At 38.4% G+C, this 288,358-nt stretch overlaps 1 protein-coding gene across 1 annotated transcript; it reads right to left on the bottom strand.

The window, feature by feature from the left end:
- Positions 1-59,515: 59,515 nt before the first annotated feature.
- Positions 59,516-244,780, bottom strand: RIT2 (Ras like without CAAX 2). Its single transcript, XM_069001835.1, has 5 exons — positions 244,678-244,780; positions 188,502-188,558; positions 166,148-166,221; positions 148,412-148,603; positions 59,516-59,743 (listed from the first exon to the last, which is right to left on the bottom strand). The coding sequence occupies exons 1-5, from the start codon at positions 244,778-244,780 to the stop codon at positions 59,516-59,518; spliced, it is 654 nt and encodes a 217-aa protein (XP_068857936.1).
- Between the last annotated feature and the right edge of the window lie 43,578 nt (positions 244,781-288,358).

Genomic DNA, 288,358 nt, shown 5'->3' with positions numbered 1-288,358 from the left:
GAAAAAAGCCCGAAAGCTGGCTGGAAAGCAAGCAGTGTGCTTCCTCTGCTCTCTACCGCAGAAAGCAGAATGCAGAGGAGTCTGTATATCTGTGTCTTTGAAAACAAACTGTAAACTGCTTTGAAGAGTTTGCTCGATTTTTTTCTCTTCCACCTCTCAGGCTCAGTTTACAGCCATAGAAAGGCACAAAATTAGTTTCTGGGCATAGGGCAGTGATATGGAGTACACATCTGTAGCGGTTTGGTCCAAAATACTCATTACTGTTTACCTTCTGTGAGATAAGAATTAGGAGAAATGCAAAGCAGGCACCAAACTTGAAAGAATGTAAAGAAGTTTGTTAACAGACCTAAAAGAGGAAAAAAAAATCATGCCATGCCTTCAGAACACTTCTCCTCCCCCCCCCCCCCCCCTTTCTCCCTTCTCCCACTGACAATGTAGAAAGACAGCCCTTGAGATGTTCAGTCTGTTTGTCACTTCCAGAATAACCTTGTTCAGTCCGTTTAGGAAGAGGAGTCTCTCTTGCCCATGCTCTGAACACATTATCACAACGAGACAGCCGCCCGGGTTGGTTCTCTGCTCGCATGTGAGTCCCTTTCCATAACTTTCAGCTTTTCCCACAACTGCTTTCGAGGGTCCACTCTTGAATTACTGGGGTATAAATTTAAGGTTGAGCCATTCAGAAACAAAAGTTCTCTTCAGCCATCTCTGGGAGCATTTCATCTCTAAGAACAGAGGCCCTCCTCCTTCCCTGGGAGCAAAGGGTCCTCCTTGTCTTCATCTCTAGGACTCTCTCTGGAAGCATCTCTAGGAACTGAGGTCTTCTCCTTTTCCATTTGGAGCAAAAGTCCTCATCACTTCCATCTCTCCCTGTCCAAAATTCTCATGAAATTACAGCTGCTTCAGAATCTGCCTATCTCACCACAGGTGCTTTTGCTTATAAGTACAAGTTGAACGCTCTACCCCCCATATCTTCATGAAATTACAACGGGATACTCTGATATATCATAGCTTCACAACAGAATTTCAGCTTTAAGCATCTCCTCTTCCCTCAGGTTTTCAGCTCTTCACAGCAATAAAAGGGTTAATCTCACCTCAGCCTTGCAGCTGGAATGAAGCTTATCGCTGTTGGTCACCTGATCTTTTGTTGGACAGCGGTGCAGCTTCAGCTGAATCTTGGCCGCACTGGAGAAGGGGGTCTGAGCTGCTCTGGCTGCCCACAGCAGGGCTGGGGCGGGAGGGGGGGGAGGGGGTCCGCAGGTGGAACAGGTCCATCGGCTCCAGGATGGCTGTGACCCGGCCCAGCCTGGCCCAAGCAGGGCCTGGCTGGGCCCACTGGCCCCCGCACGGGGCCTGCAGCCACCTGTCCCAGCGCCGGAAACGAGAGAGAGCTGTGGGGGGGGTTGTCTATTCTTAAGTGTGGATCACAGAGGCGGTCACAACTTTAAGTGGCTTAAAGAATTGTCCATATTCAAACTGGCCAGCTCATAGGTTCTATCAGGTCCCAGAGGAAGCTGTAAGCACCCCTTAGCAAGAACATCACTTCTAGGACTATGCTTGCCAACCCATGACAACTTCGTAAGGTCACCCCAAGACACTTTCCATGAAGAAGTTTCTCCTGATATCTGGCCTGAACCTCCTCTGGTCCAGATTGAGGCGATTTTCTCTTGTTCTGTCCCTTGTTGCCTGGGAGAAGAGCCTGACCTCCACTTGGCTGCACCCTCCTTTCAGGGAGTTGTGCAGAATCAGAAGGTCACCCCTGAGCCTCCTTTTCTCCAGGCTGAGCCCCCCCCAGCTCCCTCAGCTTCTGCTCACAGGATTTACCCTCAGACCCTTCCCCAACTCCATTGGCTATGAAGCCCTGGTCTCTGACAGTACCTCTCCTCCTTTGCCTGAATGCCCCTAAAGTGGTCCTATAGACACATGAGCTCAAGGAGATGTCAATAAATCTCTAACCATCAAGGGACTGTACTGATTTTACAAAATATGTAGCTTATAAGGGCATACTCAGTTACCTTTGAATAAAGTTTTTTTAGAATTACAAATTGTGAGTTTCATATGCTGACATTTGGGGCCCACAGGGCAATTTAATAACTGACAGGGCTCCCTTAGTCAAAAGATACAGCAAAAACTACTGACAGGGACAGCATTAACATTCCCAGTTTCCCCCATCCTCACAGACACAGAGATATATTGATGTGGGCCCTGGAAAAGAAATATATTGCAGCCTATGGAAACAATCAACGACCATATATTTTGCAAGTATTTTATGACATATATTATACAGCATTTGTCACAAGTTCCTTGCACTGTAGCCAGAACACACAGTAAAGGAAAAGGAAAATATATTAACTTTCAAGGAGTTATTTTCCCATAATTGTCTAGTCTCAGACCAAGTCTCAATCAGATAAAACCAACCAAATGCTCCATTGATCAAAGTCTCTCCAAGAGGCAGTGCTATATTCAACATTGATCTCCCATTGATTTAGTGCTATTTAAACAAGGCCAAATTTAAGCTAGCATTTTCAGAGAGATAATCAAGAACAGAACCAAGTTTATTGGGCCTCTTAATAAATTATGTTGAATGGAAGATCTCTTTTAACCAAAGCCAGCTATATTCTTGCTAAAAATAAGCCCAGAAATCACATCAGATTAGACACTGGTAAGATGTTCCAAACATAGTTTAAGTAATTTAGCTCTTATTTAGTGTTGAAAACTTTGGTTATATTTCCAGGAAGATATTTGGTTTTTTCCATCAGAAACGTGAGACAACAAAAACATACGTAGTGCAATATACACAGAAAAATGGTGGAGTTAGACATCTGTTCTCCTTTACCTCCTCCATAAATATGAAGAATCAGATAATAGACACCAATTTGTGTGATGTACTGTAAGTCGGGTGCTATTAGAGTCAAAGTTTACTATCTGCCCTAGTAAATAGTTGCAGTAATCTATAGCCTAATACACTGTAAACCATGGTAATAGATAAGAAGAAAGCCATGATTGACTCTTCCAAGAAGTATCCACTGCTTATTTGAATTTTTTTTGGAAGCAATGTGGAAAGATTTTCCTATTCCATCACAATCTAAGGAGTGATTTACATTTCAACCTGTGCAAATTAAGCAAAATTAATAACTACTAAAAGAAAAAGATGAAGAAGCAATGGTCTGGAGAAATCAGAGCCTCAGAAGTGTTTCCCTTATAACTCATCCTTTATAATACCAATAAATCAAAAAGAAGAGGGAAAGGAATGAAGAAGTTTGTCTTCTTTTCCACCAATTAAATTTGAGGGAAGAACAACATGCTTAGACTCCGTTTCTAAACCAGATATCCACAGAGACCGACACCAACAGCTGGCAAATATTGGAATTGGGACTTCATGGTTCAGTAGTTTTGAGCAGTCTTCTCTTGACACTGCACTGGCACCCCAGGAATTTACCCTATATTTCCAGTACACTGACGGTAAGCAAAGCACTAACAGAGCAGTAAAGCTGCTAGTGCAGCACTCTCCAACTAACTGAATTTTACAGCCAAAGCTTTCCAGTGTAGCCTGAACTGCTTCCATTTATTGGTAGATGGAGATCTATTTTTCTAAGCATTTGTAACAGATACTGCTTTGCACAAATCCCACAACAGTACCAGGTATGTAAAACACTTAATGATGTTTTTGATTGTATCAGATACAAACTAACAATACTAAAAATCTTAGAAATGTCTGAACAAAAAAGCAGTCTTCACATATTCCTGAATTGCACATAACTAAACTCCAACTCTTCTACATTTTATTTACACATTGTTTCAATTATACTTCTTTTTCCCCACCTTCATTTCTTATTTATTCTCTAAATTTATATATTTCCATTTCAGCTCTTCAATGTGCAAAACTTGTAGCATCTGCTTTCCTGAAATCTAGGCAATTTTCATCAATGGTTTTTTTGCTTGTACTTATTTGAAAATGAACATGTTGAGCAGTTCCAGTACATTTCTCAGCTGGGATCCCATTTTTATGAGTCCACATTGATTATCTTTGTATATTTCTGAATACTTGGTGCTGTTTTCTCTTATACCTTTCCTATGTCTGGAATTAGGCTCACAAGCCAGGAATTTCCTCCGTTCTCCATCAGTCTCTTTGGAGTGTGTCTTACAAACATTCAACATGAGCAAAATAGGAAAAGGTTAATAGATATAAACTATGGTGGAACTGATTTGGGGGCTACAGCAAGAAAAGGGCTATATTTTTATTTAATTGAGTGAAAAGAAAGGATACAAAAAGAAGGAGATTGTTTTCTTCTCTTTGGTCTGTAAATCCAAATGACAGAAAACATCATTCTTGGTACAAAGCTCTTTCATGCAACTTCACAGAATTATAAACGCTCAGGGATGCAGAATTTCTCATTCTCATAGTATCTTTCATCCTAACTTTATGCAGGATAGGAAGCAGATTCTGCTGAAGTTTTGTCATATTCACATCCCTTTGCACAATTGTAAAAACAACACTTGTAATTATCCACTTAATTAGGTCTTTTTTTTTTGCCCTCTACAAATGGGGACATGCGGCTGACAAGAAAAGCCAAAATACAATTCAAAATGCCAGTCAAAACACTTCCTGATATGAATAGGGAAAATACCACAATTATTTCTACTTAGTGTTCCAACTCAAGTTTACAAATTAAAAATAAATAATCAGGCAATTCAGCTGAAAATCCAGAGATATGTGAGTGGATCTGGAGGGTTCTTCCTTGCTCATTTTCCAGTGGTGCTGTTGACCACTCACACCTGTTTTTGGATAGTGACCTTAACGTCTTTTGATGCACAGTCCCAGGAAATCACATTTGGACTAGTTCTGCTGAGTATTGCAATAGGACTTCTCAACAGGTGTGACTATGTTTAATTCTCTACAAGATACTTTTATCTTAAGTCGAGCCAGTAAGTGAAGAGAATACTTTAAGTGTGATGATATGATTTATGTTTTGCAGTTTCAAATGTTTTAAACTGATAGCTGTTTGGTTATATTTGGTTTCAATAAAGGTTGCATAAAGGTTGTTGCTGTTAAGCAAAGAGCAAAAGTGATGTCTTTGTGCTACAAAATCACCCCAAACCTGACTGAAGTGCTATGAAGCATGACCAGAGCACCACGATCTGGAAAGACACAGCTCTGAGAAGAGTTGTCACTCCCTCTCCACTGTTCAGTAATCACAAACCATCTGGGGCCATTTACACCATCCATTACAGGATGCAGTACCAGTAACTCAAGATATTTAACCAAAATGACAAATCAAAATGTTTAATCTTCACAAAAGAGGGAGTATGTTGCTACTCAATTTTCCTATGACCATGCACATCATAAAAAATTGAAACTTTCTGAAGTTGAAACCTTCCATCTCCTTTCCCTGTCCAGCTTGGGCTAGCTTTCCCCCTCCATTTTGGAACAGAGGGTTTGAATTTTTTTCTAGCCTTTTATTGGTTGGGGTTTTTTTTTTTTTTTTTTTTTTGTTTGTTTTTTTTTTTGTTTGTTTTGTTTTGTTTTGTTTTGTTTTTTTTTTTTGTTTTTTTTTTTTTTTTTTTTGAAACTTGAAGTCCTCCAACCCATTCCCAGCATGAAATTTTGTATGGCATCAGTGCTCTGGTCTGGTTGACAAGCTGGAGATTGGTGAAAGGTTGAACTTGATAGGATGGTGAATTTCCAACAAAGGGCATTCAAGGAAACTAGTCTTGTCAGAAAGCTTCTTTGCAATTAAGATTGTCTCTGCATTTGACTGCTAATTTTGCTGATGACATTCACCTTGCATTATTGAAATAGGGAGGCCAGCATAAACACTGAGCCGAAAACTGTACATAATCTCCTAAATAACCACAATCTGTATCCCAGTCTTTTTAAGGGAGATCAATGCACTGGTTTGAGGGGATTAAGTCTTTTTTGCGTTGTAGAGTGTGGGCTGCTGTGTTTTGTTCTGGCTACTTCCACAGTGTTGTGCAAACCAATTGTGACAAGGATTCTTGGTGCTCACATTTGCCTGGTTGTTTGCATGTGTTTAACAAATTCTGATTCACTTATGAATTTTTACTGCAGTTTATTAACTTTTTTAAAAGAAAATGTCAGTTTTTTCTTGCCCTCTCTCACTTGTCATAACCCATAGATTTTAGTGAATTTTGGGAAGAGAAAAGAAAATAAAAAATATAAAAATAAGTTAGAATAATTAGATGATTTACAGATAATTGGAAAACTATCCCTATTGTTTTTATCCTATAACCTGGAATATCCTTACCATTACAACTATTTCATATTCAACAAAAATGCAGTCTTAGCAGGCGATAGAATATGCAAAAATGGACATTTCTAAGTATTTTATTTTCGTATGCCGCTAGATCGCTTTTCTCTTTTTTGCTTAAGACTCCAACCATATTTTTTCATATGAATTATGTATATAAAAAAAGAATGAGTAGCTCTTCTGAAAAAAATCTTAAAATAAATTGTTGTTGCTAGTGACCTCCTCTGTTTTCCTATTTCTGATTTTGATGTTGGAGATGAAATGCTGAATTTTCAAATGTTTAGTCTTGTCTTCATCTGCTGTGTGGCTGTAGTGTGTCAGCTTATTCTGAGGAAGGCTTGACACATGCGACCTTGCTTGAAAAACTTGTAAATTTGATAGCCAAAACAAACAGCTGATGTGAAAACACAAAGATAATATGGAAGTTAAGGAGTCACAGATTGGTAGTTTCTCTCTATTTCTATTTTAAGGAGAAAAAAATTAGGCTTACTCTTACAGTTCCTAGACCTTTTCTTAAGGATGGTATTGAGGTAGAAGGGACAGTGAAAGTATTCACAGTCAATGAATAAAGCAAAATAGGTGGCCATCCAGCTAAAATAGCCTGAGACTCCACAGGATAAATTTTAAATTTATTGTCCCAGATGAGGTCATACTGTATTCATAGATTTGATATAGGTGATCCTAGCAGGGTATTTACCTTACCACCCTGAATAATCCACTTTCTTCCCAGTAGTATTATAGATCCTGTATCTTGGAAAAAGCCTCAAAAACTTAAAAAAAAAAAAAAATCTCTCTTGGACTTGACGTAGAATAATTACTTTTAATACCAATGTAAATCATCATAGATTCTTGATTCAATATAGTGACTTCTGATTTACTTTGCCTGATTGATGGGAAAATCAGGCCAATTGCATTTGCACTTTAAAAGGCCAGTGGTTTCATTTTCATAAGTAAAATAGAGGGATTCTTAAGAAGCAGCTGTATTTCTTTATTTGTGGGTGTTTGTGAGGAGACACAAGAAACTATACAAATGTTGAAGTGTAAACCAGTCTGATGGATTGCTGGTGTAGAGTGCCCTTAATGTGAGATGTTCAGCTTGGCATCTCCCCCGCTCATATGTTACCACTAACTTGGTTTTATGCTTCATTATTAATCTGTAAACTGTCTGAAGAACAACAGGAGATGAATGTCCAGGCTGAAATGGGCGGGGGCAGTCATTGATCAAACCACTCGAGACAGCTCCCATCGATTTCTTGGAGATATGCATCCCTACATGTCTGCAATAATATAGGAATGTGCTTTGCAATACAATACAAAAAAAAAAACCAAAAAAAAAAGGAAAAAGAAAATAAAATCCCGTGTGTTTCAATTTTGTTTAGGAGGTAAAAGATTTTATAACATTATAAGTGTGTATTGTGGTTTGTTTCATTGGTCGTGTTGACGTCAGTAAGTTCTGGGGACTGGGCTGCTAAGAGCTTTTAATTGTGGATGAAAAAGCACTGAACAGAATAGTGGCTAGGGGTTCTGTAGGTGGGTAATTTAGAGGATTGTTTTTATGTCTCTGAGAAGCTTCCCAAGGCCCGCCTTTTATTGTAATGGTGCAAGGCTGAGTTAAATTGGGGAAACAGGCTATATAGCTCATCCCTGTCTATGCCTGACAACGTGTTCTCTTCACCAGAGATGAAAAAATCTCAAAATTTTTAGAATTTCTTTGGGAGATTTTCTCTTACCTTTAAAAAAAAACCCAAAAAAATGCAGCAACACAACAACAGCAACCACAAAAAACCCCAAAGAAACAAGAAAAACAGACAAATAAACAAACAAAACTCAAAAAAATATTTTAAAAATTGAGCCTGTGATATTTAGCTGGAAACCTCTGAGGGGAAATAACTTCTTCCCAGTTGTGCTGCATTCCCTTTTCAGGAATTAGACTGAAGTTTCTAGTAGGATATTGGCTGAAATATGGGAATGTAATGAAAAAAAAAAAAAAATAGAAGGAATTGAAGACTTCTATGCAATGATTTAAAAAGGTGTTGGATTAGGCTTAAAAGGTGTCCAGGTTGGCTTCGGTAAAGAAGGATGTACATGTATATATGCACACACACACATACCTGTAGCCAAAATACAGTGAATTATTGAGAGTTAACACTGGGGATTAACTTTGATGATAAATAGCATTGAATGAGATTAATTAATTTTGTGATACATTTAATTTCTGGCCCTTGACTATATCTAATTGGGATTAGATACAAAGCTGGGACAGGAAAAGTTAAATATTTCTCATCAAATATTTGTGACTTGCCTTGCTATGTGCTGCACCTTCACATTTTGAGGAATAAGGAATGTTAAAAATTGGCAGTGGTGGTAACTGATGCCTTTACAAAGCTCCCCCTGTCCACTCCTGTTCAAACAGAAACATATGATACTTTGTTTTGGAGGAATTCCCATTTATGTTTTTTCATAATTTCTAACATCTGAAAGAAAATTAATTTGGGTAGAAGAATAAGGAGAGTTAAGTAATAATTTCCCAGCATGGAACAAAATGTGCATCTTTTCTATACAATGACTAATTTTCATGAATCACATAAACAATAGTGAGGAATACTGGATGTGTTGGTGTTGTGACGTCACTTCCAAATTCCATTTATTCTTCTTCAGTGGCTCTCTTAATTCAAAATAAAGATTTCAGCTTTGCCTTGCAGCATGGATCTAAAGCACAGTTGAACCAGTTATTAAAACATAGAGTGTTCTGAGCCAAGGAAATAATCAAAATTCCAATTAATGCTGCTGCAGCATTACACTATTGTCATAGTAACAGTGGCATGAAAGTTTACATCAAAAGCCTTGTTAGGAAGTGCCAGTCTAAAAGCAATCAAATCCCTGGGAAAGCATTCAGAAGTTCAAAAAAACTAATGAAAGATGCCTTGAGGATGTAATTTCATCGACAGCTATTCTTAGTTAATAGAGGCAAAACAACCAGGGTCTTCAGTTGCAGGGAGGTTCTGTGGTTAAAACAAATGTATTAGAGCAATTGTGCTGGGATTAACAGAAACAAAGGGGCACTGTGCAGGAACCAAAGCACAGATTTGTGTTTGTAAAAGCTAAATCCACAAAACAGTAGCAGCATTAGGAAGGTTCTGGAAAAGAAACTGTGTGGACTGAAAAAATGGGTAGGGACCTTGGTTCAGAGCACCTAGAAAAGAGGAGTTGCAGGGTCTTTCAGACTGAGCAAGTGCTTTAGATGCTTAGCTGAGTGGTCCTTGGCATGTGCCCTGTGTCCTTAGGCATATGCTGCCTAAAAGACTGTCTAATCTACCAAGGAGGCAGAGAGGGTGGGAAAATACCAGCAGAAAGTGAAATAAACTGGGAGAGCACGTGCTGATATTAGGCAGCATTAGAGATTTTATGTGATTTCCATCACAAAGGTAAGAAATTTGCACCACATACTTTTTCCTATTGTGTGTTTTATGTGGGGTTTTAATGGGGGCAGTGTGTTGTTGTTGATTACACTTTGAAAGAAGCTGAAATCCCACAAGAAAAGCCATTCTTTAACAGCGTTACAGGAAGAGATAGAGACATTGTCATAAAGATGGATATTCTCATGAGAGTTCTGCTGCTTGCACAAAGGGAAGAAAAAAAACCCACACAAGGATCAGAAAGTCATTCCAATATCTCCTAGGCTCACGAGGCTGCCAGATTCAAACTGAGATAGAGGTCTTGAATTGCAATCTAACAGAAAACTTTGTCCTCATTTTGAATCAAATTTAGACTTGCTGGCCAAATTTTTCAAGCTTCGATAGCTAAAATCAAGTGAACGTGTCACACTGAAATAATCATTGGTTCACGTCCCCAATATGTGCAATGCAGTCCTGTCAAACAAAAAACAGACAAAAAAGAATAACAGATGTGAAATAGCGTCTAAAATCAGAAGAGAGATGAGACGTGTAGTCTTGGGAGGAAAGGGGGGATATAAGAGATTCATGCACATTCAGGTAATGCTCTTTTGATCTGCTCTCACTCCTGTATTTCGTGTTCATCACTAATGCCTGCACAGAGGGGAGGAAGGATGGAAAATCAGGTAATTAGTTACAAATGTACTTTGATCAGTATTGCATTTTTCTTTCTCAAGTTGTTTGCCAAAGTGCTAAGAGAAGGAAGAGAGGGTTTCCTTTATAGCAACTGTTCGGCCAAGTACATTCTCATGAGTGTTTCCATAATCTCTAAATTTAATCCTGTTCTTCTTTAATTATAGATTAAAGGTGATTTGGACTTGATTTTATTTCCGTCTCATCAAAGCTTTCTTCCTAGTAAATCATCTGTATTTTCATGTTCTTAATCTCAAACCACTGGTAACCAGCACACTTTTGGAGATGATGGGCACTAGGAGAGATAAATAAATGGTGAGTAAGTAGAAAAGTTAGAATTAGATTTAGAAATTTCCTGCTTAGTGCTCAGATGTTGATGGCAGCTGTTGGTGGCAGCTGGTGCTATACACTGTCCCCTGTGAAGGGATATAGAGCCTGTCACAAGATAGGATCCCCATTCCTGTCCTCATCATATCCTTTTGCCATTCAGCATCAAAGAGAGGGGAAAGGGAGTGAGGAAATTCTTCTATGACAGAGACAGAGTCTCTGAACATTCTGCTGGAGTGAGCCATTTTCAAGCTAGTATTGACATGGAAATGAGGATATAGAGGGGGGCAGGGCTGTACCCATTCAGTTCTCATCTCGAAGGGGAAGAGGAGAAATACACTCGCAAATCCCAGGAGCGTGTGTAGCTCTGGGTTTGTCCTTCCCTGACACTGTAGGCAGGGAGCTGCTCAGCCTGTGAGATGTAGCACAGGTCATGTCCCTTCACACCCTGGCTGGGGGCAGCCTTTGGAACAGGGGTTGTGTGTTAACTATGACAATTCTCTATAGGAACTTTCACCGGAACTTTAAAAATGTGCCATGCAATAGTCTTAGACAGCAGTCAGCACGGTTCTGGCTTTATGATCCCTCTCCTCTCCATCATAGAGTCCCAGGACACCTGTCTGTAGAGCTCCCCACAGCCACCATAACTAATGAGGTTGTGGAGCACAACAGAACAGCATAGGTCACTCACTTCCAACAGCATGACAAGTGTTGGTTCTGTATAAATTACCTTGTAGACATGTTTTGTAGAATATTTCATTATTTTGTGTGGCAGCTTCGATAGCAGCAGTATGGGACACATCTCCCATTAGTAGTGTACAATATATTTTCTTGTCAGTTAATCTTGAAAGCTGGCTACCGTTCCTCAAAAAGCCTGAATCTTTCATTTCCTTCTAATAAATACTTCACACTAAATGCGTTATTGCTAGAGAGAAGTCAGTAATCAAATGCTTATCATCACATTTTCTTGTGGCCTATGACAAAAGTATTTTCTGTAGTGGATGCTGAAGGAGAGTAGGGGAAGTGCTGGGAGTAAAATAAGGAAAGGGCATCAAAACAAGTGTTAGATTAATAGACCTCTTGAACAGCCTGATCTTCTGTAGACAACACAAAGGCTGGAAGGCTCTGAGAACTGAAAGGAAATAGAGAATATGTTTCAGTGGAAAAAAAAAACCCAAACAACACAAAACCAACCAAACAATAATCAAAACAACTACTCTGAAGAACATAAATAGGTAAATTATTATAATCTCTGAATAGTTTTTATATTTCCTATGGTGTTTACTCTGTTCACTTTACAGCATGCAAAGTGCAAGCATTTAATCCTGGCATACTTATGCAATTTAAAAGACAGTTAGTGGGGTCTTTGCTCTGCCAAAATTGTTGTTATCAATATTTTGGTAGCATAAATGTGTAGGTCAAGGCAATGACCCACTATTTCTTTGGCATCATTATCTTTTGCGGCTCCTTACGAAGAATTAGCTATTTTAGGTGTCTTGTATATATTCCAGTTTTATAGTGCATGCAGAAAAACAGCACAGCAGCAGTTTGCATTCTGTTTATTCCAAACAATTATGATGCAGCTGCCATGTGACTACTGAGAATACAGACTTGTCAAAAACTGAAGTAAATGAAGAAAAATACAAAGCAAAACACAAAGGGCTCCTATGAAAATGACTGTGAGGAGGTGGTGAGTGAAGGCATGAGAAGGGACAGGCTTGGGGTGTTTGTTTGCTTTTTGCCTAAAACGTTTCGAAGAACAAAGATTCATGCATGTTTCTAAAATAATGGGTCTGCAGATCATTTACTCTGCAAAGCAGGATTTCAGCTGATAACTTCTTCCTGACTGAATCCCATTTTTCTGGTTACCCTCCAGGAAGGAGCAGGTTTGTCACCTTGGCTTCAAACTCTCAAAGGTTCCAGAGATCCAACTCTCTCTCAACATAGTGAAATAACAAAAGTAATCAACATAAACTTTTCACAAGCCAAGCCCTGTGCCTTCCAGGTCTCCAGTATGCCCATCCCTCTCAGTGCATATCTCCATCCCTTCCAGTCAGAACATGGCACAAACCCTGGTGGTGCAGGGGGATGATGCTGAGGTGTTTCAATCTCAATACTTCTACAGGCTGAGAAAATCATTTAGCCTTTCTATGCCTCCTTACCCCTGGTGAGGGAGTTAAAATCTGTCATTATTCCCACACTTTTTGTTGCCCATATCATGTATATATAAATTTTTAGGCTGAGCTTCTCATCGGGGATAAAATGGCATATTGTAAATGGGGCCAATTCCAATGTCAGAGGTCCTTGGTGAACTGTAGTGCCATTATTAATGAAGGGCAATGTGAGGAGGGACATTTGGCACATACTAGCCCTCAGAAATTCAGAAGCTGCCTAACTGGGGAGTTTCTAGGTGTTTTTTGAGTCCTTAAACCCACTGATACATTTAAGGAAAATAGAAGTGAAAAAATCAATCTGTTCTGATGTATCTGCCTGTTCATCTGTGTGGGTTTTTTTACATTACCATCCTATCACAATATCTAAACAGTTTTCACACAAAAAAATCAATAACAGTGGTGTTATCTCCCCCTGCCCTTGCTGGCTTTTCTCCTTTTCACTCCTTCTCTCATGCAGGCTTCAAGTTCATCTCCTCCATGCTGTGAACATCAGCACTACCCCTCAGCTGGCTTGGCTGAGGAAGGGAACCCGTTTCACTTGACAACAAGGTGTACAGAGAGTGAGATTTCCCCCTTTTACTGCAGCCACTGTGTGCTCTGCTGAGATGTTGCTGTGTTAAGAGTATAGAAATTTAGTAAAAAACAAACCCCCTTGCTTTCCAGCTGGTCCTCAGAGATTAGAAGGGCTAGGTGTGGCTGGGCTTAATTTCCGATTAAGATTAGATTAGACCCTGTAGATACAAAAATGCTGCTAGCAAGGATTTTCTTGCTATTTTCTAAGTCCATGAGAGACTTTTCTCTCTCACAGAAGAGGTAGCAGAGAATGTAAACAACCAAGCCACCTGCAACCTTGAAAAGTCTTGTTCATGATATAGTAGAAAATATTTTGACAATGGATGTTAAGGATTTTAGCCAATCACCACCAAGGGGTGGCTGATCCTTTGTCCAATTAGACAATGAAGAAAAAAGTCTATAAAAGAGTTTGTAAAATAATTAAAGGAATAAATCTTGCTGCACAATTCCTGCCTGCTGGATCTTCTCTCCTCCTCCTCCCTACGGCTGCAGGACACGGTGATGCACCCTAGGGCCGAGGCCTGTGGTAATAAGACCCAATTCTGTACTTTAAGTCTGGTTATGTTTAATAAATCCTAGTTGCAGCAATAGTGTGGCTTACACTGTTATTCCAGTCACATTCATGGCCACAAATTCCCAATTGACACAGTTTACTAATTTGACACTCTTAAGTCTGGCCAAGTTCAATAGGATTTTTAGATTCTTGTTGGATTGTTGATGACAAATTCACTACACCTGCAAAATATAAGTGTACATGTGTTCCCGGGTATGTTCTGATGCAGTCAGGACACAAATCTTACCAAAATGCCATCCCTGCTTTGGGGAGCAGAGAGGACCAAGCCCTCCAACTAGTCTGTGAGGTGATCTTGTTCTCAGCCTCTGCCATGAAGGATTTAAAATGTCAAATTCATGCTTATGGGAGAAGTGGAGGTGAGGCTGTAGTCAAATATTCTGTTACTGCTGTGATAAAGCAGGGGGGGCACAGCCACTTTATGTGTAAATGGGTTGGATTGGATTGGAAATGACCTTAAAGATCATCTAGTTGAACCCTGCTGGGTTTATCTGCTCTATAGGACTTCAGTCACCTGCTGAACTGAAGCAGTCTGAAGTTTTTGTTGTTTTTCTTTTCAGCTTAGTATCTTTTTTTCCTTTTTTTTTCTGTTCCTTAGTTTGCCAAACTCTTCTGACTTTTGCATTCTCTCTGTGTGCGACGAGGGCGGCTGTGTGAGCTGCTCAGAGAATAATTATCCTTGCTGAGACCCGAGGAGGCAATTCATCATGTCAGACTAACAATGGCTGCAGATAGCACAAGGAAGACTACATAACTAAGCATTGAAAATTAAGCACAGAGTGCACTGAATTTCCCTGGTGAATATACAATTTGGGGTCGTTATCTCACATTTTTGCTGAATATCAGTGGACTTATTTTGAGGCTAACTGATGCATCACTTTGGCTTTATTTTCATCTGCCAGGAAAACAGAGAATTTATGGCTTTTTCAAACAGCCCATCAAGCAATGCCATGAATAGTATCAAACAGTCTTTTTGCTAAATCCTCCTTGCCTTGGGGTTATGTGTAATTATCTCTTCTGATATATTGCATATTGAATAGTATTTATTTTTATTGTACTGTGCAATAGTATGTTCCCGTTCCATTTATTGGCATCTTGCAGATAGATGGCAATTTAATATAAATTTGTTATTTATTCCAGAGGAAGGCTTCTCTGAGTGCTTGGATCTGGGTAAATAAACTTCATTTACAGCTCCTGTAGTGGTGGGCTCTTTCCTCCTTTCAGACCCAGCATGCAGCAGGAACACCCACACCAGGTCTATGCCTACTCCTGTGAATGCCCAGGCCCCAAATTCAGAATCTGCTGAATTCTGTGGCAGGAAGGGATGTATTTTATACACAATAAGAGAGTTTTGTTTAGGGCTGCATGGAAGAGAGGTGCTAATCGGTTCAGTATGTCTGATACCAATGGAAAGAAAGTGAAATAAAAGCTGGCAGAGATCTCCTTTTTAAGGGCATTTAGTATATATGTACATATATAGATATAGATTTCGATATAGATAGATTTAAAGATATATATATATCTATATATATCTATATAATATATACATATCTATCTATCTATCTATCTATCTATCTATCTATCTATCTGTTTGTGAGTACATGTATATTTTTACACTTCTTTTACCAGAGCTTTGATAGCTTTATGGATAAGAAGTTTTGAAGATATTTTCAACCAGATTTTTTTGGAATAAATTCTCCTCTATTAAGAAGGGAGGGTGGGGAATTCACCTTGGGAATATTAAAAAATATATATGTTGTAGCATAAATTTCACTTCCATGTAATATGAAAGGTATTTTGAAATTAAAAAAAAAAAACAAACCAACAAAAAACCCCTCCAGGAATAAAAGTAATTTGTCATTTTCTGGCTATTATTTTGAGATCAGATGCTTAAAATAATGGTCTTAGCTCACAAAACTCTTATTTCAGATATCTTCAAAAGATATTAGTAAAAGTCAGGTCCCTTCAGTCTTCTTTTCAGGTAAAAGAATATTTTTGTTTCTTTTACAGGAGGGAGACAGAAAAAAGTAAAATAAATTTTCCAAAACTTCAGTGTGAAAAAATTTAAGAGCCAGACACCAATCAGAACTATTTTCTCTTTTTACAAATACAGCTGGAAATAAAGCCGATCTCAAAACACGTGCTACAATGGACCAGAGAAGTTCACTAGGGGAAAGCTACAACACAAAGTGAATTTATGGCTGAAAAAGTAATACCTCTGCACTCAGAGGGATCTCCATGTGAATAACTGTGCCAGGGCAGTATCCTCAGAAAAAGGTAATGGCAGGAAACAGGATTTCTGTAGCCAGCCTCTGTGTGCATCAGCACTCACCTGGGTGAATCATTCTTTACGGGCTGGTTTTTTGCACAGATTTCCTGCCCCCGGAAGAGAGAGGAGACATGTCACAGCCCTCTCACACTCCTCCATGGGGGTGAAGTTGAAAGGTGAAGTCTTAGCTCTGTCCCCCCTCCCTGCTGCCCATGCAGGGTGCTGGCCAGACTGTAAATCATGACACCACAGAGAGAAAAGAGAGTGATACCTGGAGAGGGACCTACAGAGCAGAGCCTTGTATTTGCACCTTGTTTTAAGAGTGTTGCTAATGCTGACAATAAGCCCCTCACTCTGGGGTTTCTTGCTGTTATCACAAGCAGAGCTTGTCATGTCCAGCCATCCTTGTGCCAGGGAGCAGGCAGTGTGACAGCCTCCCTTCAGCTTGGTGAAAGTGGGAGCACCAGAACTCTGTAACTTCCCAAAGCTTTGTCCAGAGATTCACACAGTTTAGCAGTTCCTTTTCTTTTCACTTAACTGGGAGTCTTCTGTGTCAGCAGGCCAGAAATCATTTATCTGGAATTTACACGGGTTTTCATCTTTTGCAAGAATTTTCTATTCAATTCCATGGTGAGTTTGAGAGATTGGACTATGAGACTTCATGAAATAAAATCAGACCCAGTCAGACACTAGAATCCTTGTCCTTCAGAAATTTAAAAGTTAATGGAAATTGAAAAGTTAAATTAGGCTTAACACAACAGGTGATGTATTCCTCATGAAATTCAACAACTGCGTCTAGCACAGGACAGTTGTGATAATATTCCTTATTAAGGTGTTGAAAAATGTATGAGGCTGGACTAGTAACAGGATTGACCAAGAATTATGCTCTGTGGAGAGCACCAAGCCTTGTAGGCCTGTGTAAATTGCCGGGCAGCTCCTGATTTCCACACCTCATGAGAGTCACTGATGGGCCAAGAAGATCTTCATAATTTTTACTAAAATAATTTCTGATTGAGTAAGAGATTCACCTTTTTACACAGAAGAGCTAGATTCAGAACTGGAAAACCAGTGGATAGTCTCAGCTGTGGGTTAGGTTTCAGAGTTATGTGTTTTGCAATACCAGGGCCTGCTGTGAAGTAGCAGTGCTTGCTCCATGAAGCAGCAGCTCTGAAACTCATGATCTGGGGTTTTGTTTTCAGGAAAAGAGAGGGGAAGGAAGTTGCAAAATACATACAACTTGATGTTAACCTGGAATGAAATTCTAAGAAAATTACATTTTTGCTTTTTTGAAGTAAAATAAAGTGCATGGCTTCAGTGCTTCAACACAAGTCTCCACTCTGTGACTTCTGTAATTGCCAGTGCAGTGTAAAAACAGTGGCAGGTTTTGTGGTGTTTTTACTTAGCTGTAATGCTGAAAATGCAGCTTCAGTCTTGCTTTGTTGTCTTCACATCCCCAGTTTAGAGAAGTTAAAGGTCTTTTTAAATCTGTTATGGACTGAGTGGAATCTGAGGCCCTGGCACAGTTTGCTCAGAGAAGCTGTGGCTGCCCCATCCCTGGAAGTGTCCAAGGCCAGGTTGCATCGGGCTTGGAACCTGGAATAGTGGAAGGTGTCCCTGCCCATGGCAGGGGGTTGGAACTGGAAGAGCTTTAAGATCCTGTCTAACCTAAACCACTCTGTGAGTTTATGAATCATCGAACCTTCAAAATTCCAAAGGCTGGGTTATGTTTTGTTTCTCCCAACAGCTGATAATCTTGGAAAGTCAGTCTGATCACCAACTAGCTTATTAAAAAAAGACTTGAAGCACTTGTTTGTCAATTTATGCTTCAAAGTCCTGGTTATAGCCTAGTCTTTATCAATATTCCATATTGGAATAAAGGCTGGGCTTTTTTGATGCATGAGATAATTTATTGTAGTTGAGGGTTTCTTAGCTTCAGCGAAAAATCCTCCCTTCCCAGCCCAGGGAATTACAGGAATCCCCCCCACAGTCATTTGCAGGCATAATGAATTTTATGACTTGGTTTATCAAGGATTTGCTGCTAGACTTTCAGAACATTATAGTTTACCAAGATGCTTTGGAGTAGTTAATGATTTTGGGACTATTTCATTACCATTTCCACTTCTATGAAGATTGCTCCAATTTTAGAATAAAGAAAATAAAACTGCCTCAATGAATCAGCTTTTTATCCTGTGTTATCATCGACATCTAGGTTGGATATTGGGTAAGGGTTCTACTCCCAGAGGGTGGTTGAGCACTGGAACAGACTCCCCAGGTGTTACAATCCAGTTTAAACCCAGAAAAGCAAAGCAAGCTAAGTCTCTGTGCATAAACAGGAAAGAACTTAGAAGGTTTAAAATATTCCCAGAAAAGAGATTAAAACCAGATGAGGTTAGATGTTGTTGCCAAAAAATGGATGTATTTTATTTAATAGTAGAGAGGCAAAGAGAAGGGAAGAAAAAAGAGAGAAAGAAATAGAAAAAAGAAGTGTGCGTGGGGGGTGGGGGAACAGGGAGAGGTGACAGGGGTTGGGTGGAAGCACATCACCCATCCGAGGATCCCAGAGATGTCTCCTTGCTCCCCTCCATCTGGTCTGCTCGTGGTGAGGGTCCCCCATTGCTGCTGTGGCCACACCATGCCACGCTGCCACACGCCACACTCCCACACGCCACCACACCACACACCAAAGAGTGCAGAATCCCATGGACTAATACACACTTTGGGTCAGGTGGGAATGCCCACGTGCCTCTCTTGAAGGGGCTGGCTTGACATTGTCCCTTGCAACACTGAGGGTCTGCTGCATCATCTCTGGTGCAGGGTCTGGGGACCCCTTTGAGGGGGCCCCTGTGATGGGCCATGTCACCCCTTCTGCTGTGGATGAGCTTCCCCTCCCTGATGAGGACCCCTCAGCTGGGCTCCTCTGCACAGTGGAGGATGGGCAGTCACTGCATCTCTGGCTTTTCCCAGATACCCAAAGCCTCTCCTCCCTCCACCCCTTGGTTCGAGGGTCTGTTTGAGCCTGGCAGCTGATAGCCCTGGGGCTGTGGTCTCCACCTTGGAGGTGTTAAGCCTGTGCTCAGTGAATGTCCCCAGCCCTGAGTTGTTACTTTATCTCATCTTCATCAGTGAGCGGTGTCAGGCTTCAGGGCCCCATTCAGGGTGTGAAAGTCTTCTCTGCAGCTTTTGTAATACAGTTTTAAAAGTCTTTTTAGAAAATGTTTAAGTCATAAATTATAATATTTCAGTCTCTGACACCAGGGAAGTGGTCACAGCTCCAAACTAAAGTGCTTTAACAACATTCTCAGGCAAACAGTATGATTTTTGGGGCTGTTCTGTGTAGGGCCAGGAGCTGGATTCAATAATCCTTTTGGGTCCATTCCAACTCAGAATATTCTATGAGTCTGTGATTCTGGGGTCTAGGTCATAACTCAACCAGATTTCAGGCTCTAGAAGCTGACTTGAAACATAAAGAACTCAGAGGTTTTGAGCTTTTCACTTCATCCATCACCTGGCAGCCTCATCCAGGGCTGTAACACCGAGTACAATTTTGTTCCATAATCCTGAGTGCAGTTGCATCTTGTTTGAAGTCCTCCAAGCAGGGAACATTGCTCTACATTTCACACTCTGTGCTTGTTCCTGTCCTGTCCCCACCAGTTCTCCTATGTGTCATTGCTGCCTGCTTGTTCTAAATGCTGAAAATTAATGCAGTAAGTGATGTGCACTCAGAACCAATGTATTATATAAATGGACTGACAAAATGTGATTATTCCTGTTTAACAGCTGGGAAAATTGGGATGGAAAAAGTTCAGGAGCTAATAGAAAGCTGCAGAGGTAGTGGCAAAAAAAAGAAATGTCAGAATTACAAATCCAAGCTGTGCAGGCCTTCCTCAAGATTTTAAGAGGCATATTTAATTGATGAGCTGATATAGGATGAAGCAGAGTTTGCCATCAATTACAGAGCAACATTATTGTGTCTAACTTTGCGAGGACCCTGAATGAACCAAAGGTCTGTCAGGCCAAAAGGGTCCCAGTCAATTCTGCTAGCTGTGTAATTCTTAAACAGAGAATTCTTCTAAACTGTATTTATGCTAAATTTCATGGCACCTGATGACCTCAATTAAAACCTTTCAGAGGAAATCAGAAGTGCCACCAAGGTCCTGCAAGATGAATGCCTATGGCTTTCTCCTGCTAACTGCTGATAGGAACGTGATGATTTTAAAAAAGATTTTATAGTGATTCTGCCGCTGTTTTTTTATTGAAGGTGTCAGAATGCCAGTCGTGATAATGTCTCCCTGAATGAGCAGCTTGCTTTCTCTGGTCGCTTTCCTAGAGCACATAATAGACATCATTAGCATCCAGATAAATCTCCCTTTATGGTGCATTTGGGCACAGAGAAGAATAAAGTTGTGTTTTCTTAAAGCTCCCAAGATTATTTCTATTATGATCTTGGACAAAGGCACAAAATTTTGTAACTTTACTGGCTTTTATTAGACAAGCCAGTAATTTCCAAGAAGGAACAAATTTCTTAAGAAGGGATGTGGCTTGATAAAAAGAATAAAACCTGCCTGCCATTGACTTTAAAGTATATATATATATATAGCATAACTTGTAGGATACAGAGAACTGTGCAGGTCAAAATCAAGTGCAAGAAAAAGCATCAAACCCACATATAAATCTCATGTTACTTAATAAATGCATGTGCAAGAGCTAGAAAATAAAACTATTCTTGGCACTTTATGTAACTCAATGTCATCTTCTTGAAAACATAAAGACATTAATCTGTTTTTCTTTTGGTGACTTAGCAATTTTAGCTTAAACCTTTTTTTAATTAATAAATATTTAAGCCTGCCAAGGAGTCTAGAAATTTCTTTAAAAAAAAAAAAACTTGATTAGGTAAAATGATGGTAGAAGTAGTTATTTCATTTGCTTAGAATTAAAGTCAAGACTTACTGAAGACTCCATAAATGTTTTCATTATTTTAATTGCAAAGAATATTTGAATATGTCTTGATTTTGCTTGATAAGCCAAAGCCTAGTAAAAAGTCCACTGTGACAGGAACCTTTTCAGCAGCAATAGAATAAAACACGTGATTCTGGAGAGAATGTATTTTTAATTGCATGTCTGTTATGATACTTAGGGCATGAAAATTATTTGTCTAATTAGGATGAAGTTTTGGCATATTTTTAACTCCACTGACCCACAACATAAATATGTCTCGGTTGAACACAGGGTTTGTTTGAACAATCTTAAATCCCCACAATTACAAGTATGCAGCAACCACAGTCTTAAACTGTTCATTTAATGTTAATCACAGCCACTGTAATGTGGAGCCAACTGGCTCTGAGGGACATGACCTTATCACGGTGGACAGATGGCAAAAAAATTCCAAGCCGTGTTAAACCTTTTTCTTCAACACTTTTTTGTTCTTAACATATTTGTTGCTGACACCATATATCAATGTTAGAGCTTCTGTTCAGGTGAATACAATCAGTTGGCAGTAATGGGTTCAGCTCTGGGAACCTTCCAGCCATTGTTTTTTGAGCTGCTTCTGTAAATTCAGTGTCTGGAAAAAAAACAAGGAGAAAAAGACGAGGGAGGGAGAGAGGCTGTTGGGAACCCTTCAGCTGAGCTTAATTCTCATGCAGAGAGGAGAATAAATTAATGCAGACATCATGTTTCCCTGGCTCGGATGTCATATTTTCTTGTGATTGGAAAGATCAGTGTCAGTGCAGGATGTTTGGAAGAGAGAGGGGGAAAAGCAGGAAACACAGCAGGAAAAAATATACTTGAAAATGTTAAACTGGGCTCTAGCAGTACCTGTTAAATGCCGTCTGCATTTGTAGGAGAGCGACGTTTCCCTGCATCAGTGTGGAGCCTCTGTTGCTCTTCTGATGTCTGTCACCCCAGCGAAGGAGCCGAGTGTGGTTTGAAGGCACAGTAGGAAACATGCCTTAATAACTTCAGTTGCAACTGGATCGTGTGACTTTATGGATGCTCTGCGTAACTGTGCGAGCTACAGATGTATTTAATGTGTGTCAAAATCTCCATCCCATTTCTCTTTTTCCACATTTTCCCTCTGTTCTTGAAGATGGAATATATTGGTGTCTTTGTCATTGTATTTCTGGGATGAAGAATTGTCACTTCCAAGCTCCAATTCAGCAAGTCCAGGAAGGGATTTTCAGGTGCAATAGCACTTTTCTCTTTCATAGGCAGATATCCTCATGATACAGCAAAAGATTTTTTAAAAGGGCTTTGCAATTTCTCTGTGCCAAAAAACAAGGTCAGCTGCAACTACTCTTACTTCCTACTTGGTAAATATCTTGGCTGATATTTATATGGTATAAATTTGGCATATGTTCTGCGTGAGAATTGTGAATACCAGTAGGAAAAAATAAGAGCATCCCACCCAGAGAATCATAACTCAGAGGTCCTAAGAGCAGATTTACTGGGAAGATGGAAGGAGGTGTGAGAATTGCCTGTCTCAGCAGAGAGGAGAACTCATCCCTGAGAAGCAGGAGCCCTGCAAAGTTGTGTGGTTGCAGATGCATCAGACTGCAAGTGCACAGCATGGGTTCTGGTCTGAGAGGCTCACAGTAATTAAGTTGTACGTTCAATTAAACTTAATGCGCCAATAACTTTTTGAAATACAAAGGGCCCATACCTTCAAGAAGAAAAAAAATACTCAGGCTCCCTTTACAGGCCTATAAACCTACAATAAATGCTCATGACTGGAGGCCCAGATCTTTATTTGTGGCCACAAAGCAGCAGTTCCATTAGTTCTAGAACAGTCATGCTGATTTTGTTGGTTGAGGGTTAGATCATGAAAACTCTAGGTAGTGCTCCTGTGCCACTTGGAGAAGGAGGCAGAGGGCAGTTGCTCTTGGTCGTGTTTTAGGAATCAGGGACCTACTTTTAATTTTAGTTCTAAGCATTTTTTAGTTCCTTAAGGCCTGTCAAAATTAGACAAGAAAAAGTTAAATATAGAAAAAGTCAAAATTAATCCAATATGCTCTATATTGAAAGAATACTTGTCCAGCTCTCTCACTAAGGGTTCCTGAAGAATTCATCAGGCTGATTCTGTAAAACAGGTGAGATTTTCTCACTTTAGTCCTCTAAAAATCAAGAGAATTGACAGGATGGCTGACTGCAGAGAAAATCAAAGTACCTGTTTCAAACTAAGAAGTTGATAATTAAGTAGATGCACCTACTGAATACAGTAATTGTAGGGAGAGGCTCACTAAAGAACTTACATCACTTTAAGATATTTATATTTAACAGAGTTGAACCACAGTCAAATTGAGATACAAGGTCTTTTCATCCTTCTGGAAAGTAACTCCATCTCCTCCCTTCCCTGCTCCAAATCCTGGGTTTGTAGAACCATAGAATGGTTTAGGTTGGAAAGAACCTTAAAGATCATCTGGATCCAACCCTGCTGCAGTTTTGTGAGGGGTTGTGAGCTTTGTCAGTGCTTCACAAAGTGACCCAGCAACCGACAATAGCTCTGGTGATGTAGGGGCACCAACAGAGATATTTTCATTATTTGTTGTTTATTCATGCTCTACCCTGTCTGCTTTTTTTCTTCTTTGTGTCTGCTGTGTAAGGTTTAGAAGGGAAATTGTAAGAAACAGGGCCTGTCTTTATACTGTGCTAGCAAAGACTTCCCAGAAAATCTGATCCTGCTTTTGAATAAAGACTCAAGACTTCTGCTGTATTTATTACTGTTCTTGTTGGTTCTCCTCAGACTAATAATCCTTTGGTATGGAGAGTAGGGATCATTCATCATCCCAAATAAAACACAGCAAGTGAATGGAAACAACATTTTTACAGACAGCAGGGCAAACCCAGAGCCTTTGCAGAGAGTTTTCCTTTTAGATGAGAAATCAGTGACCTGGGATGTGGAGGACCACGGCGGGATCAAGGGGAGGAGGGAGCTGCTCCTCATGACAGGCTTTTGGGATGTGGTGTGACAGTGATTACCCAGAAAACAGAGCTGAATGCAAAGTGGCAGGGCAGGCTGGGGAGCTTCTGTGCTGCTGAACCAAAACTGAAGGAAAAGGTGCTGCTGAGTGAACTGGAAAGATGAGATGTGTACTTGGCTGGAATGGATAATATAGCACACTGCATTCCGTTTGGCAGCAGAAACCAAGGGCTTATCAGAAATGACATATTCCCATGTAATGGAAGGCAGGGCAGTAATGGCGTGATAGTGGAACAGGAGATGTAAAACTGTATAAAAACTTCCTTATTGTACCTAAATCAGTAGGAGACATCCCCCTGGCTCTCCAGGAAGAGAGGAGACTGATAGAGTCATCCCAGCTTACAGAGTACAGCACATGGCGAACGGGAATTTCACAGAAAAGGTTCTTTGCTTCCTTTTTAAAGAGCTTTTGACAGCTAAGTGCAAACTGTTCTGTAAAGTGTCAACTGTTGAAATAGTTTTCCTAAAAAAATAAAACCAATAAAAGACTATACAAATTAAAGAATGAGACTTTTACATTGTCTTTTAAACCAAGAAATAATTTCAATACATATATCCTAATTCAGGATTCCATGGGTAAAATTGTTAGTGGATGAAAAAGTTCCTAGCCTCTTTTAGATTGGAACAGTCATCCATAATAATTTAAAGGTCCTGAAAAAAAGCACGGTCAGCCACAACTTCTTTACCTGCAGATCATCCACAGCTTCTACACCTTGTCTTAAACAAATGTTAAGGTTAGAGAGTAATTATTATGCATTTGACTTTGATTTCATAGATGGAAATAGAAAATACAAATGAAAAAATTAATTTTTTTCCTGGCAGAATCTCTTTCTTAACTAGAAGTACAAAGCAACTTTAGATTAGGTGACAAAACCAAGTTTTTGATAACCATTAGTGGGAAAAAGGCAGAATATTCAAGGACCAGGGAGAACTTAGAGTTCCTTCCAGTGCCTAAAGGGGCTCCAAGGGAGCTGGAGAGGGATTTGGGCAAGGGCCTGGAGCGACAGGACAAGAGGGAAGGGCTTCCACTGCCAGTGTTAGAGAGAAAGGGTGATTAGACACAGGAATGGGCTGCCCTGGGAGGTGGTGGAGTCACTGCCAGTGGAGGTGCTCAGGGAAAGCCTGGATGTGGCACTCAGTGCTCTGCTCTGGTTGACAAGGTGGTGATCAGTCACAGGTGGACTGGATGATCTCAGAGGTCTTTTCCAATCTACTTGATTCTGTAATTAGATGGGATATTGGGAAGGAATTCTTCCCTGTGAGGGTGTTGAGGCCCTAGCACAGGGTGCCCAGAGAAGCTGTGGCTGCCCCATGTCTGGCAGTGTTCAAGGCCAGGTTGGACAGGTCTTGGAGCAACCTGGGATAGTGGAAGGTGTCCCTGCCCTTGGAAGGGGCTGGAGCTGGATGATCTTTACAGTACCTTCCAACCCAAACAGCCCAAATCTTTCTATAATCTTATGTATTATCTGCCTAAGCAAATATGCACAATTTACTCACTCAGCCTGCCCACACTGGGAGCTCCTTACTGAATGCGCTGACCTTCTAATACAGAACAGCACTAATTACAAAGTAGTGGTTGTCTGTGATTTCATGACATGATTAATGAGCCTGATTTTCCACTGTATGATTATTGATTGGAACTGGGTCCGGTAATTTCGCATGGATTTACTACTCCAACTGCTCAAACTTTGTATAAGATGCATATGAGATATGGAAAAGTTTTGGCACATTTCAGTCAATGGCTCAAAGTTCAGCTCACATGCAAGAAATTGCAGGGCTGATGTTGAGCACAGAGAGCATTTGCTGCAATAGTGTGGCCTGCAAGAACTGCTGGCTGCTGAACACTTCTGAAAGGTAAGAAACATCCTTCAAATCCCTCAAGCCTGCTATGCAGTTACTGAAGATTTACAGGATATGTTTTCCATCTTTTGCAAAACAAGGTTTTGCAATAAAAATTAAATTGTATTGGACCAGCAGCTGGCTCCATCAGGCATGTGAACTGAATTTAAAAAAAGGGAAAAAGGAAAAATTCCTGCTCCGTAGGCTGAGCCAGACGGTTGGCAACCCAGACTTATGTCAGAGTGGAAATATATATAGCTGATTTGTCCGTGCATTTTTTTGATTTATTAAGTAAAATTGCCAGTGGAATAAAGACAAGTGAGAAATGATGATGCAAAACCACAAATTATATAAATATTCAAAAAAGGAGAATATCGGAGCAGATAGTTGACGGGTACTGGCACCACACACAGCCCAGAGGAAGAGATGCTGTAAATTGTCAAGAAAAATGTGTTAAAAAATGGATATGCAGCTGACTTTTTAAAAAGTGTCATATCAATGCCTTAAAAAGATAAAGAAGCCACGCCAGTGAGATTTCTACAGGAAGAGAGAAGTAGAAAACGAGGTGGCAAAGAGATAATAGATGCTGCAGATGTTGTCAACAGTGAACTGGGTGGAAAGAGACAAGAGGGCATCAGAGAATTGAGAGGATTAAAAAATGTAGGTGCAGAGGAAAGAAACACTAGGAAAGCATTGTGTTCTGTGTGTCATTAGAGGTTTGATCAGCTCTCAGGAAACAACGGCTTCAATGTAGCCCACACCACTGCTTGCATAATGGGTAAAAGAAGTTTAAAAAAAAGAAGTTCAATCAGTAAGGGCTCCATAAAAGGTGCTGCGTTTGAGTAAATGGAAAGAGGAGGTGCCTGAGCTGCTAAAAAGGAGGATGTTTACAGAGAAAATCAGCAGCTGTGTTTTGCTAGTCGACAGAGACTGGTTCAAAGCCTAAGGGAGGTGTTTTGGACTGGACAATGACAGAAACCATCTCATTTCCCAGCAAGAGAAAAACACTGAATAGTAGAAAAGCTGAGTTATGCACACTGTAGAATCTCTGTGAAGGATATGATACAATAAATACCTGTAACAACTGAGTAGAGGAGACCAGAACAAGAAAATGGTGTTGATCACATCATTGCAAAAAACATATCCAGGTAGCACTGCCCTTCCATAATGATCCAGGGCCATTATGACAGGCAGAGGAAAATGGCCTTTTTATTACAGTGAGTATTTCTCACATGAGGAATCCTGAGAAGAAAAAGAATAGTGTGAGTGGTTTCCAACAGCTGGGAAAAGTTTTGGAAAAGGAGAAGAAAAAAGGAACCAAAAAGAAGAAGTTGCCATAGCCAAATGCTCATCTGCTCTCTCCAACTGATTTACAGCAATTTGATCTGGACTCTAGTGAAGAACACAGCGGCATTAATCTACTTCTGACAGGTTCTCCCTTTAAGTGTGGAAGCAAAGGACACATCCTGGTAGGCAAAAGCAGTATTTTTCCCCATCTATAATACAAACCTCTACATCCATCTTGATAAAACTATCCGCTGTGTTTAATATTGCACTAACTCAATCTCCCTACCAAAGATAATTGTGCTTTATTGTAATTGTTTGTAATTACAACAGTAAAAATCTAATACAAAATATATATTTGGAAATAAAATACTTCAGCTAAAAACCGTACTCAGCACAAGGACAAAGTCTTGACTCATTAGGTAATGCATATGGGTGGAAGCCATAGGTACAGTAGTAAAGTCTCATCCTGTGGCCTTTTCCCACTAAAACAAAATCATTCTTTAGCATACCACTTGTTTACATCTACAGTGGGTGTTAACATTTTTTTCGCATATTTTCAACTTGTTAATTTTTCTTTTTTGCATCAATATTTCTACTTCTTCCCATCAGCCGTTCTTCCATCTTCAAGCTAAATTGCATTCTTATGCCATAATTTGTCATTGTAGAAAAGAAGAAACTTGCAAAAAACCACAAATGCTTATTACCAAACAGGTTTAACAATAATTAGAAGTTGATTTGTGAGTAAAGAACCTAATGAAAGTAGTGCTTTATGTCATTCATCTCCTTTGCCACTTTTCTGGCAAAATCCCTGAGCCCTTCCACTGTTTCCAGTGATTCCCAGTTTTCCATTTCTCGCCGTACTCCTAAGATTATTCATAAGCAAGTACCATACATAACTCTGACTAATTTCTCCTCCCAATGCGTACACTCTTCCCCTCTTCTCTGTGTATATTTTTTTTGGTTTATACCTGGGAAAGATTTGCAGGCAGCATGCAAATATGCAGATGTTGATCTGCTATTAACACCAAAATTTAAATAGATGAAGGTTGAGGGATTTCTACTTATTCTCAAGTAGTAGCATTCAATATTTTCTTCACCCACATGCAGAAGAACTCAATGTCTTTCAGAATGCTGTCTTTCCCTCAAATTTCATTGAATCTGACAAGAACATTAAAGGATATTAGAGGAAGTTAAATTTACTGACAGTTGGGCAGGCAGAATGAGATCATAACTGCAGGATACTTTTTCCTTTAGGAAACCAGGCTGAAATGTGTCACTTCAGAAATGCCAGGTCTGGTTCTTCTGGGCAGCTGAAGAATTCTTCCAGAGATAAAGCACAGGGGCCTGATGGTGCAGTGCTGGCAGGAGTGGCTGGTACACAAAATGATTGCATCTCTCTTTGGAGAGGCCTCAAAACCCTGGAAAAATGCACCTGAGGGAGTGCTGTGAAGTTCAACAAAGGGAATTGCAGAGTCCTGAGCCTGGGAATTACTTTTCTCTGAAGTAAAGGACTTCAGGGTTCTGGTGAGCAGCAAGTTGAACAAGAACCATCAATTTTCTCTCTGTGGAGTTGCCATAGAAAACCTGAGGGATAAAATGTCCTCCTCAGTGAGTGTATTAGTTAAAGAAAGCTAGGAGATATGTTTTACGTTCACATATTTTATGATAGTGTATTTCTAAAGAACTCTGATCCTAGAGAGAAAAATAACAAGGAAGTAATTTCAGCTTTCACTAAAAGTTTCCCTTCTATGGTACATTTGTGCTCTCAAATGTTTTTAATAAGCAACTTTGAGGTTGGACTTTTTTCTCATGCTGCCTTGAACACATGGGAAAATGGCAACATAATGAATATTTGCTGAGACACTTCATTAACCTCCTTGAAGCCATCTTAAAACCCCTGCTGATGTAGAAAACTGAGACTTCAGCAGCTGTATGCTGAGCTGACTGCTGCAATTGTCTTGAACGGTCCCAAGCAACCCCTACAAGTGGTGTCTTTTTGCTCAATAGGTGTCATTTAAGATTTTGCTGTGGACTACCCTCTCTTTTTCTGCACTTTAGGCAATGGCAATTATAATAATCATCATAAAATAAGAAACATAATAATAGATCTTCTTCAACTCTGCACTGTATAATTTTAGGTATAATATTTGAAGACAGTCCAGTTTATTTCTAAGAAGGTTACAATTAGAAACTGCAAAAATTGTTATGAATGAGCCCCTCTAATTCCTCTCCATAATCCACTGTCCTTCCCCAGACCTACTTGTCTTTTCACATTTGAGTTACTCGGTTCTTTCATGTTCCTCCAGGCCTGGCAGTGGCATATTTGCTACACAGTTTTCTTTGTGGCACTTTTTTCTCCTCTGTGAGCTTCTAGGGGTTCCTGCAATTGTCAGAGACAGTTTAAGTTTTATCATGGAATCACACAATGGTTTGTGTTGGAAGGGACCTTAAAGAGATCATCTACTTCCAGTCCATCCCACCTACTGGACTGCAAGGTTAAAGCAGTGTCCTCAAGGTCAAAAGTGTTAGAGGAGTTATTGGACTGTAGCATAAGGGGAAAAAGCTCCTGTTTACCCTGATGTGTTTTGCTTGATTAGAGGTTCTTGGGAAACCTCAATATGTGTCATTCCATATTTGGGGGCTAGAAAAGAAGGAGTGCCTTGGTCTTACACAAAGGCCCCAATTCCTGATCTCCATACAAAACACACCAGAGGAAAGGTTGGCAGTGGTGCCTGGTCACTCCACAGAACAGTCAAACTGACAACTACAGTCTGAGAGAATGAAAACCCCAAAATTTACGTTTTGATGTATTCAGATGAGGTCACAGTGAGACTGTAAATACCTGCATGACCTGAAGGTGGAATGGGGAGATCTGGAAATCTTGTAAGACATTGTAAAACTCCTGTGCCTCCAAAGCTAGGAAAGCAGAAGAGCCTGCTGCTTGCATGCAAGGCATTTGTGCACTCTCTGTAGGCAGAAGAACTTTATGTACCCTCTTTCTTTAAAAAGCGTAGGTATACTACCTTCTTTTAAAAAAATATTTTCTCTTCCTTACTATTTGTGAGGCTGAGTGGTCATAAATCCTTGCTGGAAAGGCACAGGAGTAGAGTAGAGAGATGACAAGCGATGACCACAACTTAAGTTTTCTCAGTTTCTCTGTGGAATTCTTCAGTTTGAGGGAGATGCAATGAAAGAATGCAGCACTCCATACTCTGATAAGTATTTAGGATCTTGTTTCCATGAATGAAGGGCTTTGATACAGATCCTTGCTGAGAGTAGTTGTGGCTCCTCTGTCACTTCAGGGGACGAAACCATGAGACTGAACTCCTGAGAAAAAGGCAGGGAGAAAGAAACATTCCCTGAGGGTAAGTGAGTGAAATTACAAGTCCAGGCATCATAAATTTTAGCGCCTGCTGTTTTATGGCAATTGATGATTGGTTTTTTTTGTTTCCATCACAAACCTTATAGGAAAATTCTCCTTGCTATTCCCTTTAGGAGGTAAGTACCACCTATCAGCTTCAAGGAGAGTCAGTCCAGTGAGACCTGGGATGAGAACACAGCTGGCTGATAAAGTAGAGCTGCTGCTCAACAATTTCACCATTCTGGCTTTTGGCTGGCTTCATGCAAATTGGATGCTTCAGTGGGCCACATGGCATGGGGACTCCTATCATTAGTGTCTCATGCATATGCTTAGATGACAAAGGTCTGAAATCTGAAGTTTGTCTTCCCAAATAATATTTTGGATGTTTTGGAGGTGGGGGTTGATTGTTTTGGTTTTTTTTGTTATTGATGATGTTGCTTTGTTGTTTTTATTTGTTGTTCTTGTTTTTGTTTTGTTGGGTTTGTTTGTTTGTTTATGTCTTTTGTTTGCTTTGGGTTTTTGGGTTTTGTGGTTTTTTTTCTGGAAACAATACTTTTTCCTGTTTTGTTTTTTTTTTTTTTTCTAAATTTAGGAAGTACAGGAAAAGGAGGTGAAGGAAACAAGACAACCGATAATATCACACTGGTCTCCATCCAACAGTTTAGTGATCTTCTTCTTTTCAGAACATGGATCCTGCTGATGGGTTTTGACCTTCCTGATGCTGCAGTGCTATGAGTAATGTCTGGAAATTGTGTTGCCACCACATTTTAAATATAAAGGCCATGAAGTTTTTCATCAAGTTCTTAAAAAGAAAAATCCACTGAAATAAAAAACTCAGCCAAAGAAACAAAAGAAAAAGAAATTCCCAAAGAGGCAAAAAAAAGAATGCCAACCCAAAACCCAACCAACTTTGATTATCCAGGTTTTGAATGCCTAAGTTCAAATGTCATCACCAAGTATCAGGTTTTTTTAACATTTGAAGTCCCTGTTGCATTCTGATGCAACAAAAACTTAATGGCTACAGCAAAAATGAAAATGCCACATTAACCAAGATATAGATACAGAAAATTATAACCATCTGTATTATAACCTCCATATTAACAAGGACTGCAGATTTTCAATTAATTGACTCCTGCGTGAATCAGACTTTAAATTTTAAGGAGAAAATACAAAAAAAATAACTAGATCAAATCACCATTAAAATTGTTGGTGATGGGGTCTGAAATACTAAAGCAGTGTGCAAGTGAGCCTAGCAGTAGAAAAGGTCAATCTTTTGCATACATACCTAAGTATAAATAAGAAAGAAAAATGCAGTGCCCTACCAATACAGAGATGGTATAATATGCCTTGCACAGAATGCACAGCACCATATTTGAGAAATAGGAAAAAGTTCAATTTTTCACAATGGACCATAGGTCTGGGAGCTTGGCCTCAGAGATTTAACAAATAAGGGCATAGAAAGAAGCATTGCTACAATATTTAACATCAGATTTGAACCCAGCTGAGCTAGCAGGGTGCCTTCCACTGAGAAGATAATTAATTTCGTCTGGGGAATGTGTTAGACCTTATTTGTTTGGACTTCAGTGAAATCTTTGATACGGTATGCATGGGAAATGCCAGTGATATTTGAGAAGAAAGGGATGAATGTTGTAATTGCACGATGGATAAGATGCTGGCTACCTAGGCACACATTATATTTTTGAAAGCTGATTCCTTACTAGAGAAAATTTATTAATGGTGTTTCTCCAAGACTATTCAAGACAGGCATTGCTGGTGTTTTTTATTAATTTCTTAATTTTATTTTTATAATAAAATTTGGTATAAAATTAAATTGACAATATATGATGAAGTTTAGTGAAACAAAGGTAAATACTGCACAATGTCTTTCTAGTAGCACATAACTGCAAAGACTGGGTGTTATCTCCTTTTAATTTTTTTTCAATAAATTAATTCATTAATAGCAATTAATTCTCTAAGGAAATAATTTTTAAAAAGTCCGAAAGGTATTAATTATAGCCTTTACTGCCTGTGCATCCTGGGTCATAAAAATGTACCTGTGAACAAACCAGGCAGGGGGAGGAAAGTTTTATGCAAAAATGGCAATGATAAATTGAATATAACTAATATTAAATGAACATATTTAGGCTGAAAATTATAATGTTTCTAGCAATAAAGCCAGTGAGATTCAGGAAACAGTTGTTCATTTAGGACAAGAAGAGAAATATATCCCATTTAAGAGGCAATTGGTTTATGAAAGGGATTATCTGAGATGGTTGTTGGAAAACTGTTTTTGAGTCAATCCTTGCTTCTCATTATTTTTAATGTCTCTGTGTCTTACAATTACTAACTTCTAAAATGTGCCTAAAGAGGCTTATTTTAGAGGACTTTTGCTTACTGAATTACACCATGAGAAGTTTTACTGGTAATTAACAGGCTCCAGACACTGCCGGAAATTAATTTCCACAGAGGCATCCTATGGCTGATGGGATCTCTGCTCATTCGCTGTGTCTGGTCAGCCTTTGGCAAGATATCAACTTTTGGTACTTTCAGTGGAGGCACTAAAAAAGGCACGTGCTTTTATTTTCTTTTGAGATTAGAAAGGTTCAGAGACCATAGATGTGTTTCACTTTCAGTCAAGGCAGATTCAGCGCCTCCGAAACATGGTTAAATTATTTAGATTCTTGGCTTAAACAAATGCCAACTTTAGGCTTAATGCTAATATATGCATTATTATCTGCTTATTTCCTTACTGCTTGCTTGCAGCTGTAATTCAAATTAGTATAGTCAAAATTATTTCAATAACTCTAAAAAATTTTGGATGTAATTATTACAGCGTGAATTTCAGAACACAGCTTTATTTACAAAGGACACAGTGTTGATTAAAACAGCTTGAATTATACTAACTACAACACTGAATTCTCTTTGCGAAACCATCTGAGGAGCACAGTAATTTGAGTTCAAGGGACAGGCAGTATTACAAGAAGGCTAATGATAATCGTGTTTAAGGTCATTGGCAACTAAAGTACTTGCTGTACAGGAGCCTTCTGTCAGAGACAATTATAGTGAAGGGCCTTTGAATGGGGTCGAAACACTCCGAGTGTGTTTCTGTGACAGCTTTGTTCTTACAATATTTATTCTAGTTTATCTGCAGCACAGTATTAAATTTAGAGTGTCACGAGCCGAGGGGCTCATGCAAAACTAAATTGACAGTATGCAATGATGTGGTAGTTACACCGCAGCCTTTCTAATAATGACACTGCCTCGTTAGATCAAAAGCATCTCCCAGGACCCAGGAGGCAGCTCCAGCAGTCCTGTTCACATGGATTATGAAAGCACTGTTGACTGCACAAAGCTGTCAGAAATAAAGAAAAATCTGCTAGGATCTTATTCTTTTGTGCCTGGTCATCAGTCCACAATAGATATGTTTGAATGGTGTCCCGTTTTAGCTTGTTGTGTGTCTATTTTATTTCATTTCACTTTTGTTTGTTGGGAAGGAGGAAGTGGGTGTGCTATTTCAGGTTCATGTGTTCTGGTGTACCTAAACATCTCACAGCCTTCAAACTTGTTTAATCTCACCACAAAACTCGATGGTTCTGTGAATATTTCAGAGGGGAAACTGAGCCACACAACATATCAGATTCACGGGGATCCTTTCACAAGTTCTGTACTTTGGAAATTGTTGTTGCATTACCTGCTATCAAATAATGACAATAGTGTTTGATGGAACCAAGTTGTCTGTCAACATACTATTATACTATTTTTTGTCTTTGAAAATAAATATCTTGTTTTGTTATTTCTTATTTGTTAAAATCAAACACAGAGCCAAGAGAGGGTTTTCATGGTAACCTCATTAGAAGTGAGCTTGCCTATTCCATTTTTATGGCAGCCATTTTGCAAACTTCAGTCTTTGCAATTTTCATGAGAAAAATTAACTCACCTGGGTCCCGTCCTCTATGAGGATTAGTTAGAATTGAAAGGAAAGATTAAAAAAACAGTCTATCATTTTGACAACGGCTTTTTAATTAACATCTGGATGTGTGGATTTAAAAGAACCTTAGTACTTTAATGAAAAAATAAGGAAACTCATAATAATGTTGATTCGTCTTCAAACAGGTTTAGGATTAACTTTTAAACAAATAATGAAGTTAGTCAGACATTTGAAAATGCTGCTATCTTAATTTTTCAAAGTCTTTAGTGCAACCAGATGTAGTTTGAATTCTTATGCTTATATCACAATTATGAACCAGACTGTCTTATCAAATAATAATTCCTATTATTTTACCCTTTTAGAGAAGTGAGAAAAATAATGGTAGATTAGACAATATGTTTCCTTGAGCATGTATTTTCTACCAGACTGTACACTGAGAAGATATGGGAAGACAAGAAACAAGAAACTATTTCCATAATGCAATGCAAAATTTTAAATAATTTTTCCACCTTCAGTCTTCAGCCAGTTTACTGAGGCTTTATTTATAACAAAGCAAGCTGGGCTAGCAAAATTATACTTTTCATTGTGGATATTTGAAATTGAAAAATATAATTAATAACAAATATAACTTTTTATCTGAAAACCATAGTAACAGGCACTTTTTTATTTACAGAACCTAATGTGAACATTAAGGAAAAAAAAGTCAACTAGACTTGCTGTTCCCTGGTGAATGAGCATAATTTCCCTGTGTTTAAGCCTGAATACTTTTTGTACTTTTTATGCATTAACACGGTCCCCTTTACATGGTTGAGAACAGATGTCAGGCTTAAAAATAATACACATGGCCAGGGGTTGATTTTTTCATTAAGTGATCTGTTTCCTTCTCCAGCGGGGAAAAAACAAAGTGGGGAAAAGAGGAAAGCAAGGAAAACCCTATCCTTTAGTGCTTAGTCATAAAGGCCAAGCTGGGAGGGTAGAGCCATTTGAGGAGGTCTCACTGCAAGGCTTTGGGCAGCTCTGGGATGCACATACAACGAGTGGCATTTGGTTTCAGCCTTAATGGTGCCATCTCCTCAGCACTGACTGAGAGACATTAAATATTCATGAGTTTCTTAAAGGCTTTTGGGAAGAAAGTGCTAGAAAGGAGCATTAACATGCTGATCTTTTTTTACTAGCCTGTGTCAATGAAGGCATATTAAATAATTAAGTCAATCTAAGCCATTTTTTGCGCAGAAGGAGGTTAAGATTAGCAGCCCTGCGTGCTGGGAGATGCCACCTTTTCCACTGCCAGTGCTTTTAGGCGAAAGAAAACAAAAACAAGAATAAAGGGGACAGGTTGAGTCTCAATTAAAAAAGGCACTAAAGCACCATTTGTTCCATGTTGTAAGCCCCTGTGTTAGATTAGGAGCGCCTTTTTATGGCTCCAGATGGAAATGTGACCTCGTAAAAGCCGCCCCGTAGACAATACGTTCTCAGACCTCCGCCTGTGAAAAGGCTCATGCAAAAATTAATCGTGCATAAATGACTTGGTTTGCCTGTGAAAATACTGATTCTCAAAGGGCTGTCCTCCCAATTCCTGCCTCCTGACACCCTGTTATATTTTCCTTTTCTGTGCTGAGCCTCAGAGAGTTGAGGCAGATGGTTCTCAGAGTCTGAACATGAGAGACACTGAATCTCCAGGAGGGTGCTTCACATGCCTTGGGGCATTTGGACAAGGATAATTTTAACTTAGCCAAAAATGGGCAAAACATGCACATCTAAGTCACGCAAACACATTTCGGGAAGGTCTACTCCTACAGACACACACACACACACACACACAAAAAGGTCAGAACTACAGGCTGTAAACCATCAGGCACCTTTAGGAATTGTATTTTATGGTTTAAAATTTTATGTCATCAATGGAATTGAGCTAAAAATTGCAAAACATTGCCTTGGAATAATTTTTGAACCTTATCTTATGCAGAGATACGGCTTAGTTTCCTTCTCTAAATAGGGTTTAACTGTTTGGACAAACGGACTATTTCACGTAGGAAAGTTAGAAACCTATTTCTGTTGTAATTCATATTTAAAAGTTTATACCACACAGCAGAAGGTTCAAGGCTTTGATCTGTAAAAAGGAGAAAAGAAATGTAAAATATCTCTCTGACATGGCAGGTGATGGTTGGGCTATTAGCTGTTATGGATAGATTTGGGTTTCTAACCCTCATTCCTCATATTTGACAGCTCTTGCAACAGTCCTGAGACAGACTGGAGGAGGGAAGAAATATAGGATGGGAGTTGGTTTCCTCACAACTCTTCCAAATGATTCTCTTGCAGAACAGAAAGCATTTGAAGTCTATTAACACATTTATTTTTCCCTCAAATATATTTTTAATACTTGCTTTATATATATCCAACTCGTTAATTTCCACATACTTAACTGAGAACTCAACAAAAAACTTCACTTGCAGAGACTGATTCTAACTGGATTTAAACCATAGTGGACAGACCATTAAATAATATTATATGACCACTATTCACTGAAATCTTAGCTATAAAAACTGAAAAGAAATCCCTGTTTTAAGGACGATCTAAGACAACCAAAGTTAAGTTTGTGATGTGGCTCTCAAATCAATCTTTTTGTAACCAGGCTGCTGGCTGGAGAGGTTGCTTCTTTGGGTGTTATTTTAATGTTTTCTAAACATGGGATTATTTCTATACCAGCCACAGGAGCACAGGTGCATATTAATAAAGAGTCCCTTTTACACAGCTTATGATTTCTATGCAGCATTGTTACCTTCAGCTTTCTTTTTCATTAATATTTAAGGAGAAAGTCACTTCACTATAATATTCACATTCCAGTGAGATCATTCCTGAAATATTTAAAGTGAATAATGCAAGTTTCCAGAAATAGTGATAAATATAGCCTCAGTCTCCTGACCCCATAATACCTGCAGGTGGGGAAATATACTGGAGGCATTTTAAGATCCACATGCCAGATTGACCCCATTTTTTATATCAAGAAAGAGAGACAAACAAGGACAAAGCCATCAGAAGGTTGTCTGATGTATTCTGGCCACAGTGAAGGTCTTTGCAATCTTTTTCTGGGAGAGCATTTGCAAAGAAAGAAATCCTCACTGTGACATTGGGCTAGAAATATAATATCTCTGTGCTTTAGTTTTGCATCAGAAGTTGGTGGTAATAACTACATCATGTTAGGAAATGTGGATTTAGTATTTTTCATAGAATGAGAAGGAAATAATGAGCTTTTTTTAGAGATCACCTATTCTGGTTGATCTTCAAAGACATTTTGAAATACAGATTTTCTTTATCAGGAAACCTCATTTTCCTGTCTCTTCCCCTAGAGAGAAAGAAAATAAAATAAAAATATATTTTATGTGCCAGAGGTGTTTTTTGGTACTCTTTTAGTTGCTTTTCTCTCATGGGGTTTTACCGTAATGTTTGCTACATACCTTTTACCTGATTGTGGTTAAATCCCAGGCATTAAGTTAAATAATAAAGTTTAAGTGATGAACTTTCATCAATGTAAGAGGGTCTAAACTCATGAAACAGAGCTCAATCCCTCTGGAGCTGAAATGAAAACTGAAAATGGCATCCTGAAATCTCAGCCTCTCAAACTCTCTTGATGGGGAACATTGAGAGACCACATCCCCACGTTCCTTCTGGTCTGTGTGAGAGATATCCAGGAAAACTGACTGGGAGAACTGTACACAGGACATCCAGCTGTGTGGGAAGGTCATACACTGGAGGGAAGAGATGCCTTCCAGAGGGATCTGGACAGGCTGGAGAGGTGGAACAGTGTGAAACCCCTGAAGTTCAACAAAGCAAAATCCCAGGTCCTAAACCTGGGCTGGAACAATCCCAGGCACACCCATAGGTTGGGTGGATTTGGAGCAGAACTTGTGAGTGTTTGTGAGTGAAAAACCCAATATGACTTGGCAATGTGCACTGGCTGCCCAGAAAGCCAAATGGATCCTGGGCTGCATCCTGAGGTGCTTGGCCAGCAGGTTAAGGGAGGGGATTCTCCCCCTCCTCTCTAGGGAAACCCCACTTGCAGCGCTGCCGCCAGCTCTGGGGCTCCCAGCATAAGGACATGGAACTGTTGGAGCAAGTCCATGGGCTATGGGAACTAGTGCACCTCCTGTGTGAAAGACAGGCTGAGAAATTTGGGGCTGTTCATCCTGGAGATGCTCCACGGAAACACCATAGCAGTATTTCAGTACCTGAATGGGGCTTACAGGGAAGGTGGAGAGGTACTCTTCATGAGAAACTGTAGTGACAGGAGAAGCGGGAATGGGTTCAAATTGAATGAGGGGAAATTTAGGTTATAGATACACAAGCAATTCTTGGCTGTGAGGGTGGTGAGGCCCTGGCAAAGGTTGCCCAGAGAAGCTGTGGATGCCCCATCCCTGAAAGTGTTCCAGGCCAGGTTGGACAGGGTTAGGACCAACCTGGAATAGTGGAAGGTGTCCCTGTCCATGGCAGGGGGTTGGAACCTGATGATTTTTAGGCTCCCTTCCCACCCAAACCATCCTATGATTCTATTATAAACAATCTGCTTTAAAACTACCATTATGATTAAAAGAATAAATAATACCTTTTGGGATTTTTTGTTTTCCTGGTGGCTTATTAAAAAGTGTTTGACTGAAACCTGTTAAGTGCTAAAGTGTGTTCAGGGAATCAAGCGGTTAAAGACAAGAAATTCATGTCCTTACTGCTGTTCTGATCTTGGATTTTTCTGGTTGCTGGGCTCTGGTTCAGTTTTAGCAGCTGCAGGTGTGAGACGGTGTGAAGCCTTTAACGAACATGTTTTTTGCTTGTGACTATATGAAGTGTTTTGCACTCAGCAATATCTCATTTGGCTGAATAAATAAAAACTTCTAAACATCCTTTGCAAAGGCAAAGTGCTGTGTATTTTTGTTTGTGTTTTGGACTCAGCACTTACTGAATACATAAATATGCATCAGCATGGCTTGTGGTATATGTGATTAGATGCTACGTGGGGAATTTTATTGTTTATTAGTTACTGCAGCAGCAGCAGTGGAGCACAGAGTACATGAAATTTAGATAATTGTGGGTAGGAAACAAGTAGTATTAGTTACAGATACTGCCTTATCCATAAGGGAATCTGTTTTTTTCTTGTATTGTTTGCAACACAAACTTTAAGAAGAGCATGGCTGGAACTCTGATATTTTCTGCCTCCCCTCCTGTTTCAACATGCAAATATAACCCATTGACACAAAAATATGGGACACTCGTTTCATGTAATATGAAGTTGAAAAACGATCAGATACTTACATAAATCCTTTAAATGACTAAGGAAAGCTTATTTAATGCTCTCAACTGACATCCTCATTACTGCTGTTCAACAACACAAGGCTATTCATGCAATCTGGCTCACATGCCATTGTTTGGAAACCATCAAAACCACAGACAGCCACACGCTGAGATACAATAATTGTCAAGTCTATAATGCATATTTTCTAGAATCGTTTAATGCTGGCGCAGTGTGTGTGCCAAAAAATGCATAATCAAACAGGCAGCACTCTTCATTGTGGCCATCCCATTGGGGTCTGAAAATTGCTCAAATTCGACCCAGTAGCAGAAAATGACAAAGGGGAGACACATTAGGACTTTGGATAGTAGCTACCTAGCAGAAATGGCAACTATACCATCATATCAGAAGGTTTTTAATCCACTGGTGCAAAAGTTCACCGCCGTGTGTGGATGAAATCAACTTCTAGTAAGCAAGGTTGAAGGAAAGTCTTTCAAATTTCAAGTTTAAAGGAACAGATGGAGGTCAGCCAAAAATATCAATTATTGTCACAAGTCCCCCGAGGTGCCTTGGCCTGGATTTTGTGGATCATTTCAATGATTAATACCCACCAGCAGCTCGTACTACTGGATGATACTAGGAGATCTACTTGGTTTTTGCACACAGTTTTACACCTCTTGTTCATTTTTCCAGGACATATTAATAATTAGTCCCAGGACATCTCAGCTCATCCACATCTGGGATAAAGGACAGAATGACATTCATTGCACTTCTCTTCTTTTAGTACTGTCCCCTTTTGTATTATATTATGATAAAACTGAAAAATAAGGCAGTTGTTTATATTGTCTGTGCTAAATTTAAGACAGAATATAAAGGCACACAGAAGCATGCTGCCCTAAACAGAAATTTTGACCAATGGGCTCCAGAAGGTTTTTAGGATCTCTGGAAGATGAGGAGCACAAAGGCAGCAGAGATGGGAAATTTTTAGCAGCATGTCTTTATGATTGTTTTTTTTTCTCTACCTGAAAAAGCTGACTGGACATAATTGGAGATTGTACTATTTGGCTGGATTTTATTTTTCTCTGTGAGGAAAAATTTATTCAATACAGCTGCCAGATACGTAGGAATCTGGGACATATGCCCAACATATGTGGAAAAGAGCTCTACACCTTTACAGTTATCCTGACACATCTGTGAAATGTCAGACTTGCAGAACAAATGACGGGTGAGTCATGGGTGTCTTGGGCTGACTGAGCACAAAGAGAGGAGGCAGGAAGCAAATGTCCTGCAGCTTCAGACCACTGGACTCACTGAGCATCCCAGGAATGAGCACACATTTCTTTCGTTTAAGAGTGGTGCATGTGAATCAAGAGATATTTGAAGACACCCTGTCCAGTCCCCAGAAAGGACATACCTGACCAAGATCCAGACTCAGCATGAATACAGCTTCATCCAGATCTTCCTGGCTTTCATTCAGGCTACTTCTGATGTAAGAAACTTGCACTGAAATTTCCATCAGCATTCAGTTTCCAGAGTTTTGCTGTTTTGAATGCTTTATCTATTACCATAGCACAGTGACGTCAAAGGGTTTTTCCCAGGCTCCCTGTGACAGTGACATCACATCTGCATAGAACTGAAGATGGAGAAGTTATTGTTAATGTAAGCCAGCAACCAATTAACAAAGGATAAATTCCTTTAAATAGATTTTCTTTTTTTTTTTGTTCTGAAAAAAATTAACTAACTTTCCCTGTAAAAAATTTTAAGAAAATTGAAATAATTAGAAGTAAATTTACTTTTTCTGGGTTACTTACCTAGGTGGAAGTATGTCAGAAACTAGAATATCTTGAGCACTCTTTCTCAGTCATTTTAAGGTAAAATTCTTCAGTTTTCTCATTAATTAAAAAACCTGAAGAATCATTCTGGTAACAATATCAAACCTTATTTTCCAGTGCAGCTGAAGTAGTGTTGTGTTAATCTTTGTCTTGAAATTTTATTACTTGCTTTCATCTTCCTCAATATACTTTACCTTAAAAAAAAAAAAAAAAAGTAATTGCAAGTATTTTACAGAGCATTTTCTGTCTTACATAATTAGCCCACAGGCGGAGTAGACAACCACAGCTCTGGTTAAATTCCATCAGAGGCATGTAACTGAAAGCCTGAAAAAGTAGAACTTGAATACACAACTTCAAAACACAGTAAACCAGTTTCTAAACAGCAGACATGATGGAAAGGGATTGTCTTTTTCATGTGGACCAACAGAACCCCAGGAGTAACAGATCTTGTTGCAAAAAGGGGTTGCAAAAATGGGGGTGGGGGGGTTGCACTGAAACAACAAATCCAACACAAACCAATAAAAAAAACGAAAGCACAAAAAAAAAAAAAAAGAGAGAGAGATAGAACACACATGTAATGGTTTGAAGCCTTCCAGATAATTCAGAATATACTGGAACCCAAGTATAATTTGCCACAGAGGAGAGAAATTAAAGTGAAGGGCCTGTGCACCCATGTGTAAACCTAAGGTTAATAACTCATACTCCACAGAGGTGTTCCAGTGAGATGTGATTAATTAATGTTTATAAAATACTATACAATCCTTGAGTTTCCGGACTCTTACTATATATAAATCCATGTGATAATGGAGATTAGTCTTGTGAATTTATTTCTGATGTTCTTTGTGTCTGATGCCATGAAACTTCTGAAATTTTAGGTTCAAATTGAAATGTTAGTGCGTCATCCGATTTTGGCATCTTTGCCTATGATTTCATCACAGTTAGGAGAGCACCAGAAAAACAGATGTGATTCCAAAAAGCTGGAAGCACTCATGTTAACATTACAGTCCCAAAGCAAGACAAATCTTTGTAAAGAGTTGCAATAGAATGTGATCAGTGTGACAGAATATTGAAGTTATTTATATAATACATTATATTCTACATCGTTAAGCCTCAGAGATTCTATCCAGAAGTAGAAGCTGAAGATGTTTGTGAGCTTCATTTGTGGACCTCCAAAGGCAAATATGTGGCAGGGAAAGGTTTTTTCACTTTTTTTTCTTCTTGGTTTTTTTTTTTTTTTTTTAATTTTAAATTTTTGCTTATGAACCATAAGCTCTAAGAGGGCATTTTAATTCACCAGTAACATCCTATTTTTTTTTAACAGCTAATGAAATCTTTAGTATTATCATCTTAGAATAAAAGACTCTGAATAAGCTAGGTGATAAGAACTGTAAGAGGATTTGTCATTTGCTAGATTTTCTAATTAAAACAATTCTTGTGTGGCCCAGCTCCTCACGACTGCACAAGTGTCTATGTCTTTTTTGATTTACCTGCTGCTTTAATAACTTATGAATCAATTTAACAAATTGCAACCATATTTGACAAAAGAGTGGTTACTTTAGATACAGAAATCTTAACTGGCTTCATCAAATTAAGTCGGCAGGGAGAAGAGAGAAAGCCTGCCAGTATTCTAGCTGAGGTTCAGCTACACTGTAAGCTCTGTTTTTCATTGATACCAGACACTGCACACGAGGAGCAGCCCAAAAAGATTATCTGTATGAGATGAAATTTTTAATTCATTCATTCATTTTTGCCTTGGAAGAAATTAAGAGATTAATTGCCAACATCAAACAATGCCAGAAACTAAATCGACAAGACAGCAAGTCTCCTCACTTCTTATCCTTCTTCAGAGACAGACATTTTGTTTTGCTTTGTACGTGAGTGAGGAGAGCTGAAGTCAAGAAGGACCCAGAATAAAGGAATTTGAGGTCAATTCAATACCATATATTGAGTGTGCATGAGAATGTTCTAGGACATGGAGGTCAACAGCTACCAAATACCCATCCCTATGCCAGGAAATTGATCAAACTTTAAAAGCAGGGAGGCTATGTGTTAATTGTTTACAGGGAAAGGTCCTTCAACTGTCCTAATTACCAAATGATGTCTGAGAATTACTTAAGGAAGGTGTTTGGAATAAGGCAAGCTGGTAAACGTTTTGTAAGATCAGTAGCATATAAAAATCCCATTTCAGTGCCCATGAATATTTCCCATCTCATCTTAATTTCTGTTATAGACACAGACACTGCATATTAAAATATTTTTTAACTTAATCTAACATTTACTTATCTTGATGGCATTTTGCTTGCTTATGATGGGCTTTGTTAGCTGTAATGAAAAGGAGTAAAATAGGATGATAAGGGAAAAAAAAAAAAAAGCCCAAAACAGGTGTTAGGAAAACAAAAAAGATTTTACATTCCTGCCGCCACCCCAACAATCCTTCATGGGCAATGAGATTGCACTTCCTTTCCCTCCTTTAAAGCCTGGGTTTGAGGATGGGAAAAAAATAACTATAATGGATTGTGACCAGACATACTCAGAATATAAACTCTATGTGAATGGAACAGAACTGCCCTCCTGAAAATAAAATGTAAATTAGGAACTTTTGCACATTCTCCACAATCGTGGGGATCCAGTTTTGGGAATATGCTAACAGAGTGGTCTTAGCAATGCTGTTGAAATCACTGAGCATCAATAGTTTAAAGCATTCCCAAAGGTGGTGCAAAGTGAGCCAGGATTGTGCAGAACTAATATTTGACTCAGCTTTATTATGTGATGTCTCAGACTCAGATCCCTTGCTGGCATTTAATCAAGGTTATTGAACATTTTGGACTCAACAAAATGAGGCTGAAATTTGGAAGTCCTATGAGATCTGACTCCATATAATTATTTGTATCAGCATTGAAGATAATAAAAAATGTATTAGAGTGTTTTTGGATTATAGAACCATAGTGTGCTTGGCTAAGGTGATGAGAAAGCTGAATTTTCTCGGCGTTTTTCGATTTATTGTTAATTACTATGAAGTTTTGCTCTATAAATTGTACTGACACTCAGAATTTTGGAATGGACGCCAATTTTCTGTAATAATTTATTAAAAAATGTGCAGAAGTGCTGTACTGAGGAAAATAATAAAACTATTTAGAAAAGATTTATTGCACTTCACATGGTGGAGAATCTATGACTTAAGATCATTATTATTTTGCCTTTCTGCTCCCAGATCTGACAATGCATGAGGGCAGATTTAGCAGTGGATATTCAAGAGCTAAGGATTATAAAACACATAGATCACTTGTGAAAGATTGTTTACAGTTACAAAAAGTATGCTCAGACTCATGTTTTTTCCTCCCCAAACTCTCTTTCATGTTCTCACATTTAAGCACTCACCACAACAGAGGTGCACAGACAGAAACTTTTGCACAGCTGAACCCCATCATCCACAATCCCATAATGAAACAGTTCCTTATTTGTCTGGTAGAGCTGGAAGCAGAATTTGAAAGAAATGTTTTATTACCATTACCAACCACCCTCTCAAAAAAAAAAAAAATTATAAACTCATGCAGAATTTAATGAAATAATGATAATAATGTCACTGATAACAATGAATTCCTGATGTTCTTGCTCAGGGTTCACTTGTTTTACTCCAAAAAGGAAAATTGACAAGGAAGACTTGAGGACAGAACTGGTAAGTTTAGAAAAATAGGCTGAACATGCATTAAAGATTTTAGGCTGAAATAGACAAGAAATGGATGGACTTTTATAAGGAGCTCATTGCACATGTTTCTGACCTTGTCAGACACAAAGCTTCCCACATTGCAGCAGGATGTGAAAACATGCCAACATCCTGGTGAATCTTCCTCACTTAATTATTCCCTGTGCCTAATTTCCTTAATATAGTCCTTATTTTCTGTGGCCCAGAAATAAATTCAAGGATTCTTTTAAGCATTTTTTTTTACCCTTTTAAAGCTGTGTCACACCTGTCCAGTGTTGCCTTTTGGCGGCTCTCCTCCCCTTCAAAAAGAGATGATGAATAGAAAATAACCTCAAAATGCACCCAGTCAAAGGAAGCTTTATAAACTGCAATTGCACAAAGCACCTGCCTTGATTCCTTTCATACTGTTCTCAAGAGCAAATCACCTATTTAGTTTGGTGAAAACAGAGTTAAATCACTTATCAAACCCTTGTTATAGGAGCACAAAATATTTAGACAACATCGTCTAGTACCAAGTGCTTGGTTTAGCATGTTGGATGAGCTGCAGGAAGTATACTAATGAAATTACTGTCATTTGGGAAATGGCCCACTCTCTGGAAGCGTGCCTGGATGATTTGATCTGAATCCAACATAACTTGGAATTTTTATCTTTTTTTTAACTGAAACATACAGTAATTCAAACATGTTAACGAACACTATCTTCATAAAAACCTGCTGCTGTAAGATACTCCAGGCTGTTCAAGAATTTTCATTTTTAAGTCTGTAGGAAAATCAACTATTTTTGGCCCTCTTACCTGGAATTATCATAGTAATGAAAGTCCCAGTTTCTCAGTTGAGAGCTGAAATGAAGCCTTTGTGCCCAGCAAGATTTAAGCCTTTGTATTATAGTGTTTTTGTCTCACCATATGTTTAGAATATCACAAAAAACAGAATCACCTTGGCAACATTATTTCTACTGCTCCAGTGAGATAGTGGTTTTATGTAACTGCTAGTACTGGTCAGTCCCTTAATTACAGCAGAGACCTGATAAAAATGAAGCATGTTTTTATAACAGGCAGCAGCATCCTTACAAAACGCTTCTAATCTTCATTTTCAGATCTAACTGTTTATGGTTTTGTCTTTAGTAGGATGCTCAGCCAGGTAATGTGTTTTGAAACTGACAGAAACTGCAGAATGGAACTACTGTGCTCCAAGTCAAGGCACGTGAACTGGAGGGTAGCAAATATTCCACTTCTGCCATGGAATTTAGAAATTTAAATTCACACACCAAAATACTTGCCCAATTGCTTTGTTGTGTATTGCATTTTAATGACTTTCATCGTTGTCTTAGTTTGGTGTATGTCTAGACTTTGAATACAGCTGAGGTCTGAAGCCAACTCAGATGCATGAATTCGAGCCTCTCTTTCTTAGAACCCCTGAATCATGAGTGATCTTCATTTGCTCTCCTTGCCTGCTCTTCTCAGTCTACTCCAAGAAAGAATAGACACTTTTAGGTCATTAAATACAGCAGAAGGCTCAAGCTTAAGACAGGTGTTTAACTCAGAGTTTTAAACAAGCCACTAAATTATGAAATGAGCAGGATCTCATACACTCTTCTTGAACAGTGCTTTCTGCTGACTAGCTCAATTATTTTTCAGGGCTGGCCTTTAAATCCCATTGTTCATCTCCCAGCACTTTATAAGTTTTGATTAAAGTTTAGAAACCCACTTTGGACACCAGATTTAGCAGACTGGGAGTAAAACTGAAGTAACCTCAAGCTGAGGGAAAACAGGTTGGATATTAAGAAGAAATTCTCCCCTGTGGGGGTGGTGAGCCCCTGGCACAGGGTGTCCAGAGAAGCTATGGCTGTTCCATCCTTGGGAGTGTTCTAGGCACCTGCTTCTTTCAGTGGAACACTAAAACAATTCTTGAGTGTTTACTAGATAAAACTTGAACTGGATAAAAGAAAAACATGCAAACCATTCCCTATAATAAAAAACAAACAAACAAACAAACAACAAAAAAACCAACAAACTTTAGTATTTTCAGTCAAGAAGTTACAGATTTCTAATTAATATATTGATTTCATGCATATATAACTTCACATTTGTAATTTTTAGATCTGATCTGCAAAGATTACGTTCTTAAAATCATGTATGTCAGACAGCAGAAATAATGCACTCTAAGACTGTATTAAAACAAAGGAAATTCTCTCTGAACAGGGCGTAGCCACAAAAAGCCTTCAAGAAACCAATTTACTAATCTTAAAATAATTTTAATATCCTCCCTTACTTTTCACAAAGGTTTTCCTAGTTGAAAGGGTCCCAAAGTCATCAAGAATGGATTAAACCTGAAAATTCTAGCTTCATTCTTATTTGCCAAAAAAAATCTTGTTGTTTTATGACTCTCTTGTACATTTAGGTTGTTTACATGTTTTGGGGATTTTGAGGTACTTTGGGGGTAAATAGCAGAGAATATTCTTATTTTATTGGACAGTGACCTTATTAGACTCTTGGCTTAACCTCTGAGAAAAGGACACCTTCCACCAGCAACCTAGTCTTGTGGAAGGTGTCCCTTCCCATAGCAGGGGGTTGGAACTGGATGGTCTTTGATTCCCTCCAACCCAAACAATTCTGTGTTTCTGTGATTCTATAAAAAGTGATAATGACAATGAACTTCCTGATAACCTTATAACTGACTTTGAAAACACCCTAGAAAACAGTTTGGAGAGGATTTCTGAAATACCCCTAAAGCTTGGCTTATACAACCCCTCCCCAAGTAATGCTACATTTTTAACTTCAATGCTCAGATGAGACAATTACAACAAAGGTAAAATAAACATAACTGTAGAAAAGCATGCAGAGTGACCCAGAGCCAGTGTGAAGCAGGACCTAAAGATTCATGCAAGTAAATGAGTAGCTGCTTTAAACACATTTCTCCATTGGAGAAGGCCTTCTTTTTTAAAAAATGAGCTTGCTCAATGCAGTGCTTCTTCTAGACTCTGTAGTACTCATTTTCAAACTGCAAACTCAAAGCCTACTCATATTTCTTCCTGATGGCCCATAGAAGCTGAACTTCTATCACACCTCAGAGCAGCTGCCACAATTCTCTCAAACTTATTTCATATTTACAAGGCAACAAAAGACACATAAACATCTTTGGCATAGTATAGTCACTTGGAAATATGTCAGTAATGATTTTGTGGCTGCACTGGTCCTGCACGCATGTCACACAAGCACTCAAAGTTTATTCAAGGAGCTGCTGTGAGAAATGTGAGATAACTTGCCCCCTTTGCAGTGGGAAAAACAGCAGTTTGGGGTTTTTTAATAGTGATTAATTTAGAGGACAATCTTGTAATTTTGTGTTAGAGAAGAGTATATAGCCCCATGGCACAGAGTGGTCCTGTCTGTGAGGGTGGTGAGGCCCTGGCACAGGTTGCCAGAGAAGCTGAGGCTGCCCCATCCCTGGAAGTGTTCCAGGCCAGGTTGGGTGTGGCTCTGAGCAACCTGGGATAGTGGAAGGTGTCCCTGCCCATGGCAGGGCACTTAGAATGAGGTGATTGTTAAGGTCCCTTCCAACCCAAACCATTCCAGGATTCTGTGGTCTAACTCCTCTCAGAGTTTTGAGGGTAACACCCTCTCAGTTGGGTTTGGCACCCTTTGGACATTGGCATGGGCCAGGAATCATCCCATGCAAGCAGTTCACACTGAAACACCTCCATATGTTGGGGTTGTGTTTGTCTCCTGTGATCTCACAAATACCTACCTGTCCAAGGAGCCTATTGGGTGTTTTTCAGGGCTTCCACCTTCTTCTATGGAAAGACAAATGCTTTGGGTGCCTCAAGAACCAAGAAAAGCCCCCATTTAGCTATTGAAATCAATCTCTAGTGGTCCAAATGCTGGTTTTCTGCAGAGAAATTCGTGAACTCATATGGCATTTACGCCTATTCTACAATTGGATAAAAAGAGGAAAATAATTTGTGTTTCTCCAGGTTTCTCAGGCAGGTCTCATGCAACTTAACCTGCATACAAAAGGTTTAGCCTTTTGCTTGGATGCCAAAGTTTACAGGTTCAAAACCAGGTCCCAGAACAATTTCATGAGAGAAGGTCAATTGAGGATCACTGATTTCATGGATATAACTTCTGACTCAGGTAGTTTCTATTGAACAGTGTTTGAAAGGGTATAGACAACTTACTGACTGTGTTTTAATTCACTTTCTGGGAACTCTGCTTTGGCCTCAGCAGAAAAGGGTCATTTAGTTGGATACAGTATGAAACACTCATTCTGTTGTATTATAAACCTTTAATTAAGGTAGGGCAATGGAAAATGTACCAAAACAAGAATCTACAGAAAGTCTCATCCTTTAAGAGGGAAACAAACCCATGATAAATGATAGTCATATTCCCTAAGTCCCTACACCCAGAAACTGAACCAAAAAATATACCACTAAATATACTATGAATTTGTCGAAGTGAAGTAGACACCTATCCTTTTCAGCTTATAATTTTCTAAAGGTAAATGCAATTTATTTTTGGTTAAATCATACTCAAACTTATTTTAAATCCAGGCATTGTTTTGTAGGCAGCAGCACAGCAGTTCTCTGCAGAAATGTGAAAGCTGGGGAGAGAAATGATCTATTAATCTGGGACAGTTCTTAGTAGGACAGGACATAGTGCTTTATCTTGTCTAAATATAGGTGACCTAAATGTAAAGGCCTTTACCAGTTCCCTTGCAAGCCTCGCCTACCATCTAATGTGTCTCAAGAGCTGGAAGTTAGCCAAATATTGAACCTCTATTTACTTTTTTCTGCTAGTGCTGATTAATGTACATAGCCAAAGTCATCCCAGCAGACTCTGCTCTCTCACTGGCATACTTTTTTTTACAGAGATTAAAAATACCTAAGATAAGTCACATGCAAGTACTCCACCAAGTGCCAATAGCTTGCTCATCTTCACCAGGAATTATTACAACCCAAATTTGATGCACTTGAACACATTATTTTAGGCAAATATGGCCACATTAAAGTTATAAATTTAATTTAAGATACTTTTTTCTGGGTTTCTTTGCAGTGAAAACAAGAGTATTATGGTTTCTCTGTTTAGGAAAATAGTGACTGGAAGATCCCCAATGAGGCACATAGAAAATAGATTATGTGGGAGTTGTCAGTAAAATTATGAGTCTTATGATCCTTCTTTTTTCCTCTGGTAGTATAAAAATGTGAAAAAAAAAACCAAAACCACCCTAATTTTACTTCAGATGCAGGCTGCAAGATAGATGGTCACAGATTAAATTTTGGGGTTGGAATGCAGTGTGTGTTTGTATATGTGTGTGTCTCTGAGAATATTCAGGGTATATAGAGTACATATTTTCCAATGAGAAAGCAGTAACGTAGTGCCTGCCCTTCTCTACAAGATAAAAGGAATACACAGAGTTCCCAAATGGTAAAAATTGGGAAATTTTATTTAACTCTAGCATTCTAACACTTTTTGCAAGAAAAAAAATAAGTGTGTCAGGAAGAGCTTTTGTTCCCTGTTTGATAAGCGCAGTTCAAGGATGGCTGGGAAAGGGCATCTGCCTTCAGACAACTTCCCAGCAGTAATGGTTCTCCTGCTCCTGCTCACATCCATCCCAGGGGAAAGGAGCTGCTGCACCCCAGAGGGTTGTGATGGATGAAATTCCTCCTCCAGGCTCTGGCTGGGTGAGACCCACAGGTGACAGTGGGCCCAACAGCAGCTTTGTAAGGCAGAGTCTAAAGTTCGGCACTCACTCACTGCTGGTCAGCCATCTGGCAACAGACAAATATATGGGGCTGCAGGTTGTCTGTCATGTCTGGAAGGTGCTGGCCAAGGAGGACAGGCTGCTTCATTATCAGGCTGACAATCAGCACAGTCACTTGTATATCAGTGAAATTATTGTCACGGATTTATGTCCAAGGTGTACTGAGGGCTTTTAACAGTGGTCTTCAAACTTGCTCTTAATTTACAAAATCTAACTCATGGTGGGCAATCTTCAAGCTAGTCAGACCTCCTTATGCATTAAAATTGAAGACCTCTTTGTGCCATATTATAGGTTTTTCTCTCCCATGTATTTGAATCACTGGGATTCCCTGCAAGGATTTTTATCACTCAGTGACAAGTGGATTGAAAAATCTCTGTCAGGTGAAAGAACAGAGATGGTATTGAATGTTCCCAAATTTCTCTGCAGTCCCTGAAGGTCTATCCTGGCTCAGAACTTTTATCACAGCAGTATTTTACAGCTTCTATAACTTAAGTCTTTCTGAAGTTTTTTGTTGGCAGGTATAGCATATTCTCTTAGGTTTTGTGGTTTCATCTATTTTTCTTCTCATCTTTCATCCACATCACGGTAATCAACTCCTCACAGGTCAAAAAACTCTTCAAAGTACTCTTTTGAACATCTGCCTCCTTAAAGACATCCCTGCTGTATTCTCTGATAACTTGGATCTCATCCAGTTTTGCTAGATAAAAACTTAGGAGTATTCAGTGAACACCCTATTAACTAAACAGGAGAGCAGAAAGGGTTCCTACATTTTTCACTAACATCTGGTCTTAGCACAGTGGGAGGGAAAAAGCCAGCAGCGAAAGATGTGCATGCACTGGTTGCAAACTGGTAGCAGCTCTCCCAGATGAAACCATATATTTGAAGTATCATTTAAAATCTTCAGCAGGGAGCTATCATGCCCTCTTTTATATTAGTTATGAGGCATACAAATGAGAGTTTTGCTACTATCCTTTCAAAAGTACAAAGTGGAGCATCCTACTTTTTCCCCAGCTGTTTTGTTGAAAAGAGTTGCTTTCAGTTTCTGAAACATACACAGCACAGGCAGATAGCAAGGACCACAGAGAGAGCTGTTCTCTTAAGTGTCTGAAGAAGTTTCAATGAGGGACCAACTTATTCCATAGTCAGCTTCCATCAGATTCTCATTAGAAACCTGATGCATACTGCAGTCTGAAGAAATATAAACTTCCCATTCACTTCACTGAGTTTTGTTATTTTTTCCTCTGGCTCAATTTTCCATTCTGTGCTGTGTTCTTTGTATTTGATTTTTGTTATAATATTCCTAAACCATCTCATATTCACAGCAGTAGTAACTTCACTGATCTCTTGCTTCCATGTTCTAAGCCAACCAAATTGCATCATCTACATGAAGGATGAAGCAAATCATCATCAGTTTCTATTTCTCTTAGTTATCTCTATTCTCTTAGTTTTCTATTTCTCTTATCACTCATCTCATCTTAATATCCTCCACCAAGCTCTTATGGTGGGTGCACTGGAACCAAATCTCTGGATCTCACCTTACATCTTTTTGTCATTTGATCTGCTCCTGGTCCTCTTCTAAGAGACAATAAGAGTCATCCAGAGTGGAGAATGGTGCAAGGCTTTCCAAGTTTGATTGACACATAGGCACAGGTTGCTCACTGAGATGGTAGATGCCACATTCCTGGAAAAATTCAAGGTCAGGTTGGACAGGTCTCTGAGAAAAGTGATCTAGTTGAAGTTGTCCCTTTTAACATCAGGAAGGGGTGAACTAGATGACCTTTAATGGTCCCTTCCAACCCAAATCATTCTATGATTGTACGATTTTCATACATTTACTCATACTCTATTTTCCTCTACTGCTTCTGCCTATCCTTGTCATTACTAATAGCCTGTTTATTCTGTCCTTCTTAAATTTTCTTTCACTTTGGGTTATGGGTTTTGCAAGTTTTCAGTGACAGAAACCACATCTTCCTCTGTGTGATTGAAGTATATTCATTATCATGACTTAATGTGCTATTTTGTTCTGGAGAAGGATGTGAATCAACCATGAGATTTTCCTCTGCCTTCAGAGGAGCTGCCCACTTATGCTGGCTGAATGCTTTATGTGTTCAAGCTTATTCAGTCAATGCCCTACATAAAGAGGCATCTGTGATTAGTCAGCAGTGTTTAGCAGTGGAGGCAAATTCAGTTTGGAGGAACTGGCAGTTTCTTGTTCAGAAAGCTGAATGACTTTGCAAAACTTTATCATGGACAATATTACCCTTTCTCCTCAGTGTGAACATTGATGAGAAATTTATGAAGAAGGCAGAAGACTCTGTCTCTAGTTTGTCAAAAGCATTTGAGGCTGCCTTTGAAATAGCTGGGGCTGATGCAAGAGAACAAATTAAATAAAATCATAGGATTATAGAGTAGTTTGGGTTGGAAAGGACCTTAAAGATCATCTAGTTCCAACCCCTTGTCAGGGCAAGGACACCTTCCACTATCCCAGGTTGCTCCGAGCCCCCTCCAATCATTTCCAGGGATGGGGCAGCCACAGCTTCTCTGGGAACCCTGTCCCAGGGCCTCACCACCCTCACAGTAAAAAAGAGAATTTTTTCCTGTACCTAAATCTATTCTAAAGCTACTCTCTTCAATTTAAATCAATTTCCCCTTGTCTTGTCACTTAAATGCCCTTGTAAAATTAAAAAGAGTGAGTTTATCTGGATAGAACTCAAGATGGATAGGTTACCCTTGGTGTTTTGGGATTGCAGAGAGATTAATGGAAGGAACTGCCTGAGAAACTTTTTTGAACAGGCCAAATGAAGTCACAACCATGATTTACAATACAGTTCTTTAATCTACTAGTTCTATCCTGATTTCCTCTTTCCAGGAACAGTAATTTCAAATTATCTTTTTTGCAGAATGCAGGAAGAGCACAAATATAGAAGAATTTTTCTGCTGAATTTCACTGATGTGAAATAGACTGCCTTTCTCTTCTATTGATTATACCTAATCTATAAGGGTAAAATGATATTGGGCTTTTTTATATAACTAAGTCAATACAATATTTATAAGACTTGCTTTACTTTACTCTCCTAAAATTATTCTTTTACTGGAATTCTGTTCCAAGAGCACCATGAAAAATGATGGCTTTCTAGCTTGATCACACAGTTTTTGAAATAGTTGTAAGTCTAAAAATGCAGTAAAAAAATGATGCATGAAAAAGTGCAAGAATGGGAAAATCTAATTGTCACATTAATTATCTATTGACAGAAGATATACAGTAGGTGATGCGATGGCTTTGGATGTTCTTGTCTTTATTACCTCTTGGGGAAAGAGTTCAGATCATGAAATGGGTTTGGTGCTCTTCAGTGGACATTCGTCCTCATCACAAAACAACCCCATAATTCAGCAGGATGTAACAAAATTGGAGAGCTCAAATTGAGGAGGTTTAGAACATCAGGGAGTGATAAATCAGGCTAGAGGTGCAGGGCAATGCCTCTTGGGGTGACTTTCACAGCATCTGTAAGACAATGCCATCCCCATCACAAATCATTTTGCCAGGCAGACATCCTAACTCCACATGCTTGAAGGGGCAGATCAAGCTAGAAATAGTACTAAAAGGGAGGCTGATCTGGTCTAAGATTCTATTCCATTCAACTGCCATTCAAAGTTATGAGAACAGTGATTTTCATATTGCATTAAAGTCACATTATGTGATTTTGCCATTTCTTTGCTAATTTTCTTGTATTTTTTCAGAATCATAAGCAACGAGCAGTGTGTGATGCACACTTGCATAAATAAGAGTCCCTGAAGGGAATGTCTAAATATGGCTAACTGCTGTAAGTATACTTAATTGAATTATATTAGCATAATTGTCTACGTTAGACATCCCTCTTTTGATTACTAGTACAAATTCAGGCCAACACTAGTGCATATAGTTAGCTATAGCAGCTGGCTATAAACATTTGTGATTTATATGAAATGTATGAACAGTTTTCAGTTTAGTTTTTAAGAGTCATCATCATTGTCTCCATGCCACCTTCTGAAGTGGCTGCAGTAGGTGCCTCTGCTTACTTTTTATACAAGAAGACCCACTTGCAGGTCTCTTGCTTGTCACAAATATCACATCTGGGCCACCAAGAGAAGTGTTCAACTTGGCAGAAGAATTTGACTGAGTTGTGAAGTGTAAATTGTCACTATGAGACACTAAGTTCTGGTAAGCCCATCTTTTGCTTTCTGCATCTTATTTTCCTGTCTGTCATGATACAGAGAGAACTCAAGTATCTAAGTTTACAAATAAGAGACACCCAGAAACTATACCTATAATAGTGTATGTATATTGCTTATGTATTTTTTATATGCATTATGTATGTAGCAGACAAAAGAAAGATAAGTAATTCTTTCCATTCTACTTACGCATTCTTACATCTCGGTCTCAAAACAGACATTTTTTGGGTGTGTAAAGAAACTATTTTCAATCACTTGTAAAGACAACAGATTGCTAACACAGTTATGAACTGCCAGTCTGAGGGGACACAGGATTCTGTACAAAGGTTCTAAGGCTGGTGTGCAAAAGCCATGGAAAAAAGGAAAACAAGTTCTGCAATATTCCACCTGGACTTACAGCCTTCCCCAGATCACTTCCCATCCAGAGGCAACATGTGATCTGCCAAAGCTGTGAAGAAGGGTAATTAACTGCCATATATTATGAATTTGTGAGAGACACAAAGGATACTTTTGCAAATTATTATTATTTTATTTTATTTATTAGCTGGCTTTAATTATATTCCTGTAGGAACCTGAGTTATGGTCCAACTGCAACACAGTCTGACAGTGCAATAAGTTATAGCTGCCACCTTCATGGGACTGTAGGCAACACAGCAGAATAAAGTGATCTGTTTCCTTCTTCAAATCTTCCAGACATGATTAGGTGAGAGACTAGTCAGAGACAGAAAAGTCTTCAGACACAGAGATGCTGTTTTTTAATTCTCTCAGCTAGGTCTGACAGCTAAATACAATCTTCTGTGATGGAATCAAAGTGATTAATTGGGTAAAGGAGCTGTACCCAGCCTCTTGTGCAGTTATGACTTATGTTATCCTCACTGACTCTAACCTCCATCAGGTCTTCTCAATTAACTGAGGTTAAGCATTATAGATTATTGAGGAATTGGGTCATGGTAAATCAGAATGACTTTCCCAATTTAAAAGTAAAGGATGGTGAGGTGTTTCAGAGACAGGGCTCAGTGTCTAGCATTTGCAGAACTATTCTGTGCTATTGATATTGAGTGGAAAAATCTTTCCAGATGGGGTTTATCCACCTGAATTTAGACATCACAATGTTATCTGGGAGACTGGGCTGGTTTTTGTGGAGTGAAATATAGTCACTGGAAAGAGGCAGTCAGTTCAGGGGGGATTCACCATATGCTAACCATCCATGCCATATGGGAAAAATCACCAGCCAGTGAACATCTCTCTCTGTATTAACCAAAGAGGGACTCTGAATGACTGAATGCCATCCTCAAGTTCTACATGATCAAAGTGGAGTGAGACAAATACAGACTCTTCTGCCTGAGACATATTCAAATGCCTGCAATTGCTCACAGAAGATGTAGCAGAAGATCCTCAGAGGGGATGAGACTTCATTCTTCCTGAAGAGACTAACCTGGTACCAAATATCTTTGAAAATGAGTACGTCAGGGCTGGTTGTGAAGAAACACAGAACCTGGAGTTCTCCAGGCCTTGCTACACATGAAAATATTATGATGCAACCTGTGTGTATACCACTAATTTGAACATGCCCCAGGAGACACCCGAGAACATCTATACTGCCAAACTTTTAGATTGATGCTTATTTTGATTTCAGACCACAGAAGACCAGCACTTTTGTGACCTGTTGCTCACCATGGCACAGAACCTGGCACAGTCCAGGAATCACTTCCAAGAGCAGCTTGTGTGTGTGGTAACCCTGCTGTAAAAGCTAAGAGAGTTTAGCAATATGGAAAGATGTTGCTCTGTGCCAGATGACCTTAATGGCAGTGAATGGGCATATTTAATTAATTTAATCAATTTAAGGCTTAATATTAGACTGTATTTGTGCCATCTTCTGCAATCTTTTTTTGTCTTACAAACTGACTTGAACCAAAGTACCCCTAAAAATGCAGAACCAAGTCCATGCTGATCTTATACATCCCTCAGCAGGGGGCGGTGAAATGACATAACCAAGAGTAAATGATTTTCAATTGACTGAAAGCTCAGGCATCTGCCTGAAAAAAACAAAGACCATCCCTCAAGGTTTCTCAGGGTGGTAATTTCTATGCTCTCTTACACAGGGAATGACTGCTTCATTCCCCTCTATGCAGTGTGCAGGATTGGAACAGACACAGATGTTTCCCCTTGTTATTTATTGTCTCATAGCTGCCATCTGTTCAGTGCAGCCTCCCATTGTCCCTCCACCAATACTTAGCTCATAAGCCCTTTGGACAAGTGCATGTTTTCGTCTCTAGGACGCCTGACCTAAAATCTCTGTGGCAATACAGATAAAATAATAATAGTAATTACAATGGTATAAATGCAGACTGTAGCTTTCAGAGGCGGGAAACAGAAAATTCACCTTGAATGTGTACATGTATTTTTATTCCTCTGAAATAATCTTTCTCAAATAGAAATATGGTATCTAACAACATAGAAAACAGCATTACTTTTGATGGGAGATTTTCGACAAGTCAAAAAATATCACCAGATTCCCTTGAAGGGAAGGGAGCGTGGAGAGCAAAACGTCAGATTTTAATGAACTAAAGTTATTCACAATACCATAACCTTTCCAACTTTTACAGCTAGTCTACTCCCACCCAGTTTATGCAAAATATAATTGGTTGAAACCCTGCAAAATAGGCACAGAAAAAAAGTGAAAAAAGGAACATTTACTAACAAAGATACATATTTTTTTTTGTTATATCCGTAATGTCTCCAGGACAGACACAAATGACACTGACTACTAGTATGGCTCCATGGAAATCACAATCTTTATTCTTGACAAAACTTATGCATATTCTATCTGTAAAATTTATAAATAGCAACAACAGTAAAAGAACTCCAAGGGGAAAAAAAAAATTTTAGGAGCATAGACTCTACTTCATGCCAGCTTTAAAAAGGGATATTTAAAACTCTTGTCCAACTGATTAATCAAGTGGTTCAGTTGGATGGTCAAGGATTGTGAGCAATGATGATTGAGCTGATGCAATTCTCTAGTAAGTCAAGGGCTGGATGCTACACCACAGATGCTATTACATGCTGGGACAGAGCTGCACTGCTCCAGGGAGGGCTCTGGGACTCATCGGACAGACAGAGCAGTTGTGAACTCCTCAGTGGGACAAGGGAGTGTGGATGATGCTGAAGCACTGGCACAGGATGTCCAGATTGGTGGTGGATGCCCCATCACTGGAAACATCCAGCCTGAACAGGGTTCTCGGCAGCCTGATCGAGTTGAAGGTGTCCCTGTTCTCTGAAGAGGTTTGGACCAGGTGACCTTTAAAAGTTCCTTTCAAACACAAACTCTTGCATGATTTAATGCACTGCATGTCTGTAGGACATGGTACCTCTGCCAGCCAGACCTGGCAAGTACAGCTCAGAGGAGACAGACCAGTATCCCTGCAGCCTCTGCAGGGCTGGTGCATGACTTGTACTCTGCTTGCAAATCCTGCCTGCTAACTGGACAGGACACAATGGGGATAGGGCACCACAGGGTCAGAATTGTGAGTCCCCAGGGTTCCCTTTGGGCCTGGTTCACAGACACGCTCACACACAGACACGGGTGTGCAGGCCGAGCACACTCTAACCCTAAACCTACATGTGAATGCAAAGCTGAAGGTCAGATCCCAAAGGCCTTAAACAGTCAAAATGTCCATTGAAATCAAAGTCATTCATTCCTGGGATGGAGAAATGACCTGGGCATGCAGAGAGGTGGCAATTATTGTATCCATTGTCCTAGAGCTGGTGGAAGCTAGTTCTGCCTTGGATGCTGGCGTAACTCATAGCATTTGAAGACCAGCCATGGAACACACGTTAAAAAACACAGTATTTTCTCCACTCAGGGTTGCAGAAAAGGTATGAGAGGGTATGCTAAATGACACTATAGAACAGAAGAGCCACAGGGAAACCATGGGGGCCTTCAAGGAGCAACTTCTGCATGAGAGCTGAAGGGAAGCAACTCCAGGACCTGGCCTGGAAGATGCTGTGTCAATGCTGCCTTTTTGAACTATTACAGGTTACTGTGGTGAGCTCCTGATGAGTGGCTCATGGAGAATTGCCATCAGGTTGTACTTTCCTTTTTTTTCTTCAGGGATCCCTTCAGTTTCCGCCACAGACTATCCTTCCTCTTCATTTTCTTTTCTATCATGGACAGTGAGGACTCTTTCCTTCGAATTTCCCTCACTAGTCCATGAAAGACATCATCAATGTAGAAGCGGAGTGCAGCTGAAGTCTCAAAAAAGGAGCAGGAGTATTCTCTGGCTAAGCTCATTCCTTCTTCAGTTGAGACCTACAAAGGAAATAAAATTCCATAAATATTGCCTAATGCACAAAATTTTAACCAACATGAAAACATTACAATATATATAGTCTGACTTCTTTGATCCTGCAAATCACTGACCAGGAAAATAATCTGACAGCATCCAACAGAGAAGATTCAAGAGTGAAAGGATCAGGCTGAATTCATGAGATATTTGAACAGAGCAGACTGGCAATATTCATTTGCTTGGGTATATTATGTCTCTAATTCTGATGCATCAATTTTTACATGTATTTCCTCTCTTTAGCACAGTAATCCTTTGGTTTGACAGTGCTGGTACATTTATTCTATGAGCTGGAATGGATGACTAGAAAGACTTACATAGCATTAAGGCCCTAGAAAATCTTTGTTGAGCATTAACCTAATCCTAGAGGCAACTTGACTCTTTAAGCACACCAGCTTTCATACCTTAATGTTTTTCAGTCACATTAATTTCTGAGCATGCCTTGGAGTGTTTTGGTCTTTGCAGGCCTTTAATCCTATCAGTGAGCTCATACCTGAGCTGTATGAAGATCCAAAATCTATTTGTTTTTCAGCTCATCTTCCCTAAGTGGCTTTGTGTACTTACTGCTCTTGTAGAGCATGTGGGAAATGTGTCTGTATTTTGAGGATCTGTACGAGCCTAGAGGGAAGCGAGACAAGCTCTTTTCACCTGCCTGACTTCTGAAGCAGGGATCGTTTTTCTGAAATTTCCATATTGGCTATCTCTTGGCATTTGACCTGCCAGGCTGCTAAATGGAAGGGTGCTCAGCATGCTGATTAATGTGTGCTTCAAATAGACCTTAAATGCATATCATGAGGGCTGTCACTGCCTGCCACTTAAGGTGTTTTTTACACTTTGGGAGCTCATCCAATAACATGCAGCAAGTCCACAGCAAAACACAGAGCAAACCCTATGAGCTTCTAAATGTTAACCCAGCTTCCCAGCCAATAGACTGTCCTTTCTTCTCAGTATTTGCACATAAATCTGAATAAATGAATTGTATCACTTACACGTATGGTGTATATTCAAATTCTCAGAGGTCAGAAATCTCAGGCTTTGTTTTTATTTGCATTTGAATATCATGATTTATTCAAGTCACTTTCCAAAAGTCCTTTAAAAAGGCAAAACACTGCTTTGAGGCAGCCTTGTGAAAAGGCTACACATTAGGCTATGGAAAGTCTCAATTGCTACTGTCTACCACAAAACTCATCTTGGTACTTTGTTGTTGTTGGTTTTCCTTTTTCTTTCCTGATTTCTAGCTTCACGCACCCAAAGTGCCATTTATATTTATTAGGGAAATAAACCCCTACAATTCAAGATACAAACACACTCTTGCATACCTACCATAAAGAAAATGCCCTTTAGGACTAAATTATGACACCACCTCATTGCATTTATTCCACCTATTGGCAAGGCTGGATACGGTGAGAAACAGGATTTGGGATGAAACAGAAAATCAGTTCATTCCAACCTGGAGATAAATCTGCACCGAGCATGTACCTGCATAACACAGCCCACAGAATTCCTCACCATCACCTTTGCATCGAGTCACAAACACTGTAACATTTGCAAGGATCAGTCCTCTATGCTCCAGGTACAACCTTAATTTAATTAAGAATATTGTGAGGGTAAGCAGGGAGGTTGCCAACCTGAATAATACTTACTGACACAATGAAAGATGGTTACCACTTTCCAACTGCTATAATTGCCAACCTTTTCCAAAAAGAGATGGGTAGCAATATGGTCCTTGTTTTTCTCTGGGCAGCTGTGTAAGCAAAATGCATGATTCCATATGTCTATTGGGCACTATTGAGAAATTGATTGTCTGGATAGAAGACTATTTTGGTTTATTTTGGACTTTATAATGATCTTTTTTTTCCTTGCTATTCTTTCTTTGAGCTGAAGGAGGAATTTTTTAAAATTTTATTTTGTTAGAGATGCTACAGTTCTGAGTAAATGATTGCACAGAGCTGCAGTTTCAATGAAGATTTCATACTTTCATTACCTAAAAGGAAGAAAAAATCCACAAGAACGGAAGCATCCCTATGTTAAAGAATGGTAAGGCTGTAAATATAATGAGGCTGTCAGTACAATAATACTCAAATATAAAAAAAGTATTATTCTCTGTGAATTTCTAGTCTTTACCCCACTTTACTCCTCCTTTGTTACACTTTTTCTTTATTTTTTTTTTTTCTTTTCTAGGACTAAAACTATGTTTTCTCCACCCTGCAAGGAAGAATAACTGCAGGGAAGACATGCTATGCTCTGTAATGAAACAAGACTGCTAAGAGCTGTGAGAAATGAAGAATACTCAGGAGAATTAAATAATGTAAAAAACTTCCTCCCAGTATCTTTGTGGCTGGAGGTTAGCAACTTGGCCAAATTTGGCTGGGTTTCTTAAAACAAAAGTTTGGTTTTGGACCCCAGTTTCCTGCCAAATTACCGAGACAACATTGAAGTTATTAATGGTGATAGTTCATTTCAAAGCATGGTATTTTTCTTAAGTCTTGCCCTCAGGAACTGATTAACTGTCTTGGTGAAATTTTATGAGCTAATTCAGCATGAGGAGGACACCTGGCACAAACAATTTCAGGACAATTAGCTGATGTTTTCCAGCTTCAAGGCTGAAAACATATCATGTTGTAATAATTATCATTACTGCTTCTAGCACCGATGAATATAGATATAGTAATTTAACTAATCTGTTTGCTAGAGAATCTATAAAGAGGTGTCTAGAGGAAAAAAATACAAATTTTTCTTTTGGTTCATCATTAGGTCAAGAGGCTAGACACCTATGGAATGAGAAACAAGGGATAAACCTTGATGAGGTGACTGAGGCCCGCATAATTCCAGGGATTTACCCTGTTCCCATCTTATTGCCAGAAGAGAATTTCTATGTCATAGAAATACATTCCAGATCTGGACAACCCAGGGTCTTGTTGACAAATTGAAGCTTCGATGGGTCTGTATCAGTGGCAGATATGATCTGTCAGTGTGACACGGACAGACAGGTCAGGGAGAGAGGTCATTCTATTGAATATATGTCTGGGAAGCAGAGCTTTATATCTCATTCTTAGAGTAACCCTCCTTGATTGAATCTGGCATTGTTTCCAAGAGTATAATTCTGGTCATATTGATTCCAACTTAGCTCATTTTTGTGCTGGTAAACCTTAAGAAGGGAATGAAGGTGGAAGATGGGTGTAGTGAGCATAATGAAAAATGAAAATTTAAGAGCTGAGAGAACTTCCCTGAGTTTGATTCAAACTTTTAAAAACTGTGGTTGTCTGGGTGGGGTTTTGATCAGGACTTACAGAAGGACTTGAAATTTGCCCTACAAACAATGAGCAAAATCCCCCAAATCCATAAAATGAGAATGAAACCTCACAGACATGATGTGTCACTCCCTGGAAAAGAGACTGTCTTGTAAAATGCATGATTCTGAGTGCCCATTTCTGAGAGCACATGTGAGTTGTGAGGGAAGATATACCTGTGACAACATATAACTGAATCTTTTCTGGTAAAGATATAAGTGTTCCAACAGCATGTGGGCTGTGAACAGCACATGGGACTGTAGGTTGTATTTGGAATTTCCCATCTCTGCATAGCTGAGGGCAGCTAGAACACAGCACAGCTTCATCCTGAGGGGAAGCATTCGCTGGCTACAAACCTCATTATAAAGCATTAGGATTCTGTTTGTGGCTTTTTCAAACTTCCCTGGAAAATTACAAGGGAGATTAAATGCAATGCTGACAGCCCATGAAAGCCATGATGGATGAGCTGCCTTCTTTAAGACAGCCAGTTCCCTACTAAGGTCAGCTCCTGCACAATACCACCTGGGCTGGGTAGTGGTTGGGGAGACCCTTGCAATCACTGGCCCCCAGTGGGCAGAAGATAAAAATACCTGAATACCTGTTTCTGAGGTGAAAAGTGCAGAGAAACTAAACAGATCAATAGTCTGCCTCTGCCCTTGGACTGTCACTAGCTGGAAAATCTCCATCAGGATCAGATTATTTTGTGTTCAGCTTTGTTACCTCCATTGGTCATGGCAGCAACAGAAGGACCCCAAAGTAGATTTCACTGATGACGATCATACTATCAGAGTTAACAGCTTCATCTTGGGTGAGTTAGTGGTGGTCTTCAGACAGGGAAGCAGTGCATTTCTGCTTGTGCATCTCATCCCTGCAACAGCATGGTCTACTTCAGATGGCTTATGCAGTTTTCCCCTCATAACTGGGACCTCCAGATTGCTATGGAGAGACCTGGAGGCTGTGGGTGAAGTGCTGAGTGTTGCAAGGACTCTCCTAAATTTCTCTTACAGACTTCTACCCTGGTAGTCATCATATAACTCAGTTATATAATTCTGGATAATTATATGTCCAAAAGCCTTGTTCTGTGAGTATTTTTTTTCTTTGTTCTGGAGGGACATGGTCTAGATCAGAGACAGAAGGGTACACGTTGCTCAACAGAGTGCTCATCTAAATCCCACTGAGAAAAATAGGAGAAATTTCTGTTGGTTTTGTTCATGATCTGCATTTTTGACAAGCAATAACATATGAGAGTTGTAAGGAAAAGATACTGAATAGGGAGGGAAGCAGCATATTGAGCAGCCTTGTTTGCACCACAGTAAATTAAAAAAGGAATAGGAAAACCATGAATAGGAGTAGGAAAATTTCTGAATAATGTCCTGTAAAGATCCATATCCTTCCCTCCATGTCTGGTAGATTTTTTTTCTGTTTCTCAACAAGTCCTGTTCCAGAAAAGAAGAACCAGCTGCCAAGTTGTTTATTAGCACCTGGATATCAAACAGTTTAGAGACAGGCAGGCAATCAGGAAGAGTCCATGCACATGTTTGGGTCCCTCCCCATCACAGCCCGTTCCATCAGCACATCAGGACAAACATCATAAGCTTTTGGTACAAGCATAAACCCATAACATATTAGAGGAAAGAGCTGTGGAGATCAAAATTATTCACAGTTTTCTCAGTCTCTAATAAGTAACTTTGACAAAAGAAAAAAAAGTAATCTCACTGGTCTAGAAAGAGAATGCCATCCTGGACAACAAAATGGAAAAGAATGGGTGTTGACTGACATGAGCAGTGATTTTTTTTTGATCCCACCACTGACCACCAGTTTTATGCTTAGACACTCCCACAGAGCAACTGTGAGTTTTCTCATTGTTCATATAATCAAGGAATCATTTAAGTTGGAAAAGACCTCTAAGCTTACCAAGTCCACCTGTTAATGCTACACTGCCAAAAGCCACTAAACCATGTTCTGAAGTGCCACATCTACATGTATTTTGAACATTTACAGGAACAGTGACTCCACCAGTGTCCTGGGCAGCCTGTTCCTGTGCCTGACCACCCTTTCAGTGAAGACATTTTTACTGTTATCCAATCCAAACGTTTTCTTGTGCAGCTTGAGGCCTTTTTCTCCCATTCTACTGCTGGTCCCCTGGAACAGGGAGAAGCTCTTCATTTCAATGGATAGGACCGTGCCCAGCAAAGGCTGAGCTGATTTCTTCTATATTGACACCTGCCTTTCTTACAGCCCAAGGCATTTGCTGTATATATTTGAATCCTGTTTTCAGAAACATGCAGCCCAAACCACTAACCCAAGAGCAGACACATTATACCTATGTCAGTTTTGGCAGTTATTAATTTTTTTCCTTGGACAAGTGTTGTATCAAGAGGCATGCTGGCAGAGACGTCCTACAGGCTGGTATAAGGATCTTTCCAAGTGTGAAATGCTGTTTTTCAGGTCAAAGCTCAAACACTTGGCTATTACAGCAGTGGCTTGGGTTGAAAACATGAGCAGAAACATAAAAACCAGGAAAAATAAATCTTTCTGTCTTCTTAAGACAAGCAGCATTGTTGTTATTTGTTCACATAATACATGTCATGGAATATCTTTTAAAAGAAAATAAAAAAGTGTTCCAAGGCCTTTTACCCTTCTTCTCTCTCTTCAGATCTTTACACTTATAAACTGCCTATCATATTCTTGCCACTGAGCAATGACGTTTCTGAAAGAAGCGGAAAAACCAAGATCAATTCAAAATCAATTTATTCTGAAAAAAATGTGGAAGACTAGGGTTTGTGAGGAACCAGCGTGACCTTTTGTGGCCAGACATTCAATATGGCTATGTTTCAGGTCTAAACAAGTGCACAGCAAATGCAAAAGTTAAACAGAAATCCTTGTCATTAAAACCTCCTGTTTCTACCTCCCTCAACATCAAACATTCTGCTTTCTTGCAGAATTTTAACTTAATTTTAAGTGAGTTACTGCTTTAAAGTATAACATTGAAACTTTTTCTTCTGAAAACATAAACATTTTAACCTTCATTTATAGTCCCGTTCTTCAATGTAAACACTGCAGGTATCCATTTGACTTGGCCAGGATTCCACTGGAATTCACAACTAGTTTCCACTGTCACAAGCCAGCATTTTTCATTCAACCTAACAAGTGCACCTTACTTTTTTCCCTCAGTCCCTGGCTAAGCAACCCTCTTTTCAGCAGGCTGAACAGGTAATGGGTAACATGGTGCAAAAATGTGAAAGGAGGTTTTCATGTCAGCGAATTACTCTTAAATCCATTTGGAAGTCTTCAGAAGAAATCAGTTGGACAAACCTCTCTTCAGCTTTATGGCAGGCAATTCTGCAGGCTCAGCTTTGCTGTCTTTCTAGACTACGAGACCACAGGATTAATTATTATCATGAAGCTGTTGCAATTAGTTGTGCACCTCCTTCTCCCTCCCTAGAATGACATGTCTTATAAGAGTTTTCTATGCTTTCCTTTTGGCCTTGTCACTCTGTGATACTTTTTTGCTGGTTTCACACTAAAGCATTTTTGGTGACCAGAATGGAGTCTAACTCGAATGGGCATGGGTGTAGGCAGGATTAGCAGACTGGGCCAAGGAGAAGATAAAGTTTTGCTGTATGAACTTGTGCCCTGAAGAGCCTGGATGTCATGGAAATATAGCACACAGCCTAGCAATGCATATCTCATCCTCAACTGCTCTAAATTCTGGAGAAATTCACATTACAGAGGCTCAGATATTCCTTCCCTTCCCCTCATAACTTGGACTTTGATTTAGGAAGAAAGGAAGGAATGGACAGGAAGAAAAATGCAGTTTTAGCAATACAGAAAATAATAGCATTGTCCAGCACTTCTGTAATGAGCTTTGGGTCTATTTTTAGCAGATGGAGGGTGGAGAGTGTGGGATTGTAAAATTAATTTGGTCATTTTTTTAAAGGAAAGCTGTTACAGCAGGGATTCTCTAACACAATGCACCAAACCAGGAGTCCCGTGGAAAGGAAATATATACGGACAGATTCTTGGTAGATGTTTCAGAGAGATGTTTATTTCTCCAGCCGCATGGCTGAGGATCTGCCAAGGAACTGCTCAATCACGGGACCCGAGGGTCCTTGCCCACGCAGGGGAACACAAAACAACCAATGGGGAACGAGGCTGACCAGGGGCAGGGAAATCCCGTGTCTCCCCCCAGGGCCCCTCTCCCAGGACCACATGGCAGGGGGAGGAGACCCCAACAGAAAGCCATTTAATGGTCTTGACAAAAAATAAATTTTTAGGCAAAACCAGAGAGATTGATCTGTCGCCAGTTATGTAATTCTTACCTGGCTAGTCACTAATGTGTGACCTGGAACACAGCTGAGTCTGTTCCGAGCAAGGGAGAAACATGCTCTTATTTGATCCAAGGGAACTGCAAATTGTTGGGGGTTTTGAAAGAAATCTGATGAATCACCACTGAACACTTGTTCTTATGTAATTCACTATTGACCCCTCTTTGATTAGACTGACACTTTCTGACTGCTATAGCAATTTCTACACTCCTACAAAAAACTCTAAGCTAACACTAGCTATTTTGATAAATACATCTCTCACTCATTTTCATATGCAAAAGAATTCTAGATTCAATTTACACTTGAATAATTTCTGCAAATTTTTAACATCTTTTGTGATGAAGATTACTGATATCTGTCTAGCCTTTCTCTTCTTTTTGGAATTTTATTATTTTCCACCTCTTGAATCTAGAATATTCTTGTGACATAGGAGCTATTCCTCCAGGTTATTTCATTCCTGCTTTCGGTAAATGTTTGCAGTGCAGATAAACATACTCCATGCAGTTGCTTAGCTGCAAACCAGCAAAGCACATTTTGGTCTATTGTTTCCAGTTTGTGACAATGTTATTTCATTATTTCACAGGTATAATGCTAAATAACTGAATCAACATCTCATTTCATGTAAGAATCGCTCTGGTATCAGGGTGCTGTCTGCAGGTTAGACTTTGAAGTTGTTCTTCTCTACTACAGACTGTACTCTTTTGACTTTATCTTGTCAAAAGCATGACTGATGAGTGGGCTAAAGCATCTTTACATCAGGAAATGTTTCTAAAGAGATGGCCTCAGGATGTGACTGAATTGGATACTCAAAGCCACATGATCCTGCATCACTCAGCAATAGCTCTGGGTCTAATTTGAAGAGAATGTGGAAGTGTTAAATCCTTAGCATCAGTCTTCAAGATGAATAAGTTCAGGTCAATTGCTCAAAGCATTTTTCAGAGATCTGACAATTTTCCAAATTGTCCATCATCTTTAAAGGTTCTTTGATTGCAACGCTCAGCTGAAGACATAGATGGCCATAAGAAGGTTGCAAAAAGCAGACATTTTTACATCAATTTCACAAGGACATCTGCTGTTTCTTGTAAGGGAAAAAAGAAATCTAGGAATTGCAGTGTTCTTTCCACAAGAAAGGAAAATCTTTTCAATTTTTTTTTTTTTAAGCAACAACAAATAAATCAATTATCATCTGCTAAGAGCAGATGGTTATTTAAAAAAAAAATACATGTAAAAGGAGCTTCAAATGTACATTTTAGACTTTATTGTAAGCAAATAGAAAATTAGTGGCATTCATTCCTTATTTTAACTCTGATTTCTATTGCTTTGTGAGCATAAGTTGACTATCAGTCCAGTAGAGACAGCCTCCATATCGTTCATCTATCAGTATACTCGTGTAAGGTATTTTCATTTATGTGTTAGGCATTAAATTCCCACTTGAATTCAGTTCTTCATAAGGACACAGTCACTAAGCACACTGGGGACTGAGTAAATAAACTTAATTCCTGGTAGCCTTTGCAAATCTCCCTGATATTACATTATTTTGCCTCTATCAGCAATATTATTTCCTGAAAACACTCAATTGACATGAAAAGATAAGACAATAAAGAAAGAGTCAGCAAGAAGGGAAGATCAAGACTCTGCTTTCAGTGTTCTATTTTCCTCAGTTGTCTGCTGAAGACTGGGAAATACAGCTCAAGAAATTTGAAGGCAACCAGAAAGAGATCTGGAGACCTACATTCAAATCAGAGGCAGAAACAGGTGTATATTTATTTTTGCATGTTTATACATATGGCTGCAAACAAGAACTGTAAAATAAGAAAAAAAACACCCCACAACAAAACAAAAATATTATTGATTCACAGAAGTGGAATAATCTTTTGAGCCAAAGCAGCAAAAGCATGTCTTAATATAAATGTCTCATTTTTAGACAGATGGACATAATGCTGGAATTAAGTTCTGAAAATCCCCTTTTGCCTAAGCTGAATATGAGTTTCCAACACTGGAATAAAAGGGTCAAAACAAATATGCAGTAAAGAGTGTTGCATGTCCTAACAGCACACACTGCTTCACACCACTTCTGAGTGCAGCACACATACATTCTGTACAGTTTTCACATCTAAACATACTCCCAGATCCAGACTGCAGGCAGACAGGGAACACCATCTTAATTTTCTGGCAGTGAAAAGAAAATTGCAAGAAATCTCTCCTTCCTCCTTTCATCTCCATGCAGTTGTGGTCTGCTGGGATTCAGGGATTCTGTCCAGGCTGCTGAAGTGAGTGTTCAACAGAAGGGAGGCAGAGGAAGAATTTATAATAGATTTATAAAGATTTGGACTGCAATAGATCTTTTTTTTTGTTTTTTAGAAATCATTTACTGAAACAAGCACGTGTTGAAATATATGAGATATGAGTGTTTTATGCATAGTCTACAGAACGTTTCACCCTTCCATCTTTTACTTGAGTAGCTTTTTAAAGAAAAGAGTTCATCAATGCAATGAAAAGAGGATTTACTTGAGTTGCCTTTAAAACAAAAAGTTACAGGATGCAATGAGAGGGGGATGATATGTCAGAAAATGGGAGTGGTGAATCACTGTGGTTGTTTTTCCTGGAACATGTAATTAATTTTGAGGGTTTAGTAATTTTGAAGTTTATTAGGAAGGTTTGTCAAACAATCTCATTTCAGGAAATATTGCAGAGTATCTTTATCAAACTAATGGCATTGATCTTCCCCATGTCAATATTAATTCAGGGAAAATTTTACACTTTTGCAGAATATGAATTGATTGAAAAAATTATGGGAGCTTTATGGAGCCTTTCTTTTTCAGCTCCTTTCTAGTGTGCTGAAAGGAGAGCTTCATGGATGAGCAGAGTGGTTTTCTGTGGTCAGAGGAACATTTAAAGCCAGAGACCCATGACACAGGGACGTCAAACTAGGAATGACAGCTGAATAAGGAGTATTGAGTTCCATCATGTGATGTGACCTGCCACATGGATAACAAAAACTTAAGTATGGAGAACTGCATATGAAGGGCATAACAACAAAAAATGAATGTACAGAGGGAGAAAAATTAAAAATCTTAAATGGCCGGTGGGTAGGAAGAGCTGTAAGAACATATTTAGCTAATTAGACATATCAAGATTTCTTATTGCCTGCTAACCTCGCTCAAATTACCACGCTTCTGCTGCAGGTTAGGATCATGGTAACTTGTTCATGTATCTGTGGTTAACTTGTCCTGTTGGCAAGCTCCTTGTTCAGGGGGCACTTTCTTTGGATAACCCTTTTGTGGTTCCTGCCTATGGGCTTTGGTTTGTAACAGGACTGAGCACCCTAAAGTAACCAAAGTAGCAGCTAACAGCTGGCAGAATCTTAACTCTGAGCAATAGAGCACCAACTTTCTTCCTTACATCCCCAAGAAGTGTTGGACCACTTACTAACAGAAACTTAATGGTGGTGCTTGAGGGTCAATGATGAGAGTTTTTTCCTAGAATTTTAGTGGTTTTTTGCTGAAGCCAAAACAAGAATTCCTCTTCTTATTTATTGCCTCAAAGAAAGGATATAATAAACAGAGAAGAGAGAAGCAGAAGAGTAAAGGTGGAAGGATGGTGGAGGGGAGGAAGACAGAGTACATCTTCATTATGCTAGCTTCGGGGTAGAATGAGAAAATAGAGTCTTAACAAACAAAATGGAAGAAATTCCTTGCTAGAAGCATCTGTTTAACCTCTTCTATCCATGATGTATCCTTCCAGTTATGCAGATACTCTTGATGTATAAAAGCTATTATTTTAACACACCCTGTGAGCCCAAATTATTATTGTAACTGATAAACTCATATTCTTACCCAGAGTAATAGAGTTTTCAGCCAACCACTGACTGATAAAGCTGTAGTTTAGTTTACCCAGCAGCATGTGTGTATATGCATCTACACACAAAAACACACATAGACCACAAATGCTGCTGGGATCATGTCAAACCTCTACATTATTTCTGGCAGAAAATGTTGGCCTTTCAGAAAACCTTGGATGTGGATGCTGACAAAACACTGTTCTATAGAGTCCCTTCAGTCCTGGGAGGAATTCAGCACCAGCTCCTCTGCAGATTGGAAGTGGTTTCTGACATTTATTTATTTCCCATGCTGCATGCAGCTGATTCATTCCAAACCTTCAGTCTGGCCAGGCTCTGGAAATGGCAGTGAAAAGGTGAAAATACAGAATGTGTAGATGCTGCAAGCCAGGATACCCTTTCCTCAAGGCTTTTCAGAAATTTTTAAAAGGAAAAAATGGTGGGCTGTAGCCAGCCAAGTGAACCACTGCTTCTGCATCCTCCATAGAGAAAAGAGTGAAAATGACAAAAAAGCTTGAAAATGAAAGTCAGGAAAGAGATAACAAAGAAGATATGATAAATGCATAAATAATACTATGAAAATAATACATTAAGTTGTATGTTCAAATAATACACTAAAACATGAATAGTATTAAGGGTGGGGGGGGAGAAGGATATGGTTTCTCAGGAGTAACTTGATCTGGCTGATTAAATATTATCAGTATTTAATCCCTGATAATCATGATGGCTGTTTCACAAATCTGGAACATGTGCAGGTTGACATCCATGCCTGAATGAGCAACACTATGGCTCAGACTACGGAGTGGAAATCTCAGAATCATCATAGAATGGTCTGTGTTGGAAGGGACTGAAAAGTTCTTATCTTCTTCTAATCCCCTGGGCAGGAAGGGCAAGACACCTTCCACTAGATGAGGTTGCTCCAAGCCTGTCACCCTTCTCTTGATGCAGCCCAGGACATGGTTGGGGCTTTCTGGGCTGCCAGTACACACGGCTGGGTCATGTGGAGCTTCTCATCAATCAACACCTCCAAGTCCTTCCCCCAGGTCTGCTCTCAAACCATTCTCTGTTTGCCTGTATTTTTGTATTCTGATTACCCCTGGCACTTGGCCTTGTTGAACTTCATGAGGTTCACATGGTCCCACCTCTCCAGCCCGTCCCTCTGGATGACATCCCTTCCCTTCAGCATGTGACCTCACCACACAGCTTGGTGTCATCAGCAAACTTGTGACATCCAGGTATGACAATGAAAAAGACAGACAACACCACTTTTTTTTTTTTTTTTTTGTTCCCCAGGAATCTTGCTTACTTTTCTCTAATGACTGTTTTTCTTTAATTTTCTTAAACACATATATAAGACTAGATTTAGGGGAACAAAATTGCTGTGTTAAAAGCAACAGCTGGTGAAAAACACTAAGTGCTTGAAGCCTTAACAGTTACTGTCACTAGCAATTCAGGACATGTTATCACCGCATTATTTTTTTACCTGTAGAAATAAAATGAGTGTTATTAAATGGTTTGGAAAATGACAACTGCCGGTGGTAAAGTTTTGTTTTATGTGGTGAAAGGAATATTAAGAAGACGATAGGTATAATATCTTTGAGAAAAAGATGTGGAAAAGTAAATGTAGGTCCCGTTTTAGAAAGAAGAGGCAGTTGCTATGGTTGACACAAATTTTTCAAGGTGGAATTAAATATTTTCCACTGACAGATGTATGGAAATCAAAGAATCATAGAGTAGTTTCATATAGAAGAGAACTCTGAAGGTTACCTAGTGCAAACTCCTGCTCATAGTGGGTCCACCTGGGACAGCTCACTCGTATAGCAGTCAGCCAAGTATTGAACTTCCTTCTTCTAAGGAAGGAAAACGCGCACCCTTTCTGGGGGCTTTCACTGCTTGAACACTCTAGTTATGAAAAAAAGCCAGAACAAAACCCTCAAAACAACCCTCAAAATTACTGACATTTTCTTGTTCTGCAAAATTTTTTAAATTTTTTTCTCATAATTTCATTTTCCATCACCAATGGTTTTGTCTTCATTCTAAGATGAATGAGATTCCATTCAATCCATCAGGCTGAACAAATCCACAAGCTCAGGTGACTCAGACTTTTCTGTTCCTCTTTCGTGCTCTACCCCAAGATCATGTTGGGGATTTCTGCTGAACTCACTCCAGTGCATGAAGTTATTTCTTGTACTGTAAAGCCCTAAACAGGCACAGTACTTCAGATACCCTTTTTTGGTTACAATAACACTTTGTGAGACTGATTTGAAAGCCTGCTTAGAGTGAAGGGAAACATAATCCACTTCTTTCATGCACAGAGTCACTTATCTGGACATGAAGACATTCACAGGACTCAGGTTCTCAGGCGTGATTCGCCCTTTATAAATCCATATTAAATGTTCCCAGGCACTTTCTTATCCTTCGTGTGCCTGGACGTGGTATTTTGGGAGAGTTTGCTTCATAAACACATTATCCATTTATTCTGAAGGCAACAGATACTTAAAACATTTACCAGAATAATTGATTTAGTTTTAAACTGCTTAACTCAGGTAAACTGCGTGTACACTCACCAGCTGAGACCCTTCACTTCAACCTCACTGAAGCTTCTTCCAAGGCTGCTCAAAGAATTGTACATGAAAATGTAACTGATCAGTCAAGATGGCTATAGCAAGCACTTATATACTCCTGTCCCATGTAAATAAATACAAGTGAAATTTTACACAAATTAAAGATTTTGGGTCATATGATGAGTTTTTGCACCTGGAGGTCTGCTTTGCCTCTGTGTTTTTGTTGTTGTTGTTGTTTTTCTAACTAACTTTCACAGTTTAAAAACTTGATTAGGTACTTCAAACCCCTTTTCTTAATAATCTTTTATCAAAAAGAATGTAAATCCAAAGTAGACCACATATAATCAAGGAGGCCAGGTGTTGATAACATGAGCATGAAGGCCTCACAACCTGAAACATAGAAAAAAAGAGTAGAAGTACTTGACTCTCCTGCCATATGGGCATGAACAAATAAAGCAAAATCATTGAAGTAAATGTAAAAAAAAAATTACTGTTGCGCCTTAGTTCAAACCCTAAAGAAACAGTCTGGTAACAAGCAGTGATCCTTCTCTGAGCAGGTGTTATACCTGTGCATTCCAGACAAAAACCAGTAGGAACAGGGGAACAGTGGAAAAAGGGAACAGCTTCAACCACAGATAGCTTAAAATGGTCCAAGAGAAGATTTGTTTTTTATCCAGAATGACTGCACCTTTCCATCATATAAAGCTCTAGACGCTGAGATCTACCAAAAAGAAAAAAAAAAAAGGTGGTTTGCCCTTGTTTTTTTTAATGTAGATTTGACATTTATGGCAATGGTTATTTTTCTCTGATGTCTCTGGCGAAAGATGAATGATTTTGATCTATATACACTGTTCAATACTGCTTTCATTCTGGAATAGACACTGAACTTTGGATTCCATAATGTGGTGGTGGACATACTGCAGATTGCAGAAAAGCTGCACCTATGGGATGAGTAAATAGCTTAAATGAAAATGACACTACAGTTCATCCACCATAGGATTTAACAGTTTTCAATTTCTTTGGTCTTCTAGGGATTAGGTGGCTGATGTTGACTCACTTCCTTTCCAGTTTACTAATGTTCTCTGCATTTATAAGCCATGCAGTCCTGTGAAATCAATAAGGCTACTCAGAGAAAATACAAATGTTTAACTCTGCCCATCAGTTGTATGAGTTCTCTTGTCTTGATTAATGATCCTTTTAGCTTTCTTAGGTGCAGCTAAAAAAAGAGGAGAGGAGAGGAGAGGAGAGGAGAGGAGAGGAGAGGAGAGGAGAGGAGAGGAGAGGAGAGGAGAGGAGAGGAGAGGAGAGGAGAGGAGAGGAGAGGAGAGGAGAGGAGAGGAGAGGAGAGGAGAGGAGAGGAGAGGAGAGGAGAGGAGAGGAGAGGAGAGGAGAGGAGAGGAGAGGAGAGGAGAGGAGAGGAGAGGAGAGGAGAGGAGAGGAGAGGAGAGGAGAGGAGAGGAGAGGAGAGGAGAGGAGAGGAGAGGAGAGGAGAGGAGAGGAGAGGAGAGGAGAGGAGAGGAGAGGAGAGGAGAGGAGGTCATGAGTTGATCAGTAATCACCTAGTTTCTAGGCAGAATGTGTTCCTTGCCAGAAAACTGCCATTAGATATTTTTCCATCATTGTCCTTTATTTTAAATTGTTCTTCCTCACAATTCTTTATGTTCCTTCACTTCTTATCAGTATACATGTGTACTTTTATCACACCTCTACTTTCATTTACCTAGGCTAAAGAAGTTAAACTGTCTCTAATTTTCTCTGATAGGACCAGCCTGATACAGATGCCCTGCATCTGTTCCTACTTGAACTTGCCATCGTCATCCATAAGCAACTACACTTAATCTTGACTGAGTTTTCACATGTATCTTTTAAAATACCTTCAATGCTTCCATGTCCCTGATAAACAAATCACTCCAAACACCACTTGAAGTGACATTTATTTTACGCACAATTTCATGATGTTTGTAGTTTATAATCACCCTGCAAGTGGCTGATATATCCAAGATTTCTCTCCTGCCTCCAAACTGATGTGTTATAGTAAACAGCCTTGCTATTAGTCCTTAAGGACATGGCCTTGCACTTTTTACAATTGCATTTAATTCCACTTCTATCACTCCTCTGGGTCACACAGCTTTTCCTCTACAATAATCCTGTCTCTTCTAGATAGAAAATGTTCCCACTTTGTGTTATCAGCAAATTGTGTCAGAACATTCTTGCATTTTTATGCCTAGGTCATTAATGAAAAAGTTAAAGATCAGCAAATTGAAGGGTAATCCCTAATATTCTTAGGGCTAGATCCACTTCCAACTACTAGGGTCAGAATCAAATCCTTCCTTTCTAAAATGTTACTTAAATTTAAGAGCGTGTGTGGATTTATATGTGTGCAATCCAGCTGTCATAATTTTTTTGCCAGTAAATCACCCGTTTCTGTTGGCCCATCTCAACTCACCCATCTGTTACGGTTGTGCAGAACATAGTGGAGAAAAGGCTGATTTATGAAATGCTGGATGGCTGTCCCTATTTTTATTAATGTGTGATTATAACTTCCCAGCTACATTGAGTGAAAATAGTCTAATGACATCGCTTTCCATGTGAAAATACCGAGCTGACAGAGACTAAATGCTTGGTGGCAAGGAGCCATAAAGCTGTGCTGCTCCCAGACACCCCACCCTGAGAATAGCCCTCCATTTGGCTCCCAGAACTGTGGGGGGCCCCGGTTCATGACCTGCTCTGGTCGGCAGCACAGCTTTAATTCCAAAAATCCAACGCCTTGAGGCTTCTCTATGAATTAAGTGAACAGGCTTGCCATTTTTTGGAGATGGGGATAGAGCAGATGGGGAGTTGGAGAGGCCAAACTGTTGAAAGTCAGTGATAAGGAGTGGGGGGGGGGAGAAGGAAAAAAAAAAAAAGGAAAGGGGAGGAAAGAAAAAAGCCATGAAAGACAACCCTGTGGTTTGTGTTCTTTGCATTGCCACCTGCCAACCCCAGGCCTTCTGATCTCCTCTCAGTGAACCGTGGAGGCAGCAGTTGGAAAGATCAGATATATGCTCAGGGCAATCTGTCAGAAACAACTCTGTCACATTCCCCAGCACTAAAACCCACGGAAATAAAATCTGTGTGTTTAAAACTGCAACTGCCCCATATATGTGAGAAGCACTCTTTTAACACAGAAAAAATATCCCTGAACACTTCTTCTGCCCTGACATTTTTTTATTTTATTTTTTAGCATCAGTAGAATATTAGCATTTATTTTTTTTTATCTCCCTTAAGCATCTGTACTATGTTTGTTAGCCTCTGGCAACACATTTGTAATGTCATTCTCATGAGACTACACTGAATCCCATTATACAATAAATGACTTAAAAAATGGCAGAACAAACCAACAGAGAAGTCCAACAATTATGATTTAAATTATTTAAATATATTATTTTTCCACATTTTGCCACACTGTCAGCCATATTTGAGCCACTATTTGGCTATACTTTGTTTTTGCTAAGATATAAGACAGATAAATAATGTGTAGGCTTGTTTTCTTAAACTAAGTGCTGGATTATTTTTTTAAAGATATGTTTAAAAATGTGCAGACTGTCCTTGAGACAAAAAATTTGTGAGTAAATTTCTAGCATTTTTTTGTCCTGGAACACTTCCATATACCACATAGAATACGCTTTATAGCACACCTCCTTTCAAGTGCAGAGCACTATGTAGATATCAAATTAAGTTTTATATCAACCTGTTTTATGATATAGCCTTATAATACCTGTGAAATCTAATTATAAGTATCCAAAGCATATTTGGATAATGAGGATTACATTAAGGAAATAAAATAATTTTTGATGTATACAGTGATCCTTAAAAAAAAAAAATTAATAAGCTGTCATAAATTAAACATTCCAGCTTCATTGGTGACCACTGCATTGAACTAGAGTACAATGTCATGCCTGTTTACCTGTAGAGTTAATGGAATCCCCATCTTTATATTTAGCCCTTGGGCTGGATGTCCTTTCTGCCCTACAATGTACTAAGTGGGTTATTGGAGTATTTTCTTCTCGCCCAAACCTTGTTTTTCCTGGGTCACCCACAGGAATAAACCTGGCATTTCATCTGTGTCTCTACAATGAACCCATCTTGTGCTGGCAGAATTTGGCAAAGATGGGTGTTTTTTGCTGGAGGGAATATAGGAATTATAATGAGGTCAGGGCTGAAATGTACAAGGCTCTGTGTCAGGATGTTTTCACAGCAGTTCTACAAACTATGCTTGGGACGGTTCAGTGAGTTTCAGTGCTTCTGTGATGCCTAAATACAGTCATCTCTTCCGAAAGGTAAATTCAAAAGCCATCACCCAAGCAGTGTAGCTTCTTTGGCAGTCCTTGCTACACAGTGTTTTTCCATGGTGCCCAGAGATCCATAAATCTACTGATTGACCACATTGCCTAACATAGCCTCAGTAATATAATTTCTTTCATTTTGTGCTAGAAAGTAGCAGATTGTTAAAACAATTATGAAGTCTAGCCATTCTTCAGAATACTATCATGGCTTCTGAATAATGTCGTTTCCCTCAAATTTATGCAAGGTGAGGGTAGCTCTGCGAGACTGTAATTTTAATTCCTTCTCATTACTGAAGCAAAATTTAACATGCATTTTGAGAGTGTTACATTTCTCTTTGAGGTTTTGGTTTTTTTCCGTGTCTTGGCCAATACTTTCAAAAATTACTATTTTAAGTATCTCAGATTGTTAGACTGGTGAACCTCTGACGGGTCCTAATTTTCAAAGGTCAGGTTCAACTGCCTTTTCTAGACAGAAGATGGTTTCCAAGTATTCCCTGAAAAAAAAAATCTCAAAATCTATTGTGCATGGATTTTTTTCTCTCATTTACTCATCAGTGACTTAGCTTTACTCTCACTACAATTGTGTTATTGACCTGTAATACTTAGAGCAAGGCCAACAAGAGGCGTTTTTGAAAATCAAACCACATATCACACATAAATCATCATCAGAGTCACTTTGAAATCAATGACAGTCATCAGTCACCCAGAGAAAACCTAATCAACCATCCAAAGGTCAAAAAGACTCTTGAATTTATTTGGCCGTGTGGTGTCATGCATATTGTTGAGAAATATAACAAAATTAAGTGATTGGGTAGCAGTATTAAGTATTTTTTAAGAAAAAAAATTAATCTTTACCATACTTTCTTTTTATTTTGTGCATTAAGACAAAGAATGTTTCCACAGGCCTGTTCTCCCCCCCCCAACCCCCCCTTTTCAGCTATTTGGAGGCATGCAGCAACTTGGAAAAAAAGAGAAGTAGAGTATTTTAGAGGTAATGTAGATCATATCTGGCTCTGGTTAGTTCTCCTTACATATAACCATGTCAAACTCCATTTCCCATTGCAAGTAATTGTGGTTATCAGATAAAGCAGTCATCAAAAAGTGCTTTATGAACCATTGTGCTTATAGAAAGCAAGCTGCTGCTTTGTTGCTGAAAAAAATCAAAATTATACATTTTATGTAGCCTGTCAGAGTAAGTTTCTTAACAGTCTGTAGATCTGCTTTCTAAGACTTTCACATATCTCCCTCAAAGTAAAAGCCTCTCTCCCACAAAGAAAAATGTGGTAAATTTTGACCTCTATAACTGTGCATGCAGCAATAACAATAATGATCCCAGTAAGTAGCTCTTTCCACTGAGACACTTTGCTCTTTTGGACTCATTAAGCCTCAGATTGAACCTATTTATTTACTATGGGTGCCTCTATTCAAAGATTAAGAAACAGAGGTGCCAACAAATTTATAATCTGCTTCAGTGTTTTTCTCATTAACAGAGTCTCAAATGCACACCGTATGTAGACATAATAATATATAATATTTTCAGGCTTTAAAGTACAATTAACTAATCAGACCTCCTTCAGAGTAACACAAGGGCTCTACACTTCCATTTCTACAGATTCATCTCAGCACCTTACAACGAAGGAAGATTTGAAGTTTGGGGGGTGGCCCACTGCGGTGGTCAAGAACAGCAGAAAAGGCTGAGCCTCTTCTCAAGTATGAATGGGCTTCAACTGCAGTTTAATTCAGCTTCCAGTCATTCCTGCTGGTTTCAGTGCTGGATGTAGCAAAGATTTTGCCCATGTCTCTGTTTCCCCTGGGGTATCTAAACTCTGAAAGCAAACCACCACCCAACCTTCTGTTTAATAAAGCAAATAGACTGAGCTCTTTTAAGTCTCTCATGGTAATGTGTGTCCTGAAGGCCTCTTCCCTGGGATGATGATGTATATTTTATGAAATGAAAAAAAAAGAAATTTTTTTTTTGACCTGTTCTGGTTCAATACAGGGTGATACAGAAGCTGTTCTAGAAGTAAAAAAAAAAAAAAAAAAAAAAAAAACCAAAAAACAAACAGGGACAGGGTAGAACTGGAAAACTGAAGTGAGGATGACTCAATTCCAAACCAAAGCACAATGTGAAAATGGGTAGGTCTCTAATTGCTGCAGTGTCTGGAGACTCTACCAGCATTAGGCTGCATTTCATACTCCATAATCAGACACAGCCTAAAGATTGGCCAACCTTTCCCTCTGCAGAGGGCAAGAAAAGAAAGATGAGCAAGAACGAGACACAAAGAAAAAATGTCCAGCTTAATTCACAGAAAAGGGTCTATAGGAAGGCAGAGAATATAAAAAACCTGTCCTCCTGACTCCTTGTGGAGTGCCCTACCTGCTTCCATATTGCTTTAAATTAATTTATGACTGTGTTCTATATACACCGATGCCTGAGATCAGGATTTCTTTAGCTCAGTCGCTGTGCTGGCATATGACCCTTTGGGTTTTCCTGTGTCTGATTTTGCTCTCAGAGCTGCTGCCTCTGGCCTTGGCCATTTCCTGCATTTCCCTGGAGCAAGAATGAGGAGAGCACAGAATGAGCAGTGGTGATTGACTGTCCTTTTTCACCAAGCCCAGCATTTTGTCTGCAGTAGTAGCCAGCTGATAACATAAGAAGACACTAAATACGCTGGCTGCATTACAGCACAGTTTGTTAGGTGACCTTTTTTTTCCTTTTTCTATATAATATGCAATGTAGCGGTTGCCACTGATGTGTGTACTGGAGCTTTTCTTCCTTTAGTTTCCTGCCCAAATTCTTCCCTACCACTGGGTTGTGGGAAAACAGCTTTCAGGTAAAAGAGTAATACATTTTTCCCCAGCAAACACACTCAAAGCAATAACTGTTTTGTAGAATACCTGTCAACACACTCTGGGTTCTTGGTGAGTTGGTGCAGGGGACTTCACGAAACTGCATGTACTGGGCAGTTTCCCCATTATCAAAACCTTTCAAATGACAAGAATGGCAAGATTTTATTCCTAAAATACATCCAGTGACTATGTCAGGCAGCCCCTGAGGCAGGGAACAAACTGTGTAAACCATTTATTGTCTGCTGCAGACTGTCTGTCAGGTAGTTTTTTGTTTGAGAAATTATTTACCCCATCTAAAACTATCTCAATAAATAAAATAGACCAGAGACTATTCTCTAACCCTATATTTATATAGCTAAACTTGCCCTGTACCCCAAAGAAAGGTTCTTTTTTCTATAATACCTCACTGAAGTAGCCTGTAGCCTTGCACTCCTTCAAATCTCCCATGGACATCATACTGGGAGATGTTATTGCCATGAAACATCATTGTTTCTGTGTGCCATGGAATGCCTTGGATTGTTGTGGCAGAATGCCTTGGATTGTTGTGGCAGATGTTTGGGTGGATTTACTGTAATTTGCTACTATGTTTGCTGCTCAGGACTGCTCTTGGGGAGTGGGGACAGAGGAGAGCTTCAGATGCAGGGATGGTTTGTGGTGATGTGCAGACTCACTCAACCCAGGCAGAGGTGTCTGAGCAGTTCCTGAGAGTGTCTTCCACTCAGGAGACATTGTACTCGTATGATTGCTTTAATTTATTATTATTACTATCACTGTTGTTATTGTTATTATTGCTCATTTATTTAGTTAAAAGCAGATCCAGTCACTTTTGTGGAATTAACTGTGGACACTACTACAGGCTTTGTTTCTGCCAAGGAAGTTTTTATTCCTGGTATTTTCAATTACGAGGCACATCCTTGTTTTAAGTCTATGGCATTTTTCCTCACTCCTGGTAGACAGAATCAGCTGTTTCCCCAGCTCAATACAGCCTTACAAAGTATTTTTTGCCTTAGCCCTACCTTCACTATGAAAACAGGTGCTGAAGGCTTAGGGATGTGCATTTTACAGCTATACTAGATTTGATAGTTGCTGCACCAGATCCATTTAACATATGATACTGAACAACCAATATCCAATAAAGCTGATAGAATTATTATTTGTTGCACTTTTACTACGGCAAAATGTTTCACAATGGGCAATATACCCTGATTCATATCCTGTCATTTATCAAGAGACATCTTCTTCTTAGACCCTGTTAACCAGAAAATAAACCTTTTTTTCCAGTTTACGAGGAGTGAAACATAATAAATAATAATGGAAGAAATAACTGTCAAGCAATTTACAAATGATATGTTGTGAAAATATGGCACCTTGATGATTTCTCCTAGGAAGACATATGCTGCAGCAATATCGTGATTCAGAAGGTCCTTTGCTTACTGGGGATAAAATTATGTGGATGGACAAATATCAGCTTAACGCTCAAGTTCCATCTCACAAAAACACAATGATTTGGATTGGAAGGGACCACAGTGGGGTGATCTGATCCCACCTCCCTGCTCCAGCAGGGCCATCCCAGAGCACAGGGCACAGGATTGTGTCCAGAGGGCTCTGGAATATCCCCAGTGAGGGAGACTCCACGCCCTCTCTGGACAATCTGTTCAGGGCTCGGTCACTGCCCAGGGCAGGAGTTCTACCTCATGTCCAGGTGGAACTTCCTGGGATCAGTCCCTGCCTGTTCCTCTGGTGCCATTGCTGGGCCCCTGGAGCAGAGCCTGGGCCCTGCTCTGAGCCCTCCTGCAGACAGGGACACACAGGGATGGGGTCCCCTCTCAGCTGGGGCTCCTCTCAAAGCTGAACAGCCCCAGCCCCCTCAGCCTCTCCTCATCAGGGAGATGCTCCAGTCCCTTCATCATCTTTGTAGCCCTCTGGATCCACCTCAGGAGCTCCATGACTCTCTTGTCCTGAGGAGCCCAGACCTAGACACAGCACTCCAGATGTGCCTCACTAAGGCTTATGAGTCCAATGCCTAACATGATGTTAAACTGATACTGTTTAACATACCTGCTTGTGTTAGGTAGCCAAGAAAATTATGCAGAGATAAGAGGTGGCTGTTGGTAACATTTGGCTGGATAAAGTGGGCACCTGTGTAGTCTAAAGATTTTTGAAGACTTCAATAGGCAGAAGCCACACCAGGTGATGCTGTGTGCCATGAAACTGTCTCCTATCTCAGTGTATTTGCACTTACTAAGTCCCTTAGAGTTTGCACAGTGCTTGTGAAGTGCTTTTCCTCTACAGCAGAAAAAAGAGTTGCTTCACACAAGATTACAGGGATTTGAATGTGTCCACTCCTACTTTTGACTTGAAGAATTACAGGAAGCCAAAGTGAGAACCTTATTCTGGATGCCTAATCAAATTATGCAAGATTTTTTATTACCTAAATAATGAAAAAAATATTTCATTTATTCATATTCATATTCAAACAAGTAAAATGATTAAAATAAATGCAACATGAAGAATGTAAATAAAAATGTACATTTAGGCTCTGATTTGCATTATCTGGACAACATTCAGATATTGGTAGTCTTAAACATGCCATTTGACTATAACCCAATACTAAATTGACTCTAAGAACTCTTACAATATCTTTATTACAAGCATGCAATCTTCTGTCATTTTTCAAACGTCCTTACATACACACACACACACTTTCAGGATGAGAGAGGAAGAGGGAGAAAAGGAAGCTGAAAAGCAAGGCAATGAAAAAGTAACTAAACAGAAAGCAATTTGGGTCTTGCTGAAATGTTGGAGGTGGTGATTTAAATCTGTTGATTACTTCCACAGTATCCAAGCAGAGTACAAGAATTAGCTTCTTCTACCTTGTTTAGTGGTAATATTCAAACCATTCTGAAGATAACTTGAGTTCCCTGCAGCACAAGATGATCCTGACAATTTACCCCTACAAAAAAGCTCTATGACCTGAAAGCACAACAACAACATTAGAATCTTATTACAAACTTGGGACCACTTTGGGGTGTAATGTTATTATACTGATTCTTTTCTCTGCAGGATAACGGTGAACTAAAAAATATTATCTATTGTCTTCAAGATTGCAGTGCAGCAGAAAGGAAAAAAAAAACCTCAGCAAAAATGTAGCTACAGTTTTGTAAGAAAGTAAGAGTTCATGAAGGTTTCATTACCTATAATTTAATATATCGAATAAAAAAGACTTAGATGATGAAGAAAAAAACAATTACAATTTCTGGATCCTCACCCTTGTATTTAAGTATTTAAATTTTAATGTGCGCCATTATTTCATTTTCCTGTCTTTCAGAAGATGTCATTTAACATTATTCACTTAAAATTCCATATTTCTGCCTTATGCATGGAAGGTTATTTCTGTGCTTTAGAGCTGACCACGAATTAAGCCACAGAGAACCTCTGAGATGTAGAATATTTAGATTAAATTTCAACTAGGGTCACTAAATTGAGAATACCCTTGATCCAGAATTCATATGGAATGAAAAGATCTGTTTTGATCCCATGAACTTTCAGGACTTAAGTAAATTAATGATGTAATCAATTCTGGCTGCCTGCATAGTGAAGAACAGAACAGTCAGTTCACCTCACACCTGAATAGCTCTTTTAAGGACCCAGGCTGCCATTGTACAGGTGTGGAAGCCACAGTGACTTCATTCTTAATTGCATATAATATTTGAATAATCTAAGAAGTTATCTAATCTAGCCTGAAGTTCATCTCTATTTATATCTTTATGAGTGCTCATGAAAATAGCAACTGTCATAATGTGGTATCATGAAATACCAAATCAAATTTCTACGTCTAGATTGTAAATAAGTGGCTGTGCATTTCTCAGATTATTATACCTGAAAAGGGGCATTCCACTCACATTGCTGGAATATATCTCATTGGATAAATGAGGAGCATGGGAGGTAAGGGAATGGAAGAGAACAGAAGGGAAAGGCAAAAGGGAAAAAGAAAAAATGAAAGAGAAAAAAAGGAAAAAGGAAAAAAAGTGAAAAAAAACCCAGAAAATAGAATTTTTTTAAAAGGATATTTTTGGGGGTTTTATTTTGCCAAATGTTTTTAATGGCCTTATGTCTACTCAGAAATTCATATTGAAAACCAAGCATATGACTTTCTTTGTTTTTACAGTTCCAATCTTCCCTTTTCTTTTATAATTAGCACTTAATATGCCACATCCTACATCCAGCCCTAGGAAAAAGGGAACAGATCTTGTAATATTTGTGAAAAAAGAAACACAAATACACTTCTGGGGCTATTTAAATAATGGAAGAAGTTAAAATAATATGTACAAGAATCTTGACCTGTATCAGAATGTATTAGTCTAGAAGTTTACTGGAAATGTGTTTTGCAGTTTTACTGGAGAGTTCTTTTTCCAAATGAAAAAGATTTTAAATTTATTCTACTGATCTTCTGGGATGAACTTTTATGGTGATGCTGTTCTACATTAATAAAATAGCACAAATACATATTTCTTGCCCCTTTGAAGTTAGATTCCTATTGATCTGCTCATATTTCTGCTTCTGCCACACACATTCATAGTTTTCACATGTATTGGGGATGCCTGAGATGGCCACCTAAAAACAGAGACTAGACAAGAGTAGGGGAATAAAGGTAGGTATTTATTTGAAGGGCCTTCAAGGTACACTCTGGGGAGTTAAAAGGCTGCACCCAAGATGGACCCTGGGTCACGAGTTCTCCACACTTTTATAAGTTTGGTGCATTTGCATATCAGGATCAATTCTCCAGTTACAACCCCAGTTAATGATGTAACTACCCCAAGTTTGCCCTCCTCTTCAGAGGCCTTAGTTTACAGATTTTGGGGCCTGGGACAACCTAGGTGTTCTTGGAGAGCAAACCTAGAGTGGCTTGTTATGTCTAACCAGCGTGAGAGAACAGCAGCTAACAGGCCACAAGAAACGTGAGTTACACACTAGGCAGTACAGGATTTGAAAAATATAAAAGTTAAAACCTAAGGCATCATTGGAACTGTTGCTAACTTTCAAGTTTTTTCTGACACGGTTTTTAAGAAAAAACAAATATAGAAACTAAACTTGATTGAATTTCCAGTTGGTTGTTACAGTAAGGTTTTTTCATGGGTTTTACATAAAGAATTAATATGTTGTTGTTGTTTTTTTTTATCCTATCACCTTTGCAATATCATTCTAAAACAAATTGCAATTACAGAATTACCTGGAGTGATGGAAGAAAAGTTCTCAAAGTTGCTACCTCAAAAAAAAACCACTTAAAAACTAGATTTCTTATACTTTTGGCTGTACCTGAACACATTATTTATTTATCTGAATCTGAAGAATTTATGCTTAAGGGAAGGATGAAATGGACTTGATGATGTTGGAGGTACTTTTCAACCTCAGTGATTCTGTGATTCTATGATGCTTTACTCTGAGGGTAGTCAGACAGTGGAACAAATTTCCCAGAGAATTTGTGCATTCTCTGTCCTTGGAGGTATTCAAAACTGGACACGACCCTGAGCAACCTGATGCAGTTTACTCTGCTTTGAACAGGGATGCTGGTCTTGATGATCTTCAGAGGTCCCTCTAAGCACTAAGTAGTGATATTGTGGCTATGAATAAAATAAAAATTCTTTTAATTGAATTAGTCGCCTGTTCAGAATGGAACACACTTTATAATACCTCTTCATACTGTTTGGAACAATAAATTCCATATACCTGAAGTAGTAAGTCATTGCAAGGATAACTTACTAAAGAAAAAACTTTGTATTTTATGTTTTATTCAAGCTGAAAACAATGTGCTCCAGTTGTATCTGGACACAGAAAAGTCAAATGATTTTTCCACAGTGGCAACAAGATTCAAGCCTCCTGTGCTATGATGATTCCCATGTTCTGCATTTTATTTATATGGAGATGTTTTTGCAAAGTAAATATGCCATGAGTCTGAAGGCATGGGATAAACATGTGCAGAACCAGAGACCAGTATATATTTGATGAAAATAACTTTTCAAATCTCAAGGTAGATTTGGAATCAAAATCCCAGAGGGCTTCCTGCTGAAGTGCTGTACTGGAAATTTACAGTCTGGTATTATTCATAATCTTTGAAGAATGCAAAATTAGGAATGGGCCACTTGCAAAGAGTAAAACTAATCTAGTGTGAACAAAGAGATGGATTTTTGGGTTCACAAGGTAAGAGGAAATCTCCCATTAATCTTGTTAATTTACTGCACTAGCAACTGTTATGCATCTTGGTTCAATTCTACAGGGATTACAGGGATGTATGGCTTTGGCAGATCCAGTTCAATTTGCTTGTCTAAAACAAAACTGTGGCTCAGATACAAACAGTGACTTAAACATGGCAGTCACACAAACGCACAAGTTATAGAAGGTAACCTGTTTTTCAGCAACATATGTGCAATATCCCAGGGAAAATCCGAGGGACCTCAATTCAAACAATAGGATAAGAACATATCAAAAGACAATGTCTCTGAAATGAAAATGGTTTTGTTTCATGGCTTTCTCATGGCTGTGATTACTGAGGGAGAGTTAACAGCAATGTTCACCTGCACAATTTGTCTGAGTTTTGCACCCTGTGCTGGCCAGGGTAAACACAAACCAGTGGTCCCTTCCCTTGAGAATTTACAAAAAGTGATGCTCTGAGGAGTCAAACAGAAAGTGAGATGAAGAAAACGCTGAACTAACTGTACACAAGACACTGACATTTCCAAAGGTCTATTGCATAGGTTTTCCTGTTCTTTTCATTGTCATCACTGATAGAGAAAATACTGAGATTAACATAAGAAGTTTATTCAGTAAGAATACATTTGTTACTGCTTTTCTCTTAGGTAATCTGTTTCCCTCTGTGCATTCTGTGAGTAATGACACTCTTTATCTCAATCAATTCTGAAAGCTTTTTTTCTCTTATGTATGACTTTTGAGTTTGCTCTCTAAAACAGTCTTCACCCTTTATTTTGCATAAATGAAGGATATACATTAGGCCTGTTCTCTGTCAATGACACTTTTCTTGTCATTTGTTTTCCATGAAACAAAACAAAACTGTCAGAATATTACAAGAATGGATTACAGTATAATTTTGTAAAATTACCATTGTTTAATGTTTTTTAAGTATTTATGAAGTACCTGTTACTATATGAGCTAGATATAATAAAAAAAAAAAAAAAACCACAAAAAAACCAAACAAACAAAAAAAGAAACCACCACAACCCCCCCAAAAAGCTATAAACTATTTTTAGAACTCTCTGTAAAGTGTATTCAGTTGTCCAATAAAACAAAAGAGAATATGTTTCTTTCACAAAAAAAAAAAAAAAAAAAAAAAAAAAAGGCCAAACTGTGTTTTGGTCAGTATCCAAATACATAAATATTAAGCTTTTAAAACTATATTTCTTATTATTATTTCCCTCTCTATATATTTTCTGTCATCTAAGAGTTTTAATTTTCTGTTGTCAGTGTTCAGGCTGGCATTTGGTCTGGTGCTTGAGGTTGTACACTCATGAGTGGACATGCATGGTGATAGAAGGTACTGACAGAAGCTACATTGTTCCAAGAGTAAATTTCAAATCCAAATACATGATTTTATTGAAGGAATTAATTTTCTGGCACCAGGCCTCTGCTAAGAAGACCCACTTACTGAACTTAGGTATTTGGGTTTATGCCATTCCAATGATCACCACTTTCATGAAGACACAGACAGAATAACTTCTCATTAAAATCAGTAGTTGTTACTCTCCTTCGCCCTCCTGTGTTCTATCCCTCCTGATATTCTTTTTGTTCCTCTGTGAATGCTCCAAACTTTTATCTCTACAGATACCTCCCAAACCTTGCAGCACTTCTGTCTCTTGTATTGGGCCAGTTTTTCCACCCTGTGAAACCACTGGCTCCTTTTTCTGATGTTTTCCATTTACTATTGACTACAACCAGTCACATTATTCAGTGTAATTTAAGTGTTTGATGCACGTAGCCCATCCTCTATTTCTCTGCTTGCAAACACATCCCGAGCAGAGTCATCATTTGTCTTTGTACACCAGCAATCTGCAGCCATCAATTTGCAAGGCAAGGCTTGTTCCTGAATTGTTTATCTCAGCAATTACACACTTTGAATTCAAGGAGTGTAATTTCTAACCTGCAGGAAAGAAATTGAGTTCCAGAATGGAAAAGTTCTGGGGTCCTTGGGCTAGGAATCTTCATTCCAGGTCTCTCTCTGGGATGAAAAAGTTTTTTGCTGTTACTATTCATATTTCTTCTAAGTAAAAATGGCAGACCTGAATTAATATTTTTTTCCACTGAATCTTTTGACACAAATTATCAGGGATTATTGGTTTAGCAGTTTCAAGAAAATTACTAAAAAATTAATAGTACCTGGTTTTTTGCATTTCTATTGACTAAATATAGGAAAATAAAACTTATGTTTTGAACATTTATTTTTCCTCTTTAGCCTTAAAGGATAGCTATTTAAAATCAACACCTTAAAAGCTTTTAAAGCCTAAAACTGGATTTTGAGTTACTGAACCAGAAAAGCATCCACCTGGAGTTCACCACATTGCTATTGAGTAATTTCCTATGAAGAAAATCTGTCTAGGAAACATTTAGAGATAATAAAGAAATAATTATTTTCAAGTAGTGATATCAATGCTTGTTGGGGTCTCCCCCCCTGCCATGTAGCCCTGGGAAAGGGGCCCTGGGCGGGAGGCACGGGGTTTCCCTGCCCCTGGTCAGCCTCGTTCCCCATGGGTTGTTTTGTGTTCCCCTGCACGGGCAAGGACCCTTGGGTCCCGTGATTGAGCAGTTCCTCGGCACATCCCAGCCATGTGGCTGGAGAAATAAACATCTCTGAAACACCTATCAAGACTCCATCCATATATATTTCTTTTCCACGGGACTCCTGGTTTGATATATGTGTGTTACAGTAATCCCTGCTGTAACAAATTGTGGTGAATTGCCGGCAGACACCGATCCCTAAGGACGGGAAATTCGTGAGTAAAAACCACTCTAGATCTCTCTCTTCTCACCTTGGTTTGGATATTCTCTCTGGAGTATGGAAGAATCGTGGGAAATCTGAGCCGCAGAAAATCCTTGAACAAAACAAGAAAGTATTGGAACCGGGAGATCTAGAACATTTTTTTAACTGGCTTTTCAAAAATTTCTTCTATATTTCTCGAGACTTACTTTTTGGTATTGAACATCCTGGAACTAGTCATGAGTGTTTTTAGCACGAGATCTGGGATGAGATAAGGGATCAAATAAAACACGCATTAGTGACTGAACCCTTGCATGGATCCCTCGTGGTCAGTGACACGAGAAGCCACACAGCACAGCCGACCCCTAGAGCAGAGGATGGACATAGTCCCACGGCCGAGGCCGCACGGCAGCCATCCCAGGAGCGCATGACTGCAGCCGTGCCAGCGGAGGTGCCTGTGCTGGATGCGCCCGGCCCCCTCGGGAGCGCACGCCTTCCAGAGCAGCGCCGCTCGGAGGGCACAGAGCAGCCGCAACGCGGGGGCCCGGCCGAGACGTCGAAGTCGGCGAGGCGGTGGCCACGTGGGACCGGCACCCACGACAAACACGCAAGCACGTGATAGGAGACGTTCTAGCAACGAAAGTCACAGGAACTGTGAAATGGTACAATGTGAGAAACAACTATGGATTTATAACACGAGATGATACAGGGGAAGATTTATTCATCCATAGAACTGCCATTAAAAGGAATAACCCTAAAAATTACCTGCAAAGTGTAGGAGATGGGGAAGTTGTACAATTTGATATAGTGCAAGGAAAGAAGGGTTTACAAGCAGCGAATGTTACTGGGTCTGGAGATATTCCAGTCAAAGGCAGCCATTATGCACAAAATTATAAACAATATCCATCCCAGCAGCTTCCCTACCCACAGCCTACTTTCCCCTTTTACCCTATACCCAATATGAACCCTTTCCTAAGTTTACTCCATCCCCAGTTTATTCCTAATCAGTTTTTCGCCCCATGACTTCCCTATACAATTCTCTTTCCCCACAATTCCTCTCCGATGCCAAGGCGGGGATGAAAAGGGGGAGGGAAGAAATTAAACCCTCTCCTGCCTCAGTTTCCCCACAAAGCATGCTCAGAGAGTCCTATCTCCCTTCTGTCAGCCTTAAGATGTTCCAGAAAATCTGTTTGGACATTTAAAGGCTCAGGAGGGTGGCTTGTATTATTTTAAAACTGTTCTTGTTATGTTTATCCAGTTGTTTTCATTCTCCTTTTATTAAAATGAAACGGGTGAAATGTTGGGGCTCTCCCCCTGCCATGCAGCCCTGGGAGAGGGGCCCTGGGGGGGAGGCACGGGGTTTCCCTGCCCCTGGTCAGCCTCGTTCCCCAGTGGTTGTTTTGTGTTTCCTTGCAGGGGCAAGGACCCTTGGGACCCGTGACTGGGACAGTTCCTCGGCAGAGCCCGGCCATGCGGCTGGAGAAATAAACATCTCTCTGAAACATCTAGCAAGACTCTGTCCATATATATTTCTTTTCCACGGGACTCCTGGTTTGATATATGTGTGTTACAGTATCCCCGCTGTAACAAACGCTCTCTGTTCTTTCTCCTCCGTTTTTAAAGACACACAGTGAGAAGCAAGTATCTTCCAAAACAAAGAAACAAATCAGTAAATAAAATCACCTGGGACAAAAAAAAAAAAAAAAAAAACACACAAACAAACCAAAACACATCACCTTATCCAAATGATTGAAAATTAAAATTGCTTTTAAATCTTAGTCCAGTAAAACAATTCACAGTATAATTTTGTTGCAGAAATCCAGGTCAAGCTTGAGCATCTGAACTCATGAGGTTGCATACATTAATTGCCCTCTAAAACAAAGTCTTCTCACAGCTTCAATGAAGACTTACTGCCATGAAAATTTTTGAGTCACATCACTCACGAACTATTGTTCATGGTGGGATTCTTCTGACCAAATGTTTATTTAATGGGGAAATAAACAGTAGAGGTAGTCTTAGAAGGTTCTGTGTGTAATAAGAGAGGGGAAATCAGCCCTTTTAGGGTGGGTTTGATCCCATCATAAAATAATTGTTTAAATCTGTTAAAGAAGTGAATGTGTAATACTATCCTTTTTTTATTTTTGCCAGTCAAATACTTTAAAAATTCCCCCTTAACCTTTTACATCTGCAAGTTATAAGGGAGATGATTTGCAAGCCTTGGTTATAGAGAAATGTTGATAATTTAGCTCAGTGAAAAAGGGTGATTGCTCATGCCTCTGCAAGCAGATTTAAACCATCACCCTGCTTCTCCCTTCTTCATTGTGCAGTGCCATCCTTTATGGCAAGGCTTTGAACTGCAGTTCAGTACTGGTCAGGTACTCTAATTTTTTAATTTTTTATTTCTTTTTCTTAGAAATACTAAATAACTAAAATTTCCAAAATATTAGAAGCCTCCCTTCTATACACAGGGGAGGTACACTTTGACACGAAACCTGCAGTGAAAACAAATACGTTAATGTACACACGTAAATCAGACCATGCAGAAACAAATTTATTTTCTTTGTTCTACATCATACTGTAGTAAAAATACTGGTAGATAAAAATAACATGTATTTGATGGTCACACACATGTACACAGACCTATATATATTTATTTTTCTCTCAATTATTTTTGTAGAAGGCACTTAGTAGAACAATCAGATGTGTCTTGACAGGGGAAAAAAAGGAGATTTTAGTTTTACAATGCTATTAGCTTCTCTGATGAACTTCTAAAGTAATCTAGGAAAGACATGTTCATTAGAGTCTCATTACTTGGCTGGGTAATTGCTGGTCTTATCAGAAACACAAATCACAAGAAAGGCTTATTAAAACAACCTATTAAAAATTTCAGACAGACAGACTGCTCTGCAGTATCTGTCACTAAGTCAGGTAAGTAGTCCCAAGGAAATTACAAAATCGGAAAGCCTTGTTAAGGTTATTTTGTTGCCTTTCTGCTTGTAAGAATAGAGGTTTTCTTCCTCTATTATTGTATATTTATGAATACCTTAACCCATCTAGTGTGCAGTGAGTCAAAAAGTAGGATATCTATCATTTCCTACAGCAGATAATTTCATACACTAATAGACTTCAGTGCTAGGAACTTTATTTGTGCTGTTTAGTCTTTATTTTTCTTGGTTTCATCCCCTCACTTATTAACTTTTTTTATTCTTATCTATATGGCTGCTTTAAGCTGATCATCCATTGTCACAGCTGGTCACTGCACATCACCTGTCCTCCTGCTGACCCAACCCTCTCTCTGTCCTCATCCTCTTAATAGGTTCATATTAAACATATATATATGTTGTTTTGATGAAGCAAAGCAGATAAATACTGACAAATATTAAGGCACAGTCCTCATGTTCCTTAATATTTTGTTCTATATATTTATATATAATTATTATTTAATAATTAATATAGTGGACATACTTTTGTCTGCCTCTCACCATTATAGTACTAAAAGGTGTCAGTAATCACACAATACCAACAACACTCCTCTCCAGTATTCCCCAGCATCACCCCAACACTTTAGTGGGGGAAGAGGACACCTGGCATGTGTGAAATCTAACTTTTAATTCAAAAAATCCACAACACCTGTCCATAAAATACCAGAGGGACGTTCTCTCTTTTTTCCTTCACAGGTTTAGCGCATGATGGCAACGTTTATAGGCAATGTAATGATTTTGCAGTCAAACTTATAAATATACTGTTGTTGACAGCTTTTAAATGTTTCATCAGTTACATGCTAAGATGATGTGGAAGGAAGCATTTGGTAAATATTTGATGAATGTCATCAAGGGCAGAGTTACATTTCTAAGAGCTTTAAAATTAGTAAAAGAAAGTTGTAGGATTCTTTTTTTGAGCCGCAAATCTTCTACTGTATAAAAGATACTAAAGGGTACCCTCGGAAACGTTACAAATACAGTTGTACACAAATAAATTCATGCTGTTACATCAGGAAGGAAAATGCTGTTATTTTAATCTCACTGGGCACTTTAATGACATTTCAAATTAGTGAGGTAATAAATATTCTTCATAATCTCAGGGTAAGAGCTTTGTATGGCATTAGCTTATCATAAGACTAGGGGCAGAATTTTACTAATAAACTGTTTCTGTCCTGATGAAAAAGTAGCAAAGATAAGAAAAATAAGAATTTTGTTTTTAGTTTAATATGAATTTTTTCCAGACAAGCAAACAATGTATGGCTCTGCCATTTAAATAACAAGCCTTTTTACTTGTTAGCAGCAGTCATTATTTGTAGGTAAAAATGATTTAAAAAATAACTATCACAGATTATAATCCCATCAATAAAAATAAAAATTGAGTGGATGCAGTTAATGCAGAATAAGCTTAAAGATCTCAACATGAGATCAATAAAGTTAATTAAAAGATACAAATTTTACCCTTAAGCTATAGCTCATATTCAGGCATTCCACTATGGTTATGTTTCCTTTTTTCACGGTCTCTGACCATCAACTATGTTTGATTTTAGGAATGCAATATGAAGAATTTTACCACGCACATTCTTACGTAAAAAATTACCACCAATAAAATTCTCATTTCTTATATGTCCACTTTTGTACATAATTATATATTTTCCATGAAGTCTTAATTCTTTCTGCTCATCTATCTGCCCATTCAGCCACATTATTGAGGTCAGTAACATTTTCTTAGCTGAATTACTAAATTTTTTGCTACCTGTGCTTGACGAGGCTGTTGGATAGACACTTCTACCTTTTGGAGAGCCATGTCTACCAATGAGGAGATGTAGCACCATCTCCAACCTGTTCTACTTCAGTCCCAGGCTCTGCTGAGGATCTAAGGTTCTTTGTACTGCCTGTTGTGCCCATAACCAATCTGGAAAGACACTTGAAAAGTAACACAGCACAAGAGACCCGAAATGTTAAAAAGGAAGAACGCTCTGTGACACTCCAAGACATATCCATGGATCTGCCTTCAGTGTCTTGTGAAAAAGGTCATTTGGACTCTCTCTAAATCTGACTGCCAAGAAATAAAAAAATGTTATCTTCAATTTCTTGTTCAGTAGGTAGACATTAAATTTCACTACAAATGGTGCTTTGCAATAATTATTTGACTAACTCGAGCAGCTACAGTATATAGTGCCCATGGTTGAAATTAAAAAGAGACAAATTGAAATGAAAAGCTGAGTCTTAGCCAAAGCTGAAGGAATGCTGCTGATACCATCTGCTAGTACAGCCCACAGGAACCAGGAAACCACAGAATTAGCTTTATGTGAGGAATTACGTTTCGTCTGCTTTTTAGAGAAGATTAACAGGAGCCTGTTGTCCAATTGCAATATCAGTACCCATTTAATATTGCTTCTGATTTTCCTAGGAGTGATTTTTAAGTCTCAGCTGAGAAGTGCAAATGCTTTATCCAAATGACACAACTCTTTCTGCGTTGAAAACCTAGGTGAAACCAGTTGACTTGTAAATTTTCCAGATGTGCTACTATGATCCAGTCCTAGGAAACCAAAAATGATTAGAACTTTGAAAACTGTTAAATGTGAGAATGAAGGAGCTATAGAGATTTTTTTGTTGTTGTTTTTTTTCTTTTGTTCAAGTCCAAATTATTTTTTCAGATATAAGATTCATTGTTACATTAAACATTCAAAGGATGATTAAAATATTTCTGGTAGGCTGTGGTGAAATAAGACAAAAGAAACCCACCAGACTTTTAGTTCTATATGAAAAACATAGAATAATTGATTCCTCTTGATTGAAAAAAACTCTAAGATCATTGAGTTCATCATTGCCAGGTACACTATTAGTGCCTCTTCCTAAGTGTCACATCTATACATCTTTCAAATCTCCTCAGGGACAGTGATTCCACAACTACTCTGGATAGCCTGTTCCAATGACTGTTTTTCAGTGAAGAAATGTTGCCTAAGATCCAGTCTAAACCTCCTTTGACATAACTTTGGACCACCCCCCTCACCCTTCTGCCTCTCCTCCTGTCCCTGTTCCCTGGGAGCAGAGCCCGACCCCCCCGGCTGCCCCCTCCTGTCAGGGACTTGTGCAGAGCCACAAGGTCCCCCCTGAGCCTCCTTTGCTCCAGCCTGAGCCCCTTTCCCAGCTCCCTCAGCCGCTCCTGGGGCTCCAGCCCCTTCCCAGCTCCGTTCCCTGCCCTGGACACGCTCCAGCCCCTCAATGTCTCTCTTGTCCTGAGGGGCCCAGAGCTGTCCCCAGCACTGGAGGTGCCTCAGCAGTGCCGGCACAGGGGACGGGCCCTGCCCTGGGGCTGTGGCCACACCCTGGCTGGGACAGCCCAGGGGCCATTGGCCTCCTGCCCACTGGGCACCCCTGGGCTCATGTCCAGCCCCTGTCCCAGCACCCCCAGAGCCTTTCCCAAAGGACCCTTTCCAGCCCCTCTGCACCAGCCTGGAGCTGCAGGGGTTGGTGAGACCCAAGGGCAGGACCCGGCACTTCCCCTTGCTGCCCCTCACACCACTGGCCTCAGCCCATGGATCCAGCCTGTCCTGATCCCTCTGCAGAGCCTTCCTGCCCTCCAGCAGATCCACACTCCCACCCAACCTGGTGTCATCTGCAAACTTACTGAGGGTGCACTTGATCCCCTCATCCAAATCGTAAACAAAGATATTAAACAGGACCGTTCCCAGTACTGAGCCTTGGGTGAAGCCACAGTAACCAGCCACCAACTGAATTTAACTCCATTCACACCACTCCTTGGCTTTGACCATTCAGGCAATTTTTTATTGCACAAGTCTGAGATTTGGGGGTTCAGATGTGGCAGCCCAGGCCTGCTGCAGAGAGAGGGTAATGGTGTTCTGTCAGAGACTATAAAAATTCCTCCAGTGATTTTGGAGACCAGCAGAACATTAATATGAAATGATGTGATATAAAAAGAATGGGAATAGCTCTAGTCATACCTATGAAACGAGCGGAGGAGGTGACTGGAAGAGATTTTTTTACTAGTTTTATTATGGAAGATGTAAAATGAACTGTGCATGGGCAGAACATTTGCAACTAAATGTCTAATGTTGAACCTGAACCCCAAACTTGTGGATTCTGTCTCTGATGGCCCAGTGATTTGAAATGGGGCCTGAATTATGAGCAAAGTTGGATATTGTCCTTGGCCTTAACTACAGAAAATCTTCTATATAGTTCAACTCCAGAAGTTCACAGGGAGTAAAGGAAGTTTATAACATTCAATGGTGAGATTTGTGTTTTCCTGACTGTGCTAATATCATGTGCTTACCCAAAAAAAGCAACCGACACAAGGTAAAGTGCTAGCTAGGCTTTTTATATCAGTCATTGCCAGATGCTGGCTTCTCAGCTCAATGAGAGTCCCTGCTAGCTCCACAGTCACTTTTGCTAACTGCAGTAGCTGTATGGGTGCACTTTTCTTCCAGTAAAAGGCCCTAGGGCTTATTTCGGTATTCCCTTGGACTGTGTTTTTTGTTTTGCTTTCTCTTCAAAATTAAAACCTTTACTTAAAGGTAACTGTACTTCTTTTTGTGTGTGTAGAATGGGAAGACTTTTAAAAATCATGTTTTGGGGTGTTTCCCTTCAGGGAATGTCCCAAGCCATCATGGACTGTAGGATAAAGAAGCCTTTGTGTTTTTAATCTAGAACTGGATGTGGAAACCCCAGTGGTGTTGATATGGGACAAAGTAACTTTTCATCAAAGAACAGTCATAGTTTGCAGAATCACATTCTGTTTTTCTAATAAATTTGCACATAGAAACCCATCAGGAATTAATCCATTTTCTGCACAAGGTCTGCATTCCCATGGCACTATATTTTAGAGAAAAACAGGACAGGTACTAAATGAGAAAACTTTCACCCCAGGAAATGAGGTCTAGAATAACACATTGTGTCAAGAATAGGATAAATTCAGGACTCCAATAAAGTCAGTTGCCAAATTTTGTAAATTATGAATTAACTAGCACAGCAGAGGTTTTTTTTTGCTTATTCTCAGTGTCAAAAGATCTCTAGAAGTAAGAGCCAAGTTCCTGACTTTCATGCTGTATAAAGCCTACATCTTCAGTAATTACTAACCCTGCAAATCATCACTTACAAAAAAAAGTTGCCAGTGATTTTTTTCTCACTTCTCAGAGTCCAGTCAAGATATTGTTCTTACCTATGAAGGATTTTGACCTAATGTACAACCTGTAAGATTAATATCTTTTGCTCTTTTATGGACAATACACAGTTTTCAGTTTATTTATTAGCAGAGTATGCACCACAATGACTAAGAATATTGCTGAAACAAAGTTACTGTACTTTATTTCTGAAGTACCCAGTTCCTGAATTTCCATTAAACAATGAAACTACTTACAAGGCCAATTACTAACACGATGATATTTTATTTCAGATTATGTTAATCAGAGAAAATTTAACTCCGAGTGTTACCCCCTTGTCTGGCAACCTATTTGAAATAGTAGCTAGAAAATTCTTATTTCTCTTCCTTTTGAACCTATTCTAGGAGCTGCATAAAATTGTATAACAATCAAAGTATTAAACGGGGAGATAATAACTGACATTTCAGATTTGCTAATACATAGCTATAAATCAGATAATTTTGTACCTCAGCAGATTTATTAATCTGAAAAAAAATAATTTTAAGCAGTAGGATTTTAATACTGGTATTCATATTAAATCACTTTCTGAGCCTGACCTCATCCTAACACTGTCCTAAATCTTTTTTCATTTTTTAATAAGTGAGAAAACTGCACAAGAAAAAAAAAAATTCCTGAAGAGCATCACATAACCACAATGCAATGTTGTAATTTTTGTGAATAAGGTACAGCCTTGTTTCACCAGGCTGTCTGTGCTACTTTAAGCCCATTAAATATTTGGAACAGGAACTTCCCATCACACTGTGCAAATGCCAGGTGTGAAAGATGGGTTCAGTTTAAGGCAGTGGGACTCTTTCCACTGATTTCATTGGGGTTAGGATTTCTCTCCATGAATTCAGCTTTTAGTATCTCCTTGTTCTGACTTCACATACAGCTGAGAGCAAGGGTTGATGTATGAGTAGCATTTAGACAGCAGTAGCCTGTGGAAGTATCATTACACATCTAAATCATAACATTTTTCCCGTTTCTTCCTTGCTTTCAGGGGTTGTAATTTGCTGGCCATCTACAACAATATTAAATTGCTTTACCTTCCTACGTACACACTGAGCAACCCAAGTTCTCTACACTGAGCAGTGAAGATACGGGTTAGTCTGAAACTTATTTCCAGCCTATTCCTCATATGAGTCTTTTTGCTCTCTGGGAAAGGAATAAGCAAGCTCTACTTGCTTTATGCTATAGAGACTGAAAAGAGATTTCTATTACTTCTATCAGTCTCCTCCAACAAGCCTAGAAGTCTTTACTGCCTTTACCATCAGTTGCTATGCACAACTTAAAGCTGACAAGTATTTTGTTGGGGGTTTTTTGTTGTTTTTTTCTCCCCTAAAGCTTTTCAGTGTTTCTCACAGGCTCTTTTCACCCTGTTTTTCTTTTCCCTGGGCATGTTTCCCAGGAACAGGAAAGGGATGAGATAATATTTCTAAACAAATTTTGGGCTTAAGGGATCATAACAAATTTGTTAGTTTACATTTTCTTCAGATGTTCTTGCTGAAAGAGCTAGATTGAAATCCCTAGAACTGAAACTATAGGACCTGTAAAATACTATGTCTGGGTTATGAGTTTTGCTGTATTTTCTCTCAGTAGGTTCTTGGCCAAATATTCAGTCCATAGATATTAGTTTGAAATACCTCTTTGCTTCACTTGAATTTCCAAAAATATATACAGAACAAATACAATATCTTCAAAGCCAAATAAAGAATTGGCACAAAATATTCCAGGACCAGTCTCCCTTTCTCCTACTGTAAAACAATTTCCAGAATTTAAAAAGAAATATTTTCTCAACAGTTTGACAACTCTGATATAATTTTAGGGAAAAAAAAACAAAACAAAACAAAACCAAAGCAAAGTATTAAAGCAAATGGGTCTGGCCTTTCATTAGATTTAGAAAGAACTGTGCACAAGTGAAAGAAAAATGTGTGGAAATTTTTTTGTTAATTGTATTTTGTGGATCTGGTAGTAACTCTTGCTTCTATTGCAAGTTAATGCAAAAGCTTTATATGACATGGAAACTGCTTCAAAGGGAATTGCAATTCTCTCCCAAAAGATTTCCTTTTCCTTGATACACTCTTGAAGAAGAAAAATTGTCAGTTTCAGAATACTGGGTTCCTAATTTAGAGGCTGAATCTAAGGTAGGTAAATAGGATCAATAACACCTATCATGAGTCACAAACACATGATAACATCTGTCCCATTTTAATCTTTTTGCATCTGAAATATTTCTTGTCTCAGGGAGTCATGACAGCAGTTAATATATAATCTACATTCATGTCTTCTCTTCAATGCTGTAACAGCCAAAGCCAAACTGAAGAGAAATATTTTATTCAATTTTGGAGTGAGGTGTCTTCTTTTAATGTTATATTTATTGAATACAGTGACTTAAAAGGAGAAGTAGGAGAGGCATAATTTGAAGCCGGTGCTGGAGTTACCTGAGCTGTGTTCAGTACAGAAAAAGATAGAAGAGCAGATGCTACTAGAGTGTGATGTGGTACTTCAAACATTAGGGATGTCTCCGAGGTATTGCACTACAAACTGACCTGATATTCCACATGCCTTGTGCTCAAAACGTGGTTTTTATCGCATTTTTTGGTATCTAGGGCTACAATGACAATCAGGTACTTCAGTGTTCTATGAGGGCATCAGAAGAGCTAAAAAGGAATAAATATCCTTCTCTTTGTCTCCTGTGCACATTCTGTAGATGTTACAGAAATGATCCTTCCATGGTGGATGAGAAGTGTCTCAACAGGGATTAAGCACCTAACATGAACATTAAAAAAAAAAAAAAAAAATCTTTTGGCTTACATATATATTTCTAGGCATTTTTTAACTGGGAGTCTGAATCTTTCTGGATCACAATTTTTCAAAAGGGGTGCTGAAGCATTTAGATCACTTTGACATTCTTACAAATATTAACCACAGCTAAAAAAACCATGGCCACAGTCCAAGTGAAATAATTTACATCTTAGTCATACCTTCTCATTTGGATACAACACTGAATCCAATAGCAATGACAACATCATTGTCAATGTCATATGACAGGTATTTTATAAGCCAGCACACGTTCTCTTCCTGATACATTAAAATTCTCACTTGGTTTTGTCTTCTTCCTATCTGACTAGGACAAAAAATTAAGTTATGTGTTATTGCACTATAAAAGAAAATTCAAAAAAAGGCTGCCCAGACAGGAAATTGCAGTAAGTTCTCAAGAAAATCTACTTTGTATATTGAAGTTCTGCCATATCTTTACTTCTAGCATATTTTCTAAGTAGAAAAGATATATGTTTGATATTTTGTTTGTTTAGGTATGCAGCTGCGTGTTGAACGGCTGCTAACTGATGCCATACTGGATGCAGTACTTCTGAAAAAATAATCCTGACATGTTTGACATAAATTAGTCATATAAAAGGCATCATTGCTAAACTGTCTGAACATAAAACAAAGTTCACTTAATATTGCTGAATGAGCCGATGAGGTGAAAGTCCTCTAGGTGACCTTATTCCATCAGTAAATGCAACTAGGGAGAGACCAGGAAAAATGCAATATACCTTTAATCTCAACAGAATTTAGTGGACCCAAATAGGGTCTTGTGTTTCATTTTGGACAAGGTATAGTGGCTTTAAACTCAGAGGGAATAGGTTTAAATGATAAGAAAGAAATTATCCCCTGTGAGAGTGGTGAGGTCCTGCCACAGGTTGCCCAGAGAAGCTGTAGTTGCTCCATTTCTGGAAGTGTTCAAGGCCAGGTTGGATGGGACTCAGAGCAACCTGGGATAGTGTCCCATGGCAGGGGGGGTGGAATAAGGTGATCTTTAAGGTCCCTTCCAACCCAAACCATTCTATGAATCTATGATTCTTTTTTGAAATTGCTTGTAAATCAATGGCAGTTTTGGCCACATGGGATTTTTCACACTCTTTAGTACTTAACTATGTGAAACTGATAGTTCAGTCTGTATTGATACATTTACTAAACAAAAAACCTATATCTTTGGATGTGGGACCATGATAATCAGATAGAAAGTCCTAAAAGGAACAAAGCTCCATTTCATACCTGCAGTAAGACAGTGTGAAAGGGCGGTTGGATAAGTTCAGGGTCATAAGTGTGAATATTTAAGAATACCTTGCAAATTGAATGATATCACTCAAGTCTGTCCACCTGGAAGTTCAGAACCAAGTCTTGACTCCTTCTCTAACTTCCTTGCGCACTCAGAAGAAGAGGTAGATATGCCAGGGCCATGTGAACCACCTGTCTCTACTTTTGGAATCTCTACTTTTGGAATCTCTACTTTTGGAATGGTTGGGTTGCTCTCTGAAAGTGTTTATTGATTACGGAAAGGATCTTCAAACAAAAAATTTGCTTAGAAACTTATTTTTAACCTTCTTAAGTGTAGTGGAATGAATTCCAACTTGGGTGTTTAATGTTGTTTTCCTGGTAAGACAGCACTGTAAGATAATTTAAGGTACTATAAGATAATGCAGTGAAAATGCATTTTTTCAAAGGCCCAAAGAATGGGACATCTGACTTTTTTCAAAACCACTTAGAGAGCTGAGACACATTTTATTTTGTAGCTCTCCCCTAATCCTAAGAGAAGTTGCTATCTGCTGATCTCAGTCACATTGGGTGATACTCAGCTCCTTTCAAAAATTTCTGCACCCAGGAAATCAGCTGGCATCATATATAAGCAAAATAACTGGAGGGTATTTTCAGTGTATTAAAATCTGTTTTATTTTATAAAAGATATTTTCTTTTCTTAAGTAGCTTTCTTAATGTGTTTATTAATTTGTGTCCCCTTCCTACATTTTTTAGCCTACACTTCTAAAGTTTCTGGTTTTTTTTTTTTTTTTTCTTTTGTTCTTTTGAGGGTTAATCACTTTAATTAGAGCTCATCAACTCCTGAAACTAAATGTAAATACCAGCAACTGACTGTTGGACAGAATGGAAAAGCCTGATTCTACCATGCCACACTGAACAATGTGTTACCTCTGGCCCATGTATTTAACACAAGAAATAATTTTATTTTCAGGAAAATATCCCACAGGCATGTTTAGTTTTCACAGGAGGCTGTTACATAACAGCAGACAAGGCATATTCAGATAGCTAATGAAAAGAGTCATGCACTAATTCTGTTCTTTCTTTGCAATAGCAAGACTAGCATCAGTTCTGGTCCAGGAAACATGTAGCTGTGGGCAAAGTTTCAAGTTAATGCACACTTTAAAAAGGAGTTTGGTTGTTTTTCTCCATCTAGAACTGTGTGAGTGTCTCACTCTGTGGTTACCCTCCCAGGGGATCAGGAAAGTGGCTCCTCATGCATAGCTGTTTCATGGCCAAACTTTCTTAAGACAAGCAACTCAAAAGGCAGAGTTTAATGTTAGGGCTAGGATAACTGACCAACATGAATCTCTAAAGCACTTCAATATTTAGGTTTTTCTGCTTTATTTTGTACATAGTAGCAGAGTAAATGTTTGAAGGGATTTTCACAGTTTTTATAAAAGAGAATATGACACTTTGGCCTTCCTCAAGAAACACATTCTCATATGATTTGTCATGTCCAAAAGGTTCACAAAAGGCATGACATGGCCTTAAAGGACAAATTAGAAAGGACTCAGTTTGACTGACAAGAGGAAAGCAGCTTTTGTCTGCCTGACCCATGTCAAGTATGGACAATGAGCCAATATAAAGGTCAGTGTGAGCAACAGCCACAGGGAATTCCAGCCTTCCAAAGACAAAGCACTATGGTCACAGTTCTGAAGTCTGCACAGCCTGAAATGAATGAAACACTTCATGAAACCTGTTTTATACTTAGCAAAGACTCAAGAGACTAACATGTTTCAACATATTCTCTGCAATTTTTTTTTTTTTTGAGTTTGCATCACTTGTGGCACTTTAGGTCAAAATATCCTCACTGACAAAATTATGTGCTTAAGTCTTTACTATGTGTCAGTCAGATATCTGCTACAATGATCCTAACTCACAGAGATGGATTCAATGCTCCCACAAACATGTCCCAACTACTTAGTTGCTCTTTAAGGCACCAGTAATACTGTTCTGAACCGCCTGGAGAAGGAGACAACTAGAAACCATTTTCTATGGAATATGTGAACATGTTCATAACATAGACTTAGATAAAAGACAATCCAGAGAAGAATTTTTTTTTTCTATGCGATGAAAAAAAATTAGTTTTGGGAAATTCAGGCAGTTTAGTTATCTTTCAGATATCTCTATGCCATGAAATGCAAATATCCTTCATATGTGTGGTCATGAAAACTGACTTATACACAGGAGTCTATAAAAAGCAAAATACTCTCTGATTAGGTATATTGCCTCCAAAATTGTCTGCTGTATGTCGCCCACTTTTGTTGCAATTCTGTGGTTGAATAAACTCTCTTACTGCTCATCACAACATCTGTGGCTGTGTCATCTCAAACACAAACTTGGTGAGGATCAGGTCCCTTGTGTGTTTGGTTGTGTGAAAGTGAAAATTGGAACATATAACCTCTCCCTGGAAGTACTCAAGATTCAATTTCAGACATAGAAGACAAGTGTAACAAATAATATCCCCATCTCTTGACTTTATCTCTAATTATTTGCTTGCAGAGTGCAATAATTCATTGTGGACCCACGCTTCAGTAGTAAATTAATACTCCCACACCCTATGCTGGCTCAGCTCTTGTGACTATAAGACCAGAATTAAAGTTCTGACCCACGTCCTCAAACAATCTCATCCTATTCACACTTCAGAAGCTCCTTCAAGAAGGTGACTTCGTTATGTATTCTTTTATAAGAGCAGATGTAATCAGAGTTACAGTCTGTTGGCTGTCCCAAAGGGAAGAAAATATAAAAACAATCTTTCTGAGTTTGTTGCATTTTTTACACTAATTTTCTTTCTTTTCTTTTTCCACTTTAGACTTTACCTAGAGAAATGTATGTTGTGTTCTTGAAGACCATCATATAAAAACAGAGGAAATAGATATTCCTGAAAGAACTTATAAAGCTGAAGTTTCTTCGCAGCTTGTAAACAACTTAAATATTGCATGGCATGTAAAAAGGCACAAAAAAGGAAATCAATTCCAAAACTGAAAATGAGAAAAACAAAATCCCAATAAACTAAATTAACAAAAATCAAAAAGGGCAAGTTGGTACTGGTGACCTTAGTTGACCTACATTAGAGGGTAATTACTACCCAATCAATAGTCCTTATGCATAACTATGGACATAAATGGTCAATGGGAAGTGATAAAGAATGGTGATCAATAAACATTACAGTCTGGCATGCAGTTGTCCAAGAAGTGGGGGAAAAATTATTACTTTTTTACTTTGGATTGCCAATATACCAATTAGGATTCATCAAAATTTGGGATTGAGCAGCTTCCACAATATACTACATCATCATTCTGTTTTAAATCCTTCCTATAAAACTGACTTAAATGACCTGGTTACAACATGGATGCTTAGTGATCAGCTTCAGCGCAATTTCATTTTATTGGCCTATGAACTGCCAACATTCCTGAAGAATGTCTACAAATATTGTATTGGTGCTTGTGAAAATGGACATGCTCCAGTTAGCTGTTTTGGTATTAGAGTCAAATCAAAATGTTTCTTTGCCAGGAAAATAGAAAAGAAAGAAGTAAGGCCTTGAGCTTGACAGCTTTGTGTGAAATGCTGAAACTCCTGTTGATGGGAGATATACAGTTCCACGTGTCTAAAACAAAACTGCAGTAAAACACCTGATGAAGGCGAGGAAGGAACTTTTTTTATTGAATCCAAGCAATCTTAAATCTGGCCCTTGATGAAGACCCAACAGTACAAAATAAATTAGTATTTCTCCCTGATCACTCATAGTCAATCAGTCATAAGCAGTCATTCACAGTTGCACTTAGTCTTTCAGAAAATATTCCTGATTTTTAATTTTTGCAGTCTAATTTACATTCACTGAGAGACAGCAGTCAGTCAGCTATGTAATATGAAGCATAATTTACCACAGCTTTGCACATACACACTCCTACTCCTACAGCCTAAGAACATTCATGAAAATTATCCCTGGGACATGTTTTCTATAGACAGTACATGAGCTTTTGTACAGGCAGTATTTAGCTATTCCTTGTGATCCTGGCTAGGATCACTCCTAAGTGTGTGGTTCATTAGAATCAAAAATAGAATCCAAAAGTATTCACATAGAAGGATTATGATTTTGGCAATTTAGAGCTGGATTAAGAAGCTTTTGCCCATAAAGATGACAGACTTACTGTTTTAGAAATAAGGCAGTCTGACAAATGGATCTTCCTAAAACCTTCTCATGCACATTGTCTCAAATGGATCTTAGATGATTTCAAAGTAGATACACTGCTTTAAGTCAAGACAATGCACCCCCTTCTCATCCCCCCAAACATTTATTTTGAGAAGAATTTTACCTATTTAAATAGTTACCACAAATAACATTATAAATAAAATTACAATTCCATTGCTAATGCTGTGTTTAGATCCTATCCCTTTGGATGCCCAGAGTGTATTACCCTGATTCTTTAGTGATATTAATTATATATTCCAAGTTCAAGTTGGTGAGTGGTGACTGACTGCTGTGGTTCCAAGAACTTCAGCAGGACTAGTTGCCTGGTATGGAATAAGAGTTACAATGTTCCACTGTCAAACAAAGCAAAATAAATCTATCTTCTTCCTCACACCTTTTTTTCTACATGTTTTTCACTAACCAGCAGGGCTGTTTAAGGTTGGTTAGAACGGATGTATTTGGATTTCAGAATATGACAACAAATTTGATGGTACTTGGATTTCAGAATATGACAATACCTTTCATTGCCATCCCCCCCCTTCCTTTGGCTTTCCCATGATTAATTTGTTATTATGAATAGTCACTTTACATCTGCACATGAAGCTCAGAGTGACAACAGCCTCTGAACCATTCTACCCTGGGGTAGTGCTATGGCCTCCACCGTGACGCACATTGTCTAAATTGCTTGAACATGTTTATGCACAGCTAACGGATTGTATTGTAAGGAATAACATCTTGGCTACACATAAATCTGCCTTTAGACCTCATTCCATGATAAATATGTTAGTAGCTTTTACACATTATTTGTTTGTACCTCAACACAGTGCACAATTGGCAGGCAGTATTGTTGGTGACTGATAGCATCCTTATAGCATTAGATTTGGAGGATTGTGGCCTTTGATTAAAACACATTAAATTTTCTGCCTATGCTATTCCCTGGTTTGGGATTGATTAAAGGAATTATGGTGTGCTTTCTTGGGTATGGATGTATGACTAATTACTGGTGGTTCTCTTTGGAACAACCATATTCACGAAACTGTTTGACCCCAATTTACAAACTTCAGTTCTGTGAATTTTACTCAGTAAAACAACTTAGTCCTTCAAAGCCAACAGGACTGCTCCCATGAGCAGCCTCAGACAGGCTAGCCACTGAGTTTACTCTCTCCAGTAAAAAAATGGCAAAGATTTGTGTGAAGGTAACGTACTCATTTGATGGTAGTTCTTCAAAGGATCTGCAACTCCTTAACAAAATATTCCTTCTTGTTTTCCACACATCCCAAAGGCAATGTCTTTCTAGTGCCTGCAAGGTTTCTCCAGTGCAATAACTCAGCTCTGCTGGTGGAGGGCATGTGTCAATTCTGAAAATAAAGCCCATCTTGATTAAAAGGAACATATTTGCTTGAACCATGGAAATTTTCCTTGGAGCCAGTGAACGGATCATGGCACCTTTTCTTTCTTGGTATAGCTGTGTTCTTCATCCCTCACTCTGAAAGTTCATGCTTCCAGCACTGAAATGCCCTGGTCGTTCCATGGCATTACATTACAGCATGGCCTCAACTGGATCTATTAAATAAATTTTATATGTCCACATATGCATGTATCTGGATATATATATCCACCTGTACTCCACATGTGTGTGTTTTATGTTTTTGTAGCAGCTTGCAAATCCTCAAGGAGGTTCTGCATGTTTTTAATGTAGACTTGCAAAGCCAGGTAAGGATGATCTTACTGTCCTCCAAGCATTGGCAGATTCCTCATCAGTAACAAGAGTTCCAGATGTGGATTTACTGAGGAGTCAAGGCTGTGGTCTCCTCTGTCGGCACTGACTAATCTAGCATGCTTCCATTGCCCTTCTGTGACCCTGCAATTTCAGACTGTCTTCATTTTTACCGGGACAACTTTTCTCCCATTTGTCCACTAACTTAGTTATTAGCAACACATCATGGATATTTATAACATATTAAATTGAGATTTAATATAAAAGCCATTACTATCAATTGTGGCAGTACCATGAGAAGACATTATCTGGTAATCTGGCAATATCTGTAATGTGTGACACAAGGAAATGTGTGTTCCTTGAGCATTTATGAAGTAAACTCAACCCTTCCTCCCTGACTTCCCACGTATCAAATATATGAGCTTAGCTGCAGATGAGTGACAGGGGAAAGCCAAAATATACAGACTATTAAAATGTTCTATCTCCTTTCTTCTGTTGCTCTTCCTAATTACTGTAATTGGATAATGTTCTGGGAAATATCCTGGCAATAGAAGAAAAGAAGAAGGTGATGGCCCTCATGACATATGACATTATCTGAAAACTGTCAAATGACAATGTTTCTCTCAAGGAAAAATACTCCCTTTACTTGTTAACATTTTCAATGCAAGGACCAAATGTTTTGTAGAGAAACCTCACCCTGGAGGTCAGAACTCAGGCAAAGTAAAAGCAAATGCTTTTACAGGCCTAATGTTTTAACTGTGCTAAAGACTTCTGCCATCATGACTTGCAGCATTAGTTTTTACTTTATTTTTTCAAGGTTACTGCTCAGGGATAGCACATTAAGTGCACATTGTCTGATTGCAATGTGCACTTAAACATGATCTAGCTTTGTTCTTTGATTCATTGAAAAGTGTCATCTTTGATTTTGTATGCAAGGAAATAATGCACTGAATTCCTGTGTACCCCCTTGCATCCCAGGAACAGTCAGTCAAACAAGTCACACACCCTATTGAAAGAGTTTAAATGTCCTCTGCACAGTCATAATTCACCAAATATATCAGGCAATAAAATCCTGTGATAACTCACTTTTCATGACAAACCCTGTAATGAGAAGTGAAAATGGGAAAAATTAATCTATCCACTTGACATGGATTGTAACTAGAAAGAGAAAAACTAACCCAGAATTTACTCATTCTTGCAATGACCACATAGCTGCAAACAGATTTTTCTCCTTGGTTGCCTATTCTGTTTTTGATTTTATTTTTTTTTCTTTAATACCTCTCTAGCACCATTACTAGAGAACAGTAACAAAAAATGAATAAAAAGAAACATTTGAAAGTGTCTAGCCAGATAATGTCCATTTCCATTCAGCAGAAAAGCAATCCTGAATTCCATTGAATTTAAATGCATGATTGAACCACTGCCTAACAGTTATTCCCCTTTAAAGAAACCTGACTTCTTATTTTAGAGTTTATAACTCACTAAATCCACATATGCTCAGCTGTCACAAACAGATAACTTCTCCCAATTTTATGTAGATACTGTAGGTACAGAGCACATGATACATTGAATAATGGACTTCAAGGTAATAAGAAAATGAGGGAATTAGTCACACTCATCTTTAAAAAATATTGTGCCATGATCCAAATGCCTGTAGCCAGATCCTAATACCGTGTAGATGATGGAAATAAATATGCTGGAAATCAACAGATATGAATAATGCAAATTCTTCATATATTTGCAAGAAGCCATACAAAGTGCTGTTGAAATAAGGCTGCTTCTGACACTTTTGCTCTACACAGAATTAAAAGACTCTCATGGGGGCTCTCAAATGACTAGAGGGTCTTTTGCACCTTTTTCTCTGTAAATGAGAAGGTCTAAATGCCTGAGACACCTCAGGAGAACAGAGTGAAATAGTACAGAGCATATCACAAAGATATGGGGATGAAGAGGCAGCTCAGCTACATAAAATTATATAACAGCAGAAAGCTTAAAAATTATTGAGACTATGGCATTTCTGGCACATTTCTGGAAAGCTACCTCATGTAGTATCAAAGTGACCTCTGCCCATCCTGTCACATTACATCAGCTTGTCTTTTGTTACTATGCCTATTGACAGCACATTCTGTGACGAAGCATGACATAGTATGGAGGACAATAAGAAATGAAAAGCTAACCTTTTGTGACACATATTGCATTAAAACACCAATAATACATTTTGATGTCCTCAGCAGATCAGAATGAATGCCTCCTATTGTGGCACAGGAACACATGTTTACAGATTTGAGTTAAAATAGGTTTTCAAGGAAATGGCTCAGTATCCTGTTACTTTGAATGAAAGTGAGATCCTCTTACACTGAGGATTATTTTCTCTCACAATATATGCTATTCTGTTCTCTTGTATGGTGTCAGTAGTGAGATCTATTCCCCAGCTTGTCCCTTTTCAGGAGAGAATAGAAGTGATTTGGTATCTACTGTGCTATGTACAGGAAACTTCTGAATGGAAACCACAGGAAAAAGTCTTCCATTCTCTGCAGCGTTGGAGTGCTCAGAGGAGTTGAGCAATCCCCTCTCTGCCTTTCACATCCAGTTAAACAGGTATCTTTATCTGGGGAGGTGTATGGACATAAGCAAAAAAAAAAAAAAAAAAAAATCCACAAACAAAAGGTAGAGGAAGCAATACAAAATAAATGGCAGGAGAAAATTGATGGCAAAGCAGCAATAAAGAGAATTAAAATTCTGAAGACTTATTAGTGACAATGACAGAGAACAACAAAGAAGCATGTGATGGGAGTTGGAAATCATGGGAAAATGGGCTTGGAAGCAGGCAGTTCAAACAAAATTGCTGATGTGAAAAGTAAAGATGGAAAAACAAGGGGAGTCAGAAAGACTGAAATATGCAGAAGAGAAAAAAGGCTCTGGTAGCCTGCAGCCCAGAGATTCATATTTCAACTGCTACTTACACTCCATCACATTTCAGTAACAGCAAGTAATACCCTCTAATACATTCTTTTTAATTTCTCTGTTTCTCAAGTATGAAACAGAACACTAGGACAAAGTATTCAGTCATTAAATACCTCATTTATTATTAAATGTATTTTTTCTAGATTTTCCTGACACAGTCTACAAGAAACTGGGTGTGTTTTCTTCCTTTTTTTTCTCATATGGCTAGCCTTCAGTTCTAACCTAATGCTTACATTATTATTTAATACACCACCAACATTACAATTTTTTTTGTCTCTGAGAATCATGGAGCCTATATATTTTCATAAGTCTTAAGTGGCCCCGAAGTAGACATTTCTGAAAAGCCTGATAATTTGCTAAGACAATGATACAATTTCTATTATCTGATCTCTCTTTGCATTTGTTATTTGCAAAATTAAGTTTATTTAATGTTATTACAGACAGAAATTTATACAAATATGAGTAGTGGGAAGAACAAGATGAATGAAGAAAAGTTTCTCACTTTCAAAAGGCAAACAGAAAACAACAAATTAAACCAGGAAAATTATTATGTTAAAAACATTGCTTTAACCTAAAAAGAGTTTGAATGAACTCCTATGAGAAAAATTCACTGGGGACTGGTACATGCAGAAAAATTCCCTGTTGGGGCCCTCTCCCTGCCATGTAGCCCTGGGAGAGAGGCCCTGGGCGGGAGACACGGGGTTTCCCTGCCCCTGGTCAGCCTCGTTCCCCATTGGTTGTTTTGTGTTCCCTTGCATGGGCAAGAACCCTCGGGTCCCGGGATTGAGCAGTTCCTCGGCACATCCCAGCCACGTGGCTGGAGAAATAAACATCTCTCTGAAACCTCTACCAAGAATCGGTCCATACATATTTCTTTTCCACAGGCCTCATTGACTGATACATCGTGTTACAGTATCTGCACTGTAACAAATGGTAGATAATGCGGGCAGAATGATCCCTGATCCCTAAGGACAGTGACTGATTTGTGAGTAAACTCTGGATTCCTCTTCTTGTTTTTGTTTTGTTGTTCCATCTCTAAATTATGGAGGAACCGTGGGAAGACTCTTGGCTCTCCGAGCCGCATATGGACATTTATCTTAAACTTGAAAAGATTCTTGAACAACCATTTGTAAATTTTAGGTTAATTCAAGCTCAAAAGGAACTGAAACATTTTCTGGCATGTTTGTTTAAGAACTTTCTCTACATTTCTTGGGATTTAATTCTTACCAAGGACTTTTGGAAGACCGTTTGGACACAGTTAATTTCTGAGTCAAGATATATGCCGATGGAAGAATATTTTCGTGAATATTATTTAATTACTGAGACTGTTGAACAATGTCAGCTGTGTCCTTGTGAAGTTAAAACTGCTTCAAGGACCGTGTGACCCAGGCCACGTGGACTGAGCACTCTCCGAGCAGCAGCGAGGCAATTCCCGTGTGCGGGCGGAGTGGCGCGAGCTGCAGTGTCGGCAGCAGAGCGAGGCGTGGTGGGAGCGGCGTGAGCCGGTGGTGCCCGCCCGGCCCTGTGCAGTGCATGGTGGAGCAATCCCTGTGAACGCCCAACTGAGAGGGGCGGCGCACGGCCGGGGGCTGGCAGCGGTGGAGCGGAGCTGCGCCCAGCCGAAACGCGCGCTGGAGCGGGGTGTGGGGGGGTTGTCGCTCGGGGGCCCGGCTGAGACGTGGGCACGGCCCCAGGCAGCGGCAGCGCAGCTGAGAGCAGAGGCAGCGGCGCACAGGGAGCTGAGCGGCGTGGCCCGGCCCGGCCCGGCCTGCATGGCCCCAAATGTGACCCCAGGAAGAGCACACAGGCACGAGCAACCCCGATGGCCCCAGCAGCCCTGACAGCTCCAACACGGGAGCGACCGAAAGCGAAAGAGAAAGCAAAAACTGTTGCTACCTGTTCTGAGCTTCCCCTCCCCAAGACACTTGCATCTGCCATGTTCTCTGAACCCCGTTGTTCCAAGCATGGGAAAAACCAAATGTAACTCAAACTCTTCAGCAGTGTCTGATTGGCCGGTCACCCCGGATCCATCCCCAGTCCTCTGCTTTCCCCTTCTCCGAATAAAAGAAAGGACCAAGGGGGGGCCCACCCTCTTTGGCTTTGCAACCCTTTCTGCAAAAATCTGTGTGTCGCCTGTCTCTGTTTGAAAGCTTCTAATTGCGGGAAATTAGGCAAACCAAAAGCTGTATTTCCCCCTCTTTGCTTCTGCTGGTGGTATTAGATTTGCAAATGCCATTTTGCCACTTTTAGAGCTACTGAAATGCTAGATTGCCTGCGCTACCTCTCTAGGCTGCCCGAGGCTTTCTAATGCGTTGAACTACTAGCCTAGCTGATAAAAAGCTGTAAGTATACCTCCTCGAAAAATGCAGTGAGACAGAAGACAGCAACCATTCAAAAAAAGGAAAAAAATCACTGTAGCTAAGGTTTTAGGAATAGTAAAATGGTATAATGCTAAACAAAATTATGGTTTTATAACAAGATGTGACAACCAAGAAGACATATTCATTCATAGAACTACTGTTAAAAAGAATAACCCTGAAAAATGCATCCCAAGCTTGGGAGATAGAGCAGTGGTGGAGTTCAAAATTGTGCAAGGTAGAAAAGGGTTACAAGCAGCAGAGGTCACTGGGCCTGATGGTGTTTCTGTAAAAGGCAGTATATATGCTAAAAATCATAGTCGTGTTAGACAATATCTCCATTATAAACCCCCCCTACAGTCTCCCTTTCCTAATCCCACCTTTCCCTTTTATCCTATATCCTATTACCCCCAGTGTATTCCCAATCCATTTTTTCCACCCATGGTTTCCCTCACAAAACCATGCCTTTGCCAATTGTTTCCTCAAAAATCCTTTTTCAATGCCGAGTGGGGGATGAAGAGGGGGAGGGAAGAAATTAACTATTGTTGTTTAGAGTTGCAACAGGTACAAACGGAAGAAATCCCCTCCTGCCTCAGTTTCCCCACAAAGCATGCCCGGAGAGTCCTGTTTCGCTTCTGTCAGCCTTAAGATGTTCCAGAGAATCTGTTTGGACATTTAAAGACTCAGGAGAGTGGCTTGTTTTGTTTTGAAACTGTCCTTGTTATCTCATGTTTATCAAGTTGTTTTCAATGTTAAGTTTTAAATCTCGTTTTGTTAAAAATAAACAGGTGAAATGTCAGGCTCCCTTCCCCCCTGCCATGCAGCCCTGGGAGCGAGGCCCTGGGGGGAGACACGGGGTTTCCCTGCCCCTGGTCAGCCTCGTTCCCCATGGGTTGTTTTGTGTTCCCCTGCATGGGCAAGGACCCTCGGGTCCCGTGATTGAGCAGTTCCTCAGCAGAGCCCCGGCCATGTGGCTGGAGAAATAAACATCTCTCTGAAACATCTATCAAGAATCCGTCCATATATATTTCTTTTCCACGGGCCTTGTTGTCTGATATGCATGTTGCAGTTTCCCTGCTGTAACAATTCCCTTCTGACCGCAAGCTGTTTGAGGATTAGATTTGTCCTGAAAGCAAGGTCATTATATGTTTTTCTGATGTCCCTGGGCTCTGCTGGTGGGTCAGAGAGCATGCTCTGCCTTGCAAAGTCACATCATCTGGGCTGTGCCACGAGGAGAAGTGGCTGACAATGTCTGATGTAAAGACTTGGGTCTTGCAGTGCAGAAACACCCACCCTAGATCCTTGGAGTTAACTCCAGAGCTGGAAAGAGTATGGCTCCATCAACACGGTTCTGAGCACAGTGTGGTTAAGCAAGACTAATTAGTGCTTTGAGCAGTGTCTTACAGAAGAGACTAAATTGTTTCTGGGCTACAAATTATCCCCATACTTCTCATCTGCACAACTTCTGTTATTTTATGTGAGGTCTGGGATCTCTACATTATGCCACGGAGAGATACATACAGTATCCTTGCTATGATATTTTTCTTCTTTTTGGTTCTTTCTACTAGTACTTAAAATAAATGAAGAAGGAATTAATTTAAAATTGCATATCTATATATTTTAAAATATATGTACACATAACATTATCTTGTGTATATTCTTCTTCAGGCAAGTTTCCAAGCTGCATTAACTAAAACTGTCATCTTATATATAAAACATTTTTCAGATGTTCTTTCATATTTGCAGCATAAGTCAAACTATTCATCAAACCAAAAATGGATCCCTTTCATTTCAACAGAATTGGCATTCATTTCTTTTTAATGGACTGGCTGAGCAAACCGTGTAATCATTTTTAGGAAATGGATTTTTTGTAAGTTGTTTTCTACTAAGGTTTTGTTTCAGGTGATAGATTTATTCATGTGATATTTTTTCTTTGCTGAAAGATTTTTTTTTTCATTAATTAATTAGCATTTAATTAATACCAAGGCAGATGTTAGATAAAAATTGTTGCTTCTCCAATTATGGAATTAGTTGTGATTTGGAAATATATTCACCTTTATTTTCTGGGCTCTATAATTCTTCATAAAGGAAACAAAGACATGCTGTTAAACCATAATAAATTTGGTCATGTATTTTGCCAAGCTATAACTTGAGTTCTATAATTTTATTTTTTGTTTTGTGAATCTATCTTCTCTACATGAACAAGTGATGGTGGTAAAAAAATAAGTATCAGTCACCGAAAAAAAATACACCATCGAGAAGTAGAGCTCACTTTTGGTGTCACTTTCCCTTAGAGCAAGGCTCTTTTACTTTGCATTTCAAAGCAGGATGATGTGGACTATTACAACTGCTCACTTTGAAGACAAAAAAAAAATAGTTTTGAACAGGAGAAGAAGAGAAAAGAACACATTTATTCTGTGTGAGTTCAACTCCCCTTACCCTCATCATTTCTAGAAGGTATCCTGAGTTCTGAGGTAGATCACCACCACATTTTTCCCTAAAAAGTCAGGCCTTCTTGCAGTTTTGCTTTTTGAATTGAAGAATCATGGTTTTGGTAACGCTGGCTTCAATGGCTTTAATGTAATGGCTTCAAACTGACAGAGGGCAGGGATAGATGGGTTATTATGAGGAAATCCTTCCCTGTGAAGGTGCTGAGGCCCTGGGACAGGTTGCCCAGAGAAGCTGAGGCTGCTCCATCCCTGGGAGAGTCCAAGGCCAGGTTCGACAGGGCTTGGAGCAACCTGGGATAATGGAAGGTGCCTCTGCCCATGGAAATGGATGGAATGAGATGGGGTGTAAAGTCTCTTCCAGCCCAAGTCATTATAGGATTCTCTGTCATTTGTGAATTGGTAGCTCCTTCTTAGAATGCACAAAGTCACTACAATGACTATTATCTTTTCACAAAATACAGAGTTAGAAACATCCAGAAGGAAATAAACCCACATTGAATGAAAAAACTGGAGAACAGCCAATCTCTCAAACTTTTAATAATTAAACCTAGCTGCAAGTGCTTTTTCTGGCCCTAGCCCAAGCCCAGCATTTTTATTACCCTAGGCCCTTTAAGCACATGTAATATGCTAAGCTCTGCATGTTATTTCAATCCTCATTAAGTTGTTTAACATGTGGTGAAATAAAGAATTATTATACATTTGAAGATGTGAGAGAGGGATGGGAAAAAAAAAAAATTCCCGTGTCTGCTGAGCAGGTGTGAAGGTAGAAATGAGACTATAACAACCCTAAATAGTTAATCGAAGATCACATTTTCTGTGATTTTTTTTTTCATTAATACTTTTCTCTACCTCTTTTCTTCAAAATCCCTTTACAATCTCTTCCTTTAAATTCAGCAGAATAGTTCCCTCTGTTTTTCTATTCCTTGTTTCCTCCATATTAAAATAACAAAGCAACACTGTTGCTTGCCTCAAGCTGCAAAAGATGGGACTGACAGGGTAGGGATATAGAGGCCCTGTAGGCACAATGATTTTTGAAAACACAATTTAGTTCTGAGGCTCATGTTTTGCATCATTAGGAACTGGTGCTTGGGTGGCATTATCTAATCAATGTCCTGTCTAAAATGTAATTAGTCTTAGGACTGAAAGAAGCAAATTCAAGTCATCATAAAATTCAATCATCCAAGATATCATTTTTGTAAAACTACTAAATAGATGATTGTTTTTCTTCTGTATGAAGGTTTTAGATAAACCTTGGTAAGAGACTTTAGGTGCTTTCAGGAGCTCATTTTACCCTTTTAAAAAGAGTTGTTTCTCTTGTACATTTTAACACTTAAGTGGCTATGAAAGCTGTCAGGTTGACAAGCCTGGAATCTGATTTTCTTCTTTCCGTAATAATCTCCCATAAGCTGTTGTGCCACCAAAGTCAGTGAAAGTATTCCCAAGGACTCCTGAGAAAAGAATCAGGCCCTTCAATTTTTGTGCCAGTATGCCACTGGAATTTTGTGTCAGTGGAATTTTCTCCTGCTCCTAAAGTCTTTCAGTGCTGCAAGTTAGTGAATCTTTGCTGAATAACTTTGCTGTTTATCCTTCTCTTTCTTTACAAGTCTTTGGTCTTTTAGATTCTTGGGGGACAAATGTACTTGAAAGGGTGAGTTCTATACAGCAAAGGCCTCTCTCTATAAAATATATTACTTATTGTAAAATATATAGTAACCTATTTAAATGCAATACTATATATTGTATTTAAAATATATTACAGAATATATAACCTTGGTTTCCAAATAAATTTCCAAAACAATCTTATTTTGGTAAAATATGTTCATAGTAAATCAAATTTCTCAAAATACTATAAATAGAATTATTTTCACTTTTATGGTACTATCATCCTGTTTCATGTTGGTTAATGAAGCATTGTTGGATTCTTTCTTACGGTATTACAGATTTCCATGATCTTGAAGTGCTTTTTGAAAAGACATTATAGATATCAGCCTAAACCTCAGATGGTGGAAGAAGCATCTCATCACAATAGGCTCCATAGATCATGGCACAACTACCAATTGTTGTAACATACTTGGGCTTGACTCTGAAGCTTTTTACTGCCAGGCACAGGGAGTGATGAAAGTCACTGGAATTCCTTTCATTTACCCTGATGATCTTTCTGTCAAGTTCATGATATTTACAGTGTTTGAAATTGCATAATTCAGTCATAACTAGAGCTGTCCAGAATTTATTACTTTCATTTCCAAACGAATTTCCAAAGCAATGGTTTTTGGTAAATGCTGTTAATTGAAAATCCATTTCCCCCAAATACTATAAATATAATTATTTTCACTTTCTGACGGAAAATTTTGTTTTAATATTGTGAAAGGAGGTGAACTGTTTAAAAAAAAAATAATGCAAATCTCAGTGGATGTAAAAAAGTCAATTTGAAGTAGAAATATTCCAGCCATACCTACCTATTCCAATAGGCAGCAAACTATCAAATAAACATATTGGCAGGACATAGTCCCAGGTGAACTATTCATAGTCAAGGGAACATCAGTTATAGGGTTAGATAGCTTTTAAAGTGATCTCTGAGCTTTTTACTAATTGCCTGGCCTATTTCATATGAACAGACAACAGTGTTTTTCTGGCAGTCTCACTCTCTACAGATGTCCTTTTGTCTCAAAACATCTGCAGTTGCAAAGGAATCCAGTCATGTGCCTTTGTAGGTGCAAAGATAGCAGGAGTGGTTAATGGGATTTTCAATTTGCTTTTCAATTTTTGCTTTTTCGACCTTAGGAATTTAAATAATTGAAAAAAAGTTTTGGGAATTACAAGTCCCATCGAAACCCCAGTATACAATAATCATTTAATTATTTGAGGCTTTCTACTGTTATCGCGGATGCAGTAATTGGAATTTCTTTTGCACCCTGTGCTGATTACATTTCTAAGAGAAGGAAAACCTCTTTATTCCATATTTCTTTTCTGTTCTTTTCCATTATTTTTCTTTTTAAAAAGGAAGAATAGTTGGAATCTGCCTGAACATTTAGAACAGCTAACCATATCATTACCCATAAGGCAAAATGTCCAGGCTATTCATCCAAACAGCAGCTATTCACAAATGTGGCAGGAGAAATGCTGCTATTGCCTTATTTCTGAGGATCAGGGAATTCAGTGTCACAGAGTGGGCTGGTTGTGGGTTTTTTTGCACTGATATGTTCTCCACTTGCCAAAGGTTGTACACATATGGTAAAGAGTGAGATCAGGTGAGACTATATCCTTTGGGCAAAAGGACAGAGGCTGACAGTAAATGTTGGTACTTCTCAGGAGAGTGTGCTTTCACATCCTTCCAAAAATGCTCTGCACCTTACTCATCACTCATCTGCACCTTACTCACCTTACTTCCACAGCACGTCTGGAACAAATAAACAACTACAGGTGAAAAAGGTACTCAAAAAACCACCATTGCATTGAGTTACTCTGTAAAACACTGGATGCATACCACACCACTGAACTGGCATCTCTATCATGCATAGTCATCTTCCATAAATTTGAGAGTCCTGTCATGATCTAAGAAGGAAAAATTGGCTGTAAAATGAGACAGACATAAGAAAGGAGGGATAGACAGACAGACAGATAGATACATAGACAGATAGAAGAGAGCTGGAAAGGTACTTTGTACACAGACCTGGAGTGACAGTACAAGGTGGAAAAGCTTCAGACAGACAAAGCACAGGTTTGGATAAGATATTAGGAAAAAATTCTTGGCTGTGAGGGTGGTAAGGCATGGTAGATGTTGTCCAGAGGAACTGTGACTACCCCATCCCTGGAAGTGTTCCAAGCCAGGCTGGATGGGGCTTGGAGCAACGTGATCTACAGGGAGGTGTCCCTGTCCACGGTAGGAGGGTGGAACAAGATGATCTATAAGGTACTTCCAACTCAAACTGTCTTATTATATGATGAGAGAGACAAAAAGGTGCTATTTTGGTTGCTGTTGCACAGTTATATTAGCAACACTGTTCATGGAATGGCATGGAGAACTCTGCCATATTCAATGAACCCCAGAATATCGCTACCATCCCAAAAACCAAGAAACAGTGGAGTTGCATCCCCAGGCTTCTACCTGATTTATAGTGTCTCAGCACACAGTCAACAGAGCCAGTGTGTTCAGAAAGAATTTATCTATATTTAGAAAAATAATATTCCCAGTGGCCACACGAAGCAGATAATCTTGTTAAGACTAGATAAGTGAACATGAGTGGCTGTTTGGTTTTTTTTTAATTGTTATTTTGCAAGAAATGTTAACTTCACCAGCTGATCGAGGGAGGGGAAAAGCTTCGAAATAAAACCCTATCTATAGGGCTGGCTAATAAAGAGATGAAACTGTACTTGAAATTCAAAAACACTAAGAGTACCCAGCTGAGGGTTGAATATATTCATTTAAAATATCATGAGATGCTATTTATTGCTATTTATTTATGAAAATTAAAAGCCTAATGGAAAAAAAAATTAAATGACTTTGCCAAAATTATAAGATATGGTCTTGATCTCCCAGTGACTCTCTCTGGAGGAAGGCCCCTTTTTGTGAAAGTTATGAAGACAAAACCTGCCTCGAGGTTTATATCATTAATTTTGGTATGGTAGAAATAAGAATAGTGAGATAACATGTCCCAGACACCAGCACAGAACTTTGTCCAAGTAATAATGATGACTCTACATGTATCTCTTTCTGTAAGTTTCTTTTCTTGATTCACAAATTTTATATTTTGAGTTATAATTTGTGAATATTTGTGAATATATATTTCACAATTTTATTTTGATTTTTGATTCAGATTTATCAGACTCTCCTAACACTTAGCAACTCTTGCTAAACACTCATGAGAGTATGCTGAATGTTAATATAGATTATCAATTTCCCACATCTAGATCTTCCCAAAAATGCCTTAAGCAAAGAAATGAATACATTTTCAGCTATAAAAATTCAATAAATTCAATTAGAAACACCTTAAATAACAGCAACAACAAAAATACTAACTATAAAACATTGTAGAATGAAACAGCTACAGAAGTTTGCAAAATTGAGATCTTGAAATAATCAGAATGAAGAAAAAACTATTTTCATTTCTCAAGTGGTTTGAGCAGAAAATTCAGCCGTGCTTGGAGCATGGGTCAGTTTTGGAGGTTAGCTATTATTTTTCTTTCAAAATTCAAGTGTAAAAAACATGAAAAGCAAACAAACAAAAAAACCAACAAACAAACCCCCCCCAAAAAACCCCCAACAACATTAAATGAGTCCAGACACTGTACTGCAGCATTCTCTGTCTGGGGAAAACTGGTGGTAACAAATGATAAATCTAGAAAACCATAGCCTCATCTTTGAATTATTAAGCCCGGAACTAAAACCTTTGAGAATCCCTAACAATCTCCCATACTTCCTTAGGAAAGTATCTCATGATATGTAATAATCTTCCCTATATATTTTAATTAATTTTAACTGTTTAAATAGACTTTTGAGTAATAACTTCTTAATGTTCACCACAGAAGGTAACTAAATCTTTAATGGACTCCTGGTGCAACCAGTTTAATGTTCCAATTTAATTGAGGTTTATGCAAATAAAGGAAAAAAGGAAATCAGAAGAGATTTTCTTCCATAATATCCAAAACTGTTTCTGTATTTTCACAGATTTGCAGAATCACAGATTATCCTGACTTGAAAGCGGCCCATCGGAATCACTCAGTCCAACTTCTGGCCCTTTCCAAGATACCCAAGAACGTATGTTAAAAAAACCCTTTCCCCTCCGCCCCCTCCAATTTATTTCTGCTCAGCTTCATTTACAGTTGCACTTTGGCCACACAGATTTTCTCCCTGCAGTGGCAAGTGGCATCTCTATGTTTCACCTGATGTTGCTCCCTCAGAGCATAAGCTTTCCTTTTTTGCCTTAGCTCCAAAAAAAAAATTCTGCTCAGCCACAATAACCTTCTGTCTTTTCTGCTTGACTTCCAACATTTTGGAATTGCTTGTTCCTGTGCCCTTATGAGGTGGTCACAGCACCTTGAAAATCATTGTCCCTGGGGACCTTACTCAATAGTTCCTTCAAAACTGGAAAAAAAATTGGCAACTTTGTTTTCTAGATCATAGAGTAATGTACTTTACTCTTTAGTAAAGAGTACTTTAATCTTTAGTCAACTCATTTTGAGAATTTCAAAATATTTTGCTTTATTTTAGATACAAACTATTATTCTTCAAGTGTACAGAACCTACTCCATCACAGACTACATGTTTGATATCTGTTTAAAGATATTTACTAAAAACTGCTTTGGGCTTGCTATTCCATCTTCAATTTCATTTTGAATTCTATGACATACAATGTCCAGTTCCTCTGATTCAAGGATATTTTACTTTGGAGATCTAACACTAGGCTTGACTATGGCAACTTCCACTCCATCAGCACCCGCACACATCTTACCATTTCCCATTTTAAACACAAATTCCTTTAAAATATGAGCAAAGTAAAGTTTAACTTTGGGACCATAATTCAGCTTCATGTTGTGTCAGCCAGTCTCTCAGAATGATGGATCCCAGTCCATCCTCTCACTTTTTTTATTCCAATTATCTTACATTATTATTTTTTGTACTGTTTATGCTGATTTTTTTAGATAGAAAAAAATATGGCTGTTGTCAGTTCTTCCTCAATTTGCTTCTTGACAACAGATCCTCATTACTGAATTGTTTTTTAAACAGGAATGTCTCTTCTTCATCCCCAGCCCCAAGTGACCTCTGACACTTCTTTTATGAACCTGAACAAATCCCGAGCTTTCCCCACCTTTAGCCAGCTACTTTTCTGGTTTCACTCTCTGAGTATTGAGATAGTTCTTAGGAACCAAGGTAAATCTGTATGTCCAATGTCAAAGCCTGGCAGAGACACTATAGATGCAGAAGCAAGATGTTTATTTAACTTCTCACTGGTGAAAGCATGCACTTCTTTTCCTATCAGCTAATTAGATTTTCCAACTCACTCCAGCTACAGCTAACCCCCAAGGATTTTTCTGTCCTATTGAGTGTACAATCATCTGTAACAGTTGTGTTTCAAAGGCAGGGGACATTCACTGAGCACAGGCTTAACACCTCCAAGATGAGGACCACAGCCCCAGGGCTATCAGCTGCCAGACTCGCACAGACCCTCGAACCAAGGGGTGGAGGGAGGAGAGGCTTTGGGTATCTGGGAAAAGCCAGAGATGCAGTGACTGCCCATCCTCCACTGTGCAGAGGAGCCCAGCTGAGGGGTCCTCACCAGGGAGGGGAAGCTCATCCACAGCAGAAGGGGTGACATGGCCCATCACAGGGGCCCCCTCAAAGGGGTCCCCAGACCCTGCACCAGAACACCAGAGATGATGCAGCAGACCCTCAGTGTTGCAAGGGACAATGTCAAGCCAGCCCCGGCCAGAGAGGCACGTGGGCGTTCCCACCTGGCCCAAAGTGTGTATTAATCCACGGAGTTCTGCACTCTTTGGCGTGTGGTGTGGCAGTGTGGCGTGGCGTGTGGCAGCGTGGCCACGGTGGTGATGGGGCACCCTCACCATGAGCAGACCAGATGGAGGGGAGCAAGGAGACATCTCTGGGATCCTCGGATGGGTGATGTGCTTCCACCCAACCCCTGTCACCTCTCCCTGTTCCCCCACCCCCCACGCACACTTCCTTTTTCCATTTCTTTGTCTCTTTTCTCTTCCCTTCTCTTTGCTGCTTTTACTGTTAAATAAAATACATCCATTTTTTGGCAACAACATCTAACCTCGTTTGGTTTTAATCTCATTTCTGGGAATATTTTGAACCTTCTAAGTTCTTTCCTGTTTATGCACAGAGACTTAGCTTGCTTTGCTTTTCTGGGTTTAAACCGGATCGGAACACATGGCCCATCTCATGTGCTAAATTTAAAAGATTAAACTACCTGTTAAACAAACTTGTGCAATTTCTGATGGGCCATACACAGTGTTCACTGGGGAAATCAGGGACAGGCTTTTAGAGCCGGAACTTATGTTCCCATTTCATGCTTATAATGCAGTAAACTTTAGCATGAAGCCACCACATGTCATGCTCTGATGTGTAAGAGTTTTTCTTCTAACAGAGATTGCACTGGACCTGCTTTCTAGCCCATGACATCACTTTCTCAGATATTCTCAATCTCTGACATTACATCCAAAGAGTTTAGGACACAGATTTATAATTTCTGAGATATTATAAATCTGAATAACAACTATGGTTGATAATTTTAACTCTTAAATGCAATAAGGATTTTTAAAAGACCCCTAAGTTTCTCTCCAGGTACAACAAACCTTATCCAAAAAGTTCCTGAAACCCAGGAACAACATTTTTGAGGATCTAAGACTGAAATCTCTTGTTATATTCCAAGACCAAGATTATTTCTCCTTAAACTACTTTTTCTAAGATAAAAATTAAACAGAATCTATTTTAAAAATCAAATAAAACCAAACATTGACAAAACAAAGCAATTAACTGATCATATATCTCTCCTCTTTTGCTAAGAATGAGCCACATGAAGCAGATGGTCACCATTTTGCTTATTGTACTACAGGAAACCAGTCAGACAATGCATCAGTGAGAGTCATATTAATATGTACTTGGAAAGGAATTAAATTAAATAACTTAATAAATTAAATAAATTATCATGGAAAACACCCATTTCCTTTTCTTACTGAAGAGCATGTAAATCTTCAGATTCCTAAAATAGTTATTATGAGGCTTATCTCAAGGCTCAGGATATATCCTGGGAATAGATCAAAGCCTGTAACCCTTTTCCCCAGTAAACACCATGAGATTTTGAGGACTTCTTCTGAATTAAGCCAAAAAAAGAGGAACTTGCATACAGATCATCCATATTTTGTACAGTGATCTGATGACTACCAGCAACAAAGGAGGTAAGTGGGAGGTTGATACAACACTGATGTCTTCACAGCTTGTACTATTTTGGAAGTGCTGTAAAACAGTTTTCACTTTGGTTAGATTGTCTCATTTGATACACAATTTTCATTGAATATGATCTTGAAACAATGTATTAGTTTGAGGTGACTCTAAATAATTTATTCACCTTCAGTTTGGGCACTGAATAAAAAATCATCATTGTCTTTTGCACAGCATCACAAACAGTTCAGAGAAGAGCAAACTCTTCTTCAGAATGGAGGTTTTTGCTGGTTAAAACCTCTAAATTAGTAGCCCATGCAAACCACAGACAGTTCAAGGATCACTATAAATATTTACAGAAAAACCTGATGTTGTTTTCTGTTTGACCCACAAGACTTCCTAGTTCTATTATAAAACTTCCCCACTGTAGTTTTGAAATTTTCACTATATTTATGAAATTCTTGTGATTCCCAAATGTTAGACTCAATAGAAGTATGGACTGTTATTACTGCCATTAGTAACGTTCGTGGAACTTTTTTGTAAAAACTATTTCTGTCTCCAGGTGGTGATTGACTCTGCAAGGAAGTTTTGCAGGAAGCAATTAATGAATAGCATTTTCATCACTGTCCTTCTCAAACCATAAGTGCACCTGAAATCAGCCACAAAGGATTTTTACTGGATTGTTTTATTATTTCTGATCCTGTTTAACAGATGGTTTCTGAGACTCATTTAGAGTCTCCCTAATTTTTCTCTGTCTATTACAGATGCTCTTGAGTACACATTTATTGTACTGTGCTCTTACAATTGTTTAATTTAAGCAGACCACACATACCGTACTAAATTACAAACACAAAACCTCAGGAGGAATAATGGAGCAGTTTCTACCTGTAGGGTCTGACAGATGGGCTGCTTTAAATTTCATTTTCACTGGAATTTGCTGTGATTTTATCTTACCTTTTAAGACTAGTTAAGATGGACAAGATTTTCAGTACTTGAAGGGGGCCCGTAAGAAAGCTGGGGAAAAATATATTACCAGCACCTGGTAACAGGGCAAGAGGTAATGTTATAAAGCTGAAGGAAGATTCATTGTTATTATAATAAAATATAAGGAAGAAGTTTTTTACAGTGAGGGTGGTAAAATCCCAGAACAGGCTGTCAGAAGAGGTAGCGGGTGCCCCAACCCACAAAAGATGCAGGGTCAGGTTGGATGCAACTCTGAGCAACTGGATCTGTTTGAAGATGTCCCTGATTACTGTAGAGGGAATGACCTAGATGGCTTTTAGAGGTCCCTTCTAACCCAAAGTATTCTGTGATTCTGTGAGTTTCTATGGCAATAAAACATAATAATCTTCCATCTGAGCTAGTCATCTTGACTCCATTTTCTCTTTATCAGTGAAAGGAAATCAGCATTCCCACATATGGCTCACCCAGAGATGCTCTTTAGAGTGCCACTCATCCTGCTGTAGAGCTCTACATTTTAGATTTCCAAAGAGAGGAGACAGATTTTCCCAACCCTAATGATGTTAAGGGTTGTGTATTTAAGATCTGACCCTGTGAGCGCAGAATAAGGGATATGTCTGTTCAAGCAGACATCAGCTTCATTCTGTATACTGCCAGACACAGGAATTCAGGGAGAATAATGATTCATTTGAAATTTAAATACAGATGTGAACAGAGCAGGGCATGGTGTCATATAAATGTAATTATACAATTCCCACACAAGAGTTTTTTTCTGGATATCTTGCAACTAGGCAAAGTCAACTCTGTTTGAAACCACAGTTTTCTATGGTCTCTAAATTTGCTAGCATTCAAACTAAGAGAGGGGAAATCCTTGCTAATCATAATTTAGTAAATGGTAGAAATTCCATCACTTGATGCATACATAAATAAATACATTACTCTAGCTGACTACAGCCTGACATATTATCACTTTGCTTGAAGATGCATAAAACAGAGGATGGTGAGAGAGAGAAGCCAGACCCAGACCTTTCTTGTTGAAAAAAGTGAAAGTCTTTTTTGCTGTGATAAAACCAAATGGCTCTTTGTTACCAGTTTCCTGGTGTAAGTTCTAAAATATTAATTTCCCTAACTTGAATTGAGTTTTATGTGACAAACTTCTAGTTTTACTGAGATGAAAAGCCCTTCATCTACAATATAGACTGAAAGATTTTCTTTATACTTTCATTTTGTTTTCATTCTTAAACGATTTGAAAATTAGCTCTTCTTCAGGGGAAGATCTATATTCCTCTGAGCCTATGTTAAACAGGATGTACCTACAGGCCTAATGGACTCTCTCTTCTGAGGTAATTGCAAAGCAATGAAACTGTGTAGCCAATGTTATTAGTTATTAATAATCACTTTAAACAGATCACTTTCTAAATTCCATTTCTGCTAAAAAAAAATCCCTCCGAATCTGCATATTATTAAGCCAGAGACACATAGATCTCAATAGCTGTCCTTAAAATATGAATATTGATGCTGTCTGCACTGTGTTAATCAAGACATAATTGTGAAAGAAACTTGGGAAGAGGAAAGTGAAGAGAGTGGAAAAAATCTTTTCTGCAAGTTTTTTCATCATTTTAGTGACACTATCAGTACATGATAGAGAATGAAAATAAAATGACTGCATAAACAGAAGTTACAGCTTCTTCGCAAATATTTTGATACACACCGTTTAATTACTACATAAAAAAATGAAGCTGTCAAAACCAGTAAAAGTGTGCAAAGAATAGGCATAGACCTGCTTAGTATTCAGTACAGTGCCCCAAAGCACTCAGTGTAGATGACTGATTACTACAGTTTAGTGTAACAACTTGGATCTTTCCCATTCTATTGTACTAAGTTTGAAAACAGAGGAGGGAAAGGTGATTTGATATCAGAAGTCTGAGATCCTGTTTTCAGCTTCACTAGCCTTCTTGAAACACAACTAAAAATCCTGCAGGTTACAAGGGTCTCTGCGTAGCTTCCTCAATGACACCACCTTCACACTGAAAATCTCCATGAATTGGGTGCAAACAGGCTCAGATGCTAAAATCTAACACTGATTTTAGACTCTTTAAAGAGATGGAAAACTTAAAAAACTGATGACAACATTGGGGTTGGTATATTCCTCTTCAGAATATAGTTGTATCTGTAACATACCCTTAATATCTTGACACAAAGTTTTCTGTTTTTCACACATGAAACAGCCTCAGCTCTGTGGCCTTGCTTGATGATCCCCGGACTGCAGCTGATGCTGGTTCTCATCAGACGCGATCCTGAACCTATCTTTGGAGCTCTTACTTCTGTCTTCTTGGATGTGCCTCTTCTGCATAGATTCATCTGAGGATCTGGACTTTGCTCACCTCAGTCAGATGCAGCAGGACAACTTTGTCCTGGTCTTCTGGTTTTGGCTGGGGTAGAGTTAGATTTTTTCCTGGGGCTGGTACAGGGCTGTGTTTTGGGTTTGTGCTGAACACAGAGTTGATAACAGAGATGTTTTTGTTATTGCTGGGCAGGGCTTGCACAGAGCCAAGGCCTTTCCTGGTTCTTGAACTGCAAGGCTGGGGAGGGAATGGAGTTTGGGAGTTTAGGAGGAGACACAGCCAGGACAGGTGACCCCAAGTGACCAAAGGGATATTCCAGACCATGTGACATCATGCTCAGTGTATAAAGTGGGGGGAAGAAGGAAGAAGGAAGAAGGAAGAAGGAAGAAGGAAGAAGGAAGAAGGAAGAAGGAAGAAGGAAGAAGGAAGAAGGAAGAAGGAAGAAGGAAGAAGAAGGGGATCATATCTAGTGGTGGCATTTATCTTCCCATGTCACTTCCCAAGTCACTGTCACATGTGATGGGTTCTGGCTCTCTGGAGATGGCTGAACATCTGCCTGCCCATGGAAAGCGCAGAATTATTTCCCCTTTTTGCTTTTTCTTGTGTGTAGGGACTTTGCTGTTCCCGTTAAACTGCCTTTATTTCAACCCATGAGTTTTCCAGCTCTTACACTTCCAATTCTCTCCCTGACCCTGCTGGCTGGGGAGTGAGCAAGGGGCTGTGAGGGGCTGTGGGCTGGATGGGATTAAACCACAGCCTTGTGATAATGTTGAGCGCTTTGCTATTGATTCCTGGCTTCCCTGACCTTACAGAGCACCCAGGCCTTGCAGCTGTCTAGCAGTAACTAGTCCAGTGCTGGCTCTTACACTGAAGTCACTGATGTATGTAATGATCTTTCTTTTACTTCAATAACAAGAATTAATTCATGGGTGAATACTTTCTTTGCATGTAGAAAATTTATCATCTGAATTCTCATCAGCTTAGAAAATGAGGGAAATTGGCACATAATCTCCACTGTGAGGCTTCTCAAAATGAGAGAGGAGTCTAGAAGGACAGCATCTCCTCAGGTTCCAGCAGTGGGGACATGCCTGCCTGCTCCTGCTTCAGCTCCTGCCTCTTACTGGGGAAATGAAAAGAAGCAGAACTTGTGAGTGATGCAATCCATTAAGCCAGTATTCTTTGTAATATTCTTGGAGTAAATTAGTGAACAATCTCTAAAATAAACTGTGTTCTTATCTTTATGGAGATTTTGAATAATAAAGAGATTCATGAAAGGAAAAGCATGTTCACTGATTAATCACAATGAGAAACAGGGATAAATTTGCTTGAAATTCTACTATTGATAAAAACTGTTATGAGAGAATGTTATTTGTTGTGAAAGTTCTATGTGAGATAAATTTTCATACAGTTGAAACAACAATTAATCTAGAAAGACAGGCTCTGTTAATTGCTGAGGATGGGGCAGGGAGCTTTGCAGAATTCTTCCTTTAGGAGCCATTTTCTTTGGGTTGAAATTCACCAAGCCAAACTATTGTGCTCACTAAATGCATTAACTTTGCATAACATACTTTTTTTTTTTCAAATATCCATCCCTCTCCACAGCTAATATCACCAAAAAGAAAGAGTCAGTGCAGATACATATTCACCACGTAGCAAGGAATGATTTTTACAAAGGACAGATGATTATATACGATTGCACAGAACATTTGTTGCTCCTCTTGAACAGCGGCGGATTGGACAAGATCAAATTTAGGCAACTGAATGATAGATTTCTTAGGTTTGGGGGATGAGGGGTGTTCCACCCAATGAGGGTATACTTCTAACAGTAACTTTATGTTGATGTTGATATACTAATGTAACAAACTCCAACTCTTTCCCCACCATTTTTCAGGACAACTGGAAATTTTCCTGAACCTCTCAGTTAAGAATAAGATTGAATTGAAACAGCTTGTGCATGAAGTGAATTTTCATTCAGGACTGGTGTCCAATTTGTGCTCAGACTATAACTATATCCATCTACTGCTTCTCCCTGGTAATTAGTAGTTTTATAGAGATCATTTTTACAGTCATGTTCTTGCATTATGAGATACATGGAATACAAATTTGCTTAACATTACTTACACCATAAAAACAGAATAAATGCAGGGAGCTAATGTCATTGCTCCTCACAATCCAGCCACACTTTGCATTTCAATTTAGAAGAAAATTTTAACTGCTTCTTCAAGGGGTATTTTTTACTGAAAAACAAATGACAATACCACTTCAATGACAATGCATCGGCTAATATTCATCTCTACTATAACAACTCCAGCCCAAATAATTTTGGTTTCAGACAATCAACTCTGTACTATTAACCATAGGATAATTAGAATACAACCAATCTTAGTATTATAATTACTTGCAGTTTAATTCTCACATTGACCTGATATTGCACACCACTATGGCTCATTACACTTATTTTATTAACACAGTGTACCAAAAATTATGTTAACATTCTTGCTAGCTACAACATAATCTTATGGTTCACCCACACACAAAATAGCCTCTATTAAAGGTGAAATAATAATGATAAAAATATTGCTATAAAACTTAAATGCTTAGTTACATCCTGATTTCCAAGAATCACAACAATTTACATAACTGTTCAGATATGTTTCGCTGCATATTCCTAACCATTCTATTTTGCCTAGAAAATTATATTTATATATGCTTCTCCAACATTCAAAGACACTTTTTGGTATGACAGCAGGAATTGAAATAAAATGAGTTCATAATATCAGTTATTCCAGTGTATTAGAAGTTTGCCCACAATATTTTCCTATAATGGTTATCAAAACTGCATTAATCTCTCTTATTTAAAACTATTTATACACCCCTAATCATCATTAAAATGTTATTTTGTCTTCAGCACAAAAAATTAATCGCCTTTTTTATTAAAAAGAAATAATCTAACTTTTTTTTCCTGGCTTTGCCCCTTAATGATGCTTCTGTAAAGCAAACACAAGACAAAGCTTAAAGAAAAAGAATTAACTGAAGAAATGAAAGGAAGAAAGTAGAAACTGTTAGTCAAAATTACAGACAAGGTTTATCAGTCTCCACATTAATAGCCTATTGTTGCTGAAGGCTCTTTATGTGTATCTTTTTCACTGAAACATGCACAGATATTTACTGATTCTTAAAATTGATTAGCAGGCAGGCCACAGAAGAAAAACCTGTGGATCAGTCATGGAGTCATGGAAAAAGCCACACTACCCACATGTCTGAGTAAAACAGAACAGAGGTAACAGCTGTATTAAACTCAAAAGCTATTAAAATTCAAAGTTATTAGATTAGACTGATTTTTTTAGGCACAAGTCATTAATCTTGATCAAGAGTTCCAGCCTTTACTTCAGGAATCTAGAGCAAAGAATAATGAGATATAGTACATTATGGTAAAATATAATACCTGACAATACATCCTGTGAATACTTGAAATTATTTAGTATGACTAGCAACTTTAGAAATTCATACTGGATTTAAAAAACCAAGTACATACTGTAATACATATATGTAGATATGGATTTTTTCTGATAAAAGTTTTCAAGATGGCAAATATTAGGAAAACAAACTGCATAAAGAAAGAGGCAGTTAGCGTAGAATAAACATCTCCGATTTGCGTGAAATATTAATATTTATTCAGTAAAAGTAGTCTGCTTTTACAGATGCAGCATTTTACACCAGGATAATGACTACAATCATACAGACTCTTTCTGAACAATTGAATGCAGAGGTGGTGTTTACAGCTTTGGGAAATGAGAACGAAGTGGCAATTGCCAGCCATTTCTAGTGTGTCTCTGCAGTCAAAAGTTCAGCACCAAGGCAACCAAACATTCGAGTCTTAATTTGGCAGCTTTAATTTGCCTACATCCAATGTCCATTATGATACTGGAGTTTCAGTTCTGGTGACTTTTTCTTTATTCCTCCTGACTGAAGGAGCAGCAAAGTTGTAGCAAACAAGTCGAATAATTTCTGCCTTGATGAAGTCAGGGACTGTAAAGATCATCTCATTCCAGCCCCCTGCCCTGCTCAGGGACACTTTCTGCTATCCCAATTTGCTTCAAGCCCTTTTCAACCTAGTCTTTGACACTTCCAGGGATGGAGCAGCCACAGCTTCTCTGGGCAACCTGTGCCAGGGCGTCACCACCCTCACAGAGTAGAATTTCTTCCTAATACCTAATCTGAACTTCCCCTTTTTCACTTTAAAGCCATTCCCCTTTTTCCTGTCATTCCAGGCCTGTGCCCAAAGTCCCTCTCCAAAGTCCCTGTGATTCCCTTTATGCAGTGGAAAGGTCTCTAAAACCTCTCTGGATCCTTCTCCTCTCCAGGCTGAGCATCCCCAGCTCTCCCAGCCTCTCTCCATTGGAGAGGTGCCCCCGCCCTGGAAGCATCTCTGTGGCTTCCTCTGGACTCACTCCAAGAGCTCTTTGTCCTTCCTGTGTTGGGAGCCCCAAAGTTGGACGCAGCACTGCAGGTGGGGTCTCACCAGAGAGGAGCAGAGGGGCAGAATCCCTCCCCACCTTGACCTGCTGGCCACACTTCTTTTGATGCAGTCCAGGACACAGCTGGGGCTTTCTGGGCTGCCGGTGCACATGGCGGGGTCATGTGGAGTTCTCATCAACCAACACCCCAAGTCCTTCTCCCCAGGTCTGCTCTCCACCCATTCTCTGCCCAGCCTTTACTTGTGATTGGGATGGCCCTGACCCACCTGCACGTGGACCTGGTACTTGTTGAACTTCATGATGTTCACACAGCTCCACCTCTCCATCCTGTCCAGGTCCCTCTGGACCCATTGCTTCCCTCCAGCATGTGACTGTACCACACAGCTTGGTGTCATCAGCAAAATTTCTGAGGGTGCCTTTGATTCCACTGCCCATGACACTGAAAAAGGTCTCATCCAGACTCCTCATATTGGGAGAAATATTAATTTCAAAGACCTTAGGAAATATGTTTTATTTTTTTATTTCCAGCATTTCAGATAACTGGCATAATAGCTCTGTCTATGCACCTAGAATTTTCCCCACATAGCTATAAAGATCTGAGCTCTGCGTTACAGAAAGCAAACATTTTAATGTTCCTCTATATTAGCCCTTAGATTCCAATTTGTCCCTCGCTGTCTCAGACAAATGGGATCAATGTAGATCCTTTGCCTTCTATTTGACTAGTCTTAATTATGTATTTTCTGTCATTCAGCTTTATGACTATGTAATAAAAGACAGGTTTAATGGGCCAGTAGTCCAGGATGGGAAATCATCCAGCTAGTGAAGCATTGAGGACATCAAATTAGTGGCACTGCTGATCAGTTTTTTCCCCAACCTGACATCTGTTTGTAAGCACTCGTAGCCAAAATTGTTTTGAAAGGCAATGTCAGCCTTAGGCTTCAGAGCTTGCACCAGTGAATCTCTCCACCCTTTACTACCTGGTATTTTCTGCTGTGAAATGAGACAATGCATATAATCATTAATGAGGGAGACAACATTATCTGATGTTTGATCTGATGAGTAGAAGTCAGGGTTCCTGGGTTGTCTCTAACACTGTTCCTGATTCTTGTGTTATGTGTATATTTTAAATGTACTTTAAATTAGAGAGCACCACTACACATGCAAGAAAGGTTTCTGGAAACCTTTAGTTTTAATTGAATTGGCTTCGTTATCTAATGATTTTTTTAATTCCTTGCCAGAAATTATTCTAGTAAATATGACTACTGCTAACAATCTCCCTGAACCTAAAGATAAGATGGAAGAGTATTAAAAGATTCATAGACTTTTGAAAAGAAAGAACTCTTGGGACCATTGCTCTGGACTGTTTTATAGTGCAGACTGAACATCTGCTTCAGGCTAACATTTGCTCGGAAAATAGACTACCTCAGAAAAAGAGACAAGGAAGAAAACACAAAGAATCCCAGTGGAAACCTACATGAGCAGTAATTATCATATAATATCAATGATTATATAATAATCATACAATCATAATATAACTACAGTGATTACTCTAAATTAACACTGTGTTACTACCACTGTACACATTAATGTATAATATATGAGTGCATGGAAATGTAAATACTTATGTAAATGAACGTTTTCATGAGACTTCTGTGTGTTTGGCCTCTCAAATTCAGTTGTTATGGTTCATTTTATACATGTGTTATAGCAGAACAGCAGTGACTCTGAATAAATTAGACCACAGCTCTGTCTTGTCCCTCCATGCTATCATCAACAGCAGCAACTTCTCAGGGATAGGACATGAAAGTAGATGAAACTTAGAGAGTGCTACTGCTATCTCCTTGCACCTTTGGGGAATCTAAGGCTCAGGCACTTCCTGAATTAGAAATGTCATGTTTTCCTTTGAAACTCCTTGCAAATCTGGTTAAATTACTTCTTTAACCCATAAAAAAACTTTTACATTTGTAATTCCTACAGCAATGAATTCCATAGTTTAGTTATGCACTCTGTATTAAAGCATTTTCATTTTTCTAACATATAATCTGATTAATCAATTAATTCAGCCCAAATATTGTATTGTTAGGAAGAAAATATACTCTTTTTATTAAAAATATTCAGAATTAATCTTAAACCTCTAAATATATTGAGAATTGATCTTGAACATCATCTTGTTCAACTGTCATTTTTACCATCCAAAATAAATACTTACCAAAATAGTTAAAAAGAAAGTCTATCACCTTATTGACCAGATATTGATGGATCTATTTCAAAGAGGAATATCTATATCTACCTGGCCTTACAAAGGTAATCATGTTCATTTTTCATCATTTATTTCTACCTTTGCTAGTTCTCCTTTTTGACACTTACTAACATGTAACATATCTTCCTTCAATTTTGCTTTTGTTATTCACATAAAACTCTTTGGAAATTTAAGAAACTTATGGCCCTAACTTATGTTCCTTGTATGTTTGTTGACTTAATTGGTTAGGCACAAGCAATCTCTCTGAAGCCGTGATGACTTTTGCCTGTAAAATGTTATTTATACACATATTTGTTATTCCTATTTATACACCTTTATCCATATATTTGCCATTCCTATTCTTTCTCGTAGTAGACACCAATTTGCTCAGCAGAACTCAGATTTACTGGTCTGCAGCTCCCTGGACTGTTCTGCACGTGCCATCTTCCATTTCCCTCTTGCTGATTCCATTTTAAGCACAGTTACTAGTTCAGCAATTTTATACTTGAACCCCTTTGGAGCTCTTGGGTGAATACCATCTGTTCCTGATGATTTGTTGCCACACATATTATCAGTTAGTTCTAAAACCTCTCCTTTCTAGCATTTTTATAAGCTGCCCAAGTATTGAATTTAGACAACCTACTAAAGAACCATCAAACCTAAAGTCCTAATTCCAAATTTTGGGAAGCCTGTGTTCTGACTGCACATCTTCTATACCAAGCGCTCCCACCCTCATATAAATAATGAACTAAATGTCATAAGAAAATTTTTTAGTATTAAGTACCCACATTTCTGTCATTCAAAGTCACTTCAGCATTCTCTGTCCTTCCTGTGATTGTTCAGAATAAAATACCACAAATTTCTGTCATTGAGGAACATTATTCATCAAGATAAAACCACAGATATTGAGGCAGGTAAAGGCAGAACATTAAGGTCTGATTTTGTTCAGACCATAGCGTTTCAATGAGAATCATACACAGGAGGAAAAAGAATATAATATAGGCACTGTTGATGCTTCCATTGCTATAGAAAAGAGGAGATTTCCTAAATTATCTATTTTTTATCACTATCTAGACAAATTAAACTATGCATTGAACAAGATGAAGGCTTAATACATTTAAGTGGATAATGTCCTTATGCGGCTTCTGAGTAACAGCTCATTACTTAATTTCAGGTAGCGTGGGATTTTTTTTCATTACTGCATTGTGTTAATTTTCTTTTTAAATATCACTCTTTTTTTTTTTCTTTTTACAGAAGTATTTTCTGCCAGAGATTTCAATACTATGAACATTTTCTGTTTCTTTATAATTTTAATTTTTGAAGAAAAACAGCCATTCTGATCCTATGTTGCTTTAGTGAAACACACTTATGTAGAATAGAAGACTTTCTAGTCACAAGGCTAAGGAATTTGCTGATTATAAAAATAAAGATTTCTGCACTACTGTGTAATTTTGGCATAATAACAAGCCTTTAACTTTACTGCACAAGAAGAATGAAAAAAATTCCCATTGGAACTATTCCACCGTCTTTTATGAGGGTTTTTTTTTCATTAATTATCTTCAGTTTCCCTCATGGCCTTTTTACCTGAGCTCCATAAAAAGCAATTTCTCTTTTACAGACGTTCCATATTGAAAATGTCAGGCAATCGGGACAAATATAAAAGTACTTTTTTATATGGTAGGGCTTCAAAATTAGTAAAAGCAGCATTTTGTGTGAGTGTGAGTTAAATTTAAGTGAAATAAAAGTTGATAGGTTGACAACAGTGGAAAGTATGTCACTCTTTCAGTTCACAGAACAATGGTACAAACAGTGGGAGATTCTCCAACAAGTTCTGAAAAATTAATTGTGCCTTAGATAGACATATTTTGGCATTAAGAAAATTTAAGTAATTATTAACGTTAATTTCTTCACTCCTGTTAATCAGAATGTCAGGAAAGATTTCCAGAACAGAGTAAAAAGGCACTTTTACCTTTGTCCCATCTAGCCATGTCTTCGTGCTCAAGATTCCACAGGGACTGAAGAACAAAGTAACACTGAACACAACAAATCTCTTCCCAGAAATTTAACAAATTTGATGGATACTTTTCATCTAGGAATTATCCTTTATCTGATACTAGTTCCCTCCTCATAAAACAAAGGATTGGGGTGTATGCTTTAAACAAGGAAAAGCAGTAATTAATGAATGAACTACTGCCTATGAACCCTTCCCACAACCGACTTTTTTCTCTTCACAAGTATTTATCAAATAAGGTTAAAGCCCTAGCAAGAGCAAAGACATCAGACAGTGAAATAGTCTCTGTCTCAAAATACAGAAGGATATTAACATTAAGACATTTAAAATTCTTATATTACACTTACTCAGGGACTAAAGAATTAAGTCCTTGCAGATACCACTATGTCTCAGGTGCTTCCTGATGTTTCCCAAATGACTTTCAGGCATCAGTCTCACTGATTACCAAGTGTTGTTGACCCAACTATGATCTCTTTAACTCTACCATTCATGATCTCTTTAACTCTACCATTCGTTTGTTTGTTTGGTTTGTGTTTTTTTTTTTTGGTTTTGTTTTTTTTTTGTTTTGTTTGTTTGTGGTTTTTTTTTGTTTGTTTTTTTTTTTTGTTGGTGTTTATTTTTTTCTTTTGGTTTGGTTTTGGTTTCAGTTTTTTATTTTGTTTGGTTTGGTTTTGGTTTTTGTCTGTTTGTGTGTGTTTAGGTGGGGGCTTCTTTTTTTTTTTTTGTTTGCTTGCTTGTTTTTTTTGTGGCAGATCTCAAGGATTCTCGTAATTGCAGATCCTCAAAATCAAACCAAACTACTCTGAAGTTCTAACCCCCTCCTGGTTTTGAGAGCATTATAATCTTGAAAAGGTTACCTGCCATCACCAGTCATCTTGTAGTCACAGGCAATCATCGGTGAAATCATCTCATTCACTTCAGATGGGAAAGAAAATGGGGTTAAAGGGAATTCAACTTCTCCATGAGCAGCATTTCTTCAGTGGGTTGCACTGGGAAATGAGCTAAATGGGTCTGTATCCCAGTTCAAGTCAGAGGCCACAGGTCTGGGCAGTTCTCAGAGCATATTTCAATCTAAGGAAAGCACAGATCATCTCTACTCTCACCCTCCTCCTCTTCCACCTCCTTCTCTGACTACACAAAACACAAACACCTGCAATCTCCTCCCGACCTGTAAAAAAATAACCTATTAATAAAAAAAAAATCAGGAAAAAAAATCTCTATTTTTAATGAAATGGAGAAAATCCACACCATTTTCTTCATACAATATGTTGAGAAAGAGAGCAAAAGAGATCAGAGGAATGCCACCTGGCACCCATATTCCTGAATCAGTTCACATTTCAGTGAACCTGCACCCAGCATAATCCTGGTGTTTGTCTTCAGCAGAAAACATGCCAGGGCTTGATGACAGTAGATGATGTGGGTCTTGAATCAGTTGCTAGGAAGGTTTCAAACAATGATAGTAAGGTCACTGGGTTTGGTCTGCAGTTTAAGTAGCCCCGGACTAAGCACATCTGGCATATCACTCAGATTTTGGGGCAGGCTTGGGGGCAAACCCAGCAAAACAACCACCTCATGCTTCCTTGGGTTTCAAAATCCGAGAAATTGTAAGCTGTAGAAATTAGTGGAATCTAGGAAACCAAGATAAATTTTACTTTTTTTTGCTATTATACTAGTCACAGCTGGGAAAACAATGAAAGAATTATCCCATGGTTTTGCTAATGAAAATCATCATTAAGTGTAAAGACAATCTATTTCCCACCACCTCAGAGAAGATGTAAAGTGAATTCAAAATTTCAATGTCTAATTATATATGACAGGAATACCCAAAGGGTGGCCCATGGTGCTGATGAATATCCTGTATTGAGCACAATGTTGGTCATAGATTACAGTATTAAAACATCCAAACAGACACAAGCACACACAAAACCCTGCATATTTGTGTCAGTCCTTGTACCAGATGACTTAAAAAAATTGATAAGAGATATAACTTTTCTCCTTATTACCATTTTTTAATTGTAGTAGGTGGTAATAATGACAAAGATGGAAACAGAGAGAAAGAACTTTTCCTGAGTGACAGAGGAAATAAATACAGTAACGGCAGAAGGGAAGTCCATCCTTTTCTTCTTTTAGAAACAACAATCATCAGGAAAAGGTGGATGAATATACTAAGCTGTATCAAATCCATTACAGATTAATTTCAAATAAACAACACACCATACCCTAACTCCCAGACGGGGATTCTGATCAGAAAAACTATGTAATTAGTAATGTGAGTGACTAAGATTGAAACCCAAATTTTGATATTTTGTAGACATTTAGCATCTTTAGTTTCAAGTGCCATAATGTGTTTTAATGTCATTTTATAAGAGGTGATTGCCTGGATCTTCTTGAAATAACTGTGTTATATCAAAAAATTTACTCAGAGGTTTCGAAGCTGCCATTTTACACAGATTTTAGAAGGTAAAATTTGAACACCATGAATGAGATATTAATATATGTTTTCCCCTTCATTTACTTTTTTGGGCTCATTTTTTTGGGGGGATAAGAGATTTTTGACCTTTTTTTTTTTCTTTTATTGTCATGACTGCACAACTTAAACAATGTCACAGTGTGTGAAGCTAATGTTGCTATTCTTAGGCAAGTAGTTAGATATGATTAAAAACAAATCTAACTTCCTAATTCATCTGGGGGGAAAAAAAGTGAGTAATTAAGACTGGAATACAAGCAAATCTTAAAAAATCAAAGATGATTAAACTGATTAATCTTCTTTTCTTTAAATGGTAGGTCATACTCTTATTATTAATAACACCATAATGAGCTGTAATTAAATTCTTGCAAAGTTTCTACTTTCAAGTAGTTTGACCTCCTACTGCAAAAACACATAGAAAGCTATCCTGGTTACCAGAAATTCACATTTTTGCACCAAAACCACACTTAGTATATGTGGCTGCCTGTGTTAATATTCTACTTTGCAAGAATGCGAATAATGTTGATAACACAGAGAAATTTTAGTTGTTCTCAGCAGTGCCCACTCCAGTCAAGGACTTTTCAGTGTCCCACGCTCTGCCCATGAAAAAACCCAGGGGAAAGCATGGCCAGGAGAGCTGACACCACCTGGCCAAAGGGATACTCCATGCCTTAGGATATCATGCCCAGGACAGAAACTGGAGGCAGTTGGCCAGGAGCTGCCTATTTCTGTTTGGGGACACACTGGACATCGGTCAGAGGGTGGTGAACATCACTTGTTTCTCTTGGGCTTTGTTCTTCCTCTCTCTCCTTTAATAATTTTTACCATTAATATCATTATTATCTTATACTTAATTTTGCTTCAATTATTAAAGTGGTTTTTTTTGTTGTTGTTTGTTTTTTTTTTTTTTTTTTTCTTTTAAATTTTCCTCCCCACCAGGAACAGAGTGAGTGGCCACATGGTGCTTAGTTGCTGGCTGGGGTTGAACCACAACAAATATCCATCACAGGCTGCTGGCTAAGCACCAGTCACCCAACAAATGATGCCACTGGTTTCATTTGCAAGCTCTGCCTCTCTGTGTGGTCACTGTGTAGTCAAAATCTTTCCCTCTGAGAGATTCTGAGGAAAGCTGCAGCACCCCAAACTTGCTTGCAAACAAGCCCTACACTCCTGCAACCATGCAGGAGTTTTGTGTGCAAGTTTTACAACATGACTTGCTTGCTTTAATTACAAAGAAAGATCCTGTGGCATGACTGTCATGTGAAAACCTTCACAAGAGTCAATCTGTGCTAATTTGCAGGACAAGCTGACAAATCTCAGCCCAAGTTCACCTTGAGAAGCAGCCTCTATCAATAAGGCAAGTGGTGAAAGGGCCTCTCTGTACCTTCACACCTCTCCTCCGAGGTGCTCTCCCACTGAAGTCACACACAGTCATGCCCAGTCAGGATCCAGTGCCTGGGGTGGACAAAAATCTCTGAGGTGGATGGTGAAGTTAAAGCAGGTAGAGATAAGAAGTACTGGGAGCCTTTCAAAACAATATAAACTGTGCTGCTGTTTAATAACCTTAGCAGTGAAGACACCTTGCAACACCCTCCCCTGTGTATACCCCTAGCTATGCGTCCTGTTTTGTCCTGCTTCAGCTACAAGAAATCAGCTGTCTTTGTTTTTATCTCTGAATATCCATGTTTTACATTATAAACCTTTTATTATCTGCAGTGCAGCTATGGTTTTGCTGTTGTTTCTTCTCCTACAGAGCAACTTGTTATCTTCATCTTAGTCTTCTGTTCCGTGTTAAAGGAATCTCAGGACCTACTGGGTGGTTCACTAGAGGTTAACACAATTACAAACTGAGAAATGAGTCAACAGTTTCATTGCAATTGTCTGTAAGTCTGACAGCATTTACTGCAGCCTGGGTAATAAGAAGCTGTGGTTTGGGTGAGGTTTTGGAAACATGAAAGCGTTGTAATGACAAGGAGGTAAACTATCTATAAATGAATATTTGCTAATCAATGTTAAGTTGTTAATGATAGAATTTCCTTCCAAAACACTACAGCTGCCAAATTTAATTCTGCAATTGCACTGGCATGGAAAAATACGCACCCTTTTTTTTCTTTCTTTTTCCTTCTTCCTTTCTTTCTTTCTTTGGCGGGAGGGAAAACGCTATAAAGATTCTTTTTTGAAAACTATATGAGAAAGACTGCTTAGGACAATGACCAGTGGGAAAGAAATGTTGAAAAATCAAAATCAATTAAAAGTAAATAGAAGTTAGAGTCATAGAAGAACATGACAGAATCCAGATATGCATTTCGATAATGCAAGAAAGTGATTATTCAAAGGTCTGACAGTTTCCTAGGATAATAAAACATCATAACAACTTCAGTAGTTTTAATTCCAAATATTCAGACAACTGTCATAACTCCACCAAAACAGCAAAAATGGCTTACATTGTTCAGATTTTGAAGATCAAACAAAGAATATGATGTGATATTATGTTGGAAGGCAATATGTAGGCAAGTGGGTATAACTGATGACGGCTGCTCCTTACAAATGTAATTCATTTTTGTCAGGCACTGATGGAAAATGGAACTACGTGAATATCCATGGAAAATGAACAATCAAGATGGAATCAAAATGGATGAAAGGATTAATCTAAAGATTCAATAAAAAAATCAAATAAATAGACCCCTAGAATCACTGAGGTTGGAAAAGCCCTCTAAGGCCATTGAGTCCAGCCATTCCCCAGCACTGCCAAGGCCACCACTAACCCGTGTCCTCAAGCACCACATCCACATGGCTTTTAAATCCCTCCAGGGATGGGGAATCTACCACTTCCCTGAGCATCCGTGCCAGGTCTGGACAACCTTTGTCATCAAGAAATGTTTCCCTGGTGTCCAACCTGAACCTCCCCTGGCCCAGCCTGAGGCCGTTCCCTCTCCTCCTGTCCCTGTTCCCTGGGAGCAGAGCCCGACCCCCCCGGCTGCCCCCTCCTGTCAGGGACTTGTGCAGAGCCACAAGGTCCCCCCTGAGCCTCCTTTGCTCCAGCCTGAGCCCCTTTCCCAGCTCCTTAAGCTGCTGCTCATCAGACTTTAGCGCCAGACCCTTCCCCAGCTCCCCTTTTCTGGACACGACATAGTTTTGAAGAATTTGCTCTTCTGTGCCATATTCTCCTCTGGATTTTTTGGATCAAATTTCTGTTATGATTTTGTAGTTGTGGTCTAGGACTTTGTTTATTCGAAAACTGAAGGAAATATGAGTGCAAGGTTCAGAAGTACAGTCTGTAGTTAGCAGCAGCAATAACAGAATGAATCAGTAAGTTTTGATTCTTGACTTAAAATATGTCAGAAGCAATTTTGTAAGTTTCCATCTCTCCCCAGCACCACTGTAAAAAGGCAAAGAAGGTGGCTGTCTGAGCCTCCCTCTGCTGTCAGCAACAAGATAGACTTCTTCCCAGGCAGATACATCTCATTTTATGAGACACTTCTATGACATGTGATAAATCCTAGTTTTCTGCCTGGATTTTATAGAGACCCTGGCCAAGTCGTTTAATCTCACCATTTACAATGTCTGCAATTAGCACAAATTTACACTTTTCTTTGTCAATAAGCAGCAAAAAATGCATCTACGTTGACTTGCACTTAAAAAGGAGAATTGAAACCTTTTATTCTTTGCATCGGGCACTGGTCTGAATAATGGGAAACAAGAGTCTTCCTTCAGTACAGACTCTTCTACCTCAGTGTTTTCAAGAGGAAATGGAACTGCTGGTTTTAAAGTAGAGTTACACATTTCAAAGCAGTTTTAATCCCAAAAGCAACAGAATTCAGCCTGATGCTAAGGTAAGAAATTCATAATACTGCAGTTTCATGATTCATAATATGAGTAAGAGAGCATCTAGTAAACAGTGTTTCATAGTTATGCAGAGAAAAATAAAAACAAAAGTAAAATATAATATCATATTCTTGAAGTATTTTCAGTGTCTCAACCAGGCACCAGAAGGTAGAGACTGACAATTTTTGATATAGATACCAAACAGTTACTCACACAAAAGAAACTAAACCAAAACAAGGGTTTTTTTAAAAAAATAAAGCTAAACAAAACAAAGCAAAGCAAAGCAAACCAAAACAAAATGAAAACTTTATCTGTCTCAGACTCAGATATTTCAAGGTTTGAGAAGCATGAAAATAGAGCAACTGTCAAAATGACAAACTTAAAAGTTGGCACTCGCATTGTCTGATAACCAGTCAGCTTATCTTGTGCAAAATCCAGAGTAAAACCTCACAGAGCTGAGATTATTCAGCTGGTTATGATCATGAAAACTCACTGTGATCCTGGTTTAAGAATTATTTTATGATATAATAAAACCTTAGGTAAAAAAGACAATGACACCTCTGTAATACATTTACACTCTGAGTAATCTATTGTTCCATGTTAAATGATAGAATCACAGAACAACAGAATGGTTTAGGTTGGAAGGGACCTTAAAAACCACCACATTCCACCCCCTGCCAAGGGCAGGGACATCCTCCACTAGACCAGGCTCCTCTGACCCCTGTCCAGCCTGGCCTTGGACACTTGCAGGGGCGAGGGAACCACAGCATCTCTGGGCAACCTGTGCAGGGCTTCACCACTCTCACAGTGAAGAATTTCTCCCTAACATCTGATCTAAACCTACTCACTTTCAGCTCGAACACATTCCCCCTTGTTCTATCACTACAGTTCTGGAAGGAAAAGGCAGATTTTATGTTGATCCCCCCCCCTCCCCCACTAAATGAGAAGGTTGTAGAGGAAAATGCTTTCAAAGGCACTGCTCCTGTCAGATTTTTGCTTGAAGCCAGTAAGACAACTCATGGGTGGAAGGGTAAACAATTGCATAATTCTTTTCAGGAGCAAGACTGTACTGGCAAAACTAACAGCTTTGATGACAAGCTTCCCAGAGAGACCAGGAGCTGGAAGAAACATGAGCTTCCCTCCTAACTTTGGACTAAATGGATATCCACATATTATCCATGGACTCAGCTGAGCCCATAGGTGATTCCTCTGGGGTCAGAAAAAAGCATACAAGAAAAACTGCTCCGTGAAGGCTGTTATATTTCTGTGTGGCTAGAATTTCCAGAGGGGTTCTAACATCCACATTAAAGTTTGAAAAAGCTTCTAGAAAGAATATTTTATAGCTCAGAGTTAACAGCACATTATTCAAAGGAGCTTGAGTAGTTAGTTCCCCTCTGAATTGCTCAATGTAATTAATATTTTGCAATGATCCATAGGTAAAGGCTTTTGTATATTTTCTAAGCAACCTTTTAGTAATGTCACAGGTCCTAACTATAAAATATTTTTATATAAAGCTGCAATTTAGCATTAGTATGACATGAGCTTGAATAGCTTTAATGTATTTTTTTGAAGATGAATATGTTCTAATTAGATATTTATCTGTTATACATGTTTTGAACAGTAAGAACCAGGTGTTCATCTGGAATAAAGTGACACCTAAAGTGAAAGGATCAGCATTTTCAAACAGCTGGTCCTACACGTTTCTGAAAATCTGATGATAATTAAAAACATACAAGCATACATTTACTGATCTAATGACTTTGTTGTTTGAAAACACTGGAATTAAAATGTTACCTAATCAAACACTTAGTTCTGTATTTTTCTGTCTAACAGCTATGGAATATAATGCACATAATACTTAAATATTTCCTAGAGCAATGGCTGAAAAATTAGGGAATGGAAACAGATAAATGTTCCAGACCAGGTTGGATGGGACTTGGAGCAATCTGGTCCAGTGCAAGGTGTTCCTGCCCATGGCAGGGGGGTTGGAATGAGACGAGCTTTAAAGTCCCTTCCAGTACAAACCATTCCAGGATTCTGTGAATGCCTTAACCATTCATGCCTGTTCACTGGGGGATGGAGGGTGCCTTGCCACCACATATACATCAAGATAATGATTTACTCTGTTTTTCCCCCAGTTTTTCCCCCATGTTGTTCAGAGAAAATTGAAAGTGTTTATTCTTTGGGCTACTGAATGTAACTAAAACTTGGTTTAAGAAGGAGTACAGAAAAACCCATTTCTTAGGACATTAAAAATCACAGCCATACATAAAGATTATAATTTCACTGAAGCCATCATAAAATAAAAATATCATTTAAAAATAATAAGCTTGTTGGTTTTGTTTCTCGACAGTGTTTCCTCCTAAGTAACAATTTTAATTGCAGATTAGTTTTGTTCTTGTAGTCCTGTTGATAGATTTGAGGAAAGCAGCATACATCATTAACTGTACTGTGTAGGGATTCACATTTCAAACAAAAGCTTTGTCTGGCCAAGCCACTATGGCCTGTCTGATTGTTGCAGAATTGTCATTAAATGGAAATGATGCCCGGGAATGTTGAACTTAATGTTGTGTCTTGAAATAACATGAATAACATTACAGTTGTTTTAATGAAATTCATAGGAGAAAAATGTCATTAAACAAATCCACAATATTAGCCCTGGTGCCCTGGTCAAATTCCAATCTGGTTGATTGCATTCTGACACCTACTATTTTTCAGCTGTTTGAATTTGGTGTGCTTGTATACCTCCCTGTTTGTTCACTGATATGTTAATGCCCTACATCACCAGCTCATTGCTGCCTGTCACTCCACAGTTAGTTGGCTGTCACTCTCAGCCATCCAAATGCTTTTAATGAAGCTGTAACCACAGTGCATGACCTTGAAAAGATCCTTTTCAACCTACATTCCCAGACCTCATCCAGTTAGATATTGCTTAACCTTACAAGTGAGCATAGATAAAACTTGTTTCAGTGTCTGTTAAACATACAGCACAGCATCATGTCCCAGTTCTGAGAAAATGAAACACTGAGGTGCATTAAAATGGGCTTAAAGCTGGGCACAAAAGTGTCCTTCTGCAGGCTGGGGCTTCAGTTTAGGTCAGGAAGGTACTGTGAGAAGTATCTGCTCATCACCCCCACTTAACCATGATTTGCTTTGAATTGTGGAGTGGTATCTGAAAACACAATCTAAAATGGATTAAACTTAGGTGAAGATACACTCCAGGAGGACAATTTATACACTCTAGCACCAACTAGTTATGCTGACAACAGCCACGGAGTAGATATAGTCTAGATTTAAAACGAATATCCCAAAATATGGACTTCAGAATAAATTGCTTTGCTCTACAGTTGGTCCATACTTGCTTATGGGCATGAAGTCATATTCAAATGCTTTATTTAAAGGAGCAGAACTGCTTTGCATTACCTTACTAGTCTTTGACTTAAGGGTCAAAATCTGGATTGCAGAATATTTGAGAAAACCCTTCTAACATTGCCAGATGTTGGCATTTGTAGAAGGCATATGGAAGAAAACATTTTGAAGATCTAAATCTTGTTTCATTGAAAACTTTTAAAAATGCAGAACTACAATTTGGACTTTCCTTGTTTACACATTCAGGCAGGATCATCAGTGGTGACCTTATAGAACAGTTTTTAGTGTGTCTATCACATCTCACAGGCATAATTTCAAATATTATTCCCAAACCCCTCCCCATGCCTCTTAATTTTGAATGTTGTCAGGGAAATCCAATCCAGGCATTCATGCACAGTAATTTTCCTGTTTGTGACACCAGACAAGATCGTTGAGCATGTAAAAGTATTTAAATCAGGCATATGTTTTTATGTATGTTGACAGTGATTAAAACATAAAAGTTGAACAAAAAGTAAGATCAGAAAGAGATAGTGCCAAAGATGAGTGCAAGAGTGTCTTATCTTCCAGTTAGGAAATAAAACACTCCTGACACCTCATCTATAGGTAGCTGCAGGTAATCAATTGTATCCTGCTTTGGGGCCAAGCGCAATGTCCTGTTCTCTCAGCAAAACCACTTAATCCACATCCTTCCCCAAACACATATCCCTCCCCTCTAGTCTATAAGCACATGGCGCTGCTGTTTGAAGCTCAAGATGCCAGTTAAACTGCAGCTGGATTGTCACCATCAGGGTTTTGTCACAGCCTGATTTAGGGAGGAAGCCAATGATCTGGAAAACAGATGTGAAGTTTTAAATGTACATAATCAGACCTTTAAGACTAATTTCAGGCTCAATACTGTCTTGGATTTTCTTCAGGTAGAATAAAGAAGACAAAGAAATGGGGACAAGAGTGACAGGATAAGTGGAGAAGAGTGTATAGGATTGTGTGAGCACAGATGCTAATGAACCAAAAACCCCACCATTTTATTTAAGTGTTACATATGTCTGCACAGAAGTCAGGCATTTGTAAGCAGTCATAGTTCTATCAGAGGCATCTTAAAATTTCCATATAGGAAAATATTTTTTTCTTTTTCCTTCTTGTTCCAAGCCTCTGTCTAAGATTAGGCATATTTTCCATTCAGTACCAGGTCACAACCAAGCCATTCTAATGTGATCTCTCTCTAACTCACCAGTATAAACAGTAAGGAAGAAGTAGAGAGGGAGCAAAAGGAAAAGAGTGAGCAAAGATTATTAAAGACATTGAGACAGCCACAGTTATTGGCCTTGTAGTCGAAAAAACCTGCTGCTCTATGGGTGGTGGTAGCTGAAATCTTGTATAAAAATCAAAGTGAATTCAAGTCTTCAGTTCTCAAAATGTCTCCACTTTACTGAACCCTCTAACAACATAGTCACTGGATCTTCAGGCAAATGTGATCTCATATGTGTTTCTTTATTGTCACAATTTTTTTTTTTTTTTTTAAGTCTGAGATTGAAAAACCTTTAATCAAATCTAGTATGTTTGGGGGAGAAAAAAACAAACCTCTGTTTAATGGCTGGAAACATCAAAGGAACCCAAGTTTTTTTCCCACAAAGATCCTGATTGAAGCTTTTTCTATGTTGAATACATGTATATGAATATATATGTAAGTCTTCTGACAACAGTAGTCAAAGTTTTTCAAGTAAAAACAGAGAAAGTTTGGATGTGATTTGCCAAGGTTACTTCAAGTTCCACAACATATGAATGAAAAGAACTGCAAAGACCTTAATTTATTACAAGTTTGTTGCTCTTTGATTAAACCTCCTCTTATGCTAATAATTCCTGGTAGCACTGTACAACATATGCTGCAGAAACCCCTGAGGCAGCCAAGGAAAACCAAGCCAAAAACAGTGGAGGAGTCGCTTACCTGCCTGAACTCCTCAAGGTCTATTTTGTTTCCCACCAGCACCACGGGGATGTCATAGGTGTGCCGGACACGATAAATGAGTTCCTTAAACTCAGCTGCTTCTTGAAAGGATTGGCGGTCTGTGATGGAATAGCAGATAATGAAGCCTTCTCCACCTCGCATATACTGGTCCCTCATGGCAGTGAATTCTGCCTGCAGAACAGGGAGAACACTCTCAGTAATTTGGCAAACAAAATTATCCGTCCGTAAATAACAAACTTGCAGGAAACTTCCCCGATTCCCTATATAGATTCACATTTCTTGTTTTACCCTTGTAAACACTGCTTGATGAAATTTGTGCATCCTACTGGGGTCATCAACCCCAAAAATAAGGATTTCTCTTAGGATGTTTTTTTTTTTCTTTTCCCATCAAGGGAGCTCTGTCCTCTTAGAATATGAACTTATTATGCAAGTCCCTGCATACAGAAAATACTGTCTCATGTATTACCAGAAGCTTCTGCAGTGCTGCCAGTACAAACAGATGAATTGCAACTGAAAGAATATTAAGAGGTGTAAAAGAAGCTATACTACTACCTAGGGATCGGAGACAGGTACAAATTACTTATTATGCACTCAATTCAAAAGCTCAGTAATATCAAAAAGACATTCATCGATTCCCACCAGCTTTGGAATAGTACCTAGCAAAACAGGAATCCAATCTGCAAAAACTTCTACTTTTTAAAGGGTCTCAATAAAGATGGGGGTTTCAGTTCACCATGGGATAATGCCATTACATGAGAATGAACAATTTCAGACAGTGCTAGAATTGGCCTGATTTTCTCCTCCATTTCTCTCTTTTTATATATGCATTTATTATCACAGCAATGCTTCCTGTTACTAATTTTTTTTTTTCAGAAGCATTTAATAACTGCCACATTGTACAAAAAATTGAAGATTTAGTTTTCAAAACCTAGTCTCAGGCACTGTGTCTTGAGAATATGTTTTAAAGCCAGTTTCTTTCTCAAGTTTGTTTGCTTTTCTTGATCACAGCCCAGAATAACCCAATACCATGGCAACAGTCGGTCAGGATCAGAATCCTCCTGACAGAATCAGTTCTCCAGAGATATTAAGATGCAGGAAGGTCTGATAAAAAAGGAATACACAGATCAACATTGGACCATTTCTATGAGCAGCAGGATGCAGCATCAAATCCTGTATTTTTTACTCTATCGGGAATTTAGGCTAGGGTATTTTAAAACAGTTTAGTTTACATACATATATCCTCAGCCCTTGCTGAAAATTGAAAGGAAATGGATTTCTTATGCTCTTTTTAAAGTCTCAGTCTTAAATCTCTCTCAATAGTTGCTCATGTTGATTGACAATACCTCCTGTGAATAGACTTTCATGTTGACCATAATCACTTATTTATGATGCATCTTTTACCCAAGGTCTTTATACATCATTCAAAACATTTCACCTGCTGCAGGAAGAAGTTCACCCAACTAAGCTTCAAAATGGCAAACTAATAGGTAATTTAAGAGTAGGATTCTGCTTTGAGACTTACTCAGAATTTGAAAATCTCTAAATTATTACCAGTAGCACCCCAGGAGGGTTTATTAACTACCAGGTTACAAGACAGAGTGGATCAGGTCACAACGTAGCCCATCCTCTTGAAACTGGATGTCCAGGCAGTAGGATAGCTGGACACTGAAGATATCAAACAGAAAGGATTCCACACTCTATGGTTTGGATAAGACACTGACTAGAGCTGTGTCTCTGTTCCCAGGTCTTTTCCTGCCATTTACATTAGATAGCAACTAGATTAATAAATGGTGCAATACAAAACTAGAGATCACATTCAAAGTCTCCAGGCTGAGGGCAAGGAGTGTTAATGACTAAACACAGTCATCAAATCCATTACCTGCCCTCAGACCCCAGGCTTTTATACCAGAACAAAGATCTCACTGGAGTGCCCATCCCTTGCGACCCTGATTTTCTCCTCTTTGCACCTGTCCCTTAGAACTGTTCTACACCATGTTTAGTAGGGGAGTCTCCTTTGTACGAGGAACAGAACTAGGCCAGGATTCCTTCAGGCTGAGCAGACAATGGAAACCTTCAGCGAAGTTAAATTTGTGGATTAGGTGTCTGAATTTAGCTGGCTGTTTAGCCACTGTCCACTGTCTAAGCTGTCCTTGTAAAAAATGATAAACAATTCAATGCCGTTAATGGACTACAGGCTGCTTCTGCTGATGGGAAATAGTTATACCATTAGTTATCTAATTACCTATTTTTGGCACCTGTTATTTATTTTTAGAGCGTTTATACAACTGAGTGGAGCTGCTTGCTAAAAGTACGTGTTTACGCACAGAACCTAAAGCCCAGACCAGACGACCTGTCTCCTCAAGTTAGAAACTTCATAAATCAGCTACTGTCGCACTGTATGACAACTCTGCACAACCTTTCACAAAGAATGAGCTCTGTTTAAGTGAGGTGATCCACCTCTAGGAAGTGCTCAGAACTTTGTACACTCATTTATAGCCATTTATGGCAAACCAAGAAGGAATTAAGTCACACATCACAGTTTAAGTTACTCACAGTAAGTGGCATTGTGCAGCACCAGTACTCCCAGGATCACTCTCCAGGGATGCTTAATGGCTTTCCCTGACTGACAGGAGACTCTGGGTTCCTAATTTCACACACTGAATCATTCCAAAGGGACAGAGTTCTCAGCTTTTAGGGACTGCCACTCTTGAGTCAGAATCCTCTACCTACGCGCTCTGGTTCCTACCAGAGCAAAGTTAAGACTTTCAGGATATGAATGAATTTACCTGCACAATTTTTTATCATGACACATTATTGCTGCTGATTTATTAGACTAAACAGACAAAATACTTTAGTGTCATGTTTGCAGTGATCTATTTTCAGAGGCATTAAGCATTCTGAGCAAACTGCATTGAGGACATAGACTTTGCTTTCTGTTGTTAACTCAGCTAGTCATTTCCATTCCAATTTTTTTATGTTGACATTCATTTCTCAGCTTTTTCCCCTTGGCATGATTGCTCAGTACAAAGTCAAGGACTCCAGGGTCAAACATAAATAAACCTGGTTTTTGATTTCAAAAGAAATGGGTTTTTCCTCTGTGCACCAGGAACCTCAACACAATAATATATACTAAGAGAAAGAATAAATATAACGACCAACAAGTGTAATAAAATCTTTGCAACTCTGTATGTATACTATATATAAAAGACAAAGGACTAAGAGGCAACTAAATCTCTTTGTTAATTTTTAAGTTCAAACCTTGCTTCAGATTCCACTTTTTTTTCATGCTTCTCTACAGTAAGCAGTACTAAAACTCAAGTTCACTTGGGTTCTGTCAATGTTCAGGTGTAGATAGAGATAAAGTCTAAGGTTTTACAGATTTTTCAGTAGTTTTATTTTTATATTTTGCCTGGTTCCCTTGTAAAATAACCAACAGTGTATCAGTGCATCTGGCTCACTTATATCATCTTTAATTGTTCCTTGCTGTAAAAGGCACCTCTTAAAAATCATTCAGGAATAGTGGATACAAATTTCTACTCAATAAAGGGAAAATACAAAACATTCCCAAGTCAGTAAATGCCAAGGGGAAGAGACAGAAGGAAATCACGCCCCCTCAAAAGGAAATCAATTCTGAGAATTAAAGTGAAGATTTGTCATGCTTACAGCACTTTGCAGCTTGACATCAGTCTCGAGTACTCTCTTGTGTATTATGACTAAGACTTAACTGAAAAGTGTAGTAAAAACTCTTTTGAAACCAAATCATCATTCTTCTTAGGAGATGTGATACTTGAGAACAAGCATCAATTCTGGATAGAAGCAAAACAAAACTTTTCTAAAAGTTGAAAGAAAGCAGCATAACTTTTTTTTTTTTTTCCAGTATAAATTAATGCAGGGAAAAAAAAGCCACTAATCCTCATAAGACTGTATTTCTACGTGTTGTTGAAGAACATTGGCAAGTAAGTCCCTCAATGGTTAGGTTTCTCCTAAAGAAATATCACATTTGCCTTTCATCAGTGATCAGGCATCTGACACAATTTTTCAAAGGTATCAGAACAGCCTCACAATGATATAAAGCATCTCCCTCAACATGCTTGGATGTGTCTCATCCTGTTACACTGAACTCCCTACACCTAGCTTGACCCACTTCTCCCTTTTTTGTCCCCCTCTACTCTCTCTCTTCCTCAAACTTTCCTAGGAGGCATAAAGTCCTGGAGCCATAAGAGCAGAGCTTGTCAGTAAAGGCTGGGATAGAGAAAGCGTTGAGTGTATTTGTACATTTCATGTTCCTCATCATTAGGACACACTCATTCCACCAGCAGACCCACAATTTTCCTGATCTTTGTGGAGTTGCCAGTGTACCTGTAGAAACCTATCTCATTGCCTTTTAATCTTTCAAAATTTTCAACTCTTAGCAGCACTTTGTGTTTCATAATACAATCCATTCAAGCAGAAGAAATACTTCCATACCTACCCTTGGGAGAGCATTCCTCTTTCCACATTTCATCCTCCTGTATATTCTCTCTTTTTCTAGAAGTTTTTAAGAAAACAACTTAACAAAGAGAAAATGTTTCTCTCCTCTTCTTTCTCGCCTTCATCTTGATTTATACTCTTGTAGCTCACTTTTCACAATGAGCGAAAGAAAATTTTTCATAAGAAGCAATAGGATTAATTAATTTTAAAATTCATAATGTTATCATGGATATATAAATAGATCTAGTATGTCGAGGTTTTTTCATTAGAGATCAGAAGGCTTTCCAAATAAGACCACTATCTTAATGCCTCCAGAAGAGGAAACAAAGTGATTGAGCAGCAAAGCCAAGTGTGTTTCTTTACTATTTCCTGAGAATTTCCTCCTGATCAATGCTGGAGAAGGAATGCTGGGCTACAAAAGCTTCTATGTGACTCAGAATAGAAGTTGTTTAGAAGCACCATCTGCCACATCACCATTTCACACCTGCAGAGCTCTGAAGTGAAGCCATTTCTCCCAGATTCCCATGTTCTGCGTAACTAAGAGATGGCCTTGTCAGTGCCAAAAAGGAAAAAAAGGGGGAGGAGAACAAAAAAAAAAGGGACAAGGCAATGAGCAGGGGGTCACCATCCCTGTCTCTTCTTTTTCATTGTGTGGTGATGTGTTTGAGGAGTAAACACTGCTCAGAAGTGCAATCCTTCCCCACGCTCCTCAGAAGTGTGGTGCTTAGAAATTTAAAGATGCAGCACCTCCGAAACAAAGGTGTCATGTTTTTCAAACTACACACACTCTCCACACATTTTGATGTCTGTTCTTTTTTTATGATCTTGGCTTGTATCTCTGGAAGAGGTCAGAGCCTCCCCAGGGAGGCCAGCCGCACAGTTTGAAGAATGTCACTTTCTATATCTTCTTGTCTTATGTTCTGCTTGACTTTAGAACCGGGAATCTGCTAACAGATGTTCTTAATCAAAACTGTCTCCCTGATTACCACAGGGGTCATTCTTATTATAAACTGGGCTTTTTACGTTTATAGTGAACACTTGAGGGGTGGGATATGTTCTTGCAAACTGGCAGGATATTGTTCATCTATGACAATGAACAAACAAGGATAAAATGAACAAAAAGGACACAGGAAACTCAGGAGGAGGGGAAAAATCTTCAAATAGTGATAGGAGCAAAAATGAAAACAATAAAAAATACATGAAACTGCATTGTTTACTTGGAATTTTATTATTAAAAGTAAGTTGAGATTTCTCCTATCTCAGGAAAGTTTTTGCAGATATGGTCAAAGAATACTTTTTAGCAAAAAAGACAAAGTGCAAACCTCCCATGTCTCTCTGTTAGTAAATTCTGTTACACACATAAGCATCAAGTTGACTTCATTGGGATTACATATTATCCACCTGGCACAGCTTGTCATAAAGTGTGCTTTTCATTTACCTTTTGAAACAGATTTACCTAATAAAAGTACACTGGTGAGAAGTGCTGTGATAATTATTTGGTTTTCACGGATTTTTTTAGTCTTTCATTTTTTGTGAGAGGAGGAGGGGACAAAAGCAAGTAGTTTCTAAAAGCTTATTTGTAATAGCAAGCAGCAAGAAACCTGCAGCAGTTACATTTCAAATGAGAAAGCATCCAGATAGGATGTTAGCTGGATATTATACCTTATAAATATTGTAATACCAGTACTAATCTAGATGTGAAGGACAGGCCTTATTTCGTCTGGTTTCTGCCCCCTGAAGAGGTAGTTGGGTATTCTACATTTAGAATCATAGCTTTATTTAGTCTTCAAGTCTCTCTCTGCAGTCATTAGGGACACATGATTGACTCCAGAGAGTAACTCAACCCATCCTCAGGGAAGTGTTTAAGATGCCAGGGGTGTTTTTCTTTTGTACCTCTCTCACTACCTCGACAGAGACTAAATACAAAGCCCTGCCTCTGATGTCCCCAGTATCAGCCAGGCCCTTCCCAGTCATATCCTTCATGCATTTGGATGATAAGGCTAGTCTTCCCCTCCATTTTAAACTTTTCATTTGGCTGCTACAAGGCTGTTTTATTTCCAATCGAGTTCAAAAGATCAAGAGAATGTAGCATCCAATGCCTAAAGCCAATAGAGGATTTTTCCCTTCACAGCATGCAGCATGAACCCATGCAGTTCCTCAGCATGGGTTGAGTAACACTAAGAGATAAGAAAGGAACACTTCTTCCATCACAGAAGCCAAAGTTCCCAACCTGCTGCCTTTGCTTGCAGGAGTCCTGCCTGCACCAGCTGCAGGTTCCCAGAAATGACACAGCAGAAAACAAGAAAACACAGAACATTATCAACATCACTTCACACTCTCTTCTTGCTTGTCTCCTATTTCCAGCCATATTTTGCAAAGAACAACAACAAAAAGAGTTGCATAGCAAAAGATAGCAAAAACTTTGCAGCAGGTGGTACTCAGCCACCTGTGCCAGCCTAAACCATCTGCCACATCACTGGGAGGAAGGAAGGGAGCTGAGTAACAGCTCAGACACAGACCAAAGAAAATGCAGGGGCTCTGGCTTAAACACTGAAGGATGGAGATTGATTCTTCTCCTTGTCAAGTCTCTGCACTGTTCTGGTTGTACATCAAACTCATCTCTCACAACCTTTTTTGCCTGTTCTGGTAATGATTCAGGAGCAGTTCAAAATGGGATTAGTAATAAATGAGAATTAGCCCATAAGCCTGCAGTAGAAGTGGATTATTATTATAATCAGTCCCTTGATTAATGATCAGGCAGTGTCTCACGCCTTATAATTACAGAAAAGAATTCTTGCTTCTGTTGTAAAACAGCAATATCCCTTTCCTTCTGTGAATTTGTACTGGGGACAAAATGCACATCACAGATGACGGAAAAAGTATGAAGATAAAAGAGATTCAGTCCAAGTTCCTAGCAGACTAATGGCTTTCTGAGCTTTATCTGACAGCCTTCCAAGGCAATATTACAAACTCCACATTGTACAAAATCAGTAGCCTTTTCTTAACTCTGGGAATGTACAAGGATAAAGCTGAGACAGGCACTGAAATTAATCTGTAATTTAGAAGACAACCGGCAACCCCCATTTAAGCTAATTTATTTACCTGGAAAGGGAAACAGGAGAAGGAGAATATTCATGAGAGGTGTTCTTTCTGGAAGACACACAGGTATGATATCCATTTCTATGATAAATAGCAGCATTACTTTTAGCTGCTGATTTCCAGGGGTTTTCCAGGTTATCTCACCTAGGATTGACAGGGAGGACCTCAAGACCTTGCCTATGGGCAAGAAGATGGTGCAGGCTCAGTGGGCCAAATAAATGGATGGTCGGCAGCATCAGAAACACAATTAGGCATGCACTGATTATTAAATTCAAGCACAGATTTGTGATTTGATACATTCCTGATTTTCACAAAATTTTGGCTGAAAACTTTCTAAAATAATTTCCTCCTACTACTTTCCCCTACATTTAATGCTCTTCAGCAATAACCTGTTTACTCCAGAAACAGGTTTTCAGTCACAGAGAGATGATATTGCATTAGACCTCAGATCAGTATTCTTTCTGAAAACTAATGTATCCTCACCAAAAGAGATGGATTCCTTCCCACTGGTTAATACATCTTTAATCTCTGACTACAGAAGAGACTTTATGCACAACCAAAGTCCTGAATGTAAAGAGAAATTAATTAAAAATAAAGATAGTTTCTTAATGTGAATTACTCAGTAAGGTTAACTCATGATTACACTGCTCTCATCTTCATCCAAATGAGTCTGAGCCTCTGAACTGGAATGTCAAGATTTCATCCTGTCTGGGATTGTGATGTCATGGATATGTGAGGTTATTTTTTTTATCGACTTCAAGTCATTGTTAGACACGATCGATTTTCACCATCAGTGAAATCACGTTGTTTCCCACAAGTGAACTTATAGATTCAGGTTCCCCTTCTCCTCTCAGCTGTGATACTGCTTCCCATCCTATCTTGCACTGCCCTCAGTCACAGACCATGCAGGATTAAGCCTGGTGAAAAACAGGTGTCAATGTTCCTTTGCATCCTGAGCACAGATGGATGACTATTTCACTGCCCTTTCCCTAACTGCAGAACATTTTATATGTGCTCACTATTCTGTATTCACATGTCCTGCATCATGACTTATGCAGGAAGATTGAGCCACACCAGGCTGATAGAAAAAAAGTAAGTAAAAGGGAAATAAATAAGGGGGAGAAAAAGACAGATTTGAGCAACTTCCAGTAAAATAACTCAGGACTACAAAATATAACATCACAAAGTGACCATTCTTTCTTGCTGAGGAACTAGTAAATAACGTGCAGTGGCACTCAGACTCTGCCTCCAGATACAGCTTCTTTTCACTGAGATTCCCAATGTTCCCACTCTAATTGCCCTTCTGCCTCCACGTGATAATATATTTGACAGTTTTCTGCAACTCTGCTTTTGTTAACTTTATTAATCCTGCCCTCCCCAAGATGGTTTGTCATGTGCAGTAATGAAAAGATGCAGTCCATCACCTGGGAGATGATATCTACTTTTTATTCACCCCTAAATATGGATGAAATCACCATATCAATTCTCCACAATGCCAGTAAAAATTCCTCAGTGCTACACTCCCTAACTCATAAAATTGCCTTTTTCTTTCATATTCATGCTAATGGTCTCTCTCTGAGGGATAAACACCTTAGCAATTTTCTTCTAAATGCAGGCACTGAAGCAATCTTCATTGTTAACTACCTCTAAAACCCCCAAATGCATTTGGTTTATCATGCACCATACAATATTTCTCCCCCATTCTCATTGATATGCAAAAAAGAATAAAGCCAGTTTTCACCTTTTATCACAAATGCATCATAAATGGTTAAAGGGAAAAATTAATAGCTTGGTAATTACATTTTAGTAAGCAGCAGAGATTAAAAAAAAACCAAACAAAACAAACAACCCACTAGTGAAGAGGTAATGACTACAGCTGCAAGCAAGGGTTTTGCAGGGGTTCAGACATGCTCTTGTCAGCTTCTGTGGTCATCACAGACTTGCCACCTTCCCCAGTGAGGCTTTGTGCAGCCTTGCAGAAGTAAACCAGGAGGCTGTGGAGTCAAACACCTCATTGCTCCGATAAATGACTGCAAATTATGTTCTGGCTTGCATATATCCTCTTTCATGATGACTTCTCTAACAAGTGTGCTTACCTTAAAAATTCCACAACATAGGTTTTTCTCTCCCCTCCCCTGTGCCCTACTTATCAGCAGAGATATAATTTAATCCGAGAACCTGAAAAGGGGGGAAAGCAAGGAGCAAGCAATCTGTGGAGTGGCTGTTTTAGACTTTTGTAACATTGAATCAATAGTGCACTCATTTCTGTGACTGAAATTTAGCTCAGTGTTTATCTGAGGAATGTGTTCCCTGGGGACTACATAAATCACCACCAAAATGAATGCAAAATACCTTTTTTACAATCCTGCATGCTTTTCGTATTGCTGACAAAGTGAACCTGTGACACAAAATGACTGAGTTGTCATGTCCCTGTGGCTTCCCAACATGTTTTTTTCATTTCCATATGCACAAATATTTCTGGAGCAACTGAATAATTTTCATTGCATTAGAGAAAAAAAAAAAAACAAAAAAACAACAAACAACAAACTGTGAGGACACAGGCAGAGCTCCAAAACAGTAAGTCATGAGGTACCTTGGTTAGATCAATAGATCCAACAGAGAAAGTGAAGAATCCAGGGAGACCTTGAGGCACTTTCCAGGAAGGGGTACAAGAGCACTGGAGAGGGACTTTGGAAAAGGGCATGGAGTGACAGGTTAAGGTGGAATGGCTTTAAACTGACAGAGGGCAGGGTTAGATGGGATATCAAGAAGAAATTCTTCCCTGTGAGGGTGGTGAGGTTTCCCTGAGAAGATGTGGCTGCCCCATCCCTGGCAGTGTCCAAGGCCAGGCTGGACGGGGCTTGGAGCATCCTGGTCCAGTGGAAGGTGTCCCTGCCCATGGCAGGGGGTTTGCAATCACTTCTAATCAAAATCATTCCATGATTTTATGATTCTGAAAGACACTGAGTATCTTCTCAGATATGCCAAAACTCTCCTACACAGGGCCAAAGCTTTCTCCATGGTGTTAGTCAGGTACCACACTGATTTCTGACACAGGTACAGTCAATGTGGCCACTGCTAAGCTTGTGAGATTTTTGTCTTATTAAAAGAAAAGATCATTCCGTGGTGTGGTTTGTCTCACACCATCCCATAGCTCTGATAATGATATGGAACACTCATGACAACAATTTATTCTCCTCATCCAATAGGCACAAAATAAAAACGGGCATGAAAGTCTACTCCAGCTGTGTAATCTTTCTTCTATGGAAGTGAGAAAAATATATATCCAAAATATAGCTTGTTAAGGAAAAAAATTGAAAAAAACCCTCAGAAAATATTTCATATTTTCATTAATTATTTTATTGAGCTTCTACTTTGCTCTCAATCCCTCTTTAAAAAACCTGGATGGATGGAATAACATTTCTCAGATTATAAAGGTATCAAGCAATGGAGTTCAAAATTTGCTGAGGTTTACTTTTCTGTTTGTTTGTTTGTTAGTTGGGGTTTTTTTTGTGTTTGTTTGATTGGTGGGAGGCAGTTTCACTTCCAGGTTCTGGGGCAAAATTATTGAAACTCCAGCTTGAAAGATATTACCTGTCTTTAAGCTTTTCCATTCCTATCCTGGTAGTGGGATATAAAAATCACATTTTTAGAAAGCCTTTTCCAGCAGTCCTTCTCATGTGGTTTTATAAGTGAAATGTTTCGATGATTCAGATAACACTATGTAACTCTCTGCTTTTGTTCTCTTTGTCTGGAGACACCACCATTCAAGACTACAGAATGGCATAAAAGACATTTAATTTTGAAAATCTCATTTTTGGGCGCAACCTACTTTTCCTGAGCAGTATTAATGCCCGGCTCTGCAAAATAACTTTTCTTGGTCATTTGGTCTGAGGAAATGGGCACCATGTGGTGCTGTAATATGTGCTTATTTTCTCAGCATTCAAGCCAATATTTTAGTCCTGGTAATATCATTATTATATGAGCTTTGTGAAAACTGACAGAGGTAGAATACAGTTTTCTGCCCACTGGCATCCCTGGTTTGTGTACAACTGCTCGGTAACAAGCAGCTTTCGATATCAAGCCTATGTAAAATGGAATTCCTGGTGATATTATCTAGGACAGTCACATATGTGTATATAAAGAAATCAGGACACAGAGTATGTGCAGTGTCTACTGGAACTTCAAAGTACTTCGGAACCATTCACTGGTGTAAAGAAAAGGTGCAGAATATTTTTTAGTGATGGGAGAAAAGGTGAATTTACATTATCACAATTTGTGGAGGATCTGGATGAAATTTACTCATATGGGATGTGTTTATATAGGTGTTTTCCATTCAGTGTACACCAGAACAAAACCAACCAACCAACCAAAACCACATCAAAGCCAAATTAAATAAAATAATAAAAAAACCCTACCCCAGCAACAACAACAAAAACCAAGAACCCACAAAGAAATGCTGCAAAGAAATGCTTGGAAAGAAGAAAAAAAGATTATTCCACTTTATCAAAATTTGTAATAATGTATTTTCTTCTCTCGTGTTCTCAATTTATTAAAAAGGGAAAAAAAACATAAATCTTTCAGCAGCTTCACTGTGTATTGCTGTGGTTTTGGAAGTTGCCAGTTAGAGAAAGACACAGAACAGTGAGAGGGAAAGCATTTCAAGCAAGAAAAAAACCAAGCCTTTGTTGAAAGAAAACAGAAAACACCAGAAAGTTTTGCTCCACCATCAGTGTGGAACCACTACCACTGGCTTTGCTGAAGCAGAATGGTAGCAATGGGCAGGAAACCGGTATTGTCAGACTCAATAAATGCCCATGTTCACCCTAAATGCTTGTTCCCTGCAATGTTTTATTGCACCTGTTTGACAGGAAGACAAATGCAGGCCTACAAATACAAACTGATCCACCCTTTATTGCATCATGATTCACTCATGGGCACGGATGAGAAAGGAAGTTGGGAATCTTGGCTGCCAGTTGCCTGTTCTTCCTGTGGTAATATACTCCTTTTTATCAGTATGTGCCTAGATCTTTTCCTACTGAAGTCAAGGAATATTTTGCTCATGATTTGAAGGAAATTGGTGTCAGGTCTGCAATTTCATCTGTGATTTACTGCAACTGTTTTTTCCACTCTGTATCTGTGCCAAATAAGTGTTTCTTCACAATCTGTCCATTGGCAAATAAAATTACTTGGTCAAGGGAGAGATTTTAGCTCTTCCCAGATATTACTGTACAACTTGTATTGAGAACCCAGGAAGTGTTCAGTGCTGTGATTTGACTTTCTAAGTATGTTTTCAACAGCCGGTGGAACAACAACATACAAAGGAAATAAAACTAATGCTCTTCTCACCTAAGACACTGCATTAATAGTTGCTACTTACTTCAATATCTCTATGCTTTAAAAATAAAATGGATTTCATTTATGCACTACAGTACCTAGCAGAAAGTGCAATAAAATTATTTTCCCCTTACAAGAACATGCTGTAAAGACCCATTAAGGCATAATTACTGCCAAAAAGGCATTTTACATTTCCTTGAGATAAGCTGCACTAGTGTACTTTGAGATTTCACGTCCATTGATTCAGGATTAGAGCAGCATGTTTAGATAATAAGCAGAAGGGTCTCAGATAACAGCCTGAGTGAATCATCGGACTATAGTGTTTAGTCTGAGAAAGTGTGTTTATCTGAAGGGCTCTTGGGACTAATATGGTTCCTCTTCAAAGCTTGAAGCAGGGGGTAAGAATCATAGTCCTGCAGGTTGGCAGGATAAACATGTCCTGTGATTTGCTAGCAATTTGAGAGATGGATTTCAGTACAGAGCGCGCTGTTGTTGTCAGGTTGAAAAGTGTCTGCCTGGAAATGAATTCATGTGCACACAGCTCCAGACAAAGGAAAATCTCCCTGAAATGGCATACCATCACATTTTAAGGCCTATTTTTCAAGTCTCTGACTCACACCTGGGAAATATCCTGGTGCACTAAGTTTATCATAAAAAGCTCACTTTTTAGAAAACAAAAATTGGTGCAATAATCTCGGAATGTACTGTCTCGCTGACAGGTACAGAAACCCTTTTTTCCCACACACTTGCCTGCTTTGTATCTGAAAACAATTTTTGCCTCTTTTACATATCAGATCAGATTGTTTTTCAGTGAAGGGAACTCTGCTGCTCTTTTAGTGTTCGGCGTGAGGTCTACACAGAGAGATTGGGTAATGTGTCACACAGAGGAAAGCTGTGGCAAGAATAAAAGCTCCTGTGCCAGTCAACAGTTTATAAATACAGCAGGAGAGATAACTGCTGTGTGTGCTCCATGAGGAGTATACTTCTGGGCTGCAGAAGTAGCAACATATTTTTAAGCTAGAAGAGAGGGTGAGAAAGCGTAAATGAGCGAACAGAAGGTTTCTATAACTCTGTGTGGAGGCTTTTTGTGCGCGGTTGGAGCAGTTGGGGGTTGTCACTCCCTGAGAATAATTGTGAAGGGAACTGAATGCAGAATAAAGTGCTTGAAGGCTGAATGTCCCTTCATTTGCACCTGCAAGTTTGCTGGAAATCAAAGACTTTACATTAGTTTAGATTAAATGTATGTAAGAGAAGATTATTTTTATGATGCATTGGTTAAGAAAAGGAAAATCCCAGAATTGCTGCCACAAACACCACTTCCAAACTCAACGGACACAGGTGAATTTCAAGGGAAAGTTACTCAAAAAATCTCCCATATGGGTGAACAAGGAAGTTCAAGCTATCTTTATGGATACTAACTTGCATTTGCAGATTTCCATTAAGTTTGTCCTATATACTCCACGTGCCCTATTGTAGCTAGTATAAAAGCAAAAAACAGAAACTTCTTCAATTTTATAAATATGATCTCAATCTCATTCTGCTTGGCTTTATTTTCTTCTTCTTTTGGATTTAATTAAAATGTAGTTACAAAAAGAAAAGTTTTGGGTTAAGAATATTACTTCTAGCTAAAGAGCCAAAGGCTTCACTGATAGCCAACCAAAGGAATTACTGGCAGCTTCCTCTATACTTCGTTGTGCCACTGAAAAAGAATACCAGCATCAATTTTTTGTTCATTTTCTTGCAGCACCACATATTTACAAGCTTTTTTTGGTAGGAACAGCTCAAGTTAGGTCTGTTTATGACAATCTAGCTACAAGGAGCTCCATCAATACCTGCTCCTGAAACTGTCTGAGGTAAACATATTCTGTCTGAATTTGGTTGTGGTGAGCAAACACAGGCTTCTAGCAAACACCGGCTGGCAGGTGTAGAGGGTGGTGAAAAGCAGATGTAGTGAGTTCAGTGAAGCAAAACTGCTTGCACCAACCCTTACACTCACTAAGAAAATGCTTCTTGTTGTGCCTTCAGTAGAAAAATAGTACTGGAAGAGCACAAATGGGCAAATGATTGTGTATAAAATATGTATCCAGAGTTCACAGAGCATCAGTTTTTTTCCTGAGACAAGCAATTGGTCTATGTTATAGTGTCTGTATATTCATGAGAAGAGAAAAATCAGTAACTAGATGAGCAAGTTTATTAATATTTCTGTTTTTCACATTGTTTGAATGTTTTGTTTTCTTTTTCAACTTCAGAAAGTTGAGAACATAAATGTATTTTTGAAGAACCATTTATGATTTAAGTGCTTCATACTGGATCTACCAGTTAAAATATCAAAGACTTTTATGCAATGTCAGGTATAAAATCACATGTGGGTTTTTAGGTCTAGACATGACAATTGAAAACTGTATTAATTATTAGTAGGTAATTTGGTCAGTGTTGAAATTCTCAATTAGTCCATAGATAGAGGAGGGAGAGGAGAAACATTTTTGTTGAAATATATCCTCAAGCACAACAACAAAACACATTAAATTCAGTCAGTTTCTCTATTGACTTCTTGTGTTCCCAAATAGGGATGAATTACAATTTTAGCTTCTTGATCTTCTGAAGTGATTAAAGTCATTATTCAAAGTTGATGATGAAGTATTTATGACTGCAAGGACACCCAGACAAATGAGATTTCCATTGCCTGAATTTGAAGCAGTAACACCATCTCCTATTTGACATAAAACCCAGGGGAATAAAAACAACTAGGCACCATCAAGGCACAGAGCAGTAGCAGCTCAACTGGGTGCTTTGGATTTTTACCCTGAGTCACCAAAGTCAGAGCAGAATTTGTGTGAGCTTTGGTGAGAGCACCATTAAGTCCTCTGTGAAGAAAGAGCCTATTTCAGCTGCTGACTTCAATGGGAGTTGGATTAGGTCTTGATTTATTCTGAAGCTGTGTAGTGCAGATAGAGGGGCAACAAATCCGAAGACATCTGCAAAGACAAGCAGCTAAATCCAGGACACTTAGAATGGACAGCTCCTGAAAAATTGTGGGGAGGAAAAGTGGGAAGAGCTTCCTAGTTACACTGGGAATGTGTTTCAGTGATGACAATCTGCACTGGAACAACAGGGGAATTTAAAACAGTTTTTGTCATATCAAATTGACTTGGTAGAACCATTTCAACTGAAGTAGAATAGCTTTGCCCAGGCTGTGCAATGGCCTGGGCTGATGAATCTGCTGAGTGTGGCGCTTCTGTCACAGGCCTCTGCTCGCTACAGAGAGGGATGGCTGAGGGAACAAAGGAGGTTTAGACTGGACATTAGGAAAAATTTCTTTTCTGAAAGGGTTTTCAAGCCCTGGCACAGGATGCCTGGGGAGTGGTGGAGTCATCATCCTCCGAGGGATTTAAAAAATGTGTAGCTGTGGCACTTGGAGTCGTGGTTTAGCGGTGGGCTTGGCAATGCTGGGTAAATGGTTGGGCTCAATGATCTTAAAGGTATTTTCCAACCTTAAAAGTTCAATGATTCTATGAAATATCTGCACCACATTTCATTACTTGGTCACTACATGCCATGGACCGCTAATATTGTAGATGTTTCTCTTCCTAATAGAGACAAAATTTAAAACTTAGCAATCATATCCCCCTCCCACAAATTACAAATGAGGTTTAGTTCTAGCCTTTTCATATGACCCAAAATAAAAAAAATCATGCAAAAATTATGCATGTAAAAATGACTGACAGCAGATGAACTTCCTGTAAATTTCTGGCAGCAGACTGCACTCCCCACCATTTTCAATGCCCATCTTAGGTGCATTCATACATCTGGGAAGCTGAAAACAAGGTTACCAGGCTTTTGCTTCTCAAATATTTCATTTATTTAAGTACATTTAAGTTCCCTGTTGTCTCATTCCTGCACAAGGTGCACATGCACTATGGAAACTTGAGAAACTACAAAGTCCTTCAAACAGACCCTGAGACACACCTGAGGAAAAGATCAGCAAGTGGCAGCACTTTGATTAAACAGTAAAAATATCTCGAGATGGACAGGGAATGAACTAAGTCAGGTAGAATAAATTATTTTACTTAACCTTCTTCTTTGTTACTGTATATGAAACTTAATCCCCTGACTGATGTTCACACAGCAGACATGCTGTCATAGAGATGGCAGAATGACAGGATGGTTTGGGTTGGGAGGGAGCTTAAATTTCATCTCATTCCAACCCCCCTACCATGGGCAGGGACACCTTACACTAGACCAGGTTGCTCCAAGTCCCGTCCTGCTTAGCCTTGGACACTTCCAGAGACTGGACAGCCACAGCTTTCTCTGGAAAACCTGTGCGTGTGCACTGTGTATTACTTTTGGCATGAAGATATTTTCCTTATGTGTGAGCATTTGATATTTAAATAAAATGTGGGGAGAAGAAGAAATGTAACAAAATACTTAGTGTAAAAGCAGACCAGAAAATTCCTGTAATACATATAAAAAAGGAGGACTGAGAAAGACGTAAGACAATCAACACAGTATTTATTCATTCCATTATTGTGACAGATGTTCCTGCATACAAAAGAAAAAGAAACAAACATCTTTTTATCTACTGCTCATTTCAGCGTGTCTGTCTCCTGTGATGAGATTTGGAAATTATACTGTGCTATACTGCAGCATTCCTTTAATCTTCTCCTTTGTTAATTCCTCTGTGTTATTCTGCCACTGTTTCCTTTATGTTTGAATAGGGAACCTTGTTTCTAGCACTGTGACCCATACGTCCGAGGTTAAAATCTTTGAGTTTATCTCTGACTGAATGACTCACATTGGAGAATTACTCACCTGTCCAGCAGTGTCTAGAATGTCCAAATAGGCCGGTTCATCATCAATTCGGACTTGAGTTTTATAGGCATCCTCTGAAAAACACAGTGCACTTTGCTTAAGATATGAGTGGCTCAGAGAATGGAAAATGAAATAGCTTTGCTAGTTTGGAGTAGGCTTTTCAAGAGCTCTTCAGTCTGACCTAGCCTTGTTTTATTTCAAAAGTCCCTTTTTGAAATCCTATCGTCACTACAAAGCAATAGCAAAAGAGAATTGTTTCTATCACACTGTGTCAAAATGCAAAAATTAAATTTCCCTTTCTTTTAAAAGGGAAACATTTCCATTTCTTTAAGGACAGACCCCAGGTGTTACTTAGGTCACAAAGATTCAGAGTTGTTGCGCTGATGCTATGCAACAGAGTGTTTTTCTACTTACCACAGTGACACATTCAAATAACTTTTCCAGCAAATTGTTTCAATTTAAAGATTGTCTAAATTATTGGGATAGACTCCCTGTGGCTGAACAGGACTCCTGGCTCAGGCATGTCAGAGCAATTATTAAAACTTCTGTATATCTCCAGAAAGGCTGAGAATAGACTTTTTGAAAATAGATTCTGTAATCTATGTCCTCACAATCATCATAGATGCAGGCAGAGGAGGAAAAACTCTGCTTTGTGGACCCTTCCATTAGCTCATGATTTTGTCAACTAAATTTAGGAGAAGAAAAACAAAGAAAAGGTGAACAACTATTTGCATAAGAAGTTTTCCTCACATTTCTGTTTCATTGCCCTCTCAACATTTGTATTTTCTTCGTATGATTAAAAGACGTGTAGATAATGGCCCATGTTTATGCTTGAAATAGTCTTGGAAATTATCTGTGCTCTTTAATTGAACAGTCATGCAGAGCAGCCTGAGTGGTTTTTGTGTCTGACATTGTGCTTTGGAAGTGCACTGACGTGTGAAGACAAGACAAGTGCATTTGTGGTATCTGAGAAGGGTCATTAACCACCATGAGCCTGTGGCTGGGCCTGTCCTAAGAGTCAGTCCTAGCAGAGACCCTCAGGAACAGGCTCCCAACAACTGTTGAAATAATACTGAGATAATAATATGGGATTATATAGCAGGTAGTTGGAATTCTTGGGACATTCCAACTTGTGCCCTAATATATATGTTGCATCATACAGCACTTTATAAAAGCATGTAAAAACTTGCTTTCCACCTGCAGAAGAAAAAAACTAAAGCCTTTGAATACATGGTTCTGCACAGCCTTAACTCAGACCCCTCCTATGTAGCCAGAGGATTGCTATCTTTTATGACATAATCACACACAGTATTTTCCTCTTTATCTTAGGCCTCAATTCAGCAAATTAATAGGCACATGACTTTCTTTAAACAAATACCTAATCCCCTTGATATTAAGATGGCCCAGAGGCTTAATTAATTATATTATATACTACCTTGCTGAGAAAGCCAGAGCACTCCAACCACCATATGTTTTTGTTAATAGATCTTTTTGTAGGGATTGCTGAATAAGAAACTCTGTGGCAAAGAGGGACCATATAAAAGGAATTGGGCTACTTGCAGTTTAAGTAATTTATTATTGCATGACAGTGCAATCTACCTGCAGTAGATTTTTTCTTTTTATTTTTTTATCTTTCTTGTTAACTAAAAATTAAAAGAAAAATAGGAAAACATGTAAAATCAAACATGGTATTTCCTTCACATGAATTCTATTAATACTATCAAGCATTATTAATTCCATGCAGGTGGGTGCCTATTTGCTTTAAATTACTGCATAAATAATTAACATATGACTTCCATAAATTTAGCTTGCATTCTTGGCTCTGCAGCTGGATTCTCTAAAGCCAGTGGCCCTACTTCCCTTTTCACTTAGACTAATGTGAATCTTTATACAGTAGCTTTAAAACAGCTAATGCAGACAGAAATTTTCCTACTTAAATTCTACTTGGATAAAAATGAAGCTAGATAAATCCTGTCTTTTTTTTTTTTTCTGCAAAATGATTTACAAGTTCAGAGTTAGTTATAACTAAAAGACCCACTGGCCTCTGAACATAAGCCACAGCTTTCAGCAAGTAAATGTAAGATATCTACCCTGCTGAGCTACTCCAGGTGTACCCTGATATAATGTCACTGTCATCAGTAACGTTTCAACTGTTAAATGCTGCAGCCAGACTATCTTTATAATGTTTTTACTTTGCAGACATAACACTGAATCCACAAAGACATTTTGTCATTCTCATTCATTTTGTTTTCCCTAACTACTGACCTTAAAACATTTCACAAAGAAGTATAAGAATCACTGTCCCATTTTCATTCTTGATGCATGCTAATGTCTTCTGTTGGTGGTAGAGAAAAATGTTTTATTGTGCTATGACCAAGTGCATGAATCTAAATAGTTTTCTAGGCAAAGGCTTTTCACATACAAGATTTGCTTTTACCCCAAGAAACGTAGAGATGAAACAGGAAGGGGATATGAGTTTCCTTTGTAAAATTCTCTCTGCCTACATGCAAAAAGCAGGGTAGTACAGGTAATACAGAAATGCCTAAAAATGCCCTCAGTTGGGGTGTTTTCAACTTGCATCTGGATGGAAAACAAGAGGGAGTTTTAACCCCGAATTTTCTTCAGGCACACATTCAAGAGGAAGTCCTAAAGCCCACAATTATCAAGGAAATCACTGTCTTAAGCTAACACAGTTTCATACCAGAGAACAAATCATAGGACCCAGTCATGAGCTATCACTTTCTTAATGCTCAAACACAGCTGCTCTTTTGAGAGGCACTGCCCTTCCACTGAGCTGGGGATTCACTGATCTCCTGGACATTGCATTCCTTCCAAGGCAGAAGGCAGAAGCAAGATGCATAAATTGAAACCCGTGTTTCCCATATCATGTTGTATGCACCAAATGGAAGAGCTGTACCACAGTTCTGGTCTACAATTAATAGCTCTAAACTGTGATTTCATCACAGAAAGTAGTGTAAATAGAGGTTTAGTTCTCTTTTATGTCTATTACATGGGCAAATATCTTTATTTTACTTAGATTATAGGGCAGAGGAGTTAACCTGGAGAGAAACCACCTCCTAGAGATCAAGAGTTGGATGTATCTGTATGTTGGACCCATACTTTTGGTTCAGTGGTAGCTATGATGTTAAGCAGAAACCATAGAATTTTTGCATGTTTCCCAGAGGATTTCAGAAGGGACTACTGTGTGATTGGTCTTTTTAGCCCAGGCAGCATGGTACAACTTATGGTCATGGTAAGGAAAGAGAAGTTCTGAGACATTGCTGTAAAGAGCAGGAACACACTGCTCACATGTGGACAGAGTAGAACAGAAGTGAAGATGTTCCACTGAAGCTGCATCTAAATGTATATGAAACAAAGCAGGAAAATCTTTATCAGGAACACTAATAAACACACACTCTAATATCCTCCCTTTAATAATTATCCACATTATACACCAACTGGTGTCTGGTGTATTTACAGTGCTAAGAGTGTTTCAGTACACTACAATTTCTTTCACTTAATTAATTTAAAATACAAATATAATGCTCCCTTTAAAGATAATTTGGGGGCTGCTAAACCATGTGTATCTATACTTTACATTCTACATCTCTAACGAGTGGTATTTAATACATGGCCAAAATCCAGCTGTTGTTTCAGTAAAGCATTAAGGCAACATACAAAATAGAGACATGAATTCTAATCAGACATCAGGCAATAAATCAGACTAAAACTATATTGTTTATATTAAGATCAGGATTAGTCTTTTTCTGTGTTAATTGCAAAGTGTCAACTTTTGGCTTGAGTAAAATTCAGCAGAAGAGGAGGTTATTACATGAAAAACCTGTGGATGGAGTTTATTGATATTGCTAACTGTGTTTTGAACCCTGACTGCAAGAATGAACATTTCTTAGGGTACTGAAAAGAGAACAAAGCAAAACTCCCACATCCTTGCAATCTAAACAATGAGTGGATATATAAACTGTACTATTAAAGATGTTTTTTTCTACTTATAATGTCGATTTTTTAGAATCTTATTTCCTACGAAGATGAAAACTAAAAATGAAAATAGATATAAAATTCTTCCCAGAGGATGATATCATTTGGCTTCAATGATTATTGACTGTTTACTGTATTGCAAGGTGGGACAAAACAAATAGAGATCCAACTGTTTTCTGAATGGTACCTTTTTCTTTTTAATTTTAAATGCCTTCTTTCTTTATTCACTGTCTAAATTAAACCAAGTAAAAAAAAATTCTTGAGAGGTTTTTGGTTTTTTTTTAACTTCTCTTTCTTAAGTGTTTGGTTGCCCTTTGCAGTATAATAAAAACGAAGAAAAAAATTCTTTAACTTTATGTTATTAAGCTTTTTTTTTTCTGTTTTTTGGGGTGTGTGTGTAAAATTAATGCATGACCTTTTTTTCTTTTTTTCAGCTTTCTTTTTTTATAGGACATAATTCTGGAGACAGAAGTACAGTAATTAATGCAAGGTTGTGTTACCATCAGTTATCTTAGAGAAGCTGAATTCATAAAAAATATATCAAAGTACTTTTTCAGTTATGAGCAGGTAACTGCTTCATGACAAATAGATTTGGATGGTGTACAATTTAAAGGGGAGTTCTAATGGGCTTTTCATCTGCATTACAGACATGTTCCAGTCCCTGAAATATAGGTCAGATGCTTCTTTCTTCCATTTGTTAATTCTGCTTCTATGCCTTCTAAATAAAGTCTCTCTTCTCCTCTGTCTTATACAATACCAACTGCAGTAAAAAATGATCAGATTCACATATATAGGTGAGCCAAAAGATATTTTATTTGACTGAGGAGGTGTCAAGCCAGCAGAAGGAATCCAAGCTCAGTCAGCCACACCTGGAATTCTGCCTCTTGTTGTTCTCCCTGCATGCCAAAGCAACAGCAGGAGACACAGTTCTTGGTGTGCTTAGATTATCTGCTACAAAAGCATTTTAATTTAGCAATGCTCCTGAATGTAGGATGGTCATGAGTCTTTTGCTGTATGGGTTCTGTTTCTATTTACACCAAGGAATTTTTAAATAAAAAGACTGTATGAACAGAGCCATAAACCACTGTACCAAATACTACACATTAACTGCTCCTGTTTGAGATAAGAATATGCATGTCATAGGAATTACCCATCAAAAAACATTGGTATTAAAACCTCCCTTAGCATATAATTATTTTCCTGGACTATGAGTGTTTTATAATTTGGGTGAACGTTGCTATCAGCATTTTGCAGACAAGGACACCAAGTCACAGAGGTTGCCTTCCTATAAGCTATGCACACACGATAAGCAATGGGTGGTTTAGAGGTGCAGGACTGACAGATTTTATTGCCTTGTATTTTGTAAATACTCACATAGGTAGCAGTATCCTTTAAAATAATGCAAGTAGGGATATTAGTTGTAGGCTATTATCTAGGATATGTAAATTCCAGTTCCAGCTCTGTTACATCATTATACATGGTGTGATTCTTGGGGATGTCCTGTGCAGGGCCAGGGGTGGGATTTCCTTGTGGGTCCCTTCCAACTCAGTTTAATCTGTGATTCTGTAAGTATATCTGCAATTAAGAATACTTCATATTCTTCTCCCCAGGGATGCTGTTTTTTATTTCTCAGCATCAAGCTACATTTGCCATTTGTCATTTGTGTAGCTTTGTCATGTCTTTGTCAGATCCTTCAGGTTTCACCCAGTTTCATGCTAACAGCACAAGTTGCCTGTTACCAGCCTACAAAAGTGATGGCAACAGACAACATTATTCCAGCCAGAAGAATCGTGATGATGGTTTGCAGAAGAGAGAAAAAATTGCCTCTGCCTTTCTAAATGCACAGCTAGAAACACTTCCTTCAGTAACCACACACTTTGAACATCTCAGCTCTTTTTATGAAAGAGACATAGGTAAGTAATGCAGTATTTAATGCAAATATTACTTCTCTGCTAGCCTGTAAAAAAACCTATAGTGTAGGCCTTGAGAAAATTAAAATAATCTGAGAAAAAATAAAGCATTATTCATGTTAAGTGCTTATCGTAAAAGGAATTCATACATTTATTCATTACACATTCAGTTGCATGATAACAAATACAGAAATCTCTATCTCTCAGTTTTCATTTTAGCATTCAAATTGCCATAAACATATTTACAGATAAGATAGTAAACCAAGGCTTTGTCCACATATGTCTTCAGAAAATACTCTGTAATGTTTTCAAATGCCCTTGCTAAATTCAAATGCATATCACTGTTGTAGATTCCATCTCTCCTTAATTTCAGCTGTAAACACAATGCTTTGTTTCCTTTACTTAGCCTTTGTTCAGTGTCATGACATGCTTTTAACTAACTGCTGTGTTCTGTTTTAGAGGTTTCTCTACCTTCAGTGATACATAAAAAATAATCCTCGATTGCTCACTGGCACAGGTTTCCCAGAAAATCTGTGGCCGCCCCACCTGTGGGAATGTTCAAGGCCAGGTTGGACAGGGCTTGGAGAAACCTGGTCCAGTGGAAAGTGTCCCCACCCATAGCAGGGGAGTTGGAAAGAATGATATTTGAGGTCCCTTCCAATGAAAACTATTCTGTGATTCTGCAGTTCATAAGATAATTCATAATTTTAAGGAGTTGCCTTGGGGTCTATCAGAGGATATTTTCCTCCAAATTTGTCGAAACTGGCACAGGAGTGAAAATGCAAATAAAAAGAATTTTTAAAAAATGTTTTTATTATCTATGTTTGAAAACAAAAGAACAGAACCACTCATAGTTGATTTTATCCTCTTAGTAGAAGAACAGCTAATATCTTCAGCAGAAAGCAGAACCACAACTAAATTGTGTCAAATAAATCTCTTCATTTCATCCTAATCAATGAAAAATGGTGTCTAAATGCTCGGAGGGGCACAGGGCAGGGAATCATAGAATCACAGAATTGTTTGAATTGGAAGGGACCTTAAAGGATCTCATTCTAACTCCCCTGACATGAGTAGGGACACCCTCCACTAGACCAAGTTGCTCAAAGCCCTGCCCAACCTGCCCTTAAACACTTCCAGGGATGGGGAGTCCAAAACCTTTCTGGGCAACCTGCTGAGCATCCAGAATCATTGTAGAGGAATAAAAACGTCCATTTAGGCCCAGTAAATCCCATACAGCCTGACTATTTATTAGTAGATTTTAACAGCCCTCTTCATCATACTCTTGTCTCACTCCTTTACGTTAGGCTTTGGCTGCATATGTTTCTAATAATTCACCTAAAATCTTCCTCAGCCTAATGGGCATTTCTGTTCAGTTCTCACCTCACCACAGTGCTCCTCTCCTAATGCCATTATGTATCTGTCTTAAAACAGCTGCTCTCAAATCAACTTTCTCCCTCTTGTTGGGCTGCCTAATGTTTCAGATCTGTGCTCTGCAGGGCAGGACTGATAAGACTGAGCTGCTGAAGCAGCCTGATTGATTTTCAGCTTTGGGTAAGTACATGCCAGGTTTCTTGGTGACCTGAAATGCACCCAGTGCCTTTAAAATTGGGAAATGGGTTATCCACTGCACATTCCATCTTCTATTTTTAGGGTTTTTTTTCAGTTTTACTTATAGATGTGTACAAGCACTTCTTGAATATCAGCTTGCTGTTTCATTACTGTGGTACCCTTCAGTTCTTTGCTGAAAAGCACTGAAAGCAAAAGCAGCATAATCTCACTTACTCTATAGTAAGTACAAAAAAGAAAAAAAAAACAACCCTCCAGCACTATCTGTGCTCTAAAATGTTTTGTGTGATCAGAAATCTGAGGGAACTGAACTTTGAGCCAGTCAAATTTAATTTTTCCCTTTGGGTTTCTCATGATCATGAAGTTTATCAATGAAGCAGCTGGAAAAGAAGACAATGGCCTGCAGAGCTTCCAAGAAGACCTAAAATTAAGAATGAATGTGTTGAACAATTTCATGTAGGAGAGGTTTTCTTCTATATTAGCAATCAACAAGGACACAAAGCACAATGCACAGTAGAAAATTCAAGGTAAGACACCTATTTTCAGACAAAAGAGGTCGAAAATAGAAAACCTTGGTAGCCAGCAAGGCAAACTCATTTCTTCCTTGTCTGGTCATCAGCACCTTGCACACAGTCAGATCTCTGTCATCAGGGCCCAAAGTTTATAAATTACAGCAGGATATGTGAGCATAACAGTAGATATGAGTTTATTCACTCCTGAAAAAAATATTAGGGCCATGAGCAGATTTAAAATTAAACACAAAAGACACCAATGCAAATATCTCCTTCTACAGAAACATTGGGCATTTTTATAATACTAGACTATGTATTAATTTTTTACTGTTTGCAACATTTTATTTTCTAGCTGCAGATAAGCATTTTCACGTCCAAAATAAAATTATTATTAATTAAAGCAAAATGCATGTTCACAAGGCCACAGAGTTGTTACAAGTTCTTACCAAGATCAAATTACAATTTATATGACTAAGATGAAGTCCAGAAAACAATGCACTCCTCTTCCTTCATTTCTCCAAACCCATGGATGGAGAAGCTCATTCCATTCTTACATGTCAACACATTTCAAAACATAGGATTCTTCTGGGTGCAGGTTGAGTCACCTCCTTTAAAGGATGACTTTCTGCTGGGACACAACAGGGCTTTAAATGAAAGACTGACAGAGTCTATCTCAATGACTTCGTCCAGTGGAGCACCTTTTAGTTATGATGCAAATGCTGTAGTCAACAAAACCACCATTTGTGATTTTAATCTGCAAATATGCACATATGTGGCTAAATTTGTATTCATTATTATATAGGACAAAGCTTGTTTCCCAGAAAACTCACACAGCTCTTCCTCAGAACTTGCAGTGCCATCCTCCAAAAAGGCTAAATTTTACTTGTGAAGTGTCCCTCAGAGAAAGTACAATTTCTCTGCAAAAGTTGGCAATTTTGCAAGTTAAGGTTGAAGACAACTCAGGCAAACATTTGCACTTGCTGTTAGAAACTACTTGCAATGTAGATAATGCCACTAATATTTAATAAAAGCATATCATTACTTTCTCTGCTTCCAGAAAAATTTCATTTCATTCAAAGGTGTACATGAACAAAGTGAAAAAAGTACTCCTGTTTAATCAAAACATGATAATTAGCAGAAGTCCAAGTACCCTTATCTTGGGGAACACGAATAGCAGGTAGCAATTTCACTGCTCTTTCAAGTCCATGCTTGTGCTACTGAGTGGGAGGATCTGACAGCTACGAATTCACTTCTTGTCATTTCAGGGGAAGTAATTAGCGAGTTGACTACATCTGCATGGTTATTAGCATGGATGGTGCCTTGGATTTAGTAAGATGTAGATGGCTGCCGGCTTCCATGAAAGAAAGGTTAATGGAAACATTTGTCCTGTGACGAAGAATTTTGAATGGAGTGTGATAAATCATCCGCCTCTAGAAAACCGTGGAATGGGTGCCTCTTTCAATTTCAGAAATCATTTATGGGATAATTTTGCTAATCACAATATACAGGATATAGGTAAGCAAGTGTCTTGGGGTGACTTTATGATGCTGCATCCCCTTTCACCTGCTATTGCCCAGACATGAATCCTGTGCCTTTCTGTCCCTTTAAGCCAGATCTGAGAGAGGGATGGTGAAGGCAGTGGAACTCCTTCGGTGGCTGTGTTCAAAACACAGATAACTTGCTTGGTCTCTCCCCAGCTCTCGGCTCTGCAGAAGGGAAAAGAGCTGCATTCTCTTGCTTTTTAACCTGCTTCTTGTTCATTAGCTGAAAGCAAGGAGTTTTCCCGGGACTGTGGCTTCTTCTTTTTCTGAAACTGTTCAGCTTTGCTCTGGTCCAGAACACATCACTGGGAGGCCCCCACATCATGGCCTGGAGGGGCCCACGCCGCACCCCAGCTCCAGAGAGAGAAGAGCCACACCTACAGAAAGGACTCTGAATCTACCAGGTTTTTCTCCACAACTAGGAGGTTTATTATCTAACCTTTTTAATTTTGTGCCTGTGTGCACTTTGCTTGTTAAATAAACAGCTTTTTTTTTTTCACTTTCCTCCAAGAGATTTCTTTCCCAACCTGTGGGGGAGGGGCTGCCAAAACCTGTCTTCTACTAGAGGATGCGTTAATTTCCGACCTTTCCTACCAATTTGTCTCAAACCGAGACAGCAAGTTTTCCCTATTCACAGGCTTCAAGTTCTTCTAAGTTCATGACCCTAATGGTAACTATAGTCACTGTATGAGGGTTGTGACAGCTACGGCAGAACCACGGGGCTAAGGCCACAGAGTGACTTTAGTGTTCACTCCAGCTTCAGCCATCTAATTCCCAGGACCTTCAGACATCTTCAGCAGCCACACTACATGACAAATCACCCCACTTTAGCCCCAAGGCTTTCTTCATTATATTTCATATTTGGGAGCATTATTCATCTAACTGATGTGAGATGCAGATGTTATTGCATGCTCTAGCACTTTGTATACTTACATTACTAATTAGAAGCTACAATATGTGTGTGACTTCACTGTGGATAAACATATAAACTCTCCTGTTTTAATGTCACCATCCAGATGCAGACCTTGCTTGCTTGCAGTAAAAAGCAGCCAGAGCTGCCTCAGAGCTGAATTCCCCAGAGAATGCAGATTCAGAGCTGAATTTCCCAGATTGTATGAGGGGCTCAAACCAATGAGATTATGCTGGTGAAACTCTGCTGCAAGAGAACAGAGAAGAAACCTAAGAAGGAGATACTGTCTCAGTTTTCTCTTTTGAGTAATTATTAGGGTATCATTGTAGGCCTGAAAGGAGGACTGAAGAGCTCAGCTCTGAGAATTAACTCCTCTGTCAGCAGAAGAACCATTTAAGTTCTTCTGCTGTTTCAAGCTACTGGATGGATCAGTCAGAGACTTGGTGGATCAGGATAGGGAGAACTGAAAGCTTTTTCAATGGAGTCAAACCAAAACCACACATTGCTGAATTGGAGGTCTTCTGCCCTGTACAAAGCTGGTATGAAGAAAAAGGCATATTGTTTTGTGTAAAACAGACAAGAATATTTTAATAATGGTTTCTATTCTTGGCTGACTCTTTCTACACTCTGAATATGGCAGATATTTTGAAATAATTTTAATAAAATTGTTTAATTGTTATCATTATTCTTACTATTACTGTGTCATACATGAAATCCCTATTTGTGCTTGGTCTTTGCATATTAAGTGCTTTAATTAATTAATTTTGAGTTAAATATTTTTAAATTGAATGCTAAAATTAACCCATCAGCCCAGGTACCAAAAATTAAGTTCCATTAATCACTTGTACACCATAAGAGTTATCTTTCCTGTGTTTACTGCATACTTTTACAAGTGTTTTAAGATGTGTTGGATGTATTTTTTTTGTTTTTACTTGTACTTTGGTTCCAAGGCAGATTTCTCACAACTGTTATTATAAAAATACACCACAGAAATGTTTTGTATTGTGACATTTATAAGAAAAGGCTTTTGTCTTCCTTCCACAGTTTTAATCTGGCTAATCAGTGCTTAAGGAGACCAACCACAAGGTCACACTTCTGTACAGATTTTGGTTATTTTTCTTCTCTCTGTATTTAGCAGATACACAATCTCAGGTTTCTTGAAGAAATAGAAGAGTAATATACCGTATTTTGATCCTCCATTGACCCTTTACTCAGTGAAGAACAGAAGATGGCCGAGGCAGGAATACTTTTTACTTCTAACACAAAGAAAGTTAACGGAGTGTGGAAAATAATAAACATGAACCATTAGCAGCTAAGGAGTATTGGTGCTTTTATGCATGTGAACATGAGGCAAGCATAGATCTCTCATGACAGCACACAGAGTAAACACTTTTCTCTTCCAGCCATGGTAAGCACTTGTTGGGCAGAGATGCTGGAGAAATAGAATCATAGGATCACAGCACCCCTTGTAGCTGGCCACCAACCGGATTTAACTCTACTCACCACCACTGGCCATCTGCCAAGTTTTATATAATAATAAAATATTAATAATGACTCATAATAAACAGTGATTTGCTTGTTTACTTAATTTCTAAAACAATGCAGAAAGGGAAGTCATATCACCAGCCAGATTATCAACTAAGGTAATTCTGATTAGATAAGTGCTCCAACTGAGAATATAAAGAGTAGAGCTATAGAGGTCAAAAGACAATTTAACCAGTTTTCCCCATCTGGAGATGGACAACATCCCAAGGAATCCCACGCAGTGGCACAGCAAATTTTCACAGTTATTTTTGACAATAGAGATCAACTTGAGAGGGAATTTTGGCTCATGAACTGGTGTCTGAGAGTGATGCATGAGATGGTTGGCTGTGTTTTCACACCTCACCTGTCCCAGAAATGAAACCATTTGTGTTCTCTTTCATTCCCACTTATACCCCCATTTTCCCATATGTGTTTCTACATGACCCCTTTTGACTTTTTTGAGCTTTGAGAAATACATTTTTCTACCAAAATTATTAAACTCAGTAACCTGGTAGGCAACTATTCCATGTTAAGGTGGCTTAGTTTTCTTCTGGAATACTGCTGAATGCTTAAAAAAATTGTACAATGAATGCCAGAGAGTCAGTGAGGCTGAGAAAAGGGCAGAGATGAACAGTGGGATTTCATCTTTTTCTTCACAAATGAGTTTTTAGATTTGGCTTATTTCATCTCACAAAACTACAGACTGTTTGAGTCTCCAGTGTCTGTTCCTAGCAGGTGATAGCACATACATCATTCCTTGTGCATGATTTATCACAAAAAATAGCTCTAGGTATTAATAGCTACATAGAGATACTAATATCTATGTATATTAATATATTATAATATTAATAGCTCTTGATAGATAGCTCTACACTTGATCTCTACACTATTTCCTCCTCTGAGACTGCACAGCATGGTGCAGAGGCTCATAGCTGTAGCTGCTGTCGGGCACCGCTGTGTCTGAAAGTGAATCTGACAGTAGAGTTGCTCTGTTGAGTTTTCTAAGGGCGTGTTAGATGGACACAGACCACTGCATTGCCAAGCCTAAATTCCAAGACAAAAAGCTCTTCAAGGTGTTCTGACCAACTTCCAAACTTTGGGAAGGTGTTTGGTGACTTGAGAGAGGAGATGATGCCTGGAGAATCAGGCCTCTGGGGCACCTACACTCTAGAAAGACACTGACTGCATTTGCTTCTCTGATATTATTTGTATCAGAGATATTAGTAAAGGAAAATTAGTAGATTAAGCAGCATTTCATAAGCCTTTGAAAATGTTAATTGACAAAGAACTGTCACCTGATATAAACAGCCCTCAAAATAATTGCATGAGTTGTATTTATAAGAAAACCTGAATGCTGGGCATTAAGTGTATGACCAAAATTTTTGAGTACATGCAGAAAAATGCAACTTGTTGCTTTGGTAATTTCTTACATGAAGTCTGAAAATGATTTAGGACTGAACAGCTGCCTTATGAAAGCAAAGTTCAAAGAAAAAAAGTTTAACATTAGAGCAGGAGATCATGTATCTGAGTAGCACAGCATGTTTAGAATAGGATCAGACTATTCCCTTAAGAAAAATACTGAAGTTCTCAGCAAAAAGAATAAAATTTCATCATGATCTGAGACTTCACCTAAGGCGACTTATCTCAGACTGAAATGTTGAGAGATTATCCAACTATCACTAATGTGCACCTTAGAGGCAAACTACCACCCTTAAAAAAAATATTTCAAAGAAAAATCTTGGGATTTTTTTTGGTTTTGAAGTCAAATTGTTTCCATCAGAGCGAGAAAAATCTGCTGTGATTTTCCAGTCTCCTGGAAAATCTGTAGTTTCAAACGTTTTCCATTTCCCTTCTTAGTAAGAGAAAATAGTGACACTAAGCAGCAGGTGTGCTGTTGAAGGTGCCTCCTTGAAACCTAAACTAAGTGAGCAGTCTGGGCACTTTTTGCATTCTTAATTTCTTAATGCTACTCTCTACTTTTCTATGCATGGCTTATATTTATCTTACTATGGAATAACCTACTCTGCCAGTGTCATAGGTTAGCAAGCATAGTCCCGGAAGGGATATCCTTGCTAAGGGGTGCTTACAGCTTCCTCTGGGACCTGATAGAACCTATGAGCTGGCCAGTTTGAATATGGACAATTCTTTAAGCCACTTAAAGTTGTGACCGCCTCTGTGATCCACACTTAAGAACAGAAAACTCCCCCCCAAGCTCTCTCTCGTTTCCAGCGCTGGCACAGGTGGCTGCAGGCCCCGTGCAGGGGCCAGCGGGCCCGGCCAGGCCCTGCTCGGGCCAGGCCGGGCCGGGCCACGGCCAGCCTGGAGCCGATGGACCTGTTCCAGCCATGGAACCCCCCCCCAGTGCCTTGCCGTGGGCAGCCAGAGAGGCTCGGAACCCCCCCCCCCCACTGCGGCCGAGATTCAGCAAAGCGGCACCTCTGTCCGGCAGAGGTCAGGTGACCAACTGCGATAAGCCACATTCCAGCTGCAAGGCCGAGGTGAGATTAACCCTTTTATTGCTGTGAAGAGCTGAAAACCTGAGGGAAGAGAGAGAGGAGATGCTTAAAGCTGAAAGTCTGTTGTGAAGCTATGATATATCAGAGTATCCTGTTGTAATTTCATGAAGATATGGGGGGTGGAGTGTTCAACTCATAAGCAATAGGCAGATGCTGCCGCAGCTGTAATTTCATGAGAAGTTTGGACAGAGAGAGATGAACCAGATGAACCAGATGAGGACTTTTGCTCCAAAGAGGAAAGGAGAAAAACCTCAATTCCTAGAGATGCTTCCAGAGATAGTCTTAAAGATGAAGATGACCCTTTGCTCCCAGGGAAGGAGAAGGGCCTCTGTTTTTTTGTTTCTGAACAGCTCAACCTTAAAATTGTACCCCAGAAAACTTTCAAGAGTGGACCCTCGAAAGCAGTTGCGGGAAAAGCTGCAAGTCGGGGGAAGGGACTCACATCGTAAGCAGAGAGACTCCTCTTCCTAAATGGACTGAACAATATTTGGAAGTGGGTGGCTGTCTCGGTGTGATACTGTTTTCATAGCACAAGCAAGAAGAGACTTCTCTTTCTAAATGGACTGAACAAGGTTATTATGGAAGTGGTAAACAGACTGAACATCTTAAGGGTTGTCTTTACACTGTCAGTGGGAGGAGGAGAGTTCTAAAGGTGGTATAATTTTTTTTTTTCCTTTTCTTCTTTTAGGTCTGTTAATAAACTTCTTTATATTCATTCAAGTTGGTGCCTGCTTTGCATTTCTCCTAATTCTTATCTCACAGAAGATAAACAGTAATGAGTATTTTAGACCAAACCACTACAGCCAGACACATGGCACTGTTCTCCCTCCTTTTGCCACCTTACCAAGGATTGTGCACAGCAAGGCTCACTTTTCATTTTCCTCTATCCAGACACTCTGAGAGGTATCACCGTGACTTATGAAGGTCCTTTTTCTGACAAGCTGTCAGAGAAGCCACCACAATTCAGGCACCTAGATTTAGAAAGCTACAAAATATGTGTCTATATGCAAGGTAGGTAGCTAAAATCTCCTTACTCTTAAGTATGGATGCTATCCAGTTGCCCATACAGGAGCTTTGATGCTTGATATGCTCTTGGGAATATTTTCTGGTTTTCATTCACTGGACTAGAAGGGCTCTGGTGATCCATGGATCCTATGTCACACAGGGAACAGATATCAGCCACACATGACGTGTGGAAGATCTACAGCTTTCTGGGTGAGGGTCCTAAACCAAAGCAGAACTTCAGGACACAGAATCTTTCACAGAACAGTTTAGGTTGGAAAAGAGCCCTAAGATCACTGAATCCAACTGTTAACCCAGCACTGTCAAGCCCACCACTAACCCATGTTCCCAGGTGCCACACCAAGAGGGGTTTTAAATCCCTCCAGGGATGGCAACTGGTGACTCCACCACTGTCCTTGCAGCCTGTGCCAGTGCTTAAAGACCCTTTCACAGAAAACAAAAATTACCTGATAGCCAATGTAAACCTTCTCTGGAGCAAGTTGAGGCCATTTCCTTTTGTCCTGTCTCTTGTTCCCTGGGAGCTGAGCCCAACAGCCCCTGGCTGCCCCTCTTGTCAGGGAGCTGTGGAGAGCCAGAAGGTCTGAGATTCCTTTTCCTCCAGGCTGAGACCCCACAGCTGCCTTGGTCACTTCTCATCAGACTCATGCTCGAGACCTTTCTCCATCTCTGTTCTCTTCTCTGGACACACTCCAGAGCATCTCAAATGGCTCTCACAACATGTGATACAGGAAGTGAGCAAAGAGCTGAATCTCCACTCCTAAATCTCCCTGAATCCCACAAAACTGAACCATGATACATGATTCATGTGCAGACATTAAAATTTAGATGTTTAAATGTGAACCTTAGTCAAACAGAACAGCCGTAATCTCAGCTCTTTTTGATATACGTAAGACAGAATTCTTTACAACAGAAGTGACTATTAATCTCTTAATAATGCAGATAATACCAAATGATAGCAAAATGAAAAATACTAATAAAACACAGGCTTAAGAATATCGTTCAAATGCATGCACCAGTATTCTTGTATATTCTTCATTTCTTGTTTTGAACAATGATGAATATGGAACACAAACACAGGCAATTTTGCTACATCTCCATAATCAGTCTGAATACCCTTGGGAGACTGTCTTTGGAGACAAACTGATCATTTCATATGAATATCTTATCCCATTTCAGATAGGGCTAATAAATATATGGAGAATGATGACTGAAAGGAAAAAAATAAAAGGAAAAAAAAGAAAGCAAACAATCTGGGGGCTCAAATCCAGTTGTGGCTTGCTCAGTCCATCCAAATATTTTATTTTCTCTATAAAAAAGAGAATGGGACTTAATTTAGGGTCGGTCTACGCATGCATTCATTGTTTTATGTAAGAGCAGAAATGTTCTAGAAACTTCTTGTACCCTAAATATGAATGTGAATAGTAATTTTGTGACAATATCTCTTTGCAGATCTAGCAGATGTGCTCCACCTTTGTCTTCTTTAATCTTTAAGGAGGTTTGTATTTCCCTTGCTTTTTCCTTTTTTATTATTGTACCTTGAAAACAAATATAATATTCTTTATATCACAGGCATTTTTTGGTAAGCATTATATAAACCTAGAATATTTCCATCTACATTTTATACCTTTTTTTCTTAAATTCACCCACACACTTCCAACATCTTATTAAAGATGAGTAAATGCATTTTATTTGATGCATTGGTGAATGCACTACTTCGTTAGGAAGCCTCATGGAAATTCATGTGCTTAATGCTAGAGTGCTTTCCATCCCGCACCCATTTCAATTAGAGTTTGACACTGACACAGCCTTAATGCCCTCGACTGCTCATTTGACACAATCTCATGCAGTGATATCTCACCAAAACAGGAAGCTGCTCTCTCATCTCGTTTGCATTATGTATTCATTTTAAGATTAGTCACATGGTTAATGAGCATCTTGGAGCCCGTCCAGTTTGCTGCTCTATGTCGTGCTTCCTTTCCTGACACACCACTTACATTAACTCTCTGTGATGTTGCCAAAGACTGTGCAGACTGTAAATTGCTCTTAGTCATTTGTTCCAGAAAATTATCACATCCACTGCCATTTGGAATTTATGCCCATTGTTGACTACAATTAAATATTAAATGTGTGCTAAAATAATTTAATTTTCACAAAGTGCTAAGCTCTTATTTTTTTCTACATACAGTGTAATACTAATTTTACCCTTCCCCTCCCCCTTTACTTACAAAACTAGTATGTTTCTGTCTCAAAATTTTGAAATGCTTGCAGAAGAGCCTAAAACATGGCCATTATACCAAATTGATCTTGAAATGGCATTAAACTCAAAGTGACAGCATTAAAATTAGGCATTCAGATAACATTTAACTTTTTAATCAATGTTTACCCTATATTTTAAATTAATACTGGCACACCTATTTCTGTATTTATGTGTACACACACTTAGTTATATCTAATCTGCAGTTTGAGTTTCTCCAGATTTTATCAGCTTTTCCAAACTAAGACAACCAGATGAAATAAAAGAAAGTTTCCTACATCTGAAAGAAACATTTACTGTGCAAATTTGACACCTTACACGTGTTCTGCACTACAGAGAGCATTTCTTCCAATAAACTCTCATTGGAATAAAAAAGTTAGGCTTTCCACATACTTGGAAAGACAAACCAAACAAAAAACCAGCAAGCAAACAAAACCTCAACAGAGAAAAAACATGCAAATAATTCTAAACCTATTTGTATAGCCCTTTCAAGATCAAAATTAACACATTTGAAGTATATGTATGGATAACATACAAATCTATAACCATATGTATCCCTTAATGTAGAAACTGAAATATCCTTTCAGCAAAATTTCTGTGTCACCTCACAGTAGCAGCAGCAGCTTTTCTGTGATCAAGATGCCCTGTAATATTTCAGAAATGTCAGTGGATAACAGAAGAAAAAAGTTGCAAGTACAAAGCACCATTGTATTCTTATTGGATATTTCTGCTGTATTGCTAGAGATATGAGTCATTGCAGAAAGAGAAAACTCTGATGCATTGGTAACATAATGGTGAAACACAATGAAAAGGAATGATAGGGAAAATCCATGGATTCCTGGGGACTCTTGCAAAAAAAAAAAAGAAAAATAACACCTTGCATCTTCAAAGCTACAAGACTATTACTGCACAATGTTTAGGATAAATCCCTGTGTGTTTAGATGGGAGCAGAATTGGGAAGGGATAGCACATTTGGCAGCAAATTAAAGTGAAGGGACTCTGCATTCTCTGGTCAGTATCAGCAAGCAGTTTTCACTATAGCCTCATGTTGGATTAGACTGAAAAAAAAAAAAAAAGAAAAAAATATTTTCTCCCCTTAAAGCTCACTGTCTTATCAGTTTATAGATGAAGCATAAAATGTAAATAAAATACGGAGGAAAAGAAAAATCTTCTAAAGACCTTCAGAAGCCAGTTGACCATGTGTACGCTTCTATAGAGTTACAAGTAGGCCAGGACATAAAATGTGTTTGTTATACAAAAAACAAACAAACAAACAAAACCAAACAAAACAATTCTTAGTATTAAAAGGATTTGAGCTTTTATGAAATAAAATATGAAACCCATTTAGAAGCCATTTATTTTTAAGTCAAAGCAAAAAAACTACGTAGTTTCCTTGGTTTAGGGTTTTTATGTGTTCCTAATTGACCATGGTTTGACCAAGATGGTTTTTGGAGCTTTTGTATTTTGTGACTGAATGTGGTTTGGCTCTGCTTTTCAACTAGGACATCAACCAGATTGTACCAGTGCATGTGTTTGGAGAACAGTTTTTGTCTCCTATCTTTACCAAGATGGCAAACTATTTCACAGGAATCTACAGAAATGAAAACCAGGTGAAATCATTATTCCATTTCCATGCCAATGCTTAAAGTTGACAATGAAAACTTAAAAATGACAAAGGGATTATCAATATTTTGGTAGTCCCAGGGGCATCAACAACTTCCCCTTATCACCTAAAGTGACAGACTTCTGAGATTTCAGGGACAATGATTCTGCTTACAAAGGCCCCTCTACTTTGGTACCTCCTACCCATCTATTTGTGTTAGGAGAGATAATTAGAAAAAAAACCCGATAAAGTGCAGGGAGGTACAGCACCAATTCTGTCAGCTCCACCTCTTCAAATCTTGTCTAAATTTGCACAGCTAAGTATCATGGTCACTGCCACCACAATTTCATACCACAGAAAACACAGAGAATGGAATAGGTAGAGGAAGAATATCAGAAAAAAAAAATAGGTTGGTATTTATTAGATCCTTATGTTCATGTCAAGCAAATGAAACAATCCACCTTATTTTAAAACTCAGCTGTAGAACTGTAGTCTCAACAGTTTGGTTAGTACTGCGAACCTGTGGATTATCATTTGAATACACTACAGAATTTTTTCTGGACAATATCAACCACTCAGTGACCTCTACAGAAATCTTCTTAAAAATGCCCAGAGACAAATAAAGCCACAGGTAAGAAGAACCAGCTATTTCCAAAGAAGTTCACAAACAAGTGAGGCCGGTGTGCCCAGGAAAGCTCAGGACAGTCCGTAAGTTCTATAATCACGATAGAAATTGCTGAGGAATGGAAGTGTCCTAAAATGTATGGCACAAGGTAAAGGTAATAAATTGATATCCAGAGAGATCGGGGATCTAAGACAGAGATGAAAAACTGTATTTAATTTTCTTCTTTGTTACTCAGCCAGCTTGAGTGTAGATTACATATGTGGCCCATTTTTTTAATTTCTGCATCATCTGCTGTTGGGTTACCGTGAGAAACAAAACTCTGACTAGACAGATCTCTGATCTTAGATGATAACTTCCCCATGACATAAATAATCTGTGTCTGGCTCCTCATGACTTTTGAAAAATAACCTTTTCTCTGGTATCTCCTGACATCAGCGTAGCCCTGGATGTGCTCATTTTGGATCCCCTTATTTTTTTAGGCTGATGGTCTAAATAGCAAAAATATCCCTACCAGTGGATGTGTAGCTAAACATGAGATTAATTCTGTGAGTAGAGACCAGTAATGTAAAAGTACTAAAAACAACTTCAATGATACAAACTTTTTCAGTGGGCTGACATTCAAAAATTATGTGATTGTTGTAATAGATGTGACAGCAAGTGATTCCTTCTACTTTTTTTTTTTATTAATGCCCAATTTTAAGGCATCATACCACAAGTTTACCTGAGAGGAAACATACATAATTAGCCCAAGATTATTTTCTTCTGTTTAGTACATGTTTTGGAGCCCAGATAGTAATAAGAGTTTTTCAGGATGTCCTCCTGTTTTTCAGGATGTTTTCAGCATGTTCTGAAAAACAGAATTGCTGAAGAGAAAAACTTTTACTTCTAGATCTCTGTCTAGCCAGCTGGGTGAGATGGAATTCACAGTTCCCTGTTTACTTTTACCCTCTCTTCTCTTCTTTAGTGTTGGTTTTCCTGAGTGGAAGCTCTTCCTAACTCAAGGAGACCTTCATCCTGATTAGGTCCTCTAGGCATTCCTGCAGTATGTACTTAGAATGCATCATAAGCTTTCTTTCTCTTTATGATTATCTATTATTCATATTGTGGTGGTGTCTAGAGACCAATAAGTTAAGATTATGATGAGATACAATATAGGGATAAATACTGATGGCAGGTGGATAGCTAATAATAAAGATGGATGTATGTACATAACTTAATGATGTCGATAACTAAAAATGTTCTTCTTTTCCAATTAGATTTAATGATTTCTTTTTTTTTATGAGAGCAGAAAATGAAATTGCAACAATTCCACAGTAGTTTTGCCTTCTTTAAAGCTGACACCTTTGCTATTTTGCAAATTTTTTAACAGTTATAGGATTAGTAATGAAATGAAAGTTTATACATTTTTTCATTATTAAAATTATGACCATTTGCCAAGAGTTAGCATCCAGGAAATGTGGAATACTATAGAAATAACTAATAAAAATATTAAGTGTCATTTCCTGCTCTATTTAGCAATACAATAATTTTATAGAAGTTAAAGGTGAGTTCAAAATATTTCAAAATTTAAAAGAAAAAAGGTTTTTGGCTGAGGGCGTTAATTTCTTTTTTTTCTCCAAAGAAATCTTTGTAAATGAGGTTTGTTCTAGTGCTTTTTCCACTTACTGGACCCAGATTCTCCCATCTTTTCCTTGTTATAATTAAATATGGCACATGGATAGTGTGTATAAATGCAAGTATATGTAAAACTAACAAAGGCACTCTTAAATGAATAAAAATGCATTTCTGACAGTCAGTAAGCATTTAAAGCTTATTTCAGATGAAAAAGTGCATTGTAATAAAGTGTAAAGCAGATATGTGTGAGTTTCTGTTACTACCAAAACTTATAAAGTAGGGAAACCCAATGAAGTTAGCAGAGTGTGTAATCCCAGAGCACAACTCTATTAAATTGCGTAGTCACTTGATGTTTCTAGAGAAGGCCAGCTAGGACTTTAATAGTGGAAAAGAGTACTAAAATAACATAACTTAGAAAACAAAGAAAGAAAGAAACAAATCCCACTCCAGACTGGAGTTTTTACAATCTTTAGTAATTTTATTTCATATTCTGCAGCTATAAATGCACTACATTATTAGATACAGTGCCTGAATGCAGAACCCTGTTTTTGAAAGAGATTTTTGTATAAAGCACTCCAGGAAGAAGTATCTACAGTAAGAGCATGACACAACTCAATTGTCAGCACAAAATTAAGGTGTAATCTAAAGTTTGCAAATCTTGCTTCTATCTAAGTGCCTTTTAGAAGCAGCTTCTCACTGTCTCACAATCTCACATAGGCAGAGACTGAAAGGGATGAACAGGAGAATAATCTGTACTCACCTATAGTTGGATCATGGTAGTCAGGGAACCGATGGCTAATGAACTGCATTGTCATTGCTGGAGAGGAGAAAGAGAGAGGAAGGGAAGAAAAAAGAATTTTATCAGCACTATTAAATAGAAGCAGGAAGAAGAACACATGGATAATTTGCTTATTCAAATATCAGCTCAGAATGTGAGTACAAATTTTGCTTTATGTCTACTTCTGCAACAATGCATTGATAACTCAGAACTGATAAATGAAGAAAAATATGAATTAAACCTCTTTCCTTGTCTTCACTTCTTAACTTTTAAAATACATTGTATCAATTCTTGTATTAAATCTTACTTTTTTTTAACACTTGGTAAATACTGTTAATCTGATATTGCATACAGATGAAAATTACCATGAGAAAAAGATAAAACATGATTTACAGGACAGATCCATAAAAGTTTTCATGGTGCTACAAAATGCCACTAACTAGAGTGCCTAATTTGATTTCTGGTGTACTTAGGAGTACCTAATTCATTAAACTTGATGCAACAGAAGAAGGCTTCTCTCAACCACCTGGAGCACCTTTCTTCTGAACAGACTGCTTTTTAAACTGCTTTCAGAAATTTTTGGAAAGTTTCATGACACTTCAGAAAAACTGCATTCTACCATTTGGAACAGGCGGCAAGGTGGAAGTGCAACTCCAATTTATGTGGAAAGGCACAAATTTTCACATCCTGTCCAACACGACATCTGAACTTCATTCATCGTGAATAACCACAAAAGTAAACTTGGGTATTTGGTGACGGCAGTGATACAATGAGCAATCAGAAGAACAGGGCAAGTTACATTTTCTTTGTTGTTTTTCCTCTGAAATTTGAATTTCAAGTAATTTGAAAAGTAAATGTATCTACTGAACAATGAGACTTGTGAACGAAAGCATTTCAAAAGCAGAATATGTGAATTCTAATTAAAAAGAAGGAAAAAATAAAAAAAGGGTCAAATAGGATTTTTAAAATACTGCTTGATTTTTAAGCCATTTTCTTTCATTTTTTTTTTTTTTTCTGGCAGTAAAATTCATCTATTGCTACTATATAGATATTTGTTCTAAAAAGTACTTGATCTGAAACATAATCATCAGTCACAACCCATGAAATCCAGCATTGAGGATCTCAGCTGCTTTCAACAACATCCACAACAAGAGGTTATGAACGATATGTGAGACATTTTAAAAAACCTGTGTATAAATACATCCATTTTTCAAACAGCATTGTAGTTTAATGTTTGTCCTTCTCATATTTTCAAGAAAGAGAGGTTAGGGAGATAGTTTTATAAAACGATAAAGAGAAGAAGTATTAAACATTTATTACCATGTTAATAAATTATTGCATCTTTAGTGTAGACAAATATAAATGCTAAGAAGCAGCATTATAAATTCATAGATACCAGAGAGGGTAACTGTGTAAGAAAAAGCTCATTCAGTCTATATATATTATAGGGCAATAAATCTACGTGCAGTCACACTCATGTCTTCTGTATTATCTGTTTTCAGATGCATTACTTTTAAGTACCGTGCATGTTTGGACACTTTTATTTCCAGGACAGACACCTGATTTTTTTTTTTGTTTGTTTGTTTGTTTGGTTTTTTAATTTTGACAGATTTTTAGCCACCTCCATGTGATTACTGATTTATGAAGCATAAATCAATGCCTGATGTGATCTGCCTAGTTTGTTCTTAGAAGCTGAGGCAGCTAGCAGAGATGCTGTTCGTAGGGCTTATACCTACACATTTCCAGCTTTCTGAGGCCTTGTACCACAAATTAATTCAATTTGCTTCACAACCTGCTGCTTTCTCTTGCCAAGCATTTTTGTCTTTAAAAAACACCCCAAACTATTCTGCATCTGATCTCATTCTGTTTCCTTTTGGAGCTATGCCTGAGTCACAAAATCTGTAGTTAGAATTGAAATAAAAATTCTCAGAGGACAGGCAGAACTCATGGTAAATGTTTTTCCTCTCGCCTGAGACAGCCACAAGTGAATACATCATTTATATCCTCATCAAATCCACAGTATCCAAGAGGACTGAAATAATTTGAAAGCATCATATTGTATTAAACATCAAGATTTCTATTGTAGCATGCAAAAGTGGAAGTGTTCCAAAGGACTGTGAATGTGGGGACATGGTTTGGTGGAGATCTTTGCAGACCTGGGTTAATGGCTGGACTTGATGATCTTAGAGATCTTTTCCAATCTGAATGGTTCTATGTTTCTATGATTATTCATAAAATGAATGTGGAGAAGCACAGAATTTGAGAAAGGTGTCAAGAGAACACTCAAAATAATGAAGTGAGAATGCCTTACATTCATCTCGTTGGGAAAATGGTGAATAAAAGCTTCCTTCTCTACACATTTTGTCCCACAACTTCATCCCTGACAGGTCTTTGTCACAGGCTCCTCCTAATCACCAGAGGAAGGAACTTCTTTGGCCGGTTTAGTCTTTGTCACCTCCCACATGGGGATTTAGCACCCTCTCCCTGGAACAGGGTACACAAGGAATTGAGGTACACTGATCTTTTTAATCACTGAATTCCAGTGCAAGATAAGGAAACTGGAATTGCAACCCAAAGAAATAACTGATTTGTGGCTCCTTATAGCAGGAGGATAAAAGACAAAGAAGTCTCCAAACATCTGATCCAATAAGAGTTTTGTCCAGTTTTACCAGGTATTCCACAGACTCGGCTGCTGGATGTGCAGAAATTAGTTCTAAATGATGGTTGAAAGCTGGTGGAATGCTTCCCAGAGGACAAGGACATTCAATCACCACTGGCATAAAACCACGTAGCTCAGCTGGAGCCTTGGGAATTAGACCTGTCTACAACCAACCCTATCTGGGCTCCCCAGCAGGAGAGCTGCCTCAGCTGGAATATGCTGGCTTCTTCATTGCTACTGACATCAGCTCCAAAGTCATTTTCCAGAGTGAATTAATTTTGAAAACTAACACAAAAATGGCATTGGTATTTCATGCTGTGAGTTGAAAATATTCTCCTTGGTTCCATGGTTTTCCTCATCCATTACATTTTTCCGTATACATTAGCACTCATACCTGACAAATCCAAACTGTCATTGAATACTTTTGTGACTTTTTTCCTTTGGAAATCCAAATTATAGTACACCAAATTTTTACAGGTCTATAAATGAGGGGACCCTTGACTCTAATTTATGCCATATAGAAAGCATGAAATGTGGCTTTAAAGCAGGATACAAAAATAGAATAAATTGGTAAGACTGATACTTGAATAAATACATATACATGTGAAAACTGTGTCAGTTAAGAAATGGTTAAAAAAAACCAAATCAAACCAAACAAAATCCTTTTAATCCATAGCAGATATTGTGAAACATTTTGAATTGCAAGTTGCCTGAAAATTTTTAATGAATATTTTATGACACTGTGAAGATCATTTCATTTAAATGGGACATGTACATCACACAACAGATATGATAAGTGAAAGGATCATTGTTTCAGATGAATAGCATCTTCTTTATATCCATCTGTGGCTAAGCAAATGCAAGTTGCCCCAGCTGAGCAAATGTAAGCCTGATATGCATGAGTAACTAAGCAACTTTAAAGTTATCCTGTCTTTTTAAAACAAAAAAGGTGTTCAGATCCTGCATTTAACTTTTCTTTGTTTCTAAACATGTGTATCCAATATTTATAAACTATCTAGAAAGGTGTACATGATAGCTATGCTTTCATAGAAATATATACATTTTCTTTGAATAATAAATTTAGTCTTGGCTTCTACTTTCAATATAATCCCTAATTCTCTCTTAATAATATTTTATTAACCACTGAGTAGGAAATGACATGCTTAGAAAAAGGCTGAAGTCAAATATTTATTCAGAAGCATCCTTTTGACCAGTACAGCAATACTAAATTTAATCTAAAGACAGCAGTAATCTTAAAATATATATATATGTGTGAGTGGGCTCATAAGCCAATAGGAAAAATGTTTTGATACTCCTACAGCTGTGAGAGCAGATAGAATAGAATCCCACTCTTTTTCTAATTTGTTCTAAATTTATTTATATCAAAAACTTTGAAAACAGTCCTATATCTATTTTTCAAGGTTGGAGAGTACATTGCAAGCTTACACAATATTTGTTATGCTAATAGTATCCCTGATGTGAATATCTCATCCTGAACTTCCTATACCTCTTTATTCACCCAAGAACTTCCACATATTCATACTCTTCTGGGTGCTGGTGTGATGGTATAATAAATCTGTTTCCAGTAGAATCTTTACCCCCAGCAAAAAATCCTACACTTTAAGCACTCCAACAAAATTACCACAGCAGTTGTAGCTCAGAGACCAGTGATTCCATAGGGTTGATTCACACCATTTTAATTTAGATCCACCCTGTCAGTGGATCCTTAACTCGTGTTTTTTATAAACACTGAGATTTCAATGAGACCAGTGCAGAAGGCAGACGTTAAAAAAAATGTAATATAGCAAAGTCAATGGATTTGAGGATTAGTTCATGCAGTTCATGAAAAAAGAAGAAAGTATAAATATTATTAGCATAGAGAAGGTGGCAAAGAAAGTACAGAGTCTAAAAACTATAAGTGCACCATACAAAGAGACATTGTCACAGAAAAGGAACAGATAAATATGCTTTATTTAAAAATTTAACAGGCAACTTTGCCTCTATCTTATAACACTAAATAACTTTCTAAAACATGGTCAGGGCATATTTAACACACCTGATTTTATTACATAATAAAGCATGTGCATATTAATATATATATACAAATGATATTGTATCAAAGTTGGACTATTTCAATAACTAAACAAGAACTATATTGCTACTATTTTATTTCTGAAATTCTAAAGAGTTTGAACAGGTCTGGTCTTTCTGGTGGTCTTTCTGGGTTTTTCACAAGCTTTTGGGAGTCATCTTCTAAAATATATTGTCTTTTCAGAAGTTCATGCCTGAAGACTGGAATGTTTACTTCTATTTAATTAGCTTTGAAAAATGACAAACATCCTTATAACTATCCATGAATTTTTAGATTGGCTAGTCAAATAAATCATCATTTGCAATTATTTTTCTGCCAATTGAGTCTTAACTAATAGACACCAACCATGTGAAGCCCAATAAGGGAAAGTGCCAGATCCTGCCCCTGGGATGGGGCAACCCTGGATGTACAGAGGGACTGGGGAAGGAGAGGATGGAAAGCAGTGCCATGGAGAGGATCCTGGGGGTCCCAGTCAGTTGGACACGAGTCAGCAGTGCCCTGGCAGCCAGGAGGGACATCCCTGTCCTGGGGGGCATCAGGCCCAGCATCACCAGCTGGGCAAGGGAGGGGATTGTCCCCCTCTGCTCTGGGCTGGGGTGGCCTCACCTTCAACGTTGTGAACAGTGATGGGTGACCCAATGTAAGAAATAAATAAAACTATTAGACAGTGTCCAAAGGAGGGCAACAAAGAGGGTGAAGAGCCTTGAGGGGAAGCCATGTGAGGAGTGGCTGAGGACACTTAGTCTGCTCAACAGGAGAAGAGACAGAGAGGAGACCTCATTGAAGTTACAACTTCTTCATGAGGGGAACAGGGGCAGCCACTGATCTCTGCTCTGTGTGACCAGGGACAGGACCCAAGAAATGCTCTGACATTGTGTCAGGGGAAGTTTAGGTGGATATAAGGAGAAGGTTCTTCCCCAGAGGGTGGTTGGGCACTGGAACAGGTTCCCCAAGGAATGGTCAGCACCAAACCTGACAGAGTTCCAGAAGCTTTTGGACAAAGCTGTCAGGTACATGGTGAGATTTTTGGGGAGGGTCCTGTGCAGGACCAGGAGTTGGACTCAAAGATCCTTGTGGGTTCCTTCCAATTCAGAATATTTTTTTCGTTCTTTCATTCTGTGAATAGTAGGAGGCAAAGACAGGTTTCGTTTTTTTCAAAAATCTAATGAGCTCTATGAACTGCATTAACACTCACAGCCAGTTTGAATGGTTGGAGACACCAAAAATTATGGACCATATTAGGAGGAGAAAAAATTTAGAATGTCTCTAAAAGCAATCGGAGAAAGATTTCATCTGTGCTCAGTTTCTACAAGTTTAATGACTCAAGGTCAGAAAGAATTAGGAAAGGAAAAGATATTAAAATTAAACAATTTCTTTTTCTGTGAAACAAATGACAGATGTTAGCTATGAAATAATTTAGGCTATGGACTAGAAAATATTTTTAGACATCATATGAGGGATCTTCTGGAACAAGATTCAAACATTGAAAATGTAAAAAACCTCTTTGATTTAAAAGTGTTTTTTAAGTGAAAGTGTTGAGTCAGTGAAATGTAAGGTTCTTTTGGAGATTTTTCCCTTATATTCTCAATTTAAGGTAGGGAAAATGATAATTTAATATATGATGTTTAATAAGGAGAGCATATAGAATCAGATATGCAACTAATATCAGTTCTGGAAATTAAGGTTTTGTTTCTTAAACTATTACATGTTTTAGATCTCAAAGACTCTATAAAGCCTTTTTATTTCCAGGAAGAAGCTTCCATATGGAAAACATTGTTTTGTAAAACACAAGGATAATTTAATGGTCATATATTTATGACCTGCTTTGGGTGGGAGGGCTAGGGGGAGAACCTGAGGGAGTTTCATATACAATTCATGAAGTCACAGCTGACTCATCTGCAGCCTTTATGGTTTTGAACAAAATATGTTGCATTTCTGAGTTTGTTTTCCTACAATTTACTAAGAAAACTTTTCTCTATCAGATAGGTGACAATTTTCCAGGTCACAAAGAACTAGGTGATTGGAGCATGCAAGATATTTCCTTTATTTTGTATGTATTTATTTTATCTACACATGCTGTATGTCGATTACAGTATGTTTTAGAATAAATAGCTGATAGGTTTAGTCTCCTGAACCAAGCAAAGAGAGTGGTGGGGTCTGAGGAGCATTTATTTGGGTCAAAAAGATGCATGAGAAGAAGACTGATGTCTAATGCAGGGTATTTTTTACTGTACTTCATGAAATTTAAAGAGTATGGGGAAGGTACCTAGAGATACATGTCAAATTATCTAGCAATAAGGTATTTTTGCACATTGATTATAGTTATTTTTATGATTGCCCCATGACATGGTAAATGGCAAAGCTTATAGCTAGATTAAAAATTTTGATTTTTTTAAAATTGGTTGCAGTAAACTCAAAGATGTCGCCTCACAAAAAAGTACTCTTCACACTGCCAGAGCGTGCAAGGATTTCTAAGCAGAAGTTTTAATGTCTTTTATTTTGTTCTTCCCCAACCAACCATTACAGACTAGATGCACTGACAGGACATCAGCCTAAAGACACCTTTGTTGTGGCCCAATACAGTCATTTTTACATTGTCATAGCCTTTAAGGAATTGGCAAAAGGCTTTACCACTTCTTTCAGGAGTGAATGCTGCAAAATCTGTGAGCTGCAATTATTAATTTTTTAAGTGTTACAATGTATTATTTATTGAGTGTTGGCTCTGAAATGAAGGCAAGCTAAATTTTATTTCTGTGTTAAACACATTCTGGTGCACTAAAAAAAAATACAGAAGCTTTCTGTGTATAACACAGTCTCCTGCGTAGGTTTGGATGCTGGTACAGCACTGTTTTTTATACTCTTTTTTTTTGCTAAACTGGTGTGTGCTTTATTCACTTATAGAATCTGAAGTCCACAGAAAAAAATATCAGGCATCAGAAAGGAATAGTCTTAAAAACGAAAGTATTTTAAATTAAATATGTGTTACTAGAATGAAAATTAAACACACAAAACCCCCACATAAATTTTAAACAGAAAAAAACCCAACAAGTCATTAGGGCAGCAGGAAGAGAAACTGGGAACTTTTCCTTATCCACTTACCACTGTAACCCTTACTACTGTAAAGTAAGAGCAGATTGTAATAAAAATGTGTTGAGGTAGAGTTAGTGGTAACAGAGCAAGGCAGATGCTTTTTTTGGAGAATAATCAGTTTTACAATTCCTCCTCTTGCATCAGAATGAAACAAAGGACTCAATGCAGAAATTTATATGATGAGGCAATATGTTCCCTAAGAGTAAAAAGAAAGAATTAGGAAGCAGATGAGTGGAATTAGTCCCTCAGAAAGAAAAGGTAGAAAAAAAATCTTTTGTTTTGGGGCTAATCTTGAATGAATAAATAAAAATCCCTAATCACAGAGCAGCTCTCACCCTTCTCTTTCCTGTAATTATTAGATGTAAAGATATGAGTTCTCACTATTTTCCTTCAAGGTGTCATTAGTGGAACAAAGACAAATACTAGGCACTGGTAGTAATTTTCCAGCATGAAAATTACATGAAAATTACAGACTGAAGGATGAATAGAGAAACTGTGCAAAAAATTAATCCTAGACATGAGAAACTTGTAGGAAAACGTCATTCAGCAAAAGTGCTCTCATGGCAGAAAAGTCCCATGTCTTCTGAATCAGCAGGTTCTAGTGAAAAATGGCTGTACTGAAAACTTCTGACTACCATTAATATCTATATCCAGACTCAGTTTCTGCTTCAATGTCAGAAGGCAGAACACACTGCATTGTAAAATACGTGTTAAAAATTCCATTTAGTGTTTAAGGAAACAAGGAACTAGATGAAAGTTTAATTTATTGCCCACATAAGAGACATCATCATAATGTGCTACAAATTAATGATAATAAGGTAGATTGCTACCACTTACAAACCATTTCCTCTGTAGTGTATCCCTGATCCCTTCCCAAAAATTCTCCCACAAAAATACTGAACATTTCCTACCCTGCTTAGCTTATGTGACTTGACAAGGTGTCTTAATAAACAGAAATTACTGCTGGTAAATGCTACCATTAGTGCATTTTCCCACTGTGTTTCTTCCATCAACTTAAAATCAGGGAGAAAACTTAATGTATCTTCTACTGTTCTTCAGTTATAAAACCCAATGGCAAGTTAAGCCTTCCATTAGTGAGCAATCCAAAATATAATGACATAAATAGGTTTTAAAGCAGGCTCCAGGATAATGTGATTTTTAAAACAGAATATATTAAATAAAGCTAGAAAGACTCAATTTTCACATATTATTTCAGAGAAGAATAGAGCTGATCTTGAACCATTGCAGATAGACATGTTTCAATTAAAGTCAATGTATAAATCTCATTTTTACAAAGGGAGTACAGCGAATGAGAGAAATGTAGGGTAGTTCTTCATACAAGTGGGCCCTGGCTTGCAGCTACCAGCCTCTAGTATCATTACTTCACTGAGAAAAACACTTTCAAAAAAGGATAAAGTCATTTCATTCAATGGGAAAAAAACCTCACAGTAACCACACATTTCTCTCCTTCTTTTTTTAACTGCTGACATGTTTCCCTGTAATGATAACTTGAGATGCTCAAGCTTGGTTTGCTGCTGTTTCAGGTAGTGGTAAATTGAGGTTTTTTGCAGGTTTCCTAACACAAACTAGTGGTTAGCTCCTGTGGAACCTTCCATGTGAAATTACACCCCATACATCAAGCAGTGAGGAATTGGCAGTGACAGCAGCTGTATTTTCTTGCGAGTGGGAGAGAGTAGCTGCTGTTCTGTAATGTGGTACCAACTTTTCTGTACATCAAACCTATGGTCTGGAAAACTGATGACACATCAAAGAGAAAGATACAACTCTTCCATTTAAATCCTCACAGAAGTCTTATTCAGGGTTAAAACAGAGCTGAGGTTTTTATTCATTCTTTCCTTATCAGTGCCAGATTATAGTGACTAGAGGATAACATCCAGATTCACAGACACTGTTGGCAACCAATTCCCTCTGACTAAGCAGGCTTTAGGTGCTTATCTGTCCTTGGTGATTTGAACTATAATCTTTTGTGCCTCTCTCAAACATCCAGATGTTTTTTTGAAAGTTTATAGAACCATAGAATCATTTAGGTTGGAAAGGACCTCCAAGGCCATTGACTTCACCCATTTACCCAGCACTGTCAAGGCTGCCACCCACCCATGTCCCAAGGTACCACATCCACATGGCTTTTAAATCTCCCCAGGGATGAGGACTCCACCACTGCCCTGGGCAGCTGTGCAGATGCTTTACAACCCTTTCAGTAAAGAAATTTTTCCTAATATCCCATCTAAGCCTTCTCTGGCACAGCTTCAGGCCATTTCTTCCCGTCCTGCCACATGTTACCTGGGAGAACATATTGACCCCACCAGGCTGCAACCTCTTCTCAGGCAGTTATGGAGAGTGATGAGTGTTGCTGATGATTAAAGTTGTGATCTCATTGCCTGCTGCTGATATAACTTCCATTGAAATTAAAACACTTCAGCGTGAGAAAATTGGTTTAGGTGAAATTCAAGAAAGGAAACTGAAACAAATAAAAGCAAATTTATTGGTTTGGATTGATGGCATCGACGTTTTTGAAAGTATGAAACTGATTTACTAACAGTACTGTTTTATATTTTGTAATAAATTACATATATTTACCCTTCTACTATAAATTATATGATTTATAGATAATTATTCATCACTTTTGTGGGTTTTTTTTTAAATTTCTGTTTATTAAGGCAGATTAATATGCTGGTTTTCCTTTTCAATGAAAATGTAAACAAAATTTAAAATGTTGTCTTTTTCTCAGAAATTCTCTCATCCTTCCTTTTTATATCTGATGCTTTTTACTTTTTTGTTAATAACCACTGTGCTCAAATCATATTTAAAAGAAGTAGACCAACAATGAAGAAAGGATTTCTGAAGATACACCTAAATCCAGAAAATTTACACTGGAATATTGCTAAAATCCCAATCAGTATTTCCATTCCTCAAAAATATTTGAGGAATTCTCAGAATGCTGTCCTCTACAATTTGTTTCCTACTCATATATTTCAGTTCATATTTATCTTAGTGGAGTTATTTATCTCAGGGGAGCTAAATACCACATCATTTGCATTATGTGAGTGGAAAAGTGTTCCTCACTACTGAGGTGACTTTGCACTCAACATGTTTTCCTTGTCATATCTCAGATGTTTTTGCCCTCAGCTAATTAGGCAACACTTCACAACAAAGTCACCTGCCACATTATCTCTTACACCAACATGAGTTCTTAATTTTTTTGCTACCATTCTGTTCCAGTTTGGCCAAATTTAAAAATATATCCTCTGAGAGAAAGCAGGTCACAACCAACCCTCCCCCACCAGGTTCAGGAAAAAAAAATTTTCCTCGAAGTGAAAGAGATAAAAACTACTTATTTAACAAACACACGGGAAAAGGATAATGATGCTAAATAATAAAACCTCTCGCTCTGCTGAGAGAAACCTGGGAAAATTTCAGAGTCCTTCCGTAGATGTCTCTCTCCCCCTCCTTGGAGCTGGGACGGGGTGGTGGGCCCACCTCCAGGGCCAAGGCCTCGGTGGAAGGTCCTCCTGATGTATTCTGATGTTGAAACAGTCCAGCAGAGGGAAAAAAAAGAAAAAACAAAGTCCCAAGAAAACAAAAGTTCAACTCTCCGTGTCCCAGAGAAAGAAAAAGGAGCTGAAAAACTGGCCAAAAGCAAGCCAGGTGCCTTCCCCACTCTCACTCTGCTGCCGTAGCTGAAAAAAAAGTCTCTGTGTCTGTGTGACCTTGAACAAGCTGCAAACTGCTTTGAAGAAGTTTTGTTCAGGTTTTCCTTCCCCCTCTCAGGCTCAGTTTAAAGGCACAGAAAGGCACAAAATTAATTCCTGGGCATGGGGCAGTGATAGGGGATACGTGTCACAAAGTCATCCCAAGACACAATCTAAGAGCATTTCTGTAAGATTAGGGAAGGGGGAGGCTCCTTGGCTGGGGAAGATCTCCAGTTGTTTATTCCCCCTGCATCCACACATGAGCATGCCCAAATCTAAAAGCCTGGTAATTACAACCTGGCCCCCAAAAAGCAAATCAAACCATTGAGAAAGCTTGGAAATGAGGAAAACGAGGTGTGAGGTTTTCTGGATGGACAAGTAGCTCTGTGCTGCTACCAGACACACTTAGAACATGGCTGTGCAGGGAAAATGAAAATCACTAAGGTAACAATGTTCATAGAATCAGAGAACAGTTTAGGTTTAAAGGGGCTTCAAAGACAAAACCCCTGCCATGAACAGGGACACTTCCCACTAGATCAGGTTGCTCAAAATCCCATCCAACCTGGCCCTGAAATTTTACACACGCTGGAATAGATATCCTACAGTTCTAAATAATAGCTTTAACATTTTAAGGGTGTGGAAAGGAATATAGTATCTTAACATTTAAATACTTCTAAAGCTGGAATTAGTTGTGAAAAAGAGAGTTTCTATATCTAGAAAACAATGAGTAATCTGGAGACAAATCAATGGGAAATAATGAGCTAACTCAGAAGACAGTACCAAACCTGTTACTTCCATTTTACGTAGCAATCACTGAAATACTCCCGAAGAAGGTTTATGGGGTTGTGTGAATCTGGGGAGAGGTGTTCTGAGCTTTTGACTCTGCTACCCACTCTCTATCCTTTGATTATCACTGACATCTTTTCTGCCTCAGTTTCCAAACCTCCAAGAAAACCAAGGCAGCAGAAATCTCAGAGAGCTCTGAGATTTATGGGATAGCCACGTAAGATTTGGCTGTGAATGCATTCCTTCACAGTTCATCTAAAACCAAGTTAGTAAAACCATGACATTTTTAAGAACAGACTTAAACAATACCTTTAACATGAAATTATCTGGATGAAAGGAGGCAGGAGGCATGAGATCAAGCATTTTTCATGAGACAATCGAGTTAGTGATAGAGATCAAAAGACTACAAAGTACAAGGATGAAAAAGTGAAATGAGGCCTCTCACCCTCTTCCTGCTCTCTCAGTACAAACTTGGCTGGAAGTTGACATCTGCCAAAAGCACATTCATATTGCTTGACACTTGTACACTCTACATTATGGTGATATATTGACAGCAGGCACAGTTGCCGGACATGTTTGGGGGTGAAAGGTAGCACTTCAGGCACTAAAAGAGGTGATTTATTACAGCATTAGTGTGCCTCTGAAAAGGTCAGAAAGCTGCAAAATACATACAAAAGTTCTAGAGGGCTGATTGTATTTTCACAGAGAAAACCTACATTAGCCTGTTCTGGCTTGTACCCTCTGTGTGAATAAGAAATGTTAAAGCTCTCAACACCAGCAACATGGAAAGACTTGACAATGGTTTTGTTTTTTTCCTACAGTTGGAAGGAGATGACTCACGACCCAGGAACACTTAGGCCTCTAGAACAGGCTGAGATTCAGTCTTTCATTCTTCTGGGGTAAACTTACTTTTGTGTATTTCATAATGCACTCTCTGCCCTTGATGTACTTGTCATTTATTCTGGTGTGAACCAGCTGTCTCAGGGGTTTATGGTGCTATGTATCACCGTTGCTTGATGGCAGACAGAAGCCCTATTTGGTGACCCTAGACCTTTCCATGAAAAACCAACAGCAGGTAAAAAAACCCCAACCAAACAACTGACTGACCAAACCAAACTGAAACAACCTTCCAAAGCATCCCACTCTCCCCCAAACAAGCACAGTGTACTTACACAAGTCTTGAAACCTTCCCTTGTATTAGAGGCAAAAATCTTCTCAGGATTTCTGAGGCTTAATTGGGAACACAGTATATTGGGGTGAGATAGATGAAAAAAAAATGTTTTTGAACTTTGAAAAAAACCTTTAAAATCAAAATGAATTTCTTTTTCAAATAAGGCCATAAAAGACGTGGATATATGTGGGGTATGCCCAGCCCCTGCCCTAAAGGGATCTCTGCTGAGATAAGAGATTTCATAATCGCCCAGCAGGACTCCCTGGAAAGGCAACCACTTCTTGGGTCACGGAGAGAAAAGACAGACCCACAGTCCTTTAGGAGACACTATGCAGATTTCTTCGTAACCCATTGGCCTTTACCCATCCCAGATCCTCTGTAACCCATTGGCCTTTACTCATCCCCTGTATCCCTATAAAAGCAAGCCCTCTGGCTCCTGTGGGACTCAGAGAGGGTTCTCGTCCCTGGCTCTCCCCTTCGCCAGAGGGGACCAACATTAAAGCTGTCTTTGTGCAGAACCAGCCACATGAGCCTCTCGTCCCTCTCTGGTCTGGCCTGGAGGCTGCCCTGCAGAGCTGAGCTGGAATCACGAGCTGACAATCACTAAAGAGCTGACAGTCTCTGCAAGGGCCCCTCTGCCAGCAGCTGAGGGGAGACACCGGGCCTTGGGAAGGCGATTCCTTATGGGACCATCTCCCCGGACCGGTCACCTCTTCCTGGGTCAGAGCTGCTGGCCCCCCTCACCACCAGCTGAAATAGATATATGTAGCCATTTCTGGATTTTCCTAATTACTGTGGAAACTTCTCCTATAATCAGACCTCCTTAATAAAAATAATTTTGCCCCAGGGTCGGGAGATTTACTTCATCTGCTCCATCATAGGACTAGGATTTATGTTTTCCCAATCTCTACAGTAATTAAAACACTGAAAATTTTCTTGGTTGTGCAGAGGCATCATCATAACTCAGCTCCCTAAAAATCATGATTTGGCAGCTGAAAACCATAGAAAAACTTAAGACCCTGATAAGTTTTCTACCTTAAACACAAAAACCCACACACCTTTAGGTTATGACAACTGGAAATGTTTTCTTATGTATACATAAAAAAAGGACTTAGGAGGACTTTTAGGGGCTCAGTGAGTAAGATTATATTGAAGCACTGCATGCTAACAGTGTGATGACATTGTGCTATGCTGATTCAGAAATGACTCAGCTCAGTTACCAGAAAAGGGGAGAATGAGGTCTTTTTCAAAGATACAGTGATATAGATGTGACAGAATGACTCACCTGTCATCAGTGTTTTAGTCAGCAAAGTCTTTGGCTGAATGGCAAGTATTTATAACTGTAAAATAAACCCACTCAATTAAAAGGAAGTAAGCAAAAACGATTTGGATATTAAGCCTGGTTTCTAACATCCAACTATGATGTCATTACATGCATAACCCTGAACACCATTTTAGTCCCAGTATCTGTCCAAGTCCAATCCATTGAACAATGTGCTTTTTGCACTTCTCTCTGTTTCTGATTCAGAAAATATATATATTCTGGACCACTTACCTAAGCACAGAGTGAGCAACTTCTGTCCATTCTCTTATGAAAATATTTTTTTCTTCTGCAGTATGTCTTTCACTACAGATTTTGCTTCAGTTTTACATGGTATGCATGATAGGGCTTGGAACTTCTTTCTTTGAGAGATCCTTGCATCAAATTTTTTGAAGGACATGAACCAGGATACACTGGGAGCTTTTCCATTGATATTAGCTTGCGTTTCATGTAAGTTTTTACTTTCCAGCAGGAGCATTTAAATATCCTCCAAAAGAAATCACGAGTGAAATTGTGACTCCTCTGAAATAAGTGGCAAACCTTTCTATTTCGGTTCAAATTTCTCTCATATCTACATATAACTGTGGTTATTTGCCTTTACATTTTGCAAATGAATATACTTATTACGTATAATTTTGGTGCATATATTATTACATGGCTTAAAAATTTGATGATTTTCTAGAGGGGAAAAAAAAAAGAAGAAATACTGAAAACAACTTTCTATTTGCATTTTTTTAGCAAAAAAAATAATCAACTCCTGATTATTTTTTTTAATTGAAAAATGTCTTTTCTTGCAAAAAAAAGCAAATTTTATAAACATTCACATCTAGAACTCATCTAACTCATATAGTCAAGACATAAAAAAGAGTTACAATTATACAGGATCATCAAATCTGTGCATAGGTGAAAACCAAGCAAATATAGAATATATCAGCCATGTTCAAATTATTTGCTACCAATTATAAATTGACTGATTTCACTTAATGATCAAACCAGGCCAAGAGCTGTCAATGGCATTTGGAAGGCCTTTATTTTTGGCTATTTTTGGTTATTTTATTCAGTAGGTTTTATTTTTTCTCAGAAGTTTCCTAACAATGGGGAAATATATATATTAAAAAAACCCAAATAAATAAATACAGATAACTAGATAGACACACACACATAGAGAGAGAGAGAGAGAGAGAGAGAGAGAGAGATGTGCTAGTATTTTCTGGAGGAATAAAAGAAAAGTAAAATACCTACAGAATGGTTTCACATTCCAGTTTCTAATCAGAATGATTAATTTATTAGATGCCTGACTCTGTAGGAGCTGAGGAAACTGCTGGTCACAGCACTAGTGGCTGTGCATGTGAATATACGTTATTTTCTTTGTGGTAAATTTACCTTTTCAAAAGCATTTGGCAAAAGTTTTCTCCTTATTCTGATATAGCATTTGAAAGATAACTTCATTTAAGATCTTCAAATGCCTTTAAAGTTGCCAAAGATGTCTGTAAAACAGACACAAAAAGTCAAGAAAGCAGAAATAATGTCAAAAGAGCAAACAGTAGAAGTGAATTAAACAAAATTCTAGTTACCATCAGTATATCAAAATGTATCATTTCATAAGGCATGTTCATTGCTATCTCTAATCATATATGGTTTTGAAGCTGAAACTGGAGCACTTGCTTTACTTTAAAGGCAATGAGGTTATTTGTATGTTTAAAGACAAAATTATGCTCATGTGAATTGCCAAAATTGGGTATAATCTACTAATTTGCAAAATTTAGCAATCCTCATTGAGTTCTTGTATTGTAATTTTGAATTAGCAGAAAGGTACATGGTTGAAAATCAAATCAAACTGAACCAGAAACTGTTCTGGAGAGATTCAGATATTTATATATTTAGAGACATTATTATAAAATCTGCGTATTTAAAAAATAAATAGTGAAATCTGTACAATACACTTGTGACTTTCAAAATATTTATATATGAAATAAATATTTTTAGAAACAAAGCTTTTCAAAAAACTAAATACACTACAAGTCTTGTATGTAATGTAAATAGCTAATATGTTGGCACTGCTGAAACTCTCAGTTTTTTAACTTTTTTATTGGAGCTGAAACAATATAGATAAAATATATCAAGAAAGAAAGCAGAACTTTGTAAAATCCCCTGAGAACTTGCAGCTCAGGAAGACTGCTCTGTGATGGTCTCTGAACCAGTGGTCCCTCAGGGCATTTTTTGAAGAGCTAAATCCAGTGTGATAGAAGGAAAAGATAAATTTACCTCCCACATACAGGTTTCCTTTTCACATAGGTCAAAACCAAGTGCTTATGCAGCTGTACAGAGGATAGTTTTGCCTCCATGGCAGTTTCAACACTCTGGACTAAACAACTTCTTGTTTTTTAACCATAGCAAAGGTCAGACAAACAGAAGGTCTGACAAACCAAAGAGATAAATAACCCAGGGAGTGGGATGAGGAGGGAAGCTTTATTATTACCTTAAAGACTTCTGGTGCACGGTTTATAGGGAAGCCAAGTAACAAGTAGCAAACAACATGAAATGTTTATGCATGTCTGTGGAATCCAGTTATCCTTCTCTGCCTTTCTGCCTTCCTCTAATTTACTGTTCTAATCAACAGACCTATTTTCTGCCCCCTTGGATACCACCATCCCCCTTACGTGTTTGGCGTAAATAACAAACAGCTCCCGGCCTTGGCTTCACCAATATGAAACACTAGATACAAAATGAGTTACTGTAAATAAGGCAGGGGCTGGTGTCGTAAAGCTGTCACCTTTACCTCCAGGATTTTCCTTCCTAATAGACCTACACACTTTCCTGTTATCATCCACAGTAATTTTTTTTCTAAAACGCTGAAGCTGCTATTAGACAGATAGAAAATAATTTAGAGGCAGCAAGGAAAGGCATGTTTCCCTAACAAACATCAGGGTCGACAACAACCATTAGGAATTTTGAAATTATTTCTCTGAAAAGGGAGGTTCTGATTCTGTGTTCCTTGGCATTGATGATAAAACTCCTGAGTTTTGGGGAGCTGGGAAAGATCTGACTAAACTCTATAATAAAGACATTTAAGCCATTGAAATGCTGAAGTAATGATATTCCAAGTTACAGCTGGGGATTTATTTGTTTTAGGCGGTTGTAGCTCTATACCTGTTTTTAAATTACAGCTCAAGTCTAATTTACCAGCTATAAATAACAGCAAAACTAACCAAGCCATGTATGCAATACAGTCAAATATGTACAGCATAGCAGTTTGAGGCTGAGATTTGGCTTAGTAAGGGGGAAATCTCAGACAATTTTTGAGTTCTGTTTGCATAAAACAGCCAAAAGTTCAAAGACATTGTGATGCAGTGTGATATTACATTCAAATACAAATGTTTCTACGGGTGAGTTAGTTCATTTTTATTAGTTCTTTATGGTCCTTTCTCTATTTTTTTTGTTTTTTTAAATATTTATGGTCACACTGAAATTCGTGTTTATACTAGGGACAGACCCTGCAATTCAAGCCTTTGCCTACATAGAGGCATCTGTGTTCAGTCCTAGACCCGAATGGCTTTCAACTTTGTCTTCTGTCTTCTGGTCTCTATGTGATGTTCACTGAAGCCAATTTAAAGTGATCATTGGGTCATACCCACAGACCTAAAGTGGACACTCATTTCAGCAGCTCAGGTGCAGATATTTGAAAAACAGATGTTTGTGCCTAAATTAGGCAGAATGAGCATCCCAAATGTCACAGCTGCCTGCAACTCCCAGATTTTGACTGGAAGATCTGCAGCAGGTGAGTTCACCTTTAGAACAGGTGCAGCAGCTTACACCCAATATTTAGAATTTAGTTGAATGAGCCATCTGAGCACAACAAACATTACAGCAACACCCCGAAGCTCAGAGCACTGCCAAAAGCTGAGAATCACCATCTGGCCCAGTACCAATGGCTGGGCTGCTTCTGGGAAGAAACAATTTACAGATGGAGCTCAACTAATAAACTTCATGTCTCACATTATTATTGACTTATGCTGCTGGTGTACTGACTCAGGGGTTACAAAAACATTAAACCACTAATCCTGCACTGATCCTCACCTTTACCCAAACTAATTGCTCAAAAGTTTGTTTATGCTTCTTCTGTGGATAAAATTTAATTCAGAATTTTGTAGCTCATTTTATTCAATGATGTCATCACAGTTCCCTTCAATTTCAACAACATTCTTTTGTGTCAACATTACTTATGATTTCTTTAATGTTTTGAAGAAGTCACAAAGGAACTGCATCCTAGACACCAGCAGGGAGCTGAATTTCAACCACTTATCTAGGAATTAACACTATAACACAGATCTTCAGAAGAGATTATTTTTCCCCAATTTTACCAATGTAATGCTCAAGGCACATAAAACACCTGTCTAGACATAAGAGGAGGACTTCTAGCAGGAGATAACTCTGATTTCTCAGCACTCACCACAACTCCATACTTCCTAGAAGCTGTCATGGAATTTTGGGCAACAAGGGCTTGAGTTTCTCCCAGCATCAAATGAAAAAATGTCACTTATTTTAACTACTTTTAAAATAACTATTGCTAAAATAACTTTAGGAGTGGAACATTGCATATAAGTAACTCAAAGAGAAGAATTGCTGTTTATCTTTTGTACATAATTTTTTTTTTTGTACATTTGAGAAATGTAAGCAAAACTAGGTATTCCATTAGTTTTCTGAAATTTTTCTTTAACATTAATCTTGCGGTTGTATTTGCACTGTGTGTTAATGATGAAAACTGAACAAGTAGCTAGTGGCACCATCCAACAATAAATCATGGTTTTACCAGCCCCATTTTGCATTTCATACAGAAATGTTAACCACAGGGTGAAAAATGTTGCTTATACACACAATCATGCATATAATTGTTCGTAGAGACACACATGAACATATAAACATAAAAACACACACACGTATATTTATATTCCAAAGCTAGAGATCATTTATTTCTGCACTGCCATATTTGAACCACTGTCTCTTAACCTCATGTAACGTGTGGTATTCAGGCTGGATCAAAGGGACAGAATGACCATCTATTCATGCACAACTTAAAAAACACAAACTTATCTTTCTTTAGTGCTAATACCGATACAAAAATCTATATTGTGTGCCTAAAAGGAATATTAAAATACACTTTTTGAGGCACCACAGGTAAACGAACACATCTTGCTTTAGGGTTCTGTAGAACATATAAAAATTGTGCACAGAAAGCAGCCACAAGGCCATTATAATTTGTGTGGCACAATATTTTCCTCTTAAGAAGGCAGCATGCATCTCACATGCAATCAGTTTAATTTACTTATTATATTTCCTGATAAAGAAAAACAGGGTTTGAGGGAAAATATTAAGAAAAAGACAAATATTATGAAGTTACCTTTCAATACAAATTAAGTAGAAATACGATAATTTTTTTTTCTGATTAACTGGGAAAGTGTAAAATTAACATTTTAGCCTCTGGTAGTCTTTATATAGGAAATATGTTAATTACTGTAAAGTACAATATATAACCTGAAAATATGGTCAATTATCAACTTAGAGATTCTTGTATTTGGAATATATACAGACTTTTGGGTAGAGTATATTGGTTAACACCAAAATTTCATGCAATACACAAAGATGTAAATCTGACATTCAAATATCATCTGCTGACATGAAATATCTTCTGCCTAGTTCACAGAATGCCATTTTTTCATGCAAGAGATGCTCTCAAGTCTCACTTCATGAGTCCTTTGTGTAACTAATTAAAAAGATTTCAAGACAACTACATCTCATATTTAAAGTAGATGCATTTTTAGCACTTTACAGGCCTTGAAAAGTGACGTGTCACTTTTATTTCATCCCCAGACACAGTGCAGGTGAGTTTTCTGTAATTCTGCTTTGTTTTAATGGCCATTGTGGTGACACCAATATAACCATATGTCAGCAACTGAAGAATAAGGGATATTTTTTTTAATCTGAAATTACAGGACTTGCCAGAGTGGTTTGTTAATGGCTAATGATATAGGGCTCTAAGACAATACGATTTATTTTCTTTGAGTGATGTTTCACTGTACTAATTGCTATAAACAGCGGCGGTTGTGATTTCACAGCTTGCGCACCATTAACTTTCATAGGCTCAAAGCACCATGGAATGGTTTGGATTGGAAGGAACCTTAAAGCTCAACCAGTTCCACCCCCTTCCATGGGCAGGGACACCTTTCACTATCCCAGGTTGCTCTAAGCCCTGTCCAACCTGGCCTTGGGCACCACCAGGGATGAGGCAGCCACAGCTTCTCTGGGCACCCTGTGCCAGGGCCTCAGCTCTGTCATCATAAAAAGAATTATTTAAAAGTACTGCTCCAAATTATCTCTTTCTGTTAAAAATTCTTAGTTCTCATCCTATTGCTACAGGCTCAGTCAAAATTCTCTCTCCATCTCTCCTATAAATCTCCTTTAGCTACTAAAACACCTCAAAAATGTCTCCCCAGAGCCTTCTACTCTTGAGGCTGAAGAACCCCAGCTCTCAGCCTCTGTCCATAGCAGAGGTGCTCCAACCCTTAGGTTTATTCACCAACAGTCAGGAAGCATTCTAGAAATCTCTGCTGAGTTTATAATACAAGAGAGATGGGCAGAAGAGATTTTCTCAAACTTGGAGGAGACTACTGTTGCACTGACGTATATAAAAATATTAAAAATAATTGACAACAATCTTTATATTTGTCACAAAATAGAAGATACAATAGTTGCATTATTCTGCACTGCTGAATCATATCCTGGAATTTCTACCCTCTCTACTGGACATAAAGGCCTTTAGACTAAACTAGCTGTAAACAGCTATGTTTTACATGTTTAAAGTAAAGTGAATTTCACATAGGTAAAATCCCGTGAAAAAGCCATATATACTGTTTCTTTCAATTCTTAACATTTTAAATATTCCCATAATGTCACCCCAAGAAATCACCTGAGTGCAACAGATAAACAGCTGCTGGAATATCACCACTGTTTATTATGCTTAGTCTTAAATTCCCCTTTATGACTTTTTTCTCCTTAATCCGTTTGTTATACCTTCTCTATTATTTAGGCCATTTAGGAAGACTTAGCTACAATTTGCTATAAATTCCATGTGGATATTTGTCTTTAGAGAGGTTTTTTCTTGTCAGAGGAAATTGGAAAAACAAAACAAAACAAAACAAAACAAACCACAAAACCCCAAAGAAACCAACAAAGGAAATCTATATATTTGTGTTATATATAGGCAACCACCGATATTAATTTAAAAGAATTATCAGTCCTATGCTATGATGGAGGCTATAGAGTTAACAGAAGTGAAATGAGACAGCATTTTAACTCTATCAAATTATTTTCTGGAAAATAGAGGTACAGCTGTTGCCAGCACTAGTGGGTGTGTTTAAGATGAAAAGGACAAAAACTGTTAAAACTGAAGAGAACTTTAATGGAAAAAATGAGTTAAAAACTGTCAACACAAAACTGAAACTTTGGGAAAAAAATACATTTTAGGTATTTGTCTCTCTCATTCTTGCTGAAATAATCAAATGATTTGTCCTCTAGTCATCAGACCTAAGCAACTTTGGCATAAACCTGTGTTACAAATTTAAAACTGACTGGATTTTGGACCAATTCTGGATGCTGGCAAGACCTAATCCTACTAAGAATCTTTGGTATAGAGGTTATTCAACAAAACTGCTAAATAATTTATGAAAGTGTTCAAGTATACATTTAAGAAATTTTTTCAGCAGGATTCAAACATACAGTTTTAGTTGACTCTGTGTTTATGTGTTTTGGGGTATCTGCTCTGAGCTGTGGAGAATTCATCCCACAAGAAAATTTACAAGTCTGTTTTGAATCACTGAGAAAAGATCATAGCAGGCTTTTTATTTTAAGGTCATAATTTTCAAGTCTTAAATACTGGACTGGGGAAGATTTGAAGACGTGTATAGTGAAGATTATAATCCAGCCTTTTAGGGTGAATTTGGTATTTAAAATGTTTTATTCCAGTAAACATTACTCTCTTTTTCCATTGCTGCTGCATTTTGAGGCAACATGCACTAATTTTGTAGATAAATCTTTTCTTAGCTACCATTAATAAATGATGCCATTTTGTTCAGCCTGACATAGGAATTAAAGTACAAGATATAATTTCAGAAAGAATACTTGGCATCATCAAATCTGATAGCACTGTGCCTCTTGAAGCATTTATAGAAGATAGGTGCATGATCCTGGGACTGATTGCTTTTCCTACTTCAGTTTATTCATGCTCTCTTCAACACTGAAACACATTTCAAAATAAAGAACTCACTGAATTAAGAAATTATGTCTGTACATGTTATTTTGTTTTTATTTCTAAAGTAATCATTATGTGGCTATTTATAAGACTAATATTTCTCATGTGTACAATAATTTTCATGGTAAAACACCTTTAGAAATGCTGAATTCCCTGGTGTACAATTTCACAGGTAAAGAAGAAGACAGACATATTGTTGGTTTATTGGCCACTTGATCAGGCAGTGAACTTGGAGGGGGGGCTTAATATTATTAGGAAATACACTCCAGAGTACACAGATCTCTGCAATGTTGTGATTTACCTGTTCAATACCATCCAGCACTTTATGATTTCAACAGAATGACTGGACCAGTCTTTCATCATGATTCAAGGAACTTACAGGAATCTTTAAATGGTAGATGAATCTCATCATATGCAGGACATGGGATTGTATTCATCCAGACATCAGGGACACCTTTCCAGTGGGCTTCATGAACAGTAGAGTGAAATACACATTTTTCACTTCCTGCTGACTACATGATGGTGCTTATGTGAATATGTGCATACTATACACATGATCCTTCTTTATTAAAAACATGTGCTTTCCAGGAAGGGAGTTAGATGACTAAATCTGTCAGATGATCACTCAACTAGAGTTTTAAAAACAAAGAACAATAATCCTGTTTTCTTCTTCAAGAAGCCTAATACCCCAAAAAAAGATAACATAGAGAGAATAGTAAGAAATAAGTTGGATTTCATGTGGAAACAATGAAGAAATCACATCTTTTTTAATGCCAACAATATTATATCATACATCAGAAATCCAGGATATCCCTGGGTTTTATGTATCAGAGGTCGTGTGCAAGATCTTGTGGCCATAAATCTCATTGTGACAATTATGTTCCAGTTTCAAATATGTCTTTAAAATCATCAGTGATAAATAAATTACAAAATATGTGACAACATGGCATGTCTTTTGATGAATATCCTCAATATTTAAAATAGCAATGCAAGATGACATATGCCAATGACAATTCATTTTACCCTGCATCATTACTTTCTCACAATGTAGCACATCAGTCAATGGAAAATTAAAAAAAAAGATATATAAAACCATTTCACATTGATCCAATTGATTGGCATATATAGAATCATTGGCCATGCTGTGTTTGATGGGTCAGCATTTGTCTCTGACTGTCAGTTTTATTGTGTGTGCTATCAGTGTGATTGGACCCCAGGGCTATCTGAATTACGGATACAGAACATGGTGCGCTATACTGGGAGGAGGAGATCAAACTGGAAAACAAAGAAATTCACAAACAAACTAAGGGAATGCTTTCCCTGTGTATTAGCAGCTCAGCATATGCAAAGATAGATAGCATGTGCCTTGGATAAGTGCCCAAGCTGAAAATATGCCACCCTGGAGTTCTCACAGCATAAACAGTGAAGTGCAAGAAGTAAATGAAGAAACAAGAGTTATGGAGTCCAAATGCACACCAGCACATACAATGGTTACTGCTCCTAATGACCTGTTCGGAAAAGGTTACAAGACAATGGTGTTGGCTGCTACATCAGGCAAAGCAGGACCTGGGCTTGGGAATACCTGCCCTGTTCAGTGTGCTGCACACAGCTGAGATTCCTTTCCTCCCTCTTCCTCAAGAATGGATGAATTTCCCCTTTCTGAGTGAACAAAACAGACACATTCCTTCTGTACTCAGCAAAGAACGTTACTCTCTGTAAGCTGATTTACTTTACATTTTCTGCCCAGGTGTTCCTCGCTGTGTAATTAAAGTCTGTCCCCATCTTAGCATGTTATTAGTCTGGGCTAGTGATGCTCCTTCAGAATGTCTCAGAAGGAAGAAAATAGTGTGAAAGATTCATAAGACTATAGAGAGACAATTTTACAAAATTATTCCTGCCTGCTCCTCCTGGGTTTTGATCTGATTGTTGCAAAGTGCAATGCTATTAGAAACTACATGACCATTTTTATTACAAGGCAAGCTATGAAACACCAAAGATGTAAAACCTTCAGTACCACTCAGCTTCACGGGCTGAGGATAATTGCAAAGTTTTAGTGGCCAAGGCTTGGAAATGTGGGCAAATACCTCCACAAACATCACAAGATGTTTAAAACCATAACATACCTAAAAAAGGCCAGTTTCTGGAACACAAAGAAATTGCTGGTTATGAGGATGAGAGGTTAAATGACTCAAAAGAGGGAGATTTTGACTCATCTGCAATATCATATAATTTTAACGATGTACGATGACTTTCAGAAATGAGTCTACAAAGAAAATTTGTATGAGATATATTTTATTTTAAATATATATATATTTGCTATTAAGTGCAGAGTTGAGATTTAAAAGATCATTTCAAGACTATTATAAGATTTTTCCCAGTTCCTTCCTAACAGTTTACCATGAAGATAAACAGCACATTTATCTTGAGAGGTGTGAAACCAACAAACAAATTTTCATGCATTCATTTTGCTTTCTCTCCCACCAGTAAGTGAGTAGCAAATTTTTTTATTGGTAATGTATGCTCACTCTAAGAAGAATATCTAAAGAGAGCATCCTGATCTAGTGGAATGTGTCCCTGCCCATGGCAGGGGAGTTAGACCCAGATGATCTTTAAGATCTCTTCCAACCCAGGTCATTCTGTGGTTCTACGATTATGTGATTTTATGATCATCTAGTAGCAAACCTAATGGCTAAGACAAACTCGGTTCCTGAAGATACCTTGGCAGTATTTGGACATGATATATCTCATATATGGCTCTGTATTTCCTACCCAGGAAATATTTAGAATTATGAATTCATATCATTATTCTGTTTGGAAAATGTGTCAGAAGTCAAGATCAGAATACTACTCAAAACAGTGGCATTTTATAATTATGCTCATTTTATGGACAACAGATTACAAATAATAAAGTTTAATTCCCAATGATTGCTTTAGAGTCTTAGAGATGTGATTATTGTGATAATTCCTGTTACACCTTATTTGCAGTTATACAGGGTACAGTTAAAAAAATATAGATGGAGAAATAATGACTCTGGGAAAGTTAAAACACCATTTAAATGTTGCCAGTTAAAGATACTCACTTCTGTATATCTACATCATATATAAAGACAAGACATTTCAAAATAAAAGTGTAATTAAAAAGACATATAAATAATTTAGGCTCCTGAAGACAGCAGATGCTCCTCAGGCACTGTTTCAATAGATCTGCACACAGAAAGCACATCACTGAAGTCTTCAGCAGCAAAGGACAAGGTCTGCAGAGCCACTTTCAGGCACCAGGAGCTTACAGCTGTCCACAGTTATGGTCTGGGCCAAAGGGTCCCAGATACCAGTCACTAGGTTAATGAGCTCTGTGCCAGTTACTCATGCCAGAAGATAATGCATTCCTGTCAGCAAGCTACATTATCAATGAGAAGACAAAATAACAAGTAGAAAGTGCAATACCATCCTCTTTGCTCCTAAAAAACAAAGAAAAAAAAATTTCCAGTCCCTAATGAAAAATCTGAGTTTTAGAGTGGATCTGAGCTTCTGCCACTCTACTAAAATAAAAGTGCTTTGTGTAAAGGCAATTAGCAAATCCTTGATTTTTACAAAAGTTATTTACATCTCCGATAAACATGAATCAAAGGATGAGAATGTGACCATGGCATATTTGACCAGGAAGAAAAGCTTGAGTAAATGATAAGAAAGGAAATTACTGTTTTTCCTATGTTTCAAGGGTTGCTCACTGTCAATTAATGTAATTTCTGTTTAGCTGTAGGTTTTTTTGTTAATTAAAGCCTTTTCTTCTGCAAAGTCTCTATGGAGTGTTAAAAGTGTGCTCTCTCCAACAGAGGCTTGAAATCAGCTGAAAATAATGATTGGTCCCGGCTCACAACGAGCAGATTCATTTTTAAGAAAGACAGGCTGGTCCTGAGATCACAGTAATAACTATCACTGACCATTTCATTTGCAAAATATTATTCATTTTTTAAAAATAATTGCTTGTTAAATATAGCTTTGATTAGCTAATGCATCCCTTAACTTGCAGCTTAAAGACAAAGTATTAATGTAAAAATCAGTTGGCAAATACTCCTCTATAGAATATTCTGTAAAAGAGGTTATCATCCAGCAAAGCTAAAGTTTTTCTTGCTTGATTTTATTTCCATTTATTCTGTTGAGTACCTTATGGGAAGCACCTTTTTGCTTTCTGTCATATGCACTTGCACAACCAGCATTTGATTTAAACACAAAGCTCCATTTTTTCTCAGTTTAGATGCTGAGCTGATCTGACAAAGAAGGTTTCACCAATCCCATCATTTTAAATTATGTCTTCCCTGTCTGAAGCCCTTCACTAGCATAGGATCTGCTCCATATTCATTAAAGTCTATGGAATCACCTCCATTTATTATATTAAGCATCAGATCAAAAGTGCTATAAATTATTTATTATTTCAGTTGTTGGCTTTCTTGAGTTCTTGGTCTGATTATCAATTCTCAGTATATGCACAAGCTGTGAAGGAACGTGTTTTCCTGTGGAAGAATGGTTCTAAAAGAAGGTGGAGGCTCACACATTTTTTCTTATAAAGTACTCTTTGAGTATAAACTTAAGCAGGAGTCATCACCTTGATTTTCAGAGAATTTAGGCCTCACTGTCACCTTTGCTATGCCCAAATTATAACTTTCCAAACCCTATCTCGCCTCACTGTCACCTTTGCTATGCCCAAATTATAACTTTCCAAACCCTATCTCGCTTCCCTGGAGAAACATCCATCCCCAATTTCTGAAGATTTTTCTTTTCAGTTTCTCTTGTAAGGTACCTGTTCAAATATCTGTTTCTGGACCTTCTCTGAGGCAACTGGATCTGAAATTTACTCTCATCTAAGTCCTTTGATGATTCATAAACTCAGGCTGCCTTAGCAAAGGGGCTGTTCAGGAAGGATTTTAAGAAGTCATGCTTTGTCAACACTCCAAATGCATAAGAATGTAGCAGTGCTGTAGTGCTCTTTTAAACAGTCACAAAACCCCTTGAAAATAAAGGAATTTTTCATCTGATTTCAAGTTCTTTGATTTGGACCTCTCAAGTGGGGTATTCAACAGTAGGTACTGTTTCTTCCTGAGAAAAATGCCTCTTGAGAATCTTCTTTTTTGTGCATCTCCATTACTTCAAAATGGGTCAGATGCAGGATGTACACTCTGTGTACACTGAAGAACCACTCAAGAAACATTCAGGGAATGAAATGCATAAAATTTACTCAATCCAAGTCTTTTCATCTAGGACAGTCTTGATATTCCCCAATGACTCTTCAGGTGTTTCCATTCTAACTTTGTACATTTTTTGTCAGAATCAAGTCACTTGAAACTGTCTTAGAAAGAAAAGTCCTGTGCAGAGAGGAGTAGATTAGGACTTAGGATAACTATGAGAAGTTACTTCTTGTCAGTAGAAACCTTAAGTACATTAGTCTCTTTCTTTCTCATGCATTACTTGGCTTACCTATGAATGAAAAGTACAGGGGTCAGCATTAAATATTGCAAATAAATACATGTAAATGTATTTGGAATAGAATGGCATAGAAATGGCAGTGAGACCTCCATATATTCCTTACTGCTGTCATTTAGTCCAGTCTTTCCTCTCTCTGCCTCTCTTTTTTTTAATGCAAGTTATTGGAAGTGTATGTTCATACAACAGAAGATCACAGCTTTTAGAAAAAATGTTTTGTTTTGTTTCCTCTAAATAATCTAGGCATTTTATTATTTTAAATACTCACTGTGGCTTAACTTTTTATTACTGTAAGATAGTCAAATGCCAAAATCAGAATTTAATAGATGATATCATATATGATCTGTTCTCTTTATATGCTGCCAGAGACATTTTCCCAGCATTTTGGTAAATAGCCCTATTCTCCATTAAATAAATCTGCATATTAAGATCAAGGAGAAAAAATATTTAATATTAAATAATGTCTCAATGTGGGAGGTCATTAAACTATTTTGCAACTGAGCTCTTTAATTGCTCTTTTGAACACATGAGGCTTGTTAGTCTACAGAAAGGTTAAAAAACCCCAGATACTAGAATTTAATTCAATTTATGCATTGAAATACTGTTTAAATATTTAATTTCTTTTTCTCCATGGAATTGCTGGCCTTGGTTATGCTGAGAATAGAGATGGCTTTCCAGGTTTGTTTTCTTTTTTTTTTTATACAAGGCCAACTATTGATTTAGGTATTGGACACGGATCACCTCTTTCTCCCAAGAGAGAACTGCACAATTGCACCCTTAAGTGCTTCTTTCAAATGAACTGCACACTTTTGTACCTAAACCCAACACCAAGATCTTGCATGCATGGCAGCAATTTCTCTGTCCTCCTTACCCTCTAAGCATTACAGGTGAGAAGTTTGTTTGATGTGTGAATACTAAGATAGAGGTGTGTCCTTTTCTAAGTAGGAAAAGATTTCTGTATCTAAACCTAAAATTTTTGAAAGTATTAAGTGGGCTTCCCTCAGATAATGTGTCAAAATTAATTCTCAGTGACTGAATTGGCATTTTGCTGTGTTTCTGTATTCTCAAACTGGACAAATTTTAGTCTTATTGCTTCCAAGTATTTATACCAATCTGAGATTCTTCAGCATTTTTGTATGACCAAAGAGAAAAAAGGAGAAATGAGTATTTTGGAAGAGCACCGTGTTTAACATAAAACTGAAGCTCAACTCCTATCTGATGTCATTGCAGAAAGGATGGCGGCAAAAATCCTGTAAAATTTCTGCTGTGTATTTATCACTGCATGGGAAAAACCCTGAGAACTAAGGGAAGATTTAGGGTAGTTATGTATATAAATATACAGTAAAACTTCTGGTTAAATACAGAGAATTTGAGCATTACATCTCTGTTCACATCACAATGAAGTCAATATAAATCTTGCCACTATCTTCAGCTGGCTTTGGAAGACCATGCTAACCACAACCTTATGTAACAGAAAGGAAAATCAACCAACCATTCAGTCAGACTGATTCAGCCAGTCACAGAATGTCCAGAAGAGAAGAGTCACCTTTCCAACTTAATTTTTAACATGGAATGTTATATTATTTTTTCCTTAGATTATTGATGAATAAAATAACCCCAAGAATTTGTTTCTTTTTGCCTTCCTTTGACAGCCTGTTATTCTCCAGTGGATAATGAGAAGGCAGGTGCACAGCGTGTTTTTACACATTTTGCAATACTGAATTGATTTTTGCAAAGAGGTGGTTTTGGAGCAACTGCAAAGCAGTTTTGAAAAATACAATATTTAACAGAAATTGGGCTTTAGCTTATTTTTATACATTTCGAGACACTTGACAGTAGTAATCTCTCTCATAAAGGGACCTTGTTCACTGTAATCTTCTCCACAAGTTTTGTAGCCCTATCAATGTGCTGTTAAATGGGATTTGAGCCAGGCTTCATCTGCTTTGAATCTGGCAAAGGCTAGGTGGTTTGCATTTCTCTTCTTTGGAGCCTTCTGGAAAGCCATATATTGAAGCTGTTGAACACCTGATCTCATTCCAGGTATGTTTTCTGCTAAGTAGATTTATTTGGTGACAAGGGTCAAGCAGAAATGCTTTTACCAATCCTATTTCCATTCTAGGTGGCCTCAGCTTTCGCTTGTTTACTCCTGAGGTCTGGCTAATCACTGAATAGTATGATACAGTTGGCTAGATATAGATACTAAAAAAAAATATGGGAAATTCCTGTGGTTTGTCCAACAGCTGATGTAGAGCAAGATATACAGCAAATTTCTACTCAAATCCATTTAATTTTTATGATTTACTGTTAAGATGGGGTCTAGAGGAGCAATAGAAACTGAATTCTTAACACAATAAGAAGAACCCTCTTCTCTGATTTTCTTAAGGGACAAGAGCCCTTGCACAGGGATCTACATAGACAGGAGCTTTGGGAAAATATCACTGCCATGCAATTCAACAAAAGCAAATGCCAGATTCTGTATCTGCGACAGAGTGATGCTGGACACAAGCATAAACCTGGGGAGGAATAGCCAGGTAGCAGCCCTGGCAAAAAGGAACTTGGGATGCTGGTGAAAAAACAGGTTCAGCATGAGCCAGCAGCGAGCCCTGGCAGCCAAGAGGACAAACTGTGTTCTGGGGTGCATGAATGCATGAAAAACAGTCTGAAAATTAACTGACACCGTCAAATAATGATCTGACAAAGATAGAACTCACACAGAGAAATAGTATCTTCAGACACAGCCAGACTTTCCAATATAGGTCATCTGGTAGAAACCTCAATCTGTATGACCCATTTTAATGTTAGGGGTAAGGATATTCCTTTCATGGAGATTACCACATATAAGAGAGTGACATGCTATCATTCTGCTTTTGGAGATCTAGTCACCTGAAGAATTATCCAGTTACATCTAAACACGTGTTCCTGCACAAAGTCTTTTGAAATTTTAATGGAATACAGCTCATTACAGCCACAGCACTGGTCAGGGGCCACTGGAAGTGACCTGTAGTGTTCACTAATGGAGCTGCTGCATCCCTGAAGGCACACAAAGCAACGGTAAAGATTGTTTTCCAATAAATTGCTCTCATCAGACTTACGTCAGTTCTCAGGAAGTATTAGAGATGTAGTAGGAGGCAAAAGAACATAAGAAGAGATATGCTATATTGCAGTGACACAGGCATTGTAATATAACACAACATTTGAAACATAAAGAGAAAATCCCTATTTTTTGCACAATAGAAAAAATAAATTCACTAGATATATCTGTTTAATCTGAGCATATGGAAACAGAGGGAAGCACAAGCAAAGGGATGAGGTAATGAGAGCCTAGGCACAAGCAGGTGCATGATTTGGACCCCCTCACGTCAGTTATGCACATCATGCCCAACCCCATCACATGTGCACAAGCTATTTACACACATTGCACCAGACGACTCCACTGCTTGTGGAGGAAAGCAATTTGTTCAACTCAATTACTGTAGACAGCCACTAGATAGTTTAAATTACATATCATCTGTCTCTTATGCAAAGTTCTCACTTCGTTTGTCTCTTTGATTGTTTCAGGCACCACTTTTTCTTACAGGAAACAACATAAAAGGCATCAGGCAGCACTTACCAACTATCACATTTTCTAGATCTGATGACGTTCAATTTGACTCCCATTCTAAGAGAGGAAAGGTAATCTCAGGAATAAGATTTTGGCCTGTGACTTAAGAGCTTTATATTCATCTCTTTGACCTAATAATGGGTGATTTCATAGTTTTTATTTCAGATTTTCCATAGTATCTAGAGGCAGAATACTATCCCAGTTCTTTTAGTTGGAAGCTGTGGTGAAAAAGCTGATGTCAACTACAGGTTTAGAGAGAAGTACACTTTACAGGGATATTATGCTTGTGAGAGATCAAATTTGACATAGACAAGTAGGCACTATAACAAATAAAGGTATAGCAACACCAAGACATGTTAGAATTTATTATCTAAGTAAATATTTATCTAAGTAGGATAAGCAGTTTAAAAAGGGAACTCTTCCAAAAAAAAAAAAAAAAAAAAAAAAAAAAAAAAAAGTTGCTGATATAGATCTATACAACTTTCTGGAAATTTAGTACATAGTATTAAGTAGTACTGACATCAAGGCAGAAAAACACTCCTTTGCACACTCAGTCAGATGAATTACTTTTTGATTATTTAGATAATTAATCTTTGTAACACATTACCTTATCCTTGAGTGAGAGAATGGAGAGACCAAATTGTGCTTGCTCTCACCACAGAAACACCAGAATTGTTATTATCCATAAGTTTTCTGCTCTCTGGAGGAATTAATTGTCTTGAAACCCAAGGGAAAGAAACATCATAAGCTACAAAGTATCTGTTGTCTCAGGATGAATTTTTCATGCCCGTGGATGGCTGACCGTGATGAATCAAGTGGTGCAGAACAAGAGATCAATCAAGAACAAGTGCCAGTGAAAGTGAGAAGCACAGCAGACAAAGTGATATCGATGTCAGAAGACATGTCTGTTCCACAAAGCTCTGACTCATCGTTCACCAAACTCTCCAAATACGGTGATACCATTTTGAAACTGTTGACTTAACTTGTTTCAGTGAAACTATGAATATCAAGTAACTGTCTAGTAAGAATTGTCTGTCTGAATGCAAGCAAAGCAAAATCTTGCAACCTGTCAGCTGCCTTCAATCCCGCACTTCTGGAAGACCTAGCTACTCTAAGATTAAAAATATTCCTTGCAGAGATGGACTTCGTGATGATGCTTCTATAAGAGATCCTTAAAGCTATTTACAGTAACATACATTTTGTAAAATATCTGCAAAATCTAAGGCACCCTCTGCAAACAAAATTAAGACTGTCTAAATAACAGATTCCCAGTTTTTTCATGTGTAGGAGTTAAATTGTTTCCCTTGAAAAATGGATGGAAAGAAGATGCAGTAGGACAGCCAATGCTTACTGTTTGCCTTGCTGAAAATAAAAAATTCTTAAATCTAACTTGCTTTAATAAAAGTAGAGTGTTTCTGGAATCTTTGCCTCTGGGCATGTTGAAGGCTACTGTTAGGGAACTCCAAAGTTAAATTCATCAGTCTGCAGAGCTCTTTAGTCTAGAGACTGAAAAATCTCACATTCTGAATGGATTAAGGTCTGGGGAGGATACACACCACACTATACATTTTCAATTTAAACAAGGCCATTCTTTTCACTACAGCTATGGATGGTTTTAACTGAGGAAAGATATATTCAAAACAAATTTGAGTTATTCCATCATATGCATCTTATATAAATAAGAGGAAACACTGTTAAATTTTGCAATAATAGGAACTGCTACTGAATGCTACAATTTATCATTTTCAAAAACTCTTGGCATCAATTATATCAATCACCCTTGCCCACAGTTGAATTATGTCTATTCCTACCTACCCTCTCACAACTTTACATCCCTGTTGCTTACTTATCCAGGCTTCGCTCAGATAGAAAGCATTAGGTGTCTAATAGTGCCCTCCTCAATCCATGAACTTTGGAAAGCCTAGACATCTAGATTCAGAATGTTATCTGCATTAGTTAGCTTTAGCATCCAATTTTCTCCCCACAGAATTTATTGAATGCCTCTTTCTGGCAAATCACAGATCTGCCTGAATCTTGAACACCTAAAGAGGTGTGTCACATTTAAGTGCATCAAGGTTTGAAATAAACTATTATTTGTCTCCCAGAGTTTCTGTTTGGGAGCAAATTCCAGAGAAGAGGAACAGCACTGGGCCCTGCCCAAAACGTGGACTAGAAGGAGCTGCTTGTGCCTCCATATCTGCTCAACAATCCAGTAGTTGTAGAAAGTAAGTGTTGTAGGATCATAGAACAGTTTGGGTTGGAAGGGACATTAAAATCCCACCCCCTGCCATGGGCAGGGACACATTCCACTACCCCAGGTTGCTCCAAGCCCGGTTCAACCTGACCTTGGACATTTCCAGGGATGGGGCAGCCACAGCTTCTCTGTCCAACCTGTGCCAGGGCCTCACCACCCTCACAGCCAAGAATTTCTTCCTAATATCTCACCTGGGTACTGTATTCAAAGTTCTTTTTGAAAAGATACACACTGACTTTACTGACTGTTTAATTTACCAGAATGTATTGTAGGTTCTCTTACCTTAAGCCATTATGCCTAGTTGCATCATCTTTACAGATTTTATCACATATATCTGAGTGATTACTGAGATGACACTGCTGGATAGAGCTCAAAGAACTTGTCACCTGGTACCAGTTACGGAACTATGCTGCTCATAATGACAGGTTGTGGCTGAAGCACCTGCAATGATGTATCATTTAACAGCTTTAAAAAGGTATTTTGCATTTGAAGTTCAGAAAGCTTATTATATACAAAGGTTGGCAAATACCTCTGGTCTCGTTTAACTGGTGGGAAACAGGAGCAGATAGATGGACACTAGAACACAAAATAAGACAAAATATGTAAATCACAGAATAGGTTAAGATTGGTTAAGATTCTGTCTTCCAACTCAACTTTTGCCATCAGATAATCCGAGCAACGTGGCCCCAAGTTAGTGTCAGGGGACTGGGAAGTTTAGACCAGAAAGATATTTACATTTACTCATAAATTATGTTTGAAATATCTTTCTCAATTCAACCAGCATATGCATCAGCTTCTGCAATACCAGTGATTTGATTGCTAGACATGATGTAGCTTAAATTTCTTTTTATTTGTAAGTAAATGATGAGATTATTAATTAGGCACATTTATGACTTGAAAAACTGAAAATTAAAATCCAGGCAAGGATTAATGGCTTTCTAGGGACTATTAGACAGGACTTCACTTGAGCTTTCTGTGTCTTTTTCACGCTCAAAACCTAAAAAATAGATATGTATTTTTCAAAAATAAGTATGAACCAAGATGGTGACAGGGGAAACAACACTGAAATACACATCCACAAACTAGAGTCTTAAGCATTACATTAGATCAGATGAAATACGAAGAAGATAATTTTATTTTTTTTTTTTTATACATGTATTTCGTGGCATTTTTGTCTACCTTTATTTTAGCTGAAAGAAAGAGGGAAAAACTTCATCTGCCTTTAATAACTGTCAGTCTTGTCCACTGCATTCCTCAACACTGATTACTGGGGTTCTGAATCACCATTTCCTGCCACTGAGCAGACCTAAGAATTTGCCAAAAATCCTGATGATGCCAAGAAATGACGAGCCCTTTAAAAAAAACAAACACCTGGACAATAAGTACTGCATCCAGTGTCGTAGACATGATGAGAGCAAAGGCACTGCTATTGAGGTATCTGTAACCCGTGGCATCAGCACTGCAGGAGGAATGCTGCTGACCCATTCCACTGGCCCAGCTACTTTGTGTCTGGTTCCTGAAGGTGGTTGATGCTGGCTCAGACTTCCCGAGCTGTGATAGAACAGCTGAATTGAGCAGTCCTGGGCTTCAAAAGCAGCCTGGCTTCCCAGACTGACCTAGAAATACTCTGCTGTACAGAGAAATGTGAAACTGAAATTAAAGACCTGCTGCGGAGGATGACTGCAATACTGGCCACTATGGGCATGGAGAGATTCCTTCCAGGAAAGGCATCTAAGTGATTTAATTCTCCTTGGAACTACAGGTACTTTAGAAATGGCAAAAAAGTGTTGGTGATGCTGACCCACCACTTGCCAATGATGATGTAATTATGCTATAAATGTGCTATCCTCATTTCAGCTGCAGCAAAAGTACTGTGTCATAGACTTCCTCCTGTGTGGAAAAAAATTCAAGCACTGTGTAAACACCTCAGCACTTGACCGTAAGGCTCAGCTGGATTCAGTGGTGGTGTTCCCCAGAAACACAGCTGGGCAGTAAATATTTCAAGTGGCCTTCAGGAAAACCATACATGTGTAAGATGTAGAGCACGAACACCTCTGTGCCAACAGCAGTTAGTTTCAAATTTTCATGTTTCTACAAAAAAAAAAGTGAGGAAACAAATAAAAAACTGGTAGTTCTGTCAAATCAAATTATAAACAAGGATGAAAGAGAAGGAAAATAATGCTGATTCCCACAGGACTTGTGGCCTCCAACATTTCAAAAAAAAAAGATCATGTCAGCACCAACAGGTAGTTAATGCAATGATATTATAGACACAAACTACAAAAAAGCCCCGTATCTCCTTCACTCCTTTTCATGCTATAAATTGCTGTACTGGAGGTGGCTGTGACTGAGCTAATTTTCTTCACAGCAGCCCGCATGGTGGCAGGTTTTCGTTCTGTGTCTTAACCAGTGTTGATAATTCACCAATGTTTTGGTCATTGCTGAACTGTTCTGCACCACATCAAGGCTTTTTCTTTTTCTCACTCTGCCTCCAGCAGGAGTAGTCAAGAACCTGTGGGGAGACACAGCTGAGACAGCTGATCTGAACTGATCAGAGAGATAAGAGTATGATATCATGTGATATCATACTCAGGAATAAAAGCTCAAGGAAAGCAGGAGGAAGCAGGATCATTCATGGTTATAGCATTAGTATTCCTGAGCAGCCATCATGTCTGCTGAGGCTCTGCTTTTCAGAAATTGGCTAAAAGTCTGCCTGCCAGTTGGAATTAGTAAATAAATTCTTAATTTTACTTTGCTTGTATTCACAGCTTTTGCTCCAGCTGTTAAACTGTTATCTCAAGCCACAAGCTTTTCTTTCTTTCTTTTCTTCTTTTTTTCTCTTTTTTTCTCTTCTCCTCTTCTCTCTTCTCTTCTCTTCTCTCTTCTCTTCTCTTCTCTTCTCTTCTCTTCTCTTCTCTTCTCTTCTCTTCTCTTCTCTTCTCTTCTCTTCTCTTCTCGTTTCTCTTCTCTTCTCTTCTCTTCTCTTCTCTTCTCTTCTCTTCTCTTCTCTTCTCTTCTCTTCTCTTCTCTTCTCTCTTCTCTTCTCTTCTCTTCTCTTCTTTCTTCTCCTTCTTTCCTGTAGGACTGGGGAGTGAGCAAGTAGCTCTATCAATCCACTATAATTGCTGTTGGATGCTGGCTGTGATCAATCCACAGTAATTGCTTAAACGAAGGCTAAGGTTTTAAACTTTGGAAACTCTCCCATAGCCCAGAAATATTAATCCAGTTAGCTGTTCACTTCCCTAATGTATCAAACACGAAACACTCTTGAGGCTCATTGCCTTTTCAATTTTGTCATAAACTGTTATAACATTAGCTGCACACAATAGTATTTGATGCTTTTCTCCAAATCTACAGAAATTACAGGGGAAATTCCCGCCCCTTTCCCTCTCTCTGCTCCATTCCACTTAACCACGCACTGCTTTAACCATTTTAATTCAGATGTTTCAGTGAGTAGGGCAGAAAATAGGGGTCAAGGAATTCTATAGTAATTTCAAAGAGAGAGTCAGGAACAAATACAGATTTTTTTTTTCTTCAGCTGCACAATATTTTCCTGTTTCCCTCCCCTCCCCACCTACTCTGGAGTAAGTGACTTCCCCATTAAGATGCATTCATTTGGCTGGAACGATCAGTGTACAAAAAAAAAGAGCTGTATTCTTTCTGCTCTACTGCTAAGGTCAAGCTGCCAGTTTTCTTCGTGATGCGTGAGGCAACACAGAACACAAATTGCATTTCCACTCTCTTCAGGTTCTCTTTCAAATGCCACAATACTGACAGTAATCACTGAGCTGAACAGATATGACACATAAGACACTGACAGAACAAATAAGGCCCATCCTATCTTGGTTTTCCACTAAGTAAACAAATATGTATTTGGTTCTCAGCTTAACTAGAGAGGGTTCTGAAGATAGGTAACTTTTAAACACTGTGCCATTGTGAGAAATTAATCATATATTAGACATCCTGACATTAATTTAAATATAGAAATAAATTAGGCATGTCAATAAAATAAATTTGGAACAGAAAATCCTTTCCCAATAGATTGCAAATCCAAGCCCTTTCACATTGCCATATTCCTGGTAAAATATTTTATTGGCAGGAAATAAAGTTACAGTAAGTTTATGGGAAAAACAAAAGGAATTTTGATAGAGAGCATGGACTCCACACCATTTACTAAAATAAACAGGTGGTATTTTACATTTCTTACTTCTCCCATAAATTCTACCATATCTGTAAAGGGAGAGCTTGCAAGGAGAGAAGAGATAAAAGTGGGTGGAAGGAATTAGTACTTAGACAAGTAATTCTATCACCAACTTCTTAATGATTTTTTAGCAGCTTGTTATACACTAAAGCTGAAAAGAATTTTTCATAGTATTTGTCTATGGCATTGAACTTTGACTGTGAGCCAGGGAAACATTTGATTCAGAAACGTTCATCACAGCGAAAACTGGTTATTCCGTCTGCCTAGGTCATTTCCTGAGCAATCATGTCGACTACAACATATCTCATCTGTTCCCAATCCACATCTTGCTTTTTGTTGTGACTAAATTAACACCAGTGGTGTTAAAGATATTCCCAAGAGATCCAGCCCTGTAAATTACTCACTGCCTACGATTTTTCCCTACTTCATTTGTGATGCTCAGAATCAGAAAGGGAACAACTAGCAAGTTCTTGGAATAAAAGTTTCAATTTCTGCATTTTTCCTACCTATAGCCAATCAGAAATGCATCTTATTCATAAGCTTGAAAATGTATTTGAATTACACCACCCTAAAGTATCCTAACACACAAAACTGGTTTAAAACTTAATGAACTAATACTCATCCAGTATGTACAGTGATGCTTTAGAAACATAAAAGGCAGCTATGCAAACCATTTTGATCCATAGTTATTTTTAGGTAAATGAAACTGAGGAATAAAAGCTTTCAATCACCAAGTAATACTATTCTTTTAATATGCTGTCACTGTCAATCAGCACAAGTGGTTATCTCACTGGGTTTTGCACAGCTTTCTATAAATTCTTTGAATAACACATTGGCACTAACAACTATTTTCCTTAAAGAGTGAAAATGTGTGTTACTTTACACTTAAATAAACCTTACATGAGCATGTTTCAGGGATACGTGTATTTAAATCTGTGTATAGTCACTGGGTTTTTGTTTTGATTTTTCCTCCTACTGCCACTTGTTCAAAATTTATTATAGTGAAGTAGGGGTTTGTTTATATTGTTATGAGCAGTAAAAGCTGGGGAGTGAGAGCAAAGGTAAGAGCTGGGTCACAAAGAAGAAGAGAAAACATATAGAAATACATGTATATTTGTTTTTCATCTTGTCATTTTTTCCCAGATTGGGGAAAACAGAATTTTAACTCCTGCTACCAAAGGAGATATCCCTCTAGCATCACTGTGATTCATTATTCCACTGAAGATTTCTGTGCGTGGAGGAATCTAGTTCTTCAAAGAACACAGAAGAGTCTGACAAATTCTGTGCCTCCCACTGATTTCACAGGGTGTTACATCTTGCTAAGGCTGGGGCCCACAGATTCCTCTGAGTTCTTGATGGTTGTCAGAAAACCACACACGAGAAGCATCGCTTTGCCTAGCACCCCATAAATTTATATTAATGTTAGATTTACACAGCCTTGTACATGGCTGAGAAGATGGAGTGGTTTGGTTCAAAATATCCATTACTTCCTTATTTTACTTTTGTGAGATAAGATTTAGGAGAAAGCAAAGCAGGCACAAAACTTAAATGGTTATGGACAAAGAAAGAGTTTTATTACTAACAGAATTAAAAATAAAAAAGAAATAGCAAGAAATTAAAGCAAACCCCCTCCCCCCCTTCCAGCTCTTTCCTCCTTTTATCCAACTCACACAAAGGGTAACAGAACCTGGGATTTTAGTCAGTGTTACAATTCTTGATAAGTCTCTTTCATATGCTTAAGGAAAAAAGGGTTTTCTTCACCTGCACGTGGTTCCCAAAGTGCCACCAACAGCAGACCCGCCCGGAAAGAACAATCTGCTGTGGTGTAAAACATCTCTTCTATGAAAAACCTCACAGTTCCTTCACACTGCCAAACAGGGGCTATCACATGAGGTTATTAATCTTTTTAAGGATGAGTTACTTTGGCCTCAACACAAAGGCTTTTTTTTTGCTACAAGTCTCTAAAAGCCTCTCACTGCTTCTATATAGCCTGGCATAGGCACTCTTCACAATCTTCATGGGCCACACGTGAATTTTTCATCCCCCCATGTACTTCAAATGGATTAAAGAGACAAACAGGCTGTGATATTACAGTTTCTTACCACAGCATGCAGGAAGGTTTTTTAAGCTACGCGCGAGAATGGCGGCACCGCCCTCTCGTCTCCCGCCGCCATTTCAGCTCCGTCTCACGGGCCGCACTCTCTCCTCTCCCTGACTCTGAGGCCGCCGTGTTGAAGCGGGTCCTCGTTCGGGTGGAGAGAGCCTCGCTCCCCGTGTGCTGCTGGCTGCGCTCCTCAGCTCGGCGCGGCGTGCGCTGGCTGCAGGCAGGAGGCGACGCCGACTCCTGCTGGCTCCGCCAGCTCCGCACCGAGAGGAGAGGGACCCGCCGGTCCCAGGGCGCCGCGGGTGGGTTTAGCTGTGCTGCAGCCCCTGGCTGGGTTTAGCTGTGCTGCACTCCCTGGCTGGGTTTAGCTGTGCTGCACTCCCTGGCTGGTTTCAGCTGTGCTGCACTCCCTGGCTGGTTTCAGCTGTGCTGCACTCCCTGGCTGGGTTTAGCCGTGCTGCACTCCCTGGCTGGGTTTAGCCGTGCTGCACTCCCTGGCTGGGTTTAGCTGTGCTGCAGCCCCTGGCTGGGTTTAGCCGTGCTGCACTCCCTGGCTGGGTTTAGCTGTGCTGCAGCCCCTGGCTGGGTTTAGCTGTGCTGCACTCCCTGGCTGGGTTTAGCCGTGCTGCACTCCCTGGCTGGGTTTAGCCGTGCTGCACTCCCTGGCTGGGTTTAGCCGTGCTGCAGCCCCTGGCTGGGTTTAGCTGTGCTGCACTCCCTGGCTGGTTTCAGCTGTGCTGCACTCCCTGGCTGGGTTTAGCCGTGCTGCACTCCCTGGCTGGGTTTAGCCGTGCTGCAGCCCCTGGCTGGGTTTAGCCGTGCTGCAGCCCCTGGCTGGGTTTAGCCGTGCTGCACTCCCTGGCTGGGTTTAGCCGTGCTGCAGCCCCTGGCTGGGTTTAGCCGTGCTGCACTCCCTGGCTGGTTTCAGCTGTGCTGCAGCCCCTGGCTGGGTTCAGCTGTGCTGCACTCCCTGGCTGGGTTTAGCCGTGCTGCACTCCCTGGCTGGTTTCAGCCGTGCTGCACTCCCTGGCTGGGTTTAGCCGTGCTGCACTCCCTGGCTGGGTTTAGCCGTGCTGCACTCCCTGGCTGGGTTTAGCCGTGCTGCAGCCCCTGGCTGGGTTTAGCCGTGCTGCACTCCCTGGCTGGGTTTAGCCGTGCTGCACTCCCTGGCTGGGTTCAGCTGTGCTGCACTCCCTGGCTGGGTTTAGCCGTGCTGCACTCCCTGGCTGGGTTTAGCTGTGCTGCAGCCCCTGGCTGGGTTTAGCCGTGCTGCACTCCCTGGCTGGGTTTAGCCGTGCTGCACTCCCTGGCTGGTTTCAGCTGCCTGCGGCTCTGGGACAGCTCCCACCCCCCAGCAGCCCAGGGTCTGTGCTGCGGCGTTGGAAAGGGACGGGGCCCCGGCCCGGCCTGGTGGAGCCCAGAGGCTCCGAGGCCCCCCCCACCTTCCACAGGCGAGCTGGAACGAAAGGAAATTCCCGCCTTTCCATGCTATTTAAATATGTAAATTGTGAGAAGCATCATTCGTCTAAAAGACTGTCTATCAACTCAGGTGAGCATAAAAGGGCTGTTCTGGGAAGATTTAGAATCACAGAATCATAGGAAAATAAGGTTTGAAAAGACCTCTAAGATCATCAGGATCAGCCATTAACTCAACACTGACAAGGTCACTACAAAACCACGTCCCTAACCTCCACATGGACAATACTTCCAGAGATGGTGAATCCATCACTGTCCTGGACAGCCTGTTGCAATGCCTCAACATCCTTTCTCTGAGGAAATATTTCTTAATTTTCAACCTAAACCTCCCCTGGCAGAACTTGAGGCCATTTTCTCTTGTCCTACGGCTTGTTCCGTGGCAGAAAAAATTGACCCACACCAGTCTACAGCTGTGATGATGCCTCTCCAACTTCCTACTCCAGAGAGCCAGTGAGTGAGAAACATGGGATAAGAAGTCACAGAGGCAGGAGAATGATTCTCTAACATGACCTCTGTGTACCTTTTGTGTACAGCTGTTGGGATATGACAATGCACTATTAGCACCAGGTAGGATTACTGCAGTGGAAAAACAGCATCTGAGACCAATGCTCTTAGAAGTACAAATTGCTGCATTTTCCTTCTATCCCTTTACTCCCTTATCATTGCTTTACTCATCTGTTTCTAGTTTTCTGTTTTCTCAGTCTTTTTCTATGTCTCTTTTTTTTCCATTGTCTTGTTCTCTACTCTTGGTTGTTGACGTCTGTTAATGTTTCCCATACTAATTGCTTGGATTGCTTCTTTTATATCTTCTCTTTTGACTTTTTCCTAACCCCTTCCTCACCATACCCAATTGTCATTTTGAGCATGTTACCTGGGGGGAAAAAAAAACAACAGAGGAAAATTATGTAATTGTTATGTCAGGCATTTAACTTTTAAGTATCTTGGGAAAGATTTGAAAAATAGATCTTTTGACTTCCACTTTTATATGAACAGACCAGTAAGCAGAGTGTGCACTGAGAGAGATTATGTTGCAAATTCACTTCTTTTTTTTTTACTCTGGGAAATTCATTGAATGAAACTGCTTTAAGTGGAAGAAAGGCACAAGAAGGCGGTTTCTGGAGCTCATGAGGGGCTACTTGATTACTGTAATAGATTGTTCTTTTTTCTTCTCTAATCCCAGGAGAGAAACAACGTGTTTCTAGAGCATATCTACAAATATAAGGAGACCCCATGAAGCCCAGGAACACATCCTTGGTCTGGACCCAGTGCCAGATACTGCACAGAACAGAGGTCTATCATACTGTGTGTGATGAGTAATCAAAGGACCATGGCACCAGGCATGTCATGAAGAAAATGTCTAATGACTGCTTTTTAATCAAATTGAGAACATCATTTCTATATAAAAAAGTCCAGAAAAAAATTAGAGAGGGAGAGATTTTAAAGCCTGCCAGGCATTCTGGATGGCTTAAGAAGCTGCTGTTTCTGAAACAACTGAGAATTTGACAACACTTGGGTTTGGTTTTGAACATTCTGAATAAAAATCTAAAACAATAGTACACGTTTTGCAAGCTTCTGAAGAGACATTTCTGTAAAGACAGTCAAGATCTGGTTCAATAGGGAAAACTTCAGTATAACACAACAAGCTGTCATGCAGGTAGTAGGCTAGTAAAGTTACTGAAGGATTCACAGAATCTGACAGAGCAATCAAGTTAGTAAAGGAGTCACAGGATCTGACAGAGAATACGAATTTGAGCTAGGACTGTTTTATTTCAGGCATGTGAAAATGGACAAGAACTACAGAATTACATTAGCACTTCAAGGAGATTGCAAGGAAAGAAATTACACAACATAACTGCAGTCTCTCATAACTCTCATAACTGCAGTCAGTGTAAGCTGAAGAAGAAATACGTGCATCAGTCTCTGAGCTGATTACAGCTTTTACTTTGCCAAAGATTATGAAATTAATTTTTAAATCTTATAAACATTTGTGAGCCCTGAAATAACTCATTTAGTTCTAGGATTTTAGTGAAAAGATAAAACACTGACCACGTGAGTTGAAAACATAACTCTTTTGGAGACCAAATTCATGATAGTCCAACTTGGCATCTCCTGAGACAGACTTTTACATTCACACCCTCATCTTTTGGATGCTCCCCATCCGCCTTGAAACAAAGTGATTTTAGCCAGTGTCTCCAGTGCCTAGTGGGCAGGTAATGCATTGGAAGATCTCTAGGGAAAAGTGGGGCACTTTTGGGAAAAATGTCTTCCCAAGACACTTCTTCTGAAACTGCGACCCTGCACAAGACTCTGGTAACACCCAATTCCTGTCATTGGAGCTGTGTGAGCATGATGAGACTTCCAGATTCTAGGAAAGAAAATTAGACAGTCTTGCAGGCATAAAGGGAGACTAATTAAAGTCAAAGAACAAATTTAAAGTGGAAAAGGATTACCAGAGGAATGGAAGGGAATAAAATGGGAAATATAGAAAGAAAAGAGATGAAAGCAGCAACACAAAAAAAAAATCTTAATTGTGCTTTCAAGAGTGTCCCTAAGGGAATTAATCTCCTCCAAATTCTAGCAGATAGCACGTGCCAAAAATGCTGCAGATGGCTCGGCTCAGCAGCAGGGATGGCTTGGAAGGGAAACAGCTCCTGTGGCTGCCTCAACAGATTGTTTACAGCAAAGATACCGACAGTGCCCAGTCATTGTCATGAAACAGTGCTTGTTCCCTTGTTTGAGACTTCAGTCTGGGCATTTCAAACGGCAGATTTGTGTGTGGCTGAAACCAGGAGAGTCCTTGATAGTTTGATTCCTGTTCCTGAGGAATAGCCTTGAATCTTTACAGCAAGCAGTGTGAACAGGAAAAGCTGAGCAGTGCACAAGTCACTGAAATCTTCACTCTAAGTGAAGCTCTGTTTTAATAAATCACACCATGAAAAGCAGACTCATTAATATAACCTTCTGTGAGTACTAATCACTTAGAGTGATAGAATACCCTGAATTGGAAGGGGCTTACAAGGGTCATCAGATCTAACTCCTGGCCCTGCACAGCACCATCCCCCAACAATCCCACTCTGTGCCTGAGAGAATTTTCCAAATGTTTCTTGATCTCCGTCAGTCTGGTGCTGACCGTGCCACAGGGAACCTGTTCAGTGCCCAACGACCCTCTGGGGGCAGAACCTTTTCCTGATATCCAAACTAAACCTCCCCCATCTCAGCTTCATGACATTCCCTTGGGTCCTACACATAAGTGTTCGCATAGAAGCAGTGTAGGTGAAGACCCTGAATCAGTAAATTCCATTTCCATCCCTGGAACAGAGAACAGCAAGAGGTGAGCTAACAGATCTGTTTGCCTTCCATCTGCACCATCACCCAACTCACACATGAGATGGACAGTACTTTAAGGGTGCTACTTCAGCACGTTTCCAGTTCTACAGGAGCATTTATACACTAAAGGACACATTTTAGTTCTGTTTGAGGCAACATAAATTAACTTTTTTTTTGTACAGAATAAACAAATCCAGTCTTGAGACCAGCCTAAGGATCTCTGTTTAGCAGCCTGAACACAAAGAAAACTGCTGGCTATGTATATTATTAGCGCCATAGCAGCCAAAAGTCCTCATGACTTTTAACACATCTCATAATTTTGAGGATGACAGTAGTCCTTCTATAAGAGAATTTGAAAACTGTAAGTGCTTTTTCTGTTCAGGTATATTTGCTCTTTAATGCTCAATCTCTGTAATTTATTCTCTTAGTGTAAAGCACTTAGACTAACAAAACTTTCAGCAGCCTGCTCCTTCCAAAGACTCTTCTTCCACAATGTTCCATCTAGCTTTTAAGCAAATCATTAAGGGCATATGCCACCATTATTGACCAAAGAAAGTTTGTCTTGAAGGTCTCATATATCTCTTAATTATACATGTTCTAATTCAATTTCATCTCTTAAATTGTTATTCTCCATTAGGGAATTCTGGCCACTTTTCTCCTCAAATTTTGGGATATATGTGTTCTTCTCTTGATATTCATTACTTTTGAATATTGCAAATTCTCCATCCCCTGTTCCAAAGGAGCATGGAAGTGACCAGCTCATTTGCTAGCCTTATCCAGGTGGGTATTTATATAACATCATCTGGGTGTTATGATGGGAGAAGCTGGATAGATCAACCCATTCACATCTGTTGGGGTTTGATACTGGCCAAGTGCCAGGCACCCATGAAAAAAAGCTATGCTCTTATTTTTCTCTGCTATTGCTGAGCAGAAGAGGGGGAATTAAAACAAAAACTTCCTGAATTGAGATAAGGATTAGGGGAAAAACACTTAAAGGCAAAGCTGGTTCAAAACATAAACAGTATAAAGAAAATTTATTAACAGAATTAAAAGTAAAAAGGGTAATGAGAACTAAAATAAACCTCTAGAACACCTTTCTTTCCCGGTCCCTCCCTCTTTCCACCGACTGCACAAGGAGACAAAACATGGGTTGGTTTTGGTCTGTATTTCACTTCTTAAAAATCTTTCTGCAGTATGCTTAAGGAAAAGAGTTTCTTTCTTCTGCTGTGCCATGGGACCCTTCCCACAGGAGATAGTTCTCTGCGAACCTTTCCAGCTTGGTTTCAACTTTCATGTGTAGTAGTCCCGCCCAAACCTGCTGCAATGTGAGTCCCTCCCACGGGTCAAGCAGTCTTCCTACAACTTCCTAGAGTGGGTCATTTTAGTTCATGGGTTTTAGTCTTTTAAGGAGCAACTGTTCTAGTTTGGAAGCAATAGTTATCTGTCTCTAGAAACAAAGGTCTTCTCTCTGTTTCAGTTCCTTATTGGATTACAGCTTTTCAACATCCCCTCGCTCCAGCATGGACACTCTTTCTCATGGGCCGCACATGAATCTCTGCATCCCCCCATGCACTTATGGATTACAGAGAAACAGTTTGTTGTATCATAGTCCTCACCACCGCTTGTAGGAAAAAAAAAATCTTAGCTCTGATGCCCACAGCACCTCCTCCCTCTCCTTCTTTTCCCTAACCTCGGTAACACCATGTTGGTTCTCCTCAGGTGTCCCCAGTTTTCCCTTTTCTCTGACTCAGGAGAAAGCTGCTGTCTGTAGGTTCGTTTGTTCTTGTCCTGGGTTGCAGTGTATTCTATTACCATCCTCATGAGCTCTGGAAATCAGGTGGGGCAGTGTTTCCTTGCCTCCTCCCCCCCAGACTATCTTGCTGTTAATGGCCCCTCATTGTCCTGCCGCATGACTCAGAGATAACTCCCTCCGGACTATCTTCTGTTAACGAGCCTAATCAACACTTGGCCTCATGACTCATTACCCCATTGTGAGATGCTCCACCCAGAGGGAGGAACCAAGCATCCCATCCTGGATATAATCTGGGACTCTGAGCACCAGAGACACTCTTTCCACTGGATTTCCAGAGGACAGAAGCTACACAGCCACCACTGGACTTTCTGAGGAAGAGCAGACCCCTGCTACTACAGGATCACCACTTCAGAGGACTGCAGCCACCATTCCACCAGACTGCTACCACTACCCTGCCTAACAGGGACTCAGGTTGTATCTTGACTCTGTCAGTGTTTTCTTTTACTTTCTTTTCCTTTCCTTTAATTTCCATTAAATTGTTATTCTGACTTGGTGCCTCCCACTGGTTTGTTTTTCAAACTAGCACAGTTCTCAAGTTCCATCAATTGAAAAGTCCTTACAGAGCTTCGCTGAGATTAATAGGTAGATTTCGGCTCCATATGGGGGAATTGTTCGCCATGTTTTCATTGCTGGCCACATGGTCCCTGCTGGCATTGTGCAGGCAGCCCCGGCCACACGGTCCCAGCCTCAGGAAGGCCCTGGCCAGGATGGGCCCTGGCGGCCACCTAACCACCCCTCAGGAGAAGAAAAGAGAGCTTCCTCCAGTTTTATTCTTTTCTTAAATATGTCATCACAGAGGTGTTACCAACTTCTTTACTTTGGCTAGTAACCTGCCCATTGTAAGAACCTTCAGCGATTGGCTCTGTGCCAGACATGGAAGTTTCAAGCAGCTTTTCTCCCACCCACTCTCTTGGGGTGACTTTATGATGTGTATCCCCTATCGCCTGCTCTATGTCCAGACATGAGTCCTGTGCCTTTCTGTGCCTTTAAAATTGGGTCCAAGAGAAGGAAAAAAAGCCAGGCGAACTTTTCAAAGTGGTTTTGTGTTCAAGGACACAGAGACAGCTGCTGCTGCTGCAGAGCGGATACAATCACTTCCTGCTTTTCCCGGCTCTTGACTCCTTTTCTTGGAAGAGAGAGATGGAGAGTTAAACTCCTTTGCTCCCCTGGGACTTCAGTTTTTCCTTCTTCTTCTCTTCTGGACTGTTCAACAACACCAGAACACAATGGGAGACCTTACACCAGCCCAGAGGGTCCCCAACAAACTCCAGCTTTGGAGGGGAGAAACGCACACCCACAAAAGACACTGAAATCTACCCAGATTCTCTCCACAGTGAGAGGTTTTATTATTTATCATTATTCTTCATTGTGCATTCTGTTTGTTAAATAAATAGAGGGGTTTTTTTCCCTGTTTTCACTTTCCTCCAAGGAATTTCTTCCCAAACCTGGTGGGGAAGGTGGCTGTAACCTGCCTTCTTTGGAGGAGACGTTCCTCCCAGAGCATTTCCCTTAATTTGTCTCAAACTGGGACACCCACCAAAAACCAGGCTGTGTTAAACCAACACATCACAGCCACATCCATTTACCTTGAATCACTGTATACATATGCAAGTTGCTCAATAAAAAATCATGAATTACTGTCTACAGCAGCCATTTCAATATAGTCATAGTCATTTGTCATCATAAATCATACTGTGTCACTCCTTTTATCATCTCTGTTGGTTTTCTTTGAACTCTGTCCTATTTATCAGACATCTTCTAGTGCTGAAGAATCCAGGACTCCAGACAGATTTCTCAGCACCGAGCTGGTATCTCACATGCAGAACACCCCCTCCCCCCCCCATTAAGTACAGAGGACATAATTGAATCCTCCACCTCTAACCATTGAATTATGTGAACTGCCAAAATAATGAAAACATCTTTAACTCATTTCCCTGAGGCAAACAGCTCTGTCCACAAGGTCTGCCCATATGCAAAAGAAATTGATTAATAAATAATGTATTTAATCTTTTTAAGTGGATAACCTACACACTAAACATAAATGAAGAATATCAGAAAGGGGTCCAGAATTATTTGAATTCTCAGATTCAATGGTCCCAAGTAATATAACACACATGAAAATGCAGGATTTAGGTCATCACAAGAGGTGTGATAGCACAGGTGGGAAAGAGAAAATGCACTGGGGGAAAGAGAAAATAGCTTCAAGTTACTACATCTATCTCTCTGTACATGACCTCTGTGAACTACACCTGAATAAAAGAATTCATTATTCTCTGAGTAACAAAAAATAACTCTACAGAGGAAACCAGTAGGCATTCTTGCTTCTAGTAAGGCCACTAATAGAAGAGAATGTGAATTTTTGGAATTTGTACTCAGAAAATGATGTGGAAATATTAGGGCTTTCTAATTAAGCGTACAGGACGGTCTGAGCAGGAAAATAAGGTCCTACAAGTGAGGTTTCAGATACTCAGTGTATTGCAGTGAAAGAAGATTGAGGTGTGAATTCATCATTGTCTACAAGTATTAAGAGAAAACATGGATTTTCTCAAAGTTGATAACAAACAGATAAGATAAAATGTCTAGAAGATGGAATTACACAAAACAGAGCTTGAAACAAATCCAATTACCTACCTGTGAAGGAACCTAAAACACATGGAGAGTTTTGTTATCAAAGATCACAAACCTACCAGGAACTCTGCCTTTGTACAATATCCAGAGCCTAATCTCATTTATGAGAAATCCGGAAGTTACCCAAACCAGGGATGTGATTGTCTGGCATTGGTGGCCATTCTCTACAAGGTGTTTGTTCACTTTTGCATGGCAAAAATACAACATGCACCACCATTATTTTGCTTGAAACACCTGCAATTGTGCATCAGAACTGTGACTGCTGTTCAATTTACAGTATCCCAGACATGACATAGCTGGTGGCTTAGAGCGGTCAGTTAGGATTTTTTCTCCATGGAGACATAATTGTCAAGAAGCATTACCATGTGCTTTGGTCTGCACCACTGTCACTTCTTCTGTCTCCTCCCTTCCTTCCCCAGCCTCACGCTGCCACTTCTACACCAGGTCACAGCTAATCAGAGGTTGCAGGCAGTTCTATGAAGTGACCAAGGGAATTCATATGCCATTTTGAATGGTCAGTACCCTCACCCTTTCAGAACTGTTGCCAAGGAAGGAAGTTTGCCTGTAGTAAAAAAATCGATATTCTTTCATCCTTCCTTTTTTTTGTTTATTTTTATTTTTAAATCTGAATAAGTAGAATAATTTCCCTGAACCACCCAAGGAATTAAAAATCTGGACTACCCTTTTTTTCAGACAGAGAATGATGAGGGAACAAGCAATTCTTTTCAGATGGCATAGAGATGTGTGTCTTTGTTAATTAGGTATCTTAATTTCTTCTCCAGCAAAATAAAAAACGACATTTTTTGCAGTTAGAGGAGAAGCAGGAAAAATTAAGACACCAAAAACTATACTTATAATGATTTTGAGGGGGGGGAAAGTGACTTGGATTGCCTTAACTGTAATCCACAGCATGCCCAAGTGCTTGAAAGGGAACTTTTTTCACCTTGACTCCTACTGAGCAGTAACTAAATTCAACACCTTCATCCTGGTGATTGGCTTTCCTCAGGTTATGATAGAAGGCCAGACCCTTTTCTTTGATTCATCTACTAGGCGTTTCAGGAAGCATAGCTGTACCTGAAAATATTCCTGGGGAAAATAAGGAGCCAAATCAAAACCCACCTCCTCCAATAAAAATCTCTGCTGAGGTGTTTGATCAGTGTCTGGAGTGTGCTCTGTGACACCGAGCCCTGTGATGGGGTAAGAACAGCATCAGCAGGGCCAAGTGGTGCTTCTCAAGCTCAGCACTTTTGATACCAGTGGAATCCTTTGCCCTTCATCCTTTTCAGGGTAACCTGGATCATACATTAATTTATCTCCAGGGAGTTTACAAACAGCTGGAGTGGGCCAGTTCTCCAGCACACACTCCAGGGTACTCTATTTACTGGGGACTCTTGTTATAAGGACATGCTTGAAAATAATAGGCACATAATTTGCTTTATCTAGGCAGAATAAGAGGTAAAACAGGACAGAAAAAAGGACAATTGAATACATAAATTAAAGAAAATTGCAGATTTAATCTAATTCCTCATACTGAAGTTCCCACATAACAGAGAACATAATTGTTTTCACACATTTTAGAAGTTATTGTGTACACATGATCTTGAAATTAATTGGATAAGTCATCTGCATCTGTAGAAACATAGCCTTTATGCCACACTGGCAAAAAAAAAGACAAAAAAAAAAAAAAAAGAAAAATCAAGGAAATCAATGGGTAAGAATGTCTCCCTTAGCCAGCACAGACTGAGAATACATTTCCTCACACTGTTCCTCCAATATCCCTGAGAGAATATTTTCTTAATTTTTTCTTTTCCTCTTTCTTATTCTTTTTAAGATTGAAGCCTGGAAATACATTTCTCAATACTTTCCAATATATAATAAAACTGGAAATAAATTAGTTTCACAAAAGTGTAGGGACAATTATTTTAAAATATCTTCAAATTTTGTAGGGTGGCAACAGATCATCAGGCAATTAGTTTGAGAAATAAATATTGAAAAATGAACATTTTCTCCAAGATAAAAATCTTTCTTATTAGCAAGAGATATTAGTTAGTTTTGAAGAATTTGAAGAGATATTAATTAGTTTTGAAGAATTCCTCTACTCATCTGAAATGCAACTTTCATAAGAGGGCTAACAAGAAATTCACTTTGCATCTATGATACACCTCTGCTGTGCATAAACATGTAATTTTATTTACCTGGAATAACTGTAGATCATCTTCAGCCTTAAATAAATCATCATTAACTAGGGTTAGGAAAAAACAAACAAAGAAGAACATGCTAAAATAACATTTTTATTCAGCCAAGAAGATGCACAAAAAGGTGGATTATGGTGCAATCTGATCAGCATTTGGAGATTGCTCGGGTAATAATTTTTCATCAGAGGGAGGTTTTCTATTTTATTCAGTTGCACAGGTACATCAATTTGTTCATTTTAGTAGTCACTGTGCAACCCCTGGGTTAATCATTGCTAATGTTTTGCAGAATGTGCTGCAGTTAAGTATTGTTATCCATGTAATTGGTTTGCTAAATATAAGCCAGCAACGGATGGTTTCAGGCTCTTTAGTGCGTGTTTGGTTTTTTGGTTTTTTTTTTTCTGTAACACTGAAAATCAGAGCTAAACCCAGAGGTCTGATCTGCATCAGAAAAGGACCATAAGAGCACCTTATTTACTGATCTCTGAAGGTATTTGTGAAATATGGGTGTCAAAACCACTAAGGTTCTTAGGGTTTGAACTCTTTGTCAGTCAACTTGAGGTAGGTTTGAGTGGTACTGACATGGCCTGATACTTGTTATCAGAGCAGAGAAGCCCAAATGTCAATTTCTCATTTTTAATTGAAATAGAACTATAATTAGAAATACTTCATTTTGATATGGACTATAATTGAATGAGAGTCAACAGAAAATTTAGTTTACTTACTTCTGTTTATTTTGTAGCATAACTTTGGTCTGAACTTGCATCAGCCTCTACTTGATATTCTTGATGATGAACACAACTTATGCAACATAATAAATTAACATATTGCTCTGAAAACAAAAAGAATTCTGTTTTCGGAAGCCTTAGAAGACATAACCCATTCTAGGGAATCCATACTGCACAATTAGAGTACAGAAATCAACTCCAATAAAAATGTACGTCTAGCTTTGTACATTTTAATTAGACACAACTGTTACCTATTTCTTCCAAATGCTGGGTTTTGAGGTGGTGCTTTCTCCTCCTATAAAATAGTGGCAGACCTTTTTTTTTTTTTTTTTAAATTATTATTATTTTTCCAGAATTGATTTTGAAGTGTGAGAACATTTAAGGAGCAATTCTCAGACCATTTGCAGTTTACACATTATTACTCTCTATGTGGTGGGTGTCAGACTTGAATGCACTGAGTTCATCTTCTTTTACCAATTCCTGTGAAACTTACACCACACTGAATAGCCCAAAAAAAAGGATGTTGGCTGTCCTCCTGGACAGTCTGCCATCTTGGAGCAGAGAAGTGAAAAGACAAGCTTGACTAATCCAAAGAAAATTTTTTGTAAACACCAATGCCAAAACAACATCCCTTGTTGGTCTCCTCCTCCTCATTCCACCCCTTGCATGAGTGGCACAGTAAGAGAGCAGGGGAGGGTTGGCAATACAAGATCAAAATGCCTGGGGGATCTCTAGAAGTGAACTACATCCAGGATAAAAAGAAATCTAACATTTTTGTGGCTTGGTTCCTATGGAAAATTCATTCCAAACCTGAATTATTTAATATTTGAATGAATTGAGGAGTGGAAAGGCTTTCATCCGAAAGAGGTCTCCCACTCAGTAATTTAACCCCAGCTGTTACTATTTTTATCATGACTTTAAAGCAAAGAAGGAGGGAGAAGATGGGAAAGAAAGGCAGAATGTTATCAATATATTAAACCACATATCACTGATTTGTCAAAATCAAAATTGGAAATGTAACTTTTTTTTTTTTTTTTGTGTCTTTCATCCTTTTTCTACTGTGATCCATTTTTATGGTTAAATTCATAATTTCCTGGGTACAGAAAATCTAGGTCACCAGGGGAAAGCAGAGCTCATCTGGTGGAATGAAAGTAGTCATTAAGGCCTTTTTCTGTTTTTCATCCAGTGTAAATTAATCCTGTTTATGTAACAGTCAGAATGAATTAATGATTTATGGAATGACATCTATTTTTACTTATCTCTATCTGAATTCTATCAGTTGAACTATCTCTCAGGATTCTACGGAAGTATTTCAGGTCCATTACACATCAGAAGTTCATAGCCAGTAAAAGTTGAACTGCCCACCTCCTTTCTTATAAACTCTTAATAATGCTCTGTTGCTGGGGAATTTTTTTTCACCCAGAAGTTTCACTTTTGTGATAACAACAGAAAGTTTTCATTAATCTTATAGAATTTCACAAATATACACTTAATCCCATCTTTTCTTCTTTAGACCACACGATTTTTGTTGTTAATTATGTGGTTCTCAGCTTTGGATATGTATCATACCTTGTGCAATCCACAAATTTAAAGGCTTTATTCTCATTAAACTACCAGCTAATGTTTCCTGAACACAGAGATTCAAATTAACTAAATTTGTGATTTCAAATCTTATCTAATAGTAATGGAAACTTGGAAATTTCCTCCATATGCATATAAAGTTTGGCTATTATGATTCATTCATGCTGTGAAAGTAGTATCATTTTTAATACTCTGTGGTGAACAAGTTTTCAAAATTGCATTACTCCTACAAACATATATTGGGGGGGGGAAAAAAATTGCTGTCCTCTTTTGGACACACTCAGGGAAGAAGAAAAAAGATTAAAAAAAAAAAAGAAAAATAAAGGAAAAAAAGAAGTGATATTTTACTGAAAGTTCCAGCTGGCACATCCTGGATACCTGCTTTTCTTTGGAAGACATAATTTGAAATTGCAGAAATTTACTCTGAGATTGCTAATATTTTGTTCTTTCCCATTTTACATAGTGATTATATAGTAACATCTGTGCAAGAATTGTTTGCTTGGTGAAGCAATACTGATGGGAAATAGCTTTCACTGAAAGATATGCCACTGAAGTTGAAGCTAAATATAAGAAGAACACAAAAATTATGGATACAGAAAAAAAATTATGTTCACTCACAATTTTTAACTTTTTGCACCTATATTTTATTGCTTGAATATAAATAAAGCTTGTTTGAGCTACACAGTTATTACAGTTTAGTGTCACAGCTATTTATCCTGAAAATTCCCTGGAATCTAGCCTGGGTGTATTATATTACATTATCCTGCTTTTTGTAATTTTGTTTCTCTTTCTGTTTTTCTTTTGAATTTCCAGAAGATATAATCAAATTCTTGTTGTGTGGCCAGCTCAATATACTGACTTCTGAGACAAACTCTGCGTGTTCAGCAAAGTCTTTGTAAGAACAGAGAATGCTGGTTTCAGTGAGAATAAATCAAAGCTGATAATATCTGGGAAAAAGAAAACACTGTCCAGAGAAAATAATGACTCCTCTGAAGAGATATCATTGTCAGACACTAGCATATCTTGCCAGCTATGGACAGGGATATTAAAATATGCTGCAAATCTGCCTCTTAGCCTGGAGTGAGTCTCAAGCAGGCATGCTGTACCTGTCCGGACTGGAGAAGAGACTAAAAACAGCTGAGCCACAACGACACTCAGCAAAAAAAAAATTTAAAAAACCCCCAAAATACGTGTAAAAGAAAACAGAGTCACTGCAGGCATCCCCCACACTCTGCACTGTACAGCTGACTTTGCAGTTAGCTCGATTTCTACCTGAGCACAAGGACCATCAGGCCAACAAGTTATATCTACGCTGTCCAGCAAACCACCACCCTTCACCAAGTGGGAGAGTGACACAGAAACTTGCTGTTAAACTCACAGCAGCAGTCTGACTGCTCTCTCCTCACACAGAGCAGACTCAAGGTCAGTTCTACACAAATAACCAATTAAAACGGCTTGCAGCGCTTCAGTCTCTAACAAATTAAGCTGACTCATTGCCCCAGTCACGAACTATAGTCTTTTATCCAAGCCATGTGCAAGAGAAAGGGGAACGAAACCCCTCATTAAACAATGCCCCTGTCCTGTGAACTTTACGCTCCCAATTCACCCCTTCTCCCCCAAAATATTGTTGCTGAAACTTACCGCTTTTGCCAACTCCCCCTGCTCCCAGCATCACCACCTTGTACTCTCTGGAGCCTGCTGAAGAACTGCTTGAGGAGCTGATCATTGCATTTTCTAGCTCCATCTTGCACGAGGCAGCAGAAGGGAGCAAAACAGAAGAAAAAGCAACTGGCAGGTGTTTTCTCTGATCTTAACTACAAAATCTGTGTTAGGGGAAAAAAAAAGGCAGAAAGGGAAGGTATAATGCAAGAGCTATGATTTATCAGCCTCACACTCACTGCTGTGCCTGTGTTAGCTGGAGAAGGTCTCATAGCAACCACTTTAACAGCTTCCAATAAAAATCTCTCTCTGCCCCCTCCCAGCTCTGTATCGTTCTCTGTTTCTCTTCCTGGACAGCAGCAGTTTTGTGAGTCTCAAGAGGTCTGATACCTCTGGGGTTGCAGTGTCATTGAACAAATAGATCGGATACTCCAACAAAATAAAATAGATCAAATTTCTTAATTATGAAGCTCGTTTATTCTACATAGTATTTGCTTGAATCTTAATGATAAAACAAACCAGACAACCTTCTTTTCACCTTGGAGTTAAATATGCACCCTATGTTTATCAAGTCTGCTAGTTTTACACTTAATACCATTACACGTGAAACAAGTAACAACTTTTAAGAGCCTTTATTCTTCTCTATTCTTTGGGATGCTTACTGCAAAGACAGAAGTTTTCTAAGGCTAGATTTTTCCCCAGATCAATACTCATTTTAGTTCAATTTGCATCAATTATTTGCAGAAATAAACCAGATACTTTGGGAAAAAAAATGTTACTTTGTTTTTTCCCATCTTTTTCACACACAGTTTCTGAAGGAGACAGGGACTGAGGGAGACAGGGACTGAGGGAAGGGGGAAATATTTATTCATCCAGAAAAGATGCAAGGAAGAAAACCAAATTTTTAAAAGTATTTAGTACTGACATCAAGTGATTTATCTTACCAAGCTGGTGAACAAATTCAGTGTGAAAAATCTCACACAGAAATTATTCAGTGAAAACTTACAACAAAACATGGCAGCTCTTCATCAATTTCTGATTTTTTCCTTAAAATATCTGGTCTATTTAAAAAACATGATAAGTAATAAGATACTTGCCCAGCCTTAACTGTTATTCAATATTTTTGGGGACCAAAAATAATCTACCACAAAAAGAGTGGAGAGCAAAACTTGTTTTTCTTTGGAAAGTGCTGGGATTTCATGACTGAGGTAACTATTAAGGAGACATGGAAATGGAAGCAGGACAAGCAACTAACAAAGTATTTTGGAAGTCAGACACCTTCATCTGTCCACTCTTCCAATAATTTCACAGAGAGTAAACATACGGTATTACTTAGCAGTACTTTAGAATTAAAAGTTGAAAGAGAGAGGAAAAAAATCATAGACTGATGAAGGACATGATTTAAAGAAACTTAAGGAGACAAAAAGGTGTAGGAGATCACATATAGTTTAGAAAGGTAGCTTGGTGGGCAAAGAAAATATGAAAAAGAACAGACACCTAGATATGATTATAATAATAACTAGAATGGAGAAGGTGAACAGAACATGAATACTCATTTTCCCTCCTAATTAAAACTTAGGGCGCAGTGGATGTACACCAGTTCAAAAAAACCCAGTATTTAGAAACGTAGTGACTAAGTTAGGAAAATTTTTGATGCTTGGAATTGTGGACAGTATAATTGATCTTGTAATGAAAAATAATTTAAATACTGAATCCATCATGGACTACTAAAACCACCATCTCTTGCTTAAGGAATACTCACATGAACAGGTCCTGGGAAAACACTGAGAAATCCAAGTATGATGTCTGTTTTCAGCTACACAGCAAAAGAGGAGAGAGGGAGAGTCACTATGTTCTGAGAAGTCCTCCAGAGTCAGGATCTGCCACTGTCCTGGGGGACTTCTGAGCCAACCCTGCTACGAGCAGCTCTGTAGTGTCAGGGCAGGGTGCCTGTATTTATGTCGGGATGGAAACCTCAGAACTCAGAAGGGTTTGTTCATCAGGGCATAAAATAGGACGTAAACAGGAAATGCTGCATATAATAATATGGTAACTAAATATTGAATTTCAGCAGGAACAGACAGGTAGGTCAGTTAATACCAGCTGTGATTAGAATTTAATTTTCATTAAAACCATTCTCTTGTGTTCATTATTGATACAGTAGATAAAACTAATAATGATATCAAAACCACTGCTTAGAACAGCTGGATTTTTCTGGTAATCTCCCATCAACACAGCAACCTTCTCCTGGAGAGCTTTTGTTCCCATACCTGCCAGCAACATTTGTTTGACATTAAAATGTCAGGAAAGTGAGTGGCTGCAGGAATGACATAAAAGCCGACCTAAGCAAAATATATTTATATATAAAAATATTAGTGAACATAATGTATACGTGATAGACAAGAATGAGTCCGATTTTTTTTTTTTTTTCCAGCTGCTGTGTTTGTCATAGAAAAGTGGCAAGTCTGTTTTTTCTTTTGTTTAGAGCTGGAACGTGGGGAAGGAGTTTATGAAATGGAAGAGGCTACAAAAGGGGATTATATTAGAGGAGGAAGATGAGTAAGACAACCAAACAGAAAGCCACTTCCTTATCTTTTAAGACAAACATGAAAAATACTGACAGCATTTTCTGTCTGAAAGAGCAGAATTAAGTGCTTGTTGATGAGGATTAAACACTTAAAATCTTGCTTTAAAGGCACACTCATGTTTATTTAACTTCAGCAGTTTATTAAGTATTATTACATTATAGTAATAAATGTATTGGACAGACATATCCTCCCAAATTTCAGAGATTTGTCCATAGCTTGAAAAGGTGATACTGCATTCCAATTTATAACATAGGGCTTATGCTAATTGGTTTTCATCATAACTTCCTATTGACAAACAGCCTCCTCTGCCCTAATTTCACTCAATTCAGTAGTGGAGGAGAAGTATTTAGCTTTATTCCCATTTACAATAACATCAATTAGTCTTCCTTCTCCCAACAGAGCAGTAAAGTACAAGGGTTTACTTTCAGTCTGCTGCTAATAAAAATTAATACTGAGATGATTTGAAATTACTTGGCTTGAAACACTTATTAATATAGGGGAAAAAATCACCAACATAAATATTTTACAGATAAAAGGAACAAACTGCACTAAATACAGCTATTTAACCTGAGATACTGGAGTTTTTACAGTGTGTGACATCCCATAGCAAATTCCAACCATCTATTTTATCTCTGCCTCACTGCTTTAAAGACACATTTATCACTATGTAAATTCATAGAAAGCTGTCCTTAGGCAAAAAAAAGGATAACAGCAAAGGTTGGAAAAAAGCTTGAAGTACAACTTATAATGAATCATTTATTTAAGAAATTTGGTTCTATTGCTCTTTACGTATTGCTTATGACTTTATGGCAATTCTGCTGATTTTTCTTCTTCTCTTTTTTTATTTTTAATTTTCTATTAAAACCCACTGTAAAATAGAACAAGAAATTAAACCAGTATTCAGAATCTAGCAACTGCTTTGTTTGAATTCCTATTTTGTGGGTTAAGGCCGAAAAGATCTTTAAGGATGTTTGGGTCTTAAAAAAAAGAACATAGAGGTATCTTAGAAGAGATGTAGACAAGATTTTTTCTAGAGAAAATGCCATTAGAAAACACATATCATTCATCCTACATCCCCGCTTGCTCTGGGGCTGTTGAATAAAATAATGGGATGTTAATACAACATGTAAGTGTTCTGAAATTGTTTCCTAGGGCACTTTAGACTGAGGAGGTTTTATCAATTAACCTGGATAAATATTCTTTTCATTAGGCAGGGAGCTCATGAGTTTAAAAACTTGAATAGCAAGCAAAATGCAAATCTTGACTGATTTGTGCTCCATTAAGTGATGGGTTAAAGGCATATGAACCACCTAATAACAAGTGAATATGCATGAGCCCACTGAGGTCCATGCTATTATGGAAACACTGACCAATCTTTTGTCCCTCATGTTTACATATTAGATACAGCAGAGGGAGGAAATGTAAAAAAACATCCTTCAAAAAAGGCATATAAGGCCAGCTTGCTGAATTGCTGAAGTGCTGCTCTGACAAGAAAGAGTGCTAATGCAGAAATCATTGCACAGCACTGGAGAACCTGCTCCTGAGAAAAAAATACATTTGGCACACTAACTTAACTTGATCAATTCTGACAAAAGCTGCTAGCATAATAACGTAATTGCTAGGGGACCTAAAAAAAATTCTAAACTTAAATTTTACATTAGTGTGTTTAATATATGCAGTCTCAAATATGCTGAACACCTCTGAATCGTGTTGCTAAGGGACCTCCAACACACTACAGAAGCATCTCTGTGTTTTTGGAATTCAGATTCCTACTAGAAATACCCAGCGGTTCAATCACCCACCTACCACAATCATGCTGACTTCCTTCAGTAATCCCCATCCCTTTTCTATTCTGCAAATTACACATCTGTGTGATGACTCATTGTGTCACACACAGTGTAGTTCATTGGACACTTGACAGCCTCACACCTTGAAGCTGGCTCCTCAGCTGTTTAACATATGCCTCTTGTTCTGAAGTTCCTGTTGCCATCCCTCGTGTCAGGCAAAATAGTGTCCCCTGCCCCTGCTGAAATGCATTTTAATCTAATCTTATCAGTATGTCTTGAAGGAAAAGCAAATGAAAGAAGGAAAGATGCAAGACTGACTATCAACAGAAAATGTGAAACTACTTCGGAGTCCAGAGAGTAAAGAGGCATTTTGGTTTTGGTCTTGTCAAAGAAAGGTTTGTCACGAGAAACAGCTCCCCTTTGGTAATCCCAGGTCAAACAACACAACTAATACTGTGCCTGCTGTACAAAGGTTTGAGAAATAGGGACAGTTTGTCACATTCTCAAGAGCACTCATATAACATTAACTTTAAAATTCCTACAAGTGATTACTCTAACTCCATACAGAACAGAAACATTGAAGGTCATGTCTCAGACTATTTCAAAGGGAAAAGCTATTTTCTCTGGGTTTCCAATAAAGTTTTACAAATGATTTATGATCCTAACTGTCTAGAAATACTAATGATTTTGGGCCATTTATGGATTTCTGTTGAATTTTAATTACACCCACAGATACTTTCAAATGCAAGACTGATATTCAAAATGTGAAAATCTTAGAGCTCCTAAAGCCTTACTCCATATGAACATGCTTTCTGTGAGAATGAATATAAGTTTATTTTAAATTGATTCACCTTCCAGTTCTTTTGTTAGGCAGGAAAATTATAAACATGAATATAATAAGAAATACCATATAAATAGAATTAGAAGAGCTCTGAAGAGGTCATCTTTTTCATCCTTGCCCCATGCCACAAATCCTTGCAAGTAAATTGAACTATATTTACTTAGCCTTACATTAAAGTCTCCCAGAGTGAGAAATTACTCAGTTTCTGAAATACATTGCCTCACTATCCCATTAGAAACGTCTCTGAAACCCAAATATCCTTATTACACAATAAGATTATCACTTTTCATCCTATTTACTGCAGCTATTATGAAAAGATGTAGTGAACATACCAAGCACATATTTAAATATCTGGCTAGTGAATCAAAGGAACATTGTAAGTATGGAGAATGTTGTTCTTCTCAGCATTGCTGTCTCTGTTTTTTCTTTCAAGCTTCCTATTTTTCACTGGAAAGATTATTCTATCAATTCTCATCCACAGGTCATTTTATGCTTTTTGTGTTCCCAAGGACTCTCCCCTGCTTGTCTTGAAGTGTTGTTCCCAAATCTGTCCACATTATTGTTTCAATACTTCATACAATATGGATTTACACTTACTACCAGTGCATGTCAAGCCTAATATAGTCACAATAAACACAGGCAACCAAAATTAACAGACATGTTTTTTTCTTTTATTTTCTGATCTATATTTGAATACTCTCAGGGACAGATCACAATCTACTGGTATTGTCAGAATTTCTGACTTTAAATGTTTTGTCACTCTGTTCCTTTTCAAGTCATCCTTGTAATATTGGCTTCTAGAAAAAAAAGATGATTCTTTCAATTTCAATTTTGACTACTTAAAAAAAAATAAAAAACACTTTTCATTTCAGTTGTTACCTGAAAATTTATAGATGATGATAATGCCTGCATCCCCAAAGTCCTTCTACTTGAAAACAATTTCCTGAATGTCACTTTAAGCATGTGGATTTTTGCTCTGAACCATGTCAAATAGTGTATCAGTAAAAAAAAACCAAAAAAACAAAAGGATAAAAAGGAGTAGATAGACTCTTGAACGTCATCTTTGATTAGTCATTCATATGCTTTCCACTTCACTGTCAATACTGAGTAAACCTAACTAGCTTTAACTTCACCGGGGGAACACCAAAGAGGATAAATTTTAATTTCTCTGCCTTAAACTTTTCTAGTGTCATGGATTATTTTCCATTATGAATTTTTTTTCTAGAAATCAAGTTGTTTATTGGTATTCTGCTGGTTGAACAGAAGGGAGTACTTTATTCCTTAAATCTGTTGTAATTAAAAAAAATCAGAACTAAGTGCATAATTTTGCTCAACAATGGTAAGAAAACAAAGCCATTTCCTTTAAAACCACTAGTGAAATATTTTGTGGAGAAGGTTCAGGGATTTGGCTAGGTAAATCTCTCACTTGACACATTGTTTCCCATGTTGAATAGAGAAACATTTAGCAACCTTTAGAGTAACAAGTGTCTTGGACTCATCTACATGATGAACAATTATTTGGAAGAAACAACACAAAAATGAATATAATATACTTCTGTCAGAACAGTAATCTCCTCTTGACTAAAAGTTTCTGTTGCATTCTGTATATATCTGTGCTTGATTTCCAATCAAATGACTTATTTGGACAGCTTTCAATCTCTTTAAAATAACCAATTTAATATGTAAAACAGCACTGGAAACACTGGGAAACCTCTATGAAAGATATCACTATGTTTTAGAAACCTGAAGTAAACTCTCTCATTTAAACACTGCCAAGTGGATTACAAGCTAGACAAGTACGCAAGTGCATTTATTTGGAAATTTCCTATAGAGCTGTGTTGTAAAAGATTACAAATATCCCACTTGTCACTCCCACTGCAATCGATTCGAGATCTGCTGCTACCAAAGACACCAGACACTGCAGTCTGTCACTAGTTAGTCTGTTAATCAGTTTAAAGATGCTATTCTTACAAAATATTGTAAGATCAATAAGCTTATGTGTTAGGAAAAGTGCTAATCTAACCTCTGTACAGCATGAAGGGCAAAGCAGTGCAGTAATTTTATAATGTTGTTAATTAACCACGATTGAAAAAATCCATCACTGTAGGCTTCGTTGTATCATTAATTGTTTGACCATATTGCTTTAGCATAAAAACAGCAACACAAAAAAAACCCAAAAAACAACAAAATCAGAATCCTGGTTCTTTGCACTGAAATGCTTAATATGCCTTACTGGAGTCAAATTTGTCAAAGAATCCTACAAGGCAATATTGTGTATCAGATTAACATTGTATTTCCATGCTTTAGTACCAGTTTTCATATCAAGTGCGGTTTTCATTGTTCTGAAAATAAATAATTTCCAGAATTCTTTAAATCTCAGAGTTTTGGGCTTAAGAACCATATTTTTCTGTACAAAATAAATACATAGTATGTACTGATCTTGATTTCAAGTGCAATTAAAATGCTAACAAATACACCTACTTTCCAAATTTGACTCCATTATGTCCACAAATATCTGCTGAGATATTTTACTTCTAAAGATTATTAAATTTGTAGTCAAATGTCTTCATATGTATAAACTCACACTACAACATATTAACTCACAATAAAACTTAAACAGCACATTTTAAAACACAGCTTAAAAACCCACATTTTAAAATACGACTTAAACTAACTACCCTGCAACCTTGCTTCCAAAGCTGCACTCCACTGATGTGAAGTTTCACCATTTTCTAAGTGGTTATACTGTTCTAGGGCTCCAGGAGGTGTGAATTATATCATTTAGCTTTAATTTGCTGCCCGTAAGAAAAAAAGTAGTGAAAACAAATTTTCTTATTAAAATTTTATGATTTTCTTATGATGAACAAGCAAACAAACAGACAAACTCAAACAGAGCACATCTGGTCAGCTCTCAAGTCCAAGATATTTTTTCCTACCATAAGATCAGGCTCAGAGTTCTGCCACAAAAAGCCCTGAGGCTCAGAACACCTGTGTTAGACTCAAGTTTGCAGAGCAACATAATTTTGTATGTGGCTATAAGACAGTTTTTGTTACTTTTTGCAGTCTCTGGATGCTGATGTACCTGCAAGGCATAAGCACGTGGATAGGGGTAGACTACAGAATTTATTCTCCTTAGTTTTGTTGTGGTTGTTTGCTGATGGAGCTTGGCAGTATAACAAAAGGAAAAGGCTGAGACAATAATGGATCTTTAATAGGAAGGAGCACACAAATACCATGTTAGGCAGAGGCCAACAAAGAGATCAAATGAATTATGTTCCTCCTATTAACTATAAACCGTAAAGTATTCTTGGATAGTGGCAAGCAGCCAAGCTCCTGATACACACCAGATGAAAGACACAGCTCTTCCAGGACCTTAAGTTGATTTCAGGAATCCTTTATTAGCTGAGCACCATCTTAGGGCAACCCCTGTAATATCCTTATTTTACAAATATTGAGTCCAGGTTTTGTTTCTATTTTCTATATTTATCCTCCAATCTTTGGGAAAAGAAGTATAAAAAAATTTAATTTTGAAAATCAAACTCTCATTCTTACTTTGACTATTCTCTGTGATATCCTTTACTTCCACATGGATTTAATTAGAATTTTGGGTGTATTTCATATGAATCCAAACTTTATTTTGGATCTTATCTTCGCAGAAAGATCTTTCAGGTCCTCAAGTCTGTCTTTTCATTCACACTTAAATGACTTTAAAACTTACACCTTCTAATAGTATTAGAATTAACTGCCCCTCTCTACCACCATACTTGGAAATGTCCTTCTCTTTCTGCTTTGCAGTATGCCTTCACTTTTTTCTGAAAGTTCTTCAAAAATGTACTAACATTTCTTTTTCCTCAAACAGCTTCTAATTAGACTGCTTAAGGTTTTAGTAGAACATTTAAGTGGGGCTGACCCTGTCGAGGAGCCTTTCACTCCCTTTCTCACCTGGACATGGGAGAGAAAGAATAAAAACAATTAATGAATTGAGATAGGACAGGGAGAGATCAAAAATCGATTACTGAGATGGGCAAAACTCACTCAGTTTGGGAATATGTACTCAATGTATTACTAACAGAATAAGAGCAGGATAATGAGTAATAAAATAAATCCTAAAAACACCTTCTCCCCACCTCTTCCCAGGCTCTTCCTCCTCCCCCAGGAGACCAGAGAGACAAGGAATGGGGCTTATGATCAGCTCATCACACGTTGTTCCTGCTGCTGCTCAAGGAGAGGAGCTGGAGTCCTTCCCACAGCAGACAGTTCCCCATGAACTTCTCCAGAGTCCATCCCACAAGCAGCAGTTATCCACAAGCTGCTCCAAAGTGGGTGACTTCTCCACCGGGTCAGTCCTTCAGGAACAGGCTGCTCCAGTGTCCCCCATGAGGTCACAATTCCTGCCAGCAAACCTGCTCCAGCCTGGGCTCCTCTCTCTACAGGTCCTGCCAGAATCCTGTTCCAGCATATGTTTCCCATGAGGTCACAGCCTCCTTTGGATATCCCCCTGCTCCAGCCTGGGCTCCTCCCGGGGTTCCAGGTGGATCTCTGCTCCCCCGTGCCCTCCCTGGGCTGCAGGGGCACAGCTGCCTCACCATGGGCTGCTCCAGGGGCTGCAAGGGAATCTGAGCTCCAGAGCCTGGAGCAGCTCCTGCCCCTCCTTCTGCACTGCCCTGGGTGTCTGCAGGGCTGTTCCTCGTACACGTTCTTACTCCACTCTTCCCTGGCTGCAATTAAATCTGTGCAATAACATTTTTTTCCCTTCTCATATCTGTTATCCCAGAGGTGTTACCACCATCACTGATGGGCTTGTCCTTGGCCAGCAGGTTCCATCCTGGATCCAGCTGGCATTGGCTCTGCAGGACATAAGGGAATCTTCCAGCAATTTCTCACAGAAGCCTTCCCTGTAGCCCCTGACATCCCCCTTCCCCCCCACCAAAGCCTGGCCATACAAACACAAAACAAGCATTTACACCTCAGTAACACTACAGTAACCCTTGCTCTCATCTAAATGCCTGTTCTTGGATCTGTGTTGCCAAAAAATCTCTCTCAGTATCTTAGCTACCAGATGAGCAGCAGACTATGGCTTTGATGTAACTGGTGCCTGACAGTTGTCAAAATTCTTCACAGCATTTAAACCCCTCACGCTCCAGAAAGATTATGAGATACATTGTCTTTAAAAGGAAAATCTGCATAATTATGTAAATTTAAAATGAGAAGTTTACTTCTGTTTCCTTTTTTTGTCTTTTTTTTTTTTTACAGAGAAGTGAAAAAGGCAACTTCTTTAATACCACACCACTCTATTTGATTATCCTGAAAACAGATTATCCTTTGCCCTGAAGAGAATATTCTCACATTCTTTATTAAATCAGCTCCTCCTTTGAGATGAAGACCATAGCTATGTCTAACTTTTTTTACATAAAGGAATAGATGTTCTGTTCTTTCAGCAGGCAGCCTAGTTCCAAGTTTTCCTGAAGTAAATGGTGTCTAGATTTATCATGCATCTCATTAAATACAGTTAAATTCTTCCATCTATTAAATGATATTTCTTTGTGAAATACTGACTTGGAAAAATTCTGCAAGTTAGCAAAAACTAAAAAGAGAAGGAGTGCAAAAGACCATGATAAGGACTCATTGACTGTAAAGATGTATTTGAGAGACTGTAAATATGGCTACAGGTAACTAAGAAAGATTATTTCTTTACAGTTATGGTTATTGCTCCATAACAAGTGACATAGCTTAGCAATTTTTAAATCATCTTTAAACACTTGTTTTAATTTGGTTATTAGTAACATCTATGTGGTTATGTAGAACATGTCCCTGACAATGGCTGTATTATCAAACAATAATGAGTCAAAGCATGTTTGATGATTGTTTTGTATCATATTAATTTTGACTCACAGTAATGAAAAATCTTCTAAAAAAATGCATCACCACAAATTTGGCCTTGATTTTTTAAACATCTTCACTCTCCCAACTTTTTGGTGAAAAAGATAACTTCTCTGACCCATTTCTTGGAATCTTCAGTGGAACTTTCTGTAACACTTACTGCTGCTGAATGTCACTGCTGCTGAGTACTGAATGTTCACCAGCTCTTTTTTTTTTTTTATATATTTTTCATTATTTCATTATTTGTGTTCAGTGTCAGCATTCATTTCTCTGAAAAATAAAAATGACAGTATCATATAATCTCATTTAAATCTTCCTGTAAATCCTATTCAAACAGGTGCTACAGAACTTTATTCTAAAAAAAAGAAATTTTAATGGCCAGGTTTGCATAGAGAGTTGAGACAGGCCTTCGGAGCAAGTTCTTGCCCTGAGCCCTCAGATTCCTGGAGAAAACATTCCCAAAGCAAATCTGGAATACTGACTTTGCCAGCCTGAATTTCTTTCTCTCCTCATGTATATGCAATAGCGATTCATCTGGCAGGTATGGGCCATGAACCATGCTAAAGAATCCTCCAATTGCAGCAGAAATGCACTATAATGAGTCCCATAAAAATCACTAAGTCTGACATTGGAAGGACATTGGGAATATTAAAATTGAGATTCAGGTGTCTGGAGAGCATGGGTGCACATTACCATACATTTCCCTAAGCCTGTAAACTATTCTTGTCCTGCTGCAATTTGCACAGTGCAGCAATTAATTATGGATTATTTTTATAGGATAATGGTGAGCATAATCAGTCAAATTTAATTGACAGCCCACTGGAACTTAAGGAGATTTGATTTTTTAGAGTTTTGAATTTTTGGAAACCTCAAATTAAAGGCAGACAATTAAGACTGATACTGTCAAAGACTGTCCAATTAATCACAATTTGTTTACCAGTGCACACATCCTGTTGTACCAAATACAGTAATGTCAAATAGATATTTTCTTGCCACATTTTATTTTAAAGGTGGGCTTTCATTTTCTTTCCTATTCCTCTGGCAATATCAGTAATACCTTATGACTTACCCTGTTTTTTAATTAATGTATAATTCTACAGCTATTAATATTTTTTTAATTTAATTTATGTGGATAATATATAAAATAATTATAAATTTCTTTGAGAAATATTTCTAACGTTTCATGAACAGAATCTTATCCAGCTCATGACTGAAATTACATCTTTATTTCATCTAGTACCCCTTTATTTGTTTGCACATAAGTCACAAAAACATGTAATAGAAAAATACCTGATAATTTGCCTGTTCGTTATTGCTTCCCCAAATCTTTGGCAGGATTAGACAGTCACACAGACTGCAGTTATAAATTGCAGATTTTCTTCTTTTTTTTTTTTTTTCCTGTACTTTGTATTTGGTTTATGTGAGATAAGAATAATCATAAACTGGGCAAACTGAAGTGAAGTCTGAATTGTGCAGCTCTTCAAACCACATGGGCTTCTCCCATCTACCTCCTCACGCTCAAATTGATAAATAGTAAAAGATAACAAAAGTCTGATGATTTCATCAGCTCCAGAACAATCACTGGCATCACACTGCTTCCTCAAAATCATTCATAACCACAGGAGACTTCTGCATTGATGTTATCTGATTACGTTCTTCGACAGTGTTATTATGTGAGGGGTGTGTCTGTTTGTGCCTCTGTGTTCATGCACATATCCCTAGCGTGCAAAAAAAGATGAAAGTGGTTCCTCAAGGTATTTGCTTAACTAGATAGAAGTTTTCTGAAAAGGCATTGTACTTTTGAGAATGCTAATTCCTCTGAATGTTTATTTTTACCCAAACTGAAATAATTCTTTACTTACAATGGTCAGGTTTGAATGACACCCGTATTATGAACATCACACCACTCTGAATTTCTTTTATTTTTCCCTTTGCCACTCTGACTGGAATGAAGAGAAGGAGGAGGGCAACAAAGATGATGAAAGGGCTGGAATGAATGTCTGTGGTGAGTGAGTGACTGAGGGCTGTGGACTTGTCTAGAGTGAAGAAAAGGGGACTGAGGAGCGATCTCGTTGCTTGCAGCTTCCTGAGGAGGGGAAGTGGAGAGGGAGGTGTTGAGCTCTTCCTGTGATATAACACATGGGAACAGATTAAAGCTGGACATGGGGAGATTTAGCTCGGACATCAGGAGACATTTCTTCAAGATGGTGGTCAAACACTGGGACAGGCTGCCTAGAGAAGCGGCCCATGTGCCAAACCTGTCAGAGTTTAAGGGCGTTTGGACAATACCCTTAACTACATGCTTTAACTTTTGGCCAGCCCTGAACTGGTCCGACAGCAGGACTGGATGACCACTGTAGGTTACTAACAACTGAAATTGTCTCTTCTATTCTAAAGTCTTTAAAGGTGAAGCCACCCTGAAGTGTAAGTTTGGACTAGGAATGTGTTTTTGAATAAAATTTCCTGACTGGCCTCAGTGACACATTAGTAAGGATTTTTGGAGTGATTCACTCTGCAGATCCATTCTCTTGGGACACATTAACAGTGTTGCTGCCTAGTGTCACTTCTGGCTGCTCAGAAACAAGGAGTAGGGAAGGCCACGGAAGTGCAGTGAGTTTTCTGAAGGTGAACAATAACTGGTAGTTTGGGTTTGTTGTCTTTTCCTCACTGCAACTTTTGCATTATCTGACTTCATAAACTTCAAAGAACTAGCAGACTCAAATATTGAACAAAACAGGAAAAAAAATTGAAATGAAACTGAGTCTATGTGTAGGAAAGTCAGTTTTGGGTACAAAAGCTTCACCAGGGCTTTGCAAAGTGTTGGTAAAGGTATACTTCCATCTCCAGAAACAGAAGGCTTTAATATTCTACTGAAAAAAGGAAAAATATAGACATTTCAAAAATACTTTCTGTAATATTGACTTAAAATATGGAGCATTAAAAGAATTCTTCCTGAAAGAAGAGGGACAGAGAACTGCAAGGTGTCTGATGTTATCAAACACAAAATTAAAAAATGCTCACTTTTTGCTTCAGTTAAGAATTTAACACCTGGTTTCCCATGTTCTTTGTTGAGTGCAAAGGGAAAGACCCTTTCTACTACACAGAAATGTCACATGGCCTATTTGAGTAACACCATTTGCTATGTGCTTTGCAACTAAACCTGTAATGCAGGTCTTGTATCTGGATACCTCATCCAAAACTGTCCAAACCCAAAAAAATCAACCCAGTGGAAAACCTTTAATGAATAAAATTTTACCAAGAAAGTGGTAGTGAGTTCTCTAGCAATATCTATGGTTTTTTGGTCTTTAGAAGAGGAAAAATCATATAGGTTTTTCTTGACTCTTGCCTTGATTCATGGCTGCCTGACCTTGTGTCAGAAGTCTTTGAGAAGTATTGTATTTTAGTAAAACCCTCAGAGTACAGAAATCTACTTCAGGAAACCATCCAGAAAAGCTCAGAGAAATCTGGACAGCTCTTAAGCCAGCAGAAAACCACTTTTACCCCTTAATCTTGTTTTGGAATGAGACCAGAATAAGCAGCACAAGCTACTGACTATTACAGGAGGAAAGTACAAACACTTTGCAGTCATATTCTTCTTATGAAACTACATCTCAGTGTCCACACACTTAGTTCCAAATTTACATCATGTGTACATCATGTAATTAAAGACTCCTAATAAAACAAGAGTCAGACAAGTCCATAAATCATACGGCCATGTCATCCTTTCAAAGTCTGAACAGTTTTTAAGGATTTCTAGCTAACAGGTGTCTCTGGAATTACCTGAAGTGCTCAGGGACCCAAAAATATGAGAACATGACAGGTATAGATTTCAAACTGGAGTTTCATTTTACGTCTGACACTGGAGGCTATGCACCAGTGCTGAGCAGTACCCGCAGAGCAGTCAGAGCATATGGCCTAACATAATGTATGACAAGCCCTGATTTTAAATAACAACCCTCCAGGGCCGAGAAGAGGGCCCTATAGCAACACTCCTATAATGTTTCACTGCCACTCTGGTTGGGCACACAAGCCTACATTTATGCCTATTAATCAGCACAACAGTAGTAGCAATAGGAACTAGAATTTGCAATGGAATTCGGGAGTTCCTTGTGGAAGAAACACTACAGTATAGGATATCAGAATTAGTACTGTGCTTCCTAACCTGCGGCAGTGTGAGTGGCAACAGATTCTCCAAATAATATCTCAGAAATAATCCAATTCCAGCTTTACCTAACAGAATAGGTTTATTAAGGAAAAGACATAGATGGAGACAGAATAAAGTAAAAGAGAGGAAGCAAAGAAGAAAGGAAAAAAAAAAGACAAAGAACAACATAAAGACAGCAAAATGCATAGAGCAGGAGGGAGAAAGGGTTGATTTAGATTCCTTGAAGCTAAAAATTCAGATTGTCTAAATGCCACACTTGCACATGTGCCTGAAAATTGGTACCCAAAGCTACCTTTCCCAGGAAAATGGAAAGTAATTTCTGCCATGACTTATTCAGATGTTTCCCATGGTACTCATCATACCCATAAATGCTGTGGTATGGACAACAAGACAATCTGAAACCTCCACATTTTTGTTTCACCAGGTATTTCTCTTCAGTTTCTCCATTCAGTTGGTGCCCTTAAAACTGGCTTATAACACACAAGAAGAAGTGAAAAATGTCATTATAGCTAAAACTCATTTTACCTAAAGAACCTTTCTTTCCATTATAGTTTTGAACCTTTCTGAAATCACATTTCCTGTACCATAGAAGAAACCCTTTACTTTCAGTCTATTTCACAGAAAAGAGAGGCACTTCCACTTATTGTGCCAGCACTCTAAACCACCAAAATGCAGAAGAAGAACCAGGAGTGCTATTCCAGCTGCACAGATCTCTTTAAAGAGTTGAGGAATTTAATCATGTAACACATATCTTGCAGTGGAACATATTAAAAGACTGACTATTGGCTGCCAAGACAGGTTCCATTTGTCCTACTGTGACTTCAGCACTATGCAGACAAATGGCACTAATAGGACAGTATTCTTAAGAGCACACTTTCATCCTGCTTGTTGGGACCTTCAGCTAAGGATGAGCCCTGGGTTCCAGTTTCTAAAGAATTTGTGTTAGTAGTATTAGAAGTTACAGTATCTTACCCTGAACTGGCAGAATGAGAAATAGAAGGTCTATCAAAATGGAGTAATACTTCAGCCATCTGCCATCTAACCTCAGCAGCATGTAAAGTCATCCTCATTTCAGCAAACCTCTAAAACCTTCACCCAGTAATCATACTCCATGTACACTGAATATTTCTGTAACTTCTGTGGAAGTAATCACTACTTCAGAACACAGTATTCTATTGGATTTACGTAGGTCTAGCTACAGATTTGTGCCTTTCCACCTGCATTGCATCAAAAACTGCATTTACTCTCACTATAAGCATTTCAGATAAGCATAAAGATACTGCACTTCTTAAATCCTCTGTGTACTCGTCTCCTGCTCGCCATCCCTTATTTTCCTGAGGTAGCATACATTTGTCAGGAAGTTTAGATTTTTATTATCACTAGTAGCATGGATATGAGTGATACTGATGTGATAAGCTGGACATCATGTTCAGCATCATTTCCTAGAGTAGAAAACGAACATTAAATAACATGATGATAGAAGGCACAAAACGCGAGGTGCAATTGTGGCAAAAATAGCTCAGTGATTGTCATTTCAGCAAAATAAATGGATTACACTTAACCAGCTGAGAGAGGGAGCACTCTTCCAGTCATGAAGGAAACAAGCTCTTCAAAGATTAATGAATTGCTGTAGTTATTTAAGAAAATAAAATTATTTCTTAACATATTGTGTTCTAGGCCAGGTTGGATGGGGCACTGAGCAACCTAGTCTCGTGGAAGATGTCACCCACCATGGCAGGGAGTTGGAAATAGGGGGTCTTTAAGGTCCTTTCCAATCCAACCCATTCTATGATTCTATGAAATATAAAGTGAATATTCAGTAGCTTACTACACCTCATCTAAAAGTTTGTGATTTGGTACAGAAACTTTTTCAGAAATTCAGGTCTCAGCTCAGGCTTAAAATATCAAAAATTGTGAGATCCCAGATTGCTGGCATCCACTGATGCTTGGGTCAGCATTCATTCTTGTGACTTCCAGTTCTCCCTATGTATCATTTTTAGTAGCATGAAGCTAAAACAAGCCAAGACAACAACACGCACTTCAGCAGATACTTAGCCAATAAATTCTTACTGCAGCTCTGAGCAAACAACAGAATCAATAACATGATGGGCTCTTCTCCCATCTCCTACTCTTACCCAAATTTACTCTGTTAGCGAATTAGTATTTCAGCACAGCAGATTCTTGCCTGGGTGTTCACACAACACAACTACCACAATCTAAACTAGAAGATACAAAAAGCTTTGCAGGGTGGATAACTCCTGTCTTTATCTTCCCAGTTCCACTTGCATGCTCTTACCATGCCCATTCATGCTTGCTCTGGGCATGTTCATTCCATTGTGTCTTAAACTAAGATGCAAATAGCCTATAAAACTCTATTTAGAATGCATGGTCTCCCCATGCCCTGCCCCAATCCTTCAAAGTATAGACCTCTTTTACTGTGCCTTTTTGTTAAAAGGATTGCAAATGGTAAAGAATGTACATAGGGAAATGATCACTGCAAAATTCTCAGTTCAATGCCACACAGATATTCTAGCATTCGTAGATTATCCACCTAAAAATCTGAACAACAGAAGAGGAGAACAAAATGCTTTGCAAGACCTATAAGTGGTTACTCACTACTATTGTAGCATTTTATACCCTTGGAAAAGTGCATCTGCACGGAAATGTGGGTTGTATAAAGAATACAGCTGCTTAAAAGATAAGAATAAAATACTGTTCCTTTTATAGGTGGAAAGCTGACAGTTTACCATGGGAATTGTAGAGAGAATTAGCTTCAAAGTATACAAATGAAGAAAAATGTCCCATAGCAGAGCACAACAAAATGTACATAAAGCAAGTAATGACTGTTATTGCCCAAGAGACATGACTGGTACTAAATGTTAGTGGAAATGGATCCTTACTTTCTCCTGTAAATCTGAATTCCTAATTAATACAAACTAAAAGCCCAGCAGAATCTTGAGTTCATACTTGTAAACCATTATGGCAGCATCTTTCAGTGTCTGACAAACACACTTATTTTCTTTACAGCAGCTTCCACTATAAACAATAACTGCACAGATTTAGAGGCCTAATTTCATTTAGAGGTGAGACAGCTTCATGGCCTTTCCTTCCAGAAGACAAAGAAGGCAAAGCAAAGGTGAGAAGTAACAGAAGACATGCATTTACCTATACTTTTGTACTGTTCTCCATTACAGAATAGGTTTATTAAGGAAAAGGATTAAGGAAAATCTATAGATGGTTGCCACGTGGACAGCAGTGCTCTGAAACACAGCCTTAGGAACACATGGCATGATTCCTTTTAACTAATATTATATTATAAAAGAAGATGAGGTGATTAACTCCTTTAGATATTTACACAATAAAAGAAACATCTCTATGCCTTAAGATTCCCAGTAATTTCTTTTGTTTTCCCAGTGACCATAAATTTCAAATTGTTTCTTGCTATTTTAGTGGAATCTCTCTCTGTTTCAGTCAGAAGGATCAAATCTACAGGGGTTCCAAATGCTGGTGGAGAAAACTGTAACCTATCTAGTGATGATGCTGCATTCAACTTATAGAACAATCCTGGTGATGTTTAGCAGGGCAACAATTGATCAATGAAAAACAAATCAGACAGATTAGCTAAATTACATATTCAGGTGTTTAGCGATTGGGCAGCTGATTTTTATCTTTGAATGCTGATTTAGGAATTACAAATCTACAGAGGTGGGGTTGGTGGCAATTATGATATATGTAGGAAAAGCACAGAAGCATGGCAAATCTTTTGTCTTTTCAGCTTCCCTGAATAATGTTTACAGAGACATCCTTTGCACACACTACCTTCCTACTAACTCTCTCAAGGAATTATCCAAAGAACTATGAAAAACTGCTATACTGTAAATGGAATCAAATCCCATTAAACACCTGTAGGAACAAAGTACTATCATGCAAATTTGGGTGAGGGTGTTTGTAAATTTCACTGTTCTGGGTTTTTTTTTTTTTAATTTTGTTTTGTTTTGTGGTTTTTATTAACAGGAAACACAAGATACAAGAAAAAAAAAGAAAAAAATGTGGTGTTTTTTTTTTCTTAGAATAACAACAGAAATTAAAAAAACCCACTCTGGCAGCATTCAATTTGCCAAAACAGAGATTTCCTTTCATAAAGGAATTCTGTATTGTCATAAATGGAAATCATTAGTTATTTTTCTTGATATCTAATAAAAAATAGGAGGTTTTTTATAATATAGTAATGAATATGATTAAGTTGCCTTATGTACTGTACTTGTTACTCATAAACACTCATTACAACTTTTGCATTGGCTTAGGAAACACATTTACAAACATTTAGGAAACATTCATTTACAAAACTATTCCTTGTTTGTAAAGGATAAAACACCTGTCTCTTTACTTTTAAATCTCTAATCCTTCTTTCCTTAGTAAAATGTCTGTGTGGCTGTCCTAAAATGGATTTTTTAGGGGTGCAGCCTGGAAATGGCATATTCACTGCATGGTGAAATCAAGAAGAATTTTTTTTTCCTCCCATCAGCTTCAGACTTCTGGATAAGAACTGCATTCTCAAAGCAGGGTTTGGAGATATATGGAAATCTTATTGACTGCTAGGATTCATGTGACTGATACCCATATACACTGACTTGAACATTTAGGACTAAGTAATTAATTTTTTGCAGTGGGCTTGGATTATAAACTGCTGTAGGATTTCAGCACCTCATGTCAAGCCTTATGCCTTAGTATTAGCATATTTTTCTGTCCTTTGTTAAATCAAATAGATTTTTTATTTTTCTGCCTGTCCAGCTGCTTCAAATTAAAGCAATGATTCCCTCATGGACTTCAGCTTGCTATAGATTTTCTTAAAAATGTCAATAACCTCCTTGCTCTGAAGGGATGAGCTTAGGCAAGATAACCTTTGCACAGACAAAGCACCTGTATTTGCTGAACCTCAGTCCAGAATCATCTATAAACTGCACTTAGGAAACCCCAAGTGTTTTTATTTTGTTCTAGACAGTGGACAGAAAACATTCTATTTAATTTAAACTGTGTAAGAATTTTTGTAATTCGAAATTATCAATCATTTCATTTTTATTTCCTTTTTATTTTTTGCCTGTTTTTCTGGGTAAACAAAAGTATGATGAAAACAGCCCAAATTTCATCCGAGTTCAGTTCATTAAAATCTCTAAAAGCTGAAGATTTTTAATGAAAAATGATTGGCATATTTAAATCTGATATTCAGTCCAAGGATCCCCATTGCCCAGGTATATTCTTCAGAGAGGTGTTAATAATGATGTAAACCATCAGGAGAATAATACCATACATTAATAAACACAGAAGCAACTGAAGTCTAGCAGCAGTGGATGCTGCAAAGAAAACATCCCACTCATCCCAAACATTACAACACAAAAAGCTGTGGCACTGAGGGAAGGCTGTGTTCATCCAAACAAAGTTATTTTAAATAAAAAAACTATCATTAACAGAAAAATAAATTTGGAAAATACTAACCACAGTTCCAGTGCGTCTTTAGCTTACAACATCTACCTCTCAGTACTGTCAAAAAACAGGTCTGTAGGAATAACTGGGGTTTTTCAGTTTGGTGGCCAAATCCACAAATCACAGGAACGGTACAATTTTTAAAACAGTAGTCATGTAAGAACAGCTGAATCCTGTTTAGAACGGTAAATGCCTTAAGACTGTCCAAAACTAATGTTTTTCCTATGAAAAATGACACCGTCATGAACATTTTTAGCCTACCAGAAGCAAAATATGTCCCAAAGTCATGCATTCAGCCTTAGTTAACATCTTTATGATAACTTTATATGACTTCATCCCATTATCAGTGAATCTGATGTTAAGAATTTAATTTTTTGTTTGTATAGCTTTTTTTTGAGGAAGATAATCAGTTAGCTTTTCTTTAAAATACATATTTGACAAAGCTGAAGTATGGATTGCTCTTGATGTCTTCTGGATACAGATGCAAAATCTTTACATGAAAATGCTGAAGTGCATCACTGATAATATTGACAAACACAATTTATGTACAAAGATATTCTAAGCAAAACAGAGGGGATGAATCACAGGTCCTGAAGTGTTTTCAGTCTTTAAAACATGTACAAAAATTAAAAAAAGGAAGACTATGGATAGAATAATTGCCCAACCAGTGATTTCAGCCTTCTACCACTTACTTTGTGTTCATTTATATTCCCTCAGGCCACTAAAAATAATTAAAATCTGACAGGTGTATGTTAATTCCAGACTTTTTTGCTTTTTCAAGTTTGAGTGAGACTTAAAAAAAAAAAAAGAGGATGTAAAGCATCAGTTCAAAGTAAGCTGAGTATCAAAACCGGAATGATACTACTGGTTTAAATTAAGGGAGAGAAGAGTCCTGTTTTACTTTAGTGGATGACTAATGAAAAATTCAACTATTAACTTTAATAACATTGGTGAAAGTATCTAGCATTTTTGTGCAATGTTTCACAATAGAAAATAATGTTACACTTACTGAACTTTGATAATTAAACTCCTCTCCCATCCTAAAAGGAAAATTCTGGTTTACAAGTCAGCTAGCATTTGCATTCTGCTCTTAAGACATATAAAAAGACATCCTTTTGACAACTGGAGTATTTACAGAACATAATTTTGTAATGTCCTATATGAAATTACTACTTGGAAGAGGTTTTTTAATAATATGCTATGTAAAACTGAAGAGACAATGAAATCTCCGGATATAAATTTTGCAAATAAGAGCCCTAGCCATAAAATAATTTTGTCCTAGATTCAAAACCCACTTGTAACGAGATGAACTAAAGCCACTGGCAGCACTTGTGCCCAAAATGCAGTTATCATCCTCTGGTTAAAAAGAAAAATAAATAACTTGGATGCTGAAATGATTTACACTATTTTATATGAGAGATGGAGAACTGTGTCAGGGGTTCTGGCATAGTGTTGCTGAAAACAAATAGATAGATATGTAGATAGATAGATAAGAGGTAGATAGGTAGATAAACAATAGATAGATTAGGTAGATAGATAGATAGATAGATAAAAAAAATAAAAAATTCCCGGGGAGAACAAGTCTGACTTAGTCCTTATAGACCAGAAAGCTGCATTTTGACAACTTGTGAAAATTGCTGCCTTCTAATAAGCAAAGCCTTTGATCTTACACTGATTAAGTAAGGTTGAACCCCACAAACAGAGGAGGATAGCTATAAACTTTGATCAAACTTCCTATCAAGATATTTTGTTCAGATGACCTTATAATCTGTGACACCTTGCCCTTAAGGGGAAGGAAGCAGACAAGATTCAGAGATGCTCATGGATGGAAGGAATGACAAAAGTCAGAGAGGGTCCGCACAATCTTAAAAAGGTTTTCTGCGTAAATTCCAGACTTGGCACTGAAATTGGTGTGACAGCCCCCTGACCTCCAGTATAAGTGTACAGCAGTGAGTTTGGATAAAGTGATAGGGTAAAAGGGGAGAGGGAGGGGGATGGGTAAAAGACGGGGAGAGAGAGAGAAAAGAAAGGAAGAGGTCACCACTCCTGGCTCCAGCATCAATCCAGCTGGCGGAATGTCCAGGGTCCTGGGGCACATGTACCAGGGCTTGGTGGGGGTACTTTTCATAGAAAAGTTTTCCCTGCCCTGAAGATAATTTTCTTGATTTCTATGCAAACCAGTTATCCTGCAGAGCCCTTTGCTCTAGACCTTTCTGGAAATGGCTCAGTGGGGCTTGGGGGTCTTTGGTGGCCTTGATCCCTACAGTGCATGCCTACTCCTTGATCTCATTCCTGCTCTGGCACTGTACTGTGTTGTGCTTATCTTCAGGAGCCAGAAGAAGGATGTTTGTCGCAAAGAAATGATGTCCTACTACTGTATGGCTCCTTCTCCAGCCACATCCTGTCCTCTCTCAGCATGTTTTTACCAACCATCCATAGCTGGCTCAACAACCATCTGGCTATTGGTGCTTGGAACACACAATAACCCCTTCATCCTTTCCAGGCTTCTATATAATCTCTCTACCTTGGAAAACAGATAACAATAATAAGTAATTTCTTACTAGCTTTAGTTGGCTGATGATCAAATAGTTGTCAAAACCAGATTTAGCTACAACACACTGTAGGTGGCTAACGACAAAAATACAGACCATATCGTTACAACAGGCTGAATACAGAAACGAGCACAATCAAGGCTTGATTTTTGTGAGGCATTTTTTGTTTTCAGGTTTCTGTTTAAATTTTGAAAGCATTTGGAAATTGTTTCTCCGATAAGCATATTTTTCACATTCATATTTGCCAGCTATATGGGAGTCTGCTGATACCAAATTATCAAATTAAAGTTGCTTTGGAAGAATCACCTGCTCCCAGTCTCCTTCCATGAGTTGGAAGTATCCACAGTAAATACTGATGGCCATTAATTTGTAATTTAGGGTAGAAAGACTGTTACTTCAAGCAACAGAAGCAGGATTGGCAAATTATTACCTATCATAAACACAGTAACCTTGGAAAGCTGTAGAGCCATCACAAAGACAACTCTCTGGATGAAAAAGGACTTGGCTTTAACAAGCAGTAGTGTACCATCCATCTTCCTAAGAGATGGACATAGATTAATCTGCTGTTCAGTGGTTCATAGCAAATCATGGAATGTCTACCTTTCTTTACACTGAGAATGCTGCTCCCTCTGCTTGTCAGGTTTTCCTCTTAAACACAGATTAACCTCTTCCTTCCTGTTGTGGTAAACTCACTCTACCTTTGCAAAACTCCAATAACTACCTTCTAATTTTATTCTATAGCATTTTGTTGTAAAAAAAAAAAAAAAATCACTAAATATTATATTGGTTGAATGTTTTGCCATTTTAAATAGGTTCAGTTAATAAATAGGGGCCTTACTGTATTTTGGTAAGAAACAATGGCAGTTAAATTTCTAAAAATAGTTCTCATACAGCTTCTTTTTTTAAAAAATTGTCTTCTGTTGAACTATTTAACTTATATCGTCCATGTATCACATCAATCAGATCATGAACACCAATTAAAAAGTAACCACAAAAAAGTTCATACCTTACTTTTCAGTCCAGGAGTACAAATGAAACTTTCAAACTGTTCTCTATCAATTTTATCTTAAGTTGTTCCAATACTGCCGACTTGGAGTTGAATTTGAATTCTAATTTCTCCAGAGGTTTCATTGATTTTCCAGTGGCAACTAAGCCCGGAGCCCTGAGATGTTTCCACATTATTTCATTTTCATATAGACTTTGTAACATTTAAATTTAAATTAGCAAAATTTGGTTTGGCTAATTTTATTCTTGTGCTTATTTCTACCTAAGTAGCCCAGCACTTTTATTGGCCATTCTAAATTATACATATTAACACAACTATTTCGAAGAGTTTTCTCATAAAAGCATGAAAACACTGAAAAACTAGCTTTGCCAAGGTGCAAGACAAAATTGAACTCATGTTTTATTGCAGCAGCTATTGTTGTCTATCGACACCCAGCTATTTTTTTTCCATTGTTTCTTCCCTACTGTACACTTAATTCTGAGAATGCTCTCTATATATTAAGCAAGTTTCATTTATCTAGTTAATGCAATAATGATCTGTCTGGGGTTTTCAAAAAATATTTTTGCCTAGGATAATATCATACCTCAAAACAGAATAACATCTTAGCAAGCAATGATATAAATTTCAATTTACAGCCTGGTTTCAAAAGCACATGGTCTAAATTGAGGATTAATTTTCCTTGAATTTCCATTGGTTTTGTTTGGGGTTTTTTGGTCTATACTTTTTTTTTTTTGTTATTGATGATGAGATTTTTGTAAGTAAAAATTGTCTTTTACATGATTTTTTTTTAAAGGGGAAATATATCTCCCATACAAATAGACTTAAATATTTGAAGAAAGTAGATCAAAAATTGAACAATTATAAGGTGACAAATACATCCAATAAAAAAAGGAGCGTGGAGGTGGAATTTATTAAAATATTGCATAAATCAATTTTTATTCTGGCTTCCCAATTTGTTAGTCAACATATTGACTAATTTTCCAATTTTTCCTATTTTTCCTTTTTTCTTTTACTTTCAAAGGTAAAGTAGAGCTTCAGTGCTAGCGTGGAAGTTGATTAGCCATCTTGCATCATTGTTCTTCCACAATTTCTTTTTTCTCATTTAAGCTATGTTAGACATTTCTGAGAAAGCTCATTTTCTCTGTATAGGGTTCTAATATGCCTGATAATTTTGTCTTTTTTACAGTTTATGTCTTCCCTTTTATATCATCCCATGAAGGACAACTATGATAATAATAATGTATAATTTAAGTGAAAAACAAAAACAAGTTACCTAAAAAAGAAAGTGTTTGGAACTTTAACAGTCCCTGTGAATATTTCTAATCAGAAATGTCCAGCTAAGGTTAAGATACCTGTGAACCTTTGCTGTCAGCACAACTAAACAGCATTTATGGTACCAGCTGAAGGATGTTTGAAATACTGATCTGACACTCAGAATCTGTGTTTCTGTCGCAGAATTCCTGTATAGCTTCTTAATTCACTGCTGCTCTTCTCCAACACTAAGCATAGCATGATTAGACATCACACCCACAAAACAAAAATTATGTCCTTTTTCAAATATTTATTTCACTTTAATCAAGCCCACAATGATTTCATGTTTGCTACATGACTACCTGAGGTCTTAAATTTCAGTATCACATTTATATGTTGACATGATGGTGTAACTAGCCTCATTTAAGTCATCTAAAGCTGTTGAATAGTCAGAATTTAGCTATGTGATGTCATGAGCTCCAACAGCTCCTGTAAGGCTCTCAGAGCCTTATAAATCCTTGCACATTATATGTCTACGTATAAAATTCTAATAAACATTCCTTTGTCGAGTAGCTCTAAAGCAAGCCACAGTGAAAAACTGCTTCAAGCTGTATTTTCACCTCTTAGAAAAGCTCTACCAAAATTTTATTGTTTCTTATTCTTGTGATTCAAACCACTATGCATTACATTCAGTTTGATGGACTCCCCACAAGTTCACTTTAAGCATTTCAATGAGCAATTTCTCCAAGCACCACAACAGAAATGCCTGTTAAAATATTTATGTAACTTTACCACCTCAGTGATGGAGGAAAGATTCTTTTGGTAACTGTTAACACAAAAGCAGATTTAACAGACCGGTGTTTCACATCCATGAAGTCTTGTAATGCATTCTTACAATGGGTTAGAATGTCTTCCTGGTTTATTTATAATCTGAAGTAAAATATTCTTCACAGTGATAGCACAATTAGAGTTCTAACAGCCAAGGGTCCTTTCTGGTAATTTAAATCCTAGAAAAAATCCTTTTCTAGACTTTATTGCCAAAGCTCATGAATGGACTATTTTTTGCTCACATGGATAACAATCCTGCTTAGAATCACAAAATTCTGACTGTAGTATTAAAACGCTCCTGGCATCAACCACTGGAGTAGCAAATAACCTGAAATTTGCCAAACCCTCTAGCCTTGAAAACTTTTTCAGGAATCACTTAGTCATGTATGTGCTTGTGGATGACAAGTAATTATTCAGAAATGCATTGTACTTTTGCTTAGAAGTAGCTGAGAGTCAAGGATTTCAGAGCTGCCTGCCAGTACTCTTATAAATATCAGTAAATGCAAGAGAAATAAGCTTGTCTTTTTCTCTAAAAAACAGTCTCAGATGTTGATTGTCTGCTTTGCTTTTTTTTTTTTAAATTCTACAAAGATTAGCTGTCTCTTCTTCCCTCCTCCTCACCTCTCTTAACAAAGAGCATCTTGTCAAAATTTGTATCAAGACATAAGGAGATGTGTGACTACCGTGTCGTTATTTCTGTAACCAACAGAGGACTTTCAGGGTTGAAATTTCTGAGTTTGCTATCAGCCCCCTCCTTCAGTCAGCTGAACTCCTTTTGACCATCCTCCTTATCCTTATCCCCTGAGGAATGTTACTCACACCCAACAGCCAGACTCAATCAGTGACATCTACCCTTTGGGCTTGACAGTTCTGCCAGTTCCCAACCCACCAGTCCGTATTTTGGCGTTCCAAGTAGAAAGATACTATGTCAAACTGCCAGAAGCCTTGCTGGTGTCAAGGTGAGCCACTTTCTTCCTGCTGTCCACAGATCTAATAATTTCCATGACATTGGTCTAGCACAATTTAACCTTAGTAAATCCATGGTAGCTGATCTCAGTCACTTTCCTGTCCTTCATGTGCCTGGAAATTTGTTCCCAGGATCAGAGATTAAACTGATCAACCTCTAGTTCCCTGACTGAATCATTCTTTGTCTTTTCTGGTCAATGGACAAGTGCTGAAGTCTCATCCCTTCGACTTCAAGACTGAATGAATCAGACAGATCAGATATCCACCTGTTCTCCCTGATCACAGTATGAGAAACATAATCACTATTTAGACTGCTAAATTTAAGCAAGCTGAACTCCAACTCTTACTCTGCAACCTCAGCCTCTGAGATGGACTTTTTACTAGCTTAAGCTTTTCCTACTGCTTGACATATAAACAGAGTAGAACTTAACTTCCAGTGAAATTCTGTATTTCTGGGAAAAAAATGAGAAAAATTTATTGCATACCTGTATCCAGAGTCTTCACCAGTCCTCAGTCTGTCTTCAGACTCACAGATTGATGCTATCATTGTCATCACACAGTTCCTACACTCTTACACTTTTTTCCCTGGTGTCTATTGAGCTATTGAGACTTTTTTTCTATCTCACACAAACCCATTCAGGATGCAATCTAAATTTTTTTGGCCCACAGTTTAAAATGTCTGCAACGCCTCTTGGGCACACTCATTTGTTTAGAAGTTTATAAAACTGCAATAGACATTGATAAGATAGTTCCCATTCATATAATGGCACAATTAACACCTTGACTAACACTATTCTGGTCCTTTTCTGCTGGCAAACTCAAAGAAATGGCTTCAAGAATCAGAAGAAGAAGAGCTCCTTCAAGATTTTCCTTTGGTCACCATTTTTTTCTCTTTTCTGTGATTCTACTCAGGTACAGAAGTTTTCATAATCATTGCATTTTACCCTTTTCATTTTCATGTCTTTTGCTGCTATTTAAGTTGTACCCATGACCTATCAGCACAGAAACTCAATGACTTTAAATCTTTTTAAATTGGTTTGTTCCATGTTCTGTTTAAATATTGTATCCAAAGAAGCATTTTTTATAGTCTAACCTTTTTAGTAAGATACCAAAAAGCTCAGTTTCTTCAGTCTTGACACTCTCAACGCTTTACTTTACTTGTCCAAGTTTAGACATTTCAGCCAGGAAGGTGTGGCTCCTTGGCAAAAACACAAATATTAATCCTATCAGTGTCACTACTGCATTAGGAGCCGATATTGAAACAGAAAATTGTGTCACGTGCTAGTGACAGGAGGAGTTAATAAGCTTCTGATAATACACAAATAATCCCTTAGAATTTACCCATAACTGATGCAAAACATATAAATTTCTGAAATGACAGGCTGTACTCTAAATTGTTGCAAAGCAAGGGATGTGTTAAAGATTTTGGGGGGATATATTTTGGACTTTTTTTTTTTACTGACATATCATGTTATGATATTACACATTTTTTGGTATTAGTCACACCATTACTTCTCACATGGAGGAACATGTTCAACAACAACAAAAAAATGACGTCCCAAATATTATATCATCTGTAAAATAAGGCTTGTAGTTGCTTTCTGATATCTGAAACACATCTCCTTCCTTTTGATTTGGAAAAATCCCAGCTGTATATTTTCCTCACCGACACTCTTTTAAGTGAAATACAGTTCTCCCTACGACTCCCAGATTGCTCAGAATAGATCAAGTTAGGTTAAAACACTCTCTGTATCAATAGCAATAGGGAAGAAAATTTTGTGAGAGGGGTAGAAAGTCGGGTTTGTCTTCTTCCTTATTTTGCATGGCAGCTGTTCTTTTTACCTTTTGGATGATCTCGGTATGAGCTATTTTTCTGTCTTCAGACTTTAAGGAACTTTAAATGCAATTGAAAGCTGGGAACATTTGGTAGCTTTACTTGTTTTCTCCACTCAACAGAAGGTCCAAAAAAACCACGTATTTTTAGCCCTCTGATCATGCATAGCTGAAGTTAGAACATACCTGGGGATTAAGTCATTTCCACAACACTGGCAGAAAGAAATCAGAATTCATCTACCTGCTAAGCAATGGTTGATCCTCTATCGAGAGTCTGTTTTTCAGAAGATCAACTGAGCTCCACAACTCAATGAGAACTGACAAAGTCCTGTTCAAAAATCTTGTTACTACAACTCATCAAAAACCCAGAATGGAAAACACAAGGAAAATAGTTAATTGCTTGAATACTCTTTGTTTATAAGGATACAGTATAAAATGTGACAATTTACTTCAGCCCCAAAGCCATGAGGAATCTGTCCTGTACTCTACAGAATGATTAATAATATCTTGCTAAGAATTTGGATAAGAAAACTTATCCAAACCCACAAGCGTTTTGTGGTGTGAAACCATTTATGTGAAGATGCAAAAGTAAATGTACCCTTTGATATTAACACAGAGTAAACACAATATCCATGTGTAAATTCATATCTTCAATATAATAGGTAATATTTAATTTAACTAGGAAAGACAAATCCTTAATTTCAGAATAAAACTAAGAAGACTGTAGCCTAGTGCAGTATCTGAGAACATGATTGGTGTTACTAGGGTTTTCAAAGTTATTTTAAACAGGTATTTTGAAAGAAAATGCAGAAAAACTGATTTGTTGTCACAGCCCTCCTAGAGCGTAATGCAAAAAAATATTATTTCCTTAAGTGTCTAAGCTTCAAAATTATGCTGAAATGTGGAAGGCAGGAAAGAAATAAAAATACCAAGAAGAAAGAAAGGTGCATGGCTTGGGAGAAAAAATGCACAGAATTCTGAAAAGAGATAAGAAAGTGTTCCCATTTTGCACAAGCTTTCTTCAGTTCATCCCTAAGGGTTTGATTTTAAAGTAGGATACTTAAAACAGCCTCATCCATGCCCCAAGGCTTGTAGGTGTCTTTGTGGGTGTAAGTGGACCTAAGAAGCACAAAGATTCCAGAAAACCTGTTTCTGTATTGCAAAGGGAGATTAATTCCTGTTGAGTAGAGCCCACTTCACTTAGCCTGATAACATTGTGTTCCTTGGTTGCTAGGAAAAGGGAGAAAAAGAGCTGTCATAAACAAGCAAGCAAGCACCTAGCTTGGTAAGTCGAGATATCATCTCGCTTCATGAGGTTACACTGACAGCCTCTTCTGCAATAAAGAAAAAAACAATGTCTTTTCTAAACCATGCAACAATATTGATTTTTTCCCTTCTTTTTTATGGGGACCTGGCTCTTCCAAACCTAGCAACATAGAATATCACTCATTTCAAGCAGCTACAGAGCTTAATCATCTGGAATAGACCCAAATAATTTGAAACAAATCCAGTTTATTCACCTCAACCACCAAGAAGCTCTGGAACACATCTTTTCCCTTTTTGAGGAAAAAAGATGCATAGTCATACCAAACAGATCCTTGAACAATTATCTGTGCTATAGAATCTGTACAGCTTCTAGCTTATCCTCCAAACTGTGCCTCTAGAAGTGTCTTTCTCTTACTCTTTTCTTCTGTCTTTAGGAAAAGACAAAAAGCTTAAAGTCCCAGGTCACACCCAGACATTTCCAAATGCCCTGATACTTACAGTCACCTCTTTCTTCCTGTGAAACAAGTTTTCTACAGACAGAGATGTGAGTTCAAAAAGCTTCACAGCACACTTTTTTCCAAAAAAAATTTCCCCAAAACACTCATATAGTGTTTATACATGGACCCAATAACCAAAAATCAATTTCTGGAAAGTGCTTTTTTTTTGCCAAATCTAGAGTGGCCAAGCCTGTCTTTGCCTCAGGCACATTGATTGCTTAAAATTTCATAAACTTTGTCAGCTGCAGAACAATTTTTCAATTGCAAGACCATCAAAAGTAATTCTGTTTTGAAATAAAAGCCAAAATCACAATTCGGTTTCCTGAAGTGATTGTATTCTGCTGGTTCTTGGCGTGGTAGATGGTCTTCTAAGCAATCCACTGAGAATTATCCTCTAATAATTCAATGCCTTTTATAAGCAGGATGATTTAAAAAGTCCAGTCCAACAGTGCAGTTTAACTGCCACCAAAAATCACATCTTCCCTGGCAGGATGGGCAGTTTGCAATGGTACCCTGGCTCCTATATCTTGGTTAAACAATCAGCAGCCAAGGGTCACAGCTAACAGGACCCAGTCATGCAGCAGGGAATAGGACCACACAGCACAGACTAACAGGAAAGCCTGACTCTGTGACTCTCTGACTGACTGGCAAAGTGTATAGAGCAATTTCTGGGACTTATTGTAAGAGTTGAAAGTGCACAGGAGAAAGGTTGGGTACTGCTGTCAGAAGAGAAAATAGGTCTTGGGCAGGAAGGCATACTGTACAGGGAAAGAAAGCGGGGCATTTTGGAGGTCTGCCAGTGTGGAGAGCTCTGAGTTTAGAAGGCAGAGGAATATTGACATCAAGGAAGCTGTAAGAGAGATGGCATACTAAACTGTATTCTTTTGACTAATTCTCACCATTCTTTCACTGAAGTTATAACACAAGAGTCCTACAACAAGGGGTGGGTGAGATATTAATGCATGTCAGAATAACAACTCACCTCAAAACAGCTGCTTAACTGTTGCTGCATTTGTTGCATTCATTTGACTCATCTCCGAGGGATTTCTGCCATGTGCAGCTGCACAGGCATCTCAAAACTCAGTGGCTGACACCTTGAAAATGTGCAATACATTGTGGTTTTTATATAAGATCGTGGCTAGTGGCCTCTTCAACGGGGAGTGCTTCCATACTCCAGGGGCTGGGTGTAAACTTCCGTATCCCTGTGAACTGTGACTCTCCCAATCCTTCTTGCACAGCCTCAATAATTTTCCTTGTTCACAAACCACAGCGTGTCCAGTCCATCCCTCAACAGGAGGTTTCTCTTTTTGAGTGAGAAGACGAAGAAAGCTGAAATCAGTGACTCACCCTGACAACTACAACATTCAGTTAACCCTCCAGTTATGTGTGATATGGCTGACTGCAAGGGGAATTCTTTTAGGGTTTTTGCCTCAAGGCTTCTTTCCACCTAACAATCACAAAAAAAAACCCAGCAGTCGACAAGAACAACCAATAACTTCTAAGTTTCTCAGTAGAATGGAAAAAAGTGGAGAAAAATCCCTCCATAAAGCTAGTTTTTCAGGTTCTCTGTAGATAATAGGGCATTCCTACCAGTTGGGCAGTGAGATATGCTGACTGTACATACTAAAAAGTTTTGTGACTTTTTAGTCTCACTCTGTGAATGATGGCTACTTCAAACCAATGCATCCCACTAGATGGGTTTGAAGCCTGCAGCACCTACTAATATGTTTGCTGCTGCTGCTGAACATATAATTTTACTCACCAAGAGATGTCATCTTTATCTAGTTGGTTTCATGCAGAAGTTGAAAAAGGTTATATATACACCATCAAAGAAAATTATATAAATCTCATTCTGATAATGGAAATCACAACAGGACACTCAAATATCAAATCCTCCTTATTGTCCAGAGGACATCCACCACTTTGTTCAGGTCTTTGAGATATTTATCCACTATTAGCAAATAAAGGATGTGGAAACTGCAATTACAGACTATTTAAAATCATTAGACCATTTAAATTCCACTTATTTTTCCCCCCACTGGGTGTTAATCATGAGAGTGTGCACTTACAATACCTTTCAAGTTCTTCTCTGCATGCTGAGAGGTTAAAAAATACGTCCTGAGTTAATTATGCAAAAAAGAATGCTTTTGTAGTCCACATGAACACTTTTATCCTCAAGTTGTGAAACTTCAGGAAGCAAAAAGTAGTATGAGGTTGTTATATTTTTATACTATTTTTGCATTATATTTCATTTCCTAAGGTAGATGGGTTAAAGATGTTGACTCACATGTTAAACCAAAAGAAAAATAGATCTATTTCTCATAATTGTTGACCCTTCCTTGGCTGAAATGATGCATAATAAGCAGAGAAGTGAAAAATAACCCACTTAACTTCATTTGAAATATTTTGTGTTTAATAGATATTCCCTCCCTAATGTAATCTAACAAAATATTGCAATGAACATGTATTAAATAATATTAGCTCTTATTCTGGATATGCAAATAAATTTATGATTTAGTTTAGTTGGGTTTTTTTCAAAAGGATAAAGAACTTCTGTAAGATTTCATCTTTCTCAGTTTTGATAGATAGATTTTATATTTCCCATTAATAGGTTTTGAATTTGCATGTTATGAAAAGCAAATTACTTTTAAGTTTCAGTAGCATTTTATGCTCCAATATTTATATAAAGATCTTTCACTTAGGTGAACACAATCACATTATCAGTGCATAAGGGTATTAAAATTTTCCCTCTTAATGACACTGTTGAAACTTCAGTGCTAATACTTTGATGGGGATTCGCGCAGTGCTCCTGGCAAATGAGACACAGGTAATGCAGAGATGAAGTACATACAGACTCTTAATTGATTTACCACATACTTTGGCAAAAATGAAGAGGAAAAAAAAACATGAAGAGGAAATGATTAAAAAATTGTTGTCATTTACAATTCTATATAACATTGAGGTTTAGGAAATATGCCTTCCATATTTAAATCCTATTGGGGAAGAGTTGGATTTTATTTTTTTGTTATTATATTCAAATAACTTTAATAATTTAATTTCTAAAGCCAGGGAAAAGAGCAGGTGAGATCTTTTACAAGAATGACAAGCCTCCCTCATTTCCCCCAGTTTCTTGCAATAAGTTTCAAAGGTAATTTTGCTATATTTTGAGGAGAATTCCATTGGGAATATATAACATCACAATTCAAAGAAATATTCCTCTCAGAGAAAGTATATTTAAGGCACACCCCTATCCCCATTTTTTCCCTAGAAAATAGTTAAACCAACCCTCATCATCCATTGTTGTATGTTTGACTTCCTTTCCTCAAGTAATGACTGTAGACTTTAAATATTACTTCAGGTCTGTAATTCAAATTAAAAGTATTAGTCTACCTGTACATGGAAACATGGATTAAACAGGAAAGGATAACAGAACTTTCTGAACTTTCAGAGGCCATGAAAACCAAGTTCTTCTCCCCTTTGTGCTGGCATTTCATGCTTTCTCTTCCCAAGGGTGATGGCATACACAAGCAAGAATTCATTAAGAGCACATATGTGAATTTGAGTACTCAAATTTACCAGCAGTATAAGATGTAAGGGTCCAGTAGATCTTTATCACCTTTTAATAATCTGACAAATCTCTCTGAGCAATATGAACAGATGTGGAGCATTTTTAGCCTGAGAGAGCCAGGTACCTGAACAGCCAAAAATCTGTGTATTGAAATGAGTTGAAATATGGATATCATCTCAAAATAGGGAAAGCTCTTACCATTGTCTCAGCTCTTCCAGAATCTATTACAATAATTCCCACTGACTTCAGAGATACCTAGCTGATTAAAGAAGAGCTGATGAATTGAAGGCTTCCCAGCTGCTAAGCTCAGACACAAAGTCACTGATGACTTCAACAGATGGTCCTGCTTTTAGGCCATTGAGAACTTTATGAGCCATTTATCCTCCTTCAGGCAGCTCATCATGTGAAATAAGGAGCAGAATGATGTACTAATGTGTTTTGTAACCAAATGCTCTGGGACACGTCTTTCCTGAGTGGCATCCAAATCCCCTCCACTTGAGCGATCACTACAGATAAAAAATTAGCAGAGTTAAATAAAAAAAGAAGTCTGTGAAACATTTAGAACAGTATCAAAAATACAGTCTTTTCTCAGCTGAAATAAAGCTAGGTTTGAATCATTTTTATAAAAGATAATTTATAAAGGTTATGAAGGCAAAAAATTTTTCAACTCTATTTTTGTTAAATTTCATACCTGCAACAAAGTGATTGACTAAGAATCATTTAACTTTAAAATCAGTCCCTGGGTTTGAACTTGACTACATTTGTTTTTGCCTAGAGTCAGTCAAGACAAAAGCTTCCCATGCAACTTTCAAAGGATTGGTTTCTTGCTGACATAAGACAAAGTGAATGAAACAAACTCCAAAATAGTTTGTACTGAAAAAAAAAGGAGAAAGCTGTATTTTGAAGGATTTGCTTTCTTTCTTAAAAAAAAAAAAAAAAAAAAAAAAATCAATTAAAGCCACTGTGTCTTTAGTCCACATATATTTAAATCTATATGTATGTGTCATATGAATATGGGATATGTTCTAGAAAAATCCACTGGATCACATCTAATCTCAGTTCTACCAAAGTGTTCAGTGGGGTTCCCCAAACCAGGACATTGAAATCAGTGACTTGTTTTCCCAAAATACATTTTAGTGTTCATGAGTGGCAGGTCTCTTCAGTGCACAGAACGGAGGCCTCCATGTGTCCCGGGACCACAGAAATCAGAGAGTTGTGTCTAAATTAACACTTCCAAAGGGTTACTAAAGAAGAACTGAACGAAGGTGGGAAAAATCTTTCTTTTAATTAGTTGATTCACTATTTGCCAGTGTTAATCCAATCACAGTCTGAAATAGCAGTCAGGAATGCAGTGAATTTATGCTTTCACACTCACCTTTTCCATGCCAGCTACCTGGGCAAATGAACAATAAAAGTACATCACATGCACTAAGGCACTAATTTCCTTCTAATTTTTAGATAAGGTTGGAATTCTTCCTCCCTATTTATTAAAAGGTTATTCTTCTAAGGTTATATCACAAGCTCAGAGAGCAGTACCATTGAATCTAACTTCTTCTCTGTGTTTTATTCAGGGACTTAAAATCCATTATTATTACTATGATTATGATCTTAGTTTAGGATGACTATACTCTAATCCTATTGCAAATGCATGTGTTGAAAGCATCCAGATCTGTACCATCAGTTGTTTTGTTGAGCTTATTGGTATGGCCTCTGTTGAACCCACTGCAGTGGCTAAAGTTTGATGTAGAGGCATGAACAACTCTCAGAAGGAGAACTGTGACTTTCAGTGAAACCACAAGATCTTGTTTGTTGTGGGTGGTAAAATTGCTGATTTTTAATGCTACATTGAAGATGCAGGTCAGCATTTCAAGTCTGTATTTTCATAAATAATTCATTTCCTATTATTAAGCATTTACAAAGAAAGAAAGAGAAATGAAATCAACAGGAACAGCAACATGTTCCAGTCTTGGATGAAAAAAATCCCAAATATTATTCTCTGTCCCTAGAGTATGTTTGTAATAGTGTAACCCTAATCAAAGTTGCTGTGGGGTTACTGACAAACTATTTATTGCTTAATTCTTCTTCCTTTCTGCAGCAATAAAATTGTTATTCTAAACATTTGCTATCGAACAATAGAAGCCTGCTGTGAGATCATTCCCACTGATTTAAGGCTGATTATTTTCACATAGCAGCTGTCACTAGGTATTCCACATTCTTAAGCTCTATCATTAGAGAGGAATCACAGCCCCATTTCTGACTGTAGATCATGGCATTCTGGTGACTCAGAGCCTGCTGTGCTAATTTCTACAGCGGGGAAGCAGGAGCTCAGCTTAACAAATAAAAAATCTGTTCAAGTTCTACTGGTATTTAAGTGAATAGGTGAAGATTACACTTCCCATCATTGTAGGAATGTTGTAATAAAGACTTTCTTGTGGGATCAGACCCTTGGAAAGACAGAGATAGAACTATTAAGTTTTAATTTCAAAGAAACCCCAATGTCATTCCATTTAGTTCATTTGACTGGACAACATTAATAGGTCTTACATTCTGTACTCCTAACTTTTTGGCTCGGACTAAATTTGCTCTACTTGTTCAGCCTGGTAAACCTTCTGCTATTCAAATGATCACTAATAATTACATATTAATGAAATGTATGATTTATTTTTACCACTGTCCTTGAATATACTAATAAATATCTTAACAGGCTATAAAGTGTGCCAGCAGATTACAGGCTGTTATAGCTGCTGGAGTAAAGATTTTATAGTTCAATATAAGTACACACCATATAAATCCTCATGTAAGTGGGGTAAAAAGTGCTTTTGTGAAATTATTACGTTTCTGCAATGTAGGAAAAAGAGTCAACACTTCTTGGAAGTGTTAATGACCTTTTATAGGCAATTTTAAAATCACAGAATCTAGAATAGCAGTATGGTTTGGGTTGGAAGGGACCTTAAATATCATCTAGTTCCAATCCCCCTGCCCTGGCTACGTAATTTTAAATGATGGCAAATAGGTGCATATACACTATGAAAAAATTCTGAGAAACCATGAAGAAGTAAAAGAAGAAGAAAGATCTGAGGTTTTTTCTGAGCCAAAAAGGGCACTGGTTTGCATTAATTTTACCTTGTCAGTTGCAAATATACTTTTAATTTTAAAAATGGCAGAGAGAAAATGATCATTAAGGGTCAAAGGAGGAATCAAAGACATACATGTCCTGTTGTATGCAGCTGTTGTCTGTGGCTGTGGGGCTGTATCTGATGTGTGATTTGTACATATGCAATGGGCTCCTGATTTGGGGGGATAGGTATGATGCACATCTGTGATCCCTTAACATAACTCTTCTTCTAGGGATGAATGTGTTCACAGTGTTCTGGAGCTCCTCTTAATGTCAAAATAGTGACAGTGGGAGAAGACTTTTGTTTGCTATGTTTAGCTTTTGATATAAAATACATAAGGGTTAAGCTGAGGCTATAAAATTGTAGCCTGAAGCCTGAAAGTTTCATGAAGTTCTGAACAACTGATAGCTTTTGTTGGCTCTCCAGCTGCAATGCTTACCTGGAGAAGTATGATTTGTATTTCTTCCTCTGGAAAAAGTTATTGCAGGAACTAAGACAAAGGAAAGAAACAGAAAGTAACTTACATCCCTTTCTTATTTAATATTGTCCATTTCTCCTCAACACACCTATAGGTTATATGTTGAAACCAAGTAAACTGCTAAATTTGGTGCTGGTTTGTTTGTCTGCCTGTTAGAGCCTGTAGGCTGTGAGTAGTGATTTTCAGTCATTTTGTTGTACATTTCTTTTCTTTGACTTCTAAACAAGAAGCTTGTCAAGATGGTGTCTGTTTCTCATGCTTTTTATTATTTCTAGACAATTGAACACATTGAGGCTATCTGAGGCTTCAATATGAGAAAAAAAATTAAGTTTTATATAAACTCTTGACTACTCAGAAACTTGGAAGTCATTTGAGTTCACAAGAGTGAGTGCTGATTTTTGGACAAAGGATTGAAATGCCTGTTTTCTCTGCACGAGTTCCTCTACTACAGCAGATGTGAGAAAAAGAGGAAAAATGAAAACTATGACCCACTTCCTTGTACAGAAGAGAAGAATCCCATAGCAACTTTTTGAACACAAATTGGTTTTGTGGTTAATAAAAAGATTATTGCAGCCAGGTAGGCAAGGCTACAGTGTGAGTCCTCTTACGAGAATTAAAAAGTGTGTACTCAACATTCTTTCACGGACTCAAAACAAAAATGGGGGGAAAGACAAGGACTACTCTTAAGAGGAGTGATGGACTAAAGGGACACTAAGAAATATTCAGATGTATTCTCTCTAGTGAAAGGTTGTTTGAGCGTGACTAAACTGATTAAACTTGGACTATTGATCAATTCTATAGAGAAAAAAGAGATTTGACTATGAAACTGCTGGAAGCTCTGAATCACTGTTTTCTCCAAAGATATGTTTATTCTGTGCAATTCAACACACAATTAGAGAAGACATCAAACACTTTAATGAAGCTGTACTAAAGCAGGAAAATAACACCACCTTGCCTAGCCAATATGTGAGACACTGGGCTGGGAACCTTGCAGGACTCTCCCGAGGTCTTTGTTGATTCAGCAAGCAGCCCAGCTGAGAAGAGCAACAAAGACATACCCACTCAGCCACAACACTGGGCTTGTGGCTATTTACTCAGAAAGTTGCAGTGGAATTGTTGAGAACAGCTATGTCAGCAGTGTATCCAGCTACAAGGGACACATTTGTGTAACCTTTATCCCAATCAGTTGTGCAGCACTGCGGCTTTCAAGGTTCTTTATTTACAAACATTAAAACCATTGAAACCATTCAGAAACATCCTCTACTGAAACTCTTCCTGTGTTTGTTCATCTATCCAAGTGGAGAGGATGGCACTGGGCCAAACACATAATCCATAATGTGCTAATTTGATGCCAGGCACAGTTTAAGTCATTTTACAGTTTATAGTTCCATTTGAATTTAACATAGCTGCTCTTTGCCATTCCAATGATTTGCTTGGCTGTTATGCAGAGAAACATTATAGCTCTGTGAGAGTTAAAACCAAAAATGTTAATCTCAATGTAGTTAATTAGGAGAGAAAATATTCCTCTCTACAACGTTGATGTTCACCTCTGCCCTTAAAATGCACAATTATGGTTTTTTTTCAGAACGGACTTTTTGTTACTGGTGGGGCTTTTTAACCTTGGAACACAAACTAATGGTACAGTATAAAAATCACTAAAAAATAGGGACCAATGCATAAAGTTATGGAAATATTTTCTTTCTGAAACTTAAAATGAATTTTTGCACAATGTAGACTTTTCCAGGCCTGTATTTTCCTTTTGCCCATTGCCAGCATAGGTTGTTTTGATTTTTTTTTTCATTTTTACAATTAATTCTTAGTAATGTCACAGATGAATACATCAGATCATTACAAGTACACCTCCCTGAGCATATAAGTGTGAATCTCTGATCTTGAAGTAAAGTCTGACAATCAGATTATACAGCCTCTCAGATTTCCCTCTAAAGGTCATCCTAGTACCAATACCATTTCTGTCTAGAGATCACTGAGCTTTTCTTCAGGTTGCATTCATGTCTTTTGTTGCAGTCTGCTAACTACAAGTAAAGGAATGATTTTATTTTTTTTTTTTTGCAGGAAGGTGGTGGTAAGGTAGACTCATAAGTTAAAGCAAAGTAAAGCAAAGCAAAGCAAAGACAAAATTTAGAATCCTGATTTTATTATAGAAATCCATTTTGGCTATCAACTTCTGAAGTAAGTTTCTTGCCCATCAAATTGCTGATGTAATTAAGCCATTGTGAACCTATTGTTTTTAATGAACTTATATAAATTCAGATAATTCAATTTTCCTAATTTTATTACTGACATGTCTTTTTAGTGCCAATATAATACATATGGGTAAATATATATAGGTAAAATTACCTACTGTAATAAAATTATTATTAAATTTCAAATAATAATAACTTTTCTGTCATTTTTTAAGAATAATTTCTGTGGCCAAAATATACTTTAATTATGTCTCCTTTGATCTCCTCTGTAACAAAGGACTTGGGTCATTAAATATCACTTCCCATCAAAGGCATCCTGGTTCTTCAGCCTGTTGCCTTTAATTTTATCACAACTAAATACCAAGTGCAAGAGGGAAGCTCAATGACTGTTGTCAGGGTTTGACACTGGCCCAGTGCCAGGCACCCATGAGAGCTGCTCGCTCACCCTCCCCTGCCACAGTTGGGCAGAGGAGGGAAAAAGGAAAAAAAAAAAAAAAAATTAATGAACACTTCATGAGCGAGATAAGGACCAGGAGAAATGCTACAAGGGTGAAACAGGTTCAGCTTAAGTTGTGAAGTGAATTTATTACTAACAGAATCAGAGGAGGATAATGAGAAGTAAAATAAGCCTTTAGAACACCTTCCTCCCCCAGCCCCTCCCTCCCTCCCACCGACAGCACAGGGGGACAGGGCATGGGGATTTAGTCAGTTTGTCACTGAGATTTCCTTCCTCTGCTCCGGGAGAGGAATCTTCCCCTGTGAGGCCGTGGGGTTCCTCCCATGGGGAATATTTCACTCTGAACTTCTCCAGCGTGGGTCCCCTCTCAGGAGCAGCAGCCGCACCGCCCCTGCTGCAGCCTGAGCCCCTCCCATGGGCACACAGCCCTCCCAAAACTGCTGTGCTGTGGGTCTCTCTTTCCATGGGGTCCAGTGCTCCAAGGACAGGCTGCTCCAGCCTGGGAGCAGGGCACCCTCTCTCCACTGGGTCTCCCACTGGATCACAGCTTCCTCCAGACATCCATCCACTCTGGCGCAGGCACTTCTCCCATGGGCCGCGGGTGGATCTCTGCATCCCCCGTGGATCCCCAGGGACTGTGGGTGGATCTCTGCATCCCCCGTGGATCCCCAGGGGCTGTGGGTGGATCTCTGCATCCCCCGTGGATCCCCAGGGGCTGCAGGGGCACAGCTGCTCCACCATGGTCTCACCACGGCCTGCAGAGGAATCTCGGCTCCGGTGCCTGGAGCACCTCCTGCCCCTTCTCCTTCACTGACCTTGGTGTCTCCATGTTGTTTCCCTCACATGTTGTCACCTCCTCCTCTTCTCTGACTAGAATCCCAAAATCTAGTGAGTTTGTTTTGATTTCCTTCTTAAATATGTCATCACAGAGGCCATTACCAAGCTCTCTCATTGGCCCAGTTTTGGCCAGCAGCATGTCCATCTTCAGAGCCATCAGCCATTAGCTCTGCTGGACATGGTGGGAAGCTTCCAGCAGCTTCCTCACAGGACCCATCTAAAACCAGGCCGTGCAAAACCAATACAACTGTTCAAAGCAGGGAACTCTAATACAATTTTAGGTTATAGGTAAATATAGGTTATCACCTTTACACAGCTTACTTTATCTGTTGTAATCCTAATTGCCTGTCAGACACCTGGAGAACACATGAGACAACTTTTATTGCAACACAGTTTCTGAATGCCCCTCCTTATAAGCTTGAAAACCTTCAAGCCCTGCTTTTACTGCTATTTAGTCTAGCTTGTGCAACACAGAAGGGGAGCAACACAAGGCTAGAGGTAGAGACTGACCCTGTCCAGTGGAAAAAATGACAGACACTTATATTAGAGGAACATTTGAACTGCATCTTATACTTTGTTGTCCCAGTTATACTCTCAAAAAGAGCATCTACTCATCCTTAGGAGAGTGCAGACTGTTCCACGCCAATGTGCTTTCTAGTTAACAAAAGGCTGACAGATTCACACCTCTAAACTGTTGCTACTACAGTATCCTTTTTTCCTTTCCAGCAAAACCAGAGTGGAAAACAAGGAGCTTTTTAACCTTGCTTCTCCCAGTTCACCAAGCAATCCCATGAAAGTTGGACACAGCTGACCTGGAAAAGTGGCTTCTTGGGTAGTCCACAGGAAGGCATTATAAGTGAGATACATGCCTCTTTGACTAAAAGATTAGTTAGCAGCATTTCCATAAAAACTTTCTTTGTCAGATTATCCTCAATATTTTTGTCTTCTAGTATCAGACTCCTGTTTGTTCGCACTGAAAGTCCCGAGGAAATCCAAGTCCCTATTTCCTTAACGACTGTAGTATCCCTTCCTGCTAAGAGGAAGCTGGCTAAGCATGGCCTTGTAAAATCTCTCATGACTCTTCTATAAAAAACTGGATCTTGATAAAGGGAATCCTTAAAGGGGATCCAGATCACACACTCATTAAAAGGAAAGTAAAAACCTCTAGATAAGGCCCTTCCCTTTATCCTGAAACATCCTTGATCAAAATATATTTCCATTTGAATCTAGCTGTTCTAATGAAATTTTTAACTCTTTTAATACTAGTAATCTGGTATATTAATTTCAAGATGCAAATTATCACTCTATAATATTGTAAAATATTCCTATATTCCATAATAGTCCTATATTGTACTTATTTGATATTTTCAAAAATAACTCTCTGGTTCCTATATTTTCACTGAATTAACAGTTATATGGTTTGGGCGTCTTTATGGAGAATTCACTTGACCACAATGACAATAATATCAATAGCATGTTTGTCCTTCCAGCCGTCTCTTCCATCAGGATACCATTCCAAACAGACTTCTTTTTCTACATTTTTTTTTTTTTAATCTGGTAGAAAAAATTGAATTGTTCTTAAAAACAATGATAACTTCGAATATAATCCTTTTATTGCTTTCTGACTTTTTTAATGATGTCTTTAATTTCCTTTTCAATATATTATTCTGGAAATTTAATGTAATATTGTTTTCAGATATTATCAATAGCTATATTTTAAAGTCAGGAAAATGTTGTTTTCTATTTAATTAAGAAATCAATAGCTATTTTTCATACTGAAGAACACCTAATTTATCTGTAATCTGCATAGCAAATGAGAAAGAAGTTTCATCCATGATGCAAAAGTGACCAGATTTTGTCTTTTCTGATTCACTAGGTAAACAAGTACCCTGACTATTCTGTCTGATGTTGGAGTCTGGGTGATAGCCAAATTCCTTCTCTGAGCAGGGAGAAAAGAATGAATGAGTTTATAAAGAGAACTTCATTTCCACATAGGCATTGGCCTAGTCTTCTGTGACTACTGGGAACACTTGAAACAGAGACTCTGATAAATTCAGGAAGA

This window comes from Aphelocoma coerulescens (genome assembly GCF_041296385.1).
Source record: "Aphelocoma coerulescens isolate FSJ_1873_10779 chromosome Z unlocalized genomic scaffold, UR_Acoe_1.0 ChrZ, whole genome shotgun sequence".
NCBI lineage: Eukaryota > Metazoa > Chordata > Aves > Passeriformes > Corvidae > Aphelocoma > Aphelocoma coerulescens.
This window is presented reverse-complemented; position numbering and strand designations above follow the sequence as displayed.

What these genes read in the sequence shown, in the direction of transcription:
- RIT2 (XM_069001835.1), bottom strand. Translation starts at nt 244,780, where the DNA reads ATGGAGCTAGAAAATGCAATGATCAGCTCCTCAAGCAGTTCTTCAGCA. An exon ending in AGGGGGAGTTGGCAAAAGCG is followed by an intron (nt 188,559 to 244,677) that starts GTAAGTTTCAGC and finishes TCTCCTCTCCAG; the next exon opens with CAATGACAATGCAGTTCATT. An exon ending in TTCTAGACACTGCTGGACAG is followed by an intron (nt 148,604 to 166,147) that starts GTGAGTAATTCT and finishes CCTGTTCTGCAG; the next exon opens with GCAGAATTCACTGCCATGAG.